Raw genomic sequence first — 286,934 nt, 5'->3', positions numbered from 1 at the left:
TTCCTTGATCTCACCAGATATCATGTATCACATGATTTTATTTCTAGTTTTCTCCCTCTCCTACTTCTTCCTTCCAAATGTGCTCAAATTGGTGTCAAGGGTGGCACTTCCTTATAAACACAGAACTCCCTTATTCTACACAGGATGCGGCTGTCCATACATCCCAAAAGCCTGTGAGCTTTTGTCACACCGGTGGCTCATTAAGCTGAGGGAAACTGAATTCTCAAATTGTTTTCCCAAAAATGTAAGCAACTCAGACTCTTTCCTATCACCCCATGCAAGTGCACACTGCATATGGGCTTTTTTGGCCTAGAAAACCAGTAATATATCCCAACTTTAGGTGAATTTATTAGTGTTCAATTAATTGTTCCAGTTTCACTGGAAGCTTGGGAGGCCTGATTCTGTCACTTAAATCTGGCTGCCCCTCCCATTTTCATATCACCCACACATGAAAAAGGAATCTTCTGTATTGCCAAACAACTCCTTGATCTGAATGAGGGCTGAGGAGGACAGGCTGGCCACCCTTAGATGCCTTCCACACTGACTCCTTTCTGTTCATCAAAACTCTCTTGGTGACGGCAACCAGACAGCTCCTCTCTACCTCACTGGCTCTACCTTCATCTGGCATTCATGCAATTCCTATCAATTCAGTCTTCCTGCTGTAGTTCACACCCAGGCCTCTATCCAGGGCAGTTATATCACAATTTCTGTGGATGGGGCTGGGCCTTAGAATAAGCTCCCCAAGGGGATTTGGATGTGTTGCCCAGGCTGAGAAGCCCCGTAGTGGCTCTGGAGTAAGAAAGACCTGGCTTCAATCCCTGCTGTTTAACCTTGAGCTAAGTTGTTTAACCAACCATTCTGAACCTTGGTTACTCATCTGTAATATGGTGATGAAAATATGTCACAAGGCTGTTTAAAGAACTTAGTGAGAGTGAATGTGAAGTGCCTAGCATGGTGCCTCGTACACAGAAGGCATCTGATACCTATTCAAGAATCTTTTCTGGGATACAGTGGGTTGTTTCCCTTTTGGGAGTTACAATAAACTTGGTCTTTGTGAAGGGGCTGGGGAATAAGAGCAGGTCTATGTATATAGTCAATAAATTAAATGATATTCTTTTTGAGACAGAGTCTTACTCTGTCGCCTAGGCTGGAGTGCAGTGGTGTGATCATAGCTCACTGCAACCTCCACCTCCTGGGTTCAAGTGATTCTTCTGCCTCGGCCTCCCAAGTAGCTGGGATTACAGGTGCGTGCCACTATGCCCAGCTAATTTTTGTATTTTTAGTTGAGATGGGGTTCATCATGTTGGCCAGGCTGGTCTGGAACTCCTGACCTCAGGTGACCCGCCCACCTCAGCCTCCAAAAGTGCTGGGATTGCAGGTGTGAGCCACTGCACCTGGCTAATGATATTCTTAAATAAGCCCCTATTTATTTTGTTTATTTTTTGGGACAGTGGAGTCTCGCTCTGTTGCCCAGGCTGGAGTACAGTGTCATGATATTGCCTCTCACTGCAACTTCTGCATCCCAGGCTCAAGTGATTCTCGTGCCGTAGCCTCCCAAGTAGCTGGAACTAAAGGCATGAGCCACCATGCCCGGCTAATTTTTGTATTTTTAATAGACTGGGTGACCATGTTGCCCAGGCTGGTTTCAAACTCGTGGATGGCCTCAAGCAATCCACCTGCCTCAGCCTTCCAAAGTGCTGGGATTACAGGCATGAGCCATTGAGCCTGACTCCCTATTAACATTGTTTTAAAAACCTGTTTACCTTTAGATAAATGTTTGAGGTGACAGATATGCTAATTACTCTGATTTAATCATTACATGTTGTATATCTGCATCAAAATATCACACTATACCTCACAAATATGTACAATTGTGTCAATTAAAAATAAAAGCAAAAAAATTTTTTTTAAATTTCATAGCAGCTTTTAAAGGAATTTATCTCTAATAATAAAGTCAAGAAATAGAAAAAAATTTACAGATTCAGGATCATTTTGTGGAGGAAATGCAAATGTAGGCCTGGGACAGAGGGCATAAAAAATAACATTAACCTCATAAGTATATACTTAAAAAAATGTTTTGTTTTTGTTTTTTTTTTTTTTTTGAGACGGAGTTTTGCTCTTGTTACCCAGGCTGGAGTACAATGGCGCGATCTCGGCTCACTGCAACCTCTGCCTCCTGGGTTCAGGCAATTCTCCTGCCTCAGCCTCCTGAGTAGCTGGGATTACAGGCACACACCACCATGCCCAGCTAATTTTTGTATTTTTAGTAGAGACAGGGTTTCACCATGTTGACCAGGATGGTCTCGATCTCTTGACCTTGTGATCCACCCGCCTCGGCCTCCCAAAGTGCTGGGATTACAGGCTTGAGCCACCGCGCCCGGCCAAAAAATTTTTTAAAAAGAAAGATGGTGATATAAAAAAATTAAAAACACATTTTACTTTTAACAGGGCACTTTCAACTACACTTACATCACAATGCTGCCTGGATAACATTTTAAAGAATTATTACAAATGAGGAAAAGCCAGTTAAAGTCAAGGGAGTTAAATAGTTTTCAGTTTTCCCTGCCAATCTAAACCACCAGTCCAGCTAGGACTACTCAGTGAGGAGTGCAGAGCAGGAACCCAAGAGTGCTGTGATGTCAAAAACAGCAGTTATTTTATATCATGGGTTTTGAATCACTGATACTCTATTTTTGTTGTTTTTTATTGATATACCAGAATTAATGGTATTTTTGAAACATTTCACATTCTGAATGACCTGTTCTTAATATTTTATACTTTCCTCTTAGGATGGGTGGTCTTCAGTCATTTCCCCAGAAATGTAGGTGAGATGATTGTTTATAAAACTTACATCTTTAAATGCTCTCAATCGTTGGAGTGTTTTTTGGCGTTCTTGGTTGATCCATTCTTTGTTCTTTTGTTCCTCTTCTTTTATCTTGTCTCTTTTCTATATTTAAACAAATGTGTATTTGTAAGTTGCTCAACATTACAAAAAAATGTCTTGACAAAAAAGAGACTGTGCCCCAACATTACCAGCCCCCCAAGGCTGCGCCCAGGCTGCAGGCCTGGAGGCGAATGGCTGACAGCTGCAGGTCCAGGGCACCGCAACTCCAGTTTCCACAAGTCTAGGCCTGCATGTCACACTACACAAACACAGAACATTTTCCTTCAGAGACTCACCATCTGAATACTATGATGCTGACGAGAGTATTTTATGCTTTCTTCAGCCTGTTGCAATCTGAGCTGATGATTTTCTTTGCACTGATCCTGGTGGAATAATACAAATCACCTACATGGTTTTTAATATTACCTTGTATAGCATAAAAGGTTAAAAGAAAAAAAGCACTGCATTTGGGCTGTAGTGTAAGGCATTCATTAATATTAGTTCTGGCGCAGGCCAATGGTACTGTCTCCTTCACCGTCTATGATGAGAGTTGCTTGGCTGCTTATGGAAAGATTTGTTCCCAGCAGAGTGCTTTGAGAGATGAAAAATAATCCGCCAACCATGAAAGGACATATAAGCAGCCCTCATTCTTAAATGAGATGTGTCCCAACAATTTGTTTTAATGTGATTGTTTTAAACATATTTCCTCATATTATAAATGCTAATTACATTTCCAAGCATGCCTACAAAAGCAGAGCAACCTACAAATACCTGAAAAATTATGCTAATAACTGTTTCACCTGTGCTTAACCACTCATTATACTAATATATCCTATATGTACATAAAATTATTATTATTTTTTTTGAGATGAAGTCTTGCTCTGTTGCCCAGGCTGGATGGAGTTCAGTGGCATGATCTCAGCTCACCAGAACCTCTGCCTCCCTCAGCCTCCTGAGAAGCTGGGATTAGAGGTGCACACCACCACATCCAGCTAATTTTTGTATTTTTAGTAGAGACGGGGTTTCACCATGTTGGTCAGGCTGGTCTTGAACTCCTGACCTTATTATCCACCTGCCTGAGCCTCCCAAAGTGCTGGGATTACTGGCGTGAGCCACTGAACCCAGCTGCAAAATTCTTCATCTGTGTAAAAAACAATACAGTAATACTCACAGATAATATTAACATGTATTGAGGTTTTAGGTGCTAGCCTCAATGCCAACTACTTTTCATGCCTTATGCTAACTTTATCCTCACATGAATCATGAGATTTGTATTACCATTATCATCCTTTATTTAACAGATGAGAAAACTGAGCTCCAAAGAGATTTAAATAATTTACCTAAGGTCACATGGCTGTCTAAGTGGACAAGCCGTGATTTGAGAGCTCACCTCAACTACCATTCTATCAACCGAGTGCCTTCCAAATTCCAACATTTCCAGAATCAGTGCAAGAGCTCCCCTAAATGAGGTAGGGGGAGTGATTATATCTTGAGAGTGAAGGTTAATGCTCCAAGTCTGGATAGAGAAGGCACAGGAGCATTTTACACACACACACACACACACACACACACACACACACACACACACAGAGCCAAGGAGGGAGAGGCATCTCATCCACAGTGCCATGGGAGTGCCAAAGGAGACTTCTCTCAGTGCTCATGGTTTTTCTGAAATGTGGAGCAAAGGGCAAATGCCTGTATATCTTCAAATCCTCTGAAGAACAGTTCCTAAATCCAGAAGTACAATTCTTAAACATTCAAATAATATACTCTTCTAACAAAGTTTTTTATTTTTATTTTTTATCAGAGACAGGGTCTAATTCTATCACCCAGGCTGAAGTGTAGTGGTGCAATCATAGTTCACTGAAGGCTCAACCTCCTGGACTCAAGCGATCCTCCTGCCTCAGCTTCTTGAGTAGTTGGCTCTATAGGTGCACACCATAAAGATGAAGTCTCATTGTGTTGTCTGGTCTCAAACTTCTGGCCTTAAGTGATTCTCTCACCTCAGCCTCCCAAAGTACTGGGATTACAGGCATGAGCCACCACACCTAGTCAAGCTTTTTTTTAGGTATTTGTATTTACATGGAAGAGTAATATTTTTGTAAGCTACAAAAGTCACGATTTTCATGTTTTCCTAATTCTAGTAAGAAAAGTATAGTAGGCTGGGAGTGGTGGCTCTTGCCTCTAATCCCAGCACTTTGGAGGCCAAGGCAGGTAGACTGTTCGAGGTCAGGAGTTCAAGACCAACCTGACCAACATAGTGAAACCCTGTCTCTACTAAAAATACAAAAACTAGCCGGACGTGGTGGCAAGCACCTGTAATCCCAGCTACATGGGAGGCTGAAGCAGGAGACTCACTTAAACCTGGTAGGCGGAGGTTGTAGTGAGCGAGGATCACGCCATCACACTCCAGCCTGGGAGACAGAGCAAGACTCCGTCTCAAACAAAACAAAAAACAAAAGTATAGTAAATATGACTAAACACATATAAAAGTCTAGATAAAAATGATACATAGAAGCTTCCTTTTCTGTCGGAAAAAAATAAATTTCTTAGTGTGTTATCTTTTTATGTATTCATGGATTTTTAAAAATTAAAAAAAATCGTCAGGTGCAATGGTTTATGCCTATAATCCCAGCACTGAGGCAGAGGCCAAGGCAGGCAGATCACTTAGGTAAGAAGTTCGAAACCAGCCTGGCCAACACGGTGAAACCTCCATCTCTACCAAAAATCAAAACAATTAGCTGGGCATGTTCTCCTGCCTTAGCCTCCCAGGTAGCTGGGATTACAGGCACGCACCTGTAATCCCAGCTACCTGGGAGGCTAAGGCAGGAGAACTGCTTGAACCTGGGAGGTGGAGGTTGCAGTGAGCCCAGATTGCACCACTGCATTCCAGCCTGGGTGACAGAGCAAGACACCGTTTCAAAAAAACAAATTAAAAAATCACCAAATATAAGCTCTGAAATGAGCTGAATATTCTACCAAAAAAATATTTAGAATTGTTACAGTTGGTTATTAGAAATAGAGTTTCTACCTATTGTGGTTTTTAAAGTACCTGTGGTCCAGGGACAGTGGCTCACACCTGTAATCCCAGTACTTTGGGAGGCCAAGGTGGAATGGATCACTTGTGGTCAGAGTTCAAGACCAAACTAGCCAACATGGCAAAACCCATCTCTATGAAATACACAAATAATAGCTGGGCATGGTGGTACGTGCCTGTAATCCCAGCTACTTGGGAATCTGAGGCACAAGAATCCCTTGAACCCGGGTGGTGGATGTTGCAGTGAGCCTAGATCACGCCTCAGTACTCCAGCCTGGGTGACAGAGCAAGACTCTGTCTCAAAAATAAAAATAAAGTGCCTGTGTATGCAATGGGCATTCAACAAATAGTTGTTGAATGAATAAATTAAAACCTTGAGATTTGCTAAATGCTTAAATCCCAAAAGAAAAAAATAATATTTTTAAGAAAAATACTAAAAGCATTTTAACTATAGCCATGGATAAGTACATAAGCACATAAAAAATTAATGACTGTGTGGTAAAAACCTTATTTCAATACCTCTTTATTCTTCATAAAAGAATAATATCTGGAAGAGAAAAGAAAGCCACTCTGGGCGTACCTACCTTTTTGCTCCGGAGAGAGGCTCTTTTGGCACAGATCCTGCCCCGTTTAGACTCCAGCTGCTGGCACTGCCTTCTGAGTTCTTTCACTTCCAAATTCTTATTGTCCTGCAGCCCCACCACACAGTCAATGACTTTAAGTTCCTCTGGACTTTCACACGGATCATAATAGACAACTTCATCCTGTTTTTCTGAAAATGTATTAACGATTGTTAAAAACATTTTATTATTTTAGAAAATGCACTAAATTTTTTTAAATGTAAGGAAAATAAAGATCACTTGTAATCCCACCACTGAGGGATAAGCACTATTTACATATATATATAAAACATGTGTGTGTATATATAGTAATATACATATACACGTGTATATATATATGAATGTATACATGTATGTGCATACACACACATACACAAACTACTTACATAGCTACACATATCAACAGAATTCTAAGACATCATTTTCCATGGAATCGAAATAAAAATTTTTAGGCCAGGCACAGTGGCTCACACCTGTAATCCCAGAACTTTGGGAGGACAAGGCAGGCAGAACACCTGAGGTCAGGAGTTCAACACCAGCCAGGCCAACATGGCAAAACCCCATCTCTACTACTACATATACAAAGATTAGCTGGAGACAGTGGTACGTGCCTGTAATCCCAGCTACTCAAGAGGCTGAGGCAGGAGAACCGCATGAACCTGGGAGGTGGAGGTTGCAGTGAGCTGAGATCACGCCACTGCATTCCAGCCTGAGCAACTGAGTGAGACTCTGTCTCCAAAAATTAAAAAAAAATTTTTAAATAAGGTAAATTTTAATGGCAGCATAGTATTCTCTAAGCAATCCTTGTAGTTAGGCTGTTCCAATGTTCCATTATTATTCATTTCACCGTGATGAACATCTCTGTATAAATCTTTCTGTACACTTTTTATTATTTCCTTAACAGATAAATATTTAAGAATCTTGATACTCATTGCCAAATTGCCCTCCAGAAAGGCAACTCACATTCTACCAGCAACATATTATTAAGATGCCTTAATGATATTTAATCTTGATTACCTACTGATTTTTTAAAAGTCATGCTGGCCGGGCGCGGTGGCTCAAGCCTGTAATCCCAGCACTTTGGGAGGCCGAGGCGGGTGGATCATGAGGTCAAGAGATCGAGACCATCCTGGTCAACATGGTGAAACCCCGTCTCTACTAAAAATACAAAAAATTAGCCGGGCATGGTGGCGCGTGACTGTAGTCCCAGCTACTCAGGAGGCTGAGGCGAGAGAATTGCCTCAACCCAGGAGGCGGAGGTTGCGGTGAGCCGAGATTGTGCCATTGCACTCCAGCCTGGGTAACAACAGCGAAACTCCATCTCAAAAAAAAAAAAAAAAAGTCATGCTTACTGTAACAAATTCAGACCCTCCAGAAGTGCATAAAATAAACAGTGAAATTTTCTTGCTCCTTCCCTAAATCTTCCAAGCCATTCTCAGAGGAAAAACATTATGAACAATTTGGCATGCATCCTTCCAGATTAACTTTTTTAAATGTAATTTTCCCCTAAATATGTAAAATGCTTATAATCTGAAACTACTACAAAAAATTCTGAATACTCAGGATAAAACTAAAAGTTCAGGATATATGTGAAGAAATTTATTAAACTTGGAGACACTTTAAGAAAAAAGATTTAAATAAATGGAGAGACATACCATGTTCTTGGGTGGGAAGATTCGAATTGCAAAGACCACTATTCTCCCCAAAGTAATTTCTAATTTTAAGCAAAATCACAATCAAACTTCCAACGAGTTTTTGTTTTGAACTTGAGTCTAAATTTCATCTGGAAGAATAAAGGAGTTAAAAATAGTCAGAAAACATCTGAAGAAGTAATGGGGCGGTGGGCACTTGCCTTACTAGACCCTAAAAATGTGCTTCCAAGGTCCAGTCATGGGAACAGTGTGGAGCCAGCACCAGCAGCCACTCACAAACCAATGGAGGAGAATAACTCAGAAATAGACCAAAGTTAATCTAATGTCTAACTTGAGAAATGTTAAATATTTAGGGGAAAATGGTTTTAAAATCAGTGATTGGGACTACTTAACAATTTGAGGGAAAGGTTCAATTCCTACTATAATAAAAATAAATTCCACCTGGACAGAAGAATATTTTAAAAGCAACATCATAAACATACTAAAAGAAAATATAAATATATGCTGACATAAGACTTTGCCAGACAACACTAAAAGCAGAAGCCATAGGGGAAAATATTAATAAAACACGACTTAATAAAAATTATTTCTGAAAGGCAAAAAAACACAAATGACAGGAAGAGATTATTTGCAACATATGACAGACAATAGAGGATATTATTCTTAAGGTGGAAAGAAAACATTTCAAAGAAAAATGGACAAAGACCATGAATAGTCATTTCATAAAATAAGTACAAATGACTTGTAAACATACAAAATTGTATTCAATATTCACTCATAATTAAATGAAAATTAGAGACTGCCATTTTCTCTGTCAAGTAAGCAAAAATGCAAAAAAATGGCATGAATCTGGGAAACATAGACACTCATATTCTGCTGATGGGAGCATTTTTTTTTTTTTTTTTTGAGGCAGAGTCTTGCTCTGTCACCCAGGCTAGAGTGCAGTGGTGCCATCTCAGCTCACTGCAACCTCTGCCTTTTGGATTGAACCAATTCTCCTGCCTCAACCTCCCAGGTAGCTGGAATTATAGGCATCCGCCACCATGCCCCACTAATTTTTGTATTTTTAGTAGAGACAGTCTTGAACTCCTGACCTCATGTGATCCTCCCAAAGTGTTAAGATTACAGGCATGAGCCACCACACCCAGCTTGGAGGGTCATTTTAAATGTACTGCCTATCTAGAGGGCCATTATGTAGTATGAAATTTAGAAAAAATACAGAGGTATGGAGAAATGTATCTCGGATGATTATATGTATCTCGTTCTGTTGTTTGAACAGATATATATCAAAATGTAAAATATACATTGCCTTTGACACAATAATTCCATCCTTAGAAATTTATTCCAAGGAAAAAATCTGTCCTATACTCAAAGACACGTGTAAAGGAAAGTCACTACACTACTGTTGAAAACAGCGGATTGGAAATCATGATATATCCATATAATGGAATACTATGCAGCCATTAAAATTTTGATACTTTTATTTACTGAAATGGAAAGACAGTTATTACATATTGAATGAAAAAGAGACTATTATACATTGTATGCCTGTGTCAAAATATCTCATGTAGCCCATAAATATATGTACCTGCTATATATCCACAATTAAAAATTTTTTTAAAAAGGTTACTAAACTGGTTATGTAATTTTGGTTAAAAATTGTTTTATGTATCAGCATATTTAAAAATCTACAAAGTTATACTGCAAACTGTTACCAGTAAGAATCTCTCTTTTTTTTCCTTTTTGAGATGGTCTCACTCTATTGCCCAGGTCAGAGTGCAATGGCACGATTTTGGCACACTGCAACCTCCGCCTCCCAGGTTGAAGCTATTCTCCTGCCTCAGCCTCCTGAGTAGCTGGAATTACAGGCATGCACCACCATGTCCAGCTAATTTTGTATTTTTAGTAGAGACGGGATTTCTCCATGTTGGTCAGGCCGGTCTTGAACTCCTGACCTCAGGTGATTTGCTCGCCTCAGCCTCCCAAAGTGCTGGGATTACAGGCGTGAGCCACCATGCCCAGCCTCAGACTTTGTATTTTTAGTAGAAACAGGGTTTAGTATTTTTGTATTTTTAGTAGAGATGGGGTTTCACCATGTTGGTCAGGCTGGTCTGGAACTCCTGACCTCAAGTTATCCGCCCTCCTCAGCCTCCCAAAGTGCTGGGATTACAAACTTGAACCACCATGCCCAGCCAACCACTAAGTATCTGTAGATGATGAGCTTGGGATAATAATCATTTTTGTTTTGCTCTGTTAATGACTATTATTTGAGTAATAAACCACTGAAGGAAAACGTTAGGAAAGTTTCAGATGTTATAATTTACAAAATGTAATTAATATGGTCTGTATTTCCTTGAATTTGTAATTTAAACATTGTAATGTATATATTTAAATACAAATTTTACCTTTTATACGTCTTTTAAGAGAGTCCAACTGTGTAGTAAGCAGTATTTCTTCATTTCTTAATATCTCAAATTTAACATCATATAGTTCTAACTGAATTTCATAAAATTTTATTTCTAATTCATCTACAACATTGATATTTTTTTCTTGTTCTGGAAGATCTTCCATCTTGTTTTCATAGAAAAAAGGAAAATATGTTAAAATAAATTAGTATATTAAAAACAAACTTTAGAAGCATTCTAGCTATTTTCTATTCCTTATTCAGTAATAAATATAAAAAGGCAAATAGGAAAGAAACACTTTTTCATTTCATCTAGTGATGTAAATACTTTACATCACTCATCCTTGAAACAGAGGAAAACATAGGTTTGAGGTATTATTATGTACTGAATATTGGTGTGCCTTCAAAATTCATATGTTGACCTCTAACTCCCAATGTGACGTTATTTGGAGGTGGGTCCTTTGGAATTAATTAGGTTCAGATTATATCAAAAAAAATGGTGCCCCATCATGGGATTAGTGCCCTCATAAGAAGAGAAAGAGGGATCACTTTCTTTCTCTCTAAGCATACACACAGATGAAAGGCTGTATGAGCACTAAGAAGGCAACTGTCTACCAGCCAGAAAGAGGACGCTACTAGACAATGAATCTGTAGGCACCTTGATCTTGGACTTCCCATCCTCCAGGACTATAAGAAATACATGTCTGTTGTTTAAGCCACCCATCTGTGATACTTAACCTTGTTATAGCAGCCTGAGCCAACTAAGTAAGACAGGAGTTTACAGTGTTTTCTGTTTTAAAGTCATAAGATTATAGGAAAAAAATTAAGTTTCATCCTTCAGTGAAATATGTCTTTTTTTTTTTTTTTTTTTTTGAGACGGAGTTTCGCTCTTGTTACCCAGGCTGGAGTGCAATGGCGCGACCTCGGCTCACCGCAACCTCCGCCTCCTGGGTTCAGGCAATTCTCCTGCCTCAGCCTCCTGAGTAGCTGGGATTACAGGCACACGCCACCGTGCCCAGCTAATTTTTTTTGCATTTTTAGTAGAGACGGGGTTTCACCATGTTGACCAGGATGGTCTCTATCTCTTGACCTCGTGATCCACCCGCCTCGGCCTCCCAAAGTGCTGGGATTACAGGCTTGAGCCACCGCGCCCGGCCCGAAATATGTCTTTATTTTAAAGTTGTACTGAAAACATTGCTCGATTGATTTTCAAGTACAGTACCCACTTCAATACTCGGTGTTACTATAAAGTGAATCCTACAATATGGTATTTCAAAACATCTTAACCAAAGGAAAACTTTATGTCTAACCTTCCATAGAAGATGGTGTTGGAATAAGTGAATTAAAGAAGCTCTTTAATGATACCTGGAAAGAAAAGTGCTATCTAAAAATAAAAATATGCTTTTATCACATGTTCTCACTTCTAAGTGGGAGCTAAGAAATGTGTATACATAGAGAGTGGAATAATAGACACTGGAGACTCAGAAGAGTAAGAGGGTGGGAAGGGAGATGAGAAATATTTAGTGGGTACAATTACATTATACAGGTGATGATTGCACTAAAAGCCCAGACTTCACCATTATACAATATATCCATAGAACAAAACTGCACTTGTATCCTTTATAAAAATTTTTTTTAAAAAAAAGGGTATTTTTTTTTAAAGGCTGGTCAAGTGAAGAAGCAGTGGGAGTGGAGAAGGAACAAAATCTGTAACTGGTTGTCAGTGATTAGTTGTAAACACCGCTGCACTCGGACCAGCCAAAAGTGTATTTTTAAAACAAAGTTATGTTTATCTTTGTCTTACCTTTCCCTGAATTTCAGCTCTTTTGTGATTTAAACACAGCTTTTTCGCTCTCATGAGTTGCAAAGTCTCTCGAGCTAGCATTAGCTTAAGTTTTTCCAACCTGGGAGTTGCTGTGGCCCAGGCAGCCTGGCCAAATCTCTTCCCATCCTGTTCCATTTGTTTCTGCATTCCTGTTGGATTTTTAAAATAAAATACAATTACACCTCATTAAAATGGGAAACATTTATCATGAGCTAATGCTTTTTTATTGCCTCCATACCACCTGCAGAACATCCTTTTTAAAAGAAATTTTGTGTCATTAACTCTTTTATTATCATTGATCTAAAAATTCTAGGTATTCCATTTTTAAAAAGACATAAGTCATGATCTCACCTAGTTGAGACAATTGCTTCTTATATTTTGGCACACTTGCTTCCGTATTGTTTCTACATCTAGCTAGACAGACATGCTTCTATGGATAGTTTGACCAAAAAAACAGGATCATCATTCTGCTTTATATCTTGTTGATTCTGCACAATAGATCAGAAACTCTTGCCACTCATTAAAAAAAAAAAATCAAGAATCATGCTTAACATCTATGTCGTTTTCTGTTTTAGGAATAACAAACTGACAGACGTTGTTTCCTATTCTTTGCTTTTATCAACAATTATTTAAGACTAAAATAAAGTCCTTCACCCAGCCCACAAACCCCTGCATGGTCTGACCCCTGCCCTGTCTTGCCAGCATTTTCCATCATACCATATTATTTCGCACTCTCTGCGATCCAGCCCTGCAGGTTATCTTTTAAGCTCCTATTTGCCAACTTCCCTCAAGCCAGGGGACCTTTGCCAGTGCTATACCCTTCTACCTGGAACACTCCTCACTTTTTCTGTCATCTCAACTTCTATTTACTCTTGAAGATACTGGGGCAAGCGCCACTTCTCAGAGGCCTTCAGTGACCACCCTGATCAAGCCCAGTTTCTCTCACAGATTCTCAGAGCCCCATATCTCTCTTCTTTGTGACATTTATTGTCACTGCCATTTTCCACGCTTCAATGAATAATTAAGATTTCTCTCCCTTCACTAGACTGTACAATGTCTCTTAATGCTTGACACTGAATTCTTAGCACCTAGAAAACAGTGCCTGGTGCTTAAGAGGCACTCAAATGGTATTTGAATAAAATGACAATTACATGTATCTTCGTAAAGCATTTTTTAAATTATCACCTGCTAATGCTTTTACTGTCTCCTTGAAATAATTCACTGTGATATCTTGAATAGAGATGACAGCTTCTTCAGCCCGTCTGGTCCATTCTTCAGCTTCTTTCTCCAGGGCAACTACCCTTCTAGGACCTAGGTCATCCTCATCCAAGGACTTCTACAGACAGAAGAGAAATTTGTCTTAGTAAGAGCTAATAGTTATGTGACCCATTAGGAAACTGGTCACATGGATTAATTTAAATACACCACTACTTAGTCAAATTTTCATTCTTTCATCAGTCCCTTACTGAGTATGAATAAGGCTCTAAGCTGAGGACCACCTGGAAGACAAAAAAAGGACACTCTGAGGCATAAAGGAAAAAAACCTATTTTCACTTTGCATGCCTAGAATAACTTTTTCTGGAGAAGAATGTGGTAAAATTATGTTTCTCTCTATTATTAGTAATACACAATTGTTTAAATGAGTGATCTGTGTTGTCAAGCATTCAGCATAGGGCCTGAAACAGCACTTAAGTGTTAGCTGTTGTTATGGTTTCTTTTAAGGATATGTAATATAATCACCTAAATGATAGTAGTTTCTGTATATTCATGCTTATAACATGTACTGACATTGGACTGAATGTTTGGGTCCCTTGAAGGCTTAGTCCCCAGTGTGATGGTATTTGAAAATGGGACCTTCAAAGGTAATTAGGTCATGAGGGTAGAGCCCTCAATAATGGGATTAATGCCCTTATAAAAAGGAGACAAAGGATCTCTCTCTGCTCTTCACCATGTGAAGACACAGCAAGACTGTCATCTACAAATTAAGAAACTAGCCCGCACAAGAAGCTGGATCTGCCAGCATTTGATCTTAGACTTCCCAGCCTCCGGAACTGTGAGAAAGAGTTTTGTTGTTTATAAGCCACACTATCTCTGGTACTTTGTTATAGCAGCCTGAACTAAGACATGTACTGCTATGTCATCCAATATGCAATTTTTCTTCTACAAAGCATAAGAAATATGTATAAGTTAGCCGACAGGGAATTACAAATCAAAACTATAACAAGATACCCACTAAGATGGCTGTAACCAAAAAAGACAGACAATAACAAGTGTTGGTGATAATGTGGACAAACTGGAACCCTCATTTACTGCTTTTGAGATTATAAAATGATGCACTCACTTTGAAAAACCATCTGGCAGTCTTTCAAAATGTTAAACATTGAGTAATCAGATGACCCAGCAATCCTACTCCTCAGTACATACACAATAGCATCGAAAACATATGTCTACACAGAAACTTACACACAAACATTCATAGCAGCATTATTCATAATAGCCAAAAAGTGGAAACAACCCAAATGCCCATCAACTGATGAATAAAATGTCATATAGCTAGCCAGGCGTGGTGGCACACGCCTGTAGTCCCAGCTACTTTGGAGGCTGAGGCAGAAGAATCATTTGAACCCGGGAGGCGGAGGTTGCAGTGAGCCAAGATTGCGCCACTGTACTCCAGCCTGGGCGAGCAAGACTCCATCTCAAAACACACACACACACACAATGTGATATATCCATACAATGAATATTCCTCAGCAATAAAAGGAAATGAAATCCTGATATTTGGTACAACATGGAATAACTATGTTTTCAAGACATGCTGTTGGTACGTCCAGAGCAGGGAAATCCTCAGAGACAGAAAATAGACTGGTGGGTTCCCAGGGCTGGGAGTGACTAATGGGTACAGGGTTTCTTTTGGGGGTGAAAATGTTCTGATACTACATAATGATCATTGCACAACTCTGAATATACTAAAAATCACTGAGTCATACACTTTATATGTATATGTATATATATGGTCTGTGAATGCTATCTTAAAACAGCTGTTACTTAAAGGCAAAATATATGCAAGAAGTAGACTCTCCAAATAATAGACTTTCAAAATAATAAACAGAACAACTTTATCCACAGGTTAGAGTGGCATAAGTTTCATCTAAATGTGATACCATTTTTATAGTACAATCATCTGGCAGGGGTCATGAGATTATACGTGGAAAGATGGCCCAGTGCAGGAGACAGAGATCAAGAGACCTCTTAGGTGTCTTCTGATTCCAGTTGCTGAGACCCAAGGTGCGCTATTTAACTCCTCCGGACTCTAGATTCATTGTAACACTGGAATAAGAATGCCTTTTCTGAATGGTGTGACAAGGTTGTCTGATGGCTCAATGAAGCAAGAACAATAACAGCATTTACTAAAATTTAAATTACTGAATTATAATCTAGGGTCCTGTTATTTAAATTTTCATCCTATTTTAAGAAATCTGTATGAGCCCTTAGAGGAAAAGAAGCTGAAGCAAATAAACATCACATCAAAAACAATTCATCAAGCTGGGCACAGTTCCAGCATTTTGGGAGGCTTGAGGGGGCGGGTGGATCACTTGAGGTCTGTGGGTCAAGATGGCCAGGGGGAGACCTATGTTAATTCTAGCCAAATAATTATAAGCTTGTTTGGCTCAGAGTACACTGAGGTTTATATACAGAACTATATTATTGGTGCAGTTAATTAGAAATCAAGCGGCAACAGGAGGCCTAAGGTAAAGACCATCCAAGAGCGCAGTAACACCAGGGAACACCTCGGGATGGTTGCAGAGCAGGGAATACTGCTCTGGTCCCACAAATGCCTTCTCAACATGGAGACTGTATAAGGGCCTGATAAAGAGGGCTTACGTAAAGATCTCTGAGAAGGAAGCCAACCTCTCCCACAAGATCTGGGACGGTCTTTGCAGATGGGGACTGGCAAGAGGAGAAAAGCCTTGCAGGGCAGAGATCAAGGAACACCTCAGGATCTGCCTAGGTTCTAGGAATATGGAGTGATTTTAACTGTTCTATGTCTTCAATGCTCGGGAGATAAAAGCCCCTTGATGCATTGGGAGTAGTCAGACAGGGTGGCTCCTTATCCCATTTGCTTCTGATACAGGTACACCCTAATAACAATTGGTGATAAACTCAGAGTACTAGTTTAGCATGTCTTAGAAGGATCTCAAGTGCTCTCCACCCAGCTATCTTACTTACTCCTTTACCCTTCCTTTCCATGCTGACAAGATCAATGAGATTATACACAAGTGTTTGGAGACCAGAGGTTGGGGGCCATTGGTCCCCTGGACCCATGCTGTAAATTCTACTCTTGTGTCTCTGTCTTTATTTCCTTTTCCCAATCCCTCATCAGTGCTGGGACTAAGGACACCCACGTACAGGGTTGGGCTGATTCTCAAGAAGGTCAGGAGTTCAAGACCAGCCTGGCCAACATGGTGAAACCCTATCTCTACTAAAAACACACACAAAAAAATTAGCTGGTTGTGGTGGTGTACACCTGTAATCCCAGCTACTTGGGAGGCTGAAGCAGGAGAATTGCTTGAACCCAGAAAGAAGTTGCAGTGAGCCCATAGCTGACAGCCTAGCTGATGGAGGGAGACCATGTCTCAAAAAAAAAAAAAAAAAAATTCATTGGCAGAAAAAACATTTAACTCTTTCAAATCTGTAGGAATCTTAAAAGAAGATGACCATGCCTGGTGCGGTAGCTCAAGCCTGTAATTCCAGCACTTTGGGAGGCCGAGGCGGGTGGATCACGAGGTCAAGAGATTGAGACCATCCTGGTCAACATGGTGAAACCCCATCTCTACTAAAAATACAAAAATATTAGCTGGGCATGGTGGCACGTGCCTGTAATCCCAGCTACTCAGGAGGCTGAGGCAGGAGAATTGCCTGAACCCAGGAGGCGGAGGTAGTGGTGAGCCGAGATTGCGCCATTGCACTCCAGCCTGGGTAACAAGAGCGAAACTCCATCTCAAAAAAACAAAAACAAAACAAAAAAAAAAGAAGATGAGCAACATAAATGTCTTCATTTTCTATCAATTTAAAATATAAATTCAACATTTAAACATAAGGGTGAACTGAGCATAGTGGCCCATGCCTGTAATTCTAGCACTTTGGGAGGCTAAAGTAAACAAACTGCTTGAGCTCCAGAGTTTGAGACCAGCCTGAACCAAATGGCAAAACCTCATCTCTATCAATAAATAAGTAAATAAACATAAAGGTGAACCCAACAAAGTACAGAGATTGAAATTAAGTGTAACTAAGGACATAAGACAAATGGTAAATCTGATTAAAAAAAAAAAAAAACATACCAAAATATCAAGCTTACATAAAGTTGCAACTTCTCTCATAGCCCTTAATGGCTGCAATAAATATTGGAAGAACGTGGTTGCCACAGTAACTAATTCCTGGTACGCTTCATCTTCCTCTTGGTAAACTTTCATTAAAGCCACCATGGTGTTGGCTTTTGTGTGTCCCTGAAGAACCTAGAAAGCAAATGTGAATAAATCTCATACATTTAAGATCATACATACCCAACAAATAAACCATGTTCTCAACTTTTAATACATTACTTTGAAGTATAAAATATTAAAACGTTATCCTCCATCAAATATGCCCAATAAAACAAGAATGGTTAAGTAAATTATGATATATCCATGGCAGATTAATACTATAGTCATTCAGCACTGTGCTTTTGAAGATTGTTCAATAATATGGAGACTTTCAGCTGGGTGTGGTGGCTCACGCCAGTAATTCCAGCACTTTGGGAGACTGAGGCAGGCAGATCACCTGGGTTCGAGACCAGCATGACCAACATGCAGAAACTCCGTCTCTACTAAAAATACAAAATTAGCTGGGTGTGGTGGCACATGCCTGTAATCCCAGCTACTTGGGAGGCTGAGGCAGGAGAATTGCTTGAACCCAGGAAGCAGAGGTTACGGTGAGCAGAGATAGTGCCATTGCACTCTAGCCTGGGCAACAAGAGCGAAACTCCATCGCAAAAAAACAACAAAAAAAAAACAAAACTGTGGAGACTTTTATAATACTAAATGGGAGAGGCAGAATGCAAAATTTAATCTCAACTATGCACTAAGTATGCAGAGAAAAGGACAATAGAAGGTTTGGGGTTGTGGATATTTTTTCATTTGACTTTTCTTACTGTAAAGGTTTTGCAAGGCTGTATTCCTTTTTTAAAGGCTCATAAAACATCCCAGAGCTGTCTCCAAGTACTTCAGCTTGTTGGTTCTCTTAATGCCCACAAAGCCCTTAGCAGTCAACTCAGAGAGCCTAAACTGTGGTTCCAGTCTCTGCTGGCTACTGCTTCTGCAGCAAGGTGGAAAATAAACTGAACAGGGTATAAGCTAGGTGGTCTCATTTGGTAGGAAATTATCTTACTCCCTCAAGAAGAGAAATCAATATTTTTTTTTCAACCAATACATTCTTAAATTCTATTTCCATCCTTCTGATTAAGGATAAAGTGATCTACTTTCAGCTGTAGTTTTTTTTTATCCAGGTAATAATATTATGGTTTTTTTTTTTAAGTGGCAGCCTCACTGAATAAAATTAAAGCACACATGCAAAAGTAAACTTAAGGCAAGTGATACATTTCAGCCTTAGGTCTTAGACTATCCAGAAAAATTCCAGAGTTAAAACATTCAGCCTCATTTTATATATCCTAGCGACACTAGCAATTGGTCTAATTCTAGAATCAATTGCTTTTCTATTTCTAAAGTAGATGTTAAAATTTCTTGGACATGATTTGAATTTAAGCTTCCCCTCCCAACCCCCCATTTTTAAGTTCCAGGTAAATAAGTGAACTACTCTAATGTGAACAGCTACCTCAACAGTATGAACTATGTTCGTGCTACAGTACCTCAGAGTGAACTTAAATTTCGGAAAACTATAACTTTTCTGATAGTAACTCCAGTAAATACATCATATAAATGTTCGATTTTAAGGAGAAACCACTTATCTCTGTGAGAAACCAAGTGTGTAAAAAACAAGTTTGATATAAAATAATATTATTTTTGAAACCCCCTGTGGTTTCCTGTATCTTAAGGTGAAAATGATAAAGTTGAAGATCAAAAGCTGACTGGCCTGGAACTCTCCTGTGGTTTCCTGATATTCTAACGTGAAATCACGAGAAGTGGGTTGTAGATATATACACATAAAACCCATAGTTTAAAAAAAAAAAAACCCACAGTACAAAAATGACCCCACCAACGATCTCCTTTTATAAAACCATTTTAATTTAGAAAGCTTATTCTATATTTAGCAGGATATAATTAAGATTTTGAAATGTAGCTGAACTCTTCTCTTCACCTCCCCTTCCTTAATGAACAAAAAAAAATCATTCAGGTTAATAACAGCAGTAAGCCAAGATTGTCCCACTGCACACCAGCCTGGCTCTCCTTAGTAAACTGTGGGCGTGGATTTAGAAGGCATATTTTCTCCTAAACCCTTCTATGAACTTGTACTTCCCCCTCCCCTTAGGTTCGCTAGGTGTACCACTCAATAACTCCTTCTCAAACTACCTCGTTCAAGCAGCACTCCTGCAGTTATTCCAAACTGATGACTAAAGTTCACTTTCACTTTCCCTCAGCCAAGTCTTTATCACTTAAACAAAACAAAACACCTTATCTCTTAACAGCCATTTCTTCCGTTAAACCATTTTATCCCGTTTGTGACATTCCCTCATATACAGACTTGGAACGCTTACATTTAGTCCGTGTTATTCTTTCCTACGTGGATGGGTTGTTTACAGTTTTGCTTGCAATATTTCTGGCATTTCCCGTTACAACACCCTGTTCTGCCAGCATCTCCAGGACAAAGGTTGGGAGCCTAGCCCAGCTCCGAGCTGCAAGTACACTAGGCTCTAACTTTGTCCGTCCTCTCTGCAGGCCCTCCCGGAGCTCCCGCCCGTTTCGCACAGCGGTCCCGCGAAGGTGAGAGCACCGCGGAGCCCGCGGCCTTCTCCACCCTCCGGCTCCTCCTCGTCAGCTGGCAGCCCGGGCTCTGGGCGCCCGGGGAGCTTCCCACAAGGTCCCAAGCCTAGGCAGCGCAGACTGGGCCCGACCTCACTTACCTGGCGCAGCCGCGCGTCCGCTTCGGTCCACCGCGCGCGCAGGGCCCGTTCCCGGAACTCGCGCAGGCTCTCGCAGTCTGCCGCGCCGCCCTCAGCCGGGAAGAGCGCGTCGCGCACGGTGGCGCCACCGCAGCCGTCTGCCGCCTCGCCCAGGTAGCGCTCCAGCCGTCCACACAACTCCCGCAGCGCCGCCTCTCCGGGCCCCGCGCGCGCCGGCCACAGCAGCGCCCACAACCCAAGACCCAGGCCCCAGGCCCCGCCGCCGCCACCTACGTCCAGCTCCGGTGGCAGCCGCGGGAAGCAGCGCTCTAGAGGCGGCCATAGCGCCGCCAGTTGCCGGTGCGCGCCGCGGAACCCCGCGGCCGAAAGTAGGCCGGCCCAGCTTGGGGGGGACATGGCGGCCTCGGGCTCGGGCTCGGGCTCGGGCTCGGGCTGGGCCCCCTCGCGTCGCCACCGCCGCTGCGCGGTGCGGTCGTGACAAGTCACAGCGAACTTGCCCTCCGCGCCGTTCCAGGCCACCAGGAAGCGCAACCGGTGCCGCTCGGGCTCGGCGAAGAGGCCCTCTCGGACCGGCACCCAGCCCTCCAGGCTGTCAGGCTGCTCGTCCTCCATGACAGTCGGCGGCAGCGGCTCTAGGGCTCAGCGGGCGCGGGACTGTCCTCCTCGCACCCCCTGTCACGAGACAGTCCGAGCTGAGGCATTTTTCGCTGGAATCGAAACCGCGTCAGTGTCCCGGCAGCGACCCGGTCCTCGGCACTTCTGATTGGCTGGCAGCCGGAGGCGGGGCTTAAGTGAGGCGTCCGTCGGGAATGGTTAGGTGATAGAAGGGAGGGTCAGCTACAACCAATGAAAAGGTGAGGTGGTCTCCCTCGGACGTCAATCATTTCGCAACCTGGTCGGGAGTCTGGGAAATACAACGCTTGCCTCACCTTTTCCACCCAATACATGCGGACTTTGGAAAAATATCTTTAAATGGGCGAGTTATTATCTTAGCCTCCCACACTAACCTATGAACTTCTACGAATAGGGACCAAGCCGATTTCCTCTTCTGTCATCAGGGCCCTATTGAGTACATGGTTCCCGCCCTCAAGACTGTCACAAATGTGCTGGGAAGATGAAATAAACTTGATAGTCATTTATTGAGGGCTTCTAAGTGCCAAGTACTGGACAGAAGCCACAAATTTACTTTTATTGAGTGTCGGCTGTGTGCCAGTATTGAGACGATGGAGTAAGAGGGAGAATTCAGGGCACCACAGCTTCCAGCCAGGGTGTTTAAATACAATCTTCATTCCAACTCTTCACTTTATACCAAGTACCAGCTCGGCCATAGAGACCCCCATCCAGGCGGCGCTGAAGGAACTGAGAGGCAGACACCCAGATAGAACAGCAAAGTGGGCTTATGGGGGTGAGAGGCGGGGAGGGCAGTGGCCAATAGGCTTCTGAACTGAGAGCCTCAGGGGCCGGACAGCATTCCGGACTGAAGGCCCCAAGTAGACTCTGACCCATGCATTTATTCTCCCTGAACAGGTGATCACTATTAACAAACAGGTGTTATGTGTTTTCTCATAACACAAAACACGCCAAGTAGACATCTGGTGCCCGCTTACAACTGATCACAACCTAAAAAGTATTCTCCGTGAGGGAGCCACGGGGGCAGGTTCTTAAAGAACTGTAACCGGTTTGTGATATTTATACATTGTCCTGCCACTTTGGAATGCCCCAAGTAGTTTTCTACTTGGCGGGGGGGGGGGGGGGGGTGGGGCTGTGTGCTGGTTTTCCTTGCCATCGTTCTTCCTAGCAAACGATATATTCTGTCATACACTCGGCATTCATCAATATTCATAAACTTAACATTTCTCAACATCAATATTCATAAACTTAACATTTCTCAACAACTTTAGAGTTAAGGAAACAGAGGCCCAGACTAACTTAAGATACACCAAAACTCAGGCTCAACATGACTACCTGGCTACTGAAGGCCTGTTTAAGGAGATATCAGGAAATCCAGTTTCCATGTCAGGGTGGAGTTGGATCTGTTCATACAATAAGGACCAAGACCGCCCTCGTCTCTGCCTGGGAAATGTACAGTGTCAACTGAGAATTATATTTTGTGCTTTCTGTTATCCCCAAGGGCAAACAACAAGCAGGAGAATCTCTGGAGCCTAGGAGGCGGAGTCTGCAGTGAGCCGAGATTGTGCCACTGCACTGCAGCCTGGGCAGCAGAGTAAGACTCTGTTTCAAACAAACAAACAAAAAGTCTGTTTTAAATATCTTTCTTGTATACTCCTCACATTGTATCATTTTACTATCTCTTTTATACTTTGTAACCACTTCTACTAGTTTTCTAATCTATTTGTTTTTTCAAGAGGAAACTAATCTTTCTAATTATGAAAGTGTAGTGAGTGGCCCGGTGCAGTGGCTCACACCTGTAATCCCAGCACTGTTGGAAGCTGAGGTGGGAAGATCACTTGAGGTCAGGAGTTCGAGACCAGCCTGGCCAATATGCCCAAACTCTGTCTCTACTAAAAACACACGCACACACACACACACACAAATTATCCAGGCATGCTGCATGCCCTATACTTCCAACTACTAAGGAGGATGAGGCACAAGAATTGCTTGAACCCAGGAGGCATAGGTTACAGTGACCGAGATTGTGCCACAGCACTCCAGCCTGAGTGAAACAGTGAGACTCAGTCTCAAAAAAAGAAAAAAGTCTCCTCTGTATATATATTAATATATGTCTTAGCCCATTCAGGCTGCTAGGACGGAATACCATAGACTGGGTGGCTTATGAACAACAGACATTTATTTCTGATAGTTCTGGAGGCTGGAAAATCCAAGATTAAAGCACCAGCAGATTCGGTGTCTGGAAAGGAAGGGCCTGTTTCTTGGTTCACAGATACTTGTATTTTTTTTTTTTTTTTTTTTTTTTTTTTTTTTTTTGAGTTGGAGTTTCATTCTTGTTGCCCAGGCTGGAGTACAATGGCGCAATCTCAGCTCAACTCCGCCTCCCAGAAGCAATTCTCCTGCCTCAGCCTTCCAAGTAGCTGGATTACAGGCGTGCACCACCATGCCCAACTAATTTTGCATTTTTAGTAAAGATTGGGTTTCTCCATGTTGTTCAGGCTGTTCTCGAACTCCTGACCTCAGGTGATCCACTCACCTTGGCCTCCCAAAGTGCTGGGATTACAGGCATGAACCACCGTGCCCAGCCAATACCTGTATTCTTACTGCATCTTCACATGGCACAGCTCTCAGGGACCTCCAGTGTAATGGCACTAATTTTATTCATGAGGGCTTGCCTTCATGACCAGATCACCTCCCAAAGTCCACATTTCCAAATACCATCATGTTGGGGATTTGGTTTCAACATGGGAATCGGGGCGGGGGGGAATATAAACTGTCTATAGTATATGAATGTATATGTATGATAGTTAATTTTATGTGTCAACTTGATTGGGCCACCAGGATGCCCAGGTATTTGGTGAAACATTATTGCGTGTGTGTGTGTGTGTGTGCGCGCGCGCGTGCGCGCACGCGCGAGAGTGTGTGTGATGGTGTTTCTGGATGAGGTTAACCCTTTGAGTCAGTAGACTGAGTAAAACTGGTTGCTCTCCCTAATGTGAGTGGGCCTCATCCAATCAATTGAAGGTCTGAATAGAACAAAAAGCTTGAATAACAGGGAATTCTTCCTGCCTAACTGCCTTCAAGTGGGAATACGGGTTTTTCCCTGACTTCCAACTCAGACAGAGACACTAGCTCTCCAGGGTATTGAGCCTGCTGGCCTTTGGACTAGAACCACACCAGTGGTTCTCTTGGATCTTCTGCTTGCTAACTGCAGATCTTGGGACTTTTTGGTCTTCATAATTACATTAGTCAATTCCTTATGATAATCTGCTTCCATATATGTATACATTCTATTGGTTCTGTTTCTCTGAACGACTCTATTACTGTGTGTGTGTGTGTGTGTGTGTGTGTGTGTGTGTGTGTGTGTGAGAGAGAGAGAGAGAGAGAGAGAGGAGATTATACTGTTAATATGTTAATATACTGGTCTGTGGGCTCAGCATCAAAGTAGGAATTTGCAGCACACTCTACAGTTTTCCTCAACACCTAGACATTTTCCATTTCTTAACAGAATCAGAATTTGGGGAGAAAGGAACATTGATAATAAATTGTCATTTTACAAATGATGAAACTAAAGCTTAGAGGAATAATCAATCACAGTCCATAATGAATGTATTGGCTGGACAGTCCCATCTCTATGTCATACCGCGGCAATGTTTTTAAAAAAAGTTTGCTTAAGGCTTATATGGAAAATATGTCCTGTGCTTTAATTGGAAAAGTTCCCCCGACATGTTTTACAACCTTTTATGGTTCATAGCACCTCTGAGAATCTATTGAAACCTGTGAGTTCTCTTCCCAGAAGTGATTCCATAAAAGCACAAACATAATTTTGCATATAATTTTAGAAACTCATCCATGTAGCCCCTGCCAATGCCTGAGCCATCGCTAAAGAAAACCTGCTTTAAAGCGTTAGCTATACAGTGATAGGAAGGAGTTCAAATCAGCTGTACAGGCACAGCCCACTTAAAAATATCTCATGGCATTTTCTACACTTACAAAACAGGAATCCATATTATCATTAGTATTATTATGTTTTTTAAGAGGCAGGGTCTCTGTCACCAGACTGGAGTGACAGTGACACAATCACAGCTCACTGCAGCCTCAAACTACTAGGCTCAAGTGGTACTCCTGCCTTAGCCTCTCAAGCAGCTGGGACTATAGTCATGAACTACCGTAGCTAGCTCCACATGATTATTTTTAATTTTTGAGACAGGGTCTTGCTCTGTCACCAGGCTGAATTGCAGTGGCGTCATCAGGGCTCACTGCAGCCTCGACCTCTCAGGCTCAAGCAATCCTCCCTCCTCAGCCTCCCAAGCAGCTGGGACTACAGTCATGCACCAACGCGTCTGGCTAATTTTTTATTTGTGGCTATGGGGGTTTCACCATGTTGCCAAGGCTGGTCTCAAACTCCCACGCTCCAGTGATGGGAATAGCTTCAATCAAGCAGGGAGAATCAAATGATGGGAATTCTAGCCCCATAATGGGAATCTCCAGAGATTCCCCATGAGAGAGAGTCAGAGCTAAGCATACTCCAGGCCCAGAGAGCCTGAAGTCAGTACCCACTGTGATGTCTACTCAAATAGGAGACATATTATGGCTTCAGCCCTCCTGCCCTGGCTTCTAAACCAACAGCTCCAGGAGGACAGTGGGGAGGAGAGGCCAACCCTATGCTTCTTTTCCCAGTGCAGGCTTCCTGCTAAAGAGGCCCACTCTGGGAAGGGAGAAGATTTGACGCTGGCTAAACCATGTTTGGCTTGTTGATTAATGTATTGAACGGGACATTCAATTCCTGAATTTGAAATGCTGACTTCAAGTGATTTTAAAACTGTGTGTCACCTAAGAGGAAGAAGAAAGTCATTGGGTCTGCTGGATTTTCATCCAAAGAGGGGAATAATTCCCACCTGGAGTACACTAAAGGAAAGTTGGGAGGGAAAGGTAAAGTTGCATTCGATTGCCTTCAGAGTGGGGCTTACCCAGAACACTTTGGAAGAAGACCCTGGGAAAGCCCTGGTGGAAGGCACACAGCCCAAGGGCTCTCAAGAATCTCCTTCCTAGCCATGCTGTGACAGTCCTCAGCCATCACCACATGACCAGCCATCTGAGACCCATAGTAGAGCCACAAGTCTCAAACCCCCCACAGCTAAGGAAGTAACTCAGAGCACAGCATGTGACCTCTCCTGGTGACACTTGAGTAGTAAGAAGTGGCAGCTCATCCACAGCAGGTCTATATTTAAACCTTCACTCATGGCAGGCCTGTTGCTATTTGCGGCTGGAGCCAGCTCATGTTACCATCCAGCCTCGGTGCCCCACTTGCAGAACTCTGGTGTATAATAGGCAGGGATAGCCTGTGGGGCATGCAGAGGTCACCAGGAAGGAAAGCCTGCTGAACACAGATTCAATTTTCTAGCAGAACTCCAGGTCCTCTGAGTTAAAGGAAGCATTATGGATGCTTAGCAGGCAAGTTTTGGGGTAGTCATATTCTTCTAATGCAAATTATATTATTAGAAACTCCAATGCAAATTATATTATTAGAAACTCAAGCATAATGCTGCAATATTAATGTAATATCTTTCCTTTAGGTGGGAAAAGGTATCATGGTAAATTGCAGATGTTTAAATTACAATAAACAGTGCAAATGTTTTCTGTGCCTTCTTCAAGTAAGAATTCGCATTAACTGAACATGATGTTGGGACAGGATGGGAGTGGCTCTGATGAAGGTAGAGAGGGGCTGGTGATTCTTGTAACGTATCTTTAGGATATCTGTAATGCAGGGGCCCATTTGTCAGACCATTTGCTAGAACAGTTTGGAAATCTAGGTGTTGAATACCATCTGGCTATAGTATTATGCTATAAATACATTTTATTTAATCTGCATGTACATGCTGACAAATAATTACTTCATGCTTTGATTCAAATACTGAAAAACAGCATTGTAATTGTTTTTCACTTGTTATGCATACAGCCTCCTCCTGTAGAAAGTTTTCAGGTTTGGGCAGTGTCTACAAAGCTGATTTGAATCATTTCGTATCACTGTAACACTTTAAGGCAAGTTTTCTTTCACTGTAGCTCAGGAATTGCCAAGGGCTGCATGGATGAGCTAAAATTATATGCAAAATTATGTTCCTGCCCTTATGGGATCACTTCTGGGAAGAGAATTCACAGGGTTCAGTAGATTCAGAAGATGTGCTCATGACCAATAAACAGTTAATAAACAAACCAAGTGAGCTGGCAGGTTGCTTGAGCCCAGGAGTTCAAGATTAGTCTGGGCGACATAGCTAGACTCTGTCTCTAAAACGGAAAGAAAGAAAAAAAAACATTCTTGGGAGACTTTTCTAAATAATGCACAGGGACACACCTCCCATATAAGCCTTAGGCAAACATCTTTTTAATTTTTTTAAGTACTGCCCTATGGCACAGAGACAAGGCTATCCAGCCAAAACATTCATAATGGACTGTGACTTATCACTTTACTTCTCTAAGCTTTAGTTTCACCATTTAAAAAATGTTAATTTATTGTCAATATTCCTTTCTCCCCAAATTCTGATTCTGCTAAGAAAGAGTCCAAGTGTTGAGGAGAAAAGTGTTAACTGTAGAGTATGTTGCAAAATTCCTAGTTTGTGTCGAGACCAGTTATGTGTATGTTCAAAGGGCAAGTGCCAGCGTGAAAGCACGTGTTCTTATTTGTATTTGCACTAAGTGTTTTCCCATCTTCTTGCTTGTGTTTTTCTGACAGTTCAACTTGTGCTTCACATTCTAGCTTCTAGTTAAAAGAATTTCTCATGATTTATTGGTCATACAGAATCCTGGCTATCTCCCTTTGGGTAGCACACGAGAATGTAAGCATTATTTTTAGTGGGCTGCTCCTCTGTCTGTAGACAGTGTGATTTAGTGGAAACCTGGGTTTGAATCCAAGCTCTTCACCTGACTGCTTGTGTGTCTGGTGAAGAGCTTGGATTCAAGCACAGGGCTAAATACAGAGTAGCCCAGATAAATTTTTGTAAAAGAAAATTGGCTATAAGCAAGTGCTTTATCCTCACAGGAACTCAGTTTTGCCATCCTGAAATCAGGAATTTTTTTTTAAACATCCATGACCTCCTGAATATAATCAGGAAATTGAATTAGATGCTCTCCAAGGGACCTCCATCCCTAGAATACAACGTCTCTGCCTGGGCCCGTTGGAAACTTGCTATAGGGAGAGGAATGATCTCATAGCTGGTGTCTGTGCCATTATGAGGCTGTTCTGCTTAAGTGCCTTATTTCGTCATCAGCTGTTTTCAAGGGACAAATATTCCCACAATGGCCACGGATGATTCTATACTGCTGTGGCCACTGTAAGCCTTAATTTTCCATCCCTTGTTCTCACTCTCCATGAGTGACCAGGCAGAAGCCTTCTAGCCCAGGTGGGAGATGCTAAGGTCAAATGATGATAATGACAGTAAGAACAACAACAATAAGAGCAGCTAACACTTATTGAGGACTTACTTAAAGTAGGTTATGTTATTTCATCTAAATGCTAAACTTATGAGGTAGACACTGTTGATAGAGCTGTTTTATGGTCCATGAAAGTAAGGCCTAAAGAGATGATTTTCCTGAAGCCATACTTCTAGGATGTGGCAGAAACAGAGTGCAAACATAGGACTGTCTGAATCCAGAGGGCAGTGCTCTTGGGAAGGAAGGATGGGGGACAAGAAAAGAGATATGACCTGGAGATTCAAGAGGTAGAGTCAGAATCAGGATTAACTGGTTAATAATTAGCTTGGGGATGTCAAGGACGAGCATCTCTGGTCTCTGGTTTGGTGCTGGAGTGGGTGGATATCATGCTATCATTTATGGATAGTAGCAATGCAGTGGCCTTCACAGAGGGTCATGTTGGATGAGCAGGGGTTTAAGAAGCAGTGGTGAGATAAGGAAGAGCGGGGAGGTCTCAGCAGGCAGGACAGCCTGAGCCAGGGCCTAGGGTGGGTCTCACACGGAAGACCCTGAGAGTGGCCAGAAGGAACAGAGGGTGACCGCTAGGGAAGGTGGGGCTGCTTGGGGAGTACAGAGCTATGGCATAGGGTTGGGGGGGCCCTGGTGCCCAGGGGAATTGGGACTTACCAGTAATGGAGCCCTCAAAATGTAAGACATGCAGACCTACCACTTCTGTCTGAGCAAAGCAATGTATGCTGTATAAGCAATGCTGCTGTCCTGGGCAGGGACACCCATGAGGAAGAACCATGGCGTGCACAGTCAGCAGATGGTAGGGTCAGGAGGGTTTCAAGCAAGATTTTGAGCCACCGAGGGAAACAGTGGGATTCCGTATCTCCTAAAGCACAGTCTGTGGAAGGAGAAGTACTCTGGGGACCCAGGAAAGAGGGAAAGTAGCATCTCTGAGAAGTTGTGCATAGCCCCAGATGGAGTAATAATCACTTATTCACTTGTCTGGAGCCTCCTTGAGACCAGTAACTGTGTCTCATCGATTGTACCCAGTGCCTAGCTCAGTCCTGTTCTCTTGAATTCACACCTCACCAGCCCCATGAACAGTGAGAGCTAGGGCAATGAATGATGACCACATCACAGACCATGAATGTGGTAAGGTTAGCCAGGGTCACAGATGGACCTAGAGCTTCCCCAGATGACCTCTGCAAGGGCACAGACTTTGCAGGTCATTCCATGTTGCCCTGTAATACACTGATTCAAGGACTTCTAACTCTGGCATGACCAGGTAGAATCTACAATGACCCCAGAGCAGAAGTAGCAACCAGAAGCCCCAGTGGAGTGTAGATGAGGAACTGCTCCTAAGCTCAGGAGACCTGCTGCTGCAGTTCCTGGCTGATAAGAGGCCTCTGGAGAAGAAGAATGACCCTCCCATTCTCTCGGGTTCTATTTCCAGAGATAGTTGTATTCAGCTTCATTATCCTCCTCTTCCTCCCCCATGATGCCAAGTAAGAGCTCAACACAGATGTTAATGGTAAGACATTATTTCTATGCCATGTGGGTAATTCTGATTAGCTGGACAATCAGATATACAGGAGTGTGAAGGCAGAATTCAGGGTCTCTTAGGGCAGAAGGCTCTGATTGCTTTGTTGAGAATCATCCACTACAATAAGGGATTCAGGATGGATCATGATGAGAGAGGAGGCAAAGTGGTGTCTCCATAGCTGGAAGGCAACTTTGACCTTGGAAACCATCGGAGGGAAACACGGGCTAAAGTGCAGGCAATGTGCCTGATACCAAGGAGGAGCTAGCAATCTCTTGGGTCTGGTATGTATGGAGGAGGAGACTTGCTGGTCCAGCTCAGCACTAGTTTTGCTGGGATGCAGATTCAGTGAGAAGTTGTGCCCTAGTCAACTTGAAGCCACACTTCTCTAGTCCTATGTACAGGCTGCATTAGTGAGGAGCCAGGACTACCCAAGCCAGGGTCTGATGATGGACAAGTTTCTTTTTTTTTTCTTTCTTCCTTTTTTTGAGACAGAGTTTTGCTCTTGTCACCCAGGCTGGAATGCACTGGTATGATCTCAGCTCACCATAACCTCCACCTCCCAGGTCCAAGCAATTCTCCTGCCTCAGCCTCCCATGTAGCTGAAATTACAGTTGTGTGCCACCACATCCAGCTAATTTTGTATTTTTAGTAGATACAGGGTTTCTCCATGTTGAACAGGCTGGTCTTGAATTTCCGACCTCAGGTGATCTGCCTGCCTCGGCCTTCCAAAGTGCTGGGAGTACAGGCGTGAGCCCCCATGCCTGGCCTGTGGACAGGTTTCTTAGTAGTAACCTCCCTGCAAAGAAAATTCTGGAGTCTTCATAAGTCAAAGATGCTGTGGAGACAAAACCCTGGTATCTGGAAACCACTGGCTTTGTGATGCTGCCTCTGAAAGCCTGCCTCCACTCATCCTTCTCTCCATCAAGGAGGTGAAACTGATCCTGTCTGTGGCCCCAGGTGGCATGGACCAAGACATGGGGGAGCTGGTGTCTTGTGTGCCTTAATCCTTTGTGGTCATGGTATCTCCACCTCAGCAGGTGTTACTGAAGTGATATTTACCATTATGTTCCATGTGAAGAGTTTCGGTGCATTAGAGAATGCTGCATGCCTGTGATCTCAGCTACTCAGGAGGCTGAGGTGGGAGGATTGCTTGAGCCCAGGAGGTCAAGCCTGCAGTGAGCTATCACACCACTGCACTTCAACATGGGCAACAGAGCAACACCCTGTCAAAAACAAAACAAACAAACAAAAAAAACAGTGGAGGTAGTGAGAAGAAAAATTAGTGGCTTTTTAAAAATATAGGCTGAGGGCCAGGCATGATGTTTTATGCCTGTAATCCCAGCACTTTGGGAGGCCAAGGCAGGTGGATCACCTGAGGTCATGAGTTCAAGACTAGCCTGACCAACATGGAGAAACTCCATCTCTACTAAAAATATAAAATTAGGCATGGTGGTGCATGCCTATAATCCTAGCTACTTGGGAGGCTGAAGCAGGAGTACCACTTGAACCTGGTGGAGGTAGAGGTTGCAGTGAGCCAAGATCACACCATTGCACTCCAGCCTGGGCAACAAGAGCGAACTCCATCTCAAAAAAAAAATAATAATAATAACATACATATGTATAGTTTGGGAAGTGGCTATTAAAAGGACTGTTAGCAGAAGTGACAGTTCATCACTGCAGAAAGATAAATAGAGTTGATATGAAGCTGTCAAACTTGTTGACTTCTGTTTTCTGGGTACAACTGTGGAACACATAGGGAAGACAAACAGCTGGCTGCTAACTTTGGTCACATAAATGGAAGTTAAGGAAAACTGGATCATAAAAGTGATGGATAAGGGAAAAAAGTGCTAAACCATGTCTTTAAATATTTTGCTTATCTTATTTTCCTCAAAATATTGTATATATGTCATGTTGAGATAGTTTAATAATATTAGTTTTTTTTTTTTTTTTTTGAGACGGAGTTTTGTTCTTGTTACCCAGGCTGGAGTGAAATGGCACAATCTCTCACCGCAACCTCCACCTCCTGGGTTCAGGCAATTCTCCTGCCTCAGCCTCCTGAGTAGCTGGGATTACAGGCACACGCCACCATTTCCAGCTAATTTTTTGTATTTTTAGTAGAGATGGGGTTTCACGATGTTGACCAGGATGGTCTTGATCTCTTGATCCACCCGCCTCGGCCTCCCAAAGTGCTGGGATTACAGGCTTGAGCCACCGCGTCCAGCCAATAATATTAGTTTTTTAAAAGGCATTAGGGCCACCACAATTTTTAAATGGGGATGGCTGCACAATTTGGGGAATTTACTAAAAATCGTTGAATTGTGCACTTGAAACATGAATTTTGTGGTATGTCAATTATATTTCAATAAGCTTCTTTTTTAAGAGATACTATGGAATCAGATAAGCAGTTCACGTAATTCCTGGTTTTATGTAGAAATTGGTTGTTGATGGTACCTGTGCAGACGAGTTACCACGGTACAACAATTACGGTGGTTGGAAATTTAGTTCAGTATTTGAATATCTATCATGCCTATTTGTGACTTGTGCATATACATTTAAAAACAGTTGCTTTTCTAGCAAAATGGGCAAGAACAGTTTTAGTGGTGCGTCAGAATTAGAATCCAGACTGCGGTATGTGGACCTTTTACTTGAGGACCCTCTTAGAACATTATGTTATCTAACAATTATTATTAAAAGTTAAATAACCTTGGATTAGGCAGCGATTTCTCAGATATAATACCAGAAACACAAACTAAAAAGAAAAACATAAATTAGACTTCATCAAAATTAAAAACTTTTGTGCCATCAAGAATGTAAAAAGACGACTCAGAGAATGAAAGAGAAAATATTTGTAAATCTTATTTCTAAGAAGAGAATTGTATCAGAATACAACTGGGAGACCGAGGATGGAGGATTACTTAAGTCCAGGAGTTTGAGACCAGCCTGGGCAACATAGCGAAACCCTGTCTCTACTACAAACAAAAATAAAAAATTAGCAGTGCACGGTGGTGCACACCTCTAGTCCCAGCTGCTTGGGATGCTGAAACAGAAGGATTACTTGAGCTTTTGAGGTTGAGGCTGCAGTGAACCATGATCCCACCCCTACACTCCAGCCTGGGCAACAATGTGAGACCCTGCCTCAATAAATAAATGAATAAATAAATAAAATTTTCAAATGCAAGAACAAACTCTTCTGTAACATTAGAAACTTTACATTTTTTTCTCCTTGAACTTGTATTTCCATTTTACATCTCATTAGCACTTCATCCTAATGTAATATTTTTATTTTCTCTTTGCTTTCTCCTTCCTTCCCTTCCTTCCTTCCCTCTCTCTCTTTCTCTCTCTCCCTCTTTATTTTTTAAAATTTTTATTTATTTATTTTTATTATACTTCAAGTTCTGGGGTACATATGCAGAACATGCATGTTTGTTACACAGGTATACACCTGCCATGGTGGTTTGCTGCATCCTTCACCCTGTTATCTACATTAGCTATTTCTCCCAATGCTATCCCTCCCCTAGCCCCCAACCCCCAACAGGACCCTAACCCTTCTTCTTTCTTTAGACAGGATCTCCTGCTCAGTCACCCAGGCTGGAGTGCAGTGGCAAGATAATAGCTCACTGCAGCCCCAATCTTCCAAGCCACAGTGATCCTCCCCCGCCTTAGTGTCCTAAGTAGCTGGGACTACAGGCACACACCACCACGCTGGACTAGTTTTTTTCGTTTGGTTGGTTTTGTTTTTTTGTGTTGTTTTGTTGTGTTTGTTTTTTGAGAGGTAGTTTCACTCTTTTTGCCCAGGGGAGTGCAATGGCAGAATCTCAGCTCACTGCAACCTCTGCCTCCTGGATTCAAGTGATTCTCCTGCCTCAGCCTCCCAGGTAGCTAGGATTACAGGCATGCGCCACCATGCCTAGCTAATTTTGTATTTTTAGTAGAGATGGAGTTTCTCTATGTTGGTCAGGCTGATCTCAAACTCCCCACCTCAGGTGATCTACCTGCCTTGGCCTCCCAAAGTGCTGGGATTATAGGTATGGGCCATTGCGCCCAGCCTTTTTTTTTTTTTTTTTCAGAGGTGAGGTTTCATTATGTTGCCTATGCTGGTCTCTAACTCCTGAGCTTTCAAGTGGTCCTCTCACCTTTGCCTCCAAAAATCCACCTTTGCTTGGATTACAGGTGTCATTCACTGCACCTGACCTGTAATATTTTTCTGTGCTTGAAAAGTCTTTTGTTGGTCATCTATAAGATTTCTTTACAAAAATACATATGTATAACTTGAGATTTAAGATTTTTCTCTTTTCCTGGAATCATACATCTCTGAATAGTAAACTCTTTTTTTCTTTTGAATGAAGCTACCAACACAATTTTTAGTCACATGTAAGCAAAACAACATAAATATATTACAAATTTTCATAAACAATTATTAAATGAAAAATAAAATGGAAATGCATTTCTTAATGAGGTAGATAGAGCTTTTTTAAAAAAAGTTGTGTGTCCATTGATGGAAATAATATATTTTAGACTGCAACAGGAATTAGGGTCAATTGTCTTTCTGCTTTTCATTTGGTTTATGAAAGCACTGAGCAATCTTGTTCCCCCTCTTAGTCAAACATTGATGGAAATGAAAGTGTTTTATTATAGCAATGTCACTCATTTTTGAACGCTTTCTGAAATGTGTGTCAAAAAGTACATAGTGATCTATCATGAAAAATTATTTTTAATCATATATTAGCTGACAATTTGATTAGATCCTCCTTCAATTTTATTGAAAACAAAGAACTGGAAACCACTCAGCTTGAAAAAAATTTTTTTCTTACGCATTCATTAATGTCACTCACGCTCTACCATTGATACCAATACTTCAAATTGTCCTCCTATTTAGTCTCCTGGAGGTTTGTTTGTTTGTTTTTTTTAATTCTCAATCAGCAAAATCTTACAGTGCAATGAAATATTCAGGATGGGTGAGAGGCATAGTTTTACTTTGTAATAAAGAGAAGAAGGGCTATTGTGAAAAAATAATCTGCATGAAGCTTTAAATGCTGGCTACTTCCCAAGCAGAGAAGCTCTGGGAAAGATTAAATATGAGGTTGAACATCTGGAAGCTGATGTTCCTGAAGCTATCTATGCCCGTGTATCCCTTGGAAAGCCTCACGTGCAGATGCCATAGCCTGAAGTGTGGTGGAAGAAATGGCACCCTTTGACAGAGTCTAGATATGAAAAGAGGAGAAAGAGAGAATAGCACCTGGGGGGAAAGCTAGGTAGAAAGTTTGTTTTTAGTCTGAGACAATGAATTAGTCATCTATTGTGACATAACAAATTATTTCAAAACTTGGCAGCTTAAAAAAACAAATATTTATTCTCTTGAATGGTTTCTGAGGGTCAAGCAGCTGAGAACAGCTCATCTGGGTGATTGTGGCTCAGGGTCTCTCATGAGGTCTGGTGACCACTTTCCCTTGGTCCTCCTAATATGCCTTATACACACAGCAATGCTGCCAACTTTCTCAGCTCACCTGCCAGCCAGCCTTGGTTCACCTATGTTTCCATATGTTTTTCTTGCTTATACAGCTACTGGGGACCAGCTCTGGCCAGGACATTTCTGTTTGCCATGATGTGGGTTGCAGTCACAACTTCTATGACATTTGAACTCCCTGTCAAGTTTATCCTGTGTTAGGATCTTTCAGCCTTAGAGTATCCTTTAGTGCTCTCTTTCTAATTACTCTATCATAACTCTCCTATCATCTAATATGTTTTTTTTTTTTTGAGATGGAGTCTTGCTCCATCACCCAGGCTGAAGTACAGGGGTGCAACCTGAGTTCATTGCAACCTCCATCTTCTGGGCTGAAGAGACTCTCCTGCCTCAGCCTCCCAAGTAGCTGGGATTTCAGGCGTGTACCACCACACCTAGCTAATTTTTTTGTATTTTTGCTAAAGACAGGGTTTCACCATATTGCCCAGGCTGGTCTCAAACTCCTGAGCTCAAGTAATCTGCCCACCTCAGCCTCCCAAAGTGCTGGGATTACAGGTGTGAGCCACTGCACCCAGCCTAATACTCCTTTAGAGAGAACTGTCTTCCTCTGATATAGCCGTAAATGTCTACATTTAGTTCTCATAGACTTGTAGATACCAATCTTCTTCTAACCTCTGGTTTATTATCCTACTAGGAAGCTGAGAATTGGAATGTTCATTATCAGGTTCTGGGGAGGATTTTCTTTGGGGGTGTGTTATATTTCATAGGAAATGCCATTTTGTTATATGGAAAAAAGACATCATAGCTTGAGGTCCTCCAACAAAATGTTGTAATTTAGAAATTCTTAGAAAGCTTGTCATAATGAATCAATTAAAAAATTAACAACAATATAGCCAACTCTATGTTGTCTACAAGATATACATGTTAGATTAAAAAATACAAATAGGTTGAAACTAAAAGGATAGAAGAAGATAAATCATGTAAACAGCAACCACAAGAAAGCTAGAGGGGCTGTTCTGACATCAAAAAAAAAATGGATTTAAAACAAAAAAGTGTTACTAAAGAGGGATAAGCTATCATTATAGAAGAGCCAACCCGTCAGGAAGATACGGCAAGTACATATGCATATGCACCTAACTACAGAACACCAAAATATGCCAAACAAAAACGAACACGAAGGTAGAAATGAAAACTCTAACAATAAAAGTTGAAGACTTCAACACTCTGCTTTAAATAATGGATAGAACAACTAAGCAGAAGATCAACAAGGAAATAGGAGACTTGAATAATACTGTAAACCAACTGGGTCTATCAGACATCTATAGAACATTCTACCCAACAATAGCATAAGCAGAATATACACATTCTTCCCAAATGCCTATGGAACATTTTCTAAGACAGACTATATGCTAGCCCATAAAACAAACCTCAGTAAATTTAAAAGGATAGAAATAACACAAAATGTTTTCCGGTTGCAGTGGAATGCAAATAGAAATTAATAACAAAAAGAAAGTTGGAAAACTCACAAATATATGAAAATTAGGCCAGGCGCAGTGGCTCACACCTATAATCCCAGCACTTTGGGAGGTGGAGGAGAGTGGATCACGAGGTCAAGAGATCAAGACCATCCTGGTCAACAAGGTGAAACCCCATCTCTACTAAAAATACAAAAATTAGCTGGGCATGGTGGTGCACGCCTGTAATCCCAGCTACTCGGGAGGCTGAGGCAGGAGAATTGCTTGAACCCAGGAGGCAGAGGCTGCAGTGAGCCGAGATCGTGCCATTGCACTCCAGTCTGGGTAACAACAGCAAAACTCCGTCTCAAAAAAAAAAAAAAAAATGTATATATATATATATATATATATATATACATATGAAAATTAAACAACACACTCCTCAATAATCAATGGGTCAAAGAAGAAATCAAAATGGAAGTCTGAAAGTATTTTGACATGAATAGACATGAAGATAAAACATGAAAACTTGTGGGATGAAGCAAAAGCAGTGATTACAGGAAAATTTATAGCCATAAATGCCTATATTTAACAGGAAGAAAGATGTCAAATCAATACATTAAGAAACTGGACAAAGAAGAGCAAACTAAACAAAACAAGCAGAGAAAGGAAATAATAAATATTAGAGGGGAAATTAATGAACTAGAGAACAGAAAAACAATAGAGAAAATTAAAGAAACCAAAAACAGATTATTTGAAGTAATCAACAAAATTGACAAACCTCTAGTTAAAGGTTTGACCAAGAAAAAAATGAGAGAAGAATCAAATTACTAGAATCAAAAATGAAAAAGGGCGCATTACTACGAAGCATGTGGAAATAAAAAAGATTAAAAAGAAATACCATGAACAACTGTATTTGAATAAATTAGATAATTTAAATAAAATAGACATTTCATAGCAAGTCACAAAGTACCAAAACAGACCCAAGAAGAAATAGGCAATATAAATAGGCCTAAGTAAAGAGATGAATAATTTAAAAACCAGCTCTTGCTGGGTGCAGTGGCTCACACCTGTAATCCCAGCCTTTTGGGAGGCCAAGGTGGGAGGATCACCTGAGATTGGGAGTTTGAGACCCGCCTGACCAACATGGAGAAACCCCGTCTCTACTAAAAACGCAAAATTAGCCGGTCGTGGTGGTGCATGCCTGTAATCCCAACTACTCAGGAGGCTGATGCAAGACAATCGCTTAAACCCAGGAGGCAGAGGTTGCAGTGAGCCAAGATTGTGCCACTGCACTCCAGCCTGGGCAACAACAGTAAAACTCCATCTCAAAACAAAAAAACAAAACAAAACAAAAAAAACCCAGCTCTTTCCAAAGTGAATTCAGGGCCCCACTGCTACTTATGCTGTATTTCAACATACCTTTCCTTTCTTATTTTGAAAACTTCCTGGAAAGCCATCTTCGCCAAGTCTCTCTTAGTCTCTATATGTGTGGTTGGTAGTCATGGAAGTGACACATAAAGTAAGCCAGAATTTTGGTGGAACATGTAAGAAACTGTTTTGTGCTTTTATGGATGTCATACTCGACAATACACGTATAAGTTACTAATATATGAATTGATGCTAAATATATCTTCCATTTGAATTCCTTTTGGATAAAGTTATTTCTTGATGTAAAACAAAAAAACAAAACAGCCTGACCAACACTGTGAAACCCCGTCTTTACTAAAAATACAAAAATTAGCCAGTGTGGTGGCAGGTGCCTGTAATCCTAGCTACTCAGGAGGCTGAGGCAGGATCTGGGAGGTGGAGGTTGCAGTGAGCCAAGATCACACCACTGCACCTGGGTGACAGAGTGAGAACTTGTCTCAAAAAAAAAAAAAAATAGTAATAATAATAATAATAATAAACCACCCACAAAGAAAAGTCTAGGACCAGGTGGCTTCACTGGTGAATTCTACCAAACAGTGAAAGAAGCAATAATTCCAATTCTTCACTTACTCTTCCAAAAAAACAGAAGAACAGGAAACACTTCCCAACTCATTCTATGAGACATATTACCCTGATACCAAAACCAGAGAAAGATACCACAAGAAAAAAACCCCAAAACTGCAGACCAGTATCTGTTAGGAATATGAATTCAAACTTCCTCAGCAAAATGCTAGCAAACAGAATCTAGTAGCATATAACAAAAAATTAGGCCAGACGTGGTGGCTCATGCCTGTAATGCCTCTTAAAAAACAACAAGAAAAAAGAAAAAATATTAACCATTATGATCAAGTGGGATTTATCTTAAATTTGGCAATGGATTATTAGACATGACACCAAAAGCACAAGCAGCAGCAACAACAGAAAAATAGATAAACTAGACTTCATCAAAATTAAAACCTTTTGTGCTTCAAGGGACATCATCAAGAAAATAAAAGGACACTTCACAAAATAGAAGAGAAATATTTGTAATTTACATATCTTGCCCATTTTTAAATTGGGTTATTTACCTTTTTATTATTGAGCTCTAAGAGTTCTGTATGTATTCTGGATCTAGTCCACTGTCAGATAACGTTATCTGTTGGTCGTATCTATTAGACATTTCTTTTGTAATTGCTTTTGTCTCTTTTAACCTTAGAAAGCCCATCCCCCCATAGAAAACAAACTTTTTTAAAAATTAAAACATGATGTTTTATATAAAAATCTTACATCAGTGTATGACCAAATATCCCCAATTCCATAGCTTTTAGCTAAGGCTTTGGCTCTTTGCTCCAACTGCAACCAAATGGCAGACTTCTACTTCGGCCCCCAGCTTCTGCAGTTCATCCAACCAGATCATCTGCTTATGTGAAAGGTGATAACTGGGGCCTTTAACTTCCACCAGCTTACAGCGATGGCCCGGGGTGTTCCACATCACCAGGTCAGGGAGGCCCCCACGGCAGTGTCGAAAGTCAGCAGCCAGGCGCCTGCACATACCACTGAGCACAGGGTCCCCCAGGCAGGAGATCCTGAGCTTGCTCAAGAGACGTGAAGCAATCCCAGCTAACAAGGGAAGCCACTCTGCCTTTCTGGTCCTGCCACGTGGCTGCCACCCAGGCCCACAGGCTCTCCACGGGGGCATTGTGAATCAGCTGTAGCCTGGCTTCAAGAGCCGGGCCTCTGCTTGTGAAGAAGCTGTCTGTGCACAAGTCCAGGGGGAAAGCCTGACAGGCATTTCTGAAGACATCCTGAATCCCATCCATGAAGATGATGTCCCACAGGAGGAGGCCATACAGGGTGCTGAAGGTAGAGCCTTCACCATGAATCCCCTTGTCAAAGCTGTTGCATTTGTAATGGGCCAGTGCCAGCTCCTCCATGGAGCATAGGACTGTGGTGGGGGCAGCAGTCTCCCCGGCCTCCATCATAAACATGGACTTGCCCATCCCACGCTGCGAGCACAGCCTGCCTGTGATGGTCACGTGTTTCACATCTTGGACAGCCATTTCCGTGAGCTGCTGCAAGAGATGTTTGTACTTTTTACAGCTCGGAGACTCTTGCAGGCGCACAGCTCGCTGATACAGGGAAAGGCGGTGTCCCATACTGACTTCCAGATCTGCCAGCCCCTCTGTGATACACTTGGTAGCCAGTTCCAGGCGCTTCAAGTGCTGGTGTACGTTAAGAGCCAGTCGATCCCACCATCAGCCTCTGCTGTCAGGACAATAAATTCTCTGAGACAAAAGGCTTTCAAGTTCCCCGATGGCTTCCTCATACATGTGAAGTCTCTGCAGTATTTCCACAGACCGAGACAAAATATTTGTATAAATCCATCCAACGGTAAAACACCACAGAAAGAGTGGTAAATCTGCATGCCATCTCAGAGAAGGGTGGTTTTTCAGTCTGTTCCAATCCCTTTTTAAACACTGAGCGAGCTCCTTAGCTTCTTCCCAGTTCCTGTTGGCCATTGCAGAAGAAATGTCACTCAGCATGTGCACAGCTGCTGCGTATCTAATAAGATCATCTCTGTCTTGGAAGATTTGGGTTTTCCAATTGATTGGGTTTTCCGATCTAGGAAACTCCATTCGGCTGAGGTTGACCAACAGGACCGTTGAAAGCTGTCCCTGACCTCCACAAGTGGCATCTTCATCTTCCATCGAGTTGGTCAATGAAAACAGCAGCATGATCCAGGAAAACACAGCCCTGGGGCCTTTACAGATTCATACTGACTGTCCAGCCAAGGCTTTAGCTCTTTTTAAAATCACTGCACCAATTCCAGGCATATTCTTGCCCCAAGTGCAGACTGAACGTTGTTTGGCCAATTTGAGAAAGCTGTCCACCAGCTGCTGTTTCTGTCCATTGGGATTCACCAAATGGAAGGCCTTGGCCATGAATTTTAGTTCAGGAGCAGAAAGGAGTTCAAGCACTTCAGAGAGTTCTTGCAACTGAGATTCTGTCTGTAGAAAGCCTGCATGCTTCAATTCTTCAATCACAGGTGTCAAGCCTGAGGCAATCTCTTCGTATTCTAATTTAGTCATCTTAATCCAGCTTAATTTACGTTGAAAGAGCCTTACATATAACTTCTGACCAGTAGCTGATAACTGATAAAATTTAGTTATAATTCCCTTCTCCTGCTCATCAAAGAGCATCGTATCATCTTCATTCTCAAGTATGGTTTTCAGCACCAAAAGGAAACTCCGAAGGTAGTAAGGATGACTGGTTGTTTGATCAGGACCATCGCAGCTTGACCCCTGCTCCAAAGGAATGCTGTGATAGATATCACTGTTTAAGCCACTGTCACCCTGCCGAGGAGCCTCTTGGATGTTACTCCATGCAGAAACATCATCTGCAGAACTCTGAGATTTTGCCTCTGAATCTGACAGCTGTATTTTAGCTTCTGAGGCAACAGTCATTTTTACTTCTTCACAACTACATGCTTCACGTTGTCCAACCACTCCTGTGATACACTCTTGCTTTACAAGACTGTCGTCTGAAGTAGACTTTAATGTATTCCCAAGAGTGAAATCTGGTGAAAATAACATGAGAGCATTATCTGAGAAGCCAGGGGTAAGGGCTGATTTCTCACATTCCTGGGTAGCCTTTTGGCTTTTGGCTTCCATTATTTTATTTCCTCTTACCATGTGTTCGGGAATACACTCTTCCTTTAGAGAATCACATATAAACATGTTTTCTTTTTGAGAACTATTCTCCAAAATTTGATCCTTGTCCTCAATTTCTGAAGAGTTATCAACCAGGCTCTGAATGACCGTGGATTTGGAACTCCGTGGACTACAACCGGCAAATTCTTCATCCTTATCTATTGATTTTTTTAGCCCTTATGTATTTTCTGGACAATTTAGATGCTAGGCTTCCCAAAGAAATGACTTTCACACTATGATTTCTCAGTTCATCTTGATTTTTGCACACCAAGTCATCATTACTTTTAAAGTAGGGACTGGACTTCTGTTTTATGGCCATTTTTGCTGAATCACTTTGGCCAGCAGTTAAATTTGTCTTTGGTGGTGGTGACTTCTCTGGCATTACATCTTCTAAAGCAACACTGGTTAAATCTACCGTAGACACATTAGAATTTATTATGCCAACTTGCCCTGGATCAACTTGAATGACATCATTGTCAGCACACATTTCATCAAGGTGCTGATTTAAGTCATATCTAGGCACCATTTTACTGCAAACGGGGCAGGCAAGTTTGGCAGGTGGTGCATTGTTAAAACATGAAATAATAGAATTAGATGCTTTTTTTCTTATTCTTGCTGATTGATAAGCTTCTAGGAGGCTTTTTTCTGTCAGAAGGTTTCCCTTCTGACATCATGAATATTATAAAAACTAGGTGTTCTGAGCAATAAAACACAGGATATTTAAGGTGAAAGATCACAATGATCTTAAAAAAAAAGATTTACTTTCTTGACTTGAAAGCACCAAAAGTGGGATTCTCAATAATATAATCTCATGTTATTCATCTAGACAATTTCTTCTTCCTTTGGTGTCTGGTAGTCCTCAGAAAACAAACTTTTTTAACAGATGATTCAAAGTGAAAACACGACTGAGCTACACAGATAATTTTTTTAAATGTTCTGAGTAGAGCCCAATCTAATGATCATCTACAGCAATGCCCTTCTCCAGAACTGATTTTCCTCCTCTTTTTTGTGTTCCAGGGCCCAGATATTCACTATTAAGTGTCCAGGAAGGATCTTTCTTGTATAAAGGTGCTTCTGAGGACTTCCAGAGTTACAATGGAGGAAGAATCGGGGGAGGAACTGGGGTTGGACAGGTCTACTCCCAAGGATTTCCACTTTTACCACATGGACCTGTATGACTCTGAAGACAGACTGCAGCTCTTTCCAGAAGAGAACACTAGGAGGAGGAAAGAAGTAGTCCAAGCTGAAAGGGCCAATGAGTCAACAGGAGCAGGGGATGGTAAGGCTCAAAGAGACCTTCAAGAGGAAGTGGAGGAACTTGTCCACTTATATGGACTTGAAGATGATCACGAATTAGGGGATGAGTTTGTTGAAAACATGCCCAGAATGGGAGTTTCGGAATATCCTCCTTATGGGATGAAGAGGAGAGACCCAGCCAGGGAGCAGAGAGACTGGAGACTTAGTGGAGAGGCAACGGAGGCCGAGGACCTGGGCTTCGGAGGGTGGGGTTCGGCAGGCCAGTGCCAGGACTTGCGGGAAGTCTATAGGTACACACATGGCCGTGCCAGCGAGGAGTATGAATGCTATGTCATTCCCGAGGAAGAAGATGAAGAAGAAGCTGCTGATGTCTTCTGTGTCACTTGTAAAACTCCAATAAGAGCTTTTCAGAAGGTTTTTGATGAACATAAGGAGCATGAAGTGATCCCACTCAATGAAGCACTGGAAAGTGCCAAGGTAAATAGGTCTCCTTGGTTCTTCTCTGTCTTGATATTTCATTTGTATCTTAAGTACATTTGCAGGGAATACATCTAAGATGCCCTCTACAAGAGCGAGACAAGACGTAACATTAATATATTCTTTGTGATCCTCTGTTGAATAGGATGAAATTCACAAAAACATGTACAAATTGGAAAAACAGATAATTGATATGGAAAACTTTGCAAATCACTTGGAGGAAGTTTTCATCACTGTGGAGGTAAGAGCATACTTGAAGACATCATCAGACTCACATTGCTTCCATCAGTGGCTAGGTCAAGCAGCTGTTTCTGATATGAGTAGAGAATCTGTTTCCTTAGAATGTGAGGAGTCACCACTGCCCCTCTCCCCTCCCCGTTTTTGTCAACCTCCCATAGCACCTGGGTGTGGATGTCAGCATTCCCTACTGAACTAGAAGCTCTTGGTGTGGAGGCTGGGTTTTCTGTTGAAATATCCCTAGTCCTACTACATAGTATGTTTCAGAGCAGGCATTTTATACATGTTTGTTACATGAGTAAATAAGGCAGAAATTTCCAGATCACAATTCCTCTCCTTCACTGGCTTCATTTTCTCCTAATCCCCCTTTACCCAAATCACTAATTGTATGTGGATTAGAACCTTATTCTAATTCTTTTTTTAATGTATATTGTTTTCATCATTCAGCTTGATAGATCCTTATTCTAACAAAGATGGCTTCATGGCTGCATCTTCAGTGAAGTCCCTCACTTGAGCCCAGGTGGTGAAGAGGGGATATCTTTTCTTTTGCCCTTGTCTTTTCTGGCTTATTTGTTCTGAACCTCTTTTTTGGGGTAGAAGGTCTTACCGAGAATCCCTGAGGTGCTCCCTGGTGCATTGACTGAGAAACCGGAAACAGTGGAGTTCCATGCTATTTCCTTGGTTTTGGGAGTTGTTAATTTTAGGCTTTTGGAAGTACCTGTAACGTTGACTACATAAAGTCAGGTGTAGACTGTCAAACACTTTTTTGTTAAGAGGCAAAATACTTCTACCAATGATTGCTACTCTAACAAAGGAATATTTTTAACTCTACATGCATTTAAAAAATAAATTTATGGCCAGGCGCAGTGGCTCATGCCTGTAATCCCAGCAATTTGGGAGGCCAAGGCGGGTGGATCACCTGAGGTCAGGAGTTCAAGACCAACCTGGCCAACATGGTAAAACCCCATCTCTACTACTAATAAAAAATTAGCTGGGCATGATGGCACATGCCTGTAGTCCCAGTTACTTAGGAGGCTGAGGCAGGAGAATCACTGGAAACTGGGAGGTGGAGGTTGCAGTTAGCTGAGACCACATCACTGCTCTCCAGCCTAGGTGAGAGAGAGAGACTCCATCTCAAATAAATAAATAAATAAATTTATGTGTTGCCTTTGTCTGGTTAGCAATTTCCACACTTTCCTGAGAGATCAGTAAAAGCTTAGAATTCTAGGACTAAAAAAGAGTTTTTATCCGTTGACGGCCCCTCTCCCTCCCAATCTTGACATGGGGAAGAATGTGAGCCTTGATCCAGATGCCAACATGACTGAGATAGAAGGTGTGGCTCTGTAACTTCTGCCCACTAGTCATATTGGCCCCTAGTGCTACACAGAATAAGACTAGTCCCTCTTTCATGGGTCAGCCTTGACAAGGCATTGCAAGATACCCATCCTGTTTTTGATAAGTGTTCTTTTCCTCAGCTGTTACCTATTTCTTGTAAGATTAATAAGTTTCCATGCCTGTCATCAAACATGCCACAGTCCCCTGTTGTGCCCTAGTAGATACATGGTACATCATCATGCCAGAGCTCAACCCAACCTCCCAAGTGAGGTCAACCAGGACTGAGCTCAGGAATTGCCCTCTCTCTTCTCTTCATGCGATGCTCTACTTCTATTAATGTAGCCTCGGATGGTACCAATGGGAGCATTTCATGTGAATCAACTAAGCCACAGGACCATTTCCCATGAAGCTAGACTTTTCCACCCCCAATATTTCAAAGAAGGAGAGCTATTACACTAATCCCCCATGGAAGACACAGAGAAGGGGGCAAACCCTTCCATTGCCAAGTATAGGGTGGTGGTAGAAGGGGGTAAGTGTACAACATCTAAGACAAAACTTCTTACATTGGCCGGCATGGTGGCTCATGTCTGTAATTTCAGCACTTTGGGAGGCCAAAGTGGGTGAATCATTTGAGGTCAAGAGTTCAAGACCAGCCTCGCCAACATGGTAAAACCCTGTCTCTACTAAAAATATAAAAAAATCAGGCCGGGCGCGGTGGCTCACACCTGTAATTCCAGCACTTTGGGAGGCCGAGGCGGGTGGATCACGAGGTCAAGAGATCGAGACCATCCTGGTCAACATGGTGAAACCCCATCTCTACTACAAATACAAAAAATTAGCTGGGCACGGTGATGCGTGCCTGTAATCCCAGTTGCTCAGGAGGCTGAGGCAGGAGAATTGCCTGAACCCAGGAGGCAGAGGCTGCAGTGAGCCGAGATCACGCCATTGCACTCCAGCCTGGGTAAACAAGAGTGAAACTCCGGCTCAAAAAAAATCAGCTGAGCGTAGTGGTGGGTGCCTGTAATCCCAAGTTCTTGGGAGGCTGAGGCAGGAGAATCACTTGAACCCAATAGGCAGAGGTTACAGTGAGCTGAGGTCGCTCCATTGCACTCCAGCCTGAGTAACAAAATGAGGCTCCATCAAAAACAAACAAACAACAACAACAACAACAAAAAACTCCTTACACTCTGCTCTGCCCGCTTACTCTCAGATCAAAGTCCCGTCATCCTCAGTGAGGACCCTGTGGCCATCCTTTAATACTCAACTCTGGGAAGTTCATCTGTTGCCTTTCTTTCTCTTCCACCATTCTGAGCAAGTCCTATGCACATAGCAGGTGTTCAGTAATTACTCTCTTAATGAATGATAAAATCCTCTTCCTTGGAAATGTCCCCATCATGTGATGAGGATGACATCCATCAGAACTTGCAGAGCTCTGAGGACAATATAAGTAATATATACTCTATTAATATTTCTCATCTACTGTGCTCCTGGACTAATATTGTCAGAACCCTCCCTCTGCCCTCCTGCATCTTCTCATTTATTAGGCAGTGTCGCCTGGCTGCAACCCTTGTTCGCCTTTGCCTTTGTCTCTCCCCTGGTTGATATGATCCTAGTTGATTTAATCTTGGTGTTTGTATGATTCAAGCACCAAGGAGTGAAGAGAAGCCTCATGAGATGTTAAGAGCTCAGGAGGGAATGGTAGATGGTAATCTCTCAGGGAAAATATTTCCACATTAAGGTCCAATATTGGGCAGAATCATCACTGATAATCTCCCTGATCAGTTTCGTGGTGATAGAAGGTAAATGAACTGGAGGTGGATTGCAAAATGCTGCCAGGAGAGAAAGCAGGGCTTTTGTTTAGATTATTCCTGGGGATCTAGGCTGGAGACACTTGTGTTCTAGCACCTCCAGCTTCATTCCAACATCCTGACAAGAGATGAGAGGACAAAGTAGAGGGACTAAAATAATTCTGGTAGGTACACATTTTCATTTATCTAATGACTCTAATCAGGCTGGGCGTGATGTTGTACGCCTGTAATTGCAACACTTTGGGAGGCTGAGGTGGGTGGATCACTTGAGGTCAGGAGTTCAAGACATGCCAAGACAATATGATGAAACCCGTTTCTACTAAAAATACAAAAATTAGCCAGGTTGTGGTGATGTGCACCTGTAATTCCAGCTACTCAGGAGCCTGAGGCAAGAGAATCACTTTAACCTGGAACACGGAGGTTGCAGTGAGCCGAGATTGCACCACTGCACTGGGTGACACAGTGAGACTCTGTCTCAAAAAATAAAAATAAAAATACTAATCAATGCACCACATGTACTGAAATGATGACTGAGTTCAACTGTCTTGCAGGAGAATTTTGGAAAACAAGAACAAAACTTTGAGTCACATTACAATGAGATCTTGGAAACACTTGCTCAAAAATATGAAGAAAAAATACAAGCTCTAGGGGAGAAAAAGAAAGAGAAGGTGGAAGCCTTATATGAACAACTGGTCAGCTGTGGAGAAAACCTAGATACCTGCAAAGAACTGATGGAAACAATAGAAGAGATGTGTCACGAGGAGAAGGTGGATTTCATAAAGGTCAGTCGTGAAATGAAATGAACTGAACATAAGAGATGGAATTACAAACAGAAACAACAGTCTCAGTTACCTCAGTTATGGCTGAGGTAAGCTAGGTTGTCCTCGCTCCTCCTGGAGGCACTGGAATCGACTTTTACGGCCAACATCCATTTGATTCCACTGGGTGATCATGACAGGGAGGCTGTGGCCCAATCTCTCTGCATGGCCACACGAGTAGCCAGGGAGACTCACAGCAGCAGACTCTCTCCGTCCCCCAGCGCGGAGGCAGCACCAGTCTTTGTTCCTCTGTTCTGGTCACCCGGATACCTCTCCCCTCATCCTGGAGCTGAGCTGAGCAAAAGCCGTGCTCTGAGAGTTTTCCGGCCCCCTCTTGGAGATGGCCTCTTGGAACTCTGGGTAGAAAGTTGTCAAGGCTGAAAAGGCACCTTAAATTTCCCAGTTACAACTGTAGCAATGAAAAAAAGGGCTTACTTCACAAACTCAGATATGCAAAAAAAAAAAAAAAAATCCATTTCCTAATTTTCTTGAAATCAAATTAAATCTGACCCAACCCCCTACGAGGCTGGGCTGTGGGAAATTCAATCTCAGTCAGAGCTGGGGTCCCCTTTCTTCACAAGGTCCCACAGGAGTACCAGGAAGATGTGGTGTTGAAGGCATGGGGAAGGGCCTTTAGCCTCCAGAGCTTCCTGGTTGCCAAGTATGACCCCCACCTTTTCCAAGCACACAGTCACCCCTCATAGCCCAACCATGCCTCCTTCCTGCTGTGCTTAGGGTGAGACCCATGAATGAAGCTGGAGAGCAATTTGGCAGGCACTCCAAGAACCATCAATGGTCATACCTTTCGAACTAGTGGGCCCACTATGTGCAAAACGTGGAGAAAGTGATAAACATGAAGGTGGGCTTCTCACTGTGACATATGATGGTGAAAAACTGGAAACAACAAAACGTCCAATAATAATCATTAAGTAAATGATGGAGTTTCCATTCATTAACCGTTCATAGTCAACTGTTATATAAGTGTTCAAGCTGATGGCCCAAAAGACCATTCATAACATGGAAAGTGCTTACATAGTGTGGATTTTTTGTTGTTGTTTTCCCTTTGAGACAGGGTCTCACTCTGTTGCTTTGGCTGATGGACAGTGGCGTGATCATAGATTACTGAAGCCTCCTGGGCTCAGATGATCCTTCTGCCTCAGCATCCCAAGGAGCTGGGACCACAGGTGCATGCCAAAGTTAATGGGGAAAAGCAGTACTGTGGCATGGAAGAAAATGCACGGACATAAGGGTGGTCTTGTTAGGGTATGGGATACAGCTGGGCTTTTTTACTTTTTTCTAATTTTTAAGTTTTCTTCTATGTTTATGTTATTATATTGTATATATGTTATGTATAGTTATATCATTTGTTATATATATCCATCTTATATATGTAGGATGTAACAATATATATTATTTTATATATATAGTTATAGCTATCTATATATTTATTGCAATATGTTGGTAAACGAAATTTATTTCCAAAATCAACTTAATATTTTCTCCTTTTCCTTTTTAGGATGCAGTGGCTATGGCTGACAGGTAATACATTTGTTCTAATATGTATTTCCTTTTTCTGTTTTTTTCAACTTGAGATATCCAAATAGACTCCATTCCATTTGGTTATGCGCTTCCAGTTTCAGCTTTTGTGTCAATCCTGAGTAAACTAGCACTGGCTTTGGAATGATGGTGTGTGGTCACTAGGAGCATCTAGTATTGAATCTCAGGATCTCAGATCTAGCAGGGAGCATGTATGGTGAGGCTCAGCAGGGAGCATGCATGGTGAGGCTCAGTCAGCAAGCCTGTGGGCAGCTCTCCTCCACAAGCCCCTCATTTCACCAGGAAGAACCGAGATCTACAGAGTATCCCCAACATCCCCCGCTATGTCTGGCTGGACCCAGACTATGCAGTTGCAGAAAGCATGCACATTTTAGAGTCAGACAGACAGGAGTTCACATCCTGCTACACTCATGACCTTGACAAATCCAATCAGTCTAGGACTCACGTTATCTACAAATGAGGATAGTTTTGAGAATCAAATAAGATAATGTGCATAAAGTAACATGAACACAGAAGTTTAATAATGTAAGGGTTAAGTGCAGGGATTTTGGCAAAGATGGACCTGGTTTCAAAATTTTTTTTTTTTTTTTTTGAGATGGAGTTTCGTTCTCGTTGCCCAGGCTGGGCAATGATGCAGTCTCGGCTCACTGCAACCTCTGCCTCCCAGGTTCAAGCAATTCTCCTGCCTGTCTCTGAACAAGCTGGGATTACAGGTGCCCACCACTATGCCTTACTAATTATTTTGTATGTTTAGTAGAGATGGGGTTTCATCATGTTGGCCAGGCTGGTCTTGAACTCCTGATCTCAAGTGATCTGCCTGCCTTGGCCTCCCAAAGTGCTGGGATTACAGGTGCGAGCCACCGTGCCCAGCCCTGATTTCATATTCTGCCTCTGCCATTTACAAACCTTGTGATTGCCAGGAAGCAGGTACAAGGAGACCCTGAGTCCCATGATCAGCAACTTGAGGGCATTTGACCATGTAGAGAGGAAGCCACAGGAGTCTACACCCTCAGTACATCTTGGGCCTGGAGTGACTTGAGACTGGGAACTCTGAGGTTAGCACCTAAGAGATGTTCCAGAAGGTGTGGCTCTGGATCTCATTGGTGGATTGCCTCTGACATGGCCTTACCCTTCCTCCTCTCCCTCAAAGGCACAGATCAATCCTACCCATCCCCACTGATGACCCCTAGGTCAGTCTCCAAAGAAGATGGTAGATAACAGCCAGCAGCTGTAAAACAAACTAAATAAAAGTTCAGCAAAGAGGTCCTTTTCATTTATGACTAGTGACTCAGTACTATAGATATACCCTAAGGAGAATGCCCCTCCATTCTTATCAGCGTGTCTTTTTACACCAACAGACTCGGGAAATTCCTGAAAACAAAAACAGATGTGGAAATCTCCACACAGCCTGATTTTGAAGACCAGACCTTGGATTTCTCTGATGTGGAGCAGCTGATGGGATCCATTAACACCATTCCAGGTGCGTGTCTCACCTGTGTGTGTACTTCACGGCAGGCTCAGACCACCCAGAGCACTTTTCTTTCTTGTGATAACACTTAACGTGAGATCTACCCTCTTAACAAATTAAAAGGTGCACAATACAATATTGTTAAGTATAGGTACTGTGTTGTACAGCACACCTCTAGAACTTACTCATCTTGAATAAGTAATCTTTGTATCCATTGTGGAACAATTCCCCATTTCCCCCTCCCCCAAGCCCCTGGCAACCACCATTCCATTCTCAGCTTCTAGGAGTTTGACTATTTTATATACTGCATGTAAGTAGAATCATGCAGTATCTGTCCCTCTGTGACTGGCTAAAATCACTTAGCATAATGTCATCAAGTTTCATCCATGTTGTCACAAATGGTAAAACTTCCTTGTTAAGGCTGAATAATATTCCATATGTACACACACACACACACACCACTTTTTAAAATCCACCATCTATTGATGGACACTGAGGTTGTTTCCATGTCTTGGTTATTGTTAGTAATGCTGCAATGAACATGGGACACAGGTATATTTAAGATCTTGATTTCAATTCTGGTGAATACATACCCTGAAGTGATATTACTAGATCATATGATAGTTCTGTACAGAAGATTGAAATCATATCAAGTATCTTTTATTGTTATTATCATTACTATTTTGAGATAGGGTTTTGCTCTGTTGCCCAACCTGGAGTACAGTGGTGTGATCATGGCTTACTGCAAACTCCAACTCCTGGGCTCAAGCAATCCTCCCACCTCAGCCTCCCAAGTAGCTAGGACTTACAGGCACATGCCACTATACCCAGCCAATTTGTTCAATTTTTTTGTAAAGATGGGGTCTCACTATGTTTCCCAGGCTGTTCAACTCCTGGTGTCAAGCAATCCTCCTGCTTAAGCCTCTCAAAATGCTGGGATTACATGCCTGAGTCACTGTGCCTGACCTCAAGTTTTTTTTTTTGTTTTGTTTTTCTTTTTTGAGACGGAGTTTCACTCTTGTTACCCAGGCTAGAGTGCAATGGCGCGATCTCGGCTCACCGCAACCTCCACCTCCTGGGTTCAGGCAATTCTCCTGTCTCAGCCTCCTGAGTAGCTGGGATTACAGGCACATGCCACCATGCCCAGCTAATTTTCTGTATTTTTAGTAGAGACAAGGTTTCACCATGTTGGCCAGGATGGTCTCGATCTGTTGACCTCGTGATTCACCCGCCTCGGCCTCCCAAAGTGCTGGGATTACAGGCTTGAGCCACCATGCTCAGCCAGACCTCAAGTATTTTTTATGACCACAATGGTATGAAACTAGAAATCAATAACAATAAAAAATTGGAAAATTCACAGATATGTGGAGATTACAAAACACACTCCTGAGCAATCAATAGGCCAAAGAAGAAATCAAAAGGAAGGTAAAAAAATCTTGAGATTAATGAAAATGAAATACAACATACCCAAATTTATGGGATGCAGCAAAAGCAGTACTACAAGGGAAATTTATAGCAGTAAGCGCCTACGTTAAGAAAGAGAAAAAATCTCAAACAACGTAACTTTACACCTCTAGGAACTAGAAAAAGAACAAGCTAAGCCCAAATTTAGCAGAAGAAAGGAAATAATAAAGATTAGAGCAAACATTATAAGAAATGTCATATATGACATACCTCAGCTAACATCATACTCAATGTAAAAAGTTGAAAGCTTTCCCTCCAAGATCAGGAACAAGACAAAGATGCCCACTCTCACCATTCCAGTTCAACGTAGTGCTAGAAAATCTTGTGAGAGCAATTAGGCAAAAGAAAGAGAAAGGTATCCAAGGTGAAAAGGAAAAAGGGAGCCAAGCGTGGTGGCTCATGCGTGTAATCTCAGCACTTTGGAAGGCTGAGGTGGGCAGATCACAAGGTCAAGATCAAGACCATTCTGGCACACATGGTGAAACTCCGTCTCTACCAAAAATACAAACATTAGCTGGGTGTGGGGGCATGTGCCTGTAATCCCAGCTACTTGGGAGGCTGAGGCAGGAGAATGGCTTGAACCCAGGAGGCGGAGATTGCAGTGAGCCAAGATCATGCCACTACACTCTCCAGCCTGGTGACAGAGCGAGACTGTCTCAAAAAAAAAAAAGATTTAGAAACAAGTATTTTTTTTCTCTGACTTTCTATTTTTGTCTTTATGGCTCATAAGTGAGAACAGAGGCTGACCTCTCTGAGGTAAGTACCTACCCTCACTCTCCAGGTTGCCAACATCTGACGTTAGTCTTGAAATATTTTCTGTTTATAGCCTGTACAGCTTCCTAAACACCTACCTTCCTGTCTAATTTATACCAAGCAAGAAGCTCAAACTTTATCTCCTTAAACGTATTTATATTCCTCATGGGTGTCTGTTTTTAGCATAGTGGTTAAGAGATGGGCTTTGGAATTCTATGGAGCTAATGAGAATCCCAACTCTGCCACTACCTAGCAGTGTGACTCTGGACAACTCACCTAACTTCTCTAATTGTTGGATACTTGGTTTCTTAATCTGAAAAAATGGACATTATAATACCTTATAGGAATATGGTGAGAATTAAGTGAGATAACTTATGTAACACATAGTACATGGTGTCAAGTAAGTCTTTAAAGTATTATTGTGGGCCAGGGCGTGCTGGTTCATGCCAGTAATCCCAGCACTTCGAGAGACTGAGGTGGGCGGATTGCTTGAGCCCAGGAGTTTCAGACCAGCCTATGCAACATAGCAAGACCCTATAGCTACAAAAAAAATCTTAAAAATAAGCTTGGTGTGGCAGCGTGCACCTGTAGCCCCAGCTACTTGGGAGACTGAGGTGGAAGGATTGCTTGAGCCCAAGGGAGACTGAGGTGGGAGAATTGCTTGAGCCCAAGAGTTTGAGGCTGCAGTGAGCTATGATTACCCCACTGTACTCCAGGCTGGGTGACAGAGTGATAGCCTGTTTCAAGAAAAGAAAAGAAAAGAAAAGAAATAAGCCGGGTGCAGTGGTTCACACCTGTAATCCCAGAACTTTGGGAGGCTGAGGCAAATAGATCACAAGATCAGGAGTTCGAGACCAGCCTGACCAACATGGTGAAACCCCATCTCTACTAAAAATACAAAAAATTAGCTGGGCATGGTGGTGTGTGCCTATAATCCCAGCTATCCAAGAGGCTGAGGCAGGAGAATCACTTGAACCTGGGAGACACAGGTTGTAGTGAGCCAAGATCACCCCACTGCACTCCAGCCTGGGTGACAGAGCAAGACTCCATTTCAAAAAAAAAGAAAGAAAAAAAAATCAAAATAAATAAATAAAATATTATTGTAATTATTTATAAGGATAGTCTATAATTCCTCTTTTTTCAACTGCTCACTTTCCCTCTCTCACCAACACTGAACAACAAGATTGTAAACAATGTTGTGTATAGCATTTTAGGTTTTTCCTTGCATAGTATTTTTGTTATAAAAATTGAATCATTCTGTTCTGTAATGTGCTTTTTTTTTAGCAAAACAATTTTGATAGATATTTTCTCACCCTGATAAATTCTCTTATAACATCACTTTAGTGGCTACATACCTTCGTTTGTTTATTTAATCCTCAATTGTTGGATACTGGGGTGTTTCTAATTTTTTTATTATTATAAACCATATTGTAATGCAAATCTTTTTTTTTGGGAAGTAAAGGTCTTTCAGTTTATTGCTTAAGAAACAGATTAAAGAAAACTTTTATTCTCTGATTTTACAGATTCGGATGATTACTCCTATAGTTTATATAAAGAATTCATTTTATAAGCACCCTAAATTTATGAAGCTAACCACAAAAGTTGCCTGTATATTTTTTCTATACCTAGTTTCTTGAAAATTCTACAAGCTGACTTAAGGGATAATTAATGGGGAATACAGTGTATTACTAGACATGAAAGCAGTCCTATCTGTAGAAAGCTGTAGTTGAAGATACCAAAAGAAGTCAGTTGAAGAAATCTGTGATTCTAGTAGTAACACCATATCACTTAGGACCATCAAAAAAATGTGTACCTTTCTCCAAATGACAATTGATGCCTTTCTTTATGTAAGCTTTTCACATGTTTTGGCACATATTCCACTGCATTTCAGTAAAAATGTTAATGCATTATTAGTAAATAGAGGAATTCTATATAAAACTATTCTCAGTTTCAAAATTGCTTCCTATATATTTCCTTGGAAAATAGTGAAATTACATATGACAAGGCAACTGACCAAATTTAAAGAGATTTTGGCTTGGGGGAAAAGCAAAACATCAAAGTCTCACTAGTGATTTTTAAAATGTACTCAATTTATTTTGAGTTAATTTAAAATTAACTTCTATTTGCAAAACACTATTTTAATCACTGACCTAGATGTGACAAATTTATAATAATTTTTAAAAGTTTTTAGAGATGTCTGAGACCTGGCTTTCACAGCATAGAAAAATAATTTCTCTAGCTAAATAGTAAATTCAGTTTTTTCAGTCATTTATAGTTAACGACAATCTGCCTTTTAAATTCTGCTTGTAAGCCATTCCAAGAATAAAAACAATCTAACAAAACAAAGTTAAGAAAGTATTGCCATAACCTTTTCCACCAAATTTAGAACAGAAAATTTTAATAGACTTTTTGACTCAAAAAAAGATACAAGGAAAGGATAATTATGAAGTTTCAACCTTTTATATAGTGAAAAGTATTAAGATTTAGCTGTATTTTATATGTTTGCTATAGTTGTACAATATCTTATTTCTAAGAATCATTTTGAAATTCAGAGGGCATTGATTTCTGATACATTATAATGGAGAATGTGGCACATTTACCACATACACAGTACAAAAACTAAATGTGTGTAACACACAGATGGTGCTCATATTTCTAAAACAAATATTTTTCCTAACTTTCAAGATTTTTTTCTAAGTTTCAAAGTTTAGCTTGTTTGTTTCAAAGCAATCTCCAAATAAGTTTTTTGAAAACTGTAAATTTTAAAAGGTTTAAAATGACAGTTTTCATATAACTTAAGGTAACAAGACCTTCTTTGACTTACAGACTAATCCTAAAATGAATGAAAGACTTAACAAAACTGCAAAATACAAGACATTTTGTTTTTCTGATCTTAATGAACTCATGTATAAAACAATAATCCCATTTCCCCGATTACCATAGGATTTAAAATAAAATACCCTTAATCTATTAATTTTGGTTAGCATAGTTATCTTCTATACTGCATTTATTCTATTTTATGCATATAGTTTGGAAATGTGAATGGTAACTAACAGTTTTAATCTATAACTGTTTTGAGACTTTTGGAATCCATAAAATAGCTGATGTTATGTGCTCTAAAAATCCTAATATTTAAACTCATCATAACCCTCTGCATGTCACAACAACATATACCTAAGGCCAATTTAAAAAGAGAAATAATGCACTTGTTCAACAACAGCAACAATGTAATGCTATATGAAATGGGCTATACAATGATATTTCATGAAGCAGCACCTGCTTGTCACAAGGCATCATGAAAGAAGATTAACCTTACTTACACATTAATTTTATCAGAAGTAAATGAGATCAGCTGCCAACATTTTGAATCGTTGGGAATCTAACTTCAGTTCAAGAGGTCATATACATTTTCAATCTGGAGGGCTAACATGCCTTCCTTGTGCAACTGGGAGGCTACACAGGCAGATGCTTAGAATGTCTACAATTATGTTGGGCTCTAATGTTACAGAATAACTGGAATTCTTTGCAAAAGCACTTGCACACTCAAGAATGAACTTTTTTTTCACATGAAAAGCTTACCAAGGGCCGGGCACAGTGGCTCAAACCTGTAATCCCAGCACTTTGGGAGGCCGAGGCAGGTAGATCACAAGGTCAAGAGATCGAGACCATCCTGGTCAACATGATGAAACCCCGTCTCTACTAAAAATACAAAAAATTAGCTGGGCATGGTGGTGCGTGCCTGTAATCCCAGCTACTCAGGAGGCTGAGGCAGGAGAATTGCCTGAACCCAGGAGGCGGAAGTTGCGGTGAGCCGAGATTGCGCCATTGCACTCCAGCCTGGGTAACAAGAGCGAAACTCCAACTCAAAAAAAAAAAAAAAAAGCTTCCAAGAACAAGATAGTGGCTCAAAAACCACTTTTCTAAATATATTTCCATACAAAATAATTTCAAAATATAATTATTAGTTTCTTGTACAGTATGCTATTTAAACAAGAATAAAATAGTATATGAAAACTGTAACATCACAAAAATTGAGCCATTTTACTAGTGTAATTAAACATTAGAACAATCGTGGAACAGGCAAGCAAAATATTCAGAAGGCTGAATCATGGCGGCACACCAGATTTTAACCATGACTTGCACTCTTTGAGACAACACAGATACCTTATGCGGATGGTTCAGTAGCAGAATGGCACTTGGTTTATTCTTGATAGAAACAACATGAATGCAACTGACAATTTAGAGATAGACAATGGCCTTACTTGCATGCTGAAAATCCGGTTGTGTTCTCTAGTTGATAAACTGTTAACTGCAATCTGTTGACCAGTAAACAAATAGTGCAGGATTCATCTCAGTGAGGTCTGGGCCCCTTCGTCTAACCAGAATCAATTCTTGGTCGATACTGCAATACCATAAGGTATGACTGATACAAAGGGCCATCCTGAGAGCAGACTTGCGAACCTGAGCAGTTCAAACACCGAAAGTTTTCGCCTCTTAGTCGCCATCTTGTCATGTAGATGAATTCCATAGTATGATCCTTCCCCATAATTTCACCATTGCACAGCACATCCAACTCATAAGAACTTGGAAGTTTTAGCTTTAAACTTAGAAATGTTTTAATAGTTCCAACAGTTACATGTGTAGAACATCGAATGAATTTCTTCATTAAACCCTTTACTACACTGTCCCCCGATAGTCCATTATTTCATAAACAATCTAGACAGATAGCAATTTGTGGGTCACTTCTATGATAATCTTGATTTTCATCACCTTCGTCATCCACTTTCAGTTTGTCAACTTTTGAAGTAACATCTTGTCCATTTTCTTGAGGCTTATTTTTCTTCCGAAATTCAGATTCAAACTCAAGTCCTTGTTTTGTAATCCAGGGATCAGCTTAAATATAATTTCCTCTAACGTATTGTCCAATCTCAATATTTCTAATGGCTTTGTCTCATGAACTTGGTTGCCACACCTTGGGCAATCATTGCTATCGTCAAAGTGCTGAACAATACAAGTCTTAGAGACTGTAAGGAAGTATTCCACCACTGCTGTTGGCTTGATCAGATACACTTTACAGATATAGCAGGTAATGAAAGGATTAAAATCTTTCACCAAGTGTTTGCTTTGGGTAGCCATTCATGGCTAGCTAGGACTGGCTTTAGTAGTTCAGGCAAAGAGGAGTCCTAAGTAGATGAAAGTCTGATCCCAGGAGCAGGTGTGGCATTCCCAGTAGGATGTCCTGAGGCATGAGAACTAGCATCCAGATTTATCATGAGATCATTGATCATCACTCCTTTTGGTGGTTGTGCTTTCCCACAACTGGGTAGTAGTTTCCCACTACTTTCCCACTACTGCCGCTGCTCCTCACCCACCCAGCGCACTGGCCTCAGAGTGAAGGAAAGTGAAAGAGAAACAGGACCCGCCACAGCCCAGCCGGTCCCCACCGCAAATCTTTAATCACAGATCTTGGGAACCATTCTTAGAATCACTGGGTCAAGGAGAAATTTCACTGGGCTATGAGGTCCACTGGATGGCTCTTTTCATCCTCTAGGAATAGTGCTGCCCAAATGATCAGGCTCAGACATTGGGAAGGAAAGGCACTACTGCCCAAATCCGTGCTCAAGAAGCAGTGACATTTTTCTTCACCTTCCTTTGTCCAGGTCTCACATAAACCATCACCTTCCTGCTTGCATCTAGTGCTTCCTGAGGGGTTAAAAGCTCCCAGAACCATCCAACTTCTTACACTGTATCTCCAAGTGAAGCTGTATTTGACAGTGTCTAGCAGGGCATCTGTTGTGCACCCTGGACTTTGTCATTGGGAATATAAATTCTTTGTTTTCCTCCTCACCTCTGTCACATTATGATCGTTCAGACCCTGACCAGAAAGCAAAGGATAAGCCAAAGCTAAGTCAACTCCTTTTGTCTCAGCTGGTCTTTTACATGGGTTGATCAATTTCAACTTGAAACTAAGGATAATTAAAAGCCTGGGATGGAGGGAGATGCTGCCACGGGAGAAGAATTAGGGAGGAAAGGGCCAAGCACAGGGGCTCACACCTATAATCCCAGCACTTTGGGAGGCAGAGGCAGGCAGATCACTTGAGGTCAGGAGTTCAAGACCAGCCTGGCCAACATGGCAAAACCCTGTCTCTACTAAAAATACAAAAATTAGCTGGGTGTGGTAGCATGTGACTGTAGTTCCAGCTAGTTTGGAGGCTGAGATATAAGAATCGCTTGAATCCAGGATGTGGAGGCTAGAGTGAGCCAAGATCATGCCACTGCACTCCAGCCCGGGAAACAAAGTGAGACTTTGTCTCAAAGAGAGAGGAAAAAGAATTTTAGAGGAAAAATACCACTTGTTCTTATTCTTGGTTGTGTGTGTGAGATTTTATGGGATTGGGAGAGATAGAAGTATTCACCTACGGAGAAGAAAAGAATTAACTTAGTAGATGAACTATAAAGATGTTGGTTCTGAAAAGCACAACTGGGCCACCCCAATGTTCTCTCACTGTAATGTGGGAGACAGTTCCTGGATGCCTCTTCTCCGCACCGTCAATAAAAGCAGATCTTCCTTGTTGAAGGCTTCTTTCTCCTGAGGCAGCAGCGCTGTGATCCTGGTTGTCCTGCCTCTTTAAGTGCCATGGAAGGGCCAAAGGACCCACAACCTGGAGCAGGACTCGCAATCTATTCCCTGGCCTGAATCCCCATCACCTACCCCTGCTCTCTAAGTTCATCTGCACTTGTCAAAGCAAGAATAGATATACGGGTTGTATTTTGCAGACTCATGGTTGAGAGGCTCTGTGTTCCCATCCTTGCCTACTCTGGGCTTCCTCTTTCATTCCCAAAGGGTGTGGATTCATTTGGGGGATCAATGGTCATGGGAAAGGGGCCACTGTCACCCCACACCTCTATAAGAGGCTTTTATTATTTTTTTATTTTCTTTTCCTAGCTCCTTCTGCTCCAGTCATAAATCCACAAACCCCTAACTCAGCCACAGGTTCCTCAGTCCGAGTGTGCTGGAGCTTATACTCCGATGACACTGTGGAGAGCTATCAACTGTCCTACCGGCCAGTGCAGGACAGCTCGCCTGGGAAGGACCAAGCAGGTGAGGCTCTGCCAGGAACATGCTCATGCTCACGGGAACGGTTCAGGCCCCACAGGGTCCTCGGCCCTGTCTTCCTGACAGTTGGGACGGTGGAGACAGGGTGGGTCTATACATGCCGAGGATGGGATGCAGGCAGGTAGGCAGGCAGAAAGGGCTAGCAAGGCATCCTGGGGCCTGACAGGATGACGGCGAGGCCAGGCAAAGGGGGCTGGAGTGTATCTACAGCCATCGAGTCAGAGTTGTCCCTGAGACCAGTCTATGGCTGCACTGTGTGCAGGAGGGGCCAGGGACACCCCTTGTCAAGGAGGCCCCACTGGGCTGGCTGGATTCTAACTTGTCCTGGCAGCTGAGGGTCAGGCTGGTTCCTCTCACAACAGCCTTGTGCTGCAGGAGAAACTGGAGGATTCGTCTGCAGACCCCATGATGGGTGAAGGGGCCTGTGCAGCCTGGAAGGGCTGCTGCTGACCAGCTCCACATTCCCAGTGGAAACAGCTCCTGGGATGGCCCCCAGCCTCCACTGTGGGCAGCTCTTGGCCAATATCCTTTTCCCTGGAAATGAGACTGGCTGGTGTGGGGTTACAGCTGGGATAGGGCCACACCCTAATCAATAAGCTGTTCTCTTTTAAGGAGGGTGGGTCAGACAGCAGAAGAGCCCCAGCTGAGTATCTGAAGATTTCAAGGGATCAGGGCCAGCCTGACAGCACCTGTCCTGTGCATGTGGGGTCAGAATGGGATTGCTGGAAAGACACTTAGAGATCTCCATTTTATGGATGAGGAAACAGACTCAGAGGGAAAGTAGTAGTCCATGAGGACATAGTAAGTTACGGTGGAATGAGCCTGTGAATCAGTGTGTAGGCATCCTGCCCCAAGTTCCACTCATTGTACCAGACCATGCAGGTGGAGGGCTGAGTTCCAGAAGCTGAGGACGGTGTTTCTGCCCAGGAAAGAAGGGGAATTCTTGGGAAAAGTAAGAGTAATTTAAGCGATGATGAGGGATGGTGAGGGTGGTCAGCATAAGGACTAAAGAAGCCATGGAGCGAGGTGAGGAGCTTTGAAAAGGGAGGTAGGGGACTAGCAAGTCAGACTTCATTAACCCCAGCTTTTGCCACAAATCAACCCTGCCAGCATCCCCTTCAGATACACAGAAGCCACTGCATTGGGGCTGTGTCATGGCAATCTATAAGATCTTTTAAACTGACCATTTTGCTATAAAGGAACTGATATCTGAAGGCAAATGAAGGAATTATCACTGCCTTTCAAGATTCTGGAGTGGTGTCAGTTTTTGCTTCAAAACCAATCCTCCTCCGCAACCCCTACAACTTAGTGGCTTAAAATAACATTTATTATTTCATATAATTCTGTGCATTGACCAAACCAATGCACAGAAATATAAGACCACCCCTACCCAGGGTGGTTCAGAACAGAAACACCCCCTACCTTGGATAGGGGTGGTTGGTCTAGGATGGCCTCATTTACTGTTGCCTCAGGTAGGATGGCCAGGAGGACTTGGACGGCTGGGGTCTCTCTCCCTGTGGTCTCACATCCCTCAGGAGGCTGGCTTGGCCTTACTGACACGGTAGTGGAAGCATCCCCAGCAGCAACAGGGCGAGCCCCTGTGCACCAGCACTTCCCACACCCATTTGCATCATTTGCTATTGCCCTATTGGCCAAAGCTAGTCACATAGCTAAGCCCAGTTTCAAGGAGCAGAGAGAAGGAAGGAAGCTCTGAATGGAAGGAGCAGCAAAGCCACGCTGCAGAGGGAGTGCATCCAGTGATGGGAGGAATTTACAGCTAGTTTTGTAATCTACTACGGTGGGCATAATGAACTTGAGGCCACTTGGCCAGTTTTTAGGGTTGAATTCTTATCTTTTTTTCCCCCAGAGTTTACAATGACCATCAAAGAAACATATTGCTCAGTGACAGACCTTGTGCCAAATACTCAGTATGAATTTTGGGTCACAGCTCACAACAGGGCTGGCCTGAGCCCCTCCAGCGAGCGTGCAGTGTACGTGACAGGTAATGGGCTACTCATTTCCTATAGCAGGGCTTTCACTCAAGGGGACACAGGAGTCATGGGTTTCTACATATGGCAGCGTGCTTGATTTCACTTGGAAGGATAGAAGAGCTGTGTATATTTTTTTGTTTTATTTAATACACCAAATATACATGCCTAGTTTGTCAGTGACATTTGCTTCTCCTTTTTTTTGGAGATGGAGTTCCACCCAGGCTGGAGTGCAGTGGTGTGATCTCAGCTCACTGCAACCTCCGCCTCCCAGGTTCAAGTGATTCTCCTGCCTCAGCCTCCCGAGTAGCTGGGATTACAGGCATCTGCCACCCTACCCAGCTGATTTTTTTTTTCTTTTTTTTTTTTCTTAGTAGAGACGGTGTTTCACCGTGTTGGCCAGGCCAGTCTCAAACTCCTGACCTCAAGTGATCTGCCTGCCTTGGGCCTCCCAAAGTGCTGGGATTACAGGTGTGAGCCACCATGCCCAACCGACAGTGACCTTTTCTGATAGTTGCTCTCAAAATATAAAAAACTCCTATTCTCAATCACACTGACAGTTGAACCTTGCAACCATCTTCTACTCCAGGAACATCTGGAAGGGATCTGGTTTGCTTATTGCACTGAATCTCTTTTGTGGGAGGAAGAAGGTGACTGTGATGTTTGTCCTTGGCTCTGAACAAAATGGCTAGAAATGAACACAGCAGTTGTTCATCTCTCCCTTTCTCCCACATTTAGCGCCTTCTCCCCCCATCATAAAAACCAAAGAGATAAGGAGCTGTGAAGAGGCTGTGCTGATCTGCTGGGAGTCTGGGAACCTGAATCCTGTGGACTCGTACACCGTGGAGCTGACCCAGGCTGAAAGTCCAGAAGCCTCAGGTGTAACTGAGTGAGTCATAAGGGCATTTGTGGGGCATGAGAGCCCCGATACCTGATACAGTGACGTGGCTTAGGAAGTATATGTAGTCTGGAGAGAATGTTGGCATTTTGATACAAGCAATCTCAATTTTTGCTTGCTTAGTCTTCACAAGAAGTAGCTGGAATGCTATTACTCAAGGTGAATGATGTATAAATTAGTTAGTTGAATCTCAGGTTTTGTTGTTGTTTTTTAGCTCAAGCAAGGTTTCCCATTTATTCATTCAACAAGCATTGAGTGCCTGGGTGGTGCCAGGTCCTGGGCAAGGCACTGGAAACTAGATGGACAAACATCCTGCCCTACTGGGGCTGTCAGTCTGGTGGGGAAATAGATAAAAGGCAAGAAAACTAACCAATCTGTAAAATATGCAGTGCTAGGAAGGAAAAAGTGTAATAAAACAGAATGGTGCTAGAGGTGAGGATCCACTTTGGATAAAGAACATGTTTAAACTGAGACCTGAACAGATGGGAAAGACTGAGCCCCAAAAACAGCGAATGTAGGGTGCTCTAGGGAGAGGGGCTGTATGGACACCAGCCCTGAGCAGGAGTGAGCTTGATGTGCTGGAGGAACTAAAAGACCCACCTAACTGGAATTCAGAGAGGAGAGGGTAAAAGCCATAAGGTGAAAAAAAAGAGACTGCAGCTCAATGTACAAAGAATCTATCATAGAAGACTGTCTGGAAGCTCATGCTCCCCCTTCATTCTCAGAGAGCTGGAAGGGTTCACAAATTGATAAGGGTTAGGCTCAGTGACCACAAGGGCTCAAAGAACCTATGAGTTTACAGCAGCCTACGATGGAGGAAGCATGGATTTACCTCTGGTTTACAGAAGTTTGTGAAAGTGGATGAACCAGCCAGGTAGGCCAGCACCAGCCACCAGGACCAGGGGCTCCCCTGCTGTGGAGCACAGGGGTGCACTAATCCAGAGCTGGAGAAATGAACGGGGGCTGGTGTCAACTGTTAGGGAAGCAGATTCTTCTGTGCTAAATGTTAGGCTTTAAATGTGGCCATATGCCACTCATCCATCTGTTCTAGGTGGAATCTACATGTCCACAGCCACATGGAGGCTGATCTTGGTAGTCCACTCTGGAGATACTCAGGAGTGGGGCAGGGTGTTCAGTGGTTCTAGCCATCCTAATGGTTCAGGTTTCCTTTGCAATTTATGTTGATGCTTTAGGAGCACTTGACACCTGGGACCAACTCACAATGATGAGGTCATCAGAGGGCTGGTCAGTAACCTGAAAGGTGACCTGAGAGGTGGTGCGTATTCTTCCAACACAAATCCAATCATGGGGGCCCAATGCTGAAGAAAAGGCAAAAGTCCTTCACAGGCTCTGGCCCCTTCCTGCCTCTCCAGCTCCTCCCGCACCAGCTCTCCTCCCTCTCAAGCTCCCACCACATTGGTCACGTTTCAGTTCCTCCTCCTTTTTTGTGCTCCTTCCTGCCACAAGTGTGGCCTTGGCACATGCTTCTCTTGTGTAGGAGACCCCGTGTCCCTTTTTCATCTAGTTACCTCTTCAGCATTCTTCAGAGCTCAGCTCAAAAGCCATCCCTCCCCCGCCGTTACACACTATAACACACTGTCACCTTGTCATGGTTACCATCTTACACTCCTTCCATTGATTGCCTGAGGAATACCTCTCTTCCCATCTAAACTATATTTGGGTTTTCCCAGGTCCACGCCATACAGTGCCTGGAACCTAAGGAGTTTAGTCATTTATTGAATGCATAAGTAAAAGTGCCTCTCTGGCCCAGAGCTGCAGCCTAAAGATAACCTGGACAGCCTGGCCTCATCTGGGTGAGGGTGTTGCATTGGTAAATGGGCATCATCCTAAAAGTTTCTCTTGCCCACTGGACTGAAATGGGGTTGGCAACCGCAGCAATATAGACAGCGGGAATTATGGGCTTGTAGTTCTGTATAGTACAATTTAAATAAACTGAATTATTTCCAATAGGCAGCTGTTCTCAGGGGGTTAATATAGTTAACCCTTTCAGCTCTAGTCAGAATTGTTTGTTCATAAACATGAATCAAGGGGCTTTTTTTTTTTTTTGAGAAGTCTGGCTCTGCCACCCAAGCTGGAGTGCAGTGGTGTGATCTTGGCTCACTGCAACCTCCACATCCCAGGATCAAGCAATTCTCCTGCCTCAGCCTCCTGAGTAGCTGGGATTACAGGCACCTGCTACTACACTCAGCTAATTTTTGTATTTTCAGTAGAGATGGAGTTTCACCATGTAGGGTAGGCTGGTCTCAAACTCCTGACCTCAAGTGACCTCTCACCTCTGCCCCACAAAGTGCTGGAATAACAGGTGTGAGCCATCGCATCCGGCTGAACTGAAGGCCCTCTATGAGCCCAGTACCACCGTACTAACAGTGGCACTCAACCCTGATCTCAGAGACGTTATGATCCGAACAGACGGATGGAGACACACTGGATTCTTCTGCACGCACGCTCCATGATGCAGTGTTAGCCATATGCCAACTGTGGTGCTGGGTGCCTGGGAAACCAGAATGAGGGGCTTGGAGGGGAGACAGCCACAACATAAGAAGCAGCCACGAAGTGAGAAAAGCAGACCAGAGACTGTGGGAGGGAATATGGAGGGGGAGTCATTCCTGGCTGTGCTGCTTTGAGTCAGAAAACAGAGGTGTAAGAGTGAGTTACACCTCCCAGCTTTGAAAGGGATGCCTGATGCTTGGGCCCGGGTGTCCTGGCCCCATTCTGACTGCAGCTCTGCTTCCCTGTACAGGTCTGTTGTGGGCATCCCAACCTGTGAATCTCTGGTGCAGCTGCAGCCGGGACAGAGCTACGTTATCTATGTGCGAGCCCTCAACACGGGAGGCCCCAGCACGAGGAGCGAGCCTGCTACAGTCCATACCATAGGTCTGTGCCCCAGGCCACGCAGTCTCTGAGACCCAAAGTGGCCACTCTGTGGCAGACCCAGTGCTGCTGTGACTTAGCTGGGAAGCTGACGAATATGTACAGATATGGACATGTGGCAAGCCAGGCCAGAAGGAGTTCAGGGATAACCCTGTGGTCCCATTTGACAGATGAAGAGACTGACGTCCCAAGTCACATAGCAATTTGGTGGCTGAGCAAACATTAGAACTAAAGGCTTTTCTCCATGCCCCTCTGCTGAACCAGAGGCTGGTCACACCAGACCTGGGTAGCCCAGACATGTCATATTATATCTCACATACCATGTGTGGGATGGGGTCTTTATGAAATTCCCAGAAAACGTCATAGGTCGTGGCTCACCTTCCTGTTCCTGCTGTCAACCCAAGCATCTCTCCATTCAGGGGGCAACTTAGATCTGGCTGACCAGCCTCCTCCCATCTGCCTGGTCCTAGTGGGTGCTCATGTACCCCATTCCAGCTTCTTCTCCCTTCTCACCTGCCATATCACACCACAGAACTAACACATCTCATGTCCAAGTCTTAAGTTAGCAGAGGCATCACTAGAAACATTGTACACATCTCCTGTTGTCCTGGTACTGCTTGATAGAATACAGCCAATTCTTGATTATTCAATTGTCTCTGAATTTGTTTATTCAATAATTTTGTTCAGAGATGGAGTCTAGCAATGTTGCCCAGGCTGCAGGGCAGTGGCTATTCAGAGACACCATCACAGTGTACAGCAGCCTTAGCCTCCTGGGCTCAAGCAATCCTCCTGCCCCAGCCTCCCGAGTAGCTGGGAATACAGGTGCACCTCACCACACCCAACTCTCAAGTTATTTTTGTTTTTTCTTTTTTCAGACAGGGCCTCACTTAGTCACCCAGGCTGAAGTACAATGGTGTAATCTCAGCTCACTGTAGCATCCACCTCTCAGGCTCAAGTGATCCTCCCACCTAAGCCTCCTTAGGCTTAGGGACTACAGGTGTTCACCACCACAACTGGCTAATCATTTTTTAAAAAATTTATAGAGACAAGTTTTCACCATGATGCCAGGCTGGTCTTGAACTCCTGGATTCAAGGGATCCACCCACATCAGCCTCCCAAAGTGCTAGATTACAGGCGCGAGCCACAGCACCCAGCCAAATAATTTTTTAAGAGAGTATTTATCAGAAATGTAAATAAATGTGAATCAGAGAAATACACACACACACACACGTATGTATGTATGTATGTATGTATGTATTCAAAACTGATCCTTGTTTGGGACTAGAGAGTAGGCAGTAAGTGTCATGCGTTGTGTTAGTTGCAAGGTGGGAACATGCCTCCCCTTCACATCAGCTCAGATGGCAAGTGAATTTTCCAGCAGCATCACATTGTGAATATAATTGTGAACAGTTCGATGGTGATGCTTGAACTAGGGATTGAGACAATAAGAAGTGATAGAATGGGAACTTAAGAGCTGGACTAAGAGACAATAATGGAGAATGAGTTACTATGTTCTTAAAATAGGTATTTTTTACTAGATAATTATTTATTAGATCAAGTGCCACTTTTTTTTTTTTTTTAAAGGAACAGGCTGGCTGTATTGCCTAGGCCTGAGTGCTGTGGCTATTCACAAGCATGATCCCACTACCAATCAGCATGAGAGTTTTGACCTGCTTTGTTTCCAGCTGGAGCCAGTTCACCCCTCCTTAGGCAACTTAGTGATCCCCTGCTCCCAGGAGGTGACCAGATTGACAGGGAACTTAGGGCAGACACACCGTCCACACTGCACAGTATAGCCCAGAACTCCTGGCCTCCAGGAATCCTCCTGCCTCAGCCTAGAGATCCCACCTCAGCCTCCAGCGTGGCTGAGACTACAGGCTTGCAACAGCACACGCAGCTATCGTATGCCACTTTTTGATGGTCTTTGTTTTAATCATGATTTGGGGATGACTCTAATCTACTTCCTTCTCCCCACTGCTAACTGCAAATCAAATGAATCATTAAGAAGTCCCTCAATTCCTCTTTCTTTTGGCAAATAGGTTAGAAATTCTTATCCATATACAGGCATTACAGCTAGAGGTGAAGAACACAGCCTGTGGAATCAGAAAGGCTTGGGGGTCAGTTTCAGTTCCATCATTTGCCAGCTGATTTCATAATCACTCTGCCTCCGTTTCCTCATCTACAAAATGTAAATGGTAACACCTGTTTCTAAGGGTAGTTGTGAGGATCAAAGGAGATACGAGGCACACAAGACTCCCCAGCTAGTGTTAACTGCCATCCTTGTTAACGGGACAGCTATTACTAGGCCAGGTCCAGGATTCCTGTGTCCCACAGAAAGCAAAGGCCGAAATACCCCCTCCCCTCAGTGGAGAAAGCAAGTGATTGCCTGCGGGTCTTGTGTGTGTTCCTTCTCCCACAGGAAGCTACTTTCGCCTAAACAAGGACACCTGCCATCCCTGGCTGACAATTTCTCAAGATGGACTTACAATCCTACGAAGTGAAAGGAGTACCCCCACCAAGGAGCCACCACCCAGTGACACCCACTTCACCAGGTACTTTGTCAACAGCTCACAAGGGTATTCTGTGAACTTCCCGAATGTGCACTGTTATTCAGGTCAAATCTTAATATGGCACAGAGGCAGCCTCAAGGGAAAAGGAATTCCAGAAATGAGTGAGGAGGGAAGAGCCTAGTGGGGAGGGGACCCAGAGGAGTGTGGGCAAAAGAGGTCAGTCAGGTGAGAGCAGAAGAGCCCCTTGGAAGGGCAAGGTCCAGGGAGAGTGGGGGCCCCTGGGAGGAATGATCCCCGGATCCTAGGCTGCCAGAGCTGTAGCAGCCAGAGGTCATGAGGGTAGGACAGGTATTACTAGTGAAGGGTGTCCAGGTTCTTGACGTTCTGAACAAAGAATTGGACAAAACACACAAACAAAGGAAAGAGGTTGGGAGCAGTGGCTCACGCCTGTAATCATAGCACTTTGGGAGGCCGAGGCAGGCAGATCACCTGAGATCAGGAGTTTGAGACCAGCCTGGCCACCGTGCCGAAACCGTCTCTACGAAAAATACAAAAATTAGCCTGGCATGATGACCTGCACCTGTAATCCCAGCTACTTGGGAGGCTAAAGCAAAAGAATAGCTGGAACCCAGGAGACAGAGATGGCACTACTGCACTCCAGCCCAGGTGACACAGTGAAACTCAAAAAAAAAAAAAAGGCAAGGAAAGAATGAAGTAACAAGAGCAGAGATTTACTGAAAACGAAAGCACACTCCACAGGGAGGAATCGGGCCAAGCAAGCGGCTCAAGGGCCAGGTTACAGAATTTTCTGGGGTTTAAGCCTCCTCTAGAGGTTCCACTGGTTACTTGGTGTACACCCTATGTAGATGAAGAGGCTACAGTGAAGTTACAAAGTCATTTATTCGGTATACACCCTATGCAAATGAAGAGGATGTTTCCTGCTACAGCTGAAGTACGAAGTTATTGACTTGGACTTAGAAAGTTGGGGTTTTTCCATTTAATTTAGTTCTATAAGTCCTTAGGTTCTCTGCCCCCCAGACCCTATTGTGCCTCACAGGGGTCATGCTGTGGGGTAGTGACAGAACAGAAACAAGAACCCAGGTCTCCCACCGATTAGCCCAGTGCTCTTTCTCCTGCACTGTGGTTCCTCACAGCAAAACTCCTGATGGAAAACTGGCTATGGAGTGACTCCGTTCCAAAGTTGGGGGAAACCATCATTGGACTGGTGCATGATCTGTGGGCGGGGTGGCCCACCAAATAGGCTTGGCTAGCTCTCCAGTTATTTCTAGAACTTGGTATTCTTTCCAAAGACTTAACAGACAAAATAAGAGCCAAATATAAAATGCTGAAATAAAAAAATCAAAGCAATGGGAAAAAAGAAAGGACACAGGTTAACTTCAAGGGCTAATTAGGTTTCTAGGATTGTGTAAACATGGCCTCTCAGCTTCCTTGTATCCAGGGCAAAGAGTTCTTGGTAGGCTGATCTTAGAGTCAAGAGGATCTTCTAAAAAAGCAAAAGGGCTCTCCTATTAGGGTTGGAAGGGCCACTGAGGGAATCCAGCCCCCCTACTTGGGTCCTGAATAGTTCCCTCAGCTGGCTCTTCCCGACCCTGGCTTCCTGCTGGCCTTTTTACTGCACATGGGTTAAGCACCTACTATATGCAACTGTTAGTGTGAACTAGCAGGTGGAGAGGAAAATGATTTTGTTCTTTCCTCCTCTACCCTTTCAACCCAGGTTTGTTCGGGTGTAGAGATGAGTAAGAAGCAATAAAGGTTTTGCCTGACTAGCACCAAAGCAACGTTTAAAGCTACTCTTATGAGCATTGTCATAGGCCCCTGTGACAGCAGCTGTGGGCCCCAGGCAGTCCCCCTCCCTCCAGGGGCCCCCTCACTACACTTCGACCTTTGCATCCAACACTACTCTAGCATCTTTCTGATGAGGTCTCCTTGACCTTCACAGGAAGCCCTCTTGGACAGGACTCCCTCAAAAAGAGCACTAAGACAGCATCCCTGTGGTGGTTTCCAGTCACACCTGGTCCTGGGAAAACACACATCTTAGATGAGGACACCGCTACTCACTCTTTGTGTAAATAAAAAAGCTCTCTGGGCAGACAAAGCCTCCAGCATCTTCACCTTCAGCCCTTTGGTTTTGCACTGAAAAGCTGTGAACCCAGTTTTTGGCTCTCTCCTTCTAAACTTCTGCCTAGGAGGTCTATTTCTAGCATCTCCCCATGAAACAGGAGTTCTTTACACCCATCGTTTCATTCTTAGCTTTTGGGGATTCAGCTAAGCTGAGCTAGAGTCCTATTTTAATATCCTGTTGCCAGTTTATCTGTTGCCCTCTGAAACATTGTGCTGTCCTGGGAGAGAAAGAGATGAAGATACAGTCCCTGCTCACCTAAGACTCAGATCTCAAGTGGGGAGACATCCATGCAAAAGGCACACATACTAAAGGTAAGGCAGATTTATGGACAAAGCATTGTAGAAGCCCCAAGAATAAAGACTTGGAAGGACAAAGACATCAAGGATAAATAGGAGTTCTCTAGGCCAACAAGGCAGATAATTGCTTTGTACATATACATATGAAAGAAGCCAGAAAAATCATGTTTGGAGAAATATAAGGAATTTAGTATGTCTGCAGTATAGGGTCCATGATGAAAAGAGGTGGAAGATGAGGCAGGAAAGTCGGAGGAGGTCCAGAACAATAAGCAAGTTTGGATTTTACCCTCTTTGTAATGAGAATTTTTGGAGGATTTAAAGCAGGGGAACAAGATCAGATTTACATTTCAGAAAGATTCCAGTGCATGGTAGAACATGAGCTGGAAAGGGAGAGGGAGAGGGAAAGGGAAAGGCAGATGGGAAACAGAGACCAGAGAGGAGACTCTGGAGGAGACTTGACTACACAGTAGGATGGGTGAGAGGAGCCAATGGAGTCAATAGCTCTTGAGCACATAAAACCAACGAGTCTAGGTGGTCACCTGTTTAAAGGGCAACAGAGAGGGAGACGAGACAGGGACTATCATATTGCCATATTTATAGAGTGCTTACCAGGTGCTAAATGTATTTCATCTCATATAATCATCCTAACAGCCCTGTGAGGTCTGTACTATTATCAATCCCAGTTGACAGATGAGAAAACTTAAAACAGAGAAGTAACTTGCCCAAGAGTATAACGCTATTAAGGGTTGAAGTGGGGATTAAACTAGAAGGTAAGCTTGTAGCTACTGCACTATTCCCATCTTAGTTTTCTGCCAAGGGATACTGGACAGATGGGTCTTTTTTTTTTTTTTTTTTTTTCTTAAAGATGGGGTTTCACCATGAGATAATGAGTCTATTAACCAAAATGGAGATGTGAGAAGTATGTGCCCCTCCCCACAACACCCCAAACTTTGGTAGATAAGAGGGGTGGGAATATGACTATTTGCATTTTGGGACATTCTGAATTTGAAACAGGTGGAAATGTGTGTCTGGAGCTTGAAGCAAAGATAGGCTCATTTTACAGATGAGGTAACTGAAGCTAACATGCAACCTCCTTCCCAAAGCTTTGCTTGGCAGTAAGAACTTGGGGTTTGAGAGGAGAGAGAGAAGATTTTAAACTGAACAAATCTTTCTAGGGATGTTGGGGGCACATACATTTTGGTTAATGTAGGAGTCTCCTGAAGAAGGCAGAACATTCACTTTGGAAATACTAATATAATTTGACTTTCACTGAAAACCTTCCTCTGTTGATACTTTACTGGTGTAGAACAAACATAAGTCTAACCTTTGTCAGTATAATTGTTCCCATTGCAACCTTAGAGGTAGATTTTGATGATTTATGAGGAATCTGCTATCTTGTTCTTCTTGGGCTGGCCCCTGAATTCTTGTCTTCCATCAGGAGTCATCCCTAACATGATGGCTACCTCAAAGACCTTCCATGTTCATTTTGTACCATAAGCAAGTGCTTATGAACTTCAAGCTTATGGTTCCCTTGACCATGCTGCGTTGTGTATTTTCAACCCTTTTCTTCATGAACAAGTGAGCCAAACCTTTTTCTATAAAAGTCCCAACCATTTTAAAGAGTAAACAAAGCTTGTTCTGTTGGTTTAGTGCCTCCTGCTCTCCCATTACCAAGTAGTATCGTAATCTTCTCTAATCTTCAGCATCAACCCAATGAGCTTTGAGAGCCAAGGGTGCTTTACAAGTGTCTAGAAGCACCTACCCCTCCACATTCGTAGACCACTGACTGATTGGTCCCAGCAGCTGGTGTCACTGACCTGCACAGCCAGGCTTGGGAAGCTAAATCACACATGCTTCTGCTTTCTAAAACCAGGTGTGTTGCTGTCATGGGAAATCTAATTCCAGTCCGAGGGCACCATTATTGGGAGGTGGAGGTGGATGAGCATTTGGACTACACAGTTGGTGTGGCCTTTGAAGATGTCCCTAAACAGGAGGATCTGGGAGCAAACTGCCTCTCCTGGTGCATGAGGCACACATTTGCATCATCAAGGTAAAGTAAAATCTGGATACTCACGATTAAAATTTGCTTTTGAAAGATTACAGCAAGATCTTTTCACTAGCAATTAAGACTCACATTAGTTTTACAAATATTCTAAGATATTTCAAAAGTTGCTGCCAGCCACTTTCCCTAAAGTCCAAGTAAAAGGAGAAAGAGCAGCTTTTCTCTAAATTAAAAATAGCTAAAATTTATGGAGAAGTATGTGCCAAGTATTCTTACATGCGTTATCTCATTTACTTCTCATAATTGTATTATCTCATTTTAAAAATCAAAATGCTGGGTACAGTGGCATGGGAGGATCGTTTGAGCCCTGGACTTCAAGGCCAGCCTGGGCAACATAGCAAGACCCCGTCTCTAAAAACACAAAAACAAAAATAAAAGAATAAAAGAAAGAAGACCACACGTCACAGCAATTAGATAATCCAAACAACATGGATTTGGAGCTTGGATTCAAACTCAAGCAGTCTGGCTCCAAAGACTGTATTCCTAACCACTCAAGTGACTGATTTTTTCATTTCTGTTCACCTTCAGTATTAAGCCAGTACAGTTTGCTTTGAAGCCCCAGTTCCATCTTTTTAAGTAAATTTGGGCAAGAGGCTTAGTGGTTATGGCTAATTCTGGTTTGTTCCTGCTGCTGGGTACTCTGTCTTCACACATGGAGTAGTTCCCTTTAGTGGGAAGAAAGTCTCATGAAGCCCAGGCGAATGAATAAACTTTCAGATGAGGCCATGGTTACAACCTTCCTTCAGGTCAAAAACCAAAAAACAACAAGAGCCCACAATGCTTTTCCATCACCCCTTATAAAGTGGGGCCTCTGACCCTCCTTGGTTTGATGAATCCTATTAATGTTCATCCAGTATTCTCTGTCCATGACCCTCTACCATGGTTATTTACACATTGTGTCATGCCCAACTTCCTCCAATAATAGATGTGGACTCTAATGAACTCTACTAAACCTCACACCCAGTTTGGGGAATGCAAGAATTACTATACACTGAGGGAGATACTTTATATGCGGATTCTACCTGAACTAAGACTAAAAATCGAAGTCTCTTCTTAGAAAGGCAAGAAAATGGGACAGAGTAAAACTGAAGGAGCATAAAGAAAGCCTAGGCCAGGCGCAGTGGCTCACGCCTGTAATTCCAGCACTTTGGGAGGCCGAGGCAGGCAGATCACCTGAGGTCAAGAGTTTGAGACCAGCCTGAGCAACATGGAGAAACCCTGTCTCTACTAAAAATACAGAATTAGCCAGGCGTGGTGGCAGGTGCGTGTAATCCAAGCTACTCAGGAGGCTGAGGCAGGAGAATTGCTTGAACCCAGGAGGCGGAGGTTGCGGTGAGCCAAGATTGTACCATTGCACTCCAGCTGGGCAGTAAGTGTGAAACTCTCTCTCAAAAAAAAAAAGAAAGCCTTGCCGAGAAGTCTATGTGTAGGGGGATAAGTAAGGGGGGTAAGAAGACAGAATAGAAGAGGGGTGGAAACAGAAGAATGACAAAGGAAGGGCAAAAGGTACAGGCCAAGTGCTAGAGCCAAGCCAGTTTCTTGCAGATGTAGGTGTGTGTGTGTGCACACACGTGTTACAAGCAGAGAATAAAGGTAAAGTATCCTAGGATAAGGTCCCCTAGCAGACTCCTATTTTTTGGCTCATAGTATTAGACTCTATTGGTGGTGGGAGAGAAAGTAGAAGAAAGGACTCAATATACCTTCTGGCAGCTGCTTAGTTAAGATAAGGTGAAATGGGCTAAAGACAGGCTGGCTTGCTCTGACACATTTAGATCGTATTCCAAGTGTTCATCACAGTAGCCTAGACTTACATGTTGACACACAGAGCTCTTCAAATATCTGTAGTTAGCAGGGTTAGGAAATTCCTGTGCCAGGTTTTGGTTTCTGCCATTTTTCAAAGCACACAGCATGCAGAGCATGGAAGTGATAGAATACTGATTGGTGACAAGCTCACTGGCCCCTCACTCAATTTGAAAGTTGAAGAACTGGAGTAATTATGCATAGAAGAGCTTATACCAAGAGGCCCATTTTATCACATGGAAAATCACAAGGTTCTTTTTCAAATGTCTAATCCAAATCTTAAAAACATGTTCTATTTCTACTCTAGTTTAGATACAAGAGAGTTCATGATGCCGTGGGTTAAGTTTCTTAGGTTAAGAGGTTGCTCGAGAAAAAATGATGTTTGAAAATGTTTAGCTGGGCACGGTGGCTATGCCTGTAATCACAGCACTTTGGGAGGCCGAGGAGGGCAGATCGCCTGAGCTCAGGAGTTAAAAACCAGCCTGAGTAACACAATGAAACCCTGTCTTTACTAACAATACAAAAAATCAGCCAGGCATGGCGGTGTGTGCCTGCAGTCCCAGCTACTCAGGTGGCTGAGGCAGGAGAATTGCCTGAACCTGGGAGGCAGTGGTTGCAGTGAGCTGAGATCGCACTACCGCACTCCAGCCTGGGTGACACAGCAAGATTCCATCTCAAAAAAAAAAAAAAGAAAAAAGAAAAGAAAATCTTTCTTAGGACAAATTTTAGAAAAGAGATAGTTTAGATAATATAGTTTTGGAAATGGCCTGTTACTTTGGTAGTCATTTAATACTAGAAAATAACAAAGTCATAGGACAATACATAAAATTAATATGAAATGTTCCATATTAAAATCTCTAGAATTTCTGAAACTTAATTATGTTAAATTTAATTTTCAGGCATAAGTATGAATTTCTACACAACAGAACAACTCCAGATATAAGAATAACAGTTCCTCCAAAGAAGATTGGCATTCTATTAGACTATGAAAATTCAAAGTTGTCATTTTTCAACGTGGAACTTTCTCAGCATCTATACACATTTAGTTGTCAGCCTCACAAATTTGTGCATCCCTGTTTTTCTTTGGAAAAGCCTGGGTGTCTAAAGATACGTAATGGCATTTCGATGCCAAAACATGTCACTTTCTATTAGAACATTCTGATGTCCAGTTTCCTATCTTCCAAGCCTACCCCTCTCACAGCCATTCATGCCTTGGCTGGCTGAAGTTGGCATTCAAGCACCATGTGCCCAGCGTAATTTATGGCTCATGTTATTATCTGACAGAATGGTGTGCTGGTGCTCATTTCACCCAACCTAGATTCTAGCCCTGTGTGCTGCTACCCGAGTGATACTCAGATGGTCATTACCAGGCCCAGCTCTAAAATAAAGGCTCAAACTAAATGAACTCAAAAGTCTTTCAAGTTGTCAAACTGTATCTGTATATATGCAAAATATCTTGAGTTTCTGAGACCTAGAGAACTTGGGAGAGGAGGGGGGGAAGTTTAAGTTTAAATGGCTCTAGCAGCCCCAGTACACTCATGCATTTCATGACTCAGCCAAGTATATACTTTAGAAGGTGAAAGGCTGTCTGCAGAGAACCAGGGAAACTGTGTGACCTTTTCAACATCTTCTACTCCCGTTTTCCCAACAGTGAGCAGCACTGTGGTGAGGTCCCTCCCACTGTGTACTCTTTATAACACCCTGTTCCACTCCTATACAGTATGTACCACTCTCTAATTTTGAAATTACCTCTATAATACCTAATTCCATGAAGACAGGGAAAGTGTCTGTTTTGTTCATCACTAGATCCCCAAGGGCTAACACATAACAGCTGTCACCAAGTATTTGTTGAATAAATGAGTATCTTCTTTAGCCACTGCTCTTTGGCTTCTCACTGCTGTTCATCTGAAGGATGGCAGGGTTCTTTCAAAACTACAGCAAAGGACTTATGGCCAACAAATGGGGAGAAACCTAGAATGGAGGCAGTGTGAAAGAACAGAGGGGCATCTGTGGCATATTAGCAAGTGCACAACAATTTTTTTTAAAGAAATCAACAGCCCACCAGAGGGCAAAGCTGAGGATGGGAAGGAAGTGATCTCTAGGCAGCTTTCAGGCATCCTGTCTCACTGCCCAGGCCATTGTGTGATCTCAGTGGTGAACTTCATCAGCTCCATTCCTGGTTCTCCCGTTCTAAGCTCTGCACACACAGCATTTTCTTTTTCTTTTTCTTTTTTTTTTTGAGACAGAGTTTCGCTCTTGTTACCCAGGCTGGAGTGCAATGGCGCGATCTCGGCTCACTGCAATCTCCACCTCCTGGGTTCAAGCAATTCTCCTGCCTCAGCCTCCCGAGTAGCTGAGACTATAGGCACGTGCCACCATGCCCAGCTAATTTTTGTATTTTTAGTAGAGATGGGGTTTCACCATGTTGACCAGGATGGTCTCAATCTCGACCTCGTGATCCACCCGCCTAGGCCTCCCAAAGTGCTGGGATTATAGGCGTGAGCCACCGCGCCCGGCCCACACAGCATTTTCAAAGCTTGTGAGTGAAACTGCAAAATCATTCCATTTGTGAAGCAAATACAATTCAGTATCTTGCCCCACAAATGCCTCTAAACCCAGATATGCCCCAATCTCATCATTAAGGTTGTGTGTTTAAAAAAAAAAGCCTTTTGCTTTAAAACTCTGATGTTTTCTGGCGAAACCCCGTCTCTACTACAAATACAAAAAATTAGCTGGGCATGGTAGCAGGTACCTGTAAATCCCAGCTACTCGGAAGGCTGAGGCAGAAGAATTGTTTGAACCCGGGAGGCAGAGGCTGCAGTGAGCCAAGATCATGCCATTTGCACTCCAGCCTGGGTAACACGGGCGAAACTCTGTCTCAAAAAAAAAGCCTCTGATGTTTTCCAGCACATGCGAAGTCTGACAAACTGAAAGACTCTCAACTTCTACTTAACTCTGCCTACTAGCATAAATGGCAGCTCAGATTCCTGAATTATCAACTCACAATGACAATTTAATAGCTCGTTTTACACACACACACCTGTCCTGCCAAGCTGGACTGTCTACTCTAAAATAAGGGACAATAGATGTAAGCACAGAAATGGTTCCAGTTATAAACAATTAAAAGATACATATACGTATATTCAAAAATGTTCTCAGCTACTGAAATAGAAATCACCAAGTAAGCAACAGAATATCACAGAGAAGGCAAGTTTGAATTCAGGGTTCTAACAGGCTTTATGGAATACTTCACATGTTAATATGGACATGGATAAATGGATTAAAAACTCAACACCTATAAATTTTTAAATTTTTATTTGACCAGGAAAAAAGCTGTCTAGAATTGTCTGGCATTTAAAATCCACTTAAACAAAGCAGATTAGCAACCTCAAGTATCATAATTATTCAGCAAAAAGAACCTTTGTTGAAACATCTTTCTCATTTATTTAGAAGAAAAAATCTAGAACAGAACCAAACAAAACTTTTGTATTTTTGTAAAAAAAAAAAAAATTCCAATTCCTTAAAATATTATTAACAATCTACTGAAACTGTATTTCAACAAGGGGCATGATTTACCTCAAGGCCATGTTCACCTGCTGATAAATCTGTTAAAAAACAAAGCAAAAAAAAGATTTTTTTAAAACTTAGACCACTAGCCACAATCCCTAATACTGGACAATTAAAAGATAATCAAAATCTTTTTTCTTAGCTTTATTCATATCACTTTATAACTCCTGAGAAAGTCATTCACATAAGCTGTGGCCTCCCCACCTTAACAAAGGGGAAAAAGAATATGTAAAACCAGCACGGTATCCTGGTGTAAACTAACATGGGTTTAATATTCAGAATTTAAGGCACCCTTATAAGACAGTTGGAAAGTTGGTTTGAGACTTGCAATCTAAAATGACACTGGTTTCTGGTAAAATTAAACTGACACTTATTTAGAAAAGTGTGTTTAATAATTGACTTCCTGCTGATTCAAGTGACAAACAATCACTTGTATACATCTATTAAGATATTTTTGAAGTGTATACTTGGTCAAAAGTAAAAGGCAGAGCAAATGCATGGGCAGTGGGGCCTTTTTCTTAATACTTCTCATCCTCCAAAATCTGTTAAAATCATCATCTTCCACAACTTACACACTGGAAGCTGTCCACAGCACAATTCACTGGGATGTGGCATTCTGTAAATAAGACTATATTGAGGCAAGGAGGTTCAGCTACCAGACTGCACTATAAGAAAAGTCCTCTCCTCAACTTACCAAAACTTCTCCTCCCATTTCTAATCAACTTCCTATCAATTCGTAGAGCAAGATTCTCACATGTTCACTATGTCTTTCTCTAGTTTTCTCATCTATAAATTTATTATTCCTATTTTCTATAGAAAGACAATGGAAAGCATATAATTGCTGTTGGTAGATAAGTAGGTCTTGAATTTATTTTGCAAACAAGACCTGTTCTATCTACCTTTTCATTTAGGAGGCTAACAGCAGAGTCAGCTTGACTTCAAGGACTCTATTCTCTTAGTCTCCAGAAGAACATAGCCAAGTCCAGCTTTTAAAACACTGTCCCTTAACATGTCAAGATATTCAAGTAAAGATCATTTGTAACTTCAAGCTCTAAGAGATTAACTCTGTACTTATGCTTGTTTCACTGTAAACAGTGGTTAATTAATCTAAATACAAGAAAAGACTTTGTTATTTGGAAAGAAGACCTCAGCTGGCCAGCATCTTTTCTGTCATCAGGAAGTTCTCTGGAAGGAGTATGACTAACACCTGGGCCCAAGAACCGCCCCTCAGTAATTATTTTAGAGTCGCTACTGAACAGCTGCTGTTCTTGTCAAGTAGATCATGTCTGACTACTTCATTGCTTGTTTTCTGCTATCACCAGTTCCAGAAAAAAAAAAATTAAGCCCAACTCACTAACTGAGTGCTTTTTCTTCATTTTCCCAGACTGTGACAGAATCATGCTTTACAGTTCTATTTTCACCTTACCCAAATCCTGGAGGAATTAAACTATTATTTATTTGAAATGTTACAAATTAGCTTGCAGCTGATCCAAACGACATGTAGTTACTCAGACATAGCCAATAAAAATGTTTTGGTAGTATGAACTTGGATTCTAATCTTACTGTCTCTCCTATTCTCATTTCAAAGTCTAAATGTTAGGTCTCTTGCTTGAGAGGAATTTAAGACATGCTCTTAAATTCAAACAGACGTGATTGGAGGAAGGAATATAATCCATTCACTGGGAAAGTACACAACCAACAAAACTGAGATTTCACAACTATGCACTATAATAATGCAGAAGCACATTTTAGAGATAGCTTTACTGGGTATACACATTACTCTTGGTAAACCGATCTATTATTCTGCCACCTGGAAAGATTCTTACCCTTCTACTTCCTTCCAAACATTCATTTAATTTAAAGGTGATAGGGACAGGGAAAGAGAAGGAAAAAACAAGAAGCACTATCCAAAAGTAAGAACAGTACTCTGGAGAAAGGTGTAAGATACTCAACACTGTTTTTTGTACCATTTACAATTTATAAACCGGTCAGAGTCCTAGGCACCCAGAATGGACCTCCCCTTCCTTGTCTACCTAATGCCTGTATAGCTCCAAAATCACCTCTTGAAAAACACTGCGTTATTCCTCCCCCTACCAGCAGAGGTTAAGAGTCACACTCACCTCTTTTAGATTACTTAAGTGGCTATACTGCAATCGTTGACTTGTGTCTGTTCCATTTCACTATAAGCAAATTGAAGGCAGGGTGTGTGCCTTCATAATCTCTGAATGATCTGAACATGGAAATAACTACTTTGTGATTTCAGGGAGCTTATATACCTGCAAAGAGAAAAGAGACATCAAATTATCTTCCAAATCAATGGAAAAGCCTCTTTATAGAACGCAAAGCAGCTTTCAAATTTGTGTGTGCTTGGAAAGTAGAAGGAAACATTAAAAATACAAACCTGCTGGGCATGGTGGCTCACACCTGTAACCCCAACACTTTGGGAGGCCAAGATGGGCAGATCACCTTAGGTCAGGAGTTCGAGACCTGCCTAGCCAACATGATGAAACCCTGTTTCTACTAAAAACACAGAAATTAACCAGGCATGGTGGCAGGTGCCTATAATCCCAGCTACTTGGGAAGTTGAGGAAAATTGCTTGAAACAGGGAGGCAGAGATTGCAGTGAGCTGAGATCATGCCATTGCATTCCAGCCTGGGCAACAAGAATGGAACTCCACCTCAAAAAAAAAAAAAGAACCTGAGAAATATTAACCTTTCTTCTGTCCCAAGACACCTGAAAGATCTGACACACAGTTCCATTACTAACAGTGCTCCATGTTGATTTCTAATCTGGAAAGAGTGGGAGAGGGCACAGAAGAATCTGGAAGTGGGAAAGAAGTATGTGGTTTAAAATGCTCTTCCCATCACTGCAAGAGACCTTTGATACATTTAATATGTATCATAACCAGACTATACTTGAGAGCCCAAAGATCTTCAACACATATGTTTTAAATGTTCTAAATCATAAATTTCGTTCACATGCCCTGGAGGCTGGTGAGTGAAAGCTATCACCTTGACTACTGAGTAAGCTTAACTGTCAATCCTATATTTATAGCACAACATCGGTATTTGGCTTTCTGCTAGTTTCAGGATCTAAAACTTTATGGAATAAAGTATATGCTATAAAGGCAATGTCAAATTAGGGACTTAAAAGGTCATTCCTTTTCAAATGTCAAGTATCTTTAAAAGTCATTTTCTGAAGTGACAGAAAGCAACACAGTATTATAGCTCAGTACCTAACAACAGCCCATCTCCCCCCAAACAACACTTTGGCCAAATGTATATATTTGGCCAAAGTATATATTATCTGTAGGGTGGAAGTCAGATAAACAAATCCCTTGTTACTGAAATCTCATCCTTTTCTTATATGGTGATGGATGGCTAAAATTTTCAAACAGTGGGATCCTATGCTCCATTATTTTAAACTGGAAATAAAGGGATCATTCTATAGTTCATTATTGGACATGTTTCTCTGAATGTGTAGAGTACACATGCAGGCATGCACACACTCAACATGCATAAGAAAGAAATACATGTTCCCAGCCCTTCAAAGGACCTCAAGCCAACTTCCCAAAAATAACCACATACAACTATCTACCAAAGATTTCTACATAAGGCATTTTAAATACCATTTACCTATTTATTATAAACTCAGTAGTGGGTATGTTTCTGTACAGTTAACCACTGAAAACTCATCTTAGTTCTGGAAGAGAGAGAAAAGGGAATGGAAATATAGAGGCTGTAACATGCTGCTAGCTACTGGCAGGGGACGTGAGCAAGAGATAACTGGCCAAGAGAGTGAGAAGAGAAACTGCCTGTGGCTTGTCCATGCCCAAATCTATTAAATTGGTAGCCTTCTCTTCTTAGTCCTTGATTCTCTAGCAGCTGGTCTGAACCACTGTCTGAAACTATTTAAAAAAAAAAAAAAAAAACCGGCCGGGCACAGTGGTTCATGCCTGTAATCCCAGCACTTTGGGAGGCCGAGGCGGGTGGATCACGAGGTCAAGAGATCTGGTTTGACCATCCTGGTCAAACTGGTGAAACCACGTCTCTACTAAAAATACAAAAAATTAGCTGGACATGGTGGTGCGTGCCTGTAATCCCAGCTACTCAGGAGGCTGAGGCAGGAGAATTGCCTGAACCCAGGAAGCAGAGATTGCAGTGAGCCGAGATCGTGCCATTGCACTCCTCCATCTCAAAAAAAAAAAAAAAATGGAATAAAAAGAATACAAAATGACTGGGTGCGGTTTTGTAGAAATGGGGTTGCCCTGTTGCCCAGGCTGGTCTCAAACCCCTAATCTCGAGCAATCTACCCACTTAGTCCTCCCAAAGTGCTGAGATTACAGATGTGAACCACCACATTTGGCTGAGAAAATTTTAAATCTCAAGTTATATATGCTTATTTTTGTAGAGAAGTATCCTAGCTGATTAATAAAAAACTTTCCAAGCATAGAAAAATATTACAGGCCAGGCGTAGTGGCTGATGCCTGTAATTCCAACACTTCAGCAGGCCAAGGTGGGAGGATTGCTTAAGCTCAGGAGTTTGAAACCAGTCTGAGCAACACAAATAGATCCCATCTCTACAAAACCTTTTTTCTTGTTTTTTTAGCCAGGGTGGTAGCACACACCTGTGGCCCCAGCTACTCGGGAGGCTGAGGTAGAGGAGCTCTTGAGCTCAGGAGGTAGAGACTGCCAGTGAGCTGTGATTGCGTCACTGCACTCCAGCCTGGGTGACAGTGAGGTCGTCTCAAAAAAACAAGAAAATAATTAAAAATAGACATCTGTTTGTGTTCTCTGTGCCTGGAAATATACAGCTACTGAAAATACAAGCTACTGTGCTTGTTGTTGCATTTTTAAGGTGATACTTCTGCTCATGTCACAATCACTAGTGACAGCAATCATTCATCTACATAATGTAAAATTTCTTTGAAACATTTGCATAGAGCAGTTCTTAAAAGTGTGGTCTCTGTAAGGGGCTTCTGAGAGCCCTTCTGGGGGTTAGTGAAGTCAAAACTATTTTCATATAAACCACATAAACAAAAGTTCTTCGGAGTCCTAAATAACTTGAGTCTTGCAACCAACAAGTTTGAAAATTGTTTATATAGGGACTGGATGCAGTAGCTCATGCCTGTAATCCCAGCACTCTGGGAGGCTGAGGCTGGAGGATCACCTGAAGTCAGGAGTTCAAGACCATCCTGGCCAACATGGTGAGACCCCAAAAATATAAAAACTAGGCCAGGTGTAGCGACACACGCCTGTAATCCCAGCTACTCGGAGGCTGAGGCAGGAGAATCGCTTGAACCCAGGAGGCAGAGGTTGCAGTCAGCCAAGATTGTGCCACTGCACTCCAGCCTGGGTGACAGAGCGAGACTCCATCTCAAAAAAACAAAAACAAAAATAAAAATTAGACGGGTGTGGTGGCACACACCTCTAATCCCAGCTACTCAGGAGGCCAAGACAGAGAATTGCTTGAACCCAGGAGAGGGAGGCTATTTATGGTTTGGCTTCCCCAAAATAAATAATCTGGTTGAATGAGTTCCTCATAACTTAAGACACCCACTATGTGATGTGAACAGTTTTTCAGTATTTGCTAATGTATGGATTGTTTTCTGGGCCTCAGGCTCACTTATTTTCTTCACAGGCTTGCCGCTTTCCTACAACACATTTCCATTTCATAACATTAGAGAGACGATTGCAATAATGAACAAGAAACTTAAGCCACACGAGCACCAAGTGTAAGATTACATGAGAAGACAACGTTTGACTGCAGTGTACTTTACAGAATCCATTTTCTAGGGTGAGCACATAGCTTGTTCAATGAACCCCAGGCTGCTCTGTGTAAATACATGTAACAGGCAATGAAAGTTTCTTCATCACATATTGTTACTACACATCTGCTGCTAAAAGGTAAATGCAGCTGGACGCGGTGGCTCACGCCTGTAATCCCAGCACTTTGGGAGGCCAAGACAGGTGGATCACGAGGTCAAGAGATCGAGACCATCCTGGTCAACATGGTGAAACCCCCTCTCTACTAAAAATACAAAAAAATTAGCTGGGCATGGTAGTGCGTGCCTGTAACCCCAGCTACTCAGGAGGCTGAGGCAGAATTGCCTGAACCCAGGAGGCGGAGGTTGCGGTGAGCCAAGATCGCGCCACTGCACTCCAGCCCGGGTAACAAGAGCAAAACTCCGTCTCAAAAATAAATAAATAAATAAATAAATAAAAGGTAAATACATGGGCTGGGCGCAGTGGCTCACGCCTGTAATCCCAGCACTTTGGGTGGATCAGGAAGTCAGGAGATCAAGACCAGCCTGGCCAAGATGAAACCCCCGTCTCTACTCAAAATACAAAAATTAGCCGGGTGTGGTGGCACGCACTTGTAATCCCAGCTACTTGGGAAGCTGAGACAGAGAACTGCTTAAACAGGGGTTGTAGCAAGACAGGGGTTGTAGCGAGCCGAGATCACACCACTGCACTCCAGCCTAGACGACAGAGCAAGACAATGTCTCAAAAAAAAAAAAAAAAAAAAAGCGACATGACAGACTCATCTCCGTCTATAAAATATGAAAGATGTAGATGGCTGACACAATTCTAAATCCTAACACACACCGACTTTGCCTTTCATGGATTTATACTGTATACAGACGTACATTACTACTCTCTTCACTCCTTTCAACTCTTTATCTACCTCGTAAAAAAAGACGAATTGTCTAGCAATGCAAAGAAACAGTACGGTGTAGAACAAAGAATTCCGGGCTGAAAATGAAGAAATCGCGCTTTCACTCTTGACGCTGTTATTAAGAAGCTGTATAACTTACGGCCTTTCTCCCCTCATCACGCTTCAGTTTAAACTGAAAGGAGGGAGATGACCAAGATGGCTTTGTTCTGCTTCGGATACCAAATAACTGCAAGCAGATTCAGGAAGCTTAAGAATTACCAACCCCGCGTGTGTGTTCTCAAATTAATGCAACAGGTGCTGTTGCCTGTAGGAGGCGTCACCGATTCAGAATGTCTGGGCTTGCGCAGGCAATTAAGGGACACAAGATAGCACCGCCTATATGAAAACTGAAGTTTTCTTAAACTTTAGTCTGGTGAGTGCATATTTCTCCTTTCCGCATTTATACTTGCCTCAGCTCCGTTGGCTACCAAGCTCATTCTTCAAACGAGGTGGAGAAATGTAAGCGCAATGAACTAGGAATGAGGCCCACGTCGCTGGTGGCGCTGATCCCCCAAAAGATACACACCGCTACAGATACGACCCCTCACCTCTACTCCCGTTCTCTGCCGCATCCTCTGAAACCTGATACAGCTGCCTGCCTACCAGGGCGCTGCTGTCACCGGCTCCGCCGGGTGACGAAGGACCGGCCTTACTGCAGATGACGGCCCCTCCAACGTCCCATCTTCGTAGTAAATCCACTCTTTTTCCGGCGGAAGAGCCCGTCCCGTTTCCTGAGCGGGAGAGGAAGTCCCGCCCTACGCACCAGCGAGATGTAACCGGATGCGCCGGGCCGCTGCGCGCAGGCTCAGAACCTGGTTGACGTTACCTAGGAGAAGGACTGACTTCGACTCAGGGAAGCCCAGCAAGGGATCCTTGTTGTTGAGTCGGAGGGTGGTAGGGAGTGGAGAGAGAGCAGGGATTCGCTCAGCGGGGTCTGGGGACGGCTTGCAGACTCACATCTCCTCTGCCCGCGGATGTCTTCCGGAAAATTGAGGCTTCCTTCCTTAGCGGCCCTTGTTTCTCTTTGCTCCCGCTGCCCCTTGTATTTGGTGTTTGTTTTTTTTTTTTTTTTTTTTTTTTTTTTTTTGAGACGGAGTTTTGCTGTTGTTACCCAGACTGGAGTGCAATGGCACGATCTCGGCTTACCGCAGCCTCCACCTTCTGGGTTCAGGCAATTCTGTCTCAGTCTCCCGAGTAGCTGGGACTACAGGCACGCACCACCATGCCCAGTTAATTTTTGTATTTATAGGAGAGACGGGGTTTCACCTTGTTGACCAGGATGGTCTCGATCTCTTGACCTAGTGTTCCATCCACCTCGGCCTCCCAAAGTGCTGAGATTATAGGCGTGAGCCACCGCGCCCGGCGTATTTGGTTTCTTACTGTTTATCTGGGTAGCCCTGTAGCTTACGGTTATAATGGTCACCACTTTATTGAGCATTCACTGTACAAGCATCTCGCAGCAGGCGCTCATAAGCGTCTGGCAGTTCTTGGACACTGCTGGAAGCCCAGCCATTGTTTTACCATGGAAGGGATTGAGAGCCTACCTAATCCTATACTCTAATACCCACGTGGTACTCTTGGGGCTAGGAAGATAAAGTAGAAATTGAAATTGCCATTATGTTAGTTTTCTGAAGCTGCCATAACCAAGTACCACACGCTGAATAGTTTAAAACAACAGATACATTTTCTCACTTTCTGGAGTCGGGGAGTCAGAAATTAAAATGTCATATATCCACGTGGTACTCTTGGGGCTAGGAAGATAAAGTAGAAATTGAAATTGCCATTATGTTAGTTTTCTGAAGCTGCCATAACCAAGTACCACACGCTGAATAGTTTAAAATAACAGATACATTTTCTTACTTTCTGGAGTTGGGGAGTCAGAAATTAAGATGTCAGTGGGGCCTTGCTTCTTCTGAGACTCTGGATAGAATTCTTTCTGCCTCTTCCTAGCTTGTGGTGGAAGCCAGCAATCATTGATGTTCTTTGGCTTTAGCTGTATTACTCCATCTCTTCCCCTATTATCAAATGGTATACTCCCTGTGTGTCTCTGTCTCTCTGTCTTTTATAAGGACACCAGTCTTGTTAAGTAAAAGGCTTACCTTACTCCAGTATGACCTGATCATGACTAATAACATCTGCAATGACCCTCTTTCCAAATAAGGTCACATTTTGAGGTTCCAAGAAGGACTTGAATTTGGGGGGCAACACTGCACTGACCAACCCAGTACAGTTGTAAAAGTTCCTAAGAAGTAGACAAACGAAGAGTTGACAAATAACTGTAGTACAAGTAGATTCAAACTCAGTTTAGTTGTATCTGAGTTTTCATAGATATTCGGGGTATCCCTTTAAAAGATGGGTAGGGGCAGGGCACAGTGGCTCATGCCTGTAATCCCAGCACTTTGGGAGGCAGAGGTGGAGCAGATTGCCTGATCTCAGGAATTCAAGACCAGCCTAGCCAACATGGTGAAACCCTATCTCTACTAAAAATACAAAAATTAGCCAGGTATGGTGGCGAGCACCTGTAATCTTAGCGCTTTGGGAGGCCGAGGCAGGTGGGTCACCTGAGGTCAGGAGTTCGAGACCAGACTGGCCACCATGGTGAAACCTCATCTCTACTAAAAATAAAAAAATTAGTTGGCCCGTGGTGGTGGGTGCCTGTAATTCCAGCTACTTGGTAGACTGAGGCAGAAGAATCACTTGAACCCAGGAGGCAGAGGTTACACCGAGCCAAGATCACATCAGTGCACTCCAACCTGGGCATCAGAGTGAGACTCTGTCTAAAAAAAAAAAAAAAAAAAAAAGAGTTCACTGATTAAATTATGGTCTATTCATACTGTAGTATACTAGGCATTCATTTAAAATGATGCGAGCATGTATTTTGAGTATCAGCAACTAGGTAAGAGAAGTGTATTTTTAAAAGCAATGAGTTATACAAATGCAAATTAGATATGTACACATGACTAAGGGGTAGGGGTGTCCAGTTGTAACAATGACAAGTTGTAAAAGAGAAAATCCTAAGTTCCTTGTTTTTACTTCTATAGACATCTTTGTGTCTTCTTGATTCTTTCTTAATTAGCATGTGTTTAATAATTAGAATGTATGTAAATCTATTTTTGAAGTAATAAAATGACTAGCCTTGTATATAAAATTTTGCATATATCTTGACTTCCTTAGAATCAGTACCCAGGTTTAACTTATTTATTCAAGAGAATAAATTTTTTGAAGCTTTACATGCATATTTTCAAATTTCCTCTTTAGAAGAAATGCAACTATATATTCACTAGCAGCATTTGACAGTGCCACTTCCCTAGGCCCTCACTGGAACTTTTTAAATCCTTAGCCAGTGTGATCAGTTATCATTTGTGGTTGCTTCTGACGAGGCATGTCTCGTGATCAGCACTCAAGAAATTACTCCTTTCAAACTGGCTGTCTATACCCCTCACAGTTTTGTTTTTAGCTTTTTCTATTATAAACATTTATTGTCTGTCTAGTTTATCTTCTTATAAGCAGTTATCGAAAGAATCAGTTTAATTAATATTTGTAGCGCTTCTATACCCTGTCCATAAAAGTGTGACAATTCCTGAACTCAGTTAATCAGGTTTCAAAATGACTATTCCTCTGGTTGAGGCAATATAGGGAGGGAATTAGGATTTGGGGATTTACAGTCAGACTGCCTGGGCTCAAATCCTAGCTCTGTGACAACTTACTGATTTGCCATCAGGAAACCAGGAAGAGAACCCTCACCAGAAACCATGTCTGCCGGCACCTTGATCTTGAACTTCTCAGTGTCCAGAACTGTGAGAAATAAATGTCTGTCATTTAAGCCACCCAGTATAGTTAGCTTTAGTATACTTAATGAAATAGGCCCAGTTCCCTCCGCTATATAATAAGGACTAAGTCAACCTATGCATATGAGAACATGACACAGTGCTGGGACATAACTCTCAAAGGGATATTGCTGAATAGGTACAATGCTATCCAATGAATTGTGACCCTCCCAAATTCATATGTTGAGGCCCTAACCCCCAATGTGATGGTATTTGAAGATGAAACCTTTGGGAGGTCATTACATTTAGATGAGATAATAAAGGTAATAGTTTTAGCACCCTTAAGAGACGCCAGAGAGCTTGCTTCTCTCTCTCTCCCTGTCATGCAAGCACACGGTAATGAGGTGGCCATCAGCAACAGGAACACAACCCTCACCAGGAACCATGTCTGCCAGCACTTTGATCTTGAACTTCTCAGTGTCCAGAACTGTGAGAAATAAATGTCTGTCATTTAAACCACCCAGTATATGGTATTTTGTTATAGCAGTCTAAACTAAGAATACAATTTTGTTATTAGCATTCTTCTTGGGCCCTGAGAGTCTTATGTGAGAAATAAAAGGGAGGTAATGATAACAGACCATGAGAGATGGCTTAGGAATGCAGGTGAAAGTAATAAATACAGAGTGCTCGACACTGATGCTTTTTCTTTATCTATCAGTGTTGACACTCTCGTGTGTTTCTCTGGCAACTGTTCTCCCTAGCAACAAAAACTTGGTCTGCCTGAATTTGGTGCTAATTTTGCAGAAGATTATGGAGTGAGGTTTCTATATGAGGCTGAGTCATCCTGACTGTGAAATAGAGGACCTGCACTATGTATTCTGCAGCTTTCCTTCTAAATGGTATTTACTGTGTAGGGATTGACTTCACGGATGAGAAACCTGGAATCTGTATGTGTTTAGTAAAAGTCAAATTCTAAATGATTCATTTTTTCTATTGGAATTCTGAGTCAATTTTTTATCTTCGTTATAATCGTTATAAGTTTTTCTTATCTTTCCAAGAAGACTTGTTTTGTAGAGTTTTCCTTTTGTGGAAAAATACTCCTTTGTTACTAAATCAGAATTAAAGTGTTATAAAAGGAATTAAAATTTTTCTATCCACACACCATTAAGTTAATACCACCTACTTTAAGATTCATCTGGGCCAGGCGCGGTGGCTCATGCCTGTAATACCAGCACTTTGGGAGGCCGAGGCAGGTGGATCACGAGGTCAAGAGATTGAGACCATCCTGGTCAACAAGGTGAAACCCCGTCTCTACTAAAAATACAAAAATTAGCTGGGCATGGTGGCGCACGCCTGTAGTCCCAGCTACTCGGGAGGCTGAGGCAGGAGAATTGCTTGAACCCAGAAGGCGGAGGTTGTGGTGAGCCAAGATCGTGCCATTGCACTCCAGTCTGGGTAACAACAGCGAAACTCCGTCTCAAAAAAAAAAAAAGATTCATCTGTTCATTTGATATGTGAACAATTTTATTCACTTGTTTATTCCTTGAACATAATTTTTAAAGCTTATTTTAATATTGCTACTCATTTGTAATATTCATATAATATTCCATAGATCCCTGGTATCTCTGACAGGCACATCATAAGCACACATGTCATATCTCTGACATGACATGTGTGGCCAGTGAATGCCAGCCTCACCTCTCAAACCAGTGCCTAACAGAGGAGGTAGTTTTTCTGCCAAAAGATGAGGTCCAGCCTTCAGCATTTTTAGGTTAAGAAGCTCAAGATTTGTAGTATTCAGAGACTTTATTTTGATATGTTTATTTGAATTAACCAATTTAACACGAAGGCATGAAACTTCTAGAATATAAATGAATTATCAATAAATATAACTAGAAGGGAGAAGGGATTTGGAATATATGAACATCTTTTTTTAAATTTAATTTTTAGTTGACAAATACTAGAATTTGAACATCTTAATGGATTCATTTTCCTCTGGAAGGAAAATGTACCTGGAACTCCGGGTAACTGTATGACCAATCATAACACAGGGAAGGAGTTAAATCATTTTTAGCACGACCATCAGTAACTTTAACATACAAATTAACCTATGAAGAAGACTATTGATCAGAGTCCATTCTGAAGGTACCCTATCCCTCTGCCGTCTAAGATGTGCCCCAGGATTCTTTTGTATTGAGACAGGGTCTCACTCTGTCAGCCAGGGTGGAGTGCAGTGACACGATCATAGTTCACTGCAGCCTCAACCTCTCTGGTTCAAGCGACCCTCCCACCTCAGCCTCCTGAGCAGCTAGGACCACAAGTATGCACCAACACACCAGGCTAATTTTATTTTTTATTTTTTTGTGGAGATGGAGGGGGGGTCTCACTATGTTGCCAAGACTGGTCTCAAACTCATGGGCTCAAGCAATCCTCCTACTTCAGCCTCTCAAAGTACTGGGATTTCAGGCATGAGCCACCACACCTGGCCTGTGTTGTTGTTTTGTTTTGTTTTTTCAGACAGGAGTCTCACTCTGTCACCCAGGCTGTAGTGCAGTGGCGTGATCTCACCTCACTGCAACCTCTGCCTCGCAGGTTCAAGTGATTCTCCTGCCTCAGCCTCCTGAGTAGCTGGAAATACAGTAGCTGAGTAGTTTGCACCACCATGCTTGGCTAATTTTTTGTATTTTTAGTAGAGGCAAGATTTCACCATGTTGGCTAGGCTGGTCTTGAACTCCTGGCCTCAAGTGATCTGCCTGCCTTGGCTTCCCAAAGTGCTGGGATTAGAGGCATGCGCTACCACATCCAGCCTGCACTGGGATTCTTAACTGGATCCTGGGCTAGTTGTTTTTCCCACAGGAGCAATGGGGTGGGAATTTACTAGCAGATAGACTAAAGAAAACTATCACCTGGAATGTGTGCAAATTTAGCAAATGTGAAATCTTCCTTCCTAAAAATGCCTTTAAGAGGCTCCAGACTAACCTCAGAAGCAAAGTGGAAATAGGACTGATATCAAAGGGGTGATTGAAAAATAGTCTATACCCCTTTGTGCCGGTTGATGCTGTGACTCTTCCTACTCCAGTCTTACATGGGAAGTGGCTAGCTGCAGCAGTCACTAAAGGCAGACTAAACTAAAAACCAAAATAGAAGGAGTCACTCTTCCCTAAAGAAAATGATGTGCCTTGGGAACAATCCAATTTCCAGTGTAGGTAAGCTCTTCTCATCAAAGGGCCCTCCTTTCTGCCTTCTGCCTGTGTACCCTAAAAAGAAGCCTCCCAGTTGACATATCCACCCTGTATATACAAAGTTCACATTCTTCCTCCTATTCCAGAGAGAGGTCAGCTATGAAAACCAAACCTGCAGCAGCAGATAAAACTCCAGCAGCTACCTAGTCATTTATTTATTTATTTTTAAAGACGGGGTCTCATTCTGTTACCCAAGCTAGAACGCAGTGGCATGATCATAGCTCACGCAGCCTCAAACTCCTGGACTCAAGCAATCCTCCTGCCTCAGCCTCCTGAGTAGCTGGGACTAGAGACGCATGCCACCATGCCCAGCTAATTTTTTTTTTTCTTTGAGATAGAGTTTCCCTCTGTCATCCAGGTTGGAGTGCTCACTCCAACCTCCACTCCTGAGTTCAAGCGATTCTCCTGCCTCAGCCTCCTGAGTAGCTGGGATTACAGACACATGCCACCATGTTGAGCAAATTTTTGTATTTTTAGTAGAGATGGAATTTCACCATGTTGGCCAGGCTGGTCTCAAACTCCTGACCTCAGGTCATTCACCCACCTCAGCCTCACAAAGTGTTGGAATTACAGGAATGAGCCACTGCACCTGACCCCAGCAAATTTTTTTGTTGAGGCGAGGTCTCACTATGTTGGCCAGGGTGGTCTCAAAGTCCTGGCCTCAAGCAATCTTCCTGCCTCAGCCACTTGAAGTGTTAAGATTACAGGCATGAGCCACTGCAGCTGGCCCTAGTCCTTTGCTTTTATGCAAACCTTAAATGTTCAACCCATATTTACTAGACATTTGAAGAAAACTAACAGCAAGCAAGAAAAGGGCCTTATTGAACAAACAGACCTGTTCCCAGGGAGTACAATCTATACAAGAGAGAAAAGTTTGGAAAAATAATTTAATTAGGATCTATGAAGAGATTTGAAGATATTGCATCATAAGAACAGGTTGCTATGGAAAAGGAACACTGCAAATAAGAGAACGCTTAGAAATTAAAAATGATTGTCGGCCAGGCGCGGTGGCTCACGCCTATAATCCCAGCACTTTGTGAGGCTGAGGCGAGTGGATCACGAGTTCAAGAGATCCAGACCATCCTGGTCAATAAGGTTAAACCCCGTCTCTACTAAATGTACAAAAATTAGCTGGGCATGGTGGTGCATGCCTGTAGTCCCAGCTACTCAGGAGGCTGAGGCAGGAGAATTGCTTGAACCCAGGAGGCGGAGGTTGCAGTGAGCCGAGATCATGCCATTGCACTCCAGTCTGGGTAACAACAGCAAAACTCCGTCTAAAAAAAAAAATCGTCACAATAAAAATTTAATGGTATTGGAGTAACAAATGAAAACATCTTTCTCCGAAAGATAATTGGAAAAAAATATGTTAAGTCTAGGATATCTACTAACTACCTAATAGAAGTTAAGAAAAAAAATGGAAGAAAAGAAATACTAGGAGAACAAATTGTTTAGGTAACTCAGAGATACATGTCTTTATGTTGAAAATGTACCAAGCATAGTACATTTTAAACACATATATATACACACATATTTTTAGACACAGCAGATTTAAACACACACACACATACATAGAAACCTGTTACTGGAAAGGAGTCCCGATCTAGACCCCAAGAGAGGGTTATTAGATCTTGCGCAAGAAAGAATTCGGGACCAGTTCACAAAGTGAAATCGAGTTTATTAAGAAGCAAAAGAATCAAAGCTGGCTACTTCAGAGGCAGAGCAGCAGCTTGGGCTGCCCCACTAAGGATACTTATAGTTACTTCTTGATTATATGCTCAACAAGGGGTAGATTATTCACGAGTTTTCCAGGATAGGAGTGGGCAATTCCAAGAACTAAGGATTCCTCCCCCTTTTAGACCATATAAGATAACTTCCTAATGTTGCTATGATATTTGTAAACTGTCATGGTGCTGGTGGGAATGTCTGGTAGTATACTAATGTATTATAATTAGTGTGTAATGAACCATGGGGACGAACATAGGTCACTCTCATCACCGTCTTGGTTTTGGTGGGTTTTAGTAGGCTTGTTTACTGCCTGTTTTATCAGCAAGGTCTTTATGACTAATGTCTTTGCTGACCTCCTGTCTCATCCTGTGACTTAGAATGCCTAACCTCCTAGAATTACAGCCTAGTAGGTCTCAGTCCCTATTCAAGATGGAGTTGCTCTTGTTCAAATGCCTCTGACAAATCCTTCAAGATTTTGGAAGAATAAAGATTAAAGGAAGAGCTTAAAAGTTTCCAGAGAAGGAAAACAGAAGTTACCTAAACAGGAATGAGAATTGGATTCAAAGTCAGAACCTTCAAAGTCTGAACAGAAAGTTCTTTGCATCTATCATTCTATACCAGACAAATTATTTTACATGAGAGAGTGAAATAGATATTTCAGAGATGCAAGAACTCACATTTATTTCACTTCTACATTTTTCTGAAAAATAAATAAATAAATAAGGATATGCACTGGGCAAAATGAAACATGTGACCTAGTAAAAAGGACCCAACCTAGGAATGCAATGGAAAGAAATTCCAGGATGTTATCTTTGCAGCAAGCCCAAAAAATAATGGATCTGCATTTGAACAGGATTCCAGAGGGTCAGAAGAATGCATTGTAACAAAAAGTAGATTCCAGTTAACAGAGTAAGATTAAGAACCTAGATGATCATCACCAAAAAAGGTAATGGTATATATTTCATTTTCTCAAATAAAGAGGTTAATAAAACACCAAGGAAAGCAGAGTGTTATAAGAACATGATGGTCCACAAACAAAAATTAGGCCAGGCATGGTGGCTCATGCCTGTAATCCCAGCACTTCAGGAAGCTGAGATAGGCAGATCACTTGAGGTCAGGAGTTTGAGACCAACCTCACCAACATGGTGAAACCCCATCTCTGCTAAAAATACAAAAAAAATAGCCGGATATGGTGGCAGGCACCTCTAATCTCAGCTACTTGTGAGGCTGAGGCAGGGAGAATTGCTCGAACCCAGGAGGCAGAGGTTGTAGTCAGCCAAGATTGCACCACTGCACTCCAGCCTGGGTGACAGAGCAAGACTCCACGTAAAAAAAAAAAAAAAAAAAAAAAAAAAGATTTGGTTTGACCTGGAGGCAGTTGTCTTTTAGTGGCACAAGTTTAGTGATAAAAAATTATATTTCCCACTGTATGAGTCCCGGGTCCATTCTTATTTCTTAGTTCTGCAATGAATGATATTTACAAAAAGATAATCTTTTAAATGATATATACTGGTTTTGAAAATTTTAGAATCCACCTGTATATAAAGTATAAAAAACAATTAAAATTACTAAACCAAGTATACAGTTTTGTTTATGGATTTATTGATTGATTGAGACAGGGTCCTGCTCTGTCACCCAGGCTGGAGTACAGTGGCTCGATCTCAGCTCACTGAAGCCTCAACTTCCTGGGCTCAAGCGCTCCTCCTAACTCAGCCACTCAAGTAACTGGGACTATAGGCATGCACCACGCCTGGCTAATTTTTTTTTTTATTGTTTGTAGAGACAATGTCTTTCTATGTTACCAATGCTTGTCTCAAACTTTTAGGCTCAAGTGATCCTCCCACCTCTGCCTCCCAGGGTGTTGGGATTATGGGCATGAGCCACCACGGTCAGTCATAAAGTTTAAAATAATGCAACCAATTGGGAGGATAAAAGAGGGGCAGAAAAGTTGGGAGATAATTTCCTCATCCTGTATAGAAGTCAATAGACTGATCTACAGTAGATAAATCAGTAACTAAAGGACCAATAGGAAAAATAAAAACAATGTAATGTATTTGGGGGGAAAGATGAGAGTAGGTACTGTAAGTGACCTAATTCTTCTTTTTATATGAAATGAAATGTTTGATTACTATAAAAATCAAACAAGTTTTTGTGAAACTTGATAGATTCTAACATGCAAATAAAAGAGCAAAAGGTTAAGAGTAGCCAAGACACTCTTGAAAAGTAAGGTAGGAGATTTATTCTATGAACTATCTAGTCTTATTGAAACAGCCTCATTGTGTCGAGTAACACCAAGGTTCATTGTCCCACAGCCATGGAGAACAAGAACAAGGACACACAAAGAGTGAAGTTAAGAGTGGAATTTTAGCCGGGCGCGGTGGCTCATGCCTGTAATCCTATCACTTTGGGAGGCTGAGGTGGGTGGATCACCTGAGGTCCGGAGTTTAAGACCAGCCTGGCCATTATGGTGAAACCGCATCTTAAAAAAAAAAAAGTAAGATAGTGAAAGAAAGAGAAGAGCTCTCTGCTGCAGAGAGGGGTCCTGGAAAAATAGGTCGCTGGATCTGCAGTGAAACGCAGGGGGTTTTATAGATCAGCTGGTGAATAGGTGGTGTCTGGTTTACATACGGTGCAAAAACTGGTTATACCAGGTGTGCCATTTGTATAGGGCATGAATTTCTGGTAGCCATCACCCTAATTTTTTTTTTTTTTAGATGGAGGTCTCCCTCTGCTGGAGTGCAATGGCCTGATCTCGGCTCTCCGCAACCTTTGCCTCCTGGGTTCTTTTGCTCAGCCTCCTGAGTAGCTGGGATTACAGGTACACACCACCATGCCTGGTTAATTTTTGTATTTTTAGTAGAGACAGGGTTTCACCATGTTGGTCAGGCTGGTCTCAAACTCCTGACCTCGCAATCCACCCACCTCAGCCTCTCAACGTGCTAGGATTACAGGCGTGCGCCACTGCACCTGGCCCACCTTAATCTTTTATTATGCTGCCAGGTTCTCTGCCTGAGCTGCACCATGTTGCCCATTTCTCTATTACTGTACACAAAGTAACAAAAAAAGGGAAGATGAAGCCTCCATGTTGAATATGCTGGTCCCGAGGTAGCCCTTTTCTATTGGCACAGCTGCCGGCATTCCCCCATGCAAGCTTCTAGCTTTCTTATTTATGTTTGCAGCTTGATTTGTCAGGCTGCTCTTTGTTAGGAAAAATAGGATTCTTGGGCTGCTTTTTGTTAGAAGGGAAGCTCTGCTGAGGACTTCGTTGACCTCACTATCTGCCTAAATGATTTCTTTCTACCTCTTATATCATTATGACAAAGCTATGATAATTAAGATACTCTGATATTGGTTCAGAATTAAACAAAATGATTGAACAAATTAGAGGTTCTAGAACCAGACCCACACATGTGGATGCTTGATATGACAGAGGGGGCATTGGAGATCAGTGGGGAAAGGAACAGTCATTTAATGACTAGATCTGGGACTATTGGTTATCAAATTGAAGTGAAAAATAAAACTAGGTCCTTATTTCACACCACATCACCTAGAGAAGTTCCAGGTTTTTTTTTTTTTTTTTTTTGGAGTCTTGCTCTGTCACCCAGGCTGGAGTGCAGTGGCACTCGGCTAACTGCAACCTCCATCTCCTGGTTTCAAGCAACTCTCCTGCCTCAGCCTCCTGAATAGCATGGGATTACAGGCATCTGCCACCACATCCGGCTAATTTTTGTAATTTTAGTAGAGACGAGATTTCCCCATGTTGCCCAGGCTGGTCTCAAACTTCTGACCTTGTGATCCATCCTCCCAAAGTACTGGGATTACAGGTGTGAGCCACCGTGCCCGGCCAGCTGTTTTGAAACATAGGGCTTTTATCATGTGGCAAGGGAGCAGCAGGTGCAGCATATAGGCCACATCTTTCCTCCCATGATAACAAGCCACTTCAGCCCCTGATTGACTGCTGGCCAGGTCTCCACTTCAGCCAATCCTTCACAGGGTGTAGCCAATTAGAGGCCTCTACTGGGTACCAAGGGGTGTTACTGGGTACAGTAAAAACCCTAATTGAGGAGGCTCTTGAGCCAGTTGCTGGAGCCCACTCCCACTCTGTGAATTGTCTTCAATAAACCTGTGCTTTCACTGTCTTTCCTTGCTCCATTCTTTTATTACTTTGTGCATTCAATTATTTGTTCAACACAGCAAGATCCTCAGCAACTCTATCCAGTAACAATACCTTTTCTACTCAAATCCCCAGACATTCTAAATTTGAGTGTTCAGGTGCTCTCATACGTGTGTGAGAAGATCCAGGTTAGTGTCAGTTCTCTATTTTTCCTGTTCGAACCTCAAACCCACAAGTTAAAGCACATGTGGGAATTTCACAGAAGGTCCCTAAGTTTAATACAGATGAACCAATCTATTTGGACATATACACATTCATGGTTACATGCAGAGGAAAATGCACTCTCTTTTGAAGAGGCCAGATGACGGTAATAATCTGTGATAAGATACAACTTTAGGCTGGGCGTGGTGTCTCACGCCTATAATCCCAGCACTTTGGGAGGCCGAGGCGGATGGATCACGAGGTCAAGAGATCGAGACCATCCTGGTCAACAAGGTGAAACCCCGTCTCTACTAAGAATACAAAAATTAGCTGGGCATGGTGGTGCGCGCCTGTAGTCCCAGCTACTCAGGAGGCTGAGGCAGGAGAATTGCTTGAACCCAGGAGGCGGAGGTTGCGGTGAGCCAAGATCGTGTCATTGCACTCCAGTCTGGGTAACAACAGCGAGACTCCGTCTCAAAAAAAAAAAAAAAAAAAGATACAACTTTAGAGGAAAATTTGTTCTTAATTGTTTCCCCCTGATGCTTGGTTGGGAAGGGAGGCATCTGTAGCATTCCGCTGGAGGCAGGAATCAACCTTGGGATGGGGTGGGAACCCAGTCAACACGGTCAGGAGCAGAGGGATAGACAGGTAGGTCCTTGATGCTTTTCCTAGGCTCTAGGAAGCGTAAGTGAAAAACCACAGTTTTGTCTGGATGCCATAAGAGAAGTCCTGTGTCACTATTGGGGAAGATCGGTATGATAATAGCAAGAAAGATAGCGGTGATGACCTTCCTGATTTGAAGACCTATACATGTATTCTCTCAGAATGGTCCTAAAGAGAGGTAAGAAATGAGGCTTTATGAGAACTGGCCAGGACTGAAACTTCATGAAGACGTATGGGGCTCTCTCCACACCCCGTCAGGCAAAGACTGAAATTCCTCTGTGTTGTTATCCACAGGGTTCAACTGCAGAACAGCTGAGTTGTGTGCCCTTTGAACCTTAAGACCCTTTAAAATCATTCTAAAGTGGTTGTCTGTATTCTTCTTTTGAGAGGATCAAATATGTCAATATTATAGCACTGTGAGAGTCTAAGGTGCTGTTGTTTACCAGTGAAGGTGAATCAAGAACTAGAGTGGAGGAAACCTTAATCCTCAACCTACTTAGGAAGGGAGATGTGAAAGGATGGCTAGGAACAACCCACCTCAAAGGATTCTCAAGTGTCAGTCACTCTTTTGTGTCTCCTTCTTTTGTAAATCACCTCAATCACTCTTTTATGTCCTCTTCTTTCTGTTCTTCCTGCCACTGCCTTAATGAACACATTCCTCATTTAATTATGCATTTGCCCTTATCCAGCCACCCTAAAAAACCTGCTTTCTCTGTTTCCGGTATCTTTTATACTGTCTCCTCGTTATTCTTTAAAACGTATCTAATTACACAATTTCTGTGGCTTAGACACCTTTATTGACTCCTTAGGAAACTGCAGGATGGATTAAATTATCTTATGGTATATAAAATCCCTTCCACTCAGATTTCAACCTTATTAAATGTTCTGTAAGAATTAAATAATAACATAAGAGACAAAGCCACATACAAGAAACAATACCTGATTATTGGCTAATCAAGTCTATTAAGAGCATGAATGGAGGCCAGTAACACAAGCTCTAGGGTAATATTTGCATCTTGGCTTTTCTACCTAGCAGAGCTGGGGACCTTGGGCAGTTGCTTAGCCTTTCTTAACACGGTCTCTGTCTGTAAAATGGGGATACTTTCAGCAGGTGATTTTCCACACTACATTCAAACTCACAGAGTAATAATAAAAATCTGTTTGCCAATGGTTCAACCCCACACAGCTGAATCAACAAAGCTATGTCTCGACATATTGGCTCCTGAGACAAATATAAAAATGTGTGCCCCATGCACATGTTGGTTGTAATATATTCTTAAACAGTTAATTTTTTTCAGAACGCTAAAGTGGTTGAAAATTATTTAAAAACTGAAAAATGTGTTAAAACTCACAATGTAGGCCAGGCGCGGTGGCTCAAGCCTGTAATCCCAGCACTTTGGGAGGCCGAGGCGTGTGGATCACGAGGTCAAGAGATCGAGACCCTCCTGGTCAACATGGTGAAACCCTGTCTCTACTAAAAATACAAAAAATTAGCTGGGCATGGTGGTGCGTGCCTGTAATCCCAGCTACTCAGAAGGCTGAGGCAAGAGAATTGCCTGAACCCAGGAGGCGGAGGTTGCGGTGAGCCAAGATCGCGCCATTGCACTCCAGCCTGGGTAGCAAGAGCGAAACTCTGTCTCAAAAACAGCAACAACAACAACAAAAAACTCACAATGTTATTGAACTATTTTATCGATACCAAAATAGAATAATTTATTACAATTTTAGGTAAAAATTGTTTAAGGGTCTCCCTGGCTGCTGCCAGCCCACCCTTGACATTGTCCCATCACCCCCACTCCACCGACAGATTGCAACGGAAGCAGAAATCATCTTGCTCGTTGTTGGCGATGGCTTTGCCATGAGCAAATCTGCCTTTGCTGGGGACAACCCCCACGAGTCATGTTCCTCTCCATTGTCAGGCACCCCTGACACCAGGGCGTAATGGTGGGCACAGGCTAGGACTCCTATGTGGGTGATGAAGCTTAGAGCAAATGGCATCCTGACCCTGAAGCACCCCATGGAGCAGGCATCATCATCAACTGGGAACACATGGGGAAGATCTGGTACCATACCTTCCGAAATGGGCTGCATGTGGCCCTCAAGGAGCACCTGGTGCTGCTGATTGAGGCCCCTGAGCCCCAAGGCCTACAGAGAGAATATGACTTAGATCATGTTTGGGGCCTTCAACACTCCAGTCAGGTACACGGCGATTCAGGTCACTCTGTCCCTGCATGCCTCTATCGGTGCCACTGGCACCATGGTGGACTCAGGTGATGGGCTCACCCACACTTGCCCATCTCCAGGGATACAACCTCCCTCCCCCAGCCATCCTGTGTTTGGCCCTGGCTGGCCAGGACCTGGCCGACTACCTGATGAAGATCCTCATTGGGGCCTGCTACAGCTTCACTACCACAGTGGAATGGGGGATTGTGCACAACATCCAGGGGAAGCTGTGCTACATTGCCCTGGACTTGCAGCAGGAGATGGCCACTGCTATGTCCCCCTCCTCCCTGGAGAAGAGCTATGAGCTGTCCCACAGCCAGGTGGTCACCATCAGCAATGAATGGTTCTGGTGTCCAGAGGCAGTGTCCCAGCCCTCCTTCCTGGGCATGGAATCTTGCCACATCCAGGAGAACGCCTTGAACTCCATCATAAAGTGTGATGCGGACATCTGCAAGGACCTGTACACCAACGTGTTTCTTCTGTCTAGCAACACTTCCATGCACCACACACAGGATGCAGAAGGAGATCGCTGCCCTGGCACCCAGGACCATGAAGATCAAGATCATGGCTGTCTCTGAGCACAAGTATTCCATGTGGATCAGTGGCTCCATCCTGGTCTCACTGTCCACCTTCCAGGCAATGTGGATCAGCAAGCAGGAGTGCCACCAGTCGGGCCTTTCCACTGTTCACCGCAAACGCTTCTAAATGGACTGTGAGCAGATTATGTAGCATTTGCTGCCTAATGCTACATAATTCAGAAGTATAAACTTGTCACTGGCAAATGTATACATCTCATGCTAGCCTTAGGAAACTGGAATAAACCTTTGAAAAGAAATTTGTCCTTGAAGCTTGTATCTGGTATCAGCACTGATTGTAGGACTTGTTGCTGATTTTGACCTTGTATTCAAGTTCTGTGTTCCCTTAGTATTTGTTTAATACCTTGTACATATCTTTGATTTAAACCTTTAGTACATGTGGCTCAGTCACTTTGTGGCAGAGATGAAAACATGCTTGTGGAAGAGAAGTCCGTGGCTTGGTTAGTCTGCCTGACCTGTAGTCTCTCCATCTGTGCAGGGTACTAATGTGTCGGAGCTCAGTGTATCAGGATTTATCTAGAAGCTGGCAGGAGCTCCTTCACCAGTTGTCATTCTGTCTTGCTAGTCTGTCAGGGTTGGAGAAGTCCAAGCCTTACGACCCAGTTTCCTCTCTTTCCTGATATTTTCCTGCCAGGACACTGTAGGCTGTTACTTGCCTTGAGCTGGAAGAAGTTTGCATTTACACTGTACATGTATTCATTGTTTTAATTGATGTAAGGTTTTTGTGAACAATTCTCAATTCTTTAAGAGATGACAACGAATTTTGATTTTTTTTTCCTATGGCCAATCTATTTTTTTTTTCTTAATTTTTTATTGGATTTTAGGTTTTGGGGTACATGAGCAGAGCATGCAAGACACTTGCGTAGATACACACATGGCAGTGTGCTTTGCTTTTCTTCTCCCCTTCACCCACATTTGGCATTTCTCCCCAGGCTATCCCTCCCCACCTCCCCCTCCCACTGGCCCTCCCCTTTTCCCCCCAATAGACCCCTGTGTTTAGTACTCCCCTTTCTGTGTCCATGTGTTCTCATTTTTCATCACCCGCCTATGAGTGAGAATATGCGGTGTTTCGTTTTCTGTTCTTGTGTCAGTTTGCTGAGGATGATGTTCTCCAGATTCATCCATGTCCCTACAAACGACACAAACTCATCATTTCTGATTGCTGCATAATATTCCATGGTGTATATGTGCCACATTTTTCCAATCCAGTCTATTATCAATGGGCATTTGGGTTGATTCCAGGTCTTTGCTATTGTAAACAGTGCTGCAATGAACATTCGTGTACATGTGTCCTTATAGTAGAACGATTTATAGTCTTTTGGATATATACCCAGTAATGGGATTGCTGGGTCAAATGGAATTTCTATTTCTAAGGCCTTGAGGAATCGCCACACTGTCTTCCACAATGGTTGAACTAATTTACACTCCCACCAACAGTGTAAAAGTGTTCCTTTTTCTCCACATCCTCTCCAGCATCTGTTGTCTCCAGATTTTTTAATGATCGCCATTCTAACTGGCGTGAGATGGTATCTCAATGTGGTTTTGATTTGCATCTCTCTGATGACCAGTGACGATGAGCATTTTTTCATATGATTGTGGCCAATCTATTTTTAACAAGAATCCCAAGATCATTCAGTGGGGGAAAAGACCATTTCTATAAATGATGCTGGCACAACTGGATATCTACATGCAAAAGAATGAAGTTGTATTCCTACCTCATACCACATAAAAAATTAACTCAAAATAGATCAAAGGTCTGAAGGTAACAACTAAAACTAGAAACTCTTAGAAGAAAACATAGGTATACATCTTTGTAACTTTAAGGTAGGCAAGTTTCTCAAATATGACATCAAAAGCAAACCATCAGCCAGGCGTGGTGGCTCACGCCTGTAATCCCAACACTTTGGGAGGCCAAGTTGGGCAAATTACAAGGTCAGGAGATGGAGATCATCCTGGCCAACATGGTGAAACTCTGTCTCTACCAAAAGTACATAAATTAGCTTGCATGGTGGGACGTGCCTGTAATCCCAGCTACTCAGGAGGCTGAGGCAGGATAATCGCTTGAACCAGGGAGTCAGAAACTGCAGTGGGCCGAGATCATGTCACTGCACTACAGTCTAGCAACAGAGTGAGACTCTATCTCAAGAAAAAAAAAAGGTGAATTAGATTATTTCAAAATGAAAAACTTGTGTGTGTTAATGGACACTGTCAAAGAGACAGCAAAAGACAGTCTCCCACAGAATGGGAGAAAATATTACAAATCATATGTCTGATAAAGGTCTAGCATCTAGCATATATAAAGAATTCTTGGCCGGGCGCGGTGGCTCAAGCCTATAATCCTAGCACTTTGGGAGGCCAAGGCGGGTGGATTACGAGGTCAAGAGATCGAGACCATCTTGGTCAACATGGTGAAACTCCGTCTCTACCAAAAATACAAAAATCAGCTGGACATGGTGGCTTGTGCCTGTAATCCCAGCTACTCAGGAGGCTGAGGCAGGAGAATTGCCTGAACCCAGGAGGCGGAGGTTGCAGTGAGCCGAGATTGCGCCATTGCACTCCAGCTTGGGTAACAAGAGCGAAACTCTGTCTCAAAAAAAAAAAAGAATTCTTACCACTTAACAATAATAAGACAAGCCAATTCAAAAATTGGCAAATAGAAATTTTTCCAAAGAAGATCTACATGTGCCAGTAGGTACATGAGAAGGTGCTCGACATCATTATTCATCAGGGAAATGCCAACACAAATCACAATGAAATACTACTTCACAGATGCTAGAATGGCTATAATAAAAAATATAGATAAAAACAATATTGGTGAGGATGGAGAGAAACTGAAACGTCGCTCATGACAATGTAAAATGGTGCAGTTGCAAGCAGTTGGGTGTTTCTTCAAAAAGTTAAGCAGAATGTTCATTTGACCCAGCAACTGCACTGTATGTATATACTCAAAAGAATTGAAATGTTCAAACAAAAACTTGTACATGAATGGTCATAGTACCGTTATTTATAATATTCAGACAGTGGAAACAATCCAAATGCCTATTGACTGATGAATGGATAAACAAAATGTGGCATATAGATAAAATAGAGTATTATTTATCCATAAAAAGGGATAAAGGCAAGTCACAGTGGTTCATGCCTGTAATCCCAGTATTTTGGGAGGCTGGAGCAGGAGGACTATTTCAGCCAGGAGTTTGAGGCCAGCCTCGGTAACATAGTGAGCTCCTGTCTCTACCCCCCCCAAAAAAAATTAGCTGGGTTATGGTGGCATGTGCCTGTGATCCTAGCTACTTGGGAGGCTGAGGTAGGAGGATTGTGTGAGCCAGAGATGTCAAGGCTACAGTGAGCGTGACTACCCCTCTGGACTCCAGCCTGGGCAACAACAGCAAGACCCTGTCTCAAAAAAGAAAAAAAAAAAGGAATGAAGTACTAGCACATGGTACAACATGGATGAACCTTGAAAACATGCTCAATGAAAGAAGCCAGTCACAGCCAGTCACGGCTTGGGAGGCTGAGGCAGGAGAATCGTTTGAACCAGGGAGGTAGAGGTTGAAATGAACTGAAATTGTGCCAGTGCACTCCAGACTGGGTGACAAAGCAAGACTCTGTCTCAGAAAAATAAAAATTAAAAAAATATATAAATATACATAGTAATGATGGTTATACAACTTTGTAAACATATTTTTTTAAATCACAAATGAATTGTATATTTTTAAATGGTAAATTTGGCCAGGTGCAGTGGCTCACATCTATAATCCCAGCACTTTGGGAGGCCAAGGTGGGTGGATCACTTTAGGTCAAGAGATTGAGACCAGCCTGGCCAACATGGTGAAACCCCATCTACTAAAAATACAAAAATTAGCTGGGCATGGTGGTGCACGCCTATAGCCCCAGCTACTTGAGAGGCTGAGGCAGGAGAACTGCTTGAATCTGGGAGGCAGATGTTATTGCATCACTGCACTCCTGGGCAACAGAGTGAGACTCTGTCTCAAAAAAATAAATAAATTTTAAAAATGGTGAATTTTGGTTGGGTGCAGTAGCTCACACCTGTAATTCCAGCACTTTGGGAGGCAGAGGCATGGTGGCATGCACCTGTAGTCCCAGCTACTCAGGAGGCTGAGGCAGGAGAATTGCTTGAACTTGAGAGGCAAAGATTGCAGTGAGCCCAGATTGTACCATTGCATTCCAGCCTGGCCACAGAGCAAGACTCTGTCTCAAAAAATATCTCTCTATATATAGATATATAGATAGATGCAAATAGTGAGCATAATATCAGATAAAATAGACTTCAAAGAACAAGTGTTAGCAGAGATACAGAGGAACATTCATAAAGATAAAAGTTCATCAGAAAGACAACAATCATAAAATCTTTAACATAACAATTTAATTTAGAGTCCAGAGAGCAAAATTTGACAGAATTATCAGGAGAAATTGATGATGCCATGATCATATTTGGAAGTCTTAACATCCCTCTTTTTTCTCTTTTTTTGAGATGGAATCTTGCTCTAGCACCCAGACTAGAGCAATGGCATGATCTTGGCTCACTGCAACCTCCCCCTCCTGGGTTCAAGCAATTGTCTGCCTCAGCTTCTCAAGTAGCTGAAATTACAGGCGCCTGCCACCATGCCTGGTCAATTTTTTGTATTTTTAGTAGAGACAGGGTTTCACCATCTTGGCCAGGCTGGTCTTGAACTCCTGACCTCTCGATCCACCTGTCTCGGCTTCCCAGTGTTGGGATTACAGGTGTGAGCCAGCACACCTGGCCAACATTCCCCTCTTAACAACTGATAGAGAAACTGCACACAAAATCAGTGAAGTCATAGATGATCTAACAACATTATCAACCACCTGGACCTAATTGATATTTATAGAATACTATACCCTACTCCGCAAAATAAAAATTTTCAAGTGCACATGGTATGTTCACCAGTATAGACCATATATTATTCTGTGAAGCAAGCCTCAATGCATTTAAAGGGATTGAAATCATTCACTGTTCTCTAACCACAATCTGGGGATGAGGCATCTGAGCACACTGGAGGGCAGTTGAAGGAGAAAAGCCAGTTCAGAGAGGAGGCACAAGCAGTTCTGGGTAGGATGAACACGAGGAGGATTACAGAGGGGGTGGTGAGGGCACCAATTATCCACCTGGACTCCAGCCTCAGAGCTGCCAGGAGGAAGGAGTGCTGCTATCAGACTGGCCTGGGCAGTAATGACAAACAGGGCCCCAGGGCTTCCCGCTTGGCTCCTTTATCTGCCTGAGGGATGGACAGCTTGTCCTTCCTTCTCTTGCCACAGAATAACATCTAGCAAGGTGTGAGTGTGGCCACTTCAAGGTGAGCTGCTTGGTTTGGGTGTTCAGATTCAAGTGGGATTGCTCTGTGCCAAGAAGGAAGGGGTGACCAAAGGCTCTGTATGGAAAGGAAGGGCTGAAGCAAGGTGTGCCGGAGAACTGCCTACTCTACGCCAGCAGGGATCCCTGAGCCTTGTTCCCACTGAAGGTGGCTGGCTAGGAGCAGTGATCCCAAAGCTCTGTCATCCACAGAGGCACACTTTGTCAGAGTTTCAACTGAAGGGTGAGGGTAGGAGCTGACAATTTAGAACCAGATGACAGTCACAGCCAAGGGCTGCCACACTGGCCCTGCAAGGCTTGTGCTCAGGGACAGGACCCCCACTGGTCAGGGTCCTGCAGGGGCCCGGTTCTGGGGAAAGGCGGAAGCCCTGGGCTTCGAAAAGACTGCCTGTCACCCTCACACCCAGTTACAGGACCACCCTCATTATTTTGCTCTCTTGAAAGCCTCAGTCAGGGTGAGAGGAGGAAGAGCTCAGGCTGCCGGCAAGAAGTCCCCAGGGGGTGGGCAGTGTGGTCAGGCCAGGTGCCCCAGGAGTGGGGGGCTCTGTTCCCTGGGCTCTTATGGCTCCCAGGCTTTGCCCCCTTTTCTTTTTTCTTTTTCCTTTTTTTAAATTTCCTTTCAATTCAGGTATAGCCTTTTTTTCTTTCTTACAAAGAAAAGGGTGACTTGCCTCAGCGAAAATTAAGAAGGGTAGCTGTTTCTCCAGGTCAGGAAAGATACGGGAGTTAGCACTTCCTGGCAGTTAGGTCTGGGGTAGCAGGGGCCTCACATGCCAGCAGCATGAGAAAGACGATACTGTACGGTGGTGAAGGAAACTGGTACTGGAGCCAGACCACTTGGCCTGAATACTGGTTGTGCCACTTACTAGCCTGTAACTTTGGCAGCCTCTCCAAGCCTCAGTTTCCCCATCTGTAAAATGGGAAGTACAACAGTATCTACTTCAAGTCATTATTGTTAGGGTTAAATGGGGCTTTAGCACAGCTTCTGGCAATGAATCATTATGGATGGAGCACCACGTGTGGACCTATAGCCCCTATTTGAAAGAGCATGCCCTCATCAGACCTTGACTCAAAGTCTAGCACCCAGCTGCTGGTGGCTGAAGTGCCTCCCCAAACAGCACTAGGGAACTTTCAGAGGGAGAGTTGGGTGGGGCTCTGCTCCCCAGGGCCTTTCCATCTGGGTGATTCCCTGAGAGGTCTGTGGCAGGGGTCACAGGGAGGCCACCAGCCTCTGAAGGCCCATTGTTCTTCTCCTGTGAGCTGGGAAAGATGTATTCTCCCCACCCTTCCTCTCCACACCCAAATCTGCAGGCGTAGGGGCAGACCTTAGATAAACAAAGCTTGCCGTCTCGCCTGACCCAGCTCACAGAGAGCTCTCACAGGCTCACAATGGGCCTGTGATGTCCAGCCCTTCGAGCTTATTGTCCCTAGTTCACAGATAAGGAAGTTGAGACCCGGAGAGTGGAAGTGGCTAGTTTGATGTCCCATACAGAGAGGTGGCACAGCCAGGGCTGGGTATCCCAGTACCGTGTCCAGCATTTTAGGGCAGACAGGTGCACACCAAATGCACAGCCATGCACTGACAGACAAATAGCTCCACAGGTGGAGTGCACGGTCGGAGCAGGAGGAGAGAGGCAGGATGGGCTCTGTCCTCACCTCCTCAGTGACCATGTGGTGATGGCTGGGTTTTTGTTTTTTTTTTCCCTAGATGAGCTTCACATCTCAGGTAACTGAAGAAGCCTTCAGCTCATCTTGTCTTCTCTTCACCGCAGGTGGGGCGCCCACTGCCTCAACAGGGGCCAGAACAGTCTGCCCTCTTCCATAGCTGTAAACCTCTGTTTGGCCCAGAAGGAGTGAGGGTAGAGGGGAGTAGTGCCCAAGGTGCCCTCATTACCTGGTGCATGGTATGGTAGGAGAGCATGACCAAAAGCCAAAGGGCTATTCACATGACTGGGTTCTCCCTGTGGACTTCTGAGATTGCAGGAGATGGAAAGGGGTAGACCTGATCCTAGGGGAACCCAATATTCAGGTTTTCCTGAGTTCCTGGGATGCAAGGTTTCCAATTTTAACACATGGGAAGTTGTAAGCAAACTGGGATGAGTTGGTCACCAGAGTCTTCCGAGCTCCCAGTCTGAGAAAATGAGACTCACCCAGTAATAAGCAGAAGATATTATGGACTGGGGCCAGGAGAAAAGTGAAAGGTGAGGGATGGGAGAGACACGATGAGCCATACAGAGCTGGCATTCTGCATGGTAGGCCTGGTCAGCCAAGCTCTTCATTTGCATACAGGTCCTTCCCACGCAAGTAAAATCTGCTGGAGCCAACTCCATTCCCTTCCAACAAAGATGCCCAGATACTTGGTGGTAGTGTCACTTCCTGCTCCCAGCTCCTCTAACAGCCCTGGAGAGTTCCATGCCCACAGGTCTTAACTTCACCCCCTTCCCAGGCTCTGAGATGAAACCTCAGGCACAGTGCAGGCAATGGGGCCATCCTCCCAAGTCCCAAAAGCCTGTTCCCAATAGAGATAGGGGAAGCCTGAACCAAGCGGGTTTCTCACTTCCTTATAGAGGAAGAAGAGGTAAGAGAGGTGACTGATTTTAGTACAAAGGCCACAGGGCGCAGAGTTATGCAGGAATACATTAGCTGCATGCACTCCAGTGATGTATATAGCCTCTGTAAACCTGTTTCTCTATCCTGAAAATGGGGACATTGTTCCTATTTGAATTAAGGATCAAATGAGCCTCAACAGTTGTTGTTGGAGAGGTCCTTCTCCACCCAGACTTGGGAGGAGATGCTTGTCCTGGGTCCAAATCTCATCTAGGTTTCCTGATTTTTTCAGGTTTTTGGCTCAACTCAGGTACCAGCTGACACCCACCCAGTTCCTGGTGTTGCTTTCAGGAGGAGTGACAAGATGGGAGCTGGTTGGAGAAGGGGATTGTAGAGTAGGGGAAGGAGGAGAGAATGGAATGGCTGGACTTTGAGATGAGAAGACAATTGGATGGGGAGGAGGTACCAATTGCTGTAACTGAAGGGTTCTCAGTGAAGGCTCCAGGCAGGATGTATCTGTGATATCTGGACCTCTGGAGTCCCTTAAGCACCGGGAGGCAAGTGTGTGGCAGTGAAGACATTCTGCCTTGGGCCCAGGCCCCAGATAGGTCTCCCTGAGCCCTGGGCAGACCATCCGACCTACAATCAGTGGAAGGACCTAGCTCCTCCCTATCCCAGGCCTGTGTAAATGCCAAGAGGTCAGGTCTCTTTCTCTATGCAGTCCCTGACTGGGGCAGTCAGCACCATTAAGTTCTTCCTCTCTGAGGCTTTTCTGGGTCAACACTTCGAGGCTGTCGAGTTGGAGGGCGGTGAGCCTGAGCTGGGAGATCTCTTCCTGTTCAGGCTGATGTCCCCCACAGGACACTGTTGCGGGGCCCATATGGGCGTATACTGTGGCCATGGAGAGATCATCCACTCTGAGGGTGAATGCCTCCAGCAGAAACGCAGGCCCAAGGCCTCTCTGCAGAGAGGCTGTCCAGGCAAGCCACGCCCCACCAGTGAGTTGGCTACTCAGGAACAAATACTAAAGTCCCAGACTGGGGGTGTGTGTCTCTGAAAATGGGGTTTGGGCACTCAGGGTCCCTGAGGTCTCGAGAAATGGGGGTGTGGGTTCACCGGGCATAGGACCTAAGCCTGGTTCTGATCCGCACCACTCTGGCGATCCCCACAGGCAAGAACCCAGGAGGCTGTGGGCCTTTTCTGGGCTCCTGGGAAGGCATCGTATCCAAACAGGGGCAGCGCCTGCTGCGCTCCTGCTCCCTCTGGCGCGTGCTGTGCTGCGTAGATGCCACGTCGTTGACCCTGCGTCGTCGCTGGAGCGCAGAGTGCGTCAAGCCATGGAGGCGGACCCACCACCCTATTACCCCATGCGCAGCAACTGTGTGCACTTTGCACTGCGACTGCTCGCCCCAGATCCCAGCCTGGACCCCTTGCAAATAGACCGGAGCTCCAGCAGCTCAGTGAGCACTGCGCGGTTACCCACACAGGACCCCATCCCACCTCCTGAGCAGACTAGCCGACGGGCCTAACCAATACGCAACTGCAAAATTCAGGCCCTTCCCTCCCCACCCAGGCCAGGCTTCTCCAAACTCAAGATCCACTTTTCTCTGGCAAGCACAAAGCCACCAGAACCAAGCAGACCCACCCAGTTGTACCCACTTGTCTAACCTTTCCATTACCCTAATAGAACCTTACCCCAATAGAATTACCCCCAGTGGAACTTTCCTACTGAGCCAAGTTCCTTTTTTCTGGGTCACACTCCTTCCCAGGCATGCCCACCAATTCTGGCCATGGAGACTTCGGGATGCTAATCTACAGACCAAGACTCAGGCTTATGAACTCCTCCAATTCCCATGCCCAGCCAAGAGACTCCAGCCATCTAAACTGATGCCCCAAACTTGGGAACAACTGGATCCTACCTCTTTCCCCAGCCTGGTTCACTACTTTCCATCTGATCCAAGCCTTTGTTCTTTGGGCCTAGGGGTACCTCGGGCCTAGAGAGCTGAACTGGAGGCCTCACAAGACTCGGGAATCCTGGTGCTCACACCAGACCCTTTCTCTTCCTTTTCAGTTATGAGTGGTCATGGACGTGACCTGGGATTAGGCATGACCTTGGGCCCTCCTAGGTGGACCTGGAGGCTTCAGAAAGATTCATTAAACTACTTTCCAAAGCTTAATTAGATGTTCACCGTCCTCTGTATCTGTGGATGGGAGACGCAGTGGGAGACCCCGCAAGTGCAGAGGCAAGGGTCTGAAGCCTCAGCCTTTTCCCATATGAATACAGAAGTAGAATTAGAGATGTAGTTACATAGTGATTCCTATATATAATCATGAATAATCACATTGTTATTCATTTGTAATCACAGAAATATATATACTCACTGTAGTCTTTTAATCTTACTAATGATTATCGGGTTATGAAGCATGGAACTGAGGTGACATTGTGAACAAAGTGATCCTAAGGCAAGATGCTCTAAGCCCTCTGTCACTCGAAATAGGGCTGCTGGCGAGCACTTGGGCTGTGCGGCAGCTCCAGCGCTGGGAAAGTGCCCGCTGTTTAGCCAGATAGGGAAGAAGACATCCAAAATGTGTGAGGTCTCCTTCCTCTGGGGAGTTAGGAGAAAACTCCACTTCTCCAAGCTTGTGGTAGGCCTGATGGCCCTCAGGTAGGTCCACAGACATCCAGGGGTTATTTGTCTCTATGTTACACTGTGCTTCAGTGGTCACGTTCCATGTCTACTTTCATGTTCTGCTACTGCACCTGGTCCCTCCCTTTCTTAAAAGACAAAATCAGTAATAGTAACATAAATCTTAATGTCTTTGTTCTTTCTGGACAAGTAGAAAAAAGTGCTGACGCATTAGGTTTTGTCCTCATCTCCACTACTTGAAAGACCTGGGTCCCTATCTCCAAGAAATGTGATTTACCTGCCTCTATCACTGACCACCATTACCTCACCCTACCTACCCTGCCCCCTGCTTTGTACTCAATAAAACTCAGAACGTCCAGGCGCTCAGGGCCACTGCGGGACTCCGAGGTTTGGTTGGCAGTGGACCCCCTGGGCCCAAACTCTGTTTTCTCTTTCTTGGTGTCTTGTGTCTTTTATTTCCACAGTTTCTTGTCTCCACACCTGTAGAGAGGAGCTCACAGGACCCTGTAGGGCTGGACACTAAATGTATCCTGTTCCCCATGTCTCTAAGCTTTCAAGAGCTCCTCAGACCTCCATGACCAGCGCGTCCTTAAATTCCGCCACCTCTAGGAAGCTCCTCCAGGAAGCTCCTCGGCTTCCTGCTGCTAAGCCAGATTTTGTAGGAAAGGTGAGGCGGGAAAGGGAGCGTCCTTAGGCCTCTGAGGCCAGTCCTCTGGTGCGGTGACCCCTTCCCGCTCTAGAACCCCCAGCCTGTGGGCACAGCCTTCTTTCCAGATCCCCGCTTTCCCTCCACGGCATGGGAAAGCATCCGCGCGCGCGTCTGGGGAGAGCGGAGCCCCTGGAGCCCGTCCCGCCGAGGGCAGGTGGTCGGGGCTGGGGGCAGGTGTTCCGCATCCCCTGGAAGACGGTTACAGCGTCCGTCCAGCAGCATCGCCCACCTCCATACCTGGAGATGGGCCAAGTCGCTTTAAAGGACGGGAGACGTCCTGGAAGGGAGGGCATTTCCGAGGGGTGGGCGGGGCCAGGCGCTGCCGCCCCGCCCCTGTCGCCCCCTTGCGGACACGCCCTCCACTCGGCTGGCGCCGGTGCCTTTAAGACCTCAGCGCGTGGCCCTGATTGAGAAATCCGCGCGCAGCCTCCGCCGTAGCACACTGAGGTCTCTTCTGAGCCCCGGCCGCCCCAGCTCCCTCGCCCGCCGGCCGGGTCCGCTCTCCCTTCCTCTGTCCCAGCCGGCCTGCGGCCCCGCAGCCTCCTCCCCAGCGAAGTCCTCTCCCTGGCCGCCCTATGTCGGCCGCCCCCGCCTACAGCGAAGACAAGGGCGGCTCCGCTGGCCCCGGGGAGCCCGAGTACGGCCACGACCCCGCGAGCGGTGGCATCTTCTCCTCTGACTACAAGCGGTGAGGAAGCCCGCCCGAAGGCTCGCGGGAGGGCCGGGCCGGGGCGAGACGCACGGGCACCATGGACAGCGCCCGGGCCCAGCGCCGGCCCCGCCCCGGTCGCGCCAACCGGAAGCCCGCCCGGCCTCCTCCTGCGGCCTCGCGCCCCGGCGCAACGCGGGCACCCCAGCCTCAGGGGCAGGCCTAGGACGCGGCGGTGGGCGGGGGGGGGGGGGTGCTTGCGGAAAGCCTCCGGTTTGCAGCGTTGCGTTACGGATTCCCTTTTTCGTGCTAGGCGGGTTGGCTTACCAAAAGAGTGGGGGAGGGGTCTGAGTCAGCGAACTTGAATTTGAGCCTGGGGCCTCTCCAGGAAGGCGGGCCCTGGATGTGCTAGCACAGCCTCCCAGCCTGACGGCTCCTGCAAATTCATTTCCCGTCTCTCTGGTCCCCATCTCCTTTGGCTCTCACATTCCTGCTCCCGCATTGTTTCTCTGGTTCAACGCCACCTTCCCACCCTCCCCCACCTTTGACTCATTCGTTTGTGTCTTCATTTGTTTTCTTCGTAAATTCTGCAACAAGCATGTGTTAAAGGCCAACGGTGTTGAGCCCTGAACTAGTCACAGAATACAACTGTGAACAGGAGACCCTTCTTGTCCTCAAGTTGCTCTAGAGGGGAGCACAGATGAAGAAACAGTCAGGGACTGTTGAGGGTAATGGGGGCAGTGGGAGCAGGGAGAGGACCTGGTCTCTGCTCCGGAGAGACGGGAGAGTGAAGTACGTTCCAGGCAGAGAAAAGGGTTTTCAGGAAGGTTGAGAGCCAGGCCACAATCACTGTGTGAGCCACTGCACTGGCCAGAAAAGGGGGTGGGGAGGACTCCTGGAGGGTTCTAAGCGAACGTCGTAATCAGATTGATATTTTAGAAGGATCTCAGGCTGCTGCATTGTGGAGGAGATTGGAGGTGGGCCAGATTGAGCAAGAGACGCGTGAGGTGGGTCTTGAAGTTCACGGGCTGGGCATGATGGTGGCCTAGACCAGGTGAGAGGCAGAAGATTTGAGACTGTGGAAGAGGTGGAAGCCTCAGACCGGATGATTAATTGGATATTGGGTGAGAGGTTAGAGGGACCGCTGGGAGATGAGGATGTTCCTGAGGTTACTAGTTTCTGCAACTGCATGGCTGGTGGTGTTATTCAGTGTAATTGGAAATAAAGATGTTACAAACAAATTTGTGGAAAATTAATGTTGAGCCTAGCTTTGGACATACTGAGATTATAAACTCTGAAGGACATATTACCCTATTAGGAAGCTGGATATTAGGATTTGGGTTCCAGGAAAGAGATTAGGGAATTATTAACATATGTATGTTAATTCAAGCCACAGAAGGAAGTGAAGATATCTCAGGGAGGGGGTATAAAATGAGTACAGACACTGCACAAGTCTGAACCATGAAGACACCAACTTTAGAGGTGACCAGAGAGCAGCAGAAAGTGTTTCAAGGTACCCAAGAAGTGAACTAAAGGCTGAAAGAAAATGTAACTTCAAGAAGGAGGGAGTGGTCAGTAGTTTCAATGCCCATTAAGGTCAATTCAAACAAGGAAAAAAAATTCATGACCATTGGTTGACAAAGAGAAGCTCAATTCCTTCCCACTCTTTTCCCCTCCTCCTGCCCTGGGAGACAAATTCTGGCAAAGTGAGATCAGGAACTAGATTTCCCCCCCCAATATTCTATTGTGGATGATTTAAACCATATAGAAAATGGAATAAATAATACAATGAATACATGTATATCATCCATCTAGATTCAACCGTCATTGACCTTGTGCCATGTTTGCTTTATCTAACCATCTATTCATATACTTTTTTTGTTTGAACCATGTTAAGTTGCAAAGATCATGAATGACCCTTCAGCCCCAAATTCTTAATCGGCATCTAAAGCCAGATTAAAATGAATAAAGAAACACATAGAAAGTGAATATATAGGGCCCGGCGCGGTGGCTCATGCCTGTAATCCCAGCACTTTGGGAGGCTGAGGTGGGTGTATCACAAGGTCAAGAGATCGAGACAATCCTGGTCAACATGGTGACCAGAAGAAACCCCGTCTCTACTAAAAATACAAAAAATTAGGGCATGGTGGCGCGTGCCTGTAATCCCAGCTACTCAGGAGGCTGAGGCAGGAGAATTGCCTGAACCCAGGAGGCGGAGGCTGCGGTGAGCCGAGATCGTGCCATTGCACTCCAGCCTGGGTAACAAGAGGGAAACTCCATCTCAAAAAAAAAAAAAAGTGAATAGATAAAACACAGTGTTAAAGTTGCTGGAGGAGAACCCCAGTTCAGGGAAGTTTGTCTATTTCGTTATTTTGGGTTTTTTTTGTTGTTGTTGTTTGTTTGTTTCATAAAATGTATGGCTCAACATTTTTGTTTATTATTAATATTAGGCTAGGAGAGCCTAGAGCAAGTGTAACTGCTGATGGGAAGCAGCCAGTGGTGGGAGAGAGGCTGAAGGGAAGAAGGGAGGTACAGACTGTTGAGTGATGGGAGGGGAGGCTTACAGAGCTGGGTGACAGAACTAGCCTGGGAGCAGGGAGGACCAGCTCTGCCCAGAGGGAAGAGAGCAGGAGGAGAGGAGAGTATAAATGCAGATGGAAGCTGAGCACAGTGGCTTATGCCTGTAATCCCAGCACTTTGGGAGGCTGAGGCGGACAGATCGCTTGAGGTCAAGAGTTAAAGACTAACCTGGCCAACATGTCGAAACCCTGACTTTACTAAAAATACAAAAATTAGCCGGTTGTGGTAATGCATGCCTATAATCCCAGCTATTCAGGAGGCTGAGGCAGGAGAATCACTTGAACCTGGGAGGTGGAGATTACAGTGAGCCAGGATGGCACCCTGCCCTCCAGCCTGGGCAACAGAGTGGGACTCTATCTCTAAATAAATAAATAAACGCAGATGGATGGGAGTCTGGGGCAGGGAGCTACAAGGGATTTTATCTAAAGCTTTTCCCTTTTTTGGGAAGCAAGTAGTGAAGCCACAAGGGCAAAGCTGGGAATGGGGACTTGAGGGTCAAAGGCATTTCAAATCAGTGATTAAAGCAAACCAGGCTGGGCGTGGTGGCTCATGCCTGTAATCCCAGCACTTTGGGAGGCCTAGGTGGGCAGATCACCTGAGGTTGGTGTCATGCCTGTTGCTCATGTAAAGAGACCACTAGACAGGCTTTGTGTGGGCAACAAGGCCGTTTATTTTGCACTTGGGTGCAAGCGGACGAAGTCCAAGAAAGGAGTAAGGCAAAGGGAGTAGGAAAGGGGATTGTTTATATAGGTTGGGGCAAATGGTCAGCTAAAGGTAGTATTCTGTCTTGGGGAGGAGGAAGTCACAGGATGCATGATCACAAGGTAGGGGTCATTTATTACAAACAGACATTATCATAAGGGTGGAGAGTATCGGTTGCGGTCAAAGGGGAGGGTGTTGCAGTCATAGTTACAGGGGTGGGAGTCTTGAGAAACACAGTGTCTGGGGGAATTTTTTGCAATGCTGAACAGAAATAATGGATGCGGGCTGCAGCAATTAGTTAAGGTAGGAACAAGTTGTTTTACTTCTTTCTGCGGCCACCTGGTTACTTGTGGTTGCTTCAGACTTTCTGGTTCCTGGACCACCCAGAGGTGTACGTGTGGGTCACCAAGGCTAAAATGGCCAGGCCTGGACTTGGAGGCCTAACAGTCGGGAGTTCGAGACCAGCCTGACCAACATGGAGAAACCCTGTATCTACTGAAAATACAAAAAACAGCCGGGTGTGGTGGCGTGTGCCTGTAATCCCAGCTACTCAGGAAGCTGCGGCAGGAGAATTGCTTGAACCCAGGAGGTGGAGGTTGCGATGGGTGGAGATCATGCCATTGCACTCCAGCCTGGGCAACAAGAGCACAACTTCATCTCAAAAAAAAAAAAAAGCCAACCACTACTGGTAGGGCAGTGGCATTGGAGCCCAGTGGGACAAGAGGGCCAAGGACGTGAGAGCAGTTGGAGGGATGGACACAGGGGTTGCAGGGGGAGGGTGCTAGGCCTGGAGGAACTAGAGATAAGAGAAGGTTGATGGGAAGGAATAAATCAAGGACCGGCTCTGGAAAGGCAGGTAAGGATTAAGATGCCTAGGGTCAGAGTGAGAAGAGGGTATATGAGATTTCTTAGGAGGCTGCAGTCTAATTGTGGCCATGGGACTGGAAGTGAAGAGGGCATCTCTCACCTCTCTGTCAACTCCACTGACCCTCTAGTCCCTTGTCCAGAGACTGGGGGTAGGCTTGGCCCCCTGTCTCTGCCCTTCTGTCTTTTGAGTCCTTTGTCTCTGAGCAGTGAAGAGGAAACCGGAGCCTCTCTCCCTGCCCGTGTCTGGTTACCAAGTTTTGAGGGCAGGCCGTCTGGTGACTGTGACAGGAGCCCCAGCACCCTGGCCAGCTTAGTTCTATCCTGGAGAAGGACCTGATGCAGCGATTCCTGCAGCTCCCGGGGGCCGTAGTGAGGCCCGGGGTCAGAGGGGCCTGCAAAGCTGATCAAGAAGCTGCTAGCCCTGTGCTGGTACCCGAAGGTGGGCCCCCACCCTGGTACCAGGCCTTGCAGCCTGAGGAGCTTCGGTGGCTGCAGGCCCAGGAGGAAGGCACCACCCCAGAAACATCCCTGGAAGGACCTTGCCCAGAGGCTGGCCAGAGCCAGAGCCAGCCACTACGGTATAGAGGGACCCCTGGGAACTCCCCACCCACACAGCTAGGAAGGCCAGGGATGGGCAGCTGCACTCTCAGCCCAGACCCCTTCAGGTCCCATCTCCTCAGATAGAGGCTTGGGCTCGCATTTAGGGTCCAGGCTGGGTGGAGAAGGTGGCCAGGGGCACAGTATGGGGGCTGAGAGTTTGAGTGAGGAGGGATGAGGGGCTTAACTCCCTGGAGGCTCTGAGGGGAGGAGGATAGTAACATATTTGAGGGTTGAGGTCCCACCTTGACCTTTTTCTACCCACAGTCTTCCCGCTGGAGTGGGCTCTGGGTGAGGTTTGGGGACAGGATGAAGCACAGACAGGGTTTGGCCAGCCACTCCCTGCCGGTGGACTGGAATTTAGGTGGGAAGGGGTGGCAGGGAGATGTATATCAGGAGAGGTGAGCATGACACTCCCAGTGCCATGCCGGACCCCCTGGCTGGCTCTGGCCACCCCCAGAAGAGTCCCTCAGGCCAGATCAGACTAGGGGTCAGGTCAGAGTGAGCACAGTGTAAGGGGATCGGACTATGGGAGATTGATGTTTCATGGCTTTAGGGTATTGTGGCTCTGTCCCAGCCTGTGCCTCTTGGGAATGGAAGCTGGTGGGAGTGAGGATGAGAGGCCCAGGGTAGTCTCACCCCAGGAAGTTACTGAGGTCTGTGACAGTGCACCTTCAACAGTCAATCCTGCCTGTGCTGTCTGCTTTAGGCTCTGTGGTCCTGCCCTCTCTCATTCCCCTTCTCTTTCAGGGGCCTGGAATGTACTTCCTAGGTTGGGTGGGGAGGATGCCCTAGGGCGTGTACATTTGACAGGCGCCTGTGGCATTTGTGGGTGCGGTGAGGAAGGGAACACCTAGAGTTAAAGGAGATTGGGCAAACGTGGCCCTCCTTCCACTGAAGTGCAGGGAAAAATCTGTCCCAGGGTGAACCCTGGGGCTGGATGTATTTGATCTTAGAAACCTGCATTTATCATCAAAAATCTCAACTAGGAGTCCACTGGCCGTTTCGGTGAATGAGATTGGAGAGGCTAAGTTATCTGTGTATTAGATGTGACTGTGGTGTGTATGTCTGTATGGGGTATGTGTGCGGTGGGTGTGTGTTTCTATGAGGGTTTGGGGGAGCAGGGGGAGGTCTTGTGTTGGCATATGTTTGTGGGGGACATGTGTGGGGTGTGTATGTTTCTATGAGGGTGTGAGGGAGCAGGGAGGGGGTCTCATGGTGGTATGTGTCTGTAGGGGGCATGTGTGCGGTGTATATGTCTCTGAGGGTGTGGTGGGGTGGGGAGATGTCTTGTGATAAATGTCTGTGGGGGACATGTGTGGGATATGTGTGTCTATATGAGAGTACGGGAGAGTAGGGAGAGGTCTCATGGTGGTATATGTCTGTGGGGGTTTGTGGGTGTGTAGGTGAGTTGTGTGGGAGTTTGTGTGTGTAGAGTTTTTCTATGGGAGGTGTCTGTGGGGGAGTGTGTTTCTCTGGGCATTGTGTAGGCAGGGTTTTGTGTGTGTGCGTGAGTTTATGTATGGATTCTACAAGTGTCTGTGGGGTCTGTAGGTAGGTTTGTGTGAGTGTGGGTCTGTCTGTGAGGTGAGGGTATGTCTGCGGTATATGTGGGTGGTATCAATGTGCAGTTGTCTGTGGGGTGTGCATACAGAGGATCCTGGGGTACAGTGTTGTGCATTCATATCTCAGGGAAGTTTGTGCCCAGCTCTGTCTTTGTTCCTAGGCCCTGGGTGCTGCCCAGGCCCAGCCAGCTCAATGGTCTGTACCTATATAGGCCCATGCCCCAGGTGTCCTGAGCTCAGCCTTCTACACACTAAGAAACTCACAGCCTGGTCTGCATTTGGGAGGGTAACAGGGTGATTTTCTTCTGGCCCTGGCCTGACCCTGGGAGAATAGAAGGTGTCCTCTCGTTTGGGGGTCATCCCCCCAGGTGGGGGAGTTTCAGATGACATGATGGGGCTGGATATTTTCTTCTCACATAATAGCTAGCAAGGGCTTCAGATAATGCTGAAAGGCATCATCTCTCTATTTTGCTTTCCCTCAAAAATCTTTTTAGGAAAGACAGTTTCTAAAATTCTTTGGATAGTGACTTCTTAGCACCCCTCTTCTCATTTTATGTTAGGTACTCACGTATTTCTGCAGCCCCGTGACTCAGGCACATGTTGTGGCGGGTTCTTCTCTTCCTCTCAGCACTGTCACTCATTTCTTAGCATCAGCAGCAGTCATTTCCCTCTTTATGGCTGTTAATCGTGTTCTTTCCTCTCCTAACACTGCTATCCCCAATTTCTGATTTTCTGTCATTTCTAAATGTTGCATGTCTGTGACTAACTTTGCACATGCTGATTTTTAATTTTTCTCAGTGGTGATATTTCTCAAGCTGGATTCTTGTTCCTAGGTCAAAGCTGTGGGTTACCAGAGTGTCATCTTGGAAATTAGTGTGTGTGAGTCCACACATACAGCTGCTCACTACATTTTGGAATTGTCTTGGCAACATATGAGTGTATCAGTTTCACACACTTTATCAATTGCATATAGACACATTTTTTCATGGGTTTATTCATAATTCTCTGATCACTTCTCGACCACCAGTTCAAGAAGTCCTCTGAGTATGGTTAGGCCCATGGTTCACTGCACAAGGGCATCTGGCCAAGGAATACCAGCCCATGCTTCACTTACAGAATGGGGAGCAACAGCTCAGGGCTGTGTCCACCTGGTGGGGCATGCAGATGGCACATAGGCTTGCAGCAGCCCTGACAGTGAATGCTGGAGAGAGACCTTCACATATATCAGTTCCTTATCTTTTATTTTTTCTTTTTTTTTGAGACGGGGTCTCCCTCTTTCCCAGGCTGGGGTGCAGTGGTGTGTCTCAGCTCACTGCAACCTCTGCCTCCTAGGTTCAAGCAATTCTCATGCCTCTCAGCCTCCTGAGTAGCTGGGATTACAGGTGTGCATCACCATGCCTGGCTAATTTTTGTATTTTTAGTAGAGATGGGGTTTCATCATGTTGGCCAGGCTGGTCTCAAATTCCTGACCTCAAATGATCTGCCCAACTTAGCCTTCCAAAGTGCTGGAATTATAATAAGGGTGAGCCACTGCACCCGGCCTCTATTTTGAATATTGAACTTTGATTTACCGTATCTAAATATTTTCCCTTTTGTTGTTGTTATGGGCTGAATTATGTCCCTCCAAAGTGCATATGTTGAAGACCTAACCCTCAGTACCTCAGAGTGTTACCTTTGAGGCGATTAAGTTAAAATGAGGTTAATAAGGGGGGGCCCTAATCCACTATCACTGACTTGTCTATAAGAAGAGGAAATTTGAATATAGGCACACAGAGGGAAGACCATGTGAAGACACAGAGAAGATGGTTGTAAGAGACAGAAAAACCCAAGTTTCTTCTACTCTTATACTCACTACTCACCAGAGAATGCTTCATCTCTGGCCACAGAAATGGGTGGGGATTTCTCCCCACCAACAACCTATTCTCCAGTGGACATCAAGTGGGTATCTTCTTGTTCAAGACAATCTACCTGGAGCAGTGTTAGATTTTTTAGGTTAAGGGTTCAGTCCCACAAGACTGCCCTCCGCTTCAGATGCCAGTTGTATATGGTAAGTTGTCACCTATACCTCTGACCAACCTGGCTATAAATCAGGGGTTCCCAGGTCCACCTCCTTGGGTTCAGCTCTGTGAGTGGCTCACAGAACTCAGGAAAACTTTACTTACATTCACCCATTTATTATAAAGGATACAGACAAACACCAGATGAAGAGCTGCATAGGGAGAGGTATGGAAGGAGGGGTACAGAGCTCCCATGCCCTCTCCAGGCACCTCACCCTCCAGGCACCTTCACATGTTCCGCAGTCTAGAAGCTCTCCAAACCCTGTCCTTTCCATTTTTTATGAAGTCTTCATGATTCATCGTATCTTTGGCCATGTGATCAACTCAGCTGTCAGACCCACTCCCCATTCTCCAGAGGTCAAATGGTGGAATTGAAAGGTTCAACCCTTGGCTGGGCACAGTGACTGATGCCTGTAATCCCAGCACTTTGAGAGGCCAAGGCAGATGGATCACTTGAGGTTGGGAGTTCGAGACCAACCTGGCCAACATGATGATACCTCATCTCTACTAAAAATACAAAAATTAGTCAGGTTTGGTGGCAGGTGCCTGTAGACCCAGCTACTTGGGAGGCTAGGGCAGGAGAATCACTTCAACCCAAAAGGTGGAGGTTGCAGTGAGCCGAGATCGCACCACTGTACCACTCCAACCTGGGTGACAGAGCGAGACTCAGTGTCATCAAAAAAAATTCCAACCATCCCATAACAAAAGAGGCTCCTATCACCCAGGAAATTCCAAGGGATTTAGGCATTCCATGTGAGATGTTCCTATCACTCAGGACGTTACAAAAGTCTTAGGATCTCTGCGTGAGTAACTGGGTGGAAGACCAAATATTAGAACAAAGGTTCTCCTGGCATCCCTGTCATCAAGAGTTTTAGGAGCTCTGTCTCAGGAGTGGGATATAGAGACTGAATATATATTTCTTTACAATATCACAAGAGCCATCTACAAGCCAAAGAAAGAGGTCCCAGAAGAAACCAATCCTCCTGAAACCTTAATCTTAGACTTTCAGCCGCCAGAACTGTGAGAAAATAAATTTATGTTGTTTAAGCCATCATCTGTACTACTTTTTTTTTTGAGATAAGATCTTGCTTTGTTGCCAAGGCTGAAGCGTAGTAGCACAATCATAGCTCCCTGTAGCCTCCAACATCTCAATGTAAGCTATCCTCCCACCTCAGCCTCCTGAGTGGCTGGCACTACAGGCATATGCCACCAGGCCTGGCTAATTTTTTAATTTTTGTAGAAACAGGATCTGACTATGTTGACCAGGCTGGTTGCAACTCCCAAGCTCAAGCAATCTTCCTGCCTTAGTCTTCCAAAGTGCTGGGATTACAAGTGTGAGCCACCATGCCTAGCCTATGGTTCTTTGTTATGGTGGTTCTAGGAAGCTAGTATAGTTGCCTTATTTTTCTCATAAATTTAGTTTTTTATATACCAAAGTTTTTTTTTGAGACGGAGTTTCGTTCTTGTTACCCAGGCTGGAGTGCCATGGCGTGATCTCGGCTCACCGCAACCTCCACCTCCTGGGTTCAGGCAATTCTCCTGCCTCAGCCTCCTGAGTAGCTGGGATTACAGGCACATGCCACCATGCCCAGCTAATTTTTTGTATTTTTAGTAGAGACAGGGTTTCACCATGTTGACCAGGATGGTCTCGATCCCTTGACCTCATGATGCATCCGCCTCGGCCTCCCAAAGTGCTGGCATCACAGGTGTGAGCCACCGCCGGCTCAATCTGCTTGTCCTTCTTATCCATCCAACCGGTCCTGTTCCCTGAGCCAGGTCCATACTTTCCCACCCCAAAGCCTTCCTGTTGCCTCCTGGCTCTCTGTTCCTGGCTGCATTCACTTCCTACACTGCTGTATCAAAGTACCACAGTTGGGTTGGGACAGCTTGGGACAATAGAAATGAATTGTCTGACAGCTCTGGAGGCCAAAAGTCTGAACTCAATGTGTTGGCAGGACCATGCTCCCTCTAAAAGCCATAGGGGAATCCTTCCTTGCCCCTTCTAGCTTCTGGTTGTTTGCTGGCAGTCTCTAGTGTTCCCTGGCTTATAGATGCATCTCTCTACTCCTCTGCCTTCACATGGTCTTCTCCCTGTATCTGTCTCTTTAAATGCCTTTTTTTGTTTTAATTTCAATGTAATCTATTTTTTGTAGACACATTGTTTCACCATGTTGCCCAGGCTGGCCTTGAACTCTAGGGCTTAAGTGATCCTCCTGCCTCGGCTTTCCAAAGTGCAGGGATTACAGGCATGAGCCACCTCACCCAGCCCACATGGCAGTCTTCTCATAGGAAATCAGAATATGGGACTAAGAGACCCACTCTACTAGAGTAGGATTGCATTTAACTAATTACATCTGCAACAACTCTGTTTCAAAATATGGTTACATTCTGAGGTACTAGGGGTTAAGATGTAAACATATGCTTTTAGGAGAGTCACAGCTCAACCCATAATAATAGCTGGCTGCATGTTTCCCCTGATCTGTGCTCTCTGGTCCCTCCTCAGGTTGGGTCCTGTCTGAGCCTCCCCTGGCCATGTCCCTTCTTTCTGCCTGGACCCTCCTTGATTAATACCCCATCCCCAGCCTTGTGCCCTCAGCTGACCCCTTGTGCCTCCCCCTAGGCATGATGATCTCAAGGAGATGCTGGACACCAACAAGGATTCCCTCAAGCTGGAGGCCATGAAGAGGATTGTGGCGGTGAGAGGGGAAGGAAGGGGCCTCCCTCGGGGCGGGGCCTGGGTGTCCAAGTGCAGCTCTCCTTAGCTCCTTGTGGACCTTCCCCTAATCAATGCTGTGCCTCCCTCCTCGTCCCACTTCCCCTACCTTGACCCCACCACCCAGATGATTGCCCGAGGAAAGAATGCTTCAGACCTGTTTCCTGCAGTGGTGAAGAACGTGGCCTGTAAGAACATAGAGGTGAGCACTATCCAGCAAGGGATCACTTGTCCTCACCTCTCCCAGGACCAAACTCTTCTGGGGTGAGGAAGGAAATGATTCAGCCCCTGGGGTTCCACCCTGCTCGGAAATATCCCTGAGCCAGGAGAAGACACTGTCTCCATGTCCCTGAACTGGATGTGGATCAGGGTAAAGGACCTGGATACACTCAGGGGTGCTCTCTCCCACTGGAAGAATTTGTCCTGTGAACCACAGCTGGCTGGGGTGATAATATCCCAGGGGTAGTGGGGCGGGCACAGGTCCCTGCTGAGAAGCCTTCTGCTGAGAAACCTTCTCTCCCCAGGTAAAGAAGCTTGTCTACGTGTACCTGGTACGCTACGCTGAGGAGCAGCAAGACCTGGCCCTGCTGTCTATCTCCACCTTCCAACGTGGCCTAAAGGTCAGGGGTCTCGGTTTGCCTCCCAGGGCCTGGGCCTCGTTGGTGCTGTACTGGAGGAGTAGGCCCAGGGAGAGGCCATGTGCATGGGAGTTGGCTCTGTAGACCCCTTCCTACCTGCCCAAAGTTGGGAGGGTCACAGTCAGGAGAGGCCATCCAGACACTTATAGAGTGGAAGCCAGGCTCAGAAGGTGCATAAGAGATGAAGTGGGTATCCAGGGCCCCTGTCTCTCCTCCTCCCAGGAGCCTATGAGATAATGGCTGCCTCTAGTATGAACCACTTGAGTCACTGGAGAGTGGAGAGTCTGACAATGGAGAGCCCCTTAGCCCTCACCCCGCTTTGGGTAAAGGTGTGAATAGTGGTCCACAGCCAGGTAGAATTCAATCTTTAGCATGGCCTGAATCTCCCACTCCATTCTCACCTTTTGTTTCATTTTCCCCAAGGCTTCTGGTTGGATTCACATATATTAGATGCATGCAGACATCTCCACTGAGGGCTTTTCTGGCTAGTGTAAGATATCTTGAGAGTAAATGTAGCCATATCAAGGCCATTCTCTCTCCCCGCATCAGCTTTTTCAGCTCTGATTACAACCGTTAACTCCCCTGTTTTTGCATACATTTATTTATCTATTTATGAGAGAGGGTCTCACTCTGTTGCCCAGGCTGGAGTGCAGTGGTGTAATCACGGCTCACTGCATCCTCGACCTCCTTGAGTTCAGGTGATTCTCCCACCTCTGTCTCCTGAGTAGCTGTGACTACAGGTGTGCACCACCATGCCTGGCTAATTTTTTTGTAGTTTTTGTAGAGTCGGGATTTCACCATGTTGCCCAGGCTGGTCTCAGACTCCTAGGCTCAAGTGGCCTCAGCCTCCCAAAGTGCTGGAATTACAAGCATGAGCCCCCACTTTTAGTTCAAATTTCTGTGAGAGATTCTGAAAGGTTTAGCTCATCTTTTCATATCCAGAAGTTCTGTAGGTTGTTGGGCAGACAGAATTGACTGCTCAAGTCCAGGGTCCACCCCTTGTCCAATTTGCTATGGCCAGCAAGTGGGGTTGACAGTTGGCTTCTTTGGGGCAAGGGTAGAAAGCATGGTCATTTGCATATACAGTTCATCCATTTAGCAAATACTTGGGTGTCTCCATGCCACACATTGTGCTAGGTATCTGTTTACAAGTCAAAACCATGGAATCCATCTTATATTGGCAAGTAATCTTTTGGTTTGAATAAGGGTTAAGTCATTTTATAAAAAATATGAAATTGTTGCAGATTTTCACCTACAGTCTCTACCAACTGCCCCTTTCCTCCTTTTAGAAAACCAGAGCTCATTTAGTCTAACTTGATGTGATAATTTCTTTCTGCAAAGAGCCAAATAGTATTTTAGATTTTGTAGGACATGTAGTCTCAACTATGCAATTATTCAGTTTTGCCGTTATGGTGTAAAAGTAGCTATAAACAAGTGGGCGTGGCCATGTTCCAATAAATCTATATAAAAAACAGGCAATAGACAGATTTTATCTGAGGGCTGTAGCATGCCGGCCTTTGCTCTAGAACATCTCTGAAAAGTCATCTTTTCTGATAGTGACCTTACTCCTTCATAAGGCAACTTGCTCCATCTCAAGACAACTACCACTATTTGGGGTGTTTTTTAAACCATTATATTTTGTTGAAAGCTCCACAACTATAATTTTTAAAAATTGATTTCAGGCTGGGTGTGGTGGCTCATGCCTGTAATCCCAGCACTTTGGGAGGCTGAGGTGGGCAAATCACGAGGTTAGGAGTTTGAGACCAGCCTGGCCAACATGGTGAAACCCCATCTCTACTAAAAATACAAAAATTAGCTAGGCATGTTGGCAGGTGCCTGTAATCCCAGCTATTTGTGAGGCTGAGGCAGGAGAATCGCTTGAACCCGGGAGGCGGAGGTTGCAGTGAGCCGAGATCACACCACTGCACGAGATCGCGCCACTGCACTTCATCCAGCCCAGGCGACAGTGCAAGACTCTGTCTCAAAAAAAAAAAATTGATTTCAGGCTGTATTGCATAATGATTATGTCTGTGAATAGCCACTGTACTCCAGCCTGGGCAACATAGGGAGACCCTGTATCTAAAAAATAAAAAATAAAATAAAATAAACTACAGGTTCACAAAAGGCATAAAGAATAATATAATGAATATCCATACATCCAGTATAAGAAATGAAACATTTCTCAAACAGCCAAAGCCTCCTATGTGTCTTCTCTTGTTTGTCATTCATATGTATGTATTTATTCCTGTACTACTAATTTACATATTCCTAAGCAATATAAAATATTTTGTAAATGGTGTCATCATACTATATATGTATTCCTTTAAAACTTGTTTTCTTTTTTTTTTGTCACTGACTTTTGGTCTCTCCTGTACATTGGAACCAATCATTTTAACCCAGCCTTCTCCCTTCTTTTTATCAGCCCAGGCTAGGGCTGTGTTCACTTTCTTAGGAGACCTGTCATGTAATCAAACCTCTGACTGGCAAGCAGATAATCCAGGTCACCCTACATCTTGTCTTTGTACAGTTGGTTCCTTGAACCCCGTATGAAACCCTGCTCCATTTGATTTTATCAGTTTAGCACAGGGTCCAAGCCAGGGTGATTCTGACTCTTAATTATGTCCCTCCTGATTTTGTGTCTTCTTTCAAGATATTGATAAGCTATTTGGACCAGGGCAAAAGACTGAGGCATAGCATGTTTCCAGGTTGACACTGATCTGTTAATAAACCTTCCCCAAGTACATTTCACCAAGTTGTAGACCCACCTGACTGTACAGACAGCTGGCATTTTTCTATCTTGTTAAGAAGGATCTTATTTAATAGCAAAAACTAAATAAATAAATAAATGACACTTTTCATGAGCAAAGGGTTGTGGGTGACACAGAGATAAAACAGATTGAATTCTGCTCTTAAAAATGTTTGGCTCTTAGGTGAAACAAAAGGCCTACCTAAAAAATGGCAATGCAGGAGATGCTATGAGATTTCCACAAACATTGCTGAAATCAAGATACACAGTACTAATATCTACCAGCCTAGTTACCCCATCAAAAAGGAAAACAGATTTTTTTGATAACTTTCTGTGAATCTGTAATCATTTCCCAGATAAAACGTTCATACACACAAAAAAAGGAAAACAGGCTTTAGCAGTTGATATGATTGTTTCTAAAAAACACAGACTCCTTCCTTTTTAATAAATGCTTCTAACCCATCAGTTCCAGAATTTTGTCAGGAATTAGCATCAATTTTACCTGCAAATGTGAGGATCTTGTCTTTCTCCATTTCAGAAAGTCAGGGTAACATCTGTCCTTCTTTAGTGTCCCTATTCCCATCATTCTCTAAGCTTAATAGTACAGGTACACCTCATTTTATTGTACTTTGCTTTATTGCACTTTGCAGATACTGCACTTTTTACAAATTGAAGGTTTGTGGCAACCCTACATCAATCAAGTCTATCGGTGTCATTTTTCCAACAGTATGTGCTCACATTTTGCCTCTGTCACATTCTGGTAATTCTCAAAATATTCTGAACTTCTTAATGATTATTATATCTGTTATGGTGATCAGTGATCTTTGATGTTACTCTAGTAATTGTTTTGTGGTGCCACAAACCATGCCCAGAGATGACAGTGCAATTAATTGATAAATGTTGTGTGTGTTCTGACAGTTCCCCCATCTCCTTTACCTTGGGCCTCTTTCTTCCCTGAGACACAACAATATTGAAATTAGACCAGCTAATTACCCTCCAATGGCCCGTAAGTGTTCAGGTGAAAGGAACAACCACACATCTCTCACTTTAAATCAAAAGCTAGAAATGGTTAGGCTTAGTGAAGAAGGTATATTGAAAGCCGTGACAGACTGAAAGCTAGGTCTCTTGCTCCAAACATTTAGCCAAGTTGTGAATGCAAAGCAAAAGGTCTTGAAGGCAGTGAAAGGTGCTACTCCAGGCTGGGCATGGTGGCTCACACCTGTAATCCCAGCACTTTGGGAGGCGAGGCAGGAGGATCACTTGAGACTAGGGGTTCAAGACCATCCTGGGCAACATAGCAAGACCATCTCTACAAAAAATTTAAAACAATTAGCCTGGTGTGGTGGTACGCACCTGTGGTCCTAGCTACTTGGGAGCTGAGTTGGGAGGATCACTTCCCAGAAGTTTGAGGTGCTACTCCAGTAAAGATATGAATGATAAAGAAAGCAAGACGGCCTTATTGCTGATATGGGAAAATTTGAGTGGTCTGGATAGAAGATCAAACCAGCTACCACATTCCCTTAAGCCAAAGCCTAATCCATAGACAGGTCCTAAATCTCTCCAATTCTATGATGGCTAAGAAAGGTGAGGAAGCTACAGAAGAAAACACAGAAGCTAGTGGAGGTTGGCTCATGAAATTCAAATACAGAAGCCATCTCCATAACATAAAAATGCAAAGTGAAGCAAAAGTACTGATGGAAAAGCTATAGCAAGTTGTCCAGAAGATCTAGCTAAGGTCATTGATGAAAGTGACTATGTTCAGTAAGAGATGCTCAATGTAAATGAAACAGCCTCTTACTGGAAGAAGATGCCATCTAGGATTTTCCTAGCTAGAGAGAAGTCAATGCCTGGCTTTGAAAAAACAGGCTGGAGCCTGGGCATGGCGGCTCACGCCTGTGATCCCAGCACTTTGGGAGCCAAGGCAGCCAGATCATGAGATCAGGAGATCGAGACCATCTTGGCCAACATAGTAAAACCCCGTCTCTACCAAAAATACACACACACACACACACACACACACACACTTAGCTGTGTGTGGTAGCACATGCCTGTAGTCCTAGCTACTCAGGAGGCTGAGGCAGAAGAATTACTTAAACCTGGGAGGCAGAGGTTGCAGTGAGCTGAGATCATACCACTGCACTCCAGCCTGGTGACAGAGGGAAACTTTGTCTCCAAAAAATTTTTTTTAAATAAAATAAAAAAAACAGGCTGGTTCTTGTTAGGGGCTAATGCAGCTAGTGACTTTAAGTTGAGGCCAGTGCTCATTGACCATTCTCAAAATTCTGGGGTCCTTAAGAATTATGGCAAATTGACTCTGCCTGTGCTCTATCAATAGAACAACAAAGCCATGACAGCACATCTGTTTGCAGTTATGGTTTATTGAATTTTTTAAGCCCATTATTGATGCTTAGAGAAAAAGATTCCTTTCATAATATTACTGCTCACTGACAATGCACTTGGTCACTCAAGAGCTTTGATGGAGATGTACGAGGACATTAATGATTTCATGCCTGCTAACACAGGATCAGTTCTGCAGCCTATGGATCAAGGAGTAATTTTGACTTTAAAGTTTTTTTTTAAAATCTCAAAGGCTGCTAGCTTTGACTTTAAAGTCTTATTTAAGAAATACATCTCGTGGCCCGTGCAGTGGCTCATGCCTGTAATCTCAGCACTTTGTGAGGGTGAGGCAGGCAGATCACAAGGTTAAGAGATCGAGACCATCCTGGCCAACATGGTGAAACCCTGTCTCTACTAGAAATACAAAAATTAGCTGGAAGAAGTTGATTGCAAGCTCCATGGATGACTTTGAGGGGTTCAAGACTTCTGTGGAGAAAGTAACTACATATGTGGTGGAAATAGCAACAGAAGCAGAATGAAAAGTGAACTCTGAAAATGTGACTGAATTGCTGCAATCTCATGATAAAACTTGAACGCATGAGGACTTGCTTCTTAGGGATGAACAAAGAAAGGGCTTTCTTAAAATGGAACCTACTCCTGGTGCAGATGCTATGAACATTGTTGAAATGACAACAAAGGATTTAGAATATTACATAAACGTAGTTGGTAAAACAGAGGGAGAGTTAAAGAGGATTGGCTTCAAAAAAAATTTTTTTGGGGGGAGAGACTGGGGTCTCCCTTTGTTACTCAGGCCAGTCTTGAACTCCTAGGCTCAAGCAATCTTCCTACCTCAGCCTCCCAGAGTGTTGGGATTACAGGCATGAGCCATCACGCCTAGTGTACGTTGTTTTTTTAAGACATAATGCTATTGCTTGCTTAGTAGACTACAGTATAAACTTATTTTTCTTTCTTGGAGATAGGATCTCACTCTGTTGCTCAGTCTGGAGTACATTGGCATGAACATACATAGCTCATTTTGGCCTCAAACTCCCTGGGCTCAAGTTATTCTCTCACTTCAGGTTCCCAAGTAGTTGTAACTATAAACATAACTTGTATGCACCAGGAAACCAAAAACTTTATGTGACTCATTTTAGTGTGACATTTGCTTTATTGCTGAAGTCTAGAATCAAACCCACAATATTTCCGAGGTATGCCTGTTTTTACACCTGTTGATTATGATAGTGGGAAGACAGTCCTAAGCCGCATGATCACAATACAGTGTAACTAATGCTTTTGTAAGTTCTGTATAGGATGCAATAGAAATAAAGAGGAAGGGCTTGAGGTTGGGTGCCGTGGCTCATGTCTGTAATCCCAGCACTTTGAGAGGCTGAGGTGGGCAGATCACTTGAAGCCAGGAGTTCAAGACCGGCCTGGCCAACATGGTGAAACCCCATATCTACTAAAAATACAAAAAATTAGCTGAGCATTGGTGGCATGTGCCTGTGGTCCCAGCTTCCCAGGAGGCTGAGGCAGGAGAATCGCTTGAACCCAGGAGGCGGAGGTTTCAGTGAGCTGAGACTGTGCCACTGCACTCTAGCCTGGGTGACAGAGCAAGACTGCATCTCAAAGAAGGAAAAAAAAAAAAAAAAGAAGGAAGGGCCTACACACCTATCCTGTTTTAAACATGGTGGAAGAACAGCAGCTTTTGCAAGGATTGCTGGGAGAAGGGAGCGTAAGGCTGAGCTCCAGAAGGAAGACCAGCTTGCATCTGCTGGGCAGTCACCTCAGGCATTAAAACAGACACCCTCCAAAAAACCTTTACAAGGAACAGGAACTGTTTTAGGTGTTTCAGCAACTTTAGGTGTTCTAAAAGTTTTTCAGTTTTTCTGGAAGTGAAGCTGCCTATTGCAACACCTGTTCATGTGTCAGATTTCTGCAACCAGAGTCAAAATTAGGTGTCTCCCATGTACCCAGCACTGGCACACCATCCAGGCTCCGTTCAGGGGGCAGGGAAGCAAGAGCTGGTGGTCGCCGGGGACAGTGACTTCCAAAGGTGTGGCCTCCCCCATCAGGGCACCTGGTGACCTTTCATAGCTCTGCCTCCACCTCTGCCTCTAGGACCCCAACCAGCTGATTCGTGCCAGTGCCCTCCGTGTCCTCTCTAGCATCCGTGTGCCCATCATAGTGCCCATCATGATGCTAGCTATTAAGGAAGCTGCCTCGGACATGTCACCCTATGTGCGGAAAACAGCTGCTCACGCCATCCCTAAACTCTACAGGTATGCCCAGCCTTGTCCCATGCTCCCCAGGGGGCTGGCTCCTATTTCCCAACCCACCCCTGTCCTTTCCTAAGTCTTGCCCACTGCTTCTCAGAGGGTTTGGGGAAGGCAGTTTGGGGAACTGACAGAGATGGAGAACAACAGGGTTGCAGTGCAGGAGGTGAGCATGACTTGGGCAGATACTGGGAAAGCTGGGGCCGAGAGAGGCAACTTCCCCTCACCGATTTCTCCCTCAGTTTGGACTCTGACCAGAAGGATCAGCTGATAGAAGTCATTGAGAAGCTTCTGGCCGACAAGACCACGGTGCGTGTATAGAGGCACTCTGGGAGGGGTAGTGACCGACAGCCGGCCTTCCATCCTTCGCCTCTCGCCTTTGTTCTTTCCCCAGCTGGTGGCTGGCAGCGTGGTGATGGCCTTCGAAGAGGTCTGCCCGGAGCGCATCGACCTGATTCACAAAAACTACCGGAAACTCTGTAACCTACTGATCGACGTGGAGGAGTGGGGCCAGGTGGTCATCATCAGCATGCTCACCCGCTACGCCCGCACACAGTTCCTGAGCCCCACCCAGAACGTGAGTGGACCCCGCCCCGGCAGAGCAGGCGGGCAGGCATCCCCGGGAGGCGCCCACAGGCCCATCGGTCTCCCCATCCAGGAATCCCTGCTAGAGGAGAACGCGGAGAAAGCCTTTTATGGCTCGGAGGAGGACGAGGCTAAGGGCGCGGGATCGGAGGATGCGGCCGCTGCGGCACTCCCCGCCCGAAAGCCCTACGTCATGGACCCAGACCACCGGCTGCTGCTGCGCAACACCAAGCCCCTGCTGCAGAGCCGCAGCGCCGCGGTAGTCATGGCGGTGGCGCAGCTCTACTTCCACCTGGCCCCCAAGGCGGAGGTGGGCGTCATCGCCAAGGCGCTAGTGCGCCTGCTGCGCAGTCACAGGTACGCCCCAGCCCTCGCCCCCTGCCTCCTGCCCTAGTCCCGCGCTGCCCGGCCCCGCCCCCCTCACGCCTACCAGCCGCCTCCTCATCGGCCCTCCGCCCGGGTCCTCTACCCCCAACGACTTGCCCCATCCTTTCCCTCATTTGCTGCCCCTTGCCGCAACCGAGGGTCCCTCTGACCCGTCCTCTCTGCAGTGAGGTGCAGTACGTCGTGCTCCAGAACGTGGCCACCATGTCCATCAAGCGCCGGGTGAGCCTGAGACCGCGGGCCTGTCGTCGTGGTCCCAGGGCCGCTTCTGCAGGATCTGGAGGCGCTGTCGGGCTGGGACTGGGGCCGTGGAAAGCGAAGATAGAGGAACACCCTGGCTGTGCAGAGGATGGGGCAGGGGAGACCACAAACACAGATAGGGAGCAGGGCCTGGATCCTGAGGGGCTGCTGAGGTGGGATGCCCAGTGGAAAAAGAGCTGGTCAGATCTGAGATAGACGAGGGAAGACTTGAGGAGTGGAGGGCAGTGATGAGGAGTCAAGGATCCTGGGCGCTCGGTCAGGATAGGAGGGGTATCTCTGGGCAGTGAGGCAGGCGTGGGCCTGCGGTGGAGCTGCCTGACTGACTGCCTCTCTTGTGCCAGGGTATGTTTGAGCCCTACCTGAAGAGCTTCTATATCAGGTCCACCGACCCCACCCAGATCAAGATCCTGAAGGTGAGTGAGGCACAGAAGTGCATGTGCCTCCCAGCCCTCTCCATTCGACGGACCCACTCAGATAACTCACAGTGGCCCCCTTGGTGCCTGCCTACTTCTGGGGCTGAGCCCAGGAGCCCATGACTTCCCCAGCTGGAGCTGTTTGTTCAGGGAACTGGGCTAAGGAGGGTCAGGGGGAGAAGGGAACTGCTCTTTGCCTAGTACGTGGTATATAGCTGCTATTCTTCATATACGAAATAACCTGATAGCACTTCATAATAATCTCAGGATATGTACATTATATTCCTTTTATAAAAATGTAGACTCTGGCCGAGCACGGTGGTTCACACCTGTAATCCCAGCACTTTAAGAGGCCGAGGCCGGCAGATCACCTGAGGTCAGGAGTTCCAGACCAACCTGGCCAACATGGTGAAACCCCATCTCTACTAAAAATACAAAAATTAGCCAGGTGTGGTGGTGGGCACCTGTAATCCCAGCTACTTGGGAGACTGAGGCAGGAGAATCACTTGAACCTGGGAGGCAGAGGTTGCAGTGAGCTGAGATCACACCACTGCACTCCAACCTGGGTGACAAGAGCAAAACTCCGTCTCAAAAGAAAAAAAAAAAAAAAGAGTGGACTTGGGGAGGTAATTGCCCCAGGTCACACAGTTCTGCTATTCTGCTGACTCCAAGGTTCATCCTTTTCACACTGCAGGTTTCTGTGTTCCACCCACAGTGTTATGGCCCCCACATGCCTGCCCCCTCAGGCTTTCCTGCAAACATTCAGAGACAAGGAAAGTGGTAGGAGCCCATACCTCCATTTGATTACTGCTCTGCTGCCTCATCATTGAGTGATTTCCTTTAGCAACAGTTAATCCTCCTAACCCTTGTGAACATCCACTGTGTTCTAGGGGTGCAAGATGGAGCAAACGAATCAGGGACCCTGCCTTTGTGGAGCTTACAGCTGGGGGAATGAGGGGACATTAAGTAGCTAACCACAGGCAAATGTAAAAGTACGTTTAAGAAATATGGAAGAAAGTATGGAGAGCCATAAGGGCATAAAATAGGGAGACTTCATGTAGTCTGGTTTCAGGGAAGTTTTCCTGGGGGATATGAGACTTGAGCTGAAGCCTGGGAGATGAACATGAATTATGCAGGGACAGAAATGGGAAGAACTGCTCCATGCAGAGGAAAACAGCATCTGCGAAGACCCTGGGTTACGAAGTGGAGTGGGACTGGGGCCTGGAAAGCAAGGGGGAGAGTGATGGGAGATGGGAGGTAGACAGCAGGCAGATCATTCAGGGACTTACAGACCATGGTGAAGACGATGATCTTCATCCTAAAAGTGATAGGAAGCTTTACGTTTTCAATGGAGTAGGGAGGTGACATGACCATACTATAAGCATACTCTGTAGGAAAACTGGTCCTCTTGATTTCTAGACAAGTTTCATAACCTGTCAGTTCCCTCATCAGTGTGAGGATGATGCAGGGCTGTCATGAGGACTGTTTTCTGGTCTGCGAAGTGTATTTGGAATGAAAACACAGAAAGCCCACTGGCCACCCCACCCATTTTCTGCCTTTCCACCCCTCCCCGCAGCTGGAAGTGCTGACAAACCTGGCCAATGAGACCAACATTCCTACTGTCCTACGGGAATTCCAGGTACAGGAAAGCTCCCAGTCAGAATGGCCTGGGAGAGATGCCCATTAGATCCTTGTGCTCAGTGAAAATTGCCCTGGTGGATCAGACCTCCTCTTATGACTCCAAAGCTGGAGAAATTATTATCTTATGTTCCCCTTCCAATGTCTGTGGCTGGCTTTGGGCCAAGGAATCACTTGATTGGGGGTGGAGGTATCACTCTCTTTCTCAAGTCTTAGTCTCTGGCATGATGAGTCATAAAATGAGGGGCTACCACCTTCTTGAAGTTCACCCTCAAGCCTGCAGGGTCACTGAGGGACTTCTTTGTCATATTCCACAGACCTATATTCGCAGCATGGACAAGGACTTTGTGGCAGCTACGATCCAGGCCATTGGACGCTGTGCAACTAACATTGGCCGAGTCCGTGACACCTGCCTCAATGGCCTGGTGCAGCTGCTGTCCAACCGTGATGGTCAGTGTTTGCTTGAGTGTCTAACCATGATGATCAGTGAGTGTCCGTCTGCAGGTCTGACTTTGCTGGTCGGCAGATATCTAACAGTCTGCCTAGGCACAATGTGTGTCCATTGGTCTGTCTGTCTTGATCTGGCCCCAAGTGTTCCTACACCTCTGAGGGCTGCTAGAGAAGTGCAGGGGTTAAGAAAAAGAGCCAAGGGCCTGGGGGATTGCAGGTGTGTCTGTCCACCTGAGTGTGGCCATCTGACTGTCCCAGGGTCCACACACTCATTTTTGTTCCATAGAGCTTGTGGTTGCAGAGTCAGTGGTCGTCATTAAGAAATTGCTGCAGATGCAGCCAGCACAACATGGAGAGATCATCAAACACTTGGCAAAGCTTACAGACAACATCCAGGTGAGGGAGTAACCATTTTCAGTCCCCACCCCACTGTCCTCCCCATGATTTCAAGACCGTATAATTAAATACAGTAGCCTTATCAAAAGCAACTTCCAAGCCTTAGGTCTTCAGGTGGGAGGAGGAGAGACACTGGACCATGTGACCCTGACCTTGTTACCCAAGATTTGCCTTCCCTTTGGAGATCCTCACTGAGCACCATGGATTTTACCACTACTCTTGCTTTCTCTCTAAGGCTCTAGCCAACCATGATTGAGTGACAAATACTGTGTTTTTTCTATGGTACTACTAAGCTGAAATACCTAAACAAGCATTCCCAAAGATTCAGGAGAGTAACATGGAAATAAAGCACTAAGGGTACAATGAAGCCAGAAAGTCAGGCTTACATCATGACAGACTTAGGGTCTTAAAAGCTCTATGCTAATGAAGCCCTAGAGAAGAGGGAAAATGCTGCCCAGGAAATGCCTACCTTTTAACCTCTCTGTCTCCCACCACTCCCAACTCCCATTTCCAGAGAACCTATAATACAATAGGCCAGCACAGATGAGGAGTGCTGTTCCCCTGGAAGTCCAATTCCCACCCACCCACTTTCCCATATTTATCCATCTGCAACTCCTCTCCTGCAACCACAGGTGCCCATGGCGCGAGCCAGCATCCTGTGGCTCATTGGAGAGTACTGTGAACATGTCCCCAGGATTGCACCTGATGTCTTAAGAAAAATGGCCAAGTCATTCACAGCAGAGGAGGATATTGTCAAGCTGCAGGTCATCAACCTGGCAGCCAAGCTCTACCTGACCAACTCTAAACAGGTAAAGATGGAGAGATGACCCCCCCTCAAATACTCTGGTCCCCAGAATTTCCCTAGACAATATTCTTTCGGCCCTCCCTAGGCAGGGCTGAACTCTAGCTCCTATTTTGGAAAAGAATCAGGGAAGGTGGCTGGTCTGCCCAGGTAACCAATGCTACTCGAATGTCCATAGCTATTCTGGGGACTCAAAGCCCCTGTAGTGCTGGTTGTCACTATTGAAGAGGCTCTCCTATGAAGCTATAACCTCTAGTCTGCTACTTTTGCTACCTTGGAACTCTAGGGCTGTGAAGAACCACAGTTGATTGTGATAAGGGAAGGGCCCAACAGTGGCAAATACTGATGGGAGCACATGCATCCCAGGAGATGTGGTCTGTGATCCTTTCCAAAGCTTGACAATGCTTGGCCAGTCTGTGCCAAAGATAGGGGGTGAATCTCTGCTTGGGCTTGGGTGCTGCTAGTGGCCACTATCATTCCCAAGGTGAAAGGTTATAAGAGACATATAGCCAAGGATGAGGCTCAACTAAGTTGTGGTATCAGGACATTCAGAGCCTCCTAGGGTCTGGCATCTCCTGAGATGGTTCCAGGAGATTCTGCTAAAATAAAGCAATGTGCTGAGCTTTTCAAGGTGTGAGGGACATCAAACACCATGACAGTTTCCACACTCTCCCAACTCAGTTCAGCAGGACAGGGATTGGCAAACTACTGCCCATAGCCTGAATCGCCTATGCCTGCTTTTGTAAATAAACTTTTCTTGGTCCCTTGAACTTGGGTCTAAGGAAAAAAAAAAGAATGAAGTTTTGTTGGAACACGGCCCTGCTCATTCATTTACAAACTATCCATGGCCACTTTTGTGCTACAACAGTAGAGTTGACTAGTTGCAAAAGACTGTATGGCCTGCAAAGCCTCAAATAGTTATATGATGGCCCTTTATAAAAAGACTCTGCCAATTCTTGAATGAAAATATCTGGGTAGGTGGCTGGGGTCTACAAATTTATAGCAGGGATACCCTGGAGACTGTAGCATCCCTGCCATGCGCACTGTGCATGGGAGTCTTTGGATGGTGGCACTTGTCTTTCTCAGTGTCTTCTTTGGCCAGAGTGAGCCCCAGAGACTCAAGCTGAGGAAAGCAAGGCCACCAAGTGCTGGGACTCATCAGGAGTCAGAAAGGGCAGCAGTTATATGTGGAGGCAACTGAGTCTGTGGGTATCGGTGTTGTGGGCAAAGCAGATTGGAGAGAGAGAAGTTAGAGAGACAGGGAGCACCATGGAGAAGCATTCAATCATTGAACAAATATTTGTGTACTTCCTTTGTTTAGGTGGGAGGAAGGAGCAGGTGGGAGGAATGTCGAAAAGATGAAGCAGCAGGGGTGGGGAGCCACCCAGGTGGGCAGGAATCTGACATGCTCAGCACTTAACCCCAGAATGGTGAGATTGGCATGTTTTCCTAAGCCTGGGCCTGTCCACATGGCATTTCCCCAAGTTGTCACTGTGAGCTACATGTGCATTTGTTCATTTATTTAACATACAGGCCTACTATTTGCCTGGTACTGTGCTACGTCCTGGGGATATGACAATGAGTGAGACACATTTACAGGCCTCCAGATGCTCATAGCCAAGCAGGAGAAACAGAACAAAAATAAACATTTTAAACACTGCGGTGAGAGCTGTCATCAGGGTTAGCACAGAGAGCTGTGGGTATATACAGCTGAACCCTCTCCTAGGCAGGACACAGGAGGTCCAAACCTGTTAGGGCACCCAGAGTAGGCTGTTCAGGCAACTGAAAGTGAGTCTTTGCAGGCCCATTAGAATGGTTATTTGATTGAATAAAGATTTTTGTCCTCCTTTTCTTTCTCCTTTCTTCCCAGCCTCTTCTGGGAGTGGTGAAGAAGGAGGAATCTTTGGTGTACTAGAAGGGAGGTGGTTTTGATGTGCATGTGACCATGCTTCCAAAACAGCAGTGATGCTTCCCATCCTGGTATCATGGGTGGCAATCTGCCCTGCTAAAAGGCCACACAGTAATCTGTCTTTCTCTCCAATTTGGACATGACCCCACTGCATTCCAGATCCTGGCCCAGGCTGGGGCCAAGGAAATGACCAAGATGAGGTCCCTGCCCTGCTATTGATCGGCAGATAATCAGATTCTAGATCAGAGGCCACAAAGGCATAATATGCAGTGACAGAGGGCTTAAGGGGGAATGGTAGTGAACACGGTTATTACAGCTACCTGGGTACAGAACCTGGGGAAACTGTGTAGCAGGTGAGTTTGCTTTTATATGCCAGGTGAGATGTGTGGCAGGAGGGTCTGCCAGAGGCACAGTGTGATCTACAACCATCCCATTTGACTGCCTCTACAGTGAATGGAAGATACTGATAAATTTTGCAGAACTGAGTTTAAAAACTTTTTAAATTAAACTTTCTTAATATTCTAAAGGCAATACATGCTCATCATAGAATATTTGGAAAACTCAGAAAATTAAAAGTTCAAACTATTCATAAGTCCACCACTTAGAAAAGACCATCATTAACTTTATATTTCCTTATTTTTTATTCCTATATATAGTCATTCAGAAGTTGTATATCTATTGTCCAATATTTTAAACTTTTCTGCTTTTTTCCAATGCTTTCAAATTTAGTAAGATTTTTTTTTCCCATTCACATTCACGTTAAAATTTTTACTTAGAATTTCCTCCAGGCTGGGTTCGGTGGCTCATACCTGTAATTCACTTTGGGAGGTCGAGGTAGGCGGATCATTTGAGGTCATGAATTCAAGACCAACCTGACCAACATGGCAAAACCCTGTCTCTACTAAAACTACAAAAAAATTAGCTGGGCATGGTGGTGCACTGAAATCTCAGCTACTTGGGAGGCTGAGACAGGAGAATTCCTTGAACCCAGGAGGCAGAGGTTGCAGCGAGCTTGGATGGCACCACTGCACTCCAGCCTGGGCCACAGAGTGAGACTCCGTCTCAAAAATAAATAAACACATATATAAATACATACATAAAAATGCAAAATAATTTTCTCCAAATTTTTTTCTACTTTCACATTTTTAATCAATTGTATTAGTTTTCTGCTACATAATAAATTACTTTAAATTTAGTGGCTTCAAACAACACACATTTATTTTCACACTGTCTATGGGTAGAGACTTCCAGTATGGCTTAGTTGGATCTTATGCAAGGCTACAACTGAGGTGTTGGCCAAAGCTGAGTTTTTATCTGGAGGCTGTACTGGGGAAAGGTTCACTTCCAAGTTACATGGTACCAGGATCTACTTCTTTATGGTTGTAGAATTGTGACCCTGGCTTCTTGCTGGCTGTCAGCTGGGGCCTTCTAGAGGCCATCCTTAGCTCGCCACGTGGGCTTCCCAACATAGATGCTTATTTCTCTGAAGTCACAAGGGAGAAAGTCTTTAGAACCAGTCTGCTAGCAAGACAGTCTTTATTTTTTTTATTTTTTAAATTTATGGGTATATAATAAGTGTATATGTTTACGGGGTACATGAGATATTTTGATACAGGCATACAATACATAACAATCACATCAGGGAATGGAGTATAGTAAGTGTATATGTTTACGGGGTGCATGAGATATTTTGATACAGGCATACAATACATAACAGTCACATCAGGGAATGGAGTATAGTAAGTGTATATGTTTACGGGGTACATGAGATATTTTGATACAGGCATACAATACGTAACAGTCACATCAGGGAATGCAGTATAGTAAGTGTATATGTTTACGGGGTACATGAGATATTTTGATACAGGCATACAATACGTAACAGTCACATCAGGTAATGGAGTATAGTAAGTGTATATGTTTACGGGGTACATGAGATATTTTGATACAGGCATACAATACATAACGATCACATCAGGGAATGGAGTATCCATTCCCTCAAGCATTTATCTTTGTGTTACAAACAATCCAATTCTTTTAGTTTTTTTTTTTTTTTTTTGAGACGGAGACTTGCTCCTGTCACCAGGCTGGAGTGCTGTGGCGTGATCTCGGCTCACTGCAACCTTTGCCTCCTAGGTTCAAGCGATTCTCCTGCCTCAGCCACCCGAGTAGCTGAAACTATAGGCACACTCCTCCATGCCCACCTAATTTTTGTATTTTTTGTAGAAACGGGGTTTCACCACGTTGGCCAGGATGGTCTTGATCTCTTGATCTCATGATCCACCCGACTTGGCCTCCCCAAGTGCTGAGATTACAGGCATGAGCCACAGTGCCTGGCCTCTTTTGTTACTTTTAAATGTATAATAAATTATTGTTGACTGTGGTTACCCTGTTGGGCTATCAAATACTAGATCTTGATAGAACTATACTTTTGTATCCATTAACCATCCCACTTCCCCTCACCCAGTACCCTTCTCTGACTCTGGTAACCATTGTTCTATTCTCTATCTCCATAAGTTCAATTTTTTTAATTTTTAGCCCTCACAAATAAGTGAGAACATGTGAAGTTTGTTTTTCTGTGCTTGGCTTATTTCACTTAACATAATGACCTCTAATTGTATCCATGTTGTTGCAAATGACAGGCTTTCATTCTGCATTCTGTATATGTACCATATTTTCTTTATCCATTTGTCTGTTGATGGACTCGTAAGTTGCTTTCAAATCTTGGCTATTGTGAACAGTGCTACAATGAACACTCAGTGTCTATGGGTAGAGACTTTCTATGGGAGTACAGATATCACTTCAATATATTGATTGCCTTACTTTGGGGTATATACCTAGCATTGGGATTGGGGTGGATCATATGGTAGCACTATGTTTAGTTGTTTTTTTTTTTGAGACGGAGTTTCGCTCGTTACCCAGGCTGGAGTGCAATGGTGCGATCTCGGCTCACCGCAACCTCCGCCTCATGGGTTCAGCCAATTCTCCTGCCTCAGCCTCCTGAGTAGCTGGGATTACAGGCACGCGCCACCATGCCCAGCTAATTTTTTGTATTTTTAGTAGAGACGGGGTTTCACCATGTTGACCAGGATGGTCTCGATCTCTTGACCTCGTAATCCACCCGCCTCGGCCTCCCAAAGTGCTGGGATTACAGGCTTGAGCCACCGTGCCCGGCCTATGTTTAGTTTTTTAAGGAACCTCCAAACTGTTCTTCATAGACATTGCCTCTAACAGTGTACAAGGATTGCCTTTTCTCCATGGCCTTGCTAGCATTTGTTACTGGCTATCTTTTGGATGTAAGCCATTTTGCTTGGGGTGAGACGATATATCATTGTGTTTTTGTTTGTTTGTTTTGTTTTTTGAAACAGAGTGTTGCTCTGTCACCCAGGCTGGAGTGTGCAGTGGTGCAATCTTGGCTCACTGCAACCTCTGTCTCTGGGATTCAGGTGATTCTTTTGCCTCAGCCTCCTGAGTAGCTGGGACTACAGGCATGCGCAACCACGCCTGGCTAAGTTTCGTATTTTTAGTAGAGATGGGGTTTGGCCATGTTGGTCAGGCTGGTCTCAAACTCCTGACCTCAGGTGATCTGCCTGCCTCAGCCTCCCAAAGTGCTGGGATTACAAGCATGAACCACCATACCTGTCCTTTGATTGTAGTTTTGATTTGCATTTCTCTGATGCTCAATAATGTTGATCACCTTTTCATATACCTGTTTGCTACTTGTATGTCTTCTTTTCAGAAATGTCTACTCAGATCTTTTGCCCATTTTTAAATCAGATTATTGGATTTTTTTTTTCCTCTTGAGTTGTTTGAGCTCCTTACATATTCTGGTTATTAATCTCTTGTCAGATGGGTAGTTTGCAATTTTTTTCTCCTTTTCTATGGCTTGTCTTTGTTGATTCCTTTGCTGTGCAGAAGCTTTGGAATTTGATGTGACCCCATGTCTATTTTGCTTTGGTTGCCTGTGCTTGTGGGGTATTACTCAAGAAATCTTTGTCCAGTGCAATGTCCTTGAGAATTTCTCTAAAGTTTTCTTTTAGTAGTATCATAGTTTCAGGTGTTAGATTTAAGTTTTTAATCCATTACGATTTGATATTTGCATATGGCAAGAAATAGGGGTCTAGTTTTATTCTTCTCCATATGTATCACCAGTTTTGCCAGCACAATTTATTGAAGAAACTCTCCTTTTTCTATTGTATGTTTTTGACAACTCTGTCCTAAATGAATTCACATCTGGGTGTGGTGGCTCATGCCTGTAATCCCAGCACTTTGGGAGGCCGAGGTGGGTGGATCACCCGAGGTCAGGAGTTCAAGACTAGCCTGGCCAACATGGCAAAACGCTGTCTCTACTGAAAATACAAAAATTAGCTGGGCACGGTGGCGGGTGCTTGTAATCCCGGCTACTCAGGAGTCTGAGGTGGGATAATCACTTGAATCTGTGAGGCGGAGGTTGCAGGGAGCCGAGATTGCACCACTGCACTCCAGCCTGGGTGACAAGAGCAAAACTCCTCTTCAGAAAAAAAAAAATTCACTGTAGATGTATGGATTTATTTTTGGGTTCTCTATTCTGTTTCATTTGTCTCTATGTCTGTTTCTATGACAGTACCATGCTGCCTTGGTTACTATAGCTCTGTAGTATAATTTGAAGTCTGATAATGTCATTCTTCCAGTTTTGTTCTTGCTCAGGATAGCTTTGGCTACTCTGGGTCTTTTGCAGTTCTAAATAAATTTTAGGATTGTTTTTCTATTTCTGTGAAAAATATCAATGGTATGTTGATAGGGATTGCATGGACATCTGCTTGATTCTCCTGCCAGATTAGCTGGGTTAACCATGTCCAAGGCTTCATGTGACAGTAAGTTACCATAAACCTCAGGAAGATCAGTCAGTTCCAGGCTCCCTCCTGTTGACCCCTGATGCCCCTGGGCACTCTGGTTGTTGACTACTTGGTGGTTTTGATCTTGGTCACAAGAGATGGAAACATGGAGACCTGGGCCAGGGCAGGCTCCTTATGTCATCCAGGTAGGCGGTGAAGGGAAGCAGACAGGGTACAGCTCCAAGCCTTGATGGAGTACTGATGGGGTCCTCAGCCTGGGAAAAGCCCCTTAATGATTCTGCTTCTTTTCTGTAAAATGGGGGCAAAATACCTACCTTTCAGAAGGTTTGGGGAGATTAAATGAGATAGTGTGAAGCACCTAGCACAGTGCTTGGTGCCAGAAGGCACTCCATAAGTGACGGCTGCTACCACGTTGCCATGTTAAGGCAGATTAGGCCAAGATCATGGCAGAAATGAAGAGATTTTAGGTCTGCTGTTGTAGCTTCCCTGACTGCAGACTGTGAACCCTAATGACCTCGGCAAACCCACGGGCAGCTGCAGTTTGCCTTGATGTCATTATAACCTTCCAGGGAAGGAACAAGGCCTCTAAGATCCCTGGGCTGCTCAGAATCTACTAAGTGGGTGGACAGGGAATGAGGGTGGGCCCTGCCAAAGGGACCCTATTTATCTCCACTCTCTTTTTGTTGTCTAATTACCCCCTGGGTGATGGAGCCTGGAAACTGTGAAGTCCAGCAGAGTGTTCCAGACTTCCACATACCCTGCTACCCTAGAGTACAGAGGCTGGACAGGCCTGGAGTGGTAGGAACCACAAACCTGGGGAAGAATGGAGCCCAGAGCCAGGAATGGGAAAAGTCCAAAAGGAAAACCTCTTTTGCTGGCCCAAGGCAGTTGTCCAAGTTGGGGTTGTCAGAGGCAGGGCCAGAGAAATGAGAGAAAGTGCTGAGCCCAGAACAAGGGCAGGAGGGAGAGAGTGCTGGGTGAGGCAGCCAGTCCTAAGCAGGGAGAGGAGACATACTGCCTCCAGGTATTAGATTAAAGAATCCTGTGTCCCCACCCTCTCTGTCAGCTGACCCACCTCTTCCTGTTCCTCCAGACCAAGTTGCTGACCCAGTATGTACTGAGTCTGGCCAAGTATGACCAGAACTATGATATTCGTGACCGGGCACGCTTCACCCGGCAGCTCATCGTCCCTTCTGAGCAGGGTGGGGCCCTTAGCCGACATGCCAAGAAGCTCTTCCTGGCACCCAAACCAGCTCCAGTCTTGGAGTCATCCTTCAAAGGTGGGAACTGAAATCAAGGGTAACCTTCCTAGGGGAATGGGAAGAAACTGGCCAGAGTCTCTGTCCCAGACCTTCCTGAGGCCCCTAGCCAGGCACCAGGCTTCTGTGGTCAGGTCTTCTGGGGAAATACAGTCCTACCCCTGGCTCACTCCTTTTGCCCCTCCTGTGGCACCAGGAATTACTCTTTTACCTGCCTACAACCCCTGCTAGCATCATCTCAGCTGAGGATCTGCCTTCCCAGCCAGGATGGGCTCCTGCTTCCTCTCCTCTCAGGCTCCCCTTTCCATCTCTCTCCCTGAGCAGACACTAGGCTTTGGAATACATACCAAGATCTTAAATATCAAGGACCCAGGAAGTCAGAAGGCAAAACAACACACAAAAGAGAGGTGTATATATATATATATATATATATATATTTTTTTTTTTTTGCCAATCAGTTTGAGCTTATGAGGTTAGCCTTGAACTGATGACCTCGCCTTTGCGAGCGCCATGACCTCTGGCGGGAGCCACTTTGGACCCCTAGAGGTGTATATTTTTGTAAAGGTCCTGAGAAAGCAGTTGCCTGCACTCTGTGAGCTTAGTCACTACAGGTCAGTCCGAATCCCAGGCCCCAGGCCTTCAGCCTTGCCTCTGTTCCTGGGCTTGGCCCTTAAGGCCTCTTCTCATGACAAGAGCCCTGAGAAGGGCCTGGGAGGGAAGGGTCCTCCCAATGGCTCTCTGGACCCCAGAAGCAGAAGCCAGGAACCTACACAGGAGAGGAGCCTCCTTCACAAAGCTCAGTTCTCCTTGGTATCTTTTCGTTGCTTTTCTCTTGCCTGGACCTAAGGATTGGAGATTCTGAAGGTAGGGATAGCTTTGAAAATCTCCCAGGAAGAAGGCAACAGTCCTTTTCTCCCTGACACCGTCCTCACAGGCCTGTGCTGTTCTCCTCTAGCAGTGCCTGACCTCTGACCCGGACTCCACGCACTCGTGCTCTGACTGCTCACCCCTCCCCGCTGAGTCCAGACCCTGACTAGACGTGCTTCCTGAGCAGTCAGGCTTGCAGCATCTTTGGGCCCAGAGTCTCCTCCTACCCACCTCTGCAGGCTCTCTCTCCCTGGCCCTCAGTCCCTGCTCTGGCCTGGCCAGACAGCCTCTTCTTCTAGCATGTGGGCCTAAAGGTGCAGTCAGGGTGGAAGAGCCATTAGGGGACACATCCATCTCCTTCCCCTACCCACCTGGGAAGTCCCGATCAGAATCATGACCCAGCCCCACCTGGGAAACAGCTACAGAGCATTCCCTCATTGCTGCTACCCGCCTGACCTCTAAACCTATCCCCAGACCGGGACCACTTCCAGCTGGGCTCACTGTCCCATCTGCTCAATGCCAAGGCCACAGGCTACCAGGAACTCCCAGACTGGCCAGAGGAAGCCCCAGACCCATCTGTGCGCAATGTGGAGGTCAGTGGGGTGAAGGTTTGATGTGTGTGTGTGTTGGTGAGGGCAGAGAGTAGGGAGCCGTGGCAGTGCTGGCCCAGCCCTCCTGACACCCTCCCCACACACAGGAAGAAGATCTCTCCCTTATTGAGACCCACGTGGGCCTGTTGGGCGAATACACTGAGGTCCCACCTCTGTGTGCTGTGTGCTCTCCCCACTGTCCTGTCTGTGTCCCTCTGCTTCCCCTGTGTGTTGTGTTCCTGTGCCTTCCCATGCTCTGTTTCCACCTTGGTTTGGCAGTGCCCCCTGTGAATAGCATCCCTTCTTTTCCATGGACAGTGCCCTTTTCTTCCTCCTCTGTTATTCTCTTTGTGGGACAAGACCAGGTAGGGCCTCGTGAAGAAGTGGAATAAAGGGTAAGAAGGGCCTGTGCCTGCCTGCCTTCTCCTCGACCATGATGAAATGACACTGCACCCTACCCCCATCTCCAGGTACCTGAATGGACCAAATGCTCAAATCGGGAGAAGAGGAAGGAGAAGGAAAAACCCTTCTACTCAGACTCTGAGGGGGAGTCAGGCCCCACGGAGTCTGCAGACAGTGGTGAGCAGATGGCAGAACTGGGGTCCTCTGTGCTCCTGTCCATGCATCTGTGTGACTGCCTATATGAGGGGTGTATGTCAATGGTCATATGGTCATGTGTCCAGGGGTGTGCACCTGCTGTGAGTTCTGTTTGTGCCCCTGAGGGATTCATATCCCAGGTGTGTGTGCTTGAGCAAGTTTCTATCCATGGAGTCCATCTGTGTTTCTGTAAGTTTCAGCTGGCATGTAGGGCTGGGGGCAGGTCGGAGAGGTTTGAGGCTTCAGTACTGAGTCTGAAGCTAGAACCCAGGTGCCTGCTTCAGATCCAAGGAGGCCTGCATATGAGGGAGGAGACCTCATATCGTTCCTCAACAGACCCTGAGTCTGAGAGTGAATCAGACAGTAAGAGCAGCAGCGAGAGTGGCTCTGGGGAGTCCAGCAGTGAGTCTGACAATGAAGACCAAGATGAGGATGAGGAGAAAGTGAGAGGCAGCGAGAGGTGAGAGGGGTACTAACCAGATGGCTGGTGGGTTCAGGGGGCTCCCCTGGAAAGAAGGGCTGGCTAGCACTGAGCTTTAACCAGTCTTCTAAGAGCCCCAGGGACCCTCATTAGCTGGCTGGGGCTGTCAGCTCACATGACGACTGCTTTGGCTGGCTACAGATCTCTGAGGCCTCATGGGGTGGTATGGAAAAGTAACCAGGGGCCTGGAGCCTGAGCTGGCACAAGCTGGCTTCAAGCTCTCACTGGGGCTCTGCTATAGGAACTCAGGTATGAACCCTCCTGGCCCAGGTTCCCCACTCCACTCCAGCTTTTCAGCATTTCTCCTGCTTCTGTGAAGCAAGGAAGGGGTGTCCAGGCCAGGCCCGAGACCACCTTTTCCACTCTCATTCAGTGAACAGAGTGAGGAAGATGGTGAGAAGAGAAAGACAAAGAAGAAGAAGGTGCCAGAGGGAAAAGGAGAAGCGTCATCCTCGGATGAGGGCAGCGAATCCAGCAGTAGCTCATCGGAGTCTGAGATGACGTCGGAGTCTGAGGAGGAGCAGCTGGAACCTGCCTCCTGGAGGAGGAAAACAGTGAGAGCCTTGAGGCAGAGCGGGGGTGTGCTCATGGGCCAGGGCCTCCCCACCCTCTGGGGCAGGCCCAGACATCTCCCTATCATCCAGAACAGACCATGGTATCTGCTACCCAACCCAGAACATGCCAAAGTGCTCCCCTTTCCCACACCCACATCCCATTTTTTTCTTTCAGCCTCCCAGCAGCAAAAGTGCCCCTGCAGCCAAGGAGATCTCCCTCCTTGATCTGGAGGACTGTGAGTTTGGTGGTCACAGGGGAAAGGAGGCCTGGGGAGTATGACTTAGAATGGCCCATGGGGACTCTGGATCAGGTTCCTCAGGTCTTGTGGGAGCAGGGGAGCAGACAGAACACATCTTCAGGCCTGAGAGGGCAGCAGAGCTGACCTCCCCATGTTTGGGGTTGAGGTCTAGAGATGGGTATTTTGGCGAGAGCCTCCAGGCAGCCAGGTGCCCCTGCTATCCATGGTGCTGAAATGTTTGCTCCTTGATCCCTAGACTCCATGCTAACCCAAGCCACCTCTACTTTGCCTCATCATAGTCTTTCTACTCCCACAGTCACCCCTCCCAGTGTTCAGCCTGTGTCTCCCCCAGCAATTGTGTCTACCAGTCTGGCTGCTGACCTGGAGGGCCTGACACTCACAGACTCTACTCTGGTACCATCGGTGAGTGGGATGGAGAAGGGACTGGGCTGGACAGGGATACATTCCTGTTCTGCATCCTATGGTGTGGATGTGTCGGAAGACGTGATAGAAGATGTGATAGCTTTGAGTCCCAGTTGCTGGATGGCCCTAGGGGACAATACTGGGACAGACTCCCTCCATCTTGCTCAGTTCTGTCCTTCCTTTCCCCTCCACTCTAGCTTCTGAGTCCAGTGTCGGGTGTTGGGCGGCAGGAGCTGCTGCACCGGGTAGCTGGTGAGGGGCTGGCTGTGGACTACACCTTCAGCCGCCAGCCTTTCTCCGGGGATCCCCACATGGTGTCTGTGCACATCCACTTCTCCAACAGCTCTGATACCCCCATCAAAGGCCTGCATTTGGGCACCTCCAAACTGCCTGCTGGCATCAGCATCCAAGAATTTCCTGAAATTGGTGCGAAGGGCTTTGGATGGGGTGGAGGAGGCTCCTGGGCAGAGTCAGTCTTTCTGTGGTTGTTGATATCCTACTTGTGCCAGGCCAGGGGCCAAGCTGTGGGGGCACAGAGATGGCATCTAACATGATCCACACTCTGGTGGACAAGGCAGATTATGAAACAAGCAAGTTCATATCAGGGCGGGAGGTGCTTGCAGAAACAGATTTGGGCCTTGGTTTTTTTCAGGACTAACTTGAATGTGGTGAGGGTGAGTAGGGAAAGGTGCTAGAGTTCAGGAGGAACCCAGGAACAGTCTCCAGGGGCCAAAAGAGCCAAGATTCTATAGATGACTGGTCAGCTGTGATAGCGGAGTGGAGGGCCAGGCTGGGTTCTAGACCTATTAGGTGATGGTGGCCCTCCCTCTCCCCTTCACTGCCTTATACTACTTCAGAGTCCCTGGCACCTGGAGAATCTGCCACTGCTGTAATGGGCATTAATTTCTGTGACTCAACCCAGGCAGCCAACTTCCAGCTGTGGTATGTGTCCAACTCGAGGTGTGGGTGAGGGTGGGCTGGAGAGAGACAGGGTAACAATGAACTGGAGATGGAGGCGGTGGTTAGTTGAGATACATCATATCATGACTAGGTGGGTCTGGAAGCCATCTCAGGCCCTCATTCCTGACTCTCTCTCTCTATCCAAGCCATGCCTCTACACAGGGTGGGAGGTGAGGGGAGAGATGCCGGCCTTACCTCTTCTCCCTCTCTTTCCTCCCACTCTTCCCAGCACCCAGACCCGACAGTTCTACGTCTCCATTCAGCCACCTGTTGGGGAGCTGATGGCTCCTGTGTTCATGAGTGAAAATGAGTTTAAGAAAGAACAGGGTGAGTGCTCCCTGGGAATGGGCAGAGAAGGAGGTATAGAAGCTTGTCCAGCTTGGATGGTAGGGAGAATGGTGGTGTCCTTCGTCTAGACTAGGGGTCAGCAAACTTTTTCTATAATGGGCCAAAGATAAATGATTTAGGCTTTGAGAATCATGTGGTCTCTGTTGCAGTTACAACATGACTGTGGCTCATGAAACATAAAAACAGCCATAGACAGTATGTAAATGAATGAGTATGGCTGTGTTTCAAGAAATTTCCATTTATATTTATAGACACAAGTTTAAATTTCGTAATTTTCATGTGTCATGAAATATTAATCTTCTTTGATTTCTTCCCCAACATTTAAAAAAATATTTAAAACATTGTGGGTCATACAGGTGGTGGGCTGGATTTGGCTTGCAGGCTGTAATCTGCAAAACCTCTGGCCTAGAACAAAGAAGAGTGGCTTGGGCAAGGGAGGAGGGAAGATATGGATAGTTTTGGATAAGCTGATTTGGAAAATTCAGGAGAACATATTTAGTATGCAGTTGAAATTATGGGTCTTTGCCCAGGAAACACTTTGAAGCTGGAGTCATGAGCATAGAGGTGGTAATGGAAGCTGTGAATATGAATGAGATCACTCTGGGAGGCGGGAGAAAAAAGGAAGGCCAAAGACAGAACCTTGGGGAAAAACCTAAATTCTGCAGAAGAAAGAGGAAAAGTAGCAAAGGGAGAGGTGAGAGGAGAACCAGGAGAGACAAGGCAGAAGGTGTCTGCAAGCCAGTTACTGAAGACCTTCAGATTGAGCATATAGAAGGCTACTGTCAATGTTAGGGAGAGAGGGTCATTGCTGAAGGAGGGAAGAGGCCAATTGGAGTGGGCTGAGGGAGACCAGGGCTCAAGTAAATGGAGTCCTCTTGGACTTCAGTCATGAATGAGGAAGGAGATAGGGCATTAGCACAATGAAGGACGGATCTCACTTCTAAAAAGGATATTTTAGAAACAGGGACACTTGAACGGATTGAAGGAACAAAGACAAGAAAATGTTATTAGGGATGAAGGGGATGAAAGAAACAGGAGAGGGATGTTTCTAAAAGGAGGTGAAGATCGGGGGAAGCAGCAGAGGAAGGAAAGAGAGGCTGAAGAGAAGCACTCCTGTTGGTGTACAGGAGGGCAGACGGAGGGGCTCCCATGGGGGGCCTAGAGCATGTGAGTGGAGAGAAGTCAGACCTGCAGAATGAGTTCTGGGGGTGCTGTGAGTGTTTGGGGACTTCAGGAGCCCTGGCTAGGTCTGGAGCTGCTGCTGCAGAGGTACAATTAGGAATGTACCTGTGAATGCTACATGTGACCACTGGACTCTAGCCAGGAGATCAAAACAGCCACCTGTCATCTCTTTGTGAGAGCTCAGCATCCAGGAGCTAGGTGGGAGTTGAATGCTGGTTGGAGGGCCCACCAAGAAAGATGAAAGGGTGTGAGGTCCAGGATGGGGGAACCTCTTAAGAACTGACTGGCCACTCTCAAGGGGCTGGTAGCGCAGATGTCTGATGGAGAAAGTGCCAAATCAGTCTTTGGTCACAACGTGGATAAAGCCCTGAGTGGGAGGGAGAGAGGCTGACAAAGGCTTCCTGAAAGAGGGCCCCCTCTGAGAGGGAAGGCCCCCCTCACCAACACTGATGACGGAGATTCTGACCAGCCCTTTGCATGATACCTTCCCAGCCTGGGAGAACTTGATGCTCACTAAGCAGACCCAGGTGCTGGCCTGTCCCCCCGGCTTCTGTCCTCATCACAACCTCTGCCCCCAGGAAAGCTGATGGGCATGAATGAGATCACAGAGAAGCTCATGCTGCCAGACACCTGTAGGAGTGATCACATTGTGGTGCAGAAAGTGACCACCACTGCCAACCTGGGTCGTGTTCCTTGTGGGACATCTGATGAGTACAGGTACTAAGGGAAATAATGAGCATGGGGGTCCTGGTTTGAAGGAGGAGCCCCAGCACTGAGCCCCTTCCAAACACAGTCACCCTCAGCAGCTCTTCCCCATCCCTTCTTCTATTCCGACTTCAGGTTTGCAGGGAGGACACTAACCAGTGGGAGCCTCGTTCTGCTGACCCTGGATGCCCGGCCAGCTGGAGCTGCCCAGCTGACTGTCAACAGCGAAAAAATGGTGATTGGCACCATGCTGGTGAAGGATGTGATACAGGCTCTGACCCAATGACTTCAAAATGCTGTGACCTCTTTGGCTCCCATCTATACCTCCCCCATGACATCTGGGCTTTCAGTCCCTCTCACCTTTCTCATTCTCTCATCAACCTCCTCATGCCAGATAGCATTCAGGGTGTTCTCTCTCCCTCTGGAGGACCAGGACCTCCCCTAATCCCCTCCCCATGGGTTTCTTAGTGATCTGTGCAGAAGGAGATGGCAGCCACTCCCTTTGGTCTTCCCAGCTTTCTGTAGCTATTTATATAGCAGTCTCAATAAAATGTCTTCTCCCTAGATGCTGGCTCGACTTTCCTTCTAGGGGTTTCGGGGACAGCTGCTTAGAGTGACAGTATCTGGCTCTTGTGACCTTGTAGGGAAGGCTGTGACTGCTTCTCAGGAACAGGTCTGGTTGAATCCCCAAGGTGACCATCTCTGGGTCAGGACGCCTAGGAGTCTGGAACCATCTCTATAGAAGCGACATCTGGGCCAGGATGGGAAGGCAGAGCTGGAAGAGCACCTTGGTCCTTTTAATAGCCTCTGCAAAAACAAGTCCTCTTCAATGGCTGGCAGACCCCCTTAGTTCTCCTTATGGGCTCTTGGGAAGGAAGGACTCATAGCATGGGGAGTTCCCCAAACACAGGTGTTCAGTTCAACATATGTCAACTACCTCCCGTTAGGGGACCTGGAGGCCCCACCTGGCTGGGGTACTGACCCACTGGTCATCTTAGTGGAAGAACAGAAGATGTATAACTAACTGTACTTCTCAAACCGCTTTGTGTCAAGTCACCTAGGGATCCAATTACATGCAGATTCTAGCAGTAGGTCTAGGGTGGGGCCTGAAATTATGCATTCCTTTTTTATTTTATTTTTTAAGTGAAAGCAGCCAGGTGGGCACGGTGGCTCACACCTGTAATCCCAGCACTTTAGGAGGCTAAGGCAGATGGATCACGAGGTCAGGAGTTCAAGACCAGCCTGGCCAACATGGTAAAACCCCATCTCTACTAAAGATTTGAAAAATTAGCTGAGCGTGGTGGCACGTGCCTATAATTCCAGCTACTTGGGAGGCTGAGGCAGGAGAATTGCTTGAACCTGGGAGGTGGAGGTTGCAGTGAGTCAAGATCATGCCACTGCACTCCAGCCTGGGCAATAGTGAGACTCCATCTCAAATAATCATAGTAAGAAAGTGAAAGCAAGTTTACCGGGGAAGTAAAGAAACAGAAGTATGGCGACTTCCTAAGCAGAGCAGCAGATTATGCATTTCTAACAAGATACCAGCATCTGTTCACACCTGGAACAAACCTGGTGGGGGTAGTGGGGGTCAGGGTGCTCCCTGACACCTTTTCTCCTGAGGAAAGAGACTGAGTCAGCAGTGATTCCAAAAGGTATAAAAGATGTTCCATTAGGATGTGTTCTGTCCCCACTACTCCCTGCAAAATCTATGATCAAATAAGTTTAGAAATCTTGTATTTAGGTGATGTAAGTTCATTTCCCACAGGTCTTCTCAGAGCCTTTACTATGCTAATGTACACTGTGACCACCTCTCAGCCTGCAGTGTTACTCAAACTTGGTTTTGATCTTGGAACACTTTCCCCACCACATCTGGACTGATTGGGTTATAAGGAACACACTCCCGTGATAGTTTGAGGTACTGTGCCTCAGCCTCTGATCCTCTGTGACCAAGACTTTAGGCCATACCTTGGCCATACCATCCCACAGCACGCATTCTCGAGCAAGTCTGTTCATGAGTAAGATGGGGTTAAGCAGGTGTGGCTGTCCTCTCAGGGAAGGAGAACAAAGGCAGTGCCAGGGGACAGCCCTGCCTCTGGCTCCAAGGACTTGCTGGGCATTGTGGCACCAGAGAGCAGCTGGAGCTGCTGCTCCCCTGAAAGCCTGGGGGGCCCCAAAGTCTCCCTGGGATCATTGTTTTTGTCACTGTAGGTTCTGAGATGATTATCCAGTTAAAGGCCACTTGTAGTAGATTCAGTCTCACTTTTGCCTCTGAATCAGCACTACCCACAGAACTGAGAAAGGGTGGTGCTGATTTTCTAAGAAATTTGAACAAGGACCATCAAGGAATCTCTTATCTACCTTTGTTCTACATCAAAAGCCCCAGAGTAGAGCTGAGCATATCCCTGTAGTCCCAGCTACTTAGAAGGCTGAGGCTGGAGGTTAGCTTGAGGCTAGGAGTTCAAGTCTATATTGCACTATTATTACAGCTATGACTAGGACTCCATCCTGGACAACCTAGCAAGACCCTACCTCTAAAAAAAGTACTGTCTTTAAAAAAAAGCAGGGATAAGATGGGAACCTGCCCAGCACACACAGGTAGAAGCAGGTCAGACCTGCAGGGGCTGGGGGCACCCCACATCCCTCTGGAGCATTTTCCCCAACCCATATAATATCCTGTATTTTATTACTGGTCCAAGTCTTTGCCATTGTGGTGACACTTTGTCCCCAGAATGTTAGGGGCCTGGTCACAGCTTGCCTGGATCTCAGTTGGCAGGGAAAATGCTTCTCATGAACAGTTTTTTTTTTTTGAGGGGGAGGGTGGAGACAGTCTTTTTTTGGGGGGATGGAGTCTGGCTCTGTTGCCCGGGCTGGAGTGCAGTGGCACAATTTCGGCTCACTGCGACCTCCGCCTCCTGGGTTCAAGTGATTCTCGTGCCTCAGCCTCCTGAGTAGCTGGGATTACAGGCACTTGCTGCCATGCCCAGGTAATTTTTTTTTTGAGATGGAGGCTCACTCTGTTGCCCAGGCTGGAATGCAATGGCACGACCTTGGCACACTGCAGCCTCCCCCTCCTGAGTTCAAGCGATTCTCCTGCCTCAGCCTCCCAAGTAGGTGGGATTACAGGCACCTGCCACCACACCCGGCTAATTTTTTGTATTTTTAGTAGAGATGGGGTTTCATCATCTTGGCCAGGCTGGTCTGGAACTCCTGACATCAGGTGATCCACCCACCTCAGCCTCCCAAAGTTCTGGGATTACAGGTATGAGCCACCACACCCAGCTAATTTTTGTATTTGTAGTAGAGACAGGGTTTTGCTATGTTGGCCAGGCTGTTCTCAAACTCCTGAGCTCAGGCAAACACCTGCCTTGGCCTCCCATAGTGCTAGGATTATAGGCATGAACCACCGCGGCTGGTCAGCCATGAATAGTTTTGAAGGGGCAGCCAGGGAACTGGCCCAGGGCTGTGGGATTCAGGTGGGGTTCAGGACCACAGGACGGACTGGGAAGCACTCTAAGGACTCTGCTGGTGCAAAGGAAGGGCTGCAAAAAGGGGCCTGGAAGTGGAGAGAAGCACAGGGACTGGGACAGAGGCAGAAGATGCCCTGACAAGGATGGGGTAGTGCTTCAGTGGGGATCTAGGAGGTCTGAGCTTGACCAGAGGCCTTGGGTCAGAGGACAATGAGCTCAGTGAGGGCATTTGTCATTCCCTCCCACATATTATCAGAGTTGGTGTATGTGAATAATACAAGTAATGGTATGTCATTTCTGAAATTAGATTATGAAATTATTTGCACCTCCATCTTGGTTAGTCTCTCCCTCCCTCTCAAGCCAGCTGCCATGTCTTGAGCAGCGCTATGGAGAGGTCCACGTGACAAGGAACTGAGGCTTTTGTCAGCACCCACTTGAGTGAGCTTGGAAGCTGATCTTCCAGCCCAAGGCAAAGCTTCAAGTCACTGCAGTTGTGGCTGACATCAGGACTGCAACCTCATGAGAGATTCTGAGCCAGAACCAGCCAACTAAGTCATTCTCCAATTCCTGACTCACAGAAATTGAACAAGATAACAAATAGTTGTTGTTTTAAGCTGCTTAGCTGTAGGGGTAACTTAATAGCAATAAACAAATAATACAATCCAGCCTTCCATCCTTCTCCTAGGTTGTTGGGAAAGCCTCAGGGAGCCTGGGTCCCCGGCTCTGGCCTTCAGAGCACTCTGCTGCCACATTCAGTCTGAGTGGTGTGCCTGAGTTGGCTTCTATTGGCTCAAAAGGGCTGACTGTTACTACGTGTTCAGGAATTTTGTGAGCCAGATGTCACATTGACAATCTGAAATCAGCCATGGTGGGAGTTTTTATGCTACATAAGAGGCAAATCCTACAAGTCACTTCCCTCCCCCAGCCAATTGCTACAAATCACTTTCTTCCCCCAGCCATTTACCAGCACATCACTGCCCTTAATTACTCCCATCTCCGTCTCTTTAAAATATTATGCATTTCAAGTTTAAAGACTAACATAACACCACCTGTATACTAATCATCCAACTTAAGAACTGAGGCACTCATCAATTCAGTGCTCATCAATTCAATGTCCCCCATACCCCTCATTTCATGACTGCTTCCTTTCCCACCTGAAACAAATCATTCCGAATGTTCTGTTTATCAATGCCATGCACTTTTTGTACTTTCACTATATACAGATATGTTCCTAAACAATATGTAGCACTATACTTTGTGATAGTGGTGGATACTACACATTTTCTAATTTTATACAAATGGCATCTTAGCGTATGTTTTCTCCTACATCCTGCTTTTTCTCTCAATATTGTGAATCATGTTGATATGATTCGCTATATTTCATTGACTTTTACTTATATATAGTATTCCATTGTATGACTATACCATAAATTTATTGATCCATTCTCCTGTTGGTGGGCATTTAAAGTTATTTCATTTTGTTTTTGCAACTATTAATTAACAAAACAGCTACAGGCATTTTTACTTGTGCCACTTAACACATGTGAAAGTTTCTGTAACACATTTTCCTAGGAATTAAATTGCTGGGTCATAGAGTATACACTTTTTTTTTTGAGATGGAGTCTCGCTCTGTCGCCTAGGATTGCAGATGGAGTACAGTGGTGCCATCTTGGCTCACTGCAATCTTCTCCCAGATTCAAGTGATTCTTCTGCCTCAGCCTCCTGAGTAGCTAGGATTACAGGCATGTTCCACTACGCCCCGGCTAATTTTTGTATTTTGAGTTGGTCAGGCTGCTGTTGAACTCGTGACCTTGTGATTCCTCTGCCTCCACCTCCCAAAGTGCTGTGATTACAGGTGTGAGCCACTGCATCTGGCGAGTACACACTTTCAAGTTAACTGGAGAATCCAAATTGCTTACCAGAGTTGCTAAACTTCACATCAAGGATATTTCTAGTATCTTTATTCATAACAGACCCCAAACTGGAAAGAATTCAAATTTCAATCGATAAGAGAATGCAGAAATAAATTATGTTATATCTATACAATGGAATGCTACTTAGCAACACAAAGGAACAAACTACTCCTACATGCAACAACATGGATGGCCGGATCTCACAGGTATGTTGAATGAAAAAAACCAAAACTTCTATGAAGTTTAGAACAGATTGAGTTGGTCATGAAAAGCAGTAATAACAGTACCTTGAGGAAGGAGGTATAAAGTGGGAAGGGGTATGGTGGAACCCAAGAGGGGTTCAAGAGAGATTCTATGTCTTGACGCAGGTGGTGGTCACCTTATGGTATACACTTAAGATCTGTGCACTCTATATACTGTCATCTCTCCATTAAAAGATGTAAAACATAAAAGCACACACCAAAGTAGCTGAACCAGTTTACGCCCTTACTGGCAGTGATCCTGCTATTGGGACAGTGAGACTTGATCATTTTTTCCATTTGAAAAGTGAAGCATGGCATCTGATTGTGGCTTCATTTGCATTTCTCTGGTTACTGATGAGGGTGGGTATCTACTGGTATGTTTTTGGCCATTTGGATTTTCACTCATGTCAACTGCCTATTCCCATCTTTTGTTGCCCATTTTTCTATGGAGTTGTGTTTTTTTCCCTCATTGATTACAGAAGTTCTTTTTTTTTGGAGACAGTCTCACTTTATCACCCAGGCTGGAGTGCAGTGGCACGATCTAGGCTCGCTGCAACCTCTCCTTCCTGGGTTCAAGCGATTCTCCTGCCTCAGCCTCCCAAGTAGCTGGGATTACAGGCACCTGCAACCGCACTTAATTTTCGTATTTTTAGTAGAGATGAGGACCATCTTGGCCAGGCTGGTCTTGATCTCCTGACCTCGTGATCCACCTTCCTTGGCCTCCCAAAATGCTGGGATTACAGGCATGAGCCACTGTGCCAGGCCAGAAGTTCTTATATAGTCTGGAAACTAGTCCTTTGAAGATACATGGATTGCAAATAGCTTCTTCCAGTCTATGGCTTGTCTTTTCAAGCTTTCAGCAATATCTTTTAGTAAACCAAATTTTTTTTTTTTTTTGAGAGGGAGTTTCCTTCTTGTTACCCAGGCTGGAGTGCAATGGCACGATCTTGGCTCACCGCAACCTCCGCCTCCTGGGTTCAGGCAATTCTCCTGCCTCAGCCTCCTGAGTAGCTGGGATTACAGGCCCGCGCCACCATGCCCAGCTAATTTTTTGTATTTTTAGTAGAGATGGGGTTTCACCATGTTGACCAAGATGGTCTCAATCTCTTGACCTTGTGACCACCCGCCTCAGCCTCCCAAAGGGCTGGGATTACAGGTGTGAGCCACTGCGTCCGGCCCTAACCCAAAATTTTTTAATTCCAGTGTGGTTAAATGTATTATCTTCCTTCTTTTTTGAGATGGAGTTTCGCTCGTTACCTAGGCTGAAGTGCAATGGCACAATCTCGGCTCACCGCAACCTCCGCCTCCTGGGTTCAGGCAATTCTCTTGCCTCAGCCTCCCGAGTAGCTGGGACTACAGGCGCGCGCCACCATGCCCAGCTAATTTTTGTATTTTTAGTGGAGACAGGGTTTCACCATGTTGACCAGGATGGTCTTGATCTCTTGACCTCGTGATCCACCCGCCTTGGCCTCCCAAAGTGCTGGGATTATAGGCATGAGCCACTGCGCCTGGCCTTATCTTCCTTTATATCCTGTGCTTACTGTTCCTAATTAACAGAATTCATCCACAGGCTGAGGTAAATAAAATTCTCCTGTATTTTCTTCTTAAAAAATTCTAAGTAAAGCTTTTCAGAATTTTATTTATTTATTTATTATTTTGAGATGGAATCTTGCTCTGTCACCTAGGCTGGGGGGCAATGGTGCAATCTTGGCTCACCACAACCTCTGCTTCCTGGATTCAAGGGATTCTCCTGCTTTAGCCTCCCGAGTAGCTGGGATTACAGGCATGTGCCACCATACCCAGCTAATATTTTAACCTGATCATGTTGGTCAGGCTGGTCTTGAACTCCTGACACATGATCTGCCCGCCTCAGCCTCCCAGAGTGCTGAGATTACAGGTATGAGCCACTGCCCCTGGACTAGAATTGTATTTTTAACTTACTTTTGTGTAAGATAAAAGGTGGGGCCAATCCACTCTTTCATCCCACTTAAAAGGAACTTGAAAAAAACAAAGAACATGGTTTCTTCTGTACAGAGCTTGGCAAAACTTGAGCAGAGACTGTGTGTCTACCTTGTGGTCTTGAGCTCCTAAGTGAATTCCTTTTCTAATCTTTTGCAATCAGGAAATTACTTTCTACCCGGCAAACTCCTCTCTTCTTTTAGCTCTCTGCCTGCTGTGGAAGCACTGAACACCTGAGCACATACAAGACTACAAGGTCCCTCCTGTCTCCCTAGTACATATATTTAAAATGTAGTCCGGCTAATTATAGTTAGATTTAAAACCTGCATTGTAAGTCTGGGGCTTGACTGCAGAGACAGTGCCAGGCATAGCTGGGCTCAAAGGCTGTTTGTTGACTGGGAGAATAGATAATGCTGCCTATTTGTTCCTGCTACTTCTGCCAGTGATCAGTGTGGGGACCTGACTAAGTCATTTAATATATTCACCTCTGTCACTTTCCATACCCTGCCCAGGGGATTATGGACACCTTCAGAGGGACTATTCTTCCTGTATGACCTGCAGGCCTAGCCAAGTGCAGGCAGGGAGCAAGGACTCGCCCACACCTCAGGTCATGACTGTATTTTGTCAAAGTTACCTCTTCCCTCAACATCTGCAGTCAGCTCTGGGATCATTCACAGAGAAGCACACACCTAAGAAACGTGTTGGAAATTTTATTCTCACCTGGTTAGGACTTGAAAGGCTCTGAAACCAGAAGTCTGCCTTGGTTTGAGTCCTTGCTTTGCCACTTTTAGCTGGGAGTCTTTGGCAATCTACTGAACTTCACTGAGCTTCAGTCTCATCTGCAAAATGAGATAACATAGGTAAAGCACTTAAAACTTTGCCACACACATAGTGAGTGGTCACTGAAGATGAGCTATTATTATTACCTGCAGCAGAAAGTTTAGGAAGAGAGATTTTGGGCAGCAGAAATCTCTGTTCCAAGTCTCTTGAAAGATGCCTTTCTTTTCTTATGGTTGAGAGTTTTGAAATATGAAAAGGGTTTCCAGACACCCATTCCCTTGGCCACTATTCTGAGTTTCAGATTCTTATCTTGCTTAGCTTTTGGGTCAGAGAGGAGGAAAGGATGTCAGGGATCACAAACTGGCAGCCAGTGAGCTGCATGGGCCCCTGGACATGCTGGGTTTTTGGTTCTTTTCATTTGGATTAGTAACCAACCAACTTTAAAATTCACATTAAAGGTTTCACTTAAAAAAAATGTACTTCCAGCTTTTCTTGAAAGATCTGGCTGGGCTGGAACCTCATTTCTACATGGTGCTCCCCAGCTAACGGCTCTTTTGGGTGTGCGTTGGGCCTTCAGTATTGTCACCCACCCTCACTTGGTTCCTGTGCTGTAGGCATCTGTCCTCTCAGAGGACAAGCAGCTGTCTTACCCTGCTTGTGGGCCAGGACAAGATTCAGGGGTAGTCTGCTCCTGGAGAAAACATGGCTCAAGGGGGAGAGGTCCCAGCAAAGTTGCTCCTGCCTTGCCCCTGTGGTCATCACACTTTCTGCCCATGAACTCAGCAACCCAAAAAAGCTCCTGCAAGTAGATAGACCCACAGGTGAGTGGAGACTGGCCAAATCCCACTGTCACTCACTCCCTCATAGAATTCTTTTTTCTTTTTTTTTGAGATGGAGCCTTGCTCTGTTGCCCAGACTGGAGTACAGTGGCATGATCTCGGCTCACTGCAACCTCCGCTTCCCAGGTTCAAGCGATTCTCCTGCTTCAGCCTCCCAAGCAGCTGGGACTACAGGCGCACACCACCATGCCCGGTTAATTTTTTGTATTTTTAGGAGAGACAGGGTTTCACTGTGTTAGTCGGGATGGTCTAGATTTCCTGATCTCGTGATCTGCCTGGCTCAGCCTCCGAAAGTGCTAGGATTACAGGTGTGACCCATCACCCTGGCTGTGGATTTCTGTTCTTAGGCTCACCATCCTTCCCCCATTAATCCTCTTGAAACACTAGACTACACCATCAGTTTCCTCTTTCTCCATCACCTGAGGCAGAAACGTGACAGTTACCTGCCCATCTCCCTTTAGTCATTAGAGCCAGGCCAGGAAGGCGGCAGCACCATCTTCCCTAAGTGCCAGGAGGAGCCCCGCGTATAGTAAGTGCTTATTAAATAGTATCATGATAACCTGACACATATAAGACATTTAACAATGCTCAATAAACTCTGATCCCTTGTTTTCCCCCTTTTATATACAACCTCTTCTTCTCTGAGACGGAGTTTCACTCTTGTTGCCTAGGATGGAGTGCAATGGTGCAACCTCGGCTCACCGCAACCTCCACCTCCCGGGTTCAAGTGATTCTCCTGCCTCAGCCTCCTGAGAAGCTGGGATTACAGAAAAGCGCCACCAAGCCTGGCTAATTTTGTATTTTTTTTTTTCTTTTCAGTAGAGAGGAGGTTTCCCCATGTTGGTCAGGTTGGTCTCGAACTCCCGACCTCAGCTGATCCGCCCAACTCGGCCTCCCAAAATGCTGGGATTACAGGAGTGAGCCACAGCACCTGGCCTGTCCAACCTCTTCTAAGTCTCCAGTAATACCTTAAAACAGACCTGACAATTGCCAACCCCTTTTACAATTTTTAAGTTTCCTGTTGTCTACAGAATAAAGGCCTTTTACAAACCCTGCCCAGGCTTCCCTCCGGCGGTATCAGCCCGCATCATCCTCAGTCCCCGTCAGAGTGAGCCGTCTGTGCAGTCCTCTCCCTCTGCCTTTGCTTGGTCTCCCGCCTGGAATGCCATCTCCGCCTCTGCGCTTGCCTAGGGCTTCCGGTCCGCCCCTGCTCCAGTTGCCCCAGGACGCCTGCCCTGGAGCCCTCGCCCTGTCCCTTGTCCTATTTTTGTGAAACTTTCTATTTCGGTCCGTCGGGAGTGTTTACCCGGGGAACTCCTGTCCAAAGAGGGCCAGTGATGTCTTTGGAACTTTCTGGAATGTCCTGACTCCCACGGCCCCCTCTGCAGCGCACGGAGCAGTGAGTCTAAAGTAAGTGCGCCTCCTGGAGCCCGGGTGCTATGGTTTGGACAGGGGCTGCAGGGCTGGCTCTCGCCCTGGAGAGATCACTGGAAGAGGAGGAGCGCGGATACGCGGCGGTACTGACAAAGAGATCCCGCCGCTCGCAGGGGCTTGTAAATCGTGCCCTCTTTCGTAAGGGGGTAATCTGAGGTTCAGGGCAAACGACTCGGCCAGGGTCACTTAGGTGAGTGGCGCGCTCAGGGTCCCTCAGGGGGCGGCTGTGGCCAGCAGCAGCGGCAGTTTCCGCCGGCGTGCGGGTGGTCTGCGGAGCACTCCTCGGCCCGGCCTGCAGGGAGAGGCGGGGCGCGCGGGGGCGGAGGCGAGGGCCCGGGCGGGGCCGACACAGGTGCTCCGCATCTGGCCGGGGGGCGGCTCCGAGGAGCGGCTCGGTGGAGCTTCATAAGCTGCTCGGGTGCGGGGCTGCGTGCGGCTCGCTGCAAAAACAGTGCCCACGTGCGTGCGCGTGTCTCGCCCGCCGGCCGGCCGGCCAGCCAGCTCCTCAGCCCCGCAAGGCCACACCGGCCCCATGGCGTTCCCGCTGGTAAGAGCCGCCCGCCGCTCGCCTGGGCGGGGCCGCGTCCCGGCCGCAGTAGCTAACGGTCCGTGCGCAGCCGGGTCCGGCGCAACGGTACCCCATCCCCCGCCCCGTGCGCGAGTTCCGGGCGGGGCGAGGTCACGTGCCCGCGGGCGTGGGGCCTCGTGGAGGGGTGGAGGGTGAGGGGGGCAGGGAGCCTCCTCGTGACTCAGGGCCTTTGGGCTTAAAGGCGCCGCAGCCTTGCGGGGGTGGCCGGTGGGGCCTCGGAGCCGCACTGCAGCCTCCGGGTGGCCTCGAGCGTCTGTCCAGACGGGAGCTGACCGGACAGAAAGGAGCCCTGGGGCCCAGAACACTTCTTTCTCACCCTGCCGTCGCACCCGAAGCCGCTAGCGCTGGAAGCTCACGTCCCGCTGTGGGTCTCTTTCGCACCCGCCGTGGGGCGAGGGGGAAGCCGGGTGGGGTGGGGCGGGACGGGGCGGGGCTGCTGACGCCATAGACCTCGCGCTGTGTGGAGCGCCCCACGACGGCGGCGGCCTCGGCCCCTTTAAGGCGGAGGGATCAAGCCCCTCGTGCGGCTTCCCAAGCCCGGGAAGGTCACGTGGCTTCACACCTTCGCTTGGCGCGGGAGTCCTGAGGCGAGGCTGGCGGAGTAGTGGGGCGCGAGGGCGGAAAACTGGCGGGGCTTCGCGTCCGCGAGACCCAAGGGGCTGTCGGCTTTGAGGTGGGCTCTGGGGTCGTGGGTGGGAGAGGGGTAGGCGTGCAGGCCGTGGAGGTGGCGCACACGGGGAGAGGTCGGAGCCCGAGTCGGGCTGTGCTGTGCAGACCCTGCGGCCTGGCGAGCGGGTGCATGTGGTCTCGGCGTTCTGGTCATTCTTCTCAGTGCCGGAGGAGGCCAGGTCTCCAGACTCAGGTCCGGCCTCAGGTTTGGTGGAGCAGCGGCTGGGGCGCTGGACGGGCCGCTTCCCTTGACGAACTGGTTGGGCGGGCCTGTGCCCGCCTGGAGTCACCCGGGAGTTGTGGGGACTCACCCACAAAGGGGCTCTCACCTTGGGGTGTCCCAGCCGGCGTCATTCCCCGGGGCTGCTGCTTCTCTCGTGGGTTCCTGTGCGGTCGAGTCGACCGAGGCTTTGCTGCCTCATTCCTAGGGGGCCCCGGGAGGCCAGAGGCCCCGTGAGCGGCCCCGCTGGCCCCGGGACCCGACCGAGAAAAGCCAGGCGGGCTCCTGGGCTTTCGGGCGCCTTCGTGGGCGCGCGCTTGATTTCTCGGTGGCACTTTGCTCCCTGCAGGCTTGGCCCCTTGCACCGTGCTGTCAGCTAGGGTTCCTCCCGTGGGGAAGAGTCGGGAGCGGAATCCGCCCTTAGAAGCCGGATTGCCTCGGGCCAGGTTGGCCCGGGAGGAGGCGGCGTCCCTCCTCCCCCGCCCCGCGCCTGCTGCCCGGCCCTGACTGACGCCCTATTTCTCTGGCAACTGCTTCCCTTGGTCTCCCTGGCTACCGCCCTGCCTCCCTGCACTGTCTCCTGGCACCTGAGTCAACCACTGGGCTGCGTGGTTGATGGGGACGAGGGGCAAGTGGGTGGGGTTCCTATTGTGGAAGGCACAGGTGCACCGCCCGCCTCTTGGCTGCCCTTCAGGTGACGGGGCTGTCCCTTGCCAGCGCCAAGAGTATCTGCTGAGGACAGTTTGCACCCTGAGGCTCGTGTTCCCTTTCAGTCTAGGTACCCACGTGGGTTAAAAAATAAAAAATTCAAACAGAACCTAATCTTGGAAACCTCAAGTTGGTGATTGTTTTCCTGATTGGTTTTTTGCACAGTTAGAAAAGCTTGCAGAGCTCGGGAATGTTGGAAAACCCTGGGGACTCTGTTTTTGGGACTCATCACTGGTCTTTTACTTGTCCCCATTGAACTGGCTTGGAGCTGAGCTATATTCCCAGAGCACGTTGCTGTAGAGTTTGGCTTTTTAAATTTTTTTGTCACGGCGTTTAGAACTTTGGGTGGCCTAGTAGCCCCTGCTCGGTTTATAGAAATAGGAAGTTGACTACCCTGTGTGTAAGTCAACCTTTGTAATATAAAAATACTTGGCTTCCCCGCTCCGAACGGCTTGTCTTATAAACAACTCCCTGGCCTAGGCTCCCGCGAGCGGGAGGGAGGTTGTGCCAGCCTGTGCAGCTCTTTGGGGGGTTGGAGAGCTGAAGCCTGTGGTGAATGATGGTGGGAACACTGGCAGTTTGGGTTAGGCCATAGGCGTTCCATGGGCTTTTCTTTCACTGTAGTGCACAAACCAGTGCCCGTGAAGGGAAAAGTGGAGGAGCATGATAAAGTAGTAGGACTCCAGGCTCAGCACCAAACTTATCATTGGCTCACTAGTTAATAGCTGCCTTAATAAGCATTTTCTCTGAGCACAACCGTTAATTGTGTTCTTAATCTTTAAAATGGGTTGCAAACTCAAACCCTGCAGGGGCCTGAGGTAACATAAATGAGCAGAGGAGGAGGAAGGAAAGGTAATGGCTACTGAGCTATAGAGTTTGTTTCTCTGAAAGGAGCAGCCACTAGCTGATTGTTGGCTATCTCTATTTTGATGAATCTCCTGACTTTTAAATGTAGCATTTAAAAAATTTTAAACACTATGGACCAAATGTAACATGTCTTTAATGTTGGATTCAACCCGAAGGCTTGTTTGGAGTCTGTCTTAAACTATCCCTGTCGGATTTTCCTGCTATTTTGCAGGAAAGGAAACAGGCTTAGAAATCAAGTCACAAGGCTGTTAAGTGATGGAATTGGGTGTCAACCTAGGTCTTTCTGGTGCCATAGCCCAGCCTATTTTGTGTGTTCTGTTATGTCAGAGGAACAAGGGGTTATTGGTGACCTACACAGTAGAAAAAAAGGTAGTGGTCTGGGAGCTGGTCACATTTATAGGCAAAGTGAATGTAAACTGCATTGGCAGGAATCCCAGTTGCTGTAGAAGTCAGTGTAGGTCTTCTGAGTGTTAGTACAGCAGTGCTGATGTCGGGAGGAATGTGCTGCGTCTATCATTCCACAATGTATGTCAGGGCAGTTAGCTGATCCTGAGAGCTGGAGGTCTGGAGAAGGCAGGCTCCTCCCACTGTGGGGGTGATCCAACCCTCTTCACAAAAGACTCCTTTTCATGACAGTTAAAATTTCAGTAACTTTTTCTGTCTGAGGCAAGGCAAATTTGAAGTTACATACTTGTTTTAGGAACTGTAAGAGTCAAATGGTGCTTACTAAATCTCACTTTGTCTGTCTTAGCTAAAATTTCCATAATGCTGTCTCTTAGATTTCCGGGAAGAATTAATAAAGGGTTAAAAAGAACTTTTTTAAAGCAGCATGTGGTAAAACCTGAGATAAGCTCCCAGGGCATAAAATGACCCTGCCCCAGAATTGAGGGGCTGGAGTTTGAATTCTGGATAAAACTTAGAATCCCATCATTGTACACAGCCACAGTTGCTTATGTAAAGGGGTATGTACATTTTTTTTTTTTCTATATTGTATTCCCAAGGATTTTTTTATTTTTTTAATACAGTCTCGCTCTGTCACCCAGGCTGGAGTGCAATAGTGCAATCTTGGCTCACTGCAACCTCTGCCTTGCAGGTTCAAGTGATTGTTCTGCCTCAGCCACGGAAGTAGCTGGGACTACAGGCATGCGCCAACATGCCCAGCTGATTTTTGTATTTTTAGTAGAGACAGGGTTTCACCATATTGGCTAGGCTGGTCTTGAACTCCTGACCTTGTTATCCACTGGCTTCGGCTACCCAGAGTGCTGGGATTACAGGCGTGAGCCACAGTGCCGGGCTGCATTTCCAAGGATTTAAAGGAGTGGAAAGCATATTCAGAGCTTTTGCCAAAGAATTTTTTTTCTGTGAGAATGCAAACTCAAACACAAGCTAGATAGCTTTCTTACCTGTGTCCTAGAAAGTTTTTGGAAAGATGGAAACTTTAAAATGTTACCTGCCTCTAGCTGCTTCTTAGCAACTTTTGCCAGCCAAGCACTCAGCTATGAGTTCAGTGTTTGTGGATTTGTGGGGCGTGGAGTGTGCTGGGAAGGGTGAGGTGACTAAAGCATCTCTCTGCTGGTATTGATATTTACACATTTATAATGTTAGCTGTTGTTTGTGCAAGCATTCTCATTCATTGGTTTCAGGTGCTTTAGTTAAATAATCATTTTCTAAAGTTACATTTATTTTAAGGGAAAATTAATTAGTGTGCTTGTACTTCTGGCTTACAGTTTGAGATAGAAATGCACACCAAACCTAGGCATTAATGTTTAGACTGTTGTCTTTAGTAGCTAGTGGTGGGGGAAGTAAAAGAATCATGGGATCAAATAAATTATTTTCTCTGCTGTGGAGAAGTTGTGCTAATCTTACCCCGTTCTGCAAATCTGCTTGTCCGAGGCACTATATAAACTGTACTGACTTTGGGGAGAATTTGCCAGAAAGTCCCCGAGGCTTAAAGGGTAGGAAAGGGTTTGGACTTCAAGGTTGTGGTGGAGGTGGTTATATAAAGAATTTTGCTTCTTTTGTTCGAATTAAGACCAAGAAGCTCTGATTGCACCCTTTACTGTTTCTTAAGCCTTTTAAGATTGTAGTATTATCATTTTTTTGTGAGAAGGTCTCTATCACCCAAGCTGGTGGGGGCAGTGGCGCAATGACAGCTTACTGCAGCCCAAAGCTTCTTCGCTCAACGGATCCTTCAGCCTCAGCCTTCCAAGTAGCTGAGACTACAGCCATGCACCGACACGCCTGCCTAATTAAAAAAAAAATTTTTTTTTTTTTTTGAGATGGGTTTTGACTATGTTGCCCAGGCTGGTCCTGGGCTCAATCTATCCTCCTGCCTCAGCCTCCCAGAGTATTGGGATTACAGGTGTGAGCCCCCATGCAGGCTCTTTTGTTTGTTTTTTGAGATTGAGTCAAGCTCTGTCATCCAGGCTGGAGTGCTGTGGCGTGATCTTGGCTCACTGCAACCTCCGTCTCCCGGGCTCAAGCGATTCTCCTGCCTCAACTTCCTGAGTGGCTGGGATTACAGGCGCCTGCCACCATGCCCAGCTAATTTTTGTATTTCTAGTAGAGATGGGATTTCACTGTGTTGGCCAGGCTGGCCTCATACCCCTGACCTGTGATCTGCCCACTTCCCAAATTGCTGGGATTACAAGCCTGAGCCACGGTGCCTGGCCTCATTCAGGCTCTTAAAGCCTTTTAGCCACTGTGAACTCTACTTCCTTTGCCTCCCACATTGCAGTTTTGGAAATGCCTTTAGTTTTTTTCCTGCCATTGTTGCAGCCTGTTTTTTAGTTCCTGCTTATCACAGTGTCTCACTTTCTGAAAGTTTTTATGTTGGAGATAGGACCTGCCCTAATAGTGCATTTCTCAATTATAGTAAACTAGTTGAAAAAGATTGAACTAAAACATGCATGATGTATGTAATATATCATATTTCTGTTAGGAAAATTATCTGACTTGCAGTAAAAAGTTAGTATCCAAATTGCAGAGTACCAAATTCACATTATAGATGTAATTTCCTATGAATTTTGTTAGGTATCATTTTAAAGCTCAATGTTACGGATTATTTTGCCATGCTAATATAGCAGGAGTGTTTTTAATTATTGTGGACCTGGGAGGATTCCCAACTGAATGGGGTTGAGCTTTACTTTCAGTAGTTCAGAAGAATACTTAGGAATGGATAACCTTTGAATTCTTATATTTTGTATTCTTGAACGGTGTAACAGTTCTTTTAAATTATAGTGCATTAACACTCTTTGTTTTGATTTATTTAAGGCATTCTATGAGTTCCCTTGAGATAACAGAAGAATCCCCAGAGGGCAGGTCTGAAGGTTGATTTGTATGCTAAAAATGGGTCATAGTTGCAAGTAGCTATTGATTCTGGGAGTAACTTGACTAATAGTGTTACTGGTTTCTTTATTCTTGGCCAACATAATATGCTACCTTATGTGCCATGCAGACACATTTAGCATCACTACCTATAGTCTGAAGTGTGGGAATAGCTCTTCTCTGTTGGAAGAGAGCAGTTACTTTTAAGGGCAAGTTGGTTTTTTTGTGTCTTTTTACAGAACACTTAATCTCTTACTACTTAACATTTGTGTTCTCTGCATTCTGGCTTTGTGCTCCTGGGTTCTGGCTCTGACACCATCTGTTTCCCTGAGTCTGCCCTTTCTCCTGAGGCTTTTTGTTTTTGTTTTTTAAAACTGTGATCTTGGAATTGTTTTGAAGCTCAAAAGGTGTTAGAGACCTGTCTCCTACATATAACTCGGAGTTGACACCAAAGCCAGATTGTAATCTGACATTCTCTTTTTTTACAGACTGAGAGAATTAAGTTTATAATGAAAAGTGATTACCTTAATTTTATACAGTGAGCAGGAAATAGAGACAGAACTGGAGCCCAAGTTTTTTCGTTTCTAGACTAGTACTTGTCTTGGTACTTGCAGGCTTCCTTTTCTCCCTAAATGCCACATTCTCAACAGTTCAACCCTGTTGGATAGTTCCTGTCTCCTTATATATATAGGAGGCCCACGCGTTCCTGTAGGATCACCAATTACCTGTGTGACCAAGTTTTAGATTGAGCTCTTTAGCCTTGGTTGTTCTGAAGACCTATACTTCTGTTTGGAATACCGAATGCATGTATCTATCTGAGGTATGTTAAATGCAGCAGATATAAAAATAGAACCAATTTTTTCTTTTTTCTCATCAGAAATAACATCAATAGTAGGCAGGTAAAAGATTAAAAGGTTATGCCAAAGATATGGGCTGGGAAGGACATTCTAGGCAAAAGGTACAACATATACAAGGACAAGGAGGTATGAAACAGGGCTGTTGTTAGGCAACTAGGAGTACAATATTGCCAGAATTTTAAGTGCAAGGCATACTAGTCTATGACCTAGCAATCCACTTGTGTTCCTATATGCAAGAGACATGAGTACATGTGAGTATAAAAAGGCATGCACAAGAATATTCGCAGCAGTTTTATTCATAATATTCAAAATCTGAAGCAGCAGCAATCTGGGTGTGGCTCCTGTAGTATCAGCTACTGGGAAGGCAGAGGTGGGAGAATTCCTTGAGCCTATTGGTTGAAGTTCAGTCTGGGCAACATGTCCGGACCCTGTCCCTAAAAATAGGAGAAAGCAATAAACAGCTGTTGTGTCAGGGGTCCTGGAAGACAGTGCCAAAATTAGATGATTTACTAGGAAGATTCACAGGATTTCGGCATATAGTTGTACTTATAGCTAATCTTACAACTAAAGGATACAGAGAAAAATCATCAAAGGGAAAAAGCAGATGGGGCAAAGTCTGGCACAAGCTTCCAGTGTTCTTCTCCCAGGGGAGTTACATGGGATATAGTTTAATGCCCCCACAACTGACAACATATGTAAAATGTCACCAGCCAGAATGGTGTGTGTGTGTGTGTGTGTGTGTGTGTGTGTGCGAGAGAGAGAGAGAGAGAGAGAGAGAGAGAAAGGGAGAGATTGTGTATGTTTGTTTGAGGGCTGGTTAAATAGGTAGCCTCTGCCTGAAATGTACCAAAATTCCAGACCAGGAGGAAAGCTGATATTTAGCATAAACCCTATTGTTTGTTCATTTTGGGTATAGTAAGTCACTCAGTTTAGGGAATGGTGGGAACTCAAAATTTAGGTTCCCAGATGGCACCAGTTAGACATGTTACTTTAATCTTTTCTGTACACCCTTGAGCAGAAATATGGATAAATACATTGTGATCTTTCCACATCTATTATGATGTGGTACTGCACAGTAATAAAACTACTGTTCTATACATTAGTGTGTAGACATCTCAGATACTAAGTTAAATGGGGAAAAAAAAAGACCCAAAAGAATATCTACATAATTGCATTTGTAAGAGGTTCAAAAATAGGCAAAACTAATTGGTAACAAAAGGAGCCTGAATAGTAAGCTCTTTGGGGGACAGTAGGAAAGGGCACAGGGGAATCTTAGAGTGTTGGAAATGTTTTGTATTTTCCTTTGTGGTGGTTGCTCCTGTATATACAGATAAGTGAAACTTGATCAAGATACACATTTGTAACTAGTGTCCTTTAATTGAGAGAGAACACATAATAAAGTAGGATTAGACTAGGAGGGCTCTAACTTGGCCACTAAGATGAAGCCAGACCATAAAGGGTTTTATGTGCTATTGATAAGGAACTTGGCCTTTACTCTGTGACAGCACTTCTCCAAGCTAGGTGGTCTGCATGCCTAGTGGTCACAAAAGCCCTTTAAGAGGCCCACAAAGTCAGAAGTATTTCTGTAATTCTAGTACATGAGTTGATTTCTCCTCCCCCACCCCACTGTGTTGACATTTGCACTGATAGTGCAAAAGCATTGGAGGTCAGTAAAACTGGCTAGCACTTACTAGGAATCAGGGTAATGCCATTAAACTGTAGTGGCAGTCACTGTATTCTTCATGCTACACATTCCTAGAAAAGCCAGTGTCAAGGCCAGGCCCTGTAGCTCCCATCTGTAATCCCAGTACTTTGGGAGGCCGGGGCTGGCGGATCACCTGAGGTCATGAGTTCTAGACCAGCCTGCCCAACGTGGCGAAACCTTGTCTCTACTAAAAATAGAAAAAATAAGCCAGGTGTGGTGATGGGCACCTATAATCCCAGCTGCTTGGGAGGCTGAGGCAGGAGAATCTCTTGAACCCAGGAAGCGGAGGTTGCAGAGTCGAGATCATGCCACTGTACTCCAGCTTGGGTGACAAAATGAAACTCTGACTCAAAAAAAAAAAAAAGCCAGTGACACTTATAAATGTCCTTGAGGAAGCAGTAAAATTAATTTCCTTAAATTTTGGTCCTTGAATATATGCTTTAATATTCTGTGTGACAAATGAGAAGTCAGCATAAAGTACTTTTGCTTTATATCCAAGTACGATGATTATCTCAAGGAAAGTGTTTATATGACTGAGTTTCAAGAATAAGCCTCTTTTTCTTCCCCCTGGAAACACCTTTTCTTCTTTACTAGAGGAACAACTGACAAACTATGGTTATTCAGGTTTGCGTATTTGGCAGACATTTTATTGAAAATGAACAAAGTAAGCCAGTCACTTAATGAGAAATAACTCACTATATTTGCCAATGTTAAAATTTGGAAGACCTTTATCTGTCACCGTGTGAGCTTAACAGTTGCCCCAATACTTAAAAACTCCTGATGAGATTGCTGGTACTGTTAACTAGTGTGTCAACATTTGTTATATTTGCATAACTCAGTGAGACAGTATTTGTCAAATGACTAACATATGATAGAAAAACAGATATAAGTAAAAGATCCATCCAAACTATAAGCTTGACCTATGTGTTTTAATGTAACAGCATATGAAGAGTACATATGGTTCCAGATTTCATGTTGTAACTAATCTTTAAGAAGTTACCATTTGTTGAGAATTTTGGTGTAGTATTAAAGAATAACCAGAGTTGTCTGAAAATGATATTAAAATATTCCTTTTTCCAACTACATACCTGTGTGAGGCTGGATTTTCTTCATATACTTCAACCAAAACAACACATGGCAAGAAATTAAATACAGAAACAGACCAGAAAATCCCACCATCTTATATTGAATCAGATACTAAAGAGATTTGCAAAAATGTCATTGCCACTCCTTAAATTTTTTTTTGTCTTGGGAAATTGTTGTATTAATATGTAATAGGTTTTTAAAAATGATTAATCCATCTGCCCCTTTTTCTTTTATTTCTGATGGGCGAATATTGAAATGCTCTACTTACACAAAAAGCTCTTGAGTAATTCAAAGTGCTTAAAATTACCTCACTAATTTTAAGAGTATAAAGGAGTGCTGAGACCAAAATGTTTGTGGACCACTGCCCTCTGGAGTAGGTGATTAAATTTGTACTTTTCAAAGATCCTGTAGGAACATCCAAACAGGAATGAAGACCTCTTAAAAGGCTCAGGGTATGTCCATAGGATTTGATAAGGCACAGTGAACTTGTTTTGAAAAAGTGTTTCAGAATAGCATGTGCGGAAAGGGAGAGAAGCATTTGATGCTTGCCTTCAAGGATTAAAGAGATGAGTAGAGGCAGTAGAGATGGGGTACTGTATATGGAAGGCTGATGTGGACGCTAGGGAAAGACAGGCTGGCTACTAGAGGGAAGCGCAAGATTAAGGAAAATTCTAAATGTGGGAGAGAGCTGATCATGTTTACAAAGGTGTGAGAAGTGTGGCAGGGATAACTGACCAGGAGGCCCTGGGGGTATGAGAAAAGATGCACTCCAAAATTGCTCTTTAAATAGGAAGAAGGATACCCTGTCAGTAACTGCAGAAAAAGGATAGTAATGGAATCTATGTCAAATTGGTGAGGGCAAGAGTAGGATCATGTAGACCAACTGTCCAGAGCCTTTAGTTTCTTAAATTCCTCAGGAGAATTTATAGGACTCTGTTCTCAGATTACAAAGAAAAAGACCTGCTTAGAGAAACTGAAATTCTTTGTCAAAGTTCCCCAGTTAATAGAGCACTGGGGCTTAAATCAGAATCCCAGACTCCAAGCTCTCTCTTTTTTCTGCATCAAGGCAGCCTGAGAAGCATTATATGGAGAGATGATAGAGACCAGGTCAGGGAACAGCTCTGAGACAATTATGGAGCCTTTGTTTTTTTGTCAGTGTGGAATGGTCTCTGGTCCAAACTTAAAGCCCCAAATCCCCAGATGACTAGTGGCTGAGAATTTTGGCAGGGAGAAGAGGTAGAATTGAATGAATATTTCTCTTGATGTTCTAAAAGCTTAAGAAAGGAGTCACTTCAATTTATGGAGGTTATGATTGATAAGAATATAATAAAGTGGTAAAAATACCCGTGACAGGAGTATTGTAAGGGGCTGCCTTTCATGTGGTATCTGCATTGAGTGCCTGAAAATGCAGCAGATTCTGTGCTGGACATTGCTGAGATACAGGTTGTGAAGGACTTTCATAGTTTATTAATTTGGTGAGCTAACAGTCCATACAGTTAGCAGTGTGACTGGTAAGTGATGAGAGCTACAATTAAAGTGACTGTGTGCTTTCAGTATTCACGGTCACTTGGTTTGAAATATTCTCTAATGTTCTCATAAATCTGTCCTGGAAGTTGTTGTATATCCTCTTCCAGACTGAGTTAATAGAGCAAAAAGAATGTCGGACAGTAGATGTACCCTATGAAAACTGGAAAATAACCAGAGATGGAAAGGGAGAGCCAGGAGAAAAGGATTCCTGACTTGAGTAGAGAATAATTGAAGCGTCACATATCAGAAAGATGCAGAGTAAGATAGACTTGAAGTATTAGTTTGGTTTGGCAGCTAAAGTCATTAATTTGGGAGCCATTGTTTAGTGTCTTTTGGAGGAAAGGGAGAGATTATACTGGTAGCAGGATGTTGTGGATTGAGAGGATGAACAGGAGGTTAAGTAAAGATCACATATTTTCAAGAAGGTTGGTAGTATAGCAAAAGAAAGATGGCAGTGAATTGGGAGGATATTTTAAATCGAGGAAGATGTGGTGGTTTTTTTAAGGTGAAAGAATCTTGAACATACTGACAAACTGAAGGAGCCAGTGGAAAAGAGAGGAAAGTCAGGTGATACAGGAAGAATAGAGGAGATCTTGTATCTGTTGATGGATTTATGGTTCTGATAGAGGAAGGAGATTAGGACCTGTACCTTTATCTCATTGAATCCTGGTGAACTTTCCTTTCCAGCCCTGTTGGACTACTTCCTTTTCTTGGATTTACTGTGTTCTGTATCCTCTCTGTGCTTATTCTCTGGGTGTTTATGCTCTTTCTCATGCCTGCTTATTGAAATTTTACGTTTTCATTATTCTCTAGCCAAAATGTCTGAATTGTGAAACCATTTTAGATACCTCTATTTATTCTTGTCTTCTGTAGTATTTTGTGCTTGTCTCCACTTGACTAGATTTGTTTCTTTTTCTTACCTAATTCTCTTGAGGGCAAGGATTGTTTTATATATATCTGTAATCTCAACATCTAACCTAGTGGGTTGTCAGCATTTATGAAATAATATTAGGTTGAATTATGTGAAATTACCATTTTATTGGTTGAAAAAGGTAAAATATTGACAATTTCATATGGACCAATCTGATAAATTTTTATTCCTGACATTGTTGCATAGAAGGCTTGAGGTCGCACCAAGGAGAAAGTGAAACACAGAGAAGCATCTGTCAGCAAACTATAGAGTCATTACAGTAAAGCCAAAAACTTGGCTTTGAGTGAGCTGGTGACTAAAGTAAATAGAGAAATTTGACCAGAAGACAATACTCTTCTGTAAGGAAAACTTATTCTTCATGGGAAGCTGTAGCATTTCCTAATCTGTGGTCTGAGTGACACTTCTCTAAAGGGATGCTCATATAAGGCTCTTCAAAATTGTAATAAAGAGTATGCCCAAAATACTAAGTATCCATGCTATAGAAATTTTATTTAGCTTTATTAATGTAAAACTAAAGGCAGGCTGGGGGCGGTGGCTCATGCCAGTAATCCCAGCACTTTGGGAGGCCTAGGTGGGGCGGATCACCTGAGGTCAGGAGTTTGAGACCAGCCTGGCCAACATGACAAAACCCCATCTCTACTAAAAATGTAAAAAATTAGGTGGGTGTGGTGGTACGTGCCTGTAGTCCCAGCTACTCCAGAGGCTGAGGCATGAGAATTGCTTGAACTCGGGAGGCAGAGGTGTGGTGAGCCGAAATTACACCACTGCACTTCAGCCTGGGCAGCAGAGGCAGAGCAAGACTCTGTTTCAAAAATAAAAATAGAAAAAAAAAAAAAAAAAAAAGGCAAATTGCCCGAGTACATCTCAGCAGAACCAGTTCTTTGGAGCATCTAAGTATATTACTTTCTGCTCCTCTGGCTTAATTAAAAAACAAAGTCTAAATGTTCAAGACCAATGTGTTTAAAAAACATCTGATTAAATGAAGAAAAAATATTTTAGAAAAGTTTCAAGTGTGAACACATTTTTGTCAGGAGGATCACTACATTCCAATCCATGGGACCCCAGTTTTAGAACTCTCTCTGGAGTAGTGCATAAACCTTGGGCCCTTCAAACAGTCTTTTGTAAATTTCTCAACTGGCTTTTAAGCAATCAGTTGTACATAATTAATAGTAATAGTCTTGAAGGGGTCTTCAGGGTTGATATTATGTTGTTGATTAAAGGCAAAGTGAATAAAAATCAACCCAGAGATGGTAGTTGGCATTCATTTACGACAAGTGAGTATCCCCAAATCAGGATTTTAAGCTGCCAGAATGGCCATCCCATCACAATGCTGGGTCTTGGGAGTATGATATTTAAAGACAAGGCCAAGGTTTCCAAATTAGATAATCGTACATTTCTTCTATACAAATAAGTGTAAATTTGGGGGTTTTTATTTATCTAGCAAACATATCTACATAGCGTGGGTTCATATTTTTAAAGAAAAAGTTACGAGTGATAACTTCTGAACCACAGATGGGAAAAAAATAACACAGTTATGTGCTAAAATGAGTAAATAAGCTTCTTGTGGAACTTGGTTAGGATGAATAAGTTGAAAACATGCCTCTGAGTAACAGTGATATAATTTAATAACCTGTGTGTAATTGGACATCTGTCACTAATAAGTTATTTATTGAGCATATCCATGTACTTTAGGTATTTCTGACCACTACCAAGTCTGCCAAGTAGGTGCTGCCCCCCCACTTTTTTTTTTATACCTTTAACCAAGGCTCAGTGTGATACCTAAGTGCTAGACCTGGTGTTTTATTCCAAAGCCTATGTTCTTTCTGCTTTTCAAAACAATGATTCCCAGTTTTGAGGAGGAGGAGGGGAAGGATTTTCTTCAGACTATCTCTATCACCTTCGTTGTCCTAGTTGAGGATCATGGCTATAGGAAAACAGTTTCATGATAGGAGTATCAGCTCTGTGATCCCAGCTACTCCAAAGGCTGAGTCAGGAGAATTAAATGGGTCTGTGAGTATGGGGTGGATAGTTGGTGTCTGTTTTGAAAATGAGCAACTATGAATTCATTTAACCTAGACAGTTTAAAAGGATCAGTATTGGCTAGGCATGGTGGCTTATGCCTGTAATCCCAGCACTTTGAGAGGCTGAGGAGGAGTAATGATTGAGCCCAGCAATTCAAGACCAGCCTGGGCAACATTGCAAGACCTATTCTCTGAGGGGGGAAAAATACAGTTTAAAAAAAATTAGCTGGGCATGGGGATGGTGGCACATGTCTGTCATCTACTTGGGAGGCTGAGGCAGAAGGATTGCTTGAGCCCAGGAGTTCAAGGCTGCAGTGAGCTATGATTGTCCACTGTGCTGCGGGGGGGGGGGGGGGGGTCGAGCAAGACCCTATCTCTTAAAGAATGTATTCACACACCACACATGCACGCACGTGTACACACACACACACCGAGCAGCCCTAATCTGAAATGCCCCAAAATCTGAAATTTTTGGAGCAGCATCATGTTGTCACAAGTAGAAATTGCACACCTGAATTCTTGATGGGTGACAGTTAAACTTTTATTTCATGTACAGAATTACTAAAAATACTATATAAAATTGGCCAGGTGCAGTGGCTCATTCCTGTAATCCCAGCACTTTGGGAGGCCGAGGCAGGCGGATTGCCTGAGGTCAGGAGTTAGAGACCAGCCTGGCCAACATGGTGAAACCCTGTCTCTAAAAATACAAAAAAAAAAAAAAAAATTAGCTGGGCATGGTGGTGCAAGCTGGTAATCCCAGCTACTCAGGAGGCTGAGGCAGGGGAATCACTTGAACTAGGGAGGTGGAGGTTGCAGTGAGCCAAGATTGCGCCACTGCACTCCAGCCTGGGCGTTCCATCTCAGAAAAAAACAAAACAACTGTATAAAATTACCTTCAGGCTATATGTATAAAGTGTATATGAAAAATGAATTCTTTATTTAGACTTGGGCACTATCCCCAAGATAGCTTGTTACGTATATGCAAATTTTCCAGAATCCAAAAAATCAAAATCTGAAACACTTCTTGGACCCAAGCATTTCAGATGAGGAATACCGAACCTGTAGTGGATTCAGCCCTTAGGTAGGTCTATTTGGATCGTATGTTGTCTTTTAATTAAGCATTTTAAGTCCAAATGATTAGGAAGTTATGGGGTACCAGGAATAGAAGTTCTGGAATCTTCAGAGAAATAGTTGCCATAGGTCTTCGGTTCACTTAGTGAGCCAATAGATCCTTCCTCGGGGATCCCTGTGGTGGCTTCTGACCTGCTATAACAATAATGATACTTCTGATAGTATTCATTGGTTCAGCATATAATTATATGCCAGGACCTATGCTAAGTAACTTTATGTGCATTAATTCACAAAAAGCCTTATGAGATAGTATTACTTTTATTCCTATTGTACACAAATAAGAGTAGTAGATCGGTTCCCCATCTGACAGTCCTGGTTTTGATTTTTTTTTTTCCTTCTGAGTTTGTTAAAGCAAACATTTGTAGTTATAAGATCATACAGTTTGGAGTATACGTTGAATACCTCATTCACTTTTATTCTAATTATAAAGTCATCTTAAACTAGAGCTCTGGCTTGATGTACGTGAGAGAAGGGGAGAGAGGCATGTCAGATATCATTTGCCTTGATTTTGGAAGTTGTATATTTTCCTGACAAGATTAGGAGTGGATCAGGGTGGCCAGACATATTCCTAAATTAGATTTTTTTTCAGGCCCCTTGAAATGGTAAGATTTCCTTCTTCTCCTAAGGAATACCTTTCTCCAAGGCTCCCAAGTCTGCACCTGTCCCCTGGACTATAGTGGTACTTTCTCACTAATCTTTCTGCCATTTACCTTTCATGTAGTTGCTGACTGTCTTCTTATAAGACTCTCTCTTTTATTTACTTGCCTTTAGATGTGGCCAGGATCTGGAATCCATATATATGGAACTATTATTACAGTAAATAAAAATGAGGTTAATTTTTGTGTATTGAAAAGACAATGTTGACTCCTTAATTTGGCATATGAGGCTTTTCCAATCTTCTCTCCTCTCCTATACCTAATGCTGTACCACACTAGACCACTTTTGATAATGCCTCTCTACTCTCTGTGTTCTTCTGAATTTCCTCTTTACCCCCATTTCCAGGCATATTGTCCCTCTGAGCCACCTTGGCTAAGAGGACAATGTATGTTTACAGCACACTGTAGTCTGTGTTATGGTTGTTTACAGGATCAGGTTTTAGTTCTTTTTCTTTCTTTTTTTTTTTTTTTTTTTTTGAGACAGGGTCTTGCTCTCACCCAGGCTAGCATGTGGTGGCACAATCTCTGCTCACTGCAACCTCTGCCTCCTGGGTTCAAACATTCCTCCCACCTCAGCTTCATGAATAGCTGGGACTACAGGCATGTACAACCACAACTAGCTAATGTTTTGTATTTTTTGTAGAAACAGGGTTTTGTCATGTTGCCCAGGCTGGTCTTGAATTCCTGGCCTGAAGCAACCCACCCATCCTGGCCTCCCAAAAGTTCTTTTTCCAAACTTAGAAACTTAATTTTGGTTTAGTTCATGTATAATCTGCTGCTCCTTGGGGTGCTCACTATAGAGAGCAGTAAGTTGGCTAATGTTTATTAGGCAGTGAAGAATGAAGTATGTAGCCTTAAGATATGTAGATTATGCCAGGCAATGGCATGTGCCTGTAGTCTCGGTTACTTGGGAGGCTGAGGTGAGAGGAGCATTTGAGCCTAGGACTTTCAAGTCCAGCCTGGGCAACACAGTGAGACCTCCTCTCTGCAAATTGTAAATATTTGCATCTTAGCCTTTATGAAGTTGCTTTTGTGAGGTTAAGAATCATCTTAGAAATCTACAGTTGTGAAAAGGGCCTTGTGTGCCACTGGATTTAACAATTCTCAATGGCGCCGCTCTACAGAGCTTGGGAAAACAACCTTGTAGGATTGTGTATTTTGGTCATCTTAACAGTTTGCAAAGGATACCAGTCTTTTGAAGAACTTGAGGCTGATATGAGGCTCAAGTTTGTCCCTTTAAGGTCATCTTGCAGAGTTGGTAAAACTGTAAATGCTTCTGATCATTCTCATGCTTACTTGGATTTTAGTAGGCTAAACAAAGTGACACCAGGCTTGTTCTTGTTTTGTTGTGATGTGAACAGCTTGTGAGATATTAAGTGCCAATTTTTTTACTTGGTCTGTTTTTGTTTGTTTTCCCCAAGATAATTGAGGATGATAGAACTGATGAGGCAGGCTCCTCTTAAAAGACTTAACCTGTTGGCCAAGCACCAGTGGCTTACACCTGTATTCCCAGCATGTTGGGAGGCTGAGGCGGGTGGATGACGAGGTCAAGAGATCGAGACTATCCTGGCCAACATGATGAAACCTTGTCTCTACTAAAAATACAAAAATTAGCAGTCGGGGTGGCGGGTACCTGTAGTCCCAGCTACTTAGGAAGCTGAGGCAGGAGAATTGCTTGAACCTGGGAGGCAGAGGTTGCAGTGAGCCGAGATTGAATCACTGCACTTCAGCCTGGTGACAGAGCGAGACTCTGTCTTATGGAAAAACAAACAAAACTCTGTAAATCATTGTTTCATTGCTTAGTTGGACATTGGATGTGAAGAGTGAGGGAGACTAGAGTGAAGAATGATACTTGCATTTCTGCTTTGGGCATTGGGTGGATGGTAGTTTTATTTACCAAGATAGAGAACACCAAAAGAATAGTTTTTGTGTAAGGGTTCCTGATTTTTTATACGTATATACGTTTACGTGTGTGTGTGTGTGTGTGTATGAGAGAGAATTTTTTTTCATTCATTAATGGCTTATCCGTCTTATCATGCCAGTTAACAGTTGTATGTTCTTACAGTGACCACATGGAATTGTATAACTTAATCAGTTTGGGTGCTTTGCCACTCTTGGTACTTACCACTATTTAATAATTAATGTTTTCAGATACAAAAATAGCATGGAGGTTAAGTAACTATGACATCACACAGCCAGTAAACAGCAGAAAAAAAATTTTTAAATAGCTGTATTGACATAAATAAAATTTACATAACCTAAAGTTCACCTTTAATGTACAATTCATTGAGTATTAGTTCAGTTGACTCTTGGACAATGCGGGAGTTAGGAGCACCAATCCCCCCAGTCAAAAATCTGTGTATAACTTTTGACTCCCCTAAAACTTAATAGCTTACTGTTGGCCTTACCGATAACATAAACAGCTGATCACATATTTTGTATGTTTCATGTATTATATATCCTGTATTCTTACAATAAAGTAAGCTAGAGAAAAGAAAATGTTACTAGGAAAATCATAAAGAGAAAATATATTTACTGTTCATTAAGTGGAAGCGAATCATCATAAAGATCTTCACATTTGCCATCTTTACGTTGAGGAGGCTGAGGAAGAGGAGGGATTGATTGGTCTTGCTGTGTATCTAGTTATGTATAACTATTTGCTGTCTCAGGGGTGGCAGAGGTGGAAGGACGTGGAGGGGATGGAAGGAAAAGCAGGCACAGTCAGTGTAACTTTACAGAAATAATTCGCAATTTCTGTGTGACTTTTTGCTTTTTCATTTCTCTAAAAATGTTTCTATACTGTACCAATCCTTCTTCCACTGTTTGCGTTAGTTTCAGTGCCTGTATAATAGAAGGGTATATATTGTAAAAGAAGTCAAAAGCAGTCTTGAATAATTGGAACCCTTCTGCCAGATCATCAAATGTCAATTTGTTTTCTGACGTTGGTACTTCAACATCGTCTTCCTTGTCTGGCACTGGTTTGGAACACTCATCTCTATCAAATTGTCTCTGTTAATTCCTCTGGTATGGTGTCTGTTAACACTCGGATTTCTCCAAGGTCCATGTAAACCTTCACTCTCAATCTTTTTTGTCATATCTATAGTCTCTTTCATAGTTTCCTGTATTGGCTCTGTGGTAAATCCTGTGAAGTCATGTATAACATCTGGAAACCGTTTTCTCTAGCAGGATTTTATTGTTTTGGGCATGATGGCTTTCATGGATTTTTCTGTAACAATGATGGCATTGTCAATGGTGTAATCTTTCCAGACTTTCATGATGTTCTCTCTATTGGCATTCTCTTCCACAGCATTAATAGTCCTTTCCATAGAGTAGCATGTGTAATGAGCCTTAAAGGTCCTTATGACCTCTTGATCTGGAGGCTGACTTAGAGATGTTGTACTTTGGGGCATGTATACCTCTGTTAAATTGTTGTTAAAATCATAGCATTCTGAGTGGTTTGGGGCATTGTCCAATATTAAAAGAACTTCTGAATACCTTGCTCATAAACACTCATTAAGTGTTTTACTATATAAGCAAGTCCCTTTCTCGCAAGCTACTTCCTGACTTCAGGGACAGGACATCAATGGAACCAATCCAGAAAAAGGGTTCTTGTTGTCCAGATCTTCTTCTTGTATAGCTGAAAGGCTGGCAGCTGGTGTTTATCTTTTTCCTTAAGGCACAGATGCTAGCAGCTTTTTAGATAAAGGCAGTCCTAATCATAAACCTGACTATATTTGTAGAAAACTAATATAAGTTAGCCTACCTCTTCTTGCCCTAAATCCTGGTGCTTGATTTGCTTCCTTAATAGTATCCTTTATGGATTTCTTTCCAAGAATTGGCCAAAAATATTATGGTTATTTTTTTCTTACAGTTCTGAGTACTTAGCTCATAGTAAACACTTATTATTTTAATGTATAAACAAGATATTTAAGTCCTTCCTACTTCATCTAACTCAGTGTGTGGAGAGAAGGGGGTACAAAGTCTGTCATAAAGGGGTATAGAAAACCTAAATATCTTTTTTTCCCTATGTCTAGGAAGAAGAAGCAGGAAGGATAAAAGATTGCTGGGACAACCAGGAAGCACCTGCTCTCTCCACATGTAGCAATGCCAATATCTTTCGAAGGATAAATGCCATATTGGATAATTCTCTGGATTTCAGTAGAGTCTGCACTACACCTGTAAACCGAGGAATTCATGATCATTTGCCAGGTGATTTAGATTTGAAAACTTGAATGTGCTAGGGATCTGTACAGATCTGCTTCTAGGTAGTGATGTAAGAGGTCTTCCTTGGAAAGCTTGTGAAGAATGATGTTGAGTTGCTGGCAACACTTGGGTTTTTAGTTTATGGATTGAATACCTGTCTGGGTGAAGACTGCCTTTGGTTAGGATGTGTAAATCTACTTTATGATACATAGGAAGATTGGGGAGAAAAAGAACAGGCCACAGGTTACACAAGTATTTATATAAAGAGATATAATGTGAATCACATATGTCATAGATTTTCTGGTAGCCATATTAAAATTAAGATATAGATGAAATTAATATTTAGCCCAATATGTAATAGTATGGTAACATTTAATTAATAAAACTATTAATGAAATTTTTTTTAGTACTAAGACTTCAAAATCCAGTGTCGATTTTACAGGCATATCTCAATATGTACATTTCAGGTGTTTAGTGGCTACTGCATTGGACAGTGTAGCTCTGGAATGTTTTAACAGCTTTTAAACATGAGTCAGCACACATTTAGTTTTTGTGATCTATTAGATACTCCAAGGAATAGTGAAGTTAGAGGGCAGCATCTCCTGAAGTTGACTCTTTTCAAGGAGGTGCAGATGTCCTAGCGGTGTTTAATAATCTTTTGTGGGAGTTGCAATGCATTATGAGAATGTTGAAGTGTTTTTGTTAGAGTGATTTTATTTATTTTACATTTTGGTTTTTTTTTTGAGACAGTCTTGCTTTGTCGCCCAGGCTGGAGTACAGTGGGGCAATCTTGGCTCTCTGCAACCTCCACCTCCTGGGGTCAAGCAATTCTCCTGCCTCAGCCTCACAAGTAGCTGGGATTACAGGTGCCCGCCACCACGCCTGGCTAATTTTTTGTGTTTTTAGTAGAGACAGGGTTTCACCATGTTGGCCAGGCTAGTCTCAAACTCCTAACCTCAGGTGATCCACCTACCTTGGCCTCCCAAAGTGCTGGGATTACAGGTGTGATCTGCTCCTGGCCTTTTTGAGTTATTTTACATGAAAGAATATAATTTTTAATATTTAAAAATGGACCTTGAAAAAAATTAGCAACAATGGCAATTCTCAAAACAAAGACTGATAATCAGTCGACCCTTGAATGACATTATTTTGAACTGTGCAGGTTCACGTTTCTGCACGTTTTTCAAAGATGGAAAATATGGTATTCAAGGGATGTAAAACCCACATATATGGAGGGCTGACTTTTCTGGTGTAAGTGGGTTCCTCAGGACCAACTGCAAGACTTGAGTATGTGCAGATTTTGGTATATTCTAAGGGTCCTAGAACCAAATCCCTACATACACCAAAGGACAACTACTGTTTGTAGTTGTAAATTCTTTCATTTGTTTTTTAGCTTGGCCTTGAAAATAATTCCCACAACAATGCAGGAGTATGTGAGCATTAAATATCTTAATGTTTGAAGGAGAGGCATATTAAGGGAGAAACTAACTTGTGCCATTTGTTTCTGTTGTACAGGAAAGCAGATGAGAGAAGGGGTATACTTGGGGTTATGGGTAGTTTTTGTCTCCTCTGACTTCTACAATAGAAAAATGTAAGTCATGAGCTTAGTTCAGTTCTCTTTTAACTTACACTGAGTTAAAAATTCAGGGAGTTGCCAGGCGCAGTGGCTCACGATCCCAGCACTGTGGGAGGCCGAGGCGGGCAGATCATGAGTTCAAGAGAGGGAGCCCATATTGGCAAACATGGTGAAACCCCATCTCTATTAAAAAGACACACACACAAAAATTAGCTGGGCGTGGTGGTGTGCGCCTGTAATCTTTGCTACTTGGGAGGCTGAGGCAGGAGAATTGCTTGAACCCAGGAGGCGGAGGTTGCAGCGAGCCGAGATCGCGCCACTGCACTCCAGTCTGGCGCCTGGCGATGAAACAAGACTGTCTTAAAAAAAAAAAAAAATTTCAGGGAGTCATCTCAATTCTAATAAATGTTCTGTTTTTCTCCTTTGAGGAAATTGCATGTATTGTGTCCCAGTAAGAATGACAGGCCAGATGTGGTAACTTAACCCCTGTAATTAAGGCTGGAGCAGGTGGGCCACTTGAAGTTAGTAGTTTGAGACCAGCCTGGGCAACATGGTGAACCCCCATCTACAAAAAAATAGAAAAATTAGCCAGTTGTGGTGGTGTGCACCTAGTCAAAGCTACTTGGAGGGTGAGGTGGGAGAATCACTTGAGCCTGGGAGGTCAAGGCTGCGGTGAACGTGATCATGTCACTATACTACAGCCTGGGTGGCGGCCTCCAAGAAAAAAAGCCTAACAGTTAACAATTCAACAATGGCTTAAACCTCACTGAGTTGCTTCAGAGATGCTGGAAACTTTTCTAGTTTATAGGAAAATATTTTTAGCTAATACTAGGTGTTGGACTGTCTAAGGGAAATGACCCATGCTTGATGGGAGAGCAGCTTTCAGGAGCGTATGTTTGCAACTGTCCAGGGAGCCCAGTGACTTCTCTGGTAAAACAAAAGGGTCTTATGAGGGTGTTGTTACCATTATACTCTGCCCAGGGACAGTAGCCAAACTACAAGGTGTAGACTTCTAGGCTCTTCAGATCCTTCACAGCCTCTTAGAACCTACTAAGAGGAACAGGAGGAAGATCTTGAGGAAGCTGGGAAACCTGTGTTCTAAGTTTGACCCTGAGAGCGAGATAAAGAGGTCAGATTGTTCAGCTGTAGGACAGAATGGTACCTGCTCAACCTGCCTCACAGGTTTCTTATGGAGCTCAGATGTTAAGACAATACTGCAGATTTGAGGGAACTCATGGAATCGTAGGAAAGGTTCCTGTCAAAGGTAGCGGATGTTCTTGAACCCTTCACATATTCCTACCCCCTCTCTTGTGTGGTCAACTCTCTCTGCTTTCCACCTGCGATTCAGTTCAGGGTTGTGGGCCTGTATTCTTGAGTGGTGAAACAAGGATGCCTGGGCTACTGCAGAGAGCATTTTTCCTGTGTTTTCCAGCAAAAATACCAACCTTGTGATTAATGAGGAAGTAAACTAAAATATATATTTTTCTGTGAAGAACCTTAAAAAATAACCCAAACTTGTTGCTTCTGATCAAAAGTAATTTTGTTACTTGAAGAAAATAATCAGAATTATCAGAACCTGAGATTATTTATGGACAGCATAATAGCTAGGGACAATTTGGCAACAGAATGTTAAGTACATGGTAGGAAAGCCATATCATGGAATATCATTTGCCATTAAATATAATGTTTATAGAATACTACTTAATGGCAAACAAAGATAACTACATTATCTGAAATGAAAAAAGCAAAGTGTAAGACAGATGTAAAAAAGCAAAATGTAAAAAAGCAGTGTAAAAAGAATGGCCTTAAGTATACATGTACAGAAAAACACTAGAATGATACATGTGAGAGTGAAGGTGGGTAATACGGAAAAAAATTATGGGTATTTTTTTTTTTTTTTCTTTAGACCGAATCTCGCTTTGTTGTCCAGGCCAGAGTGCAGTGGTGTTATCTCGGCTCACTGCAACGTACGACTCCCGGGTTCAAGAGATTCTCCTGCCTCAGTCTCCTGAGTAGATGGGATTACAGGTGTGCGCCACCACACCCAGCTGATTTTGTGTTTTTAGTAGAGATGGCATTTCACCACATTGGCCAGGCTGGTCTTGAACTCCTGATCTCAAGTGATCCATCCACTTTGGCCTCTCAAAGTGCAGGGATTAAAGGCATGAGCCACTGCACCTGGCTGGGTAATTTTTTCTGTATACTTTTCCCCATTAGTTCTTCCGTAAAAAACATTTTATAATAAAATTTCAAATTTCAAAGTGTTTCACAGTGCTAGTTGCTTGCATAACCCAGGTGATAAAGCATCATTGGAAAAGTGCTGTGACGGGGTCAGGGAGAGGTTACGTTGGTTAGGAAACTAGGAAACCCTTCTGGTTAAGGGAGCATTTGAAATAGGCTTCGAAAAGAATTAAAATTACTTTATAGTCTTAACTGAATGTTGAGTAGATTTTTGTTTCTGTTACCCGAAAATTGGCCATTAGGGCCCAAAGCTGAGAATGAAGAACTCTTAAGTGACCTGTGGTATAATGAGAATCCCTAAGAGGTAGGACCAGATACCTCCTGCCAGGGCTTACCAAAAGGTCACAGAGCTGTCCCTGCTACCACAAACATTAGCTCAGCCCTTCCCTGGTCTATAAAGAGGATCACATAAGGAGGGTAGTATTTGAAGTGGTTACCTCCACGTTAGTGGAGGAGGGTGGGGTAGAATGTGGCTTTGTTGTTCAAGCCAGGCAAGAGGGTCTTCCAAGAGAAGTATTTGTATAGATGGAGAGTGATTCCAAAAAAAGAAGACAAGGTTGAGCATCTGATTAGACAGCAGACTTGCTGTCTTTCCCTGACTGAATGGAGATTAATGAGAAATTAAGAGATACGGGCTGGGTACAGTGGCTCACACATGTAATCCCAGTACTTTGGGAGGCTGAGGCAGGTGGATCACTTTAGGTCAGGAGTTCAAGACCAGCCTGACCAACATAATGAAACCTTGTCTCTATTAAAAATGCAAAAATTAACTGGGCATGGTGGTGTGTGCCTGTAGTCCCAGCTACTCGGGAAGCTGAGGCAGGAGAATTGCTTGAACCCAGGGATTGAAGGTCACAGTGAGCTGAGATCTCACCACCGCACTCCAGCCTCGGTGACAGAGTGAGACTCTGGAGAGAGAGATGGTAGGGCAGGGAAAAAGACAGTAGCTGGAGCATGTGAATTCCCTGTTTATGTACAAGGAAGTTGTGACTTGTTGTGGTCTTAAACCACAGCAAGTGGTTTAAGAAAGTTGTGATTTGCTCAGGTTTTGCAAAGTCCTGAGCTTTTGGGCTGGTACCCAACCAAGAAGGCCCTTGTTGCGTGATCAGTGGTGGGAGCTAGAGTAAGGCTGGAAGGTCAGGCCTGAGCTGGATTTCCTCCCCCAACAACTGTCTAGTGGAAATGAGGGGGTTGCCTGCCACCTAGAGGGCCCTTTCCACATTCCCTAGTCTTTAAGCCGTAGATATTTTTTTTTTTTTTTTTTTTGAGACGGAGTTTCGCTCCGGTTACCCAGGCCGGAGTGCAATGGCGTGATCTCGGCTCGCCACAACCTCTGCCTCCTGGGTTCAGGCAATTCTCCTGCCTCAGCTTCCTGAGTAGCTGGGATTACAGGCACACGCCACCATGCCCAGCTAATTTTTTGTATTTTTAGTAGAGACAGGGTTTCACCATGTTGACCAGGATGGTCTTGATCTCCTGACCTCATGATCTACCCGCCTCGGCCTCCCAAAGTGCTGGGATTACAGACTTGAGCCACTGCGCCCAGCCATGGAGTTTTTAGTAACAGTGTCTGTAAAGATCTGAAAAGTGGTGAAACATCATTAAGGGACATCTTACTGCTATGTGGGTAGGGAGACTTAATATTTAATATGCCTGGTGACGATGATTGAAGGAAAAATTTAATGTTAACTCACTGAGATGCCATTTCTCAACCAGTTAAAACAGCTTGGAGGCTTAGAAAGGAATTGATTAGCCAAAGCAGTTCAAAGTAAGGTAGAGAACTGATATGTTGATTTAACAGTTTTTAAAAACTGAAATATACACACATACAGTAAAGTACATGCTGTATCACATGTGAAGAGCTCCAATGTTCCCAAACTGAACACAATCATGTAACCAACTCCCAGACCTAATTAGACTGCTAACTTTTAATGTAGGACCAAAGAATTGTATAGTTGTAGCTTGATGGTGGATTTTTTTTTTTTTTTAAGGGACAAGGTCTCATTATGTTGCCCAGGCTGCTCTCAGACTCCTGTCCTCAAGCAATCCTCCTGCCTCAGCCTCCCAAATTGCTGGGATTACTGGCATGACTGATGTTGAATTTTTGACTAAGATGGTTTCACTTCTTATTGTACTGGATGATAAACTGTATCATCCCTAAATTGTCTGAAAAGCTATTCCAAAACCAAGTTTAATACATTCAGTCCCAGCTTGCAGAAGATGATTGAAGTTACTCTCATGAAGTCTTGTTTTCCACAAAATAAACTCTTGTGGAACCTTACTATATGGCTGTAACAGTTAAGTGATAACAATTTAACTTGTGTTACTGAAGTTAACTTGCAGAAAAGTATGAATGTATTCTCCACTGAATTTTTATATACTGAACATATCTTTTATAACTGCTCACATATAGAGGCAAAAATTAACAATACACCGGAAGTCACCTTGCAACCCTTTCAGTCTAATTCACAAAGGGGAATCGTTATGCTCACTTCTTTTTCTGAGATATGGAGTATTACTCTGTCACCCAGGCTGCAGCACAGTGACATGATCATAGCTCACTGCAGCCATGAACTCCTGGGCTAAGTAATCCTCCCACCTCAGCCTCCTGAGTAGCTGGCACTGCAAGCATGTGACACCATGCCCAACTAATTTTTTACGTTTTTGTAGAGACAGAATCTTGCTATGTTGACCAGGCTGGTCTCAAACTGTTGGGCTCAAGCATTTCCCTGCCTTGGCTTTTCATAGTGTTGGGATTAAAGGCATAAGCCATCACACCCAGTTCATGCTGACTTTTAATTGTATAGATAAATTTTGCCTGATTTTGAATTTACATAAATGGAATCACAGATATGTACTCTTTAAGTACCTTTTTGTTTTGTTTTGTTTTGAGATGGAGTCTCTGTTGTCCAGACTAGAGTGCAGTGATGCTATCTCAACACACTGCAACCTCTGCCTCCTGGGTTCAAGCAGTTCTCCTGCCTGAGCCTCCTGAGTAGCTGGGACTACAGGGGCATACCACCATGCCCGGCTAATTTTTGTATTTTTAGTAGAGATGGGGTTTCACCATATTGGCTAGGCTGGCTTGAATTCCTGACCTGGTGATCTGCCTGCCTTGGCCTCCCAAAGTGCTGAGATTACAGGTGTGAGCCACTGCGCCTGGCCCAGATATGTACTCTTTAGGTGTGAATTTTTGGGGTTTTTTTTTTTTTTTTTGGAGACAGAGTATTGCTCTTGTTGCCTAGGCTGGAGTGCAATGGCATGATCTCTGCTCACTGCAACCTCTACCTCCTGGGTTCAAGCAATTTTCCTGACTCAGCCTCCCAAGTTGCTGGGATTACAGGCATGTACCACCATGCCCAGCCAAGTTTTGTATTTTTAGTAGAGACAGAGTTTCTCCATGTTGGTCAGGTTGGTCTCAAACTCTGGACCTCAGGTGGTCTGCCCGCCTTGGCCTCCCAAAGTGCTGAGATTACAGGTGTGAGCCACTGTGCCTGACCTAGCTGTGAGTTTCATCCATGTTGCAACTGGTGGTTGTGGGTTATTCATTCCTATTGCTGTACAGTATTCCATTGTATGAATGTACCAATAGGTACATTACAATACTGTTAATAGGCATTTGAATTGTTTCCAGTTTGAGGAAATAGTGAATAGTGAATAGTGCTGCTATTATCTTTTGGTGAATTAATTTCTCTTGGGTTTCTTTCTAGGAGAGAGGTTGTTGGGTCATAGGGTATACATATGTTCATCTTTGAGATGCTGCCAGTTTTTTCTCAGTGGTTATACCAGTTTTCACTTGAAGTAGTGTGTGATGGTTTGGGTGGTTCCATATCCTCATCAATAATTGTATTGTCTTTCATTTTAGCCATTGGGGGAGTATATAGCAATATGTGTTGTGGTTTTAATTTTCATTTTCTTGGTGACTAATGAAGTTGAGCAGATTTTCATGTTTATTGGCCTTTGGATATCCTCTTTCTTGAAGTGTCTCTTCAGGCCTTGTACTCATTTTTCTTGGGGTTATCTACCTTTTTCTTGTTTGCATTATAGCAGTTCTTTATATAGGCCACTTAGGAGTTCTGTGTCTGAAATATGTATTACTTTCTTTGAGTCTGAGGTTTGCCTTTGTACTTTTTAAAATTTTTTCTTTACATATATATATATTTTATTGCATTTTAGGTTTTGGGGTGCATGTGAGGAACATGCAGGATTGTTGCATAGGTACATACATGGCAATGTGGTTTGCTGCCTCCATCCCAATCACCTATATCTGGCATTTCTCCCTATGTTATCCCTCCCCAACTCCTTACCCCCCACTGTCCCTCCCCTAGTCCCCCACCACAGACCTCAGTGTGTGATGCGCCCCTCCCTGTGTCCATGTGTTCTCATTGTTCAACCCCCACCTATGAATGAGAACATGAGGTGCTTAATTCTCTGTTCCTGTGTCAGTTTGCTGAGATTGATGGTTTCCAGGTTCATCCATGTCCCTACAAAGGACGCAAACCCATCATTTTTTATGGCTGCATAGTATTCCATGGTGTATGTGTGCCACATTTTCCCTCTCCAGTCTATCATTGATGGGCATTTGGGTTGGTTCCAAGTCTTTGCTATTGTAAACAGTGCTGCAGTGAACATTCATGTGCATGTGTCCTTATAATAGAATGATTTATAATCCTTTGGATATATACCCAGTAATGGGATTGCTGGGTCAAATGGGATTTCTATTTCTAGGTCCTTGAGAAATCACCACACTGTCTCCTACAATGGTTGAACTAATTTACACTCCCACCAACAGTGTAAAAGTGTTCCTATTTCTCCACATCCTTTCCAGCATCTGTAGTCTCCAGATTTTTTAATGATTGCCATTCTAACTGGCATGAGATGGTATCTCAATGTAGTTTTGATTTGCATTTCTCTAATGACCAGTGATTTTTTTTTGATGTTTGTTGGCCTCATATATGTTGTCTTTTGTAAAGTGTCTGTTGATGTCCTTTGCCCACTTTTATTTGGGCCTGTTTTTTTCTTGTAATTCTGTTTTAGTTCTTTGTAGAATTTGGATATAAGTCCTTTGTAAGATGGGTAGATTGCAAAGATTTTTTTCTCATTTTGTTGGTTGCTGGTTCACTCTAATGATTGTTTCTTTTGCTGTACAGAAGCTCTGGAGTTGAATTAGATCGAATTGGTCTAGTTTGGCTTTTGTTGCCAGTGCTTTTGGTGTTTTAGTCATGAAGTCCTTGCCTATGCCTATGTCATGGATGGTTTTGCCTAGGTTTTCTTCTAAGGTTTTTATGGTGTTAGGTCTTATGTTTAAGTCTTTAATCCATCTGCAGTTAATTTTAGTGTAATGTGTCAGGAAGGGGTCCACTTTCTGCTTTCTGCACGTGGCTAGCCAGTTTTCCCTACACCATTTATTAAACAGGGAATCCTTTCCCCATTGCTTGTTTTTGTGAGATTTGTTAAATATCAGATGGTTGTAGATGTGTGGCATTGCCTCTGAGGCCTCTGTTGTGTTCCATTGGCCTATATCTCTTTTTTGGTACCAGTACCATGCTGTTTTGATTACTGTAGGCTTGTAGTATAGTTTGAAGTCAGGTAGTGTAATGCCTCCAGTTTTGTTCTTTTTCCTTAGAATTGACTTGGCTATGCAGACTCTCTTTTGGTTCTGTATGAAGTTTAAGGTGGTTTTTTTTAGTTCTGTGAAGAAGGTCATTGGTAGCTTGATGGGGATAATGTTGCATCTATAAATTACTTTGGGCAGTATGGCCATTTTCATGATACTGATTCTTCCTAACCATGAGCATGGAATGTTTCTCCATCTATGTCCTCCTCTCTCATTTCGTTGAGCAGTGGTTTGTAGTTCTCTTTGAAGAGGTCCTTTACATCCTTTGCTAGTTGTATTCCTAGGTATTTTATTCTCTTTGTAGCAATTGTGAATGTTCCTTCTTGATTTGACTGTCTTTAAGTCTGTTATTGGTATATAGGAATGCTTGTGATTTTTTCACGTTGATTTTTGTATCCTGAGGCTGCTGAAGTTGCTTATCAGTTTCAGAAGATTTTGAGCTGAGACAATAGGGTCTTTTAAATATACAATCATGTCACCTGCAAATAGAGACAATTTGACTTTCTCCTTTCCTAATTGAATACCCTTTATTTCTTTTGCTTGCTTGATTGCTCTGGCTAGAACTTCCAATACTATATTGAATAGGAGTGGTGGGAGAGGGCATCGTTGTCTAGTGCCAGATTTCAAACGGAATGCTTTCAGTTTTTGCCCATTCAGTGTGATATTGGCTGTGGGTTTGTGGTAAATAGCTTTTATTATTTTGAGAGATGTTCTGTCAATACCTAGTTTATTGAGAGTTTTTAGCATAAAGGGCTGTTGAATTTTGTCAAAGGCCTTTTCTGCATCTATTGGGGTAATCATGTGGTTTTTGTCTTTGGTTCTGTTTACGTGGTGAATTACGTTAATAGACTTGAGTATGTTGAACCAGCCTTGTATCCCTGGGATAAAGCCTACTTGATTGTGATGGATAAGCTTTTTGATATGCTGTTGCAATTGGTTTGCCAGTATTTTACTGAAGATTTTTGCATCTGTGTTCTTCATGGATATTGGCCTGAAGTTTCCTTTTCTTGTTGAGTCTTTGCCATATTTTGGTATCAGGATGATGTTGGTCTCATAAAAAGATTTGAGGAGGATTCCCTCATGTTGGATTGTTAAGAATAGTTTCAGAAGGAGTGGTAGCAGCTCCTCTTTGTATGTCTGGTAGAAGGTGGCTGTGAACCCATCTGGACCTGGGCTTTTTTTGTTGGTAGGCTATTAATTGCTGTTTCAACTACAGCCCTTGTTATTAGTCTATTCAGGGTTTTGACTTCTTCCTGGTTTAGGCTTGGGAGGATGCACCTGTCCAGGAATTTATCAGTTTCTTCCAGGTTTACTGGTGCATAGAGTTCTTTGTAGTAATCTCTGATGGTGGTTTGTATTTCTATGGAATCTGTGGTGATATCCCCTTTATCATTTTTTATTGCATCTATTTGATTATTCTCTTTTCTTTTTTATTAATCTGGCTCGTGGTCTATTTTGTTGATCTTTTCAAAAAACCATCTCCTGGATTTATTTATTTTTGAAGGGTTTTTTTGTGTCTCTATCTCCTTCAGTTTTGCTCTGATCTTAGTTATTTCTTGTGTTCTGCTAGGTTTTGAGTTCTTTTTATTTTGCTCCTCTAGATATTTCAAATTTGATGATAGGGTGTCGATTTTAGATCTTTCCTTGCATCTCATGTGGGCATTTATTGCTATAAATTTTCCTCTAGACCCTGCTTTAGATGTGTCCCAGAGATTCTGGTATGTTGTGTCTTTGTTCTTGTTGGTTTCAAAGAACATCTTTATTTCTGCCTTCATTTCATTGTTTATCTAGTCAACATTCAAGAGCCAATTGTTCAGTTTCCACGAAGTTGTGCAGTTCTGAGTAAGTTTCTGAATTCTGAGTTCTAATTTGATTGCACTATGGTCTGAGAGACTGTTTGTTATGATTTCCATTCCTTTGCATTTTCTGAGAAGTGATTTACTTCCAATTATGTGGTCAGTTTTAGAGTAGATGTGATGTGGTGCTGAGAAGAATGTATTTTCTGTGGATTTGGGGTGGAGAGTTCTGTAAATGTCTATTAGGTTTGCTTGGTGCAGATCTGAGTTCAAGTCCTGGATATCGTTGTTAATTTCCTGTGTTGTTGATCTTTCTAATACTGACAGTGTAGTGTTAAAGTCTCCCACTATTATTGTGTGGGAGTCTCAGTCTCTTTGTAAGTCATTAAGAACTTGCTTTATGTATCTGGGTGCTCCTGTATTGGGCACACATATATTTAGGATCGTTAGCTCTTCTTGTTGTATCGATCCTTTTACCATTATGTAATGCCCTTCTTTGTCTCTTTTGATCTTTGTTGGTTTAAAGTCTATTTTATCAGAGACTAGGATTGCAACTCCTGCTTTTTTTCTGCTCTTCATTTGCTTGGTAGATCTTCCTCCATCCCTTTATTTTGAGCCTGTGTGTATCCTTGCATGTGAGATGGGTTTCCTGGATACAGCACACCAATGAGTTTTGACTTTTTATCCAATTTGCCAGTCTGTGTCTTTTGATTGGGGCATTTAACCCATTTACATTTAGGGTTAATATTGTTATGTGTGAATTTGATCCTGCCATTTTGATGCTAGCTGGTTGTTTTGCCCATTAGTTGATGCATTTTCTTCATTGTGTCAATGCTCTTTACCATTTGGTATGTTTTTGGAGTGGCTGGTACTGGTTGTTCCTTATGTATAGTGCTTCTTTCAGGAGCTCTTGTAAAGCAGGCCTGGTGGTAATGGAATCTCTGAGCAATTGCTTGTTCATCAAGGATTTTATTTCTTCTTCACTTACGAAACTTAGTTTGGCTGGATATGAAATTCTAGGCTGAAAGTTCTTTTCTTTAAAGGTGTTGAATATTGGCCCCCACTCTCTTCTGGCTTGTAGGGTTTCTGCTGAGAGATCTGCTGTGAGTCTGATAGGCTTCCCTTTGTGGGTAACCCAACCACCTTTCTCTGTGGAAGCCCTTAGCATTTTTTCCTTCATTTCAACCCTGGTGAATCTGACGATTATGTGCCTTTGGGTTGCTCTTCTTGAGGAATATCTTTGTGGTGTTCTCTGTATTTCCTGGACTTGAATGTTGGCCTGACTTGCTAGGTTGGGGAAGTTCTCCTAGATAATATCCTGAAGAGTGTTTTCCAGCTTGGATTCATTCTCTCTGTCACATTCAGGTACACCTAACAAACGTAGATTAGGTCTGTTCACATAATCCCATATTTCATGGAGGCTTTGTTAATTTCTTTTTACTCTTTTTTTCTCTAATCTTGCCTTTTTGTTTTATTTCATTGAGTTGATCTTCAGTCTCTGATATCCTTTCTTCTGCTTGGTCAATTTGGCTATTGAAACTTTTGCATGCTTTGTGAAGTTCTTGTGATGATGTTTTGCAGCTCCATTAATTCATTTATATTTCTCTCTAAGCTGTTAATTCTTGTTAGCATTTCATCAAACCTTTCTTCAAGGTTCTTAGTTTCTTTGCATTGGGTTAGAACATGATCTTTTAGGTCAGAGAAGTTCGTTATTACCCACCTTCTGAAGCCTGTTTCTGTCAATTCATCATACACATTCTCCATCCAGCCTTGTTCCCTTGCTGGTGAGGAGTTGTGATCCCTTGGAGGAGGAGAGGCATTTCTGGTTTTGGGTATTGTCATCCTTTTTGCACCGGTTTCTTCCCATCTTTTTTTTTTTTTTTTTTTACTTTATTAAAATACTGAGTTTTATTTCACATGTATATTTTTGTCTCCCCACCATTTCCATGTCTGACCACCACTACTACTATGTCCTATCATAACATTCCATACATACTTAAAACCAAGAAAAGGGTGGAGTTCCATCTTTAAAAACTACAGGCATTTTGGACAACACATTCTTGGCAATGGAATCTTGACAACATTTATCAAACACGGTAGGGAAAATTCTCACTCTGCATTATAAAAAGGACAGCCAGATACCAACTGTTACAGAAATGAAATAAGATGGAAAAATTTTAACAAATTGTTTAAACTATTTTCTTAAAGAGACTTCCTCCATTGTCAGAGATCTTGAATAGCCTCCTGGTCAGTCATCCGGAAGCAATTCTTCACATAATTGATGAACTTGGCTTCCACTTTGGGAAGAGAACCACCTTTTTCTATACTTGCTTGCATTTTTGCTTTAATGTCTTCTACAGAACTAGGTCCTTTTGGTGTTTTCCTGTTTTTTGAAGGATTCTTATCCTTTTGATCTTGGTGTTGATGATGGTTTTGAGTCTTTTCCATTCTGATTTGACTTTTGTGCATTTTTGGCTGGAGTATCATGTATAGATTTCTTCACTGGCACTTTTTCTTCAGTTTCCTCATCATTGAAATAATCATCATCATCATCATCATCTTCATCAGCAGTAAGTTTTACTTTTTTTCTGTGGAACCTTGCTACCACCTCCAGGGGCAGACTGCTTTCCAGCCATACTTAAGAGTTTCACATCCTCCTCCTCCTCATCTTCTGACTCTGCATCTTCCTCCACAGCTACTAAGTGCTGTCCACTGATATGCACTAGCCCTGAACCACACTTCAATCGTAAGACCACTGGTGGTGGTATTTCAAAGCCCCCAAGGGAAACCGTTGGCTGTACAGACATTTTCAAAGTTGCCATGTTACTTTAATTGGACTGCCTTTGTAATTCATTGCCTCTGCTTCAACAATGTGCAATTCATTCTTTGCACCAGTTCCTAAACTGACTGTTCTTAAAGGTAACTGGTGCTCATTTTCATCATTATCCACCTTAAAGTGATAATCTTTGTCGGCCTTTAGTTCACAACCAAAAAGATAGTTCTGGGGCCTCAGGGGGCTCATGTCCATGTCCATCGGATCTTCCATCAGGTGGTGACACGCACTTAGGTGGAAGAGAAGGTGGAGAGAGATAAACGACCACTACTCCAAAGAACAGCCGCTCAGGATGACTCACACCAGGGCTCTTCCCATCTTTGTGGATTTATCTACCTGTGGTCTTTGTGATTGGTGACTTTCAGATGGGGTCTCTGAGTGGACATCCTTTTTGTTGCTGATGAACTTATTTCTTAGTTTTCCTTCTAACAGTCAGGCCCCTCTGCTGTAGGACTGCTGGAGGTCCACTCCAGACCCTGCTTGCCTGGGGATCACCTGTTGCAGCTGCAGGTGATCTTTGTCCCAGAAGGACACCCACCAGATGTCAGCCTGAGCTCTCCTTTATGAGGTGTCGCTTTGTATGGGGGGTGATGAGCTGCTTGAAGAGACAGTCTGTCCCTTTTAGGAGCTCAGGTGCTGAGCTGTGAGCTCCATTGTTCTGCTCAGATCTGTGGGCAGGTATGTTTAAATCTGCTGCAGCAGAACTCATAACCGCCTTCTTTTCCCAGGTGCTCTGTCCTGGGAAGGTGGGACTTTATTTATAAGTTCCTGTCATTCTGCTGCCTTTTTTTTCAGAGATGCCTTGCCTAGTGAGGAGGTGGCCTAGTCACAGTCTGCCAGCAGACACATTGCTGAGCTGCTGTGGGCTCTGTCCAGCTGCTGTGTGAACTTCCTTGCAGTTTTGTTTATGGGGTATAGTTAGAAGTGCCTTGTTAATGGCAGTCTGCCTCAGTAATGGCGGTCTGCCTCACTAATGGCAGACGCCCTGCCCCCCACAGAGCTGGACTGTCCCTGGTCCAGCTGTGCTTGCTGTGAAACTCTCAATGCAAAGCGTTTCAGATTGCTAGTCTTTGTGGGGGTAGGACCATCACCTGGTTCCCTGTTTCAGCCCCCCGCTTTTTTTTTTTTTTTTTTCAGTCGAACGAGCGACTCTGTCTCTCAGGCATTCCAGTCGCCAGCTGAAATGGCACTTGGATTTATGTGCGTTTTTGTGTGGAGACCCATTGCGCCAGCTGAAACAGCTGTGCGGGAGACTTGTGGTGCTTTTCTGCCCAGGAATCTCCTGGTCTGTGGACAGTAAAAATTCGTTTGAAAACATGGTGATCACTTATCCTTTGCGTTTTCATTGGGAACTGCAATCCAGAGCTGTTCCTATTTGGCCATCTTGGATCCTCCCCAGGTTCAAGCTGCCTTTGTAATCTTAATTGGTGTCTTATGAATAACAGAAAACTTAAATTGTAATTAAGTGTAATTTATTGACTTTATTATTCTTAATGCTTCGTGGCCTGTTTAAGAAATGTTTGCCTTTTCCATGGTCATAAAGGTAGTATAATACTGTTTCTTTTCAAAAGTTGTTTTACCTTTCACACTTAGATTTATAACACATCTGGAATTTTGTTTTGTACATGGTATAAGCTAGAGGGGCAAGATTAATTTTGTTCTGTATGAATAGCCAGTTGACTCAGCATCATTTTGGTGAAAGAAAATTCTTTTAAATTGTATTGCTATGTCACCTTTCTCATAAATCAGGTATCTGTAATATATGTGCAGATCTGTTTCTGGATACTTGCTTCTCTTCCATTGATCTATTTATCTGTCCTTCTGTCTTAATTATTGTAGCTTTTTAATTGGCATTGATAGTTGGTAGTGAAGTCCTTCAACTTGGTCTTTTTGGATTCTTGGCTTTTTTTTTTTGGATCTTGACATTTCCATATAAATTTTAGATTTAGCTTATCAGTCCAAGCTCCCCAAACCCCACATACACAAAGTTATACTGGGATTTTGATTGGGATTGTGTTTTGTGTATAAATCAATTTCTGAATGATGGATATGTTAACAAGTCTTCCAGTTCAAGAAGCCGGCATATCCCTTTGTTTATCTGGTCTTTAAAAATTTTCTCAGTGTTCGTAGATGTCTTGTACATTCTTTGAGTTAGATTTTGATGAGTACTTAAGGCTATTGTAAAGAAGGGTTTTTTGGTTTTGTTTTTTTTTTTTTTTTAGTGCCATTTTCTGTTTGTTTGCTGCTGTGACAGCCCTATCTAGTGTGGGCTCCAGAAGTAGATATTCCAGGTTTTGGACATTTGAGTCCCGCTTATGTGCAAATTGTTTATGGTATCCTGTCTCCTAAATAGTCTATAGTTTTGAGATGTGAGTTAGTTTTATTGCTTTAATTCATCTGTGAGTTTTGGAGGCTATATGGAGAGATTTGGATCTAGGCAACTGCCAATTTCCTGTAGGAACCAGGAATTCTGATCTTACTGATCTTGTTTGAAAAATATATATACGTATTCTCTCTCATACATATATATGTATTGTGCGTTTGTCAGTGTGTATATGAGAGAGAGTATACATATGTGTATGTATACGTGTGTGTATACATCATATATATTGACAAAATATACACCAAAAAGTGAATGTTTTTGCCTCTTAGAATGTCTAAAATTGAGAAGACTGACCTTATGAAGAATTGGCAAGGATGTTGAATAACTGAAACTGTCAAACTCAGCTCACTGTAACCTCTGCCTCCCAGGTTCAAGTGATTGTCCTGCCTCAGCTTCCCAAGTATCTGGGATTACAGGTGCCCACCACCACTCCCAGCTAATTTTTGTATTTTTAGTAGAGATGAGGTTTCACCATGTTGGCCATGCTGGTTAAAATTTTTAAAAGCAAAAGCCCTATAAAAGCAAATATGTGCACTTAATTCCTACCATTTAGAGATAACTATATTTACAAAGGGTAACAGTTAAGATATTGATACGTTCGATTCAGACCTTTATTCAGACAGTAAAATAAAAATTTCACACTTAAGTATACTCTTGCCCTCATTTTCCTGGAGATAGCTCTCCTGAAGTTGGTGTATTTCCTTTTCATCTGTTTTTTATGCTGCTCTGTGTATGTCCACAAACAACAGTTTACCTATAAAAAGGTAAAACGTAAATAAAACATCCACTGAGGAAATGTACAATTAAAGTATATAACTGGATAAATTGTCACAAAACAAATACACTCATGCTCTAAAGCTCAAATCAAGAAATAGAATACCAGCACCTAGGAAGACCCCTCAGCCCCTCTTAATTGTCATATGTTTTAAATCTTTAGGCAAAGAGTATGACATTATCTTCCTGGTATTTGCTTTTTTTCCATGTATCATATTTATAATGTGTACATATTGATAAGTAAAATCAGTACATTTTAATTGCTTTGTAGTAATATTTTACATAAATATATATAACATCCCTCTACTGGTAAGTGTTTAGGTATATATTTTTTGCTATATTTAGGTAAATGTTTAGGCATGTATATTTTTGCTATTATAAACAGTATTTTGGTGAACATCCTTGTTTATGTCTCCTGTGCACACATTGCAAGAGTTTCCTTGAGTATATACCTAGAAGTGAATTGCAGAGTTTAGTATACTGTCTTCACACTTTAAGTTGCTGGGTACTTTTTCAAAATGAATGTACCAGTTTATAATCCTGCTAAGATTTCATGAGTTTTCAGTCACATTCCTTGTAAACTCTAGGTATTGTCATACTTCAAAATTCCAGTTGATACAGCTGAAAGTCAAACTTGATTTTGTTTTCTTTATATTGTAAAATACTTTCTGAAGTTAAAATAATATATGTAGCATATGTGATCTGGCATCAACCCAGAGAAAGTTTCTAAATTGTGTCCCAGGGGTCTTATCCTTTATGTGATCCTGTCTGATGTTTCTTTACATTCCATGCGTATTATATAATTAAAATCATTGATTTAGATGAAGTCATGCAATGAGTGCTCTTCTGCTACATTGTTGGCAACTAAATTGACTTTGTCTTCCCAGAAAAATCCTTTTATTCACGGTTGGCTTGGTTGTCACTTCAGAAACTTTTTCACACTGTCCTGCCTCCTGTGTTCTGTAATCTGCCAATCCATGAGATGAAGCAAGGTCCTTCTTGACTCTTCCTGTTTGTGGTTCCACCATGTGGTGTTGTAAGCATATACATTCTTAAAATGGGAAGATAGGATATAGTTTTGAAAAACATTGTTTGTCCATTTCATAATAAACCCACACAAAGGTAGGGTACAGGCTCTGGATGTAGATGACCTGAGAACAAATTCTGGTTGTGCTGCTTACTTGCTGTGACCTTGGCTTACACTCTGAGTTTAAATTTCCTCTTTAGACATATAGGTAGTAATAGTACCCATTTGTAGGGGTTTTGTGAAGTTTAAATAATATTTGTATTGAATAATACTTAAAATGATGCACATAACTGTACTTACTAAATGGTGATAGCGATTGTGTTAGTGTGGGTATATAAAGATGAAGTTGTGAGAGCATTACTAAGGTTATACACACACACACACACACACACACACACACACAAATATATACTTACATTAAGAGTTGAACTAGGTTTTCTGTTTAGACTGAAAGTCTCAAAGAATATGTAAGGACTGGGTCTTAAATATCCTTGAGTTTCATTTCATTTCCTTTTTTTTTTTTTTTTTTTTTTAAAGATCTTTTGAAATCCTTGGATTTCCAGTCCTCACTGTTGGGTCTTGTGCATATTATGTGACATTATACAATTGCTTAATGAATACATTCTCTCAAACTGGGTCCCTAAGCTGAAAAAGGCCCTCATTTTATGTTCAAATTGTACTCCCTCAACATTTGGTACTGATAATATCTAGGAATTTACTTGCAGTTTTGTGTGTGTGTGTATGTGTACACAGTCATTGTTTATTTAGACTTTAGTAATTTTTACTGATTACTTAGATTATCATTGTGTTTTTATTAATTCTTGGACTAGTTTGCTGGAGATTTCCAAATTGTTAAATATAGAATATATGGAAACTTGAATAAAACACCAGTATGTTTTAATCAGTTATTCAGCAGACACCCACATAACCACTACCTAGGTCAAAAAATAGAATATTACAGCAGGGTACAGTGGCTCATGCCTGTAATCCCAGTAATCCCAGCTCTTTGGGAGGTTAAGGTGGAAAGAACCCTTGAGTCCAGGAGTTGGAGGCTTCAGTGAGCTATGATGATGCTGCTATACTCCAGTTTAAGAGCAAGACCCTGTCTGTAAAAAACCATATGTTTATATGGTTGTATATTTTTATTTTTATTTTTTTGTCCCCTCCCCCCCCTTTTTAAATTATGCTTTAAGTTCTGGGGTACATGTGTAGAACGTGCAGGTTTGTTACATAAGTATACAAGTGCCATGGTGGTTTGCTTCATTCATCCCTCTGTCATCTACATTAGGTATTTTTCCTAATGGTAGCCATCTCCAGTCCCCCCATCCCCTGCTATCTTTCCCGTAGCCCCACCTCAACCCCTGAAAGGCCCCAGTGTGTGATGTTCCCCTCCCTGTGTCCATGTGTTCTCGTTGTTCAGCACCCACTTATGAGTGAGAACATGTGGTGTTTGGTTTTCTGTTCCGTGTCAGTTTGCTGAGAATGATGCTTTCCAGCTTCATCCATGTCCCTCCAAAGGTCATGAGCTCGTCATTTTTTTATGGCTGCATAGTATTCCATGGTGTGTATGTGCCACATTTTCTTTATCCAGTCTGTCTTTGATGGGCATTTGGGTTGGTTCCATGTCTTTGCTATTGCAAACGGTGCCACAATAAACATGAAACGTGTACATGTGTCTTTATAATAGAATGATTTATAATCCTTTGGGTATATACCCAGTAATGGGATTGCTGGGTCAAATGGTATTTCTAGTTCCAGATCCTTGAGGAATAGCCATACTGTCTTCCACAGTGGTTTAACTAATTTACACTCCCACCAACTGTGTAAAAGCGTTCCTATTTTTCCACATCCTCTCCAGCATCTGTTGTCTCCTGATCACCATTCTAACTGGTGTGAGATGGTATCTCTGATTTGCATTTCTCTAATGACCGGTGATGATGAGCTTTTTTTCATATGTTTGTTGGCTGCATAACTGTCTACTTTTTTTTTATTTTTTTTTGAGATGGAGTCTAACTCTGTCACATAGGCCAGAGTGCAGTGGCACAATTTCATCTCACTGCAACCTCTACCTCCCAGGTTCAAGCAATTCTCCTGTCTCAGCCTCATGAGTAGCTGGGTGGTCAGGTTGGTCTCGAACTCCTGACCTTGTGATCCGCTCACCTTGGCCTCCCAAAGTGCTGGGATTGTAGGCATGAGCCACTGTGCCTGGCAGATATCTCCTTTTGGGAAGTTCAAAAGGAGACTTTGACTTTGGTGGAATTGTTTTTTTTATTTTTGTTTTGTTTGTTTATAAATTTAAGTTCTTTGTGGATTCTGGTTATTTGCCCTTTGTCAGATGGGTAGATTGCAAAAAATTTTTTCCCATTCTGTTGGTTGCTGGTTCACTGTAAATGATTGTTTCTTTCGCTGTGCAGAAGCTCTTAAGTTTAATTAGATCCCATTTGTCTATTTTGGCTTTTGTTGCCATTGCTTTTGGTGTTTTAGTCATGAAGTCCTTGCCTATGCCTATGTCCTGAATGATATTGCCTAGGTTTTCTTCTAGGTTTTTATGGTGTTAGGTCTTATGTTTAAATCTTTAAGCCGTCTGGAGTTAATTTTTGTTTAAAGTGTAAGGAAGGGATCCAGTTTCAGCTTTCTGCTTATGGCTTGCCTGTTTTCCCTACACCATTTATTAAATAGGGAATCCTTTCCCCATTGCTTGTTTTTGTCAGGTTTGTCAAAGATCAGATGGTTGTAGATGTGTCGTGTTGTTTCTGAGGCCTCTGAGGCCTCTGTTCTGTTCCTTTGGTCTGTATCTGTTTTGTTACCAGTACCATGCTGTTTTGATTACTGTAGCTTTGTAGTATAGTTTGAAGTCAGGTAACATGATGCCTCCAGGGTTTTTTTCTATTTGTTTTTTTTTTTTCTTTTGGCTTAGAACTGTCTTGGCTATGCAGGCTCTCTTTTGGTTGGTTGTATATGTTTATGTTGAGAGGATAACCATTATCCTCTTGCTTCCAGTCTTGGGGGCGGGGTTGTGAACTTCTTAGCATTTCTCCATTAAATATGCTGAAGTTTTTGTGAATGTTCTTTATCTAATTAAGAAAGTTCTTTTCAGACTTTGCCAAGAGGCTTTTAAAACAGAAAATCTGCAGGGCACAGTGGCTTATGCCTGTAATCCCAGCACTTTGGGAGGTTGAGGTGGGTGGATGACTTCAACTCAGGACTTAGAGACCAGCGTAGACAATGGGGTGAAACTCTGCCCCTACAAAAGTACAAAAAGCCTGGTGTGGTGGCACGTACCTGTAGTCCTTTTTACTTGAGGCTAAGATGGGAGGATCGTTTGAGCTCAGGAGGCAGAGATTGCAGTGAGCCAAGATTGTGCCACTGTACTCCAGCCTGGATGACAGAGCCAGACCCTGTCTTCAAAAAAAAGAAATAAAAATCATAAAATCATCAATTGTTATTAAATTATATCAGTTTTTCTGCCTCTGTTTATTTCTTTTCTCCATTATTGTATAGGCATAGGAATAACATTAAGGAAAGAATACCAAAGTGAAGCCAACTTTGCATTCCTGGAATTAAGTTGTTCATAATATATTTTATTTAGTATACTATTTGTATTTGGTTTGTAAATGTTGTCTTTAGGATTTTTGTATTCATGCACATAAAAGATAAGCTTGTAATTTTCCTTAAGATATCCCTGGTGTCAGAGTCATTAGCTTCTTGAAGCAAATTGTTAGCTTCTTGAAAAGTTTTTTTCTCTGTTCTTGGGAAGAGCTTGTGTGAAATTTATATTCTTCCTTAAATTTTTGTATAATTCATTGGTGAAACCACCTGGGCCTGGCGTGTGTTTTTGTTTTTTGAGGGCAGGCTGTAGTGCAGTGGCATGATCTTGGCTCACTGCAACATCTGCCACCCGAGTTAAAGTGATTCTCCTGCCCCAGCCTCCTGGGTAGCTGGGATTACAGGTGCCTGCTACCTCACTCGGCTAATTTTTTGTAATTTTAGTAGAGATGGGATTTCACCATCTTGGCCAGGCTGGTCTTGAACACCTGACCTCATGATCCACCTGCCTCGGCCTCCCAAATTCTGGGATTACAGGCATGGGCCACTGTACCCAGCCAATTTATGTACTTTTTGTAGGGACGGGATTTCACCATCTTGGCCAGGCTGGCCTTGAACACCTGACCTCATGATCCACCCACCTCGGCCTCCTAAATTCTGGGATTACAGGCATGGGCCACTGTACCCGGCCAATTTATGTACTTTTTGTAGGGACTGGGTTTCACCATCTTGGCCAGGCTGGTCTTGAACTCCTGATCTCATGATTTTCCCCAACTTTGACCTCCTAAAGTGCTAGGATTACAAGCATGAGCCTCCACACCCAGCCCAGTTTTAAAAATATAATTATCAAAATTTCTGTTTTGATTTTGTTTTTTTTTTTTTGAAATGGAGTCACACGCTATTGCCTAGGCTGAAGTACAATGGCGTGATCTCAGCTAACTGAAACTTCTGCCTCCTGGGTTCAAGCGATTCTCTTGCTTCGGCCTCCCAAGTAGCTGGGACTAAATTAGCCAGAGGTGCTCCACCACGCCTGGTTAATTTTTATGTTTTTAGTAGAGATGGGGTTTTACAGTATTAGCCAGGCTAGTCTCAAACTCCTGACCTCAGGCAATCTGCCCATCTCTGCCTCTCAAAATGCTGGTATTATAGGCATGAGCCACCAAACTCGGCCCAGCTTTCTGTTTCTTCTTCTAAGTTTTGCTAAATTGTGTTTTTCTAGGAATTGCTTTGTTTCATTTAAATTTTCAAATTCATGCATAAATGTTAATGTAAAAGCCTCTTCTAATGTTTTAGAATTTCCAGTATTTCTTGACATTAAATTTGCTTTTTTTTTTGGTCTGTCTTACTAATCTTTTTTTTAAAATAAGCTTTTGGCTTCAATCCCACCCTATTCTACTATACATTGCTTTTATGTGTCATTTATTTATTTTTCCTATTGCTTTCTTTGGTTTTAATTTACTGTGTTTTTTAAACTTACTGAGATGAAAATTATTAGATCATTGTATTTTTGTTTTTGGGGTTTTTTTGTTTGAGATGTGATCTCAAGTGATCCTCCTGCCTCAGCCTCTTGAGTAGCAGGGACTGCAGGCATGTGCCACTATGGCTGGCTAATTTTTATTTTTATTTTTTTCTAGAGATGGGGCCTTGTCATGTTGGCCAGGCTGGTCTTGAACTCCTGGCCTCAAAGGGCCCTCCTACCTCGGCCTCCCAGAGTGTTGAGATTATAAGCATGAACCACTGTGCCTGGCCTACTATTGCCATCTTAACAATATTAAGTCTTCTAATGCATGAATCAAGGTTGTCTCTTATTTAATTTCTTTCAGTGATTACTTAAAATTTTCAGTGTACACGTCTTTCAATTTATTCATAAGCATATTTATTTTTGATGCTACTGCAAGTGAAACTGTTCTCAATTTCATTTTCAGGTTGTTCATTGCTAGTGTATAGAAATATAGCTGGTGTGTGTGTGATTTCTTAGGATTTTTTCACATCCAAGATCATGCTTTCTGGGTGTATCATCTATAGTTTTGTTTTGTTTTTTCATCTAGATGCCTTCTGTTTCATTTTCCTACCTAATTGTGCTGGGTAAAATCTTTAGTACAGTTTTGAATAAAAGCGAAGAGAGCAGACATCTTGTCTTGTTTCCAAAAACTTTGTCTTTCACCATTAAATATGATGTTAGATGTGGGTGTTTTTGTAGGAGCCGGTTACCAAGTTGAAGATGTTTCTTTCTTTTGACTGGAGTTTTGCTCTGTTGGCCAGGCTGCAGTGGCGCAATCTCGGCTCACTGCAACCTCTGCCTCCCGAGTTCAAGCAGTTCTCCTGCCTCAGCCTACAGAGTAGCAGGGATTGCAGATACACGCCACCACGTCTGTCTGATTTTTGTATTTTTAGTAGAGACGGGGTTTCACCATGTTGGTCAGGCTGGACTTAAATTCTTGACCTTAGGTGATCCTCACCTTGACTTCCCAAAGTGCTAGGATTACAGATAGGAGCCACCGTGCCTGGTCAAGGATTTTTTTTCTATTCCTAGTTTATTGAATGTTTTTATCATGCAAGGATATTGGATTTTCATAAAGTACTTGCTCTTCAAACATATTTAAAATAAGTAGTCTTTGTCTAATATATGTAATGTCTGGTCTTTGTCAGGGAGAATTTCTAATGATTTTTTCCCCATGAATGGGCAATACTTGTTTCCTTGAATGTCTTACAACTTTTGTCTTGAAAACTGGACATTGGAAATAATGTGGCAAGTGTGGAAATTGGGTTATTCCTCCTCCACAGGCTGAAGAGTTCTTGTTTGTTTTTCATTTAGTGGCTTTTCTCAGCTAATTCTGTAAACTTTGGATTTTTTTTCATATGTGGCCACTGAAATCTCTACTTGGTTATCTGATAATGGACAGAAATTGCCTTACGTGCTTAGAACCAGTAAGTTTCCCAGTCTTTGACAAGGGGGGGCCCTGTATGCCCTCCACACTGAGCCAGACAGTTTATAACTCTGTAGTAGTCTTCACTTCCTGTTTGTACAGAGCCTCAAGGTTAACCAGAAGTGAGAGTTCAGAACTTTCTAACAATTCTTTCAAGCATGCAGGATAGCCTAGATTCCCAGGACTATATGGAGTTTTTACTTTTTTTCTTCTTCTTTTTTTTTTTTTTTTTTTTTTTTAGCTCTCCACACTACAGAATTTATTTTTCTTTTTTAAGAGTTTTTAATAAAGCCTCATATTTTATTCCCTAGCCTTTCAAGCTTTTTTGGTTAGCCTATTGAGTTTCAAAACTGTTACCTACTGCCTCAGGCACCTGGGATATTTAATAATTGTCTCTGATTTTTTTTTTTTTTTAAAACAAACTTTCCCTAAGAAATGCCTGGTTGTACTTGGTGAGCTCTGAGGCAGGTCAAATAAAGACAATCGTGTAAGTGGTGCCTTATGTGTAACCCTCTAAAAAAGGTCAAGTAATGACAGTTCTTTGAGGATAGGGCTTGAGCTTCAACTGTTTTGTCCCTTCAATGGCTTCCAGGCTGCTAGTTTTCACTGTGTTTGCAGGTTGTTGGTTTTCATAACCCTGAAATAGTGCAAGTTAAAAGGCCACAAAGAATGTTGTTCTTACCAAGATTCATCTGTCATGTTTTTTTTTTTTAAAAAACAAATACCCTTAGATTTCTGTAAGCTTTGGTTTAATTTCCAGAGGTCTTGACAGTTTATTGTGACAATTTTTTGCTAGTGTTTTCATTGGTTTTATGTAGGAAGAATTTTCAGAGGTTCTTACTCTGCCATTTCACTATTACCCTGATCATTGATTTTATTTTAGTTTTATTTATTATTATTATTTGAGATAGAGTCTTGCTCTGTCGCCCAGGCTGGAGTGCAATTCAGAATCTCAACTCACTGTAACTTCTGCCTCCTGGGTTCAAGTGATTCTCCTGTCTCAGCCTCCTGAGTAGCTGGGACTACGGGTACCTGCCACCATGCCCAGCTGATTTTTGTATTTTTAGTAGAGATGGGTTTTCATCATGTTGGCTAGGCTTGTCTCTGACTCCTGACTTCAGGTAATCTACCTGTCTCGGTCTCCCAAAGTGCTGAGATTACAGTCATGAGCCACTGTGCCCAGCGTAAAAATCTGTTTTTTTTGTTTTGTTTTTAAATTAAAAAGACCTCATATTAGAAGTGACAGGTTCTACAGCCGGGCACTGTGGCTCACACCTGTAATCCCAGCACTTTGGGAGGCCAAGGCAGGTGGATCACCTGAGGTTAGGAGTTTGAGACCAGCCTGACCAATGTGACGAAACCCCATCTCTACTAAAGATACAGAAATGAGTTGGATGTTATGATGCGTGCCTGTAACCCCAGCCACTCAGTAGGCTGAGGGAGGAGAATTGCTTGAACCTGGGAGGTGGACACTGCAGTGAGCTGAGATCACATCACTCCACTCCAGCTTGAGCAATAGAGCAAAACTCTGTCTACAAAAAAAAAAAAAAGTGACAAGTTCTGGCTTCTTTAAAAAAATGTAGTTTATGAGAGAGGCTGAAGAACCCACCCAACCCCCCTGGAACCATGTGGTTTAACTATTGTTGTGCTCAAACCTGTCATCTTTACTGAGTCTTCTTTGTTCTTCATGTTCTATTCCTTTTTCTTTCTTCCATGGCCTCCTTGTCTGACAAGTGAGTAAACATATTTACTGATCTTTTTGTGGCTACTCTGAGCATTATAACACGTTATCATTGACTTACTAGCATCTAACAAATTAGTGCTTTCATCACTCTTAGAAAATACAAGGACCTTATAGAACTTGTTATCCTGTCTCCACTGCTTTTGTGCTGTTGCTACTATACATTTTAATTGTGTATATATTTGAATCCCAGAAGAAAGCATCTTACATAGTCAGTATTTACTTAGACTTAGATGCGTCTTTTCATTGTTGTTGTTTTTTTTTTTTTTTTTTTTTTCCTGAATTTCTGTGCTTCATGTGGGTTAACTTTGCTCAAGGAGCATGTTTAATGTTAAAAATGTTAAAGATGAACATTTTTATTTTGAGTCTGCTGGGAGTGAGTGATCTTTATCTTCCTTGAAAATATCTTTTTCATGTTCGTTTCTTAGGATATATTTCCTGGTTATGCGGTTCTTAATTGGCATTTATCATTTCACTCTTTATATACTGAACATGTTCAGGCCTCAGTGGTTTTGAAAAGTCAGTCATTCTTTTGAAACCTTTTTCTCTGTTTTGTTCCTTGTTTGTTTTAATTATTCCTTTGTTTTCTGATGTTTCACTCTTAGTTTAAATATGGTTATCTTTTTATTTTTTCTTCCTTGGGAGTTTTTGGGTTTCTTATGTGTACAGACTGGTATCTTTGATTACTCAATTTACAACCATTATTTCTCATATATTTCCTGTGCCTCATTTTTCTTTCTCCTCTTCTGGGAGTCTGTAGTTAAATATTTATTCTACTTTGTCATTCTATCCATTGTCTCTTTGGTATTCTCTACTTTTTTGTGTCTCCCTTACTTATTGTATAAATTTTGGTTCTGTATTCTAGTTCGCTGCTTTTCCCCTATTGTACATCATTTAGTTGTTAAACTCCATCTTTGAGGTTTTAAATTTTAGAGATCAGGGCGGGAGATTTGGGGCCCTGGTTTTATTCTGGTTGTAGGTAACTTGGCGGGGGGAGTCCCGGCTTAATGTGGATAGGCTGTCTTATTAAATTCCCTTCTTGGGTGTGTTTTGAACCTTGACTTCTTTTCCTTTGCTTCTTGGGACCATTGAACCAAAACCAAACTTTGCTGAGATGGGTAAAGAGATTCCATCATAGACTAAAAATGGCTTTGGTGTTCTGGTATTGTGCTTTTTTGAGGTGGGGAGTGCTTGCCTGGTTTTTTTTTAATTGTTTGTTTTAAAGAATTTGGATTAGTAGTTCTATTATGTAGGATTTCAGATGCTTTTAAGATGATGTCCCTATTTATTGTTAGCATTTTTTTTTTTTTTTAGAAAGAAGGTTAGTTTGAATAACTTGGCCAGCCTTTATTGGAAATGGAACTCAAATAGTTTAAAATTCTGATTTAAGCTTTACTTCAATTCTCCTCTAGTACTAGTACCTATTCAGTTCTCCTCTAGTACTAAACACTATGAACATGTCCAGTGGAGTGGTAGTGATGAGTGTTTCCAGTCTTCTTATATTTTTCAACATTTTTATTCTCCTGCATAATTTGAGAGAACTTTTTCTTTCTGCCTCATTAAGTTTTTTATTTGTGAACATTATACCAGTCAGACCATTTGTCAGCTTTATTAAAATAATCAAATTTTAACTTCCAAGGTCTCCAGCAATCGTCTGGTATCTTGGGGGGAATTATTGTCTTAAAATCTTATTCTCTTGACTTTATTATCCTTCATTTCCTCAGATATGAGTTAATTTTTTTTTACTTTTAATTTTTATGGGTACACAGTAGGTATATACATTTACGGGAAAGGTATAGGTTTATGTTTAAGGTTGCTGCCACATTGACTCTGTTGGTTTTCTGAAAATATTTGGTCAATATTGGTTATAATTTGTATTTTTAAATGGCCTTTGGGTTTTTGTTTTAGTTTTTTGTTGAGACAGAGTCTCACTCTGTCGCCCAGGTTGGAGTGCAGTGGTGTGATCTCGGCTCACTGCAACCTGTGCAGTTCAAGCGATTCTCCTACCTCAGCCTCTCAAGTAGTTGGGATTACAGGTGCCTGCCACCATGCCCAGCTAATTTTTGTATTTTTAGTAGAGACGGGGTTTCACCATGATGGTCAGGCTGGTCTCAAACTCCTGACCTCAGATGATCCAATTGCCTCGGCTTTCCCAAAGTGCTGGGATTATAGGCGTGAGCCACTGTGCCCAGCCTGTTTTGTTTTTTTGACTAAGGAGTTTTTCTCTGTTGCCCAGACTGGAGAGCATTGGTATGATCTCAGCTCACTGCAACCTTCACCTCCCAGGTTCAAGCAGTTCTTCTACCTCAGCCTCCCTAGTATCTGGGATTACAGGTGTATACCACCGTGCTTGGCTGATTTTTATAGTTTCAGTAGAGATGAGAGTTGACATGTTGGCCAGGCTAGTCTCGAATTCCTGACCTCAGTTGATCCACCCACTTCAGCCTCCGAAAGTGCTGGAATTACAGGCGTGAGTCCTGCCACTCCTAGCCTAAATGACATTTGTTTTTGAAATGCCTGAGAAACTTTGTGTGCAAATGATGTGTAGGTTTATTCTAGCCTGCTCTCAGGATGGGAAGTTAAAGAGAGAGATGTAATAGTAGCAAAACTTCCGGATATGTAGTCTCATCATCCCTCCTGGATATCATCAGGTTCCTGGTTCATAGGTGAAGTAGTAGAATCAGCCTGTATGCTTCTACTGGGCTTCTCCAATGCAGTCATTGTCAATAGTCGTATAAGTAACTCCTTTTATACACCTTTCAAGCTGTGCAATATCTGGAGCAACTCTCCTGTTTTCTAACAGTCTTCTTTCAATGTTCCCTCCTTCCAGTTTGAATCCATCTGTCTTGCTTGTTGTATTTTCTTGGTTATTGTTTTTTTGAAACAGAGTCTCATTCTTATCATGTAGGCTGGAGTCGAATGGTATGATCACTGCTCACTGCAGCCTCGACCTCCCAGGCCCAGTTGATTCTCCAACCTCAGCTTCCCAAGTAGCTGGGACTACAAGCATGTGCCACTATACCCCATTAATTTTTTCATTTCTTTCTTTCTTTTTTTTTTTTTTTTTTTTTTTTTTTTTTGTAGAGTCGAGGTCTCCCTCTGTTGCCCAGTCTGATCTTGAACTTCTGGGCTCAAGCAATCCACTTCCCTCAGCCTCCCAAGCGCTGGGATTACAGGTGTGAGCCACTGTGTTCAGCCTTATATTTCTTGTTTTCAGGATTCTTGATGATTTTGGCACACCAAGGGTATCTTTTTTTGTTTTCTAATATGGCTACAGGTTCTTTAAAATTGTCATTTTAGCATTGGAGAATGAAGGGGAAGCTATAATATGTGTTTATCCTGGTATCTTAAGCCTGACATGAGTATTTTTGTTTGTTGGTAGATTGTCTTCCATGTTCATGACTTAAATATGTCAAGAGGATATATCAAAACTACCTAACAGTTCTTATCCTCTCCTTGCCATGTAAATAAAACCACATGCTTCCTGGGTATCTTCTTGCTATAAATAATACTGTAATGAACATTTTTTTTTTTTGAGACAGTGTCTCCCTCTGTCGCCCAGGTCGGGGTGCAGTGGCACAATCTCGGCTCACTGTAACCTCTGCCTCCTTGGTTCAAGTGATTTTCATGCCTTGGCTTCATGGTGGAGTGTGCCACCGTGCCCAGCTATTTTTTGTATTCTTAGTAGAGATGGGGTTTCGTCATGTTGACCAGGCGTTCCAAGTCCTGGCCTCAAGCAATCTGCCTGCCTCGGTCTCCCAAAGTGCTAGGATTACAAATATGAGATGCAGAGCCTGGCCTGTAATGAATATTTAAATGAACTTTTTAATACATATGTTTTCCATATTTTGCTTTTTTTCTCAGATTAAAAGCTTAATACTTTTATTTGCAAGTTAAATCCTCTCGTGTAAAAAGTTTATTTGCAAGTGAATTTGGTCAGATGGTTATGCCATCAAGAGCATTAATCACTCCAAGTTTCACCACACACTTGCTTGTATTAACTGCTGTGTTTTTTGTGAGCTTTAGTGAAAATTAGGCCTAACTGTTTTTTGAATCTTTCAGGAATAGGATTGTGATTCTGTGATTGTTAGCATTGTGATTGTTTATGTCTCACATTGCTTTTAGTCTGGAGTTGCTTTCTCCATCTGCTTCCTGCTGTAATTTATTTTTTGAGAAAAGTAGGTCATGTGTTCTCTGGAATTATCTGCAATATAGATTTTACTGACTGCATTCTCATGGCAGTACTTAACATATCCCTCGACCCCCTGTATTTTCTATTAATTGGTTGATGATTATAGCTAGAGACTTGAGCAGACTTAGGTTTGACTTTCTTAGCAAGAATACTTAGCAGGTGATATTGAGAACTTCTGTCTAGTGAAATCTAGGTGGTCAGTACCTAGACACTTACGTTAGGGGTTGCCAAATTGCAGTTTCCTAATTCTCTCAGTTTTTCATTTATTAGTTGATATTCTTTTATAAAAAATAAACTTAATTTAATCAACTATTTGATAAACCAGAAGAGAACGTTTCTTCAGATAATTAAGCACAATTAAATGCTTTGATTATTTTTCTTTACTTTCCTTCGTAATATTGAGCTGATTCTCTAGCATTCTCCAAAGTTGACCAGTAAGTTGTTTTTTAGTATCATTGTGAACTCATGGATTTAATGTGTTTGATGTGTCTTGATCCATTGCAGTTACCCTTTTTTGTTTAGATTGTGTAATCTTTGAACAGTGGAGCCTCTTTACACCTGGTAGGATGCCTGTAGCAAAAAGGCAGTAACAATTGTTGATCAGGAGGTAGAAAAAGTGAAACTCTCATATATTGCTAATGAGAAATGTTGCAGCTGCTTTGGAAGACAATTTGGCAGTTACTCAAGGTTAAACAAAATCACCATGTGACCCAGAAATTCACTCCTAGGTATGTACTGAAATGAAAATGCATGTTCATACAAAAACTTGTATGTGGTAACTTGGGGGAGGTCCCAGCCTAATATGGAATAGACTGTCATATTAAATTCCCTTCTTGGGTATGTTGTTCATAATATCCCAAATGTGGAAACAACCCAAATGTCTATTAACCAGCGATGAATGGATGAACAGAATGTAGTACTGGCATACCTCATATTATTGTGTTTTATTTTTATCACATCTCACAGATACACAATTTTATACAAATTGAAGGTTTGTGGTAATCCTGTGTTGGACAAATCTGTTGCTGCCATTTTTCAAAAAGTATGTGCTTACTTCATGTTTCTGTGCTACATTCTAGTAATTATCCCAATATTTTCATCTTTTTTTTTTTAACTATTGCTTTGCCACTGTTGTAATTGTTTTGGCATGCCACAAATGATTCCCATGTAAGATGCTGAACTTAATTGGTAAATGTGTGTGCTGTGACTTCTCCACCAGTCGACCATTCTTCTGTCTCTCCCACTTTTCTTGGGCCTCCCTGTTCCCTGAGACACAACAAAATTGAAATTAGGCCAATTAATAACATTAAAGTGGTCTCTAAGTGTTCAAGTGAAGGGAAGAGTCACATGTCTCTCAGTTTAAATCAAAGACTGGAAATGATTAAGCTTAGTGAGGAAGGCATGTCAATAGCCATGGTAGGCTGAAAGTTAGGCCTCTTGTTCCAAGTAGTCAAGTTGTGAATGCAAAGCACAAGTTCCTGCAGTAAACTAAAAGGGCACATGAATAATAAGAAAGCGAGACAGGCTTTTTGCTGAAGATCAGATCAGCCACAACATTTCCTTAAACCAAAGCCTAATCCAGAGGAAATCTCAAAGACTCTTGTCTTCTATGAAGGCTGAGAGAGGTAAGGAAGCTGCAGAAGAAAATTTGGAAGCTAGCAGAGGTTTGTTCATGAGGTTTTTCTTTTTCCTCCCTCCCTTCCTTCCTCCTTTCCATACTTCCATCCATCTGTCATGTCCGTCCATCTGTCTCCATAACGTAAATGTACAAGATGAAGCAGCAAGTACTGATGGAGAAGCTGCAGCAAGTTATCCAGAAGATCTAGCTAAGATCATTGGTAAGATGGCTACACTCAACAACAGATTCTCAATGTAGATGAAAACAGCCTTCTTTTAGAAGATGTCATCTAAGCCTTTCCTAGCTAAAGAGGAAAAGTCTGTTTCTTGCTTCAAAGCTTTGAAGAACAGGCTGATTCTCTTGTTAACAGGCTAATGAAGCTGTTGTCTTTAAGTTGAGGCCAGTGCTTACTGACCATTCTGAAGATTCTAGGGCCGTTAAGAAACATGCTAAATCTACTCTACCTGTGTTCTGTAAATGGAACAATAAAGTTATGACAGCACATCTGTTTGCAGTATGGCTAACTGAATGTTTAAAGCCCACTGTTGAGACTTACTGCTCAGAAAAAAAGGGATTCCTTTCATAATAGTACTCATTAACAATGCTCCATCAGAGCTCAAGTAACAATGTCACTCAAGCTCTGAGATGTACAAGGAGGTAAATGATTTCATGCCTGCTAACACAAGATCAGTTCAGCAGCCTGTGGATCAAAGAGTAATTTTGACTTTCAAGTCTTACTGTTTAAGAAATACATTTCATAAAGCTAGAGCTGCCATCGATAGTGATTCCTTTGATGGATCTGAGAAAATCTCTGGAAAGGATTCATTTTTCTAGATGCTGTTAAGAACATTTACGATTAATGGAAGAAGGTCAAAAGATTAACATGAACAGGAGTTTGGAAGAAGTTGATTCCAAACTTCATGGATGACTTTGACAGTTCAATACTTCAGAGGAAGAAGTAGCTACATAAGTGGTGGAAATAGCAAGAGAAGTAGAATGAAAAGTGGAGCCTGAAGATGTGACTGAATTGGCTGTAATCTCATAAAACTTGAACAGATGATAAATAGCTTCTTACAGATGAATGGTTTCTTGATAGAAATCTTCTCCTGGTACAGATGGTGTGAACATTTTTGTTGATAAGACAACAAAGGACTTAGAATTTCACATAAACTTAGTTGATAAAGCAGAGGCAGAGTATGAGAGGATTGATTCCAATTTTGAAAGTTCTCCTGTGGTGGGTAAAATGCTGTCAAACAGCATCACATGATACAGAGACATCTTTCATGAAAGGAAGAATCCAACTCTGCATCAAACATCATGGTTGTCTTATTTTAAGAAATTGACACAGCTAACTCAGCCTTCAGCAACCACCACCCTTATAAGTCAGCAGCCATGCACATTGAGGCAAGACCCTCAGCCAGCGTTGACTCACTGAAGTCTCTGATGATCATTAGGATTCTTCAGCAATAAAGTGTTTTAAAATTACGATATACACATTTAATAGACTATAGTATAAAATACTTTTTTTTTTTTTGAGACCAGATCTAGCTCTGTCACCTTGTTGCCTAGGCTGGTCTCAAACTCGTGAGCTCAAGTGATCCGCCCACCTTGGCCTCCCAAAGTGCTGGGATTACAGGCATGAGCCACCATACATGGCCTAAAAATAACTTTCATATGCACTGGGAAACAAAAAGGTTCTGAAACTAACTTTATTGGAATATTCACTTTGAGGTGGTCTGGGACTGAACCTAGAATATCTCCAAGGTATACCCATATATCCATTCAATAAAATGTTATTTGGCAATAAAAAGAAATGAAGTTCTGTCTAGGCACGGTGGCTCACGCCTGTAATCCAAGCACTTTGGGAGGCTGAGGAGGGCAGATTGCTTGAGCCAGAGTTCAAGACCAGCCTGGAAAACATGACAAAACCCCATCTCTACAAAAACTATGAAAATTAGCCAGGAGTGGTGGCACACACCTGTAGTGTCAACTAATAAGTAGGCTGAAGTGGGAGGATGGTTTGAACCTGGGAGGTAGAGGTTGCAGTCAGCCAAGATAATGCCACTGCACTCTAGCCTGGGTGACAGAGTGACACCCTTTCACACACAAAAAAGAAGTTCTGGTATATGCTAAAACAATTAGGAATTTTAAAACATGCTAAGTGAAAAAATTTTTTTAAACATTGTATGATCTAATTTATGTGAAATATCCAGAATAGGTAAATCTGCAGAGACAGAAAATAGATTCATGGTTGCCTCGAGGGAAGAGGTTAGAGGGAAATGATAGTGTCCTAAAAAGGATATGAACAGACACTTTTCAAAAGAAGACATACATGTTGACAATAAGCATATGAAGAAAGCTTTATTACTGATAATTAGATGAAACTCAAGCTTGGCGCAGTGGCTTATGCCTATAATTCCAGGACTTTGGGAGGTGGGCAGATCACCTGAAGTCAGGAGTTTAAGACCAGCCTGGCCAACATGGTGAAGCCCCATCTCTACTAAAAACTATAAAAATTAGCTGGACCTGGGGCGGGCACCTGTAACCCCAGCTACATGGGAGGCTGAGGCATGAGAATCATTTGATCCTGGGAGGCAGAGATTGCAGTTAGCGGAGATCATGCCACTGCACTCCATCCTGGGTGACAGGGCAAGACTTTGTCTCACAACAAAAAAACAGAAATGAAAATCAAAGCCACAATAAGATACCATCTCATTCACACCAGAAGGTTGTTAGCGGGGAAAGGGGAATGCTTACACACTGTTGATTGGGAATATAAATTAGTTCAACCATTGTGGAAAACAATGTCGTGATTCCTCAAAAGAGTTAAAAACAGAACTACATTCAACCCAGCAATCCCATTACTGGGTATATACCCAAAGGAATATAAATCGTTCTACCATAAAAACACATACACACATATATTGTGAACAGTATTGCAGCACCGTTCACAATAGTAGAGACATGCAATCAACCTAAATGTCCATCAGTAGTAGACTAGATAAAGAAAATGTGGTACCCACACACCATGGAATACAACACAGCCACGAAGAAGGATGAGATCATGCCCTTTATAGGAACATGGTTAGAGCTGGAGGCCATAATCCTTAGCGAACTAACACAGGATCGGAAAATCAAAATACCACGTTCTCACAAGTGGGAGCTAAATAATGAGGACATATAGACACGAAGAGGGTAACAATAGACACTGCGGTCTATTTGAGTGTGGTGGGTGGGAGAAGAGAGAGGATCAGAAAAAAAAGCATTGGGTACTGGATGTAATTCCTGGGTGGTAAAATAATCTGTACAACAAATTCCTGTGACATGAGTTTACCTGCGTAACAAACCTGCACATGTACCACTGAACTTAAATGTTAAAAAAAAAAATTCCCAGAGAGCAGCTGATGAAAGGATACAGGTTTCTGTCTACAGCTTTATCACCCTGAGTGTACCTGATCCCGTCTGAAAGGATACAGGTTTCTTTTGGGGATGATGGAGTACACTAAAATTGTAATGATTCCAGAATTCTGAATGTATTAAAAAACCATTGAATTATATAATTAGGTGAATGTGACTAAGGAGGAAAAAAAATCTGTGTAATGGGTAACAGTAGGTTAACTTTCTTAAAGAGTTTTCTTAGGAATTAATGAGACCAACTTTTTCTTTTTAAAAGCGGGGGACACATATGAAAAAAAACTGTTAAAAAAAAAAAACCACACACAACTGTTCTGCACTTCTTTCAACACCTAATAAACTGTTCTAGGTGTTATGGATACAGATGTGAACAGGGCAGATACTGTGTCTTCTGTCCTGTAGAAAAGCTACGATTTTTACATTTCTAACTACAGACATATAGTGGAGTAGAAACAAAAGTTTTCCCTGGTTATTTGTAGGGGATCCAGGACCTCCTGTGCATACCCAAATCCACAGATGCTGAAGTCCCTGATGTAAAATGGTACAGTATTTGCATATAACCCACATGTCTTCCTGTATATCTACTTTAAATCATCTCTAGATTACTTACACCTAATTCAATATAAATAGTTACACTGTATTGTTTAGGGAATACTGACAAATCTGTATGTGTGTAATATGGATGCATTTAAAAAATATTTTTGATATGCGATTTGTTTAATCCACAGATGTGGAACCCACAAGTAGGGAGGATCGACTGTAATACAATTTATTTATTCCCTCCCTCCCTTCCTTCCTTCCCTCCCTTTTTCTCTTTCTCTCTCTCCTTTTTCCTCTTTTCTCTTTTCTCTCTTTATCTCTCTTTCTCTCTTTCTTTTTGAAATGGAGTCTTGCTCTGTTGCCCAGGCTAGAGTACAGTGGTGCAGTCTCAGCTCACTGCAACCTCCACTTCCTGGGGTCAGACGATTCTCCTGCCTCAGCCTCCCAAGTAGCTGGAACTATGGGCATGTGCCACTACACCCAGCTAAGTTTTATTAGAGACAAGTTTTTACCATGTTGGCCAGGCTGGTCCCAAACTCCTGACTTGAAGTGATGCACCCACCTCAGCCTCCCAAAGTGCTGGGATTACAGGCGTGAGCTACCATGCCAGGCCACAATTTTAAATTATACTCAGTAATATGAAAACTAAGCAATGGGATATGGTAAGGAACTAGGATAGGGGTTAGTTGACTAACTTGCTGGCTGACATGCAATTGAGGTCTCTCTCTCTCAGAAAATAACATTTAATCTGAAGACTGAATAACAAGTAGCCAACCATGCAGAGAAACTGGTTTAAGGCCACAGAGCAGGAGTATCGTAAGCAGAGCAAACAGCAGGGCCTTGGTGTGGACCTAAACTTAGTATTTTTAAGGGGTACAGGGCTTTCCAGGGGGGTAGGAAGTATTGAATGACAAAGCACAAATAACAGCAGGAAGCTATTGCAGGTAGTTCAAGTGCAAAGTGTGTTGTCTTGGACTGGTATGGTAATAACGGAGACAAAGTAAGTAGATTTTGTGTAAATTTTAAGGTTTAGGTTCAACAAGACTTGATTGTGGGGAAAGAGAGGAATCAAATTTTGTCTGGCACATTAATGTGGATCTGTTTTCTAAGATGGGGTACATGACGGGGAAAGGGGGACAATTAACGTGAAAAAATACTCAGTCTTAAGAACATATGGTAGACTCCTTGCCCTTCAGCTCAGAATCCCGTCATTGATTTAAACAATGGATTCTTTAGTTTACCTGTCAGGTTCTTAAAAAGTAAACTTTGGCAAGGGTGCAAAGAAATAGTTCTCATATACTTGGGAATTCAAACTGGTGTGGCTCTTGGGTCAATTGCGACTGTTATCTATCAATTTTAAATATACTAGATTGTGATGTGTATGAATTTATCAAGTATGCTTGCCCAAGTAAGTAAAGATCAATGTTGAGGGGTGTTCACTGCTTTATTTGTAGAAGAAATAAAAGCAACTAGACAAGAACGATCCAAGATGGCCGATTGCTAACATCCCGAGATTGCAGCTCTCAGGGAAGGCGCGGAGAACTAGAGGATGCCACACTTTCAGACAAATTCTGGTTGCTCACGGAGCAGAAGATCCCCCAGTGGAGGAAACATACGGGTGGCCAGCGCGAGTCTTGTGGTCGGCGCGGCAGCTCTCAGAGCAGAGTAAACAGGTTTGGAGGACCCACACGGGCCCCCAGCACGACACCAGAGCCCAGCGCAGCAGCTGTGATGGCACCTCTGCGCGGCAGTGCTCGGCACCGAGTAAACGGGACCGGTTCCTCTTCTGACCGAGGTTTGGAGCCCCGGGAAGGTAGAGTCGCCTACTACGGACACAAGAAGGAAGCCAGACAGGAGAATCCTGGGAAGAAAAGCACCATCAGTTATAACGCCGCTGCTCTGGCCCTGGGAACTAACAACCTGGATGTCCACTGAAGATACCTAATCTGAAAGTTGATAATTTCAAAGACAAAAGGAGGATCAGTTTACAATGACGGGAAGAAACCAGCATAAAAAAGCTGAGAATACTCAAAGTCAGAACGCCTCTCCCTCTAAAGATGATCACAGTTTCACATCAACAATGGAACAAGGCTTGATGGAGAACGAGCGCATCCTGATGACAGAATCACTCTTCAAGGAATGGATAATAACAAACTTTGGTGAGTTAAAAGAACATGTTGTAGCCCAATGTAAAGAAACTAGGAACTTTGAAAAAAGGTTTGATGAAATCATATTGAGAATAGACAACTTAGAGAGGAGTATGAGTGAATTAATGGAACTGAAGAATATAATACAGGAACTCTGAGAAGTATGCACAGGTTTAAGCACTCAAATTGTTCAAGCAGAAGAAAGGATATCAGAGGTCAAAGTCCAACTTAATGAAATAAAACGTGAAGACAAGATTAGAGAAAAAAGGATAAAAAGGAATGAGCAAAGTCTCCAAGAAATGTGGGACTATGTGAAAAGACCAAATTTACGTTTGATAGGTGTACCTGAATGCCACGGAGAGAATGAATCCAAGCTGGAAAATACCCTTCAGGATATCATTCAGGAAAATTTTCCTAAACTAGCAAAGCAGGTCAACATTCAACCCCAGGTAATACAGAGAACACCACAAAGATATTCCTCAAGAAGAGCAACCCCAAGGCACATAATCGTTAGATTCACCAGGGTTGAAACGAAGGAGAAAATACTAAGGGCAGCCAGAGAGAGAGGTCAGGTTACCCACAAAGGCAAGCCTATCAGACTTACAGCAGATCTCTCAGCAGAAACTCTACAAGCCAGAAGAGAGTGGGGGCCAATATTCAACATCCTCAAAGAACAGCACCTTCAGCCTAGAATTTCATATCCAGCCAAACTAAGCTTCACAACTGAAGGAAAAATAAAATCTTTTATGAACAAGCAAGAACTCAGATTTTATTACCACCAGGCCTGCTTTACAAGAGTTTCTGAAAGGCATTACACACAGAAAGAAACAACCAGTATTAGCCTTTCTAAAAATATACCAAAAAGTAAAGAGCACCAACATAAAGAAGAATTAACACCAACGAATGGATAAAACAGCCAGTTAACATCAAATGGCAATAACCCTAAATTTAAATCAACTAAATACCCCAATCAAAAGACACAGCCAAAACCCAACGGCAGGTTACATCCAGACCTGTTTCACATGCAAGGATACACAAAGACTTGAAGGGATGGAGAAAGATTTACCAACCAAATGGAGAGCAAAAATAAATAATAAATAAATAAAAAGCAGTAGTTGCAAATCTTGTATCGGATAAAATAGATTTTAAAGCAACAAAGATATGGTGGTAAAAGGATCAATGCAACAACAAGAGCTAACGATCCTAACACCCAGATACATAAAGACTTAGACTCAATGAGACAGAAAATTAATAAGGATATCAAGGACTCTAACTCAGATCCGGAACAAGTAAACTTAATAAATATTTATAGAGCTCTCCACTTCAGATACACAAAATATACATTCTTGTCAATACCACATCACACCTACCCATAAGTTTAAATGAAACATTGATTGGCCATTATTAATACCCAGTGTTTTTCAGAATAAAGCAATATTTCCATTTACTCTCCCTCTTTCTCTTCCTCTTTCTTCCTCTCCTTTACTTATTTTTTTTTCTTTCCTTCTCTCAAAAAAAAAAAAAAAATAAAAGCAACTAGAAGCAGCCTTGAATGCACATCAGTAGAGAAATGAGTTGAGATCACACAATTGCATTCCAGCCTGTGCAACAGAGGCAGACCCTGTCTCAAAACAAAAATTGACCATTATCCTTATAGTAGAATCTTAGAAGTACTGAACTACTTTCGAATGTTTGTACTTAGGTATAAACATACTCTTAAAACATATGACCACATAACATCCCAGAAAAGTTTTTTACTGAATTATTTTCTTAAGATAGCCCGTCTTTCTTTACATGTACTACTTTAAGTATATATTGTGAATTCCTTTGTCAGCCATATCCAGATTTTAATTTCTTAAATTATCTGAAATTTTTTTGAGTAGTTTATATTTGCTGTAAAAAAATTTAAAATGCCATTAGTTATACATGCCACTGTCTGCTTCAGTTGTTTTTGATGACTTTCAGTTCTTTTCCATATTTTTTAATACCTTCATGCAGCTGTAATCTTGCCTTATATACATACAGCTTACTCTCTTTCCCCAACCACTTAGCATTCTCCTTCGTCGTATGCTGAGGTACGTATTTCAATGGCTAAGTTTGTAGTCCATTTTGAGGGAATTTTTACAATTGATTGCATTGTGACCAGCATCTTTGTAGGTAAATCTTTCTTAGCATTTATGAGTGTTTAGAGAGATTCTTATAATACCATTACCAACTTGAAGAGTTTTGATATTTTAAAAATTCTTGATGGAGATACTATCCTTCTGTTGTTCCCTCAGCAGTTGAAGGGTCCTGTCTCACCATATACATAGAGAAGAAAAAAATTACCAAAGTGACTCTTCGCCATTGAATATTGTAACTGTAATTTTTCAGGTTTGGTAAGCAGAATTCTCATTTGAATTCCCATTTTCTTTATAAGTAGAATAATTACTTTTTCTATTAGTCTTTTAAATCTTTTTACTGTGTTGAATTTCCTGATATCTTTCTCACAACTAGGGGGTGGAAACTGTTGAAACTGTCTTAAAGACAATTGCAGTTCCTTCCCTGTTGCAAAGTTAAAAAGGTCTGTAGTGTGTTAATTCATTGTCAGCTAGTTCCTAATGAATAAAATCCCTTGGGGAAAATGCTTTAAGCCAGGCTTAGGGCAGCACACATCCTTACTAGCAACTTTAACTCTTTAAAATGTTAATGAAGGCTAGGAATAGTAATCATCTTGAATTCACACCTGTGCAATTCAATGTGCCTAAGTATAGAGGGGAGTGTGTATGCATGGTTTGTGTGAATCTAAATTTAGAATGGCTATGAAATCAGCCTGAATCTACCACTTCCTTACATTCTCTCCCAATGAACACAGAAACAAACTAACTGTAAGGGTCTTTTCATGCAGATTGATTGAAGTTAGTTTTTACTAGCAACCTGGCTGTCCTGGACAAACTGTAGCTTTTTGTTCCAACCAGAAATGCAAAGGAGAGATCAGATTTATTTAATGTAATCTTTTCTTTTTTTTTTTTAAAAGGAAAATAACATTTAAAACTAGAGGCCTTTGTAAACAATCTAGAGTTTAAAGCACTTTAAGGGTAGTGCTTAGAAAAGTATAACAAAATTATTTTTAGAGTATTCTTTCTTTTAGCGTTTTTTTTCTTTTTAGAGGACAGTAAGTACAGGCTTATTGATGTAAAGGAAAAACCACAGGATAAGAACTCATTCTTAAAGAGGGCAAAGGATATAAACTGAAAATTGATAGCTACTGGCTTTTTTTTTTTCTATCTGAAAAAAATGTTTCAACCTTCTAATCAAATTAGATTAACCTTGCAAGTGATATTAACAAATATCTGAAAAGCATACTTACCCAAGGAAATTCTAACTACTGCTTCCCCATTAGTCCAGAAACCACCTTACAAACGTCTGTTTACTGATTTCTCTTTCCTTCCTAGCACTTCACTCACAATTACACTTTATCACTTATACCATTATCAGATTTTTTTCTACCACTACACTAGTAAGCCCAAGAAGACAAGAGCCGTAGCTGTTTTTTTTTCTTATCATACCCTGGTTGCCTTGCTAGTACCTGACACTCAAGATTCTCATTTATTAAGTAGCGTATATTTTAATCTATCATACTGGCAGAACTTAAAAGTTGGATAGTACCAGTGTTGGTAACAGTGTTCAGAAATGCATCGAAAATGGTATAAAAGGAGTATCTCAAACTGTTCAGAGAATAGAGTAGGCTTGAGGACAAGGAATGTTACAGAGATGTGAAAGTGATCGTCGTTTACTTTTTACTTGTATTTGTATAACTTTTTGAGATGGAGTGTTGCTCATGTTGCCCAAGCTGGAATGCAGTGGCACAATCTCGGCTCACCAAAACCTCCACCTCCTGGGTTCAAGTGAATCTCCTGCCTCAGCCTCCTGAGTAGCTGGGATCACAGGCATGCACCACCACACCTGGCTGATTTTCTGTTTTTACTAGAGATGGGGTTTCTCCATGTTGGTCATGCTGGTCTTGAACTCCTGACCTCAGGTGATCTGCCCACCTCAGCCTCCCAAAGTGCCGGAATTACAGTCATGAGCCACTGCACCTGGCCAATACTTTTTTAAAAATAAATAAATAAATAAATAAATGGAATTTTACAATATAATTGTATAAAGGGCATGGTGGGGTAAGGGCTTGGGTTTTGAATGGGATCTGAGTGCTCAGCTGTGTGACCTTGGTCAGATTGCTTCACCTCTTCTGTGCCGTGACTTCAGTGCTTATAAAATGGATGTAATACCTGTCTTCTCCATGGGGTTGTTTTGAGGAATTTGGTTATAGTTGTACGTTGCCTAGCTCCTCTTGGACTTCAAAAACAAGTTTTCTGCTCTTTTTCTCCCTTGAAAAATAGAGAATATGATTTTCATTTAAATTTTGAAAGTCTTATTCTGCATAGTACCATCCCCATCTGCTGGAATGTCCAGGTTTTGCCACTGAAAGCTTAACTGTTGGTTGTGTCTTGATCACAGTCTGGATTACTTCCACTTTGGAGAATGTGTTCTAGTTTCCAAATGTAGATGTGTTGCATCATTTTGTATGAAGAATAAATGAGTACATTTATGGGGGTAGAGGGAACTATGCAGAAATCAGCACTTAAGGCTTCTGGAATTAGCACTGGGGAAAGGGTCTTTCTACTGTGAAATAAAGGGCTTGCACTAAATGGACTCCAAAGCCCTTCTTATTTTTAATGTTTTGTTGCTTATTTAAATGATCCTGATTTCGTTTCATTGAATTCCTGATGTCAAATTTGAAATATAATATGGGCTTTTAGCTGCAAAAAATACTCATTTATTTAGGGAATGTTAAGTCACCTTGTCCAGTTAAGTCACCTTGTCCAGTTTAATAACTTACACCAGTAAGAAGTACTTGAAGTTAAAACTTTTGCCTACATCTGTGATTATTTGGACATAGGATACATTTCTAAAAGTAGAATTTATTTATCAAAGAATAACTATCTTTTGAAGCTTTCAATGTTTTCATCAGATATCTCTCCAGAAATGTTGTACCAATTTACTCTATCTGAAAATACTCAGCCCTTCTGTTTTAAATAACTGACGGGATGGTTTTAGTACACAGCTCCATGGGACCTGAGTGCAGAAAATGGATACTTTGCTAACTTACTGATAAGACAGGTCTGAGTAGGGTTATGTATGAGTGCAGACCTGGGTCTAGAAAGTGTCCTATCATGGGAGAGAGGTCGGGGAAGCAGATTACTCCCTGGATTTGAGAGGAACAAATATCTCACCTCTGCCTTTTAGTAGCTTTGTTGCTTACGGCCATCTCTGAGCCTTGTGTGCTTTCTAGTTTAAAAAAAAAAAATGGAGGGTGGCAAGGAATTTCACAAGATGGTATAAACTGCTTTCCTGCTGTCTTTTGTGGCTTTTTCATCTGGTGCCAGGACATTAAGGTCTTTTGTACCAGAGATTTTTATCCTGCATGCAGTAGTTGCTCGTTTAGCCTATCCTTGCTAAAGGGCCTGAATTACACAGAACACTCTGATTTGTAAACAATTAAACACCCAGTTAGAACTTACTTTAGTAAAATGTGGGATATGTTAGAAGCTGTTGATACAAAGCTCACGGAATAGGAAGGAATCACTGGAAAGCTGGGGATACTGAATTTGTGGCCTCCAGTTTTGTCTATTTCTGTCTTTCCTCTGCTCATTTCCCACCATGAGTTTCATTATCTCCTTTTGCAGAGTTGCCTGTTATGAGAAAGAGTATATGCTCACATCCTTTGGCGTCATGGACAATCTGGAAATAGTTCTTCCACTACCCACAGTTAGAAAAATCTCAAGGAAATATACCCAGCTAGGTTGGCTTAAGTCATGCCTATACCTGGACTGGTCTCTGTAGTCATGGGGTTGGGTAATTCTTGCTTAGCTTGAGTCAGATGCTTACCTATGGGACCATTACTGTAACCAGGGAGGTAGAATCCTGCAAGAAGATGCCATTGCCTTTAGGACCACTTGGATGGCAATTCAACAAAAGCAATTAAAAAAAAAAACCTGGTGTTGGGGAGATTTTTTAAAACATTGGGGATTCATGAATTAGGCAACAGGAATCTTCCAACATTTGTGTACAGCCTAATTTTTTAAAAAACATATGCCACAATGAGATACTAGTTTATACACTGTTAGCATGGCCATTATTAAAACAAAATATAAATTGAAGGCAAGGATATGGAGAAATTAGAACATCTGTGCATTGCTGGTGAAAATGTAAAGTGGTGCTGCTGTTGGGGAAAATAGTATGGTGCTTCCAAAATAATTAAACATAGAATTACCATATGATCCAGCAGTTCTCCTTCCAGGTATACAAGAAAAGAATTGAAAGCAAGGACTTGAACATATAATTTGTATGTTAGTGTCCATAACAGTACTGTTCACAATAGTCAAAAGGTAGAAAGAGGAAACAACCCAAATGTTCATCAGTGGATGAATTGGATGGATGGATGGATGGATGGATGGATAAACAATGTTATGAACAATGAAATATTAGCAGCTTTAAAAAGGAAACCTGGCACAGTTTCTGGCACACCAGTAGTCCCAGCTACTTGAGACTTTGAGGCAGGATAGAGTGAGGCAGGAGTCTGGGGCCAGCCTGGGCAACATAGCAAAATCCTGTCAATGAATGAATGATGCAGGGAAGTGGCTCATCCCTATAGTTCCAGCACTTTGGGAGGCCTAGGCAGGTGGACCGCTTGATCCCAGGAGTTCAACAACAGCCTGGACAACATAAGGAGACCCCCATCTCTAAAAATGTAGCCAGGCTGGTGACATGCACCTGTGGTCCCAGCTACTTGAGAGGCTGAGATGGGAGGATTACTTGATGCTAGGGAGACCAAGGCTGCAGTGAGCTGTTATTGTGCCACTGCATCCTAGCCTGGATGGCAGAAGGAGACCCTGTCTCAAAAAAAAAAAAAAAAAAAGGGTGGGGGGACGTACTACAACATGGATGAATCTTGAAGGTGTTATGCTAAGTAAAATAAGCCTGATACAAAGGACAAATACTGTATGATTTCACATACGAGGTCCCTACGATAGTCAAATGTATTGAGACGAAGTAAAATAATGGTAACCAGGGTCTAGGAGGAGAGGGTAGTGGGGAATTAATGTCTAATGGTACAAAGTTTTAGCTTAGGGTAAAAAAAGCACTCGAGGTGAATAGTGGTGATGGTTGCACAAAAATGTGAATGTACTAATGCCTCTGAATTGTATGTGCAAAAATGATTAGAATGGTAAATTTCATGTATATTTTACCACAAATTATTTAGTACAGTGTACCCCTTGCATATTTAACTTGGTATCTACATTTTTATTATAAGTGGAAACATTTACAATAGTAGATTTGACACCTATTATCTATTTTAAAATATGTAAACCAATTATTTAATAGTGGGAAACTTTTTATTATTTCTTTTCTACTAGTATTTGTAGTCCACTTCTCCCACTGAGTTTTATCCTAATGTAATATTTTATGCTTGAGAGTCTTGTTGATCGCCCGTCATACTTCTCGGTAACAACAAAACTACGTAAACTGAAATTTTAAACTATTTCCTGTATCTCAAAGGCAGTAAGTATACTGGATGGCTGTGACAATTGGTAGGGCAATTAAGACAATTTAAATGTTACAAATCTTGATAAAATTTTATTCTTTAATAACTTTATTGGAAATGCTTGCTTTTTTTGTTGTTGTTTTAAGACAAGGTATCTGTCACCTGAGCCAGAGTGCAGTGACACAATCACGGCTCATTGCAGCCTCAGCCTCCTAAGTAGCTGGGACCACAGAAGCACGCCACCATGCCCTGCTATTTTTCTTATTTTTTGTAGAAACGGGGTCTCCCTATGTTGCCTAGGCTGGTGTTGAACTCCTGGACTAAAGTGATCTTCCTGCTTTAGCCCCCTAAAGTGTTGGGATTACAGATGTGAGCCACAACACCTAGTCTGAAAATGTTTTTTAATGACATAAATTGAGACCTTTTAAAAACTCCTGTAATTTTATACATACCTGGCAGGGGAGACACCGTGATCACGAAGGTGGTTTTCCCAGGGCGAGGCTTATCCATTGCACTCCAGATGTGCTGACCCCTGCGATTTCCCCAAATGTGGGAAACTCTACTGCATAATTTGTGGTAGTGGGGGACTGCGTTCTTGCTTTCCTCTTGTATTTTTTTTTATTTAAAAAAATATATATATAACTTTAAGATTGAGCACAGTGGCTCATGCCTGTAATCCCAGCAGTTTGGGTGGCTGAGGCAGGTGGGTCACCTGATGTCAGGAGTTCAAGACCAGCCCGGCCAACATGGTGAAACCCTGTCTCTACTCAAAATACAAAAATCAGCTGGGCATTGTGGCGTCTGTGTGTAATCCCAGCTATTAGGGAGGCTGAAGCAGGAGAATTGTCTGAGTCCTGGGAGGTAGAGGTTGCAATAAGCTGAGATCTTATCCAGCCTGGATGACAGAGTGAGACTGTCTCAAAACAAATAACAACAACAGAAAAGTAATTTGGGGTGACTGACTTATTGCTGGAATGACTTGGGATTTCTTTTCTTTTCTTTTTTCTTTCTTTCTCTTTCTTTGTCTGTCTTCTGCCTGCCTTCCTGCCTTCCTTTTCTTTCTTTTCCTTCCTTCCTTCATTTCCTTCTTTCTTTCCTTCTCTTTCTCTCGCTTTCCTTCTTTCTTTCTCTCTCTTTCTTTCTTTCCCTCTTTCCTCTTTCTTTCTTCTCTCTCTGTCACTCAGGCTGGAGTGCAGCCTGCACTTGGCTGACTGCAACCTCTGCCTCTCTCGCTCAAGCAAGTCTCCTGCCTCAGCCTCTTGACTAGCCTGGACTACACATGCATGCCACCACGCCCAGCTAATTTTTGTATTTTTAGTAGAGATGGGGTTTCACCATGACTGGTCTCGAGCTCCTGACCTCCAGTGATCCACCTGCCTCTGCCTCCCATAGTGCTGGGATTATATGTGTGAGCCACTGTGTCTGGCCAATTTGGGATTTTGAACCCTGTATGTATACATTTTGTTTCCATAGGTCTGTGCCCTGAGTAAACATGTTCACATAAAATAATTGGGTGTGAACTAGTTTTTACAATTCTTTGATCTCTTTTTGTTCTGTGCAAAAAATTAGTCATGTATTATTATTTTTAGTCATCTACTTGCTGATAGTTGCATTCCCCTCCTCTTTCATATTTGTTGAAAAGAAAGAACTGGAAAGCAGCTAATTTGTGAAGATTTGTTACCTAGTCATACCAGACATGGAATTACTGAGTTTCTTGGAACTGTACCAAGAATGCTTTATCAGGATTTCAGATGAGGCTGAGTGCAGTGGCTCACGCCTGTAATCCCAGCCCTTTGGGAGGCTGGAGCAGGCAGATCATTTGAGCTCAAGAGTCTGAGAGTGGCTTATATGTTGGGCAACATAGCAAGACCCTGTCTCTACAAGAATAATACCAAAAAAAAAAACAAACAAAAAAAGCCAGGTATGGTGGTATGCACCTGCAGTCCCAGCTACTTGGGAGGTTGAGGTAGGAGAGTCACTTAAGCCTGGAAGTCTAGTCTGCAGTGAGCTGTGTTTATTCCACTGCATTCCAGCCTGCCAGAGCAAAATTCTGTTTCTAAAAGTTTGTCTCAAAATCAAATCAAACAAAAAACACAGATTTGACATTACTACTAAGTCTCTTTGTCCTTCACTTAGATACATCTTAACTCAGTATACTTAATGGATTGAGAAAACTTATAATACTTTTTGTGCAACATTAGTAGGAAATTTAAGAATTTTAAGTTAGTTTAAAAATACACCTTTGCAGTCAGGACAGTGGCTCACACCTGTAATTGCAGCATTTTGAGAGGCTGAGGTGGGAGGATCCCTTGAGCCCAGGAGGTCGAGACTAGCCTGGGCAACATAGTGAGACCCTGTCTCTACAAAAAAAAAAAAAATAGTTGGACATAATGGTGTGCATATAGCCTCAGCTACAAAAACAAGACAAAGCACACTTTTGCCAATATGCTATTTTTAAATGATTTTATTTTACCATTTGCTTTAAGTATGTTTTGTCAAAACCATGGGCCTATAGACTTAACTTTATTTATAGAAAATAAGTTCTGGGTTTTTTTTGGAGACAGGATCTCACTCTGTCACCCAGGCTGGAGTGCAGTGGCGTGATCTCAGCTTACTCTGCATACTCTGCTTCCTAGGCTCAAGTGATCCTCCCACCTCAGCCACCCAGCTAGCTGACTACAGGTGCACAATACCATGCTTGGCTAATTTTTTGTATTTTTATTAGAGATGGGGGTTTTGCCATGTTGCCTAGGCTGATCTCAAACTTGTTGGCTCAGCTGTCTATCTGAGTTGGCCTCTCAAAGTGCTGGGACTACAGGTGTGAGCCACACCCAGCCTGGGATCAGTTCTTATTGTCAAACCAATTAGTTCAGTCAGACTTTATTTCAGAAAAAGTCTGACTTTATTTTTTTCTCAACATTTTATTAACATTTTCAAGCATACAGAAAAGCTGAAAGAAATATAAAATGAACACCTACTGTAATACTTACACTTTTATACAATGAACATTTTATCATATTTACCTTATCACATCTCCATTCTTTTAGTTAGCCCCTAACCACTTATCAGTATATTTTACTTTTTTTTTTTTTTGAGACGGAGTTTTGTTCTTGTTACCCAGGCTGGAGTGCAATGGCTCAATCTCGGCTCACCGCAACCTCCACCTCCTGGGTTCAGGCAATTCTCCTGCCTCAGCCTCCTGAGCAGCTGGGATTACAGGCACGCGCCACCATGCCCAGCTAATTTTTTGTATTTTTAGTAGAGACGGGGTTTTACCATGTTGACCAGGATGGTTTCGATCTCTCGACCTCGTGATCCACCCGCCTCGGCCTCCCAAAGTACTGGGATTACAGGCTTGAGCCACCGCGCCCGGCCCACATTTTACTTTTATAATTCAGTTCATTAAAGTAAATTGTAGACATTGGTACAGTTTACTTCAAAATCCTTCAGCATGCATATTGTTAACTACAGTTGTTTGCAACTTTTTGAGGTAAAATTTATATGCAGTAAAGTCCACAAATCCTAAATGTGTCACTAGATCCATTCTGACTGATGTATCCCCACTCTCATCAAAACTGTTAGTGTCACCTCAGCTAGTTCCCTTGTACCCCTTCCTGATCTACCCCGCTGTTCCTGCCAGAGGCAACCACCTGATTTTTTTCACCATATATTAGTTTTGTCTGTTCTAAAAATTGAAATAAGTGGAATTACATAAGTAATTTATGTGTGACTTTTTTTCACTCACTATAATTATATTAAGATTCACCCATATTGTTGACTGTATCAGTTTCCTTTTTATTGCTGAGTAATAGTATGGTATATGCATGTACTACATTTTGTTCTGTTGATTCTCACATGGACTGAATCCAGGTTTGAGCGATTATTAATAAAGCTGCTATTACTGTTCTTGCACAGGTGTTTTTATAGATACAGACTTTTACTCCTTTTAGTTGAATTCCTAGGAGTATAATTTCCAGATCATAGGATAATATGTGTTTAGTTGTTTAAGATATGGGCAGACCTATTCTCAAAGTGAATGTACCTTTTCTTCCATTGAAAAGGAAGAAAATATATAAGATTTTATAGGTGGATGTGCCATTTACGGTAACAAAGCTTTGATTGACATCAAATGTTGGCAAGATGGTGGTACAGTCTTTAATTTTAGCCACCTAGTAGTTGTGCAGTAGTATCTCACTGTGGTTTTAACTTGGATTTCTTTGACTAATGATGTCGAGCAATTTTTGAAGTTCTTATTGGCCATTTATATAATCTTTTCGAAATGCTTTTCAGATTTTGTGCCTTTTAACAATTGGGACTTTGTTACTTTTCAGTTCAGATTTCTTTAATGATTTGTCAGATACATTCGTGGGTATTTTCTCACATTTCCTTGCTTGCCTAATTATTTTCTTAATGGTGTCTTGATGAGCAGAAGTTTTTGATTTTGGTAAGTTCAGCTTATCAACTTTCTTTGTGATCATTGTTTTCTGTGCTCTACATAAAGAAACCCTTGCTTCTATGTACTTCCTCTCTCCTCTACCAAGTTACAAAGATAATTCTTAGAGAAGCTTTATAGTTATACTTAGCTTTCACTTTTAGGTCTCAGATACCGATTAAATTAATGTTTGTATATAGGTCAGAGTTTATTCCCTCCTCCTCACAGCAACATTTTAAAAAAGGTTTTTCCCAATGAATTGCTCAAAGTCTGGTATATTGGGATTACACCGTGCAGATGGTCCCAGACTTAGGATGGTTCAATGTATGTTTTTTGACGTGATGATAGTGCGAAAGTGATATGCATTCAGTTAAACTGTGCTTTGAGTATCCATATAACCATTGTTTTTCATTTTCATTATAGTATTCAATAAATTACATGAGATGTTCATCACTTTATTATAAAACATTTTCTGTTAAATGATTTTGCCCAGCTGTAGGCTAGTGACAGTTTTCTGAGCACAGTTAAGGTAGGCTAGGCTGAGCTATAGATTAGATGTATTTAAATGCATTTTCAGTTTCCAGTGATTTCAACTTACAGTGGGCTTGTCAGACCATAACCCCTCTGTAGTTGAGGAACATCTGTATATTAATTTAGTGGGTATCACTTTTTAGCACTATCGAGTCTTCCAGTACATGAACATGGTTTATGATTTTCTTTCTTTTTTTTTTTTGAGACTGAGTCTAGCTTTGTCACCCAGGCTGGAGTGCAGTGGCATGATCTTGGTTCACTGCAACCTCTCCACCTCCCAGGCCCAAGCAATTCTCCTGCCTCATCCTCCCGAGTAGCTGGGACTACAGACCTGTGCCCCATGCCCACCTAATGTTTTTTGTATTTTTAGTAGAGATGAGGTTTTACCATGTTGGCCAGACTGTCTCGAACTCCTGACCTCAAGTGATCTGCCCACCTCAGCCTCCCGAAGTGCTGGGATTACAGACGTGAGCCACCATGCCTGGCCTCAAGTATTTTCTTTAATCCTCACAAAATACCTAAAAGGTAGCTACTGTTGCCTCTTAAAAATATGAAAAATGCTCAGAAAGATGCTCAGAAGGACACAGTGGCACACCTAGTGAGCAGAGCAAGGTCTGTTAGTCATCTAAAGCTGTTGATTTTTTCAGCCTGCCACACTAACGGTTTTATTTTTATTTATTTTTTGGTGTTTTTTTGAGACGAAGTTTTGCTCTTGTTACCCAGGCTGGAGTGCAATGGCGTGATTTCGGCTCACCGCAACCTCCATCTCCTGGGTTCAGGCAATTCTCCTGCCTCAGCCTCCTTAGTAGCTGGGATTACAGGCACGCACCACCATGCCCAGCTAATTTTTTGTATTTTTAGTAGAGTCTGGGTTTCACCATGTTGACCAAGATGGTCTCGATCTCTTGACCTCATGATCCACCCGCCTCGGCCTCCCAAAGTGCTGGGATTACAGGCTTGAGCCACGGCGCCCGGCCAGACTAACAGTTTTAACAGGTATGGCCTCCATTGATTAGGATCTAGTGAAGGAATCCTACAATGGTAGTGAAAACCTTTATCTGAAGGAATGTCTGGATAAGGAGGAAAGTGAAGTCTGTGGTGGTGGGGTGTGTGCGGGTGAGGGTAGAGTTATACTGTGTGTAGAACGCCAGGGTCTTGGATTCATATAGCCATTTGGTCCTCAAAGGGTTTAACAGACCTGTTGCTCAGGCCTGGGGTCTTTCAGCTTGGGGTGGGAAGACTTTGTTAGTTGTATACATCAGTACTTTTCAAACTTTTGAAATGGGGACTGCTTTGTCGCCCAGGCTGGAGTACAGTGGGGCAATCATGGCTCACTGATGCCTTGAACTCCTGGGCTCAAGCAATCTTCCCAAAGTGCTGAGATTATAGGCATGAGCCACCATACCCAACTGCTCAAACTTTCTTTGCATACGTATATATTAACTAGGAATCTTGTTAAAATGCAAATCTCAGTTCCATCGGTCGTGGGTGGGGCCTGAGACTCAGGATTTATAACAAACTCCTGGTGCTGCTCACATTGCTGGTCTGTCACACTATACTTTGAATAGCAAGAGCATAGTTGATTCTCTCTGAGTGAGGGATGAGGGTAATCACCTGCAGTTACCCTCATTTTAATGGGTAGAGAATGGCTACTTCTAGACATAGATGCCCTCAGTTTGGGGTAGAGAGGATTATATAGATACTTGATTTAGGGGGGACTAGATACTTAAGTATGGATAAAGGAAACATGCTTTGGTAACTAATACATATGGGTGAAGTCTGAAGTATATGCTTAGCTGAGGGAAGGGTGAATGTAGAGAAGCAAGAGGGAGTAGTCAGGGGTGGGGGCAGCACCAGTATGGGCAATTCTTGCTTGGCCTTTGCAGTGATGAACAAGGCTTTGACAAACACAGATAGGGAACAAGCAGAGTTTCTACAGCCAGCAAGAATAATGTGGATGGATGACAGTAGCAAAGCTTTAAAAAAAAAAAATCTCCAATGGAAGGAGACTGATAATTTCCCCCTCTAGGCTATGCCTCAGTGCCTGTGGACACAGGGTGTACTACAGGAAGCTCTGAACAGCTATTCCTATGGCAGCAGTATCTCTTGACCCTGCCATGGGAGGTCCCAGGTGGGAATGCTTCCTGTATCTGCTTGCTTCTCCTTGCAACGGGGGAGGACAAGCAGATGGAGTGCTACCAGCTGAATCCAGGTGCGAGCAGCCTGTCTACTGAATCTGGGCCTGTTGCCCTACCCTCCTTTGTGAGGAGGAAGCAGCACAGTGACCCAGGCCTCATGTTGGCAAAGGACTGATGTGGAAGGACACGGCAAAGAGGAAATGGTGGATGCTCCAGAAGCTGAACTTTCTTAGACTTTGTTGCTGGGGCTGTGAGTGGCCACAAAAATAAAGCACTGGTCTTGTGCAGCACTTCTGAGAGAGGGCCTGGGCATTAGAGGCATCAGTGGCCTCACAGCTGCCCAATATTGTGCTCAGGGCTCTTAGAAAGGCAAGAGAAGCAATATTGACAAAGCTGGGTGATTAAGCTTCAGAGTTTGGTGTTTCTAATAGGTCATAACAATATTTTAGAGACTGTTTTCTCTTGTTTTGGTTTGTCAGATGCTGCTTTTGAGAGTGTTTCCTCAGTCTGTGCCTGCAGTTGCAGGAGGGTGGGGAGGAGTGGAGCTGGGCCACTATATCTGCTTATGACTAATACCCATCTTATTGGGGTGAGGGAGTCTGGGCACAGGGATTATCCTAGTCAGGGCAGGTTTCACTCAGGCATATGGGTTGTGGCCATGTCCTATGAGGTGTACCTGGAAAAGTCGAGTGACTCTCCCATCCTCTGCCAAAACCGACCCCCCTTCTCTGTGATAAGCTGTTCTAGACAAGCCTGGAACACCAGGTGTTGGTCCAAGTGTACATTGTTTTTCTGAAGGTTATCTTGCTTCTCAGTGGTAAACACTGCTGTGTCAGAGTGCTGCTCAGGGGCCACTTGGAGCACACAGATTTTTGCTAGCAGGATTGTGAAGCTTTGCATTGGGCTGCAAAGCCAGGGCTTGAGCCAGCAGCTGGAGAGAGTCCAGGACTAGAGTGTTTTTGGGTTTGGGGGTGGAGAGCAGAGGGAGGGAAAGGGAGGGGCAGGAGGGCAGAGCCACACAAGCAGGCAGTCGGCTGCTTTGGCTTTGCTGTCAGCAGAGAGGACTTCAGTCGTGCCTGAGGGCTGCTTGGCCACCATTGCTGGAGATTGGAGGGCGCTGCCTTGCAACCCAGACTTACCGGCACTGCACCGGGACTATTCCAAGTAGCTGTTGTGCTGTCTTTCCCTGGGAGGCAAGTCTCCTCCCTGTTGTCCCCTCCTGCTCCTCCCCCGTTCTGTGAGGGATGATGCCGCTCTCTATTGCACGGCTCAGCCGGCTGATGTCACTGGCAGCGGGAAGCATCAGCAGCCTGATCACATGCTGGCCCAGTCTGTAATGCAGACGGGATAGGGGTGTGTGTGTGGGGAGGGGGCCTGTATGGCAACTGCTCTCATTCCAACGCCCCCAAAAGTGCAGAGGCAGCGGCTGCAGCATCCAGCCAGCTTGGATGTCTGGCCCATGAGCCTGGGGAAACTATTATTAATAATATTTACTGTTGATAATATTGGGGAAAACAGCCCTTAACTCTGAGGTTTCTGCTGTGCTCCTGTCCAACGCAGACTTCCAGGACTCTGAAGAAACAGTTACAAGCAGGATGCTTTTTCCAACCTCTGCGCAAGAATCTTCCCGTGGCCTCCCAGATGCAAATGACTTGTGCCTTGGCCTGCAGTCCCTCAGTCTGACGGGCTGGGACCGACCCTGGAGCACCCAGGACTCAGATTCCTCAGCCCAGAGCAGCACACACTCGGGTGAGTGCCAGAGAATGAGTTGGCTGGGGGAAGGGGATGCATGGGGGTGGTGAACAAAGATAACCACAGCAACAGTTGTTCTGTTCCCCTTTGCATCACTCCCCACCATACACACATACAACATGGAGCTGTTTTGCAAGAGATGGAAATGCTAGCTGTGAATGTGGCAGGACAGATGGCTCCACGTAAAAGCAGGCATGCCTCTTCCACTTACCCTGGAGTTGTTAGCCTGCACCTGGAGTGCCCCTGAGGAGGGTCCCCAAGGTGATGGCCTTATGCAGAAAAGATCCAGCTAACCCTCTGGTGCACAGGCCTGTCTTGGAGATGATGAAGCAAAACACTTTAAGGTGGGGGAGGGGAGTTAAGGGGCTGATTACTGGATGACCAGAATTACTTTAATTCTGGCTAAAAACTAGGGAGTTATATGAAGGATGGGTGATTTCTGAATCAATGGCAAAGGAAGGATTTTAACCTCAGATGAGGCTGGATAATGTGCTGGGATATTGGAATTGACTTCACGTAAGGTTAAGAGCATTGATCCTGGAAAGGGGTAGGCAGGGTAAGTGGGGTGGGGTAACTCCCAGCTACAGAGCCTTTTTTCCTTTCCTTTGTGTTGAGAGTGACCAGCTGGATAAAAGAAGAGCCACTCCCCTTTAGGATCCCTTGTCTTCTTGGTAGGATTCAATGGGGACAAACTAAAGGGACTTTTTGGCAGCCCCCCTTGAACTGCTTCTGCTCAGACCTTCCGTTACCTGTTTATTTCCCTCTTGTGGTACAAGGAGGAGGGGCAAGTCTTGGAGTATTCAGGAAGAAATGTGAACTTAAATACTACAGGTATACTTACAACCTACATATTTTGCTTCATATAAATTGTATCATAAGAGGTATTGGCAGCAGATACTCTAGGAAAATAAAAAGGTGGTAAGGGGCAGTAGGGAGTGGGTGCAGCCATTTGTTGTTGGTGCTGACACTGGGAAACACCAAGCCTGCTATCCTTCCCTTCCCTTCGTGGTCCAGGAACCAGCAGCCATGGCAGCAAAGTACCGTCTTGTTGATTTCTGTGGCCTCCACCCTGTTTGGCGCACGTCTTTTTTTAGAATGCTTTGCAGAACCTGGGCCTGTTGTGTCTGTTAGGCATTTTAATGCCTAGTTGTTTTGGTAAAACCCCATTTAGGGGAGGGGTATTGAAATTGTTTGATGTGGATGTGGATGGGGAAGAGCTTTACCTTAAGGAACTACTTCTGGGTTAAGATAGGGCTTCTTGAAGTACTGGCTTTCTGCTGACTCAGGTTTTTCCAGAAAGGTCAGTAACTGCCCTGTTCCCCTAGGCAGGAGAGTATGGTGTCACTGTTTGGTATCCTATGCCTGGAGACCTTGGCTTGGACAGCACGATACTTTTGTGTATTCTTGAAGCCAACCTTAGTGGCCTATGAAGCCAGCCTCTCCTGTCCTCTCTTCTACTGTATTGGAGCAAAAGATAGAAGAGCTCACATAGGCGAGGGGCACCTGTTTATAGGTGATCAATGTTTGACCAAGGCACTGTCTTTCACTGGTATCAGGTTGAAGTATAGCCCTTCTTTTTCTCTGATTCTCTAAGCTACAGTGCTCTTTCTGAGGGCTTAGCTTGGTTTGAAAGTTGCTGTGAAATTCAGCTATTAAAGTAGCTTGGATCTAGTCATAATATCCACAGCTTCCTATCACCTGACAGACCTGTGCTTGTAGCTGTTTGTGTCTGAAATAGAAATGGTTTTTCTTTTCCACTTTCCATGCCAAGCACTTTAGTGATAAATACTACATGATTTTGTGGACCAGGGAGGGACTGCAGCCTGAGCCTCAGAATTCATAAGGACCAGAACCGGAGTTGCCCCAGCAGCATGATCTGGCTCTGTGGGTATGTCTTCCTTTCTGAGGGTTGAGGACACACCCATCCCTAATCGTCGTGTTGCCTTTGGTTTTGGAGCTGTGGTGACAGCTATCACTCTTCTTTCCCTGGGCTCTGGGCCTTCTTGGAAAACCCACACAAAGGTTCCGCCTCCTGGGGTAGGATGCAGCCCTCCCACCAGCCAGCTGCAGTGCCAGATCATGCACCCTCACCAGCATTGCGGGAATATGCAGCCCACATTCCAGTGCCTACACTGCCTTTCTGTCTGAAAACCAGCTAGCTCAGTTGCTTCAGTGAGGGAGGAGGCTTTCAACAGCTTTGGGCATTTGGGTAGTTATCGTTGCCGACATCCTGTTACACTGTTGCCTCTGTGTAGAGACCAAGATGCAAGCTTATTCCTTGAGCTCTGCTTGGTGATATATGGCCCAAGGCAGGCAGCTATGGCATCACATCTGACCATCTTCTACCACTCTTAAGTTATCAGCAAGGTTGGAGATAGTAGGGCTTTTGGCCAAATTCTTTCAGGAAACATTGAGCATTTGTTGTGTGCAGCACTGGAAGTAAAACAATGAATAAGATAAAATTATTACCTTTAAGAATCTCCGTGCTGTCAAAGGAAAACAAATGAGAAAATATACCAAGTGCTTGCTATATGGTAGCTGCTATAATAGGGGCTTCCATGTTTTCCTCTAAGGATTGTCTTCATTGTAACAACCTTTCATCAGATTCTCAGCTTGAGGCTGGTACATGGATACCATTCTCCAGGAGCCAGAATACTTCTGCTGTCTAGATTTCCTTGGCCTCATAGTCCTGCAAGAAGACCCTGGAATAGTCTGTTTTTGAAATTGTACCTGCAAGGCCTGCATGAGCTTGGATGTAACACTTTGTGGGGTCCTTCTCTTCTAGACTGTGCCTACCGTGTGGCACCACCCCTTGTTGGGGAGGAAGGCTTTCAGGGCTAGATGAGTGTTATAAGTGCGTTTTTCTCATACCCCAGTGGTACATGTCCAGGGCTGCCCTTGTCCTACTTGCAATGTCTTAAAATCTGTAATGGAACAGCAGGGCTGTAGAAGCTGTCCTCAGTATCCCAGAATGGGGGATAGAATGACTAATAACCACCATTTATCAACTACTTTTTGTGCTAAGTATATCACATTATTTTAATGCTTGCACAGATGAGGAAATAGGCTCACAGAGGTTTACAAAGTGCCCAAAGTGACACAACTACTGGAAGACTCAGAATTCTAACCCAGGTCTCTGGTTATAAAACTCATATGCTTCCTGTTACACCTGTGGTCCTGTTAGTAGAACCCTAACATATTGAGCGAGAAAACTTAGTCACCATATACTACACAGGCTATTTGGGTAGAGGTGGTGTGCTCCCTTGATGAGATCTATGAAGGTAAGAGCATATGGTAGACAGTTCTAGCCCCCCTCAGTCCTTGAGTTTTAGCTCATCAGCTGCACCACCCTCTGGATATGTCTTCCTGCCTTCTTCCTTGTGACTCTTCTATGTGCGGCATTATTCAGCAGAAGAGTGAGGTGACTGAGACTACTTTGGGAGACCTGGGAAACAAGGACTCTCTTAATGATGTTTAGTGCAGAAGCCCAGTGGCAGACCATATGTGCATTCTAAAGATATCAGTGTCAGAGAGCATTGTCTGTTTTTCCCCACTCGTCTTTAGAAGTCCCTTGAGCACTGACCCATTCAAACTCTGTTTTTTCCTTTGTTTTTGAGATGGAGTCTTGCTCTGTCACCCCGGCTGGAATGCGGTGGTGTGATCTCAGCTCACTGCAATGTCTGCCTCCTGGTTTGAGCTGTTCTCTGCCTCAGCCTCCCGAGTAGCTGGGATTACAGGCACCCGCCACCATGCCCAGCTAATTTTTTTTTTTTTTTTTTTAAAGTAGAGACGGGGTTTCACCATCTTGGCCAGATTGGTCTTTTTTTTTTTGAGACGGAGTTTCTCTCTTGTTACCCAGACTGGAGTGCAGTGGCGCGATCTCGGCTCACCGCAACCTCCGCCTCCTGGGTTCAGGCAATTCTCCTGCCTCAGCCTCCTGAGTAGCTGGGATTACAGGCACACGCCACCATGCCCAGCTAATTTTTTGTATTTTTAGTAGAGACAGGGTTTCACCATGTTGACCAGGATGGTCTCTATCTCTTGACCTCGTGATCCACCCGCCTCAGCCTCCCAAAGTGCTGGGATTACAGGCTTGAGCCACCACGCCTGGCCCAGGTTGGTCTTTAACTCCTGACCTCGTGATCCACCCACCTCAGCCTCCCAAAGTGCTGGGATTACAGGCATGAGCTACTGTGCCTGGCCCAGACTCTTCATTTTCTACCCTAACTGCTAATAAGTGAATGGAATGTTCCCTTTGCTGTGTCACTTGCACTCTCCTCATTGGTCTGCAAGCTAGGTCAGCCTAAGATGAGGGGGGAGTCTTGAGCAGTTTGCACCTGAAGCTTCTTCCACACACTCATTCTGAGGCGACATTCAGAACGGGATTAGGTCTGTCCTATGTAGAACATGGACTTCCTCAGCCCAATCAAGGTCTCTTGCAAATTGTCTCAAATCCCAGTTTTCCACTACTGTGTTCCCAGCAGTAAAACAGTGCCTGGTTAATGGCTAATACATGTTTTTTGAATGAATGATGAGTGCAGAGCCACTGTGTTTATCCTGGGTGTTTTTTAACTGCAGATTTCAGACGAGGTCTCTCCTATTCTGCCTCCTGCTTGTGTTGATTTAGCTGGATGGACAAGATTCTTCAAAGATCAGTATCTTGGGCCCTGTAGCTTCTAGGGCATGGTGATTTATTTATACAAAGTATTCATCATACAGTGGAGCATGAGTTCTATTGTGGAGTCAAGTAGTCTGTTTGGGAAAGCTTTTGGTGCAGTGAGGAGGGAGGACCTCAGAAGCAGTGTGACCAGGGAGGCCTCCAATGTGAGAAAGAGGTTGTGAGGGGGTTGATTGGTAACAGGGGCAGGATGTGTGCTGACCTTACAAGGGACATGAATATGCCTTTTCTGTAGGTAATGGAACTTGCCTGGTGATCAGGACTGGGTGTACACTGGGGAGAAGGGCTGTGTTTGTCACTAACTTGAACTTGTGGGATCCACAGTCAGCAGGGGGAGTCCACACTCTCATCATTACCACCACGGTTGAGATGTGGCGTAGAGTTGCAGATTTGGAGTCACAGGCAGAGTGGTCTGTTTTCATACCTAGAATGAATGCTTCTCTCCCCGCTTCCTGTGCCTTCAGAGAGATCCTGAGCAAGCATCCTAGAACCAAGGATGGCGATGGGGAAGAAGAGTTTCAGGTGTATGGATTTATATCACAGGCTAGAAATAATGGCTCCTGGTCTGGATTTTCCCCATTAGACTATTCCCATTAGGTAACAAGCATTTGACTATCATGTTTTGGGGCTAGTCTCTGCTTCAACTAAGCTCAACCTCAGACGGTCTTATAATACAGACATACAGTGCCAAGCCCTTGTTGCCATTGCAGATGCTGCTATCACACTCTAGGTGCCTTTGTACTCTTGGGGAAGGCTTCCGAAAATTCGAACAGTGACTCAGCTGTGAAACCGACAGGAGCTGGCATAGAAGGGTGAAAGGAGAGAAAGTTAACAATCAGTCTAAAAATATTACTGCTGATTTGGTCTCTCATACTCTCTGAGGTAGCATTAATGAACTGGCACACTCTGCCAGGTCCTCTCCTCCCGTGACTTCTCTGAGAGATATCTGTGGCGGATGCCGATTCCTGCCAGCATGTGAGTGGGGATGGGTACTTCTGTTCTAGGAAGAGCACAATGTCTTACCCACTTCTAGAAGATGGAGATTTGCTGGACACCTGGACACCAGAGCTGGAGGTACTTGGTATACCTCATACTTTCCATGATCCCTTGCATTCTAGAGGCCAGGAGAGAACGGAGCAAAGAGGTCAGGGCCTTGGCCATTATTGGGGGTTGACTCTAGGACTTCTCACCACCCCTCCCCTTCCTCTAATCCATCTAGGTTAATATTTGACATTTGGACTTAGGAAGTTGTGTATCCCATGATGGAGAGTGGACTTTGAGATGAGACACTGACTTGCATTATAAGGGACCTGTTATTTCCACTGGATTTTAGTTTCTGTGGCTTAAAGAGAGTACCTTTCCAGTTAGGTATCTTGTGGCTTTGAATCTAAAAGGGAACAGTCTAATGCTAGCTGTTTTGTTTCTTTCCTCCTGATTCCCAGCTGGTAGAAATCGGTGCTGCTTACTCAGCAACCCTACATACGGCAAGTGTGGTCTCATGAGCTGGAACAAGACAGGCTTCCTTTCTTCCCTAGGAACCCAATGTAATTGCTGTTTTCCTTCCTTTGATCTGTAGATACTCAGAAAACTGCCTGGCCAGGCCCTGTGGAGGTACAGTCAGGTCACTCTAGGGCATCTTGACCATGAGTGGCAGTTTCGACAAAATTCACTTTGTCTGTGGGTTGAAGGAAATATCAAACCAGCTGGCAAGTTCTAGGCCTCTTGTCTTCTCAGTGTCTACTAGTCAAACTTACAATATATCCCTTCTGATTTAATATTTGCAGGAAACTGATGCATGGAGATGCTGACATCCCACATGTGTTAGTTCTGGGGCACCCTGATCCTATTCTCTAAGATGGCATTGCCTCTTTCCTAGCCATCAATCCAAGTCCTTTCCCTGTTTTTCTACGTGGTTGGTATATAATTCAGTGAGACACTCTTCCTTGCCCTTGTACTTTAATGTGGGAGTATATTTCAGTGGCCCTGAAGATCCCAGGAGAGTCTGTGGAGGATTGATCAGGACAGGGTGATTTCCACCCAGACCCTGCTCAGGCAGAGCAGGTTTCTTCAGCCTTTTTCTCTTTGAAGAAATTGAGACTCAGCGAAGAAGTACTGTCACAAATGTGATGTGGTGAGTTACTGTTGTTCTCTAAACCTCTGTTTTGGTTATGAGCTGGGTAGGGACGAGTTAAGGTTTAGTCCCCTAAATCTGTATTACACTCTTAAGTCAACATTGTGTCCTTAAATTGTATTCTTGATAGAAAAGGGTAGAGCCTCAGGGAGCATACTGGCTCTATGGAATATAGTACCCTCTGTCTTACGGTAGAATTCACCTGCTTTTTGCCAAGTGTTGAGCTAATTGCTATTAGAATAGGGTGGTAAAGCTGATTGTTGATATTCTTGGTTGAAAAGGCACAACTTCTTATACATGTGGGCCTGCAAATATCTATGCAAATTTTTTGAGACTTTAAAAAGCATGCTTAAAAGCAGATTATTTCTTCTAATAGGCAGAGACTCCAAAAGTACTTAATTACTGTCTTACCTCTGGGATCCTAATTCCTATTGTGCTTGATTTCCCTTTGTGGATTAGATAAGTTACCTTGAAAGCCAAATGGGAATTGACTTGTTTACTTTCCTGTCATTTAAAAAAATGGAAATAATTTTAAATTTATAGAAGTTGTAAAAATAGGCTGGGCACAGTGGCTCACACCTGTGATCTGAGTACTTTGGGAGGCTGAGGTGGGAGGATTGCTTGAGCCCAGGAGTTCAAGACCAGCCTGGGCAACATAGTGAAATCCTATCTCTCCAAAAAAAGAAAAAAAAATTAGCCAGACATGGCAGCATGTCCCTGGCTACTTGGGAGGCTGAGGTAGGAGGCTGAGACTGCAGTGATCTGTAATTGTTTGCTTGCACTCTAGCCTGGGTTACAGAGGGAGACCCTTGCTCAAGAAAAAAGAATAGAGATGATGTTACATTCATAGGTAACAAAACAGTTAACTTCAGTCAATTTAAAGTTGATATACTACTTTGGTTAAACTGTCCTTCCTATTTCAGTTTTGTCAAGTGACCCAGTAATGTCCTTAAATCCTTAATAACATTTTTCTCTTTCTGCCCTAAGTAACCCCTAGCTCCCTTTCTGTTTTGCTCAGTATGAGCTTACAAAGTCCCTTGGTTGTTCTGAATGTTTTTCACAATGATCAGCTTGTTGTGACCATCACTTTTCCTGAAACTATGATAATCCTTATCACTCTTTTTTTATATTCTTATTTGTTCATGGTTACTGTGCCTGTCTTGCCTCTCTGTGTTGTCCTCCACTCCCACCCAGTGTTTTCAGACAGAAGGAACTGTTAAGTAAATGGCCTATATAGCCATGTTGATTTCTTTATCTGATGCTTTTTTTTCTCTTAAATATTTACCATTTTAGTGTGAGAACTGTATTTAAATTATAAACTCCGGTCTTTCCCCCCCCCCCCCCTTGAGACAGGATTTTGTCCTGTTGCCCAGGCTGGAGTGCAGTGGCACAATCATGGCTCACTGCAACCTCAACCTCCTGGGTTCAAGTGATCCTTCTGCCTAAGCCTTTTGAGTAACTGGGACTATAGGTACATGCCATAATGCCTGGCTGATTTTTTTTTTTTTTTTTTTTAAGAGATAGGCCTGCCCAGGCTGGTCTTGAACTCTTGGCCTCAAGCAATCCTCCTGCCTCAGTCCCCAAGTTGGTGGTATTACAGGTGTGAACCACTGCACTAGGCCATAACCTCTAGTCTTTAAGTCAGAGGAAATAATTATGTATGAAAGATGTTTGGGTGTGATAAGGCAATTGATTAGGAATTTGAAGTAGCAGGCCTCAGGTTTGCATGGATAAGTACTTCTCAAACTTGAATGTGTACACAAATCTCCTAGGGATCTTTTTAAAATGGAGATTCTGAGTCAGTCTCGGGTGGGACCCAAAATGCATTTTTAATGAGTTCCTATAGTGTTGAGGCCCTAGATAAGATTTAAGACCCGAATATTCTAAGTCCTAAAGCAGGAACTTCTGGTAGGTGACATCACTAGTCTAGTTCATGGTCTTAAAGGATTCAGACAAAGGAAAGGTGCCAGGAATGTATGTGAAGACAAACAGATGTGAAGTCCTAAAGATTAAAAACTAGCTAGTGAATGAATGGTACTTGGAATGGGAAAGAATCCAGTCTCACTCTGTCACTTATTAGCTGTTAACTTTTACAAACTTGACTGCCCCAAGTCTTGGTTTCCCTTTGTTAAGATGCAGTAATAATATCCACTTGTTAGGATTTGGTGAAGACTGTTTACCTAAGATGCTTCTAACACAGTGCTTGGCGCATGCCAGAAGTTCAGTAAGTTGGTAGTAGCTTAACTGAACCTGGTCCAGATTTGTAGAACAGATGAACCATCATGAACTGTGAGCCCTTAAGGAAGTAGAGTTCATTAGTGACCAACGTGGGTTGTCATGCTGTTTTCTGCTTAGGCAGGTTTATTGTCCGATTAAAAGATCACTACAGAGATAATTCCTAGCTTTGGTACAGGAATTTGACAAAGCCTCAAGATATCTTTATGGACACACTAGAGAATTTTCAAGTTAGTGGAGGTAGATGAGTTTGTGGCTGGTGAAACAGATGTACCAACACAATAGTGAATACAAATTGATGTGAATGAGGAGACGGGTCTGTAGTGCTTACCATGTTGCTTTTTTTTTACTCTTCCCAACATATGTTTAAAAAAAAACCTTGGGTGAGGACAGTTACCAGAGCCCACATAACTTTGTCATCTTTGGTGTTTTCAGACACAAGCCTTAGGGGGCAGCATCCCCTCTTGACTATTTTTTCTGTCAGACTGCTTAATGCTGTTTCTCCCTTAACTCTCAGAGCTCTTTGCTGGGCCACTTGAAACTTCTCTTTTCCAGGGTTAACAAACTGTCCTCCTCCTTGTCACTGGTGAATGCTCCCTCCGGCTTCTGCTTTAGCTAAAGACTTTTCCTTTAGGATGCTGCTATGCCAAGTAGAACCTACTTATTATCCCAGGTCTCTGAAAATCTCAGTGTTTGTTTAACTCCAGGCCCATTTATCACCATACGTCTCTTTAGTGTCGACATGAATGACTTAACTAATATTTCAAACTTAACACATTCTAAGTCAGCCACCTCTAGTTCCATACTCTGGACCTTGCCATCCTCAGAACACTTAATCTTCACTGTCTCAACTCTTCTATTTATCTTGTGTGCCATCTTCATTCTTCTTATAGCTATCAGCCTATTGAAATCTCTGGTTTTCCATTTATTTGTTCCCAGTCTATTGACTTTGTTCTGCCTTTAACCTATAATGCACAATCCATTCTTCATTTCCTTAGTTGCTGTTATCAACTCTGTTGTCCCATTTCTTTCTTCATACCCCCTTGGGGGAACAAAATCATAGCCCTGTATTGGTCCAGTGTCCATCCAGGTACCTTAACTCTGCTGGAGAAAATGCTTTAAGTCCAACTTAGTTTTCCTCTCTGCTGGGCACTGGTTCCTTCTGGTACTCTTCCTTAGTTTCCCTGGTCAGTCTTCTTTGCTATCCCACAATAGTTCTGCAGACCACCTTTTCTGTGTCTCTCAGTTGCCCTTAAGATAAAATCAACTGGGTGCGGTGGTTCACACTTGTAATCCCAAGACTTTGTGGGACTGAGGCACGAGGATTGCTTGAGCTCAGGGTTAAAGAACAGCCTGGGCAACATAGTGAGATCCTGTCTCTACTAAAAAAATTGTTTTAAATCAGCCGGACGTGGTAGGTACCATGTGGCTGTAGTCCCAGCTATTCTGGAGGCTGAGGTGGGAAGACCACTTGAGCCCAGGAAGACTTGAGGTTGAAGTGAGCCACTGCACTCCAGCCTGGGTGACAGAGCTAGGCCCTGTCTCAAAAAAACAAATGACAATAAGATAAAATAAAAACTCTTTAACCTGGTGTCAAGGTTTTTTGTGATTTGAATTGTTACCTCGTTGTTCATCACCCTAAATTGTTTTTGTGAAATACGGAAAAGGATGAGGCCCCCCAGGTAATTGGTAATACTTTTAAGACCATGCATATAATCTGTTGATTTTTCACAGTACCTCTTTGCCAGGCTTTTCAGCATTAGGGAGAAACCTTGAATAAAATCTTCATATATTCTGCCTTCTGAGGGCATGGACTCTACAGGCTTTGCTTTTGGATTTCTTTCAGGTAGGAATTTGTCAAGGATTTTTTTTTTTTTTTTTTTAAACAGGGTCTTGCTTTGTCTCCCAGGCTGGAGTGCAGTGGTGCAATCTCGGCTCACTGCAATCTCTTGCCTTCTGGGTTCAAGCAATTCCTGTGCCTCAGCTGCCTGAGTAGCTGGGATTATAGGTGTGTGTCACCACGCCTGGCTAATTTTTGTATGTTTGGTAGAGACAGGGTTTCGCCATGTTAGCCAGGCTGGTTTCAAACTCCTGACCTCAGGTGATTCACCCACCTCAGCCTCCCAAAGTGCTGGGATTACAGGTGTGAGCCACCATGCCTGGCCCAATGATTATTTGAGAAGTTTGTCAAAGATTATTTCTGATGGTTATCAGAACCCAAGCATTTTGAGACACTTAGTTTCAGCATACAGTTAAATGCTAGAGCTTTGAAAACTGCTTCAAAAGTCAATTTCAAAGTTACGAATGTTTCCTTGAAAAAAAAATGCTAAACTAACTCCTTGCTGGATGTGGTGTGGCTCTACCCTACCTGCATCCCACAACGTATACGGCTAGCTAGAAACAAAAAGACTGACCAAACCAGGTGTTGGCCTGGTTGTAGAGAGACTGAAACTCTCATCACTGCTGGTGGGAATGTAAAATGGTATAGTACATCTACTTTGGAAAACAGTATTATGACAGTCTCTTTAAAAATTAAAGATATTTTTCCACAGTAAAATAATAACTAGACAAATATATCTACCCTCCGTTAAATGTTAAGAATACACCTACTGTATCTTATCCAAAAGGGGAGGTCATATACTAAAGGAGAGTGGGGCTGCTCTGGTCCCATATTAACACACATTTGGGATCTTATGCATATGGTCCATCAGTGGCATGTGTGTCTTGCACCCTGAAAGTATGCATTGACTTTGATTTCAGGCTTGAGAGATTTATTCCTGCTTCTTGGGACTCCATTTCCAGACAAGCATTCAGACTGACTTAGAGACCTGGGAGAAAACCTGAGTGACCTGTTTAATTTTATTGCTAGTCAGGGCTGTAGTGGGACCAATCACAGCTAGTTACTGAGCATTTACACATATTATTTTGGTTTTACCTCAGCCATTTTGAGGTGAATGTTCTCATTCTTCAGATGAAAAAAAAAAAAAAAAAAGCCATTAAATTAAAGCTTCTTCCCTGGATTTAGCACCATAGCTCCATGGCAAAATCCTCTTATTCCTCATCCTCATGGATAGAGGGTGTGCTTTGTCTTAGGTTCCCCAAGGCCAAGTGTGGAAAATGTTGCTGTTTTTTTTATGTTTCATATTTAAATATTTATTGTGTGCTGGGTGCTACTCTGGTGAGCTCTTTCCATCTGCTGTCTAATTATTGAACTGTCCTAACAATGTTATGAAATAGTTGGTACTCCACCCTAGATGCCAGTGAGAAAATGAAGGATCAGAGAGGCTAAGTGAGCTTCCCAGAGCTCTTAGCCATATACAAGTGGTGTCAGACACAGGATTTCATCCCAAGTTTGTCTTAACTCAAAGAATGGGCTTACCATGTCATTCTGCTTCCATCCTAAACATTTCAAGTTCGGGGGTGCATAGAAGAGAATCTGCATATGCTAGAAGTTTGTATAAGTGAACCTCTCACATGAGGTGGTATGCTTATGCTATACCAGATTTCTGGGATGTGGCCTGAAATTCTGTATTTTAGCTATATAGCATCAGAAAGGTGGGACTTCTAATAAACAAATTGACAGGGAGTAAAGATGAAGTATGGTTTGGGATTTTTAACTGTGCTGTAGGTGTATTCATACATTAATAGCCGTGACCAGGGTTCCCAGTGACTGTTTCCCAAATGCTGGCATTGACCTTTAAGCCTGTGTAGCAGAACCCAGCAGTTTTGCTGCTACTGTAATAGCAGGAACTCTGGTCTTCAGTCAGCCTGTAACTTCCTCTAACAGTCCCTTGTGGCCAGGTCTCAGAGCCAGATACATATCTGTTCGTTATATTCTGTTTTGTTGGCATGCTTTTAGTGGTCTTGCTTTTGGTGTCTCTTGTTGGGTGGCTGTGGGAAAAGAAAGAGGCTGCTGGCTGCAAAGAAAACTTAAGAGGTCGTGAGGTTTCCTTTTTTGTCCTCCTAGTACTGAGCATGCTGCATAACCCACTGGGAAATGTCCTAGGAAAACCCCCCTTGAGCTTCCTTCCTCTGGATCCCCTTGGGTCTGACTTGGACAAGTTTCCAGCACCCTCTGTTAGAGGATCACGCCTGGACACCCGGCCTATCCTGGACTCTCGATCTAGCAGTCCCTCTGACTCGGACACCAGTGGCTTCAGCTCTGGATCAGATCATCTCTCAGATTTGATTGTATGTAACTCATTTGGGAAAGGGGGGTTGTGGGTGGAGTTGCCTGTGTGTCTCCAAGGGATAGGAGGGTACAATATCTGTGGGATGCCTGTCCCCTGGAATGTAGGTTGGGAGGTGGGATGAGGGGAGGAATGGAACCTATTGTGGACATTTGTAGAGTTTCTCATCCTTAACAGGATAAAAAATGCTTTGAAGACCCATCGAGCAATCCATTACAGGACCTGAGCTCAGGACTTTCATTTTACTAGTTACTCCAAGAGTACTGAAAAACACTTAATTTTAAAAGTAAATTTGAGGGCCCTGGCAGTGTTCTGTTTCTTTACGTAATGGGGTACTTTCTTTATAGCCTTTAAACAGTGTCGTTTATGTACTTTGATGTATGATATCTCAAAATTAAGTAATAACTTAAAAAATTTTTAAAGTACTTAGCAGAGGTAGGATTTTAATTCAGATCTGACTGTAGCTCCTATATTTTTTCCACTCACCCATGCCAGCTTTCAGTTCATGCCATGATGAATCTATGAAATATTGCCTTAATTTTTGCATTTCGCATTCCTTATCTATAGCCATGTATGATGTGTGTGGCCTTCATGCTAAGTAGAGTTGGAAAATGGATTAGAATAGGTAGGGGATATTATAAATGGAGTAGTACAGATAATATAGATAGGGGATAGTAGAAGTAAATACAGGTGGGATTGGCAGTGAGAAATTACCCCAAAATAAGAATACAGTTTCAGATGCCTCGTAAGCATTTTTTGTTGCCACATACCCTGAGCTGAATGTGCAGTGAATAGAATGGCTTATTTTCTCACTCTCTTCTCTTCCCATACCCAGGACTGGCAACATTGGTTGTGATTGCCTTTCAGCCTGTCCTACAACATGGAAGTTGGCGTTGGTGTTCTCACTGCCTGCCCACTGGTTTTATCTGTTTGGGCTGCATTTCTAAAAGGGCAGTCACAAGCAGGTCCCTTTGCTTCTCTGGGCTGCAGTTACCTCCTCTGTAAAATGGGGTCAGATACAGTGCTGGAGGTCTGTGTTACTTAGATTGGACTCAGTCTTGGAAATTTATCTCATGACTGATTAATATTTGGGGGTTTAAAAATATTCTGTCAATGAGTTATTTTGATAATGTATCATTTCACACATGTAAATTAGCATTTTTAAAGCTTTGACACAAGCTTATAGTATTCTGATACATTTATGATATAACACAGAGCCCTCATAGATAGCACTTGTGGCATTTGCCCTTCTAGAAATCTGACCAATGAAAACACAAAATATGAAGAAGGTACATCTTAATTTTTATTTATGGTTCTGAAAACTTGGAAAGTATATATGTAACAGGAGGAGTATGGGTCAGTGAGATGTACCTTTTTCCCTAAGTAGAGTATGATAAATGCATTTTAAATGGTTATAAAGACTGGAAATACGGAAAAAAAGGTTGAATGAGGAGAAAAGGAGAATTTGTTTAAATTATAGTATAACTACAGCTAATCGAAATTGCTCAGGAAGAAAGTCTAAAAGAATATATATCAAATGCTAAATGTCTTCGGTATTTTTAATAATTTCTATAATGTGATTACTTTATAATGAAACTATCCTTTAAAAACCCTATCTTCCTTTTTCCTCCCCTAGTCAAGCCTTCGCATTTCCCCACCCCTGCCCTTCCTGTCTCTGACAGGGGGTGGTCCCAGAGACCCTTTAAAGATGGGGGTAGGGTCTCGGATGGACCAAGAGCAAGCTGCTCTTGCTGCAGTCACTCCCTCCCCAACCAGTGTTTCAAAGAGATGGCCAGGAGCTTCTGTGTGGCCATCCTGGGACCTCCTTGAAGCTCCCAAAGACCCCTTCAGCATAGAGAGAGAGGCCAGGCTGCACCGACAAGCTGCAGGTGAGTGTGCCTTGAGCATGTGTGGGGCCTGAGGCCTCATTCTGGGAGCAGAGAGGAAGTGACCTTAGTTCACACGCTTGTGAACCTTCTAAAGGAGGCTTGGTTGCATGGTGAAGTCTCCAGATTGCAAATAATTATATTTCTGTGGAGTAAGTACTAATGGGAACAAACTCAGCAATTTCTTGAGGCTGAGTGGAGAGGATAGAAGCAGATACTCTGGCACACGCATGTGCCACAGCACAAGAGGCTGGCTCTGCCTCCCACTCGTGCCCTTCCATGGAGACTGGCTGTATGCTACTCTTGCTTTTACCTCTTTCACGGGTGGATGTCCTCAGGAGAAACTGGAAGGGATGTCCAGAATTTTGTCTACCCTCTCCCCATTCTAATTCAAAGACGGTCAGACACAAGTCATGCTGGAACTTTCTTCCCTGAGGCTTTCTGATTGGTACACTCAGGGATACACTGGGGTGGGAGGGGTCTATTTGTCAACCTCTAAGGTAAGGGATGTCACCAGATGTCCTGGTCTCTTAGGAATCCTTAAGGTTCTGGCATTTAAATTATCTTAGGCTGGCCTGGGTGGCTCAGCACTTAAGCAGAGGCAGCAGGATGGCTTGAGCCCAGGAGTTGCCCAGCCTGGGAAACATAGCAAGACCCATCTCCATATATTAAAAAGGTTTAAAAAATAAATCATCTTAAATGTGTATTAAATTTGTTTTTCATCTTTGTCTACTAATGCTTCAGGGAGATGTTCATTAACCACTGGCTCTTCTGAGGTCCTGAATTTGATGACTAAGTTAATGTTAGTTTCTCCATTCCATTTGTTTCCATAGGCTTCAGTGTCTGTCTGCTCACAGCGTTGGGCTGGATCTCATTCTCCTCTGATAGTGCTGCTGCCCTGTTCACCTAATGATTTTGGCAGCCCATCTTTGTACTTTCTCTGGGACCATTGTTTTTCTATGAAATGACATTACCATGCTTTTGGAGGAGACCCCATTATATTTTGTTTTTGTCATAAAAGATTGGTGACATTGCCCAATTTCTTGCTGTGTAGTAACACATTGGGGCCCATTTCTTTTAGGAAATATCCTTCCATATTTTTGTCCTGAATGAAAATGATAGTTCCTTTCATTGGCTGTCTGCCTCTTTGCTGAAAGAGGAGGGTGAAATAAATTGGCAAGAACTAGCCAGTCCCCACTGAGGTCAGTCTCTGATTTGGAAAGGTACAGTGGGGAAAGGATTTAAAACTGTTAAAAAGCCAAACCGGTCACCAAGAACCACCCTCTAAAAATAAGGGCAAATAGGCTGGGCGCGGTGGCTCAAGCCTGTAATCCCAGCACTTTGGAAGGCCGAGGCCGGTGGATCACAAGGTCAAGAGACCGAGACCATCCTGGTCAACATGGCGAAACCCCGTCTCTACTAAAAATACAAAAAATTAGCTGGGCGTAGTGGCACGTGCCTGTAATCCCAGCTACTTAGGAGGCTGAGGCAGGAGAATTGCCTGAACCCAGGAGGGGGAGGTTGCGGTGAGCCGAGATCACGCCATTGCATTCCAGCCTGGGTAACAAAAGCGAAACTCCATCTCAAAAACAAAAACAAACAAACAAAAAAAAAAAAATGGGGCAAATAGAAGATAGTTCCTAACTTATTCAGCAGGTAGGGGTTTTTGTTTGTTTTTAAGAGACAAGGTTGGCCAGGCGTAGTGGCTCACACCTGTAATCCAAGCACTTTGGAGGCCAAGGCAGGTGGATCACCTGAGGTCAGGAGTTCAAGACCAGCCTGACAGACATGGTGAAACCCCGTCTTAAAAAAAAAAAAAAAAAAAAAAAAAGAGACAAGGTCTCTCTCTCTCTCTCACCCAGGCTAGAGCGCAGTGGTGAAATTATAGCTCACTGTAGCCTTAAACTGCTGGGCTCAAGGGATCTACCTGGGTATCTGGATCTACATGTGCACACTCCTGTACCTGGCTAATTAAAAAATTTGTGTGTGGAGACAGGATCTCAGTTCCTTTTCCTTGCCCAGGCTGGTCTTCCAGCTCCTGGATTTAAGTGATAATGCTGTCTTGGCCTCCCAAAGTACTGGGATTATGGGTGTGAACCACCACACCCAGCCAAGAAGGGTTTCTTAATGTGGCCTTCGAGTCAGAGAAACGTCACAATAGGTTTGGACAAACTTGTGGTTGACATAAATAGAAAGCTTAGGGGTTCGGGGCTAATTCATTACCTTATCATGTTGGCATCAAGGAAGGCCCATTGTCTGTTTGGGTGCTATAAAGATGAGTCTGGCTTGGAACAGTTGTGATACTCTTGTCTTATTGGGTTGCTAGTGCTGGTTTTTATTGGCAGTGTCCTAACTAATGTGATTGATGAATTCGGAGCCAAGACAGGAATACAGAATAGAATGTTTATCATTTGAACACTGGGGAGAAGGCCCATTTGTACCAGTAAGCCTGTAGGATGTTGTATTGCTCTGTTTACTTTCAAGTGATTATGAATTAGTACTGTAAGCAATAACAAGATAAAACTGCTTTGTGGTTAGCATATTAGTTGTATGTTTAAAAATAACATGGGGTATGAATTTTTACCCTACATATCTCATCTGGTTTGGTATTCCTTTCAATTTTAGTGAGGACAGAATTGGCAAAATAGGATTATCATACTTGATTGAGTGGATTGGTGAGATGTAGGTTTCTTGCTTTTCAGAATAATCATGGATATTCTCTCAGGCATCTGGGCAAGGATTGTGGCCAGTGAGGTTTTTTTTTTTTTTTTTTTTTTTGAGACAGAGTCTTGCTCTGTTACCCAGGCTGGAGTGAAGTGGCATGATCTCAGCTCACTACAACCTCTGCCTCCTGGGTTCAAGCAATTTTCCTGCCTCAGCCTCCCAAGTAGCTGGGACTACAGGCACGAGCCACCACACCCAGCTAATTTTTTTGTACTTTTAGTAGAGATGGGATTTGACCATATTGGCCAGGGTGGTCTCGAACTCCCGACCTCAAGTGATCTGCCCACTGTGGCCTCCCCAAGTGCTGGGATTACAGGCGCCCAGCCAACAGGTTCTTGCTGGACAAGTTCACCTTAGGGAATGATGGTGACTTTGTTGATTCTCTAACCCTTCCCTGTTTCCCTCTTTGTCTTTTACCAAAGCTGTGAATGTAGCCACCTGTACCTGGAGTGGCCAGCTTCCTCCCCGGAACTATAAGAACCCCATCTACTCTTGCAAGGTGTTTCTAGGAGGTGTTCCTTGGGATATTACAGAAGGTGAGCTGTCTCTAAGACTTTCTGCTTCAAGAGTTGAAGGGTGGGGCATGTCTTTCAGGAGCATGAAACTTGGAATGAGGCCAGGGGCTGAATCTCTGACTGAGAACTCAGAGTACATTATTACATGAGCGTCTGAGGTGAGAGGTGTATTTCATAGATCCCCATAGTGCTCCTCTCTGGAGCTTACACTTGTCACTGGAGATGAGCATTCATTTCTGAGTTGTCTGTCATGGGAGATGTGCCAGGAAGGAGAATGCTGGTGATTCTGTGTTTGTGTCTTTACTGGGGAGGATGGTTTGTCAGCTTCTGCCATTCTTTTCTGTCTCTTTGCAGCTGGATTAGTTAACACCTTCCGTGTTTTTGGCTCTTTGAGTGTGGAGTGGCCTGGTAAGGATGGCAAGCACCCCCGGTGTCCTCCCAAAGGTAATATGCCTAAAGGTAATAAAAACATGGTAGGAGCTTTTTTTTCCCTTCCCTAGTACATAACTGCACCTAGGGGTGCTGGGATATCACAGCTGCATGCTGGCAACATGGTGGGCACTCCAGGGCACAGACCTGTCAGCTGTCAGCTCTTTTCTTCAACCTAACAAGTCCTCTGTTTCTTCTGAACTAATGTTCCGTCTGTCCAGACTTACACAGCAATGGGAGCTGCCTCTGAAACCCCTTCCTTGTACACTTCTCTCTAAACCTGAACCCTAGCAGCACCTTTCCTCTCAAAATAAGGCATTTGAAAAGCTTTCCCTTGACTGCCTGTCCTGCCCAGTTACATTGTTGCCTGACCTAATTCTGAAGTCCCTTTGGAGTTGGCAGGAATGAGGATCAAGCATCTGATTCCTCACTGGTCTGAAATGAGATCCCTTCCCTGTAGAAAGGAGCAGGTGCTATTTTCACCCTGCCCCATCTTCATTGAACTGAACCAGTGGTTTAAGTAGGTGTTTAAAGCAATACCTGCCATCCTTCCTGCCCCCAGGAAGGCTTGGCTCTGCTGACCTGAACATGCTGTGTATTCTGGGAGAGAGTAGCTGTGGTAATGGTGGGATCCTCTGTCCCAGCTTGCCAATCCTTTCCTTTACCCAGGGTGGGAGGGATGCCCACAACCCTGGGCATCTGCACAGCAAATGCTTCGACTCAACAAGACTTTTCAGGAGTAAAACAAAAATGTATCTTATACACAAGGCCTTCTTTCTTGGAGGAAACTCCCTGCTGCAAAGCCAAGGCTGAGGAGTGGGATAGTAATGTGATTTTTTCCTCTCATTGGGAATAGGGTATGTGTATCTGGTGTTCGAACTAGAGAAGTCTGTCCGAGCCTTGCTTCAGGCTTGCTCTCATGACCCGCTGAGCCCAGATGGCCTGAGTGAATATTATTTCAAGATGTCCAGCAGAAGGATGCGCTGCAAGGAGGTGAGTTAGCATGATGTCCTTTCTGGATCAAGGTTCTTGGCATATTGAGGCACTGGATTTTCTTGGGGTAGGTGGCTAGGCAGGCTGCAGACAAATATTCCTGCTGAGGCAAGAAGGCTTTTATTGTCCCACAATAAATATAGCAATATCCTCTCAATTACATAAAAAAGAAACCTTTGAGCCTTAACGGGTTGTGTGTACATGCACACATGCGTGTGCCTGCCCACAGTGATCAAACTGTCTCCCAGCCTTCATTCTGCTCTTTCTTGTAGCCAACACTTTGGTTTTAAACCTTTTGTCTTAGAAATGAAATTGAGAATAGCAAACTTCTCTACTTGATTTAACTGATAAACCTACAGCTGTTTTTCCCTGGTTCTGCCCTTTCTGTGACTTCTGACTTCCTAGTCTGTGGGGATGAATTTCTCTTCAGCCCATATCCACCTGTGGGTCACTCTTCATTCTCATTCAGGGCTTTATTCAGTTTTGTGGTTATTCCCCATAAGATTTTCTCTCCCTGTGCCTTTTCTAATATCAGCCTTGTGTGTCCTTGACATCATGGGTCTCTAACATGGAGTTTATCTCACCTGGGGATCTCATTGCAGATTCTTGGGCCTTATTCCAGATTTACTGAATCATTCTGGGGGGAATTTAGGAATCTCCAACTGAACAAAGATCCCCTAGTGGTTTTAGTGGATGGTGTTTAAAAACCACTTGTCAAAGCAAGTTTTGAACTCAGGAATCAGTGTGGTGGTAAAATCTGATTTGTGAGTACACAGCTTTTGTGAGATTGAATTAGATATTTAATATCTCTGAAAATTTGTTTCCTCTTCTATAAAATGGGAAACTAAAATGCCTATTTTAGTAAAAAGAACAGTAGTCGATAAGGGTTTAGGAGGAAGGGATGAATAGGCATAGCACAGAGGATTTTTAGGGCATTGAAACTATTCTGTATATGGTAGATACATGTCATTATACTTTGGTCCAAACCATAGAATGTAAAACAAACACCAAGAGTGAACCCTGATGTAAACCATGGTTTTGGGTGGTGGTGATGTGTCAGTGTAACTGCACCAGTGATAACAAATGTTCCACTGTCATGCAGGATCCTGATAGTGGGGAAGTCACACAAGTGTGGGAGCAGAGAGTATTTGGAAAATCCCTGTACTTTCTTCTCAGAGTTACTGTGAACCTTAAAGTTTCGCTAAAAAAATCTGTAGGGTAAGATGGTAAATGCCTGTTTTATTGAGATGATCACATTAGATTTAAAATAAATCCATATAACAAAGCTGGCTCTTCTTCTGCATGAGTGAGAGGGCAGGCTCATCTTCCAGTTTCCCACAATGACCCACAGCTTCCCTACCTTCTCTGCTTCCTTACTGTGTGGAGCTTGTGCAATCATCCCACCTTAGTATGTTCTAGGACTTATTCAACATGCTCCTCCTTCCTCCCCTCCTGCTTTCACGACTAGAGATGGCCATATGCGTATCACAGAGCCCCTCCTTCCTCAGTGCCCCTTTTGACACCATCCTGTCTCCCATTCCCTCCTCATCACCTTATAGGGATTTAATCATGCTTTGATTCATTGGTTATAGACTGATTCAGTTCTCCTTCCTCCCTTTTCCTTTTTGTTCCCTTCCCTGCCAGCACCAATATAGTCAATCTTTGACTCCCTCCTATCTTCTTTTCCAATTCAGTTAAATGACTCACTTTTGTGGCTCCTCTCAACTTTAGACCCAGATTTACCTTTCTAGCCTCATGTCCTACCTGAGCACCACCTTCCTGTGAGACCCCTTTGGGATTTCCTGTAATCCCAAACTCTTTTGTGGACAAAATGGGCCTTTTCATCTTACAGTGAAATTGGCTCCGCTTGTAACTTCTGCCAGGTCCTCTCATCCCAGGACGGTGTAGGCCCAACACCCACCAGGCCTGATTCTTCTTTGCTTGCCCATCCTGCTAATGCAGTCTGATTACTGCAGACTCTTCTCTTAAAGAATCTCCTTGGCCTGTTCTCTGTTCATTGCCACCAGACTTGTCCAGGTTTTAATCACCCATCCTTAGAAACTATTGTTTTTCCTCCTTGCTGGTTTCTGCCTTAGATCTCTTTCTTTAAGACATGTTTTTAGATCTTTACTTCATTCTGGAGTCTTCTGCCTGCTCTACCAGGCTTTGTTCCACGTTCAAGAGATTCAGAGGCAAAGGACATGGTCAGCCCCAGCCCTACAAGACTCCAGGATCTTGTATGTGACTTACTACCCGACCTGTCTCCAGTCATTTCCACTGCTCTGGGTACAAACCCTCTGAAGCCTAGGTTGGGGCTAGTAACCATCTCGTACAAATACCATAAACACTCCCACCCCTCTGTCCTTCAGGATCCTAGCCTTTAAATTCTCTGTGAGTCCTTCCTTTCTTGAGGACTTCAGATTCTGTTCTTTTCATCAGTGTCCACAGCCCTTTGTTGGAACCACACAGTTGTTGGAGGTTGAAATAGAATGCTGGGCTCTTTTGGTACATTTTTGCTTACTCTCCAGCATGAGTGAGTACTGTGTCCACTTCTACCATTCTGGACACATGGACTCAGTAAAATTCAACTCCAGTTGGGGTGGAGTAAGGGTGGTTTACTGGATGGCTGTGTGCCTGAGACTGGGCAACAACGCCTTTTCACCCCTGAAAGGGCCTTAGCAGCCAGCTTCAGTATCTCCAGAGCATGCGCCTTGCCTTGCAAGCACCACTCTATCTGTGGTTCTCTGCCAGGGCTGATACACCTTTGGGTGGTTTTCAGGTGCAGGTGATCCCCTGGGTATTAGCAGACAGTAACTTTGTCCGGAGCCCATCTCAGAGGCTTGACCCCAGCAGGACGGTGTTTGTTGGTGCTCTGCATGGGATGCTCAATGCCGAGGCCCTGGCAGCCATCTTGAACGACCTATTTGGTGAAGTGGTGTATGCCGGGATTGACACAGATAAGCACAAGTATCCCATTGGTAAGTGTCCCACTTCTGTGTGCGAAAGCTTGGTTGGCTCCTGGGAGTAGACCAAGATTGTGATAATTCCCTATGGGAGTGGGGAGAGAGGCCTGACCCGGCTCTGCAGATCAGCACATACCAGCAGCAATATCTTCTAGTCAGGTCACGAGTACTGGCCCCTCTGCATCTAGCCCTCTACCCCCATCTCCCATGCAGGGAGAGAAAAAGCGATTGGAGACTACAGGAGGTGATAAGAAGTAAGAGCCAGGTAGGAACTTTGTTGGAAGCTCAGAGTTTACAGCCAAACCAGTTTGGAACAGACGACAGGTACTGTTTCATGAAAAGGCTGCAATACTCTGAACTTGCCTGGTTTCCTTTATTAAAAGTTCTTTAAAAGCTCTGGCATTATCTAAGGTCAGAGACCAGGTCAGGCTGGAGGAGGACTTACTGAGTGAGTCACGCAACAGAGTGTGGTCATAGCCTGTGCTTTCCTAACTCAGAAGTCTGTGGGTCTAACCACTCGGTTTTGATCAGCTCCTCTAAGGAAGGAGGTCAGTTCACCAGTCCTGACAAAGTAATCTCAGTGATGGGGTATGGAGGTGGAGCAGAGCCTGAACTCTGTGATTAAGATGTGGCTAACCCACTTCCCCAAATGCTTAGTCTTCACACCCACACTGAATCTGGTCAGGAAGGAACATCGTGTACTCACCGATGCTGTGCAGCAGATTAAGAACAGGGACTTCAGAAGCTGCAGGGGCAGAGGCGACACTTGGCAGGATGGGGCTTCTTCCAGCTCTCCTAATAGGTCTCCAGAGTGCCTCCTGGCTAGGAGAGGTTCAGTTCAACTGTTCGGCTTACCCTTCAGAGATGTGTTCTATCTGCATCTTGGCTTCCACTCTGAACCCTTCAACCTTACCTATGCTTCTACCTGCACTGAAGGAGTCCCTTCCCTTCCTATCTTGATCTGTAGATTCTTCCCCTATTCCTGCGTGGTTCCTGCCAACATGATCTCAAATATGGTAGCCACCAGCTAAATGTGGCTACTGAGTTCTGAAAACACGGCTAGTGTCATATTTGGAAATAATATTTTTAACATATAGGGTTAAATAAAATATTAATGTCACTACTGTTTAAAATTTCAATGTGGCTACTAGAAAATTTAAAATTACATAAGGGCCGACCACAATGGCTCATGCCTATAATCCCAGCACTTTGGGAGGCTGAGGTGGGCAGATCACTTGAGTGCAGGAGTTCGAGATCAGCCTGGGCAATATGGTGAAACTCTGTCTCTACAAAAAATACCGAAATTAGCTAGGCATGGTGGCTTATGCCTGTAGTCCCAGATACTTGGGAAGCTGAGGCAGGAGGATCGTTTGAGCCTGGGATGCAGACGTTGCAGTGAGCTCATGCCATTATACTCCAGCCTGGCTGACAGAGGGAGACTCTGTCTCAAGAAATAAAGTTACATAGTAGCTCACATTATATTTCTGTTGGACAGTACTGGTATGTATAGTAAAGGATTTCCTGCATGTTAAAAGAGTAGCATTTGGCAGAATTGGGTTAGAAGGGAAGCTTGTGTCTTGTCCTAGGATCTGGTCGTGTGACTTTCAATAACCAACGGAGTTACCTGAAAGCAGTCAGTGCTGCTTTTGTTGAGATCAAAACCACCAAGTTCACAAAGAAGGTGAGTTGGATGGTTTATGCTCTTACTCTGGGATATATGAGAGGGGTTTGGGCAATTACTGCCTAGGGCAGGCCCTGATACCTGAAGCTCTGTTTATGCTGGGTGTGTTCAGGGAATTGAGCCAAACTCCTGAGAATTAACACTGAGATTAGGGTTTGGGAGTGGGCTTGGTCTTTGTAGGCTCAGGAGGAAGGAACTGGAACTGTTAAGCCTCTTCAGTGTGTAGGGTGCCTCCCTCACTGTGGTGTTTCTCTGACATTGCTAAGTAGCCTGACTTTCCATTATCCAACCTTTCAGGAATCCTCTCAACACTTGCCTATATTGCTAATTGATAGAGGGCTGAGGTACAGTTTGCTGAGAAGACAAGGCATTAAAATGTGTGGTTGCCCAAATCCTGGAGGCATCCAGCCTGGCTCTGCATGGTGTATCTAGAATCCCTTTCTGCACTTGTGGCCCATAATTCTCTCCAAGCCTCCTTTAAAACAGGCAGATATCAGGCTGGGCGCGGTGGCTCACTTCTGTAATCCCAACACTTTGGGAGGCCAAGGTGGGTGAATCACGAGGTCAAGAGATTGAAACCATCCTGGCCAACATGGTGAAACACCCTCTTTACTAAAAAATACAAAAATTAGCTGGGCGTGGTGGCATGTGCCTGTAGTCCCAGCTACTCGGGAGGCTGAGGCAGTAGAATTGCTTGAACCTGGGAGGCGGAGGTTGCAGTGAGCCGAGATCGTGCCACTGTACTCTAGCCTGGCACCCGGTGACAAAGACTGTCTCAAAAAAAAAAAAAAACAAAAAACAGATATCCTGCATTTAGATATCCCACATTCCTGTGTATAGCCCAGTAACGTGCCCTTCTGTAACCTATCAATCCTCCTGCTGAGAAGAGACACTTCATCATCATCTCTTGCTTTTGTGCAGGTTCAGATTGACCCTTACTTGGAAGATTCTCTGTGTCATATCTGCAGTTCTCAGCCTGGTCCTTTCTTCTGTCGAGATCAGGTGGGTCCGATGTCTGTGAAGTCCCTGCCAATTAAAAATTGTTATGCCAAGATCATGACATGGAATGTTGAAGTTCTGAGGTACCTTGTGGTATCTGAAAGTGTAGAGGAGGAGAAGTAAGGTTTGCTGAGGGTCAGACCAGTGACACACTTTGGATGGCTTGACCCAAAACTTTTGGGAAAACATGTTGAATTGAGTCTTTAGACATTGGCCTTTTCTTGCCTGGGATGTTGCTATGCAGTATGCCACTATTTGTAGGTGATAGAAGCCTGCCTGGGTGTGTTCAGCCTAGGAGCCAGGCTCAGCTGCTCTAACCCTGAGGCCTTCTAAGCTTATTTTTCTCTACTCAAGGGCCTCCTCCTCTACATCTGAACTACTAGACTACTTTGATATTTGCACCTGGGCTGTTCCCACAGGTGTCAGCAACAGGCAGAAAGCAGCAAGGCTGCTTTCTGTTGACTGCTTCTGGGTAGTGGAGCATGGATCTGGATGTGTTTGGCAGTGCTTCTCAAACCTTAATTGCAGATATATCACCTGAGGATCTTGTTTAAATGCATATTCTGATTTGGTGGGTTTCGGGTTGATCCTGAGATTCCATGTTTCCAACAACTATCCAAGTGGTGTTAGTGCTGCTAGTCAGCATCATCCTTTGACAGGTGTTAGGAGAAGTTTGTCTTAGGGTAAGGGTATCTTAGGATACCACCTAGTCCCATCCATGCTTAGTGGGGTGCTTTTTAAATTTTATTTTAAAAATTGTTGCCATTATACCATTGTTCAGATTTGGAGTCTCTGTACATGGTTAAACTGAGGCTCTCAAGTGACAGTTTGAAATTAAGTTTGGATTGTTAGGTAAAGCCTGAGAACAAGTATCTCTGATCAGCCTCTTCTAGCAGGCTTTTATGGATCTGGATCTTTCACAGATAATCTTCATAGTCAGATGTTTGCTCAGAGATTAGTGGCTTGCCTGAGGTTACACAACAAGCAAGAGATGGGACTAGACTGAGAAACCCAGTCACCTCTCCTCATTTAGTGGGAAGAAGGGAGATGGGAAGAAGGCAGCATGTTGCCTAGAATTAGAATTTGTAGTCAGTGTCTTTATACATTCTCCATGTTAGCAGCCACGTGATACAACTATTCTGTAGGAGGTGAGAAGGGCAGGGGAATAGGAGAGCAGCTGTCATGGTTAGAAGGAATAAGAGAAACTAGCATGGTCCCTGTACATACTGGGAGCCCAACATGTTTAAGGGGACCTGTAAGCAGGATGGTTACATAGTTAATCAGGCTTTTGTGTTGGGGTGAGAGTGCTCCTAGGGTCCATTTCTTTCTAACCCACAGAGGCCATCAGGAGTTTCTCACCCCTTCTCCAAACACAGCAAGCAGCTCATGCAACAGCTCCTGTGTCCGGTGCTGACACAGACATGGTATCTCCTTTTTTTGTTCTCCCATCCCAGGTCTGCTTCAAGTACTTTTGCCGGAGCTGCTGGCACTGGCGGCACAGCATGGAGGGCCTGCGCCATCACAGCCCCCTGATGCGGAACCAGAAGAACAGAGATTCCAGCTAGAGGAGCTGCCTTGCCCAGTGGCCTGTGGCGCCCAAAGCTGGCAGGTCAGGCAAGCAGCCTGCACCACCCTGCCACTGGCGACCAGGGAGCTGGCTTCCCGAGGACAAGGGAAAATTGTAGTCACCTTTGCACTTGCTGAATCTGTCTTTGTTTCTGCACTAATTAATGCACAATGAGTTTTGTCCGGTTTTGTTTTCAGGGGGCGTGCCAAGGGCAAGGACCCTCTGGCTTACCCTTCAAGCGACTCTGTAGTTTTCCCAGATTTTAGTTCCTCATTCTGCCGATGAAAAGCAAACAAACAAACAAAAAAAAACCACGTGTCCAGAAAGTGCTGACACGGATGCCTACACCTAGGTTTATTTATTAAAAGCGCTTTTTACATTCCTTGCAATACTGATGGTGATGATGCGCAGGTCTCATTGGTTTCATTCTTGCAGTTGCCATACAGTGCCTTTCCATTTATTTAACCCCCACCTGAACGGCATAAACGGAGTGTTCAGCTGGTGTTTTTTACTGTAAACAACAAGGAGACTTTGCTCTTCATTTAAACCAAAATCATATTTCATATTTTACGCTCGAGGGTTTTTACCGGTTCCTTTTTACACTCCTTAAAACAGTTTTTAAGTCGTTTGGAACAAGAGATTTTTTTCTTTCCTGGCAGCTTTTAACATTATAGCAAATTTGTGTCTGGGGGACTGCTGGTCACTGTTTCTGATAGTTGCAAATCAAGGCATTTGCAACCAAGAAAAAAATTTTTTGTTTTATTTGAAACTGGACCGGATAAACGGTGTTTGAGCGGCTGTTGTATATAGTTTTAAATGGTTTATTGCACCTCCTTAAGTTGCACTTATGTGGGGGGGGGTTGATAGAAGTTTTTAATCACAAAGTCACAGGACTTTTTTCTTTTGTAACTGAGCTAAAAAGGGCTGCTTTTTGGTGGGGGCAGATGAAGGCTCACAGGAGCCCTTTCTCTTAGAGGGGCAAGTACCCTTCCTTTATATCTTTAATTTGAGGAACGTATGAGATAACAGTTGCAGTTGACTGAAATGCTACTGGAATTTGAAAACTTGACTTTTTTCTTTCTTTCCTTTTTTTTTTTTTTTAAAAATAGAAAAAACAAAAACTACTTGCCCCTCCTAGGGAAGCTGTGTGCCAAAGAACCAGTGTCATAACCCCTCCCTCCTGCTGAGCTGATGTTGCATTGTTGCATATCCCAGCTACTCTGTGGGTTTTGTGAAGCTGTGTGTGAAGTCTCTACCTCATTGTAGTATATGCAGGCAAGACTGCACTCTCCTACAGATGTGTGGAGTAAGCTGTGGTGTAGTTTTTTTGGCACATAATAAACACGTTGCAGCAGAGTTCTGGTTTTGTCTCTGTTTGAGGTCTGGGAGCAAGGGGCTGTCGGGAATAAGAGGGTAATCGTGCAGCCACAGCTTGTTTCCTTGGATTTTCTCTGATGGGATCCTGGACCAGGATAGTAGTGTGACCATGTGGGAGACCTGCCTTGTGAGTACTTTGGTCCCTTCCATGGTCAATTATACGTTGGAGATGCCTTTCCAGTGGGTGGGTGCTTCTAGCCCAAATACAAAAAGTCCTCACATCTTAGCTTCTCCGGGGTCCTTGCAGCCTCCAGACCCAGCTTGGAGAATGCGGGAGGCGCAGCTGCTCACGTGCCAGTAGAAGCCACTTGTTCACAGCTTCTCCTGCAAGCCTTGGCCTATTTCTTCTTGGGAGGCTGCACATCCTCTTCTACCCACCTATGATCACCCAGTTCCTTTCTGAGAGGAAGTGATTGGGATTTTGCAGTTCAGAGAACCCTATCAACTGAACTTTCTCAAAGCTCCTAGGATTTGTGACAGGGTGTACTGCTGATTGTTTTTCAATCAAGTTGGCCTAGGCCCAGCTGTTGGACTGATGCTTTGGGAAACTCCAATTTAGGTTGAGGTAGAGGGAACCCTGCATAGTGAAGCTCTCTCTTCTGAAAGAGGTGCAAGAACTATTGGGAAGGGTGGAGGAGTCTCCTCACTAAAGGAGAGGCTAAACTGGGCACAGTGGCTCATGCTTATAATCTCAGCACTGTGGGAAGCTGCGGCAGGAGGATCGCTTGAGCCCTGGGGGTTTGAGACCAGACCCCATCTCCACAAAAAAACTAGCTGGACATGGTGGTGTGTGCCTGTATTTCCAGCTACTGGGGAGACTGAGGCAGGAAGATCATGTGAGCACAGGAAATTGAGGTGGCAGTGAACTATTAGCATATCACTTCACTAAATCCTGGGCAACTGAGCAAGACCGTGTCTCAAAAAGGCTGGCCTTTGAGGTGGGCAGATCATCTGAGGGTCAGGGTTGAAGACCAGCCTGGCCAACATGGCGAAACCCTGTCTCTACTTAAACAAACAAAAAAGTAGCCAGGCCTGGTGCCGCTCACCTATAATCCCAGCTACTTGGGAGGCTGAGGCAGGAGAGTCACTTGAACTCAGGAGGCCGAGGTTATAGTGAGCCGAGACGGCACCATTGCACTCCAGCTTGGGTAACGAGCGAAACTCCGTCTCAATACAAAAAAAAAAAAGCCTGATCTTTCACTTCAGGCTTGACTGCAGCTTGAATGGAAGTTTGCTCCTGCAATTCTGAGATTCTGGCCTTTTATTTTGTCCCAGTGTTACTTTTGGGGTGAGGGTTTCCTGTTCTTCAGGTTCCATCCTCAATCAGTTGAGAGTCTGACTGGAGTACCCAAGGTGCGCTGAGGAATGAGGCACAGCCCTGGGCTGCTTAACTCATCCAGCCTGGCCAGCTCAGCCTTCCCGTCAGGTGTGGGGCCTAGGTCAGCCCAGGGAGCAAGGTTGGAAGAAGCTGGCAGGGCCCTACCTAGGCTGCCACTCATCAGGGCAGCTTGCACTGGAAGCTTCTGAAGACCCTGGTTTGGGGATGGGTATGGCAGAAACAACCTGAAGACGGTGGGTGGAGAAGGTGCCTGAAGTGTTGAGAGCTCTGCAGGTGACTTGGGCCCTTCATTTCAATATTGGAGAGATTGCTCCATGCTAGGTGCTATTCAAGCACTGGGAATTGGCTAAACAAAACGACCCTTACTGTCATGGTGCTCACCTCTAGATGAGAAAACTAAGCCGAGTCAAATGCCAAGTGCTGAGAAATACAAGAGCAGGAATAGTGAGGGAGTTATACCTAAGTTTGAAGGGAAAGTCCTCTGATAAGGCGACATTTGAGCAAAGACCCAGAAATGAGATATGCCTCTCCCAGGCACACCCTGTATCCCGGTTAGGCCTTAAAGTCTTTGGCCCGCGCACTGGCTGGGGGTCTGGGTGGCCGTTATCCCGGACTTCCTCATTGTTCCACGGCCCTGGATCGCCTTCCTTTCTTGGTCATCCCGAGGACCGGATGCCTCTCCTCTCCCTAGCATGTGTGGAAGAGATGGACCGCTCCTCGAATAGAGCACATCACACGGGCGGTCCGATTAGAAATCAGATGGGGCAGGGCCGGGAGCGGTGGCTCAAGCCTGTAATCCCAGCACTTTGGGAGGCCGAGGTGGGTGGATCACGAGGTCAAGAGATCGAGACCATCCTGGTCAACATGGTGAAACCCCGTCCCTACTAAAAATACAAAAAATTAGCTGGGCACGGTGTCGCGTGCCTGTAATCCCAGCTACTCAGGAGGCTGAGGCAGAATTGCCTGAACCCAGGAGGCGGAGGTTGTGGTGAGCCGAGATCGCGCCATTGCACTCCAGCCTGGGTAACGAGCGAAACTCCGTCTCAAAAAAAAAAAAAAGAAAAGAAATCAGATGGGGCAGAGAAGCGAACAAGTCAACCAAGCGGGGGCGGGGAGCGGAAAGGGAGGAGCCGTCGAGGGCGGGACAGATAACCCTCCCTCCGTGGGGGCGCGCCGCCGCCGCTCCCGCCCCGCTCCGCCAGGGGCCGCTGTGTGGCTCCCACGTAGGTTCGGCTCCCCCGGGCCGGCCGGAAGCGGCTCTCTGGCCTAAGCTTTAATAGGCCTCGCTTGTGGTTCCGGTTTCCTCTTTCACTAAGGACCCGCCAACATGGTAGGTATTTTGTCCCGAGGCCGCCATCCTCTTCAATCGTCCTCCATCTGCAGTTTCCTGCGGTCCCCAGCCCACAAAGAAAGGCTCTGGACCGGGCGGGCGCGGGGCCCTGTCAGGCTGGAGCGCAGCGGGCCGGCGGCTTCCGCATTGAGCCTGGCGCCCGTACTGCCCAGCCGGGCCCTCCAGCGCAGCCGGCAGCCTCCACCACTCCCGCTGGGGCCTGGAGTCGCACTCTTCCCGGAAGTTTGCGGTGGCTAATGAGTGATCCTGTCCTCTCCACCCGCAGGGCCGCGTTCGCACCAAAACCGTGAAGAAGGCGGCCCGGGTCATCATAGAAAAGTACTACACGCGCCTGGGCAACGACTTCCACACGAACAAGCGCGTGTGCGAGGAGATCGCCATTATCCCTAGCAAGAAGCTACGCAACAAGATAGCAGGGTGAGTTGGGGCTCTCTCGGCCTCCAGGGCCTGGACGGTGGAGACCCGGGGTCCCGCGGCCTGTTTGTGTGCTCTGCCGCCCTCCGACTCGGGAAGAGACGGTGCCGTGGTGGTTTCATTAGCCTGGGCCTCCCTAGTGCCCCGGAGAAGGGCTAGAACTTTGCGTGTGCAGGATTTCTGTTGTGAAGTTAGGCTTGTGTTATGACTGGCCGCGGTGACACTGGGTCGAAGGTAGCCATCGTCAGACCTCTTGCTTTGAAGCTACGTTGCTTTTAGGTGTCAACATTTTCTTTTTCCTTTTTTTGAGACAGTCTTGCTCTGTCCTCCAGGCCGGAGTGCAGTAGCGCGATCTGGGCTCACTGCAACCTCCACCTCTCGGGTTCAAGTGATTCTCCTGCCTCATCCTCCCGAGTAGCTGGGACTACAGGCGCGCGCCACCATCCCCTGCTAATTTTAGTACTTTTAGTAGAGACGGGGTGTCACCGTGTTGGCCAGGCGGATCTGGAACTACTGACCTCATGCGATCCGCTTGCCTCGGCCTCCCAAAGTGCTGCGATTACAGAAGTGGGCCACCGCGCCCGGTTAGGTGTCAACTTTTAATGCGTTCTTAACAGTTGCAATTACTGTTCCAGAGATTTATACGAATATGGCCCCGAAGAGTAGTGCCAAAGTCAATGTATTAATTGCTTAGTTATGTGAATTTGAAATTGTAAGGAAAAAAATGAATGTGTGAAGAGTAGTGAAGCTATGGTGGAGGGTGGTCTTGATCACAGTGAAGGAGAGTTTGAATAGAGTGAGAAACCAAAGGGAAGGAATGCTCAGGCCATTGGGGCTTCTATGTGTAGGAGGTCCCAGGTTAGTGAGTTCTCTCCCTTCTCACTGGAAAAGAATTAAAGTGGGTACTTAACATCCACACGTGCTGGGTACCAGCTGGGAACTGATTCATCTTCTCACTGTTCTCTTTGGCCATGTATGCTTTGTAGCTATGTCACACATCTGATGAAGCGGATTCAGAGAGGCCCAGTAAGAGGTATCTCCATCAAGCTGCAGGAGGAGGAGAGAGAAAGGAGAGACAATTATGTTCCTGAGGTAAACTTTCTGGATATTTGGGCTTCTGGCTAATCCTCAAATGATAAAGCTATGGGTTCCTGGCTTCCAAAGGGACTTCAGCTGAATCTGAGACCTTTTATCCATACATTATATATCAGCTGTAGGTGCCCATAGGCCCCTGTTAGTTTTTTATCCTCCATTCTACTCTTTTCCAACCAGTTAAGTCTGTTCTGTAGTTCATGAGAGCCCTTAATAATGTTGATTTGATGACTGCTGCTGTTTCACTTGTTTTGATTGTTTGCCCCTAATATAGTATTATTTGATGTAAACACAGACTTAATGTTCTGAATACTGAGTAGATGTAATGTGGGAATAGGAAGGTAAGAGCAGAAGAACCGATGGTTGGGGTCTATAATACTCTAAGAGACTGCTCACCTTGTGAGATGAATGCTATATCCTTGTTTGCCCCTCTTCCCCATGTTTAAGAGCCTGGGGAAAGGAGAGGTGAGTGATGACCTCATAGATTGGTATTTTCAGCCTACCTCGTTCCCTTCTAGGTCTCAGCCCTGGATCAGGAGATCATTGAAGTAGATCCTGACACTAAGGAAATGCTGAAGCTTTTGGTAAGTGTTTGCTGGATTCCTAAAATGGTATTTCCCTGATCAAAAACCATTCAGTAGTTCTTATTATCCAAGGGCACCCTCCAGTAAGTGGCAGCAAAGTTGGAAATCCCATCTAAACTTCTAGCCAGTAAACTGGACTGCTTTCATAATGGGTGTAGTGAAAGTCGTTTGCATTGGAGTTTGCTCACCACAAGATCGTAATTCTCAAATCCAGTGGCTTCCAGGACGCCCTTTCCTTCTCAGCTGCTTCTGTTCTTGGTTTTGTGGCTGGCATATGTTGCCCCCCCCTTGTGTCAGCCCTCGCTGTCCTTATTCTGTTCGCTTTCCTTCTGAAGTGGCATTTGGTATCTCCATGCTCACCACTCAGAAATGAGCTGTGGTCCATTTCCAGATACATACAAGGCAGTATGTAGGTAGTTCATGAGTATCTTCATTGCACTTTGATGTTTCTTCTGTAGCTTATTTTAGTCCTTTTACATACTTGGGTGAAAGCATGGGCTTCAAAATACAGTGGGCGGTTGCTGATTTTGAACAACTTCATGTTTCCTATTTTTATGGTCATTAAATTTTTAAGACATTGAAAGAGATAATAGCAAAATGAACTCCCATATACCTTCCCAGCTTCAGAAAAACATCACCAGTACAACTACAGCCCGCTGCGGATCTTTTCCTTCTGAAATAGCCACTGTGCTGAATGCAGCTTTTTTGTGGAAACTAAAATGGGTTTTTGAGAACCGAATAGGAAAGTTCTACGAACAAGTTGGGCCCTTTGGCTTCTTGCCCCTCCCCCCACCAGCCTGAGCTTGTGTGAGGGCAGGGTCTGTTCTTGCCTCCGTCCCTTCTGCTTGGTGCCCTGGGTACTTCCCCGCCCCCGCCCAGTTTGATTAGATTAGTGATAGGTCTTACCTGGGGCTGGTCCTGGAAAGTAGCACTGTGTATTCTCAAAGGGATAGAATTCTGCCTTAAAAGACATTTGGCAATGTCCAGATACATTTTTGTTTGTCATAGCAAGGGGATACCTGCTAAATTCTAATGGGTAGAGGCCAAGGAACTTGCTAAACTTTCTGCAATGCACACGACAGCCCCCATAACAAAGAATGTCCATCTCAGGAGGTGTACATTGGCAAGATTGAGAAATGGTGTTTTAGAGTGATTGACAGGAAGGGGATGTGAAAACATGGAGGAAAAATGGTATGGTACGTTGGGTAAAAGTCATAGATGGAGTTTTAAGTGGGGGTGCCACATAGTCAGGTGTGTGTTGAAGCATTGAGGTCCCTGGTGGTTCTTAGAGTAAATGGTCCTTCAGGTCTCCTAGACCTTTGAGAGTGCTGTGGCTCTAGGGGCAAGAAGTCCTTCTGTTTCTTCTGGGGTCCACTCACAGATCTTACCTCTCATTCCAGGATTTTGGCAGTCTATCCAACCTGCAGGTCACTCAGCCTACAGTTGGGATGAACTTCAAAACACCTCGGGGACCTGTTTGAATCAATGCTGTATTATTTTCAATAAACCTGGGACAACAGCCTTGCCTGTGTCATCTTTGCAGCTGTATGTGGGAAAAGGCAGGAGCTAAGGTGACACTTGCTGGCACTTGCCTGGGGCTTGGGTGCTCCTTCATCTGGTCTATGGAAAGTGGTTCACCAGAGTTTTTAGTAAAGGGGCAAGGGCAAGCTGGAACTGTGGGGAGTGGTGTGCAGTGTGAGCCTGGAAAGCTGCTTTGCTGACAGCTCCACCCTGTTTCCCTGGGTCTTTGATCTTCACCTCCTCCTGGGTGCACACAGTTTGGGCCAACTTGCCCTCCTTGAGAAGGTAACAACAGGATTATCATGTGTATTAGGGTAGGACTTTGTGTCAGTGGGAGGTATGATGAATGGTGTCTTTGTGTCTGTTCAGTGTTGAGTTCAGTGCTTACAATATAAGATCTCAACAAGTGTGGGAAGATCAGTGATAATCTAACCGGAGGCAGAGCTCACCCACTGCAGCCTGTATAGACTACACTGGACTCACCCATGGACTCTGGAGGCTGTGAGTTAAACTGCGTGCATCAGAAGCTGGGCTGCCCTTGGTTGGTTCAATGCCCTTGGATATGAGGAACACTGTGGGCTTCGTGTTTCTCCAGTGGGAGAAGGAGGTGTTGTAAGGCCAAGCTTAGCTGGGCATGTGTCCAAGATAATGGGCAGGGCATGGTGGCTCACACATGTAATCCCAGCACTTCAGGAGACTGGCAGGAGGGGGATTGCTTGAGCCTGAGTTAGAGGCCAGCTTGGGGAATATAGCAAGACCTTTCTACAAAAAAAAAAAAAAAAAAAAAATAGAAAATTAGCTGGGCATGGTGGTGCACAAGTGTAGTACAGCTGCTCGGGGGGCGGGGGCGGGGGCGGGTGGCCTAAGCTTTGGAGGTGGAGGTTGCAATGAGCTGCGATCATGCTACTTGCATTACAATTTAGGTGACAGAGTGAGAACCTGTCTCAAGACAGCCAGGAAGGGGCAAAGCTCTAGCCTTCAAGTGATTCTTGCATATCTACTTCTGTCAGGCAGATAAAGCAGACATTTTTAATGTGTTTTGTAACTTAATATTTGTATAATTTCAAGCAGAGAAGTTGCAAGAATAGTACAAAGAATACCCAGGTTTACCAATTGTTCACATTTTGCCCCAATTGCTTTATCATATTCTTTGTGTATATATATATGTGTATGTATGTGTGTGTGTACACACACAACTTTTTTTCTGTTCCACTTAAGTTGGAGATGTGCCCATTTACTCCCAAATATTTCAGTGTTATTTCCAGAACAACATTATTTTATGTAACCATAATACAATGGTCAAAATCAGGAAGCGCGTACTGTTGATACAATACGATATAATTCAGTCCTTGGTCACAGTCACAAAATGTGAAAAGTTGTGGTTGATTTAATTTGCCCTTCAGTTTGGGCTTGAGTAGCTGGGACCACAGGTATGTAATGAACCACCATGCTTAGCTAATTTTTAAAGTTTTTGTAGACATCTCCTATGCTGCCCAGGCTGGTCTTGAACTCCTGGCCTCAAGTGATCCTCCCATCTCAGCCTCCCTGAGTGCTAGGATCACACTAGTGTGCGAACCATCACACTCAGCCATGTACTCTATCTGTTAACCTGTTAGCCAGTCTTTGGCTATCCCCTCCACCTTACGCTTTCTCACCTCTAGTAAACATTATAGATCTTAAACATTCTTACCACACACAAAATAAGTATGTGAGGTGTGATGGAAATGTTAATTAACTGTTTAATCACCTCACAACATATGCATATATCAAAACATCACATTGAATGCTGTAAATACAATTTTTATCAATTATACTTGAATAAAAATGGAGGAAGACTATAATGTTAAAACCAAAAAAAAAATGGCAAAACCTAAAGAAAATCATTAGTCCAAATTAGCCTTTTACAAATGAGGTCACTGAAGTACAGAGAGGTGAACTGACTTGTCTGATCTTACACAGCAAGTCACCAGCAGAACTTGACCTGAAATCCAAAGCCAGACATTTTCTATTACCTCCAGGTCCTTCAGTCCAGCCCTCCTGGGGCTCTTCCTGGGGAATTGGTATTGGTGACAAAGAATACAGAGGAATATGCATAGAGCTCTCCATTTAAAATGATTCACACTACCAGGGCATCACAATAAACAGTGCAGTCTTGGGGCCGGGCGTGGTGGCTCACGCCTATAATCCCAGCCCTTTGGGAGGCAGAGGTGGGTGGATCACGGGGTCAAGAGATCAAGACCATCCTGGTCAACAAGGTGAAACCCCGTTTCTACTAAAAATATAAAAATTAGCTGGGCATGGTGGTGCGCACCTGTAGTCCCAGTTACTTGGGAGGCTGAGGCAGGAGAATTGCTTGAACCCAGAAGGTGGAGGTTGCCGAGACCTGAGATTGTGGCATTGCACTCTAGTCTGGGTAACAACAGCCAAACTCGGTCTCAAAAAAAAAAAAGAAACAGTGCAGTCCAAGAGTGTGCTCCCCGACCCTTTTCCCCACTCTCCATCCTCTCTCATAACCAACTTCAACTAAAAGGTCTGAGAAGAGGGCCAGGCACAGTGGCTCAAGCCTGCAATCCCAGCACTTTGGGAGGCCGAGGTGGGTGGATCATGAGGTCAAAAGATCGAGACCATCCTGGTCAACATGGTGAAACCCCGTTTCTACTAAAAATACAAAAATTAGCTGGGCATGGTGGCACATGCTTGTAATCCCAGCTACTCAGGAGGCTGAGGCAGGAGAATTGCCTGAACCCAGGAGGCGGAGGTTGCGATGAGCGGAGATCGCGCCATTGCCCTCCAGCCTGGGTAACAAGAGCAAAACTCCGTCTCAAAAAAGAAAAAGGTCTGAGAAGAAACTCACCAGGGTGTAAATGACTCACAATATGATTTATTTTATCAAGACATAACTCCAGAAACAATACAGTCTTTCTTTTTTTTAAGACGGAGTCTTGCTCTGTCACCAGGCTGGAGTGCAGTGGCGCAATCTTGGCTCACTGCAACCTCAGCCTCCCAAGTAGCTGGGACCAAAGGCACGCGCCACCACGCCCAGCTAACTTTAATGTATTTTTAGTAGAGACGGGGTTTCACCATGTTCGCCAGGATAGTCTCGATTTCTTGACCTCGTGATCCACCTGCCTCGGCCTCCCAATGTGCTGGGATTACAGGCGTGAGCCACCACGCCTAGCCCAGCAGTACAGTCTTACATGGATCAATATTAGATTTTCTTGGTGCTCTTTGTATTTTGCAACTATTGCTCTAGCTGGAGACCCAAAAAGAGTAGTAGGTTCCAGTTTTCAGCTGAGAGACTGAGCACATCACTAGCCCACTCCGATCCTATATCCCAGTTGTATAATCACCTATTTCCCATCAATTGTGAGGCTGGAGAGAAAAGTGCCCACTCTGTGCCCGATACATAGTAGGAGCTTAGTACGCTTAAGTTCTCTTGCTTCCCCACTATCCTGATGTATTAAGGGAAAGAAAGATGTGGGGAGTGGCACCCAGGAGGCTCCAGCTGTGTGCGCCACAATCCTACCCAAAGAAAGTTCTGAATTTGGTCTCCATTTCCTGTCTACAAAATTAGACAGGACAAGATTGGGTAAGAAGAGAAGGAACTTGGCTTTGTTGGTTTAAGCTGGGCCCGTCTGATTCTGTAACATCAGCTTCACTGCCTGGTCCAGCCCACTCCCCAGCTGGGGCTTCCCGTGGTCTCAATGTCTTTTGGCCAAGTCCAAGGCTGTCCTGGGCCGGGTTGGGGAGGCGGGGTGGTGGGTAGTGGGATGGGGAGAAGCGGTTCCCCCATGTAACCTGCAGGTGGCAGCAGAGCAGCTCAAGAGCCGAGGGTTCCGCTCCAGCCTTCCTGAAGACCTGGGCAGGGCCAGGTAGGGCGAGGCAAAGGTGGGCAGTGGCAGGAGCACAGCTGAGGATCAGCCTACATCCGTTTGAAATAGACACATGGGTCGTCTGGCTAATTTTTCTCTCTTTGGTAGGGTGATCGCGTGACTTGTCATTCCAAATCCAGACATTTTGGAGAGTGAAAGGGACATATAATAATTGCACCAGGACAGCAGGCATAACTTTAAGCTGTACCTTGCAAACCAGAACATATGGTCACCCTACCCTCTGGACACTTCTCTCTCAAACTCCTGGATTCAAGTGATCCTCACTGTCTGCCTCCTGAGTAACTGGCATCACAGGTGTGCACTACTGTATGCACACTCACATATACAAATATGTGTGTAGACCCAGACACGCACATGTATACACACAGAAACATGCACATAGCCACACGAATTCATTAGATATACATCTACACACACCAACACACATGTGCGTGCACACACATATACACACCTTCCTTCCATCTTCTGCTCAGGACTCAGGGCTCTCAGAGAGTGGAAAGAGTATTGCACCGCACCATGGCCGGGCGCGGTGGCTCACACCTGTAATCCTAGCACTTTGCGAGGCCGAGGTGGGTGAATCACCTGAGGTCAGGAGTTCAAGACCAGCCTGGCCATCATGGTAAACCCCATCTTAAAAAAAAGAGAGTATTGCACCATGAGTCAAGGATCGACTGTGCAACTTTGCCCAAGTGTCTTTCCTTTTCAGGTCTTGTTTATAATAATAAACATCCTTACCCCCCAGTTAGGGTTATTTTGAAGACAAAACAGAAAAAATAACAGAATAATGGCATATTATATAGTAAAAAACAACAACAACAACTTAACCTTGGGTAACTATCAACATTAATACCTGATAGAATATCTTTGCCTGGGTGTCTTGGGTCATGATGGATAGTCTAATAATGAGATGGGTGGGGACTAGCCAGGCCAGGAAAACTGACTATGTGATTTGGAGTCTGGGCTTTAGGTCACCCCTGGAAGGACTGGACACTTGAAACTGAGAGGATCCACGTGAACAATCACACATGCCTCTGTGATGAAGTTCTAATAGAAACCCTGAACTCTGAGACTTGAGGGAGCCTCATTGACTGGGAACACTCCATGTGTATTGGCACATATCAAAGCCAGGAGGGTAATGCACTCTGACTGCATGGGGAAGGGACACTCCATGCCTGCTGCCCTCCTGGACTTGGCCCTATGCCTTTCTTCCCCTGGCTGATTTTCATCTGTATCCTTTCCGTGTAATCAAACCGTAACTGTAACAGCTTTGTGTGAGTTGTAGCCAGTTCTTAGAGGTAAGTAAGCAGAGTTTATCTATTCCCTGCTTGAAAAAACTATTTTAGCTGGGTGTGGTGGCTCACACCTGTAATCCCAGCACTTTGGGAGGCTGAGGCGGGTGGATCAGCTGAGGTCAGGAGTTCGGGACCATCCTGGTCAATATGGTGAAACCCCCATCTCTGTTAAAAAAAGAAAAAACTTGGCTGGGCGCGGTGGCCCAAGCCTGTAATCCCAGCACTTTGGGAGGCCGAGGCGTGTGGATCACAAGGTCAAGAGATCGAGACCATCCTGGTCAACATGGTGAAACCCTGTCTCTACTAAAAAAAAAAAAAAATACAAAAATTAGCTGGGCATGATGGTGCATGCCTGTAATCCCAGCTACTCGGGAGGCTGAGGCAGGAGAATTGCCTGAACCCAGGAGGCGGAGGTTGCGGTGAGCCAAGATCGCGCCATTGCACCCCAGCCTGGGTAACGAGAGCGAAATTCCGTCTCAAAAAAAAAAAAACTTTTAAAATCCCAAAACAAAGGAAGGCCAGACCTCTCATGAATCTGATCCAATCGATTTTGAAGCCAGTGTTGAGGGCATTTGAAGCCAAAGCCAGGCCAGGCAAAGATTAAGCTCCTGGGAGGGAATAGGTGCAGTCTTGCTCAGGCTGCAGTGTCCCCAGGCCACAGCTGGACAAGGGCTCCCTCTGGGTCACAGACTCTATAGGGACAGGGGTTTGGGACTGGTCAGCTATCTTATTTGTAGAACTAGTGATGAGCTCATCTGAGAAACTGGTAATGGAAAGAAAATGTTTTACTTTTCCAAATTAACCCCTACATGCTTTAATCCACATTAGAACTCAATGTGGAAACTGCCTTTGACCAGCCTAAGCCTGAACTCTGGGTCGTGTGGCCAGTTTCCTGGTCTCCAGCTTTGTTGACGCCTTACCCCTACCCCTCACTGATGCCACTGTGTCGTTCCTTTGAATGTTCTCTTCCTCCCTCTCCCCAAGACCGAATGCTATAGACTGAATTCTGTCTCCCCAAAATTCATACATTGGAGCCCTAACCCCCTATGTGGTTGTGTTTGGAAATAGGGCTCTTAGGAAATTAAAGTTAAGTGAGGGAGGAGGAGCAGATTAAAATGGCTGAATAGCAGCCTCCACCAATGATTCTCCTTGCAGGAAAATCAAATTTAACAACTGTCTACCTCAAAAATGCATCTTCATAAGAACCAAAAATTAGGTGAGGACTCACAGTACTTGGCTTTAACTTCGTAACACTGAAAGGCACTGAGGAGGGTAGGAAAGACAGTCTTGGAACACTGATGTCATTGGTCCCCCACCCCCAGCAGTGGCCACTGTGGTGCTTGGAATTTGTGTACTTGGAGGAGGGAGAATGCAGCAACTATGGGACTTTGCATTGACCTCAGTGCTGCCCTGTCACAGCAGAAAGCAAAACCAGGTGGAACTCACGTGCCACCTGCCCAGGGAGGGAGCGTTTAGACCAGCCCTATCCAGAGGGGTTCACCCATCCCAGTAGTTAGACGGCTTGAGGCTTGTGTTTTGACAAGCCTTGGCATGCCAGGCTATCATGCTCTGGGGCTGTAAATAAACTTGAAAGGCAGTCTAGACCATAAGGACTTCAACTCCTAGGCAAGTCCTAATGCCATGCTGGGCTCAGAGCCAGTGGACTCGGGAAACACGAGCTAGTGAGACACCAGCCAGGGCAGCTGAGGGAGTGCTTGCGCCCCCACCAACCCAGGCAGTGCAGCTTGCAGCAACAAAAGCGACTTCTTCCTCTTGCTTGAGGAGAGGAGGGAAGAGTAAAGAGGCCTTTGTCTTACATCTTGGATACCAGCTCAGCCACAGCAGGACAGAGCAGCAGTCAGAGCTGAGAGGCCCCATTCCAGGACCTAGTTCCTGAATGACATTTCTAGATACACCCTGCACCAGAAGGGAATCTGTTGCCTTAAAGGAAAGAACCCAGTCCTGGCAGGATTCCTCACCTGCTGACTCAAGAGCCCTTGGCCCCTGAAGAGCCAACTGTGATAGCCAGGTGGCGTGCTCCAGGCCTGCAGTAAGACTCTCAGACATGCTGGCCTCAGGTGAGACCCAGCACATTTCCAGCCATGGTGGCTGTGGTGAGGCTTCTGCTTGAGAAAAGCAGAAGGAAAGGTAAAAGGGACTTTGTCTTGCAGCTTATGGACCTGCCTGGCCACAACAGGGTAGAGCACCAAATGGGCTCTTGTGGTCACTGATTCTAGGCTGTGGCTCTTAGACAGCAGTTCTGGACCTGTTCTTGGCCAAAGGGGAGCCCACTGCCCTGAAGGGTGAGTCCCAGGCCTGGAGGCGTCCACCATAGGTCTGGAAGCATGACACAAGAGCCCTTGGGTTGTAAGTGAACATGGGCAGTGGCCTGGCAGTACTCCCTGTGGGCCTGTGGGGGTGGCCCTAGGGTGAGGTTCCTCTGCCTGTGGAAAAGGAAAGGCAGAGTGGGAAGGACTTTTTCTCATGGTTTTAGTGTCAGCTCAGCCGCCTTCAAATAAAGCACTAGGTAAATTTCTAAGGTTTTTGACTCCAGTCTCTGGCTCCCAGGCAGCATCTCTGGACCCACCAGGGCCTGAGGGAACTTGTTGCTCTGAAGGGAAGGACACAAGCCTGGCTGGCTTTGCCACCTGCTGATTGTAGAGCTTCAGGGCCTTGAGTGAACACAGGAGATAGCCAGGTAGTGTTTACAGTGGGCCCTAAGTGATATCACCAGTGCTTTGCTGGCTATAGGTCTGACCCAGGGCAGTCCCAGTGGTGGTGGCCATAGGGATGTTGTATCGGTCCACCCCCAGCTCCAAGTGGCTCAGCGCAGAGACAGAGAGAGAGAAACTGAGATGTTTGTTGGGAGAAATTGTGGGTAGAGGATAAGAGTCTCTGCCTGGTAGGCCAGAGAATTCTTCGAGTTTATCCAAGACCACCAAGTCAGTACCTCTATGAGTCTGCAATAACCATAGCATTATTGGGCTTGGAGTGTCCCCAATACAAATACAGTTTAGGTCACGACACCCACATCCTTCAAATACCTGGAAAGCTTTCCCATGGATGGGTACAAACAAGCCCAGACTGAGAAGACTCCAATAAATACCTAACTTTTCAGTGCTCAGGTACTGACAAACAACCACAAACATCAAGACCATCCAGGAAAACATGACCTCACCAAACAAGGCACCAGGGACCAATCCTAGAGAAGCAGATATATGACCTTCCAGACAGGTAATTCAGAATAGCAGTTTTGGGGAAACTCAAAGAAATTAAAGATAACACAGAGAAAGAATTCAGAATAATTATATCAGAGAAATTTAACAATGAGATTGAAATAAAAAGAATCAAGCAGAAATTCTGGAGTTGAAAAATGCAGTTGACATAATAATGCATCAGAGTCTCTTCATTGTGGAATTGATTAAGCAGAAGAAAAAATTAGTGAGCTTGAAGACAAGCTATTTGAAAATACACAGAGAAGACAAGAAAATGAAAAAGAATGAGGCATGCCCGGCCAGGCGCGTTGGCTCACGCCTATAATCCCAGCACTTTGGGAGGCCGAGGCGGGTGGATCACGAGGTCAAGAGATCGAGACCATCCTGGTCAACAAGGTGAAACCACGTCTCTACTAAAAATACAAAAAAAAAAATTAGCTGGGCATGGTGGCGCATGCCTATAATCCCAGCTACTCGGGAGGGTGGGAGAATTGCTTGGACCCAGAAGGCGGAGGTTGCGGTGAGCTGAGATTGTGCCATTGCACTCCAGTCTGGGTAACAACAGTGAAACTCCGTCTCAAAAAAAAAAAGAAAAAAGAATGAGGCATGCCCACAAAATCTAGAAAACAGCCTCAAAAGGACAAAGCCAAGAGTTATTGGCCTTAAAGAGGAAATAGAGAAATACACAGGTAGAAAGTTTATTCAAAGGGATAATGACAGAGAACTTTCCAAACCTAGAGAAAGCTATAAATATTCAAATGTAAGAAGGTTATAGAACATCAAGCACATTTAACTCAAAAAAGACTACCTGAAGGCATTTCATACTTAAACTCCCAAAGGTCAAGGATAAAGAAAGGATCATAACACAGCAAGAGAAAAGGAACAAATGACATACAATGGAGCTCCAATACATCAGGCAGCAGACTATCAGTGGAAACCTTACAGGCCAGGAGAGAGTAGCATGACATTTCAAGTGCTGAAGGAAAGAAACTTTTACCATAGAATAATATATCCAGAGAAAATATCCTTCAAACATGAAGAGAAATAAAAACTTTTCCAGACAAAAGCCGAGGGATTTCATCAACACCTGACCTATCCTACAAAAAACGTTAAAGGGAGATCTTCAATCAGAAACGAAAGGATATTAATGAGCAATAAGACATCATCTGAAGGTACAAAACTCCCTGGTAATAGTAAGTACACAGAAAAATAGTGTTATAGCACTAATTGTGTATAAACGACTCAAGTAGAATGACTAAAAGATGAACCAAACAAAAATAATAACTACAACGACTTTTCAAGACACAGTATGATAAGATGTAAGTAGAAACAACAAAAAAATTGAAAAGCAGGACAAATTAAAATGTAGAGTTTTTGTTAGTGTTTTTTTTTTTTTTGAGATGGAGTTTCGCTCTTGTTACCCAGGCTGGAGTGCAATGGCACATCTCGGCTTACCGCAACTTCCGCCTCCTGGGTTCAAGCAATTCTCCTGCCTCAGCCTCTCGAGTAGCTGGGACTACAGGCGCACACCATCATGCCCAGCTAATTTTTGTATTTTTAGTGGAGACGGGGTTTCACCTTGTTGACCAAGATAGTCTCGATCTCTTGACCTCGTGATCCACCTGCCTCAGCCTCCCAAAGTGCTGGGATTACAGGCGTGAGCCACCGCGCCCAGCCCTTTTTTTTTTTTTTGAGATGGAGTTTTGCTCTGTTGTCCAGGCTGGAGTGCAGTGGCGCGATCTCAGCTCACTGCAAGCTCTGCCTCCAGGGTTCAAGCAATTCTTCTGCCTCAGCCTCCTGAGTAGATGGGACTACAGGTGCATGCCATCACACCCAGTTAATTTTTTTGTATTTTTCATAGAGACAGGGTTTCACCATGTTAGCCAGAATGGTCTTGATCTGACCTTGGCCTGCCAAAGTGCTGGGATTACAGGTGTGAGCCACCGCGCCCTGCCTAGTTTCTTTTTACTTGTTTGTTCGTTCCTTTATGCAAGCAGTGTCAAGTTGTCATCAGTTTAAACTAGTGGGTTATAAGACAGTATCTGTAAGCCTCGTGGTAATCTTAAATTTTAAAACTTGCAATGAATACACAAAACACAAAAAGCAAAAAATAAAATCATACCACCAGAGAAATCACCTTCACAAAAAGGAAGTCAGGAAGAAAGGAAAGAAGCAAGAGAAGACCACAGTAACCAGAAAGCAAGTAACAAAATGGCAAGAGTAAGTCCTTACTGATCAATAGGAACATTGAATGTCAGTGGACTAAACTCTCCAGTCAAAACTGTTACAGAGCAGTTCTCCCCATCCCCACCCATGTCATTTTTCAACTCTAGATGAGATAAGGGCCCCCAAATGCCTTAGGCTGAGTATTCGGTAAGGTCTCTTCTTGCTCAGAGCCTAGAGACAAGTAGTAACACTGTTAATGCCTGTCCAGTGTTTCATAATAGGCCTCAGTCTCCAGAGTGGAGAATCTGCCTTTGTGTGGGGTACTAGTAAGAAAAGCTAGGAGCCAGATCCAATCTTCTCTCACCTGCTGCATCTAGGGACTGTGCATGTGACTTAGACTCAACCAACCAAATGCTCTCTTCCTTCCACGTGGAAATTTGAGTGAGAAAGACAGGGAAACAGAAATGGCTGTAGTAGGGCCGGGCGCAGTGGCTCACACCTTAATCCCAACACTTTGGGAGGCCGAGGCAGGTGGATCACGAGGTCAAGAGATTGAGATCATCCTGGTCAACAAGGTGAAACCCCGTCTCTACTAAAAATACAAAAATTAGCTGGGCATGGTGGTGCATGCCTGTAGTCCTAGCTACTTGGGAGGCTGAGGCAGGAGAATTGCTTGAACCCAGAAGGCGGAGGTTGCGGTGAGCCAAGATCGTGCCATTGCACTCCAGTCTGGGTAACAAGAGGGAAACTCCGTCTCAGAAAAAAAAAGAAAGAAAAGAAATGGCTGTAGTACCACCAGTGGTCGTGGGGTGGGCAGGCTGAACTGTTTCTGCTAAGAGACTGTTACTGTGGTTCTTGGGGCCTTCCTCTTTTGTTTCTTGGTTCCTAACTGTTCTCAAGCTTGATTCATCAGCTCCCTGACAGTCTTTCACTAAGTCTCTTTTATTTAAATTAGCCGATTAGTTCTTAAGCTTTTAACCAAGACTGTTTCCTGGTGGAACAGAGCCTCTCACTCCTGTGGTTTGGCCAGTGGAGAAAGGAATCTCTCAGGGGAGCAACCTTGAACTTGGCTGTGTTTCTGGGCTTGCTTTGATGTAGCAGGACAGTCTTAGGGTACTGTCTTGGTCACCAGGGCCCATCTCAGTAGAATTAGTATGCCATGAATTGGTCTTAAATGTGACTTTCTCTGTCTTATGTAGGATAGTTGACACTGGCAAAGACCAGCTTTCCAGAATCAGACACAGAGGAGATGGCTGCTCTGGGACTTTCCAGTGACAACCTAGTGCGAGTTCTGTGGTCAAAAGTTGACATGAGTTAGGAACAGAGGTAAATGAACTCTTAGTCTGCTGAAAAGTTCCAGCTGTGCATCCCCACCCTCCCCTGCATCATTTCCCTTTTGTGTAAATTTCCATTCCTCGTAAGGATGAACACATGGAGAAACCCATCTTTGTTAATACAATGTTATACCCCCCAAAAAATCACCTGGAGGGGCGGTGGCCCAGATTCTGCATTCCGGTGCTTAGTTCAGACTTCTTAGGCCGGCCTGGAGGTGGTGCTGTTTGCATGTGGTCAGACTGGGCTAATAAAGATGTTACCAGGGTATTGGATAAGATTCACTAGCTGAACTTCACTTGGCATCTCTGTATTTGGATTAAAGCAGTTAATTAGTGAAAAACAGGTGAATTTCACATAAGCTTTGGCTTGGTGCAAAGGACTTTCTAATACAAAACTCAAGACGCTATAAAAAGACAAGATTAACAAATTTGACTGCATAAAACTTCAAATTTCTGTTTAATAAACCAACAGAAAACAAACAGCAAACTGAGAAAGAGTAGCAACTGCTGTGACAAAGAGATAATTTTCTTTCTTTTTTTTTTTTTTTTTTTTGAGATGGAGTTTCGCTCTTGTTACCCAGGCCCCAGGCTGGAGTGCAATGGCTTGATCTCGGCTCACCACAACCTCTGCCTCCTGGGTTCAGGCAATTCTCCTGCCTCAGCCTCCTGAGTAGCTGGGATTATAGGCATGCGCCACCATGCCCAGCTAATTTTTTGTATTTTTAGTAGAGACGGGGTTTCACCATGTTGATCAGGATGGTCTCGATCTATTGACCTCGTGATCCACCCGCCTCGGCCTCCCAAAGTGCTGGGATTACAGGCGTGAGCCACTGCGCCTGGCCCAATTTTCTTAATATACAAACAGCTCTTACAAATAAATCCAATTTAAAAATGGGAAAAGGACTGGGCACGTGGCTCATGCTGGTAATCCTAGCACTTTGGGAGGCCAAGGCGGGTGGATCACCTGAGGTCAGGAGTTCAAGACCAGCCTGGCCAACATGATGAAATCCCATCTCTACTAAAAATATACAAAATTAGCCGGGCATGATGGCGCACACCTCTCATCCAAGTTACTCAGGAGGCTGAGGCAGGAGAATCACAATCACTTGTACCTGACAGGGAGGATGCAGTGAGCCGACATCTTGTCACTGCACTCCAGCCTGGGCTACAGAGCAAGATTCCGTCTCAAAAAATAAATAAATAAAATGCAGTCATTTCATTGCATGTGCTTCCAGTAATTGCTCTGTGCAAACATACACAACTATTCTATCCATTAAGGGTGTGTCTCTCCATTCTTAGATTTTTCCAATTGAGTTTCCAGGCAGTGTCTCACCTGTTTTCAAGCAGGTTTGGGGCAGCCATTTCTTCAACAGCACCAGTCCATGGAACACAAATAGGCCAGCCTCCCATTCCCGGGCAACCTCCCTTTCCCAGTACTGAGATTACCAAGTAAGCAACGCGGTGATCAGTATTAATGGAGACGTCAGCTGGGTGCAGTGGGTCACACCTGTAATTCCAGCACTCTGGGAGGCTGAGGAGGAAGGACCACTTGAGCCCAGGGGTTTGAGGCCAGCGTGGGCAACATTTGGAGACCCTATCTCTATGAAATATAGATCCTGTGTCTCTCTCTCTCTCTCTCTCTCTCTCTCTCTCTCTCTCTCTCTCTCTCTCTCTCTCCTCTCTCTCTCTCTCTCTCTCCTCTCTCTC

At 43.9% G+C, this 286,934-nt stretch overlaps 6 protein-coding genes, 1 long non-coding RNA gene, 2 other non-coding genes and 3 pseudogenes across 38 annotated transcripts in view; 5 read left to right on the top strand and 7 right to left on the bottom strand.

The window, feature by feature from the left end:
- WHAMM (WASP homolog associated with actin, golgi membranes and microtubules) overlaps positions 1 to 21,250 on the bottom strand; it is a 26,211-nt gene extending 4,961 nt beyond the window's left edge. Inside the window, exons 1-8 of the mRNA XM_008998484.5 lie at positions 20,536 to 21,250; positions 17,762 to 17,935; positions 13,608 to 13,758; positions 12,402 to 12,571; positions 10,599 to 10,764; positions 6,506 to 6,693; positions 3,181 to 3,267; positions 2,852 to 2,947 (exon numbers count right to left, since the gene is read on the bottom strand). Coding sequence (XP_008996732.3) covers positions 2,852 to 2,947; positions 3,181 to 3,267; positions 6,506 to 6,693; positions 10,599 to 10,764; positions 12,402 to 12,571; positions 13,608 to 13,758; positions 17,762 to 17,935; positions 20,536 to 21,147 — 1,644 coding nt within the window. The 5' untranslated portion in view covers positions 21,148 to 21,250. The remainder of the gene's footprint in view (positions 1 to 2,851; positions 2,948 to 3,180; positions 3,268 to 6,505; positions 6,694 to 10,598; positions 10,765 to 12,401; positions 12,572 to 13,607; positions 13,759 to 17,761; positions 17,936 to 20,535) is intronic.
- FSD2 (fibronectin type III and SPRY domain containing 2) lies at positions 20,610 to 76,444 on the top strand. Of its 2 annotated transcripts, none has more exons than XM_078326892.1 (13): positions 20,610 to 21,389; positions 43,177 to 43,893; positions 44,039 to 44,134; positions 47,825 to 48,055; positions 49,608 to 49,630; positions 51,007 to 51,128; positions 60,280 to 60,435; positions 62,318 to 62,452; positions 63,177 to 63,327; positions 66,098 to 66,231; positions 68,648 to 68,780; positions 73,051 to 73,227; positions 75,939 to 76,444. In XM_078326892.1, exons 2-13 carry the CDS (start codon positions 43,255 to 43,257, stop codon positions 76,189 to 76,191), a joined length of 2,250 nt encoding a protein of 749 aa, XP_078183018.1. In that variant the 5' UTR covers positions 20,610 to 21,389; positions 43,177 to 43,254; the 3' UTR covers positions 76,192 to 76,444. The 2 variants fall into 2 exon arrangements, with proteins under 2 accessions (XP_078183018.1, XP_035159832.1); XM_035303941.3 differs by lacking the exon at positions 20,610 to 21,389 and adding an exon at positions 26,521 to 26,619.
- LOC103793664 (fanconi-associated nuclease 1 pseudogene) lies at positions 39,480 to 42,973 on the bottom strand (annotated as a pseudogene). Its single transcript, XR_013518769.1, has one exon. The product of XR_013518769.1 is annotated as a fanconi-associated nuclease 1 pseudogene (transcript).
- Positions 57,504 to 58,669, bottom strand: LOC144576601 (polycomb group RING finger protein 5 pseudogene; annotated as a pseudogene).
- Positions 76,445 to 78,459: 2,015 nt separating the features above from the next.
- LOC144576603 (uncharacterized) lies at positions 78,460 to 86,021 on the bottom strand. Of its 2 annotated transcripts, none has more exons than XR_013518772.1 (3): positions 85,735 to 86,021; positions 80,727 to 80,882; positions 78,460 to 78,644 (listed from the first exon to the last, which is right to left on the bottom strand). It is a non-coding gene; the product is annotated as an uncharacterized LOC144576603 (long non-coding RNA). The 2 variants fall into 2 exon arrangements; XR_013518771.1 differs by having other exon boundaries at positions 85,873 to 86,021.
- LOC118155135 (small Cajal body-specific RNA 15) lies at positions 79,446 to 79,572 on the bottom strand. The gene has a single exon (XR_004745358.1).
- Positions 86,022 to 113,521: 27,500 nt separating the features above from the next.
- Positions 113,522 to 153,278, top strand: AP3B2 (adaptor related protein complex 3 subunit beta 2). 2 transcript variants are annotated; one of them, XM_002749173.5, is made up of 26 exons: positions 113,522 to 113,800; positions 124,750 to 124,825; positions 124,970 to 125,044; positions 125,367 to 125,462; positions 132,682 to 132,842; positions 133,079 to 133,145; positions 133,231 to 133,413; positions 133,495 to 133,778; positions 133,973 to 134,027; positions 134,408 to 134,479; positions 136,056 to 136,118; positions 136,435 to 136,567; positions 136,854 to 136,963; positions 137,596 to 137,772; positions 145,603 to 145,789; positions 147,110 to 147,228; positions 147,696 to 147,804; positions 148,159 to 148,282; positions 148,677 to 148,857; positions 149,033 to 149,093; positions 149,413 to 149,519; positions 149,717 to 149,945; positions 150,377 to 150,461; positions 150,709 to 150,806; positions 152,588 to 152,726; positions 152,850 to 153,278. In XM_002749173.5, the coding sequence occupies exons 1-26, from the start codon at positions 113,688 to 113,690 to the stop codon at positions 152,998 to 153,000; spliced, it is 3,255 nt and encodes a 1,084-aa protein (XP_002749219.1). In that variant the 5' UTR covers positions 113,522 to 113,687; the 3' UTR covers positions 153,001 to 153,278. The 2 variants fall into 2 exon arrangements, with proteins under 2 accessions (XP_002749219.1, XP_017828806.1); XM_017973317.3 differs by having other exon boundaries at positions 152,816 to 153,278.
- A 7,711-nt stretch (positions 153,279 to 160,989) lies between these two features.
- Positions 160,990 to 165,335, bottom strand: LOC144576600 (uncharacterized). Of its 2 annotated transcripts, XM_078326891.1 has the most exons (3): positions 162,966 to 165,335; positions 161,726 to 161,874; positions 160,990 to 161,134 (listed from the first exon to the last, which is right to left on the bottom strand). In XM_078326891.1, exon 1 carries the CDS (start codon positions 163,880 to 163,882, stop codon positions 163,562 to 163,564), a length of 321 nt encoding a protein of 106 aa, XP_078183017.1. In that variant the 5' UTR covers positions 163,883 to 165,335; the 3' UTR covers positions 160,990 to 161,134; positions 161,726 to 161,874; positions 162,966 to 163,561. The 2 variants fall into 2 exon arrangements, with proteins under 2 accessions (XP_078183017.1, XP_078183016.1); XM_078326890.1 differs by lacking the exon at positions 161,726 to 161,874.
- Positions 163,113 to 267,005, top strand: CPEB1 (cytoplasmic polyadenylation element binding protein 1). 24 transcript variants are annotated; one of them, XM_078326870.1, is made up of 13 exons: positions 164,093 to 164,301; positions 183,677 to 183,851; positions 187,328 to 187,607; positions 238,467 to 238,655; positions 251,772 to 251,893; positions 253,529 to 253,781; positions 256,925 to 257,038; positions 257,372 to 257,461; positions 258,303 to 258,439; positions 261,219 to 261,417; positions 262,989 to 263,083; positions 264,005 to 264,085; positions 265,537 to 267,005. In XM_078326870.1, exons 2-13 carry the CDS (start codon positions 183,837 to 183,839, stop codon positions 265,645 to 265,647), a joined length of 1,686 nt encoding a protein of 561 aa, XP_078182996.1. In that variant the 5' UTR covers positions 164,093 to 164,301; positions 183,677 to 183,836; the 3' UTR covers positions 265,648 to 267,005. The 24 variants fall into 24 exon arrangements, with proteins under 24 accessions (XP_078183011.1, XP_078183006.1, XP_078183002.1 ...); XM_078326869.1 differs by having other exon boundaries at positions 251,670 to 251,893; XM_078326868.1 differs by having other exon boundaries at positions 251,670 to 251,893; positions 257,372 to 257,476.
- Positions 197,257 to 198,136, bottom strand: LOC108592143 (nucleophosmin pseudogene; annotated as a pseudogene).
- Positions 230,250 to 230,413, top strand: LOC118155075 (U1 spliceosomal RNA). The gene has a single exon (XR_004745305.1). It is a non-coding gene; the product is annotated as a U1 spliceosomal RNA (small nuclear RNA).
- Positions 267,006 to 268,985: 1,980 nt separating the features above from the next.
- Positions 268,986 to 273,325, top strand: RPS17 (ribosomal protein S17). 2 transcript variants are annotated; one of them, XM_054257285.2, is made up of 5 exons: positions 268,986 to 269,184; positions 269,982 to 270,133; positions 271,117 to 271,222; positions 271,741 to 271,806; positions 273,207 to 273,325. In XM_054257285.2, exons 1-5 carry the CDS (start codon positions 269,038 to 269,040, stop codon positions 273,285 to 273,287), a joined length of 552 nt encoding a protein of 183 aa, XP_054113260.1. In that variant the 5' UTR covers positions 268,986 to 269,037; the 3' UTR covers positions 273,288 to 273,325. The 2 variants fall into 2 exon arrangements, with proteins under 2 accessions (XP_054113260.1, XP_035159817.1); XM_035303926.3 differs by lacking the exon at positions 268,986 to 269,184 and adding an exon at positions 269,663 to 269,695.
- Positions 273,326 to 286,934: the final 13,609 nt, after the last annotated feature.

This window comes from Callithrix jacchus, chromosome 6 (genome assembly GCF_049354715.1).
Source record: "Callithrix jacchus isolate 240 chromosome 6, calJac240_pri, whole genome shotgun sequence".
NCBI lineage: Eukaryota > Metazoa > Chordata > Mammalia > Primates > Cebidae > Callithrix > Callithrix jacchus.
This window is presented reverse-complemented; position numbering and strand designations above follow the sequence as displayed.

What these genes read in the sequence shown, in the direction of transcription:
- LOC144576600 (XM_078326891.1), bottom strand. Translation starts at nt 163,882, where the DNA reads ATGGGGCCGGTGTGGCCTTGCGGGGCTGAGGAGCTGGCTGGCCGGCCG.
- AP3B2 (XM_017973317.3), top strand. Translation starts at nt 113,688, where the DNA reads ATGTCGGCCGCCCCCGCCTACAGCGAAGACAAGGGCGGCTCCGCTGGC. An exon ending in CCCAGATCAAGATCCTGAAG is followed by an intron (nt 134,480 to 136,055) that starts GTGAGTGAGGCA and finishes CCCTCCCCGCAG; the next exon opens with CTGGAAGTGCTGACAAACCT. An exon ending in CCAAGAATTTCCTGAAATTG is followed by an intron (nt 149,946 to 150,376) that starts GTGCGAAGGGCT and finishes ATACTACTTCAG; the next exon opens with AGTCCCTGGCACCTGGAGAA.
- CPEB1 (XM_078326868.1), top strand. An exon ending in CCAGAGCAGCACACACTCGG is followed by an intron (nt 238,656 to 251,669) that starts GTGAGTGCCAGA and finishes TTGTCCTCCTAG; the next exon opens with TACTGAGCATGCTGCATAAC. An exon ending in TAAGCACAAGTATCCCATTG is followed by an intron (nt 261,418 to 262,988) that starts GTAAGTGTCCCA and finishes GTCTTGTCCTAG; the next exon opens with GATCTGGTCGTGTGACTTTC.
- RPS17 (XM_054257285.2), top strand. Translation starts at nt 269,038, where the DNA reads ATGCCTCTCCTCTCCCTAGCATGTGTGGAAGAGATGGACCGCTCCTCG. An exon ending in CTACGCAACAAGATAGCAGG is followed by an intron (nt 270,134 to 271,116) that starts GTGAGTTGGGGC and finishes TATGCTTTGTAG; the next exon opens with CTATGTCACACATCTGATGA. An exon ending in GAGACAATTATGTTCCTGAG is followed by an intron (nt 271,223 to 271,740) that starts GTAAACTTTCTG and finishes GTTCCCTTCTAG; the next exon opens with GTCTCAGCCCTGGATCAGGA.
- FSD2 (XM_078326892.1), top strand. Translation starts at nt 43,255, where the DNA reads ATGGAGGAAGAATCGGGGGAGGAACTGGGGTTGGACAGGTCTACTCCC. An exon ending in GCAGTGGCTATGGCTGACAG is followed by an intron (nt 49,631 to 51,006) that starts GTAATACATTTG and finishes TTACACCAACAG; the next exon opens with ACTCGGGAAATTCCTGAAAA. An exon ending in GAAGCCTCAGGTGTAACTGA is followed by an intron (nt 63,328 to 66,097) that starts GTGAGTCATAAG and finishes TTCCCTGTACAG; the next exon opens with GTCTGTTGTGGGCATCCCAA.